Source organism: Lepus europaeus, chromosome 20 (genome assembly GCF_033115175.1).
Source record: "Lepus europaeus isolate LE1 chromosome 20, mLepTim1.pri, whole genome shotgun sequence".
Lineage (NCBI taxonomy): Eukaryota > Metazoa > Chordata > Mammalia > Lagomorpha > Leporidae > Lepus > Lepus europaeus.
Genome location: NC_084846.1, coordinates 51,419,128 through 51,661,162, shown reverse-complemented (window position 1 = coordinate 51,661,162; position 242,035 = coordinate 51,419,128). Strand labels below are relative to the sequence as shown.

General features: G+C 49.0%; 1 protein-coding gene across 2 annotated transcripts; it reads right to left on the bottom strand.

Annotated features, from left to right (window-relative positions):
• Positions 1-2,321: 2,321 nt before the first annotated feature.
• SLC25A13 (solute carrier family 25 member 13) lies at positions 2,322-189,273 on the bottom strand. Of its 2 annotated transcripts, XM_062179221.1 has the most exons (18): positions 189,163-189,273; positions 158,311-158,364; positions 147,025-147,167; positions 113,413-113,528; positions 85,865-86,004; positions 74,189-74,335; positions 71,686-71,824; positions 70,851-70,944; positions 70,553-70,637; positions 67,154-67,238; positions 66,588-66,746; positions 53,493-53,545; positions 51,957-52,037; positions 33,551-33,691; positions 14,644-14,782; positions 3,923-4,081; positions 3,736-3,826; positions 2,322-3,471 (listed from the first exon to the last, which is right to left on the bottom strand). In XM_062179221.1, the coding sequence occupies exons 1-18, from the start codon at positions 189,175-189,177 to the stop codon at positions 3,285-3,287; spliced, it is 2,028 nt and encodes a 675-aa protein (XP_062035205.1). In that variant the 5' UTR covers positions 189,178-189,273; the 3' UTR covers positions 2,322-3,284. The 2 variants fall into 2 exon arrangements, with proteins under 2 accessions (XP_062035205.1, XP_062035206.1); XM_062179222.1 differs by lacking the exons at positions 113,413-113,528; positions 158,311-158,364; positions 189,163-189,273 and having other exon boundaries at positions 147,025-147,110.
• Between the last annotated feature and the right edge of the window lie 52,762 nt (positions 189,274-242,035).

The window sequence follows — 242,035 nt, the reverse complement described above, 5'->3', positions numbered from 1 at the left end:
GGAGGAAACCGATGGAGGCGCTGGTAGCAGCCACACCACCCAGGGCAAATGTTACCTGGTTGTCACCACGCACTGATCACAGTCTCTGTCACGCCACCCAGCCAGCAGAACTTGATGGAAATCAGGCCTCCTTCCAAGTCCCTCCCCCATCACTGGAACAAATGAGTGCACCCAGGGCGCAGAGAAAGCTCGCACACGGTCCCACCTGCACTGGCTTCCGGGGGCCGCTGGCTGCTGACTTATTGACAGGACGCGTGCTGAGCTCTGGGTAAGTCCACGCGGAGTCCAGAGGCCTCCATCCCATACAGCAGCTCTGAATATCAGCAGGCAGGGCAGGGTTTTTGCCATGCAACTTTGACCTATGAAATTCCAGGCAAGTGAAGAGAAGGAACACAGAGTCTCTGGGGCTTTGCTGATGGCACCATGCACCTTGCTGAGGCCAGGAGTTCTGTGACTGGTCTGAGAGAGGACAATACAGGTTCTTGTCACGTTCCGTGCTGGTCGGGAGAGGGTGACCCCATTGGTTGTGTCAAACAGACATGAAGCAGCCATATAGCAGACGGGTTAAAAAAATTCCTGGAGAAGTGGAATTACACAGTACATTCATTTTTCGGTGATAAAAGTTTTAAATCCATGCACTGTTTTATCCTAACACGTTTTCTACAAACTTTTTGAAGATGTCATATGTGTAGTTGTCCTGTGTCTGGTGACGTTAACAAAGCTCTTCATTGGGGAAAAAAAAAATGAGATCTGTGGACAATGTTGAGTCTTTCCAGTTCCAAACTTTAACTCAAGCCCAACCTGTTGCTGGCCTACTCTGGAGACTAAGCCATGGCTGTCCCCTGTGGAGGGGAACATGGGAGGCTCCCAAGGTTCACACGAAATGCCAAGGGGTTAACCATAGTTTCTTTGGGAGCATACCTGTAATCCAAGATGACTGGGTCTAAACTCTGCTCAGAACACACTTCTTTCCCCAGGGCATTAGTCAAGTGTTAACAAATGCTAGACACAATGGTATATGGTTTTGGTGTGAATAAGAGTCAGATTACATTAGAAAATGCAATTGCCATTGCATACCAGTTTTTTTTTTTTTTTTTTAAGATATCTCTTATTTGAAAGACAGAGTTACAAAGAGAGGTAGAGCCAGAGAGAGAAAGACCTTCCATCCATTGGTTCACTCTCCAAATGACCGCCAATGGCCAGAGCTAAGCTGATCCATAGCTAGGAGCCAGGAGCTTCTTCTGGGTCTCTCACATGGGTGCAGGGGCCCCAGGGCTTGAGCCATCTTCTACTGTTTTCCCAGGCCATAGCAGAGAACTGGATTGGAAGTGGAGCAGTTGGGATGAGAACTGGTGCCCATATGGGATGCCGGCACTGCAGGCCAGGGCTTTAACCCACTGTGCCACAGAGCCAGCCCCATTATACCAGTTTTTACATCCAACTTCCACTGAAACCTTCTATTGTTCTCAAGTGCTGGGGGTGACGTAACAAGCGTCAGTTTGCTAGCTTCTTGGCATACGTGGGACCACATATAGTTTCTTTTACCCTGACCCATGAAAATGAGAGCATCCGTTAACTTGAAAGATCATGGAGGCAGTTCAAGTTCCATCTGCTCCACTTCTGATGCAGCTGTCTGCTGTGGCCTGGGAAAGCAGTACAAGATGGCCCAAGTCCTTAGGCCCCTGCACTCGCGTGGGAGACCTGGAAGAGGCTCCTGGCTTCCGATTGGCTTACCTCTGATCATTGCAGACATCTGGAGAGTGAACCAGCGGATGGAAGAGCTACTCCCTCCCCTCCATGCCTCTGCCTCTCTGTAGCTCTGCTTTCAAATAAATAAATCAATTTTTTAAAAAAGGAAGATGATGGGGAAATACCTATGTCAAGATGAATACCACTCATCCACCCCCCACCCCCCACCCCCCCAAAAAAAAAAACCCTCACAACAGAGAGGATGGTGCTGTGGCTACCACTTGGAATTCCCACATGCTACACCAGAGCGCTGCTTTGTGTCCTGCTTACTCCACTTCCAATCCAGCCTCCTCCAATGCATCTGGGAGGCAGCAGACGGCTGGCCCAGCCAGAGCTCCTGCCACTCACGTGAGACACCCTGATGGAATCTGGCTCCTGGCTTCAGCCTGGCGGTTGATGGCATTTGAGGACTGAACCACCAGATGGAAGATCTCTTTATCACTCTCTTCCTCTCTGTAACTCTGCCCTTTAAATAAATACATCTTAAACACACACACACACACACAGTAATATGGAGTCCAATAATGACAATTATTGTAATCGCTCACCACAAGACAGAAAAGGGCAAACAATTCAATAGCTTTAAAAATAGTTTATTTCCATCTCCATAGACACATGAACCTCTGACCATTATGCACCACAAATTAAATAGAAGCTTACATTAGGATATATTTGTCTCACATGATTCAAGATCAAGAGGATTTTAAAAGTAAATGGGTGCCAATTATTGGGGGGGAAGGGAGGGTGATCTGGGCTGGGACCCTAGGGCCACAGGGCGCATACACCTTTCTACAGTGTTCACTGAAATCGGCAGTGATCAGCACACGAGCATCATGGGAGAAGTTACCCGGAATCGGCACATCCAGGAGAGGGGCTGCCTCTGCGTGGCCGACACCAGGAGCAGTTCCCTAATGCGCGAGGGCTTTCCCTAGCAGCCTCTGTGCCGGTAACAGACTGCGATTACTAAACATCTCCAATGTGGTTTTCATTACAAAGAAACATGTTTCACATAAAAGCTTCGTAATGTAATCCAGAGGCAGAATCTGTGCGTGTTTGGACATGTGAAGCCTGGCTGGCTATTGCTGATGTATATATTTTTCATTTCTTCCAGTGTTTCTTTAGTTTTATAAATACGCACCCAGTTTCCTTCCAGTTTAAGCCCCCGTGGAACGCGTTGCCGTGAGAACCATGATTGCCTTTCAGGAGCCTCTTTGGGCCTGTGATCCAGATGCGAGGAGAGGGGCCCTGATATCTGCTCGAACTCGCTGCTCCCCCAGATCACACAAGTGCTTGACCGAATCCCAGCAAACGTCAGACACACACGCCAAGCTTTGTGGGCGGGGGCCCAGAGAATAATCAGGAATAATTCCATAGTGATCTGGTTAAGGAAACACACAGAAAACGAACGATCTCACTCTATGAAAAGCGCTGACTTGAGTTTCAACCCCAGGTGGACGGGAAGGGCCCGAGGGTCTGCTTCGGTCTGCTATGGCTGTGGCAGGGCCAGATGCGTGGCCACGCCCCGGCCTGGTCCCCTAGGGGCCGCCACTGGTGACCCCTGAGGTAGATGCTGACGGCTTGAAGAGAGGTAGGTAAAGTCCGAACTTGCTCTCAATCCCCGCGAAGGTGGCCACGGCCAGCTTATAGCCGCCCACGTGGTCAGGATTCGGAGCCGGCAGAGTGATCCTGGACTTAGGCACGGGTTCAGCTCCCACGGGCTTCCTAAAATCGAACACACAGTAAGAATTGGCATTTGGGGCTTAATTAATTTATTATTTTTTTCCCTCAACTTGAAAATAACATTTAAAAACTGTCCACGTTTGCTACCTAAAGCAGTCGCTGAATTCCAAATGCTTCTACGTTCCCCTTGGAAGTGACTTTGCCAACAGTTTTTCCTGATTTCCCTCGGTCTTCGCCATCTCACCCAGGGGCCTGACCCACGGCCCGGCCTCCATGACGGCCGAGCCCGGCGAGCAGGGTACTTACACGCCTCCGAAGTCGATGTAGAACCAGCGCTGCAGCAACTCGTACGTCAGCAGAGTGACACCGAACTGGGGTGAGGATCGAAACACTCGTGCTTAGGGAAAACAGCCAGATAACCAGGTGTCATTCGACGTCAGAAAAAAACGTACCTGGGACCAAAGAGTGAGCTAAGAACACGCTATTTCCTTACCGCCCGCTCCTTTCCACAGAGCTTTGGGGCCTTCCTCCCGCAGGATCTTCCGAAAGCAGTCGATCACTCCGCTGTAAGTGGTCTGGCCGGCCCGGGCAGCCACCTGCAATCTTGTCTTGATGACATCAGCAGGGGTCACTAGAGATGCGGCAGGCATACCTGCAGGAGAGACACAGCCGGTCACAGCCTCGCTGCATACAAATAACTGCACGAGGCACCGCGATGCAAACAGAGGCAGGAAACCCCCTGCCGCCCTGCGCACCTCCCCTTTCCCCAGTCTCCCAGCCTCCACCTGGGTGGCTTCTGGTCTCAGTACTTGCGGGACTGGAGGCATTACAGAGCAGTAATGCTCCTTCCATCGTGGGAGAACCAACAGAGGAAGGGCCCCCGCCCCCGCCCCGGGCTTTCCTGTTGCAATCAGTGACACGCAGTTACCAGGCCCCACATTTCCACAGTGCGGCCTGGTTTGGGCTTCCTCTTTGTGGCATTCTGCGGGTGCTGGCAGTCGTGGCAGACGACTTCTCTCCTACACTCACACACTCACACGGTGGGAAGAAAGACCCCCCTGAAGGCTGCACAAACACTGCATGTGTGCACAAGTGTGCAAGGGTCAGGGGAATGGGAGATGCCCACGGATAAGCTCAACTCCAGGGAGATGCGTGAGGGGAGGCTCAGGATCCAGCCTGGCAATCAACGAAAGGGGAACACCTCCACTAACAGCCCTCCCTCAATTACCGATGGGAAATTTTTCTGTAGTCACTTTATCCAAAACGGGACAGCCCATGTTTAGATTTTTTAAAAGTGAGACTGTTTTCAGAAGGCTCTGTCTCTTATGGTTTTATTACTTTTCCATTATGAACCTATTCCAAACCAAATTGGTCAGATACAGATGCATAAATCTCCTTTGCTTTTTTTAAGGCTTAATAATTCTGTAAGAATTTCGGTCCAAACCAACATGGTCTGGCTCACGACGACATCTCATCCCTCTAGAAGACAGCTTTGGACTCAGAATGTGTGTGTGTGCATGTGCACACGTGTGGCTCTGTGTGCTGTGTGCTTGCACTTACATTACCAGACCAGCTGCGCTCCCTCTTCTGTCTTTAACCAGCTCCTCAAAAACACTCCCCTTCACAGCTTCTACAAAACGCATGTGAAAAGCGTTTTGTTTCACTGGGTAAGTCGTACTGAATTTCCTATTAGTGTACAGGAATTGTTTTAACCCTGAGCCATGAATTTACCTTCCCAACATAATAGAAGGAAACATGAAAAATGCTTAGAAACCCACTGAGTCCACGCCACAGATCTTGCTGTACTTCCTGGTTGGGGAAGAGTTTAGCAAGCCAGTCTGCTCCAGACACGCACTAAAACCCTCCTCCCAGCACTGGGCAGGTGTGTCAGGGTGCGGCTGTGAAAGACTGACAGGCACTAAAATGGGGACACGTTCCTTTCGGTCAGGGTGGCTTTTCATGAGCAGGTAGGTGCCTGCTTTGCAAAGGGAGCGAGGCACTACCAGGGGGACAGGAACAGGGGGAGTGATGCTCTCAGTGGAATAAAAATGCTCCCTGAGCCCCATCAGTCACCTAGCAGGCTGTGCTGCAGCACTGCCTGGTGGCTCCAAACACGGCAACCAGGACACGATGCTCGTGGTCCCGATTCCCAGCTCCCCTCCCTCTGGGCGGACAGCTGCAAGGGCCTGGAAGGAACCGTGCATCTCGCGGACCGGGGATTGCTGGTGTGATGACCTGCTGAGTTAGGCTGCTCCAACAGCAGGCGTGGAGAATGTGAGGCCACCAGAGATCTGCTGATTTTGAAGGCCAGGGTTGGCAAAGTCTGTCTGTGAATTTGCCAGGTCTCTCCCGGTTCCCACAAGGCCACAGCAGGGCTGATCAAGTGATGTGAACTTCCTGTATGTCTAAAGAGGGGGAGGGGTGGGAAGGGACCAGGACAAAGAAAAGGCTTCTTCTCCAAGTGCCCAGCAGGAAGGTGCCCGGCAGGCTGGCTGATTTCTCAAATTAGGGACCTGATGCCACCCAGCACCTGTGCGAAAGGAACAAGGAGGGATGTTCCTCGGCCAGGACAATGAGATCACAAGTCCTCAAGGGGATCTGGCCACTGCAGAACTGAGGATTCAAAACAAACAGAAAACACGGCCAGCAACATACAGCTCTGGGGCATGAGTCATTCTTCATTTTCACCAATATTCCAGCAGTATCTGTGAAGAGTGTGCTTCTTGGCTTAGTGGATACAGAAGTTCATATCTATTTATTGTGAGCCAAAGCTAACAGTTTTCCTGGGGCCAGTGCTGTGGCATAGCAGGTAAAGCAGCTGCCTGCGATGCCTACATCCCATGTGGATACTGGTTCGAGACCCGGCTGCTCCACTTCTAATCCAGCTCTCTGCTAATGGCCTGGGAAAAGCAGCAGAGGATGGCCCAAGTGTTTGGGTCCCTGCCACCCTTGTGCAAGACCCAGATTAAACTCCTGGCTCCTGGCTTTGGTCTGGTCCAGTGCTGGCTGTTGTGGCCATCTGGGGAGTGAACCAGTGGATGGAAAATCTCTCTCTCTCCAAAACGCTTTCAAAACAAATCAATAAATCTTTAAAAATTCCAATCCGTTCCCTTCCCATCATTCTGCGTCACTGTTTTCCCAGGCTTCACATGAGTACATTTGCCTTCAAAATGCATCCCCAAGTGTCTGTTTTCACTAGGGACCCCGACGGCATTCATAGCAGGGGCGGGGGTAGCTGACTTACTGCTCCTGTCCTTTGAAAACACTTTGATTTTCTCTGCTTCTAGGTACTTCCCTTTTGGATCCCATTTATTCTTATTTAAAGCCTTTAAAGAAAAGATAGATTTGAAAGGCAGAGTGACAGGAAGAGAGGGAGAGCGAGACAGTGAGAGTGACAGAAAGAGAGAGAGAGAGAGAGAGAGAATCTTCCATCAGCAGCTTACTTCCCAAATGCCTCCCAAGAGCTGGGGCTGGGCCAGAAACTCCATCTGGATCTCCCTTGTGGGTGGCAGAGGCCCATGAACTTGGATCATCATCCACTGCCTCCCCAGGTGCACATGTGCAGGATGTAAGACCCGAAGTGGAGGTGGGAGGTGACCCCAGGCATCCTGAGCGGGAGCTCAGCCTGCTGCGCCCCAACACCTCTCCCTACTTGTTTGCACAGGTGCACACCTGCAGTGTGCACACTTGGGGAGCCCCTCCAGCCCCGTCCTGCACACATTCTCAATTACTCTCCTTTCCTTCACTTGCCGCCCACAGCCCTTCTTGCAGAGAGAACACGGAGACTGACTCACTTCAAATATCCCACAGTTTCCGCCTTTTCATTTTGTTTCTGCCAGGTTCTGTGAGGGGTACATTTTGAGGTTTTTTTTTTCTTTTCTTAGCATTCATTTATTTATTTGAAAGGTGGAGTTACAGAGAAGACAGAAGTAGAGGGAGGGACAGAGGGAGGAGGAGAAGAGGGAGAGGGAGAGAGGGAGAGAGGGGGAGAGGGAGAGAGGGGGAGAGGGAGAGAGGGGGAGAGGGGGAGAGGGAGAGGGAGAGAGGGAGAGAGAGGGAGAGAGGGAGAGAGAGCGCGAGAGAGCGCGAGAGAGCGCGAGAGAGCGAGAGTGCGAGCTATCTTTACCCACTGATTCACTTCCCAAATGGCTGCCACAGCCAGGACTAGACCAGGCTGTTGCTATGAGCCAGGGGCTTCTTCCAGGTCTCCCACGTGGTTGCAAGGCCCCAAGCACTGAGCCATCTTCCACTGCTTTTCTAGGCACATTAGCAGGGAGCTGGGTTGGAAGTGGAGCAGCGAGGACACGAACCAGCGCCCCTACGGAACCACCATTGTAGGCGGTGGTTTAATTAGCTCTGTGCCACAAGATGAGCCCCAACCTTTGAGTGAGAAACTCCTTTTATTTTGCTCTCTCCACTGAATGCTCACGTGCCTGGGAACATCATTATGGCTCAAGACATCCCCTCCTTGGCACCTGAAGGTATCCCAAAAATCGCAGATGGGAAGTCAACATGCGATTACTGTGTTTTTTTTTTCCCTGTCTGCTCTCCTTCTTACTCCTCCCTGGGGAACTCTAACAGACTTAGACCTCCTGCATCTACACCAAGTGTCTCCTCCATTGCCTCTTCTTTTCCGTCTCTGTATCTTTGCTCCACATTCTAGAGTTTTCCATGACTTCATTTTCTGGATGCAGAATGGTGTTTGATCATCACCACTCCACCATTCAGAATCAGCTCTGCAGTTTGAATTTTGGCAGTCCTGCCTTTCCCTAATTTTCAAGGAAGCTCCCTTAACTGATTACTTCTATCAGGTTTCTCCAAGGACTAGTAACAGTTCTTCAAACTTCTCCTCGGTGTCCCGCACGGCCGATTTTCTCTGTGAGTCGTGTGCCCGCTCACCCGGCTAATCCTGCACGTCAGAGGACCTGTGGCCGTCTACTGAAACTCAAGGTCAAAGGGCAGACAGATGCTGTGGTTGACTGCAGCCATACGCAGGGTCCGCCTCCTGAAAACGCGAGGGTGGGTCCCTGGGTGAGGCTGGGCCACTGGTGGAGGCGGAGAGCTTCCGTGCTCCTCTCGGGAGGAACTGCCGTTTGCTTATTTTCTCTGCACCTTTCCGGCCCTCACACTTGCCCTCGCTAGGGGCACCTTAGAAAGGTGCACTGAGCGTTTAACCTGGAGCAGGCTGCCCAAAGCCATGGATGGAGAGCGGGGGCCACGCCGCTCTCCAGCTGGGGTGAATGAGGCGTTCTGCACCCCCGACCTCTGCCGCAGGTGTCCAGCTGCTCGGCTTTCTAGGCCGGCTCCTGAAACAGCTTTTGCTGCCAGTGATCTGGGCTGTGGCGCTGCTCAGCCCGGCGTCAGCGCCCCTGCGGCTCTAGCCCCTCCGCTGAGGGCCAGGGCTAACAGCCTCCAGTGTCGGCAAGAAATTTTCTGAGTGTGCGCTCTGACATTCTGAGGTATTTGGGAGGCGAGACAGAGAGATGGATGAGTGGGCAGAGCCCACTACCTTGGTCCGATTTCTCTACCATCCTTTTTTTTTTTTTTTTTTTTTTTTAAGATCCAGTAGTTGCATTTAATTCTCTCAAGGCTTATGCCCATATGATCCACAAGCCTGCATCAATAGCACTTTTCTCTACCATGGTAGGGCACCGTGATCAGTCACACCCATCTAACACTTCTGCATCTATATATGAAACAGCTTCTAAAGATATCCTTGGATTACAATTTCTTCTCAGCTCACCAGCTCAAAGGTAAGACAGTCACTACTGTTTGATTTGTTCCCATAGCCTATGGCTTTGATGACAAAAATTACCTAGTGTGATGGATCACTCTATAGAATTTGGAATAAGGTATCTTTTATTTGATAGCATCTGTAGACTGTATTACCCTGCCCTTCCCTAATTAAAAAGCACCATGCTAGTTACAGGGAATCAGATTTGTTTCTTTTTTGCTTTTTTGTTTAAATTTATGCATTTATTTGAAAGGCAGCGTGACACAGAGAAGTGGGGCGTGGATGGGAGGGAGGAACACACACACACAAATACACACACATACCCTTCCACCTGCTGCTTCACTCCCCAAACGGCCAGGGCTGGGCTAGTGCCCAGGTGGAATGCCAGTGTTGAAGGTGGACGCTTAACCTGCTGCGCCATCAGCCCAGCCCCAGAATTTGGTTTCTTAATCTCAGAAGCCTGCTTTGGCCCTCACCCCTGACACACTGAGGCACACTGGCCAATGAGGAAAAATTCACAAGTTGCTTAGCCCTGCTCTACCCTGTGAAGCTAAGGAGTGGATGTTCCCAGTATTTAAAGGCATCCCCGGTTAATTCCAGTACATAGAAAGCATGACTGTATTCACTTACAGATTCACCTGATTTATAATAGGGGTGGGTCAACTAAAAACTGCATATCTGAGTAGTACTGTGTTAGAGGTCAATTTAAGTATGGTCCATATAAAAACAGTCATGCGACATTTAAAGTAAGTTAGTGGCCAGTAGGTCCCTGAAGTTCCCCGCCTGAAGTTCCATGCGAATAGGAAGATGTTTCTACTCAGAGACAGGCTTTGCTCCCGAATGACCTGGTAGCCCACTGCTGCCGGGGAGGTGTGTGCAGGCACTCCCTGTACACGGTACACAGCGTGTGCCCTCACTGGGAGGCGCCTTTGCTCTGACTGCACGGGGGCAGGGCGTGGGGGAGCCCTGACCCAGCCTCCACCCAGCAGCCCCTGCTGCTCTGGGGCACTTCCCAATGCTTCTGCAGCAGGCACGCTCTGGAGGCAAAGTCCTCCCGCCCTGCCCCACGCAGCCCTCAGCTCTCCACTGTGCAGCTGGGCGCCTGCTCACTCCTCCCACTGCGTCAGCTCACCGCTCGCTGCTGGGTTCGGTCCTTTATGTTTATCCGGTAACAAAACACATGACTAATCCTTCTTTGCTCTAATTTTAGGCTATTTTACTTCGGATTTTCAGGCAAACAATCATTTGTAAATAATGATGGCTTCGTTTTTCTTTTTCTATTATTTATGTAACACTTATGACCCTTAATTCTTTTTTCTATTTTACTACATCGACTGGAGCTTCCAGGATAAGGCTGAATAACCAGGATGGGAGAGACATCTCTAAGTTTAGTAAGAATGGTGCTTAGGACGTTTGCTCTAGCTTCCGCCATCCGTTAGTAAATTCAGACAACTGCTTAATTCTCATTACATAGTTCTCACAGATTTGTAGAATACACAAGGCCATCAAGCCTTGTAGCTGACTTACTCTTTCAAGAAGGAGACCAATCTGACAAGTTGTTTCCTGCGTTTTCCCGTTGTACAGAGAAATGGCAAACGACGCCATTTTCCAAAATGGCAAAGGACGCCGTCTCTTCTTGGGGCTGGCTCACAAAGACATGGCAGCTTCCGCCTCTCTGTTCTCCCTCCCATCTTGCTCTGGGGGACCAGCTGCCTCACCGTGGGCATTGCTAAGGTAGGCCCTGAGGCCTCCTGTCAATAACCAAGGGACTGGGGCACCATGACAGGGGAGCCTCCAACTCCCAAGCCTTCCAGAGCCCTGACTGCCACTCGGACTGCACCCGCATGCCTTCCTGGAGCCAGAGACACCTGGATAAGCTGTCTCCAACCCTACTGGGTTCCCAAGGCTGGGAGAGACTGAACACTTGCTTTGTAAAAGTCTTTACTTCTAGGGTTGGCGCTGTGGTATAGCGGGTAAAGCCACCACCTGAAGTGCCAGCATCCCATATGGGTGCCGGTTTGAGTCTTGGCTGCTTCACTTCTGATCCAGCTCTCTGCTATGGCCTGGGAAAGCAGTGGAAGATGGCCCAAGTGCTTGGGCCCCTGCAGCCATGTAGGAGACCCGGAAGAAGCTCCTGGCTCCGGAACAGCACAGCTCCAGCCACTGTGGCCAACTGGGGAGTGAACCAGCAGACGGAAGACTTCTCTCTCTTTCTGCCTCTGCCTCTCTGTAACTCTGTCTTTGAAATAAATAAATAAATCAATCAATCCTTTTTAAGATAGCTTTATTTCTTTATCCTTTATTTGCAAAGCAGAGAGAGAGAGAGAGAGAGAGATTTTCTTCTATCTGCTGGCTCACTTCTCAAATTGTCAATACCTAATCTAGACACTCTCTGGAAGGCTACAGGGCGAAAGTAAGCCAAACAGGGATGTTAACCACCACAAACTTTTGAGAGAAATGTGGTAATGCCTTACAATCACACTTTCTACCAATATGCTCACTTTATAGCATTTTGTTTCTCAAAAAAAATGATTTAAAATAGAGGAAAAGCCTTTGGGCATAGACTGGAGTTTTTTTCTCTACAAGAATATGACTTATCTAAAATTTTTGGCAAAAAATATAAGTATTAAAGGTTGGAAAATATTTAAGTATGCAGCAAAAAAACTATGCTTAGAAAGTTTTAAATGATAAATCATAAAATTACTATTATTGAACATGTCTGAATCCATATTTTACGCCAGGCACCATCTTCAATCTTTGCATCTATTAATTCAGTTGATCCCTATAATAGTCTTGTGAGGCTAAGACTACACTTACTCCATTTAGAGATGGAGAAATAGGCAGAGGGGGATTAAATCCTGCGTGCAGTCACAGAGTTCTATGTGAGGAGACCTCGACAAGACCCTGCATGGTCTGACCCACAGCACTCACCATTAACCCTTCCGCTAGGATGCTAACTACCGTGGGGTAGCACAGTACACCACGCAGACACACAGTGTGGCCAAGCATTAGCAAAAATGTTAAACTGCAGTTGTCTTAATAATGGATTATTTTCTTATTTATTCATTGTGGTACTTTCAAAATATTCTTTTACAACAAGCAATATTACCTTCACATCATAAAGAACAGAAGGAAGAAAACAACTCTTAAAAGAGCAGAAAGGGGGCCAGCGCCGCGGCTCACTAGGCTAATCCTCCGCCTTGTGGCGCTGGCACACCGGGTTCTAGTCCCGGTCGGGGCACCGATGCTGTCCCGGTTGCTCCTCTTCTAGGCCAGCTCTCTGCTGTGGCCAGGGAGTGCAGTGGAGAATGGCCCAAGTGCTTGGGCCCTGCACCCCATGGGAGACCAGGAGAAGCACCTGGCTCCTGCCATCGGATCAGCGCGGTGCGCCGGCAGCGGCGCGCCGGCCGCGGCGGCCATTGGAGGGTGAACCAACGGTAAAAGGAAGACCTTTCTCTCAGTCTCTCTCTCTCACTGTCCACTCTGCCTGTCAAAAAAAAAAAAAAAAAAAAAAGAGCAGAAAGGGTGAGTGTTTCACAGGGCAGTTAGATGCTGCTCGAGGCAGCCGCGTTCCCCACGGGAGTGCCCGGATTTGAGTGCTGGCCCTGCTCCTGAGTCCAGCTTCCCGCTACTGGGGAGTTGGGCAGAAATCTAGTGATGGCCCAAGCAGCTGAGTTCCTGTGGGGCTCAGTCTTCCACGTGGGGACCTGGATTGAGCTCCTGGTTCTCGGGCACTGAGGAAGTGAGCCAGAGGATGGGAAGTATCTGTCTTATCCTTTCACACACACACACACACACACACAACACAAACTAGTCATTTCTACAGCTCTGATAGCATGGGTTTCCCAGCAAACTTCTACCCAGAGATGAAATTGCTCTTGGAGACCTAATTGTTCTAAATGAGGAGTTAAAGTCAATATGAGAGGAATTCAAGAAAAGTTTGTGGCAAATGAAATTGAAGGTGATTTTGAAATCTACGCCCAACTTTTTCATAGTATACACATCTCAGGGACTTTTTGAAGACCTCTACTATGCACGGGTTTCAAAATTCTTCGCACTGAAATATACATCTTTTACTTCAATTTTCCATGAACCTTTTGAGGTACCAGGGTATTTTTGTGTAGACGTGAGGTCAACAGGACTTCGGAGAGAATCCTAGACCTAGATCCTACCTGGCTCCTAATTTCACCACTGGTTTCTGGCAAGACTGTCGGTTCTCCTGGATTCAGCGTGGCACTGGCTAACACTGATGGTGCGCTCACTACCTGTGGGGCTCCTGGCAAAGTCCTTCCCATGGGCGTGCTCATCTGGGCCTCACAACGGCACTCTGCTGACAGGTGCAGAAGCTGCCCAAGGTCGCACACTAGCACTCAGGTCTAGTGACCCAAGTGCACTCACTGCTCCCACTAAGTCCTACCTTAACGCTGTAATTGCACAAAAATCATACTTCCTACCACTTCAGTCCAAAACCTTTGCTCATTTCTGCATGTGAGTGTCATTTAGACAGGGCACAGTGAGTGAGTGGCCAAGCTGGAATGCAAACTGGGAATCCTATACTCTCTTCTTGAAATCATGATCTCAATGCTGCTCATATACCTAAAGTCCCTGTGCAGCCAGGACGGAACCACACAGCCTCACTGCTTCTGAGGGAGAGGAGTGAACCAGGCATTCAGGAGGAGCCACGCGGGTCCCTGCCTCCAGGGGCTCTCAGGCCACAGGCTGGGGACAGGGGACACAAAGCAGCCAACAGCTCCACTGGAAGTTGATCTCAGAGACTCAGGCCACCCTGGTGATGAGGACAGCACCTGTATCAAAAATGCCTGGAGCCCGACATTCCGTCAGCCTTAGGGTGTCCATCACCACCTGGAGACCTGAGCCAGGCTGCTGCAGATGTTAGAGTCTCAGACAAGGAGGAGGAGAAAAAAAAGACAGATTGGTCTCCAGCTTTTTCAGATTTTTCACCGAAGCAGTGAAGAAAGAACACAGTGACTCCTGTGATTCAAATAACACACGATCTCACTTCTACAACCTTACCCAGCTGGGAGCACCAAGAGTCTCCGATGGTCCAGGTCACCTCTGTTCCAGTTCTTTCATCTAAATATCAGTAACTACTGCGTATGTTCTAAACAAGCGTGTAGGCCCTGCTCTGTCTTTAAAAACTTCTGGCTGAACAGCTGGTGGCCTTAGGCTATGAAGTAAAATTATGAAATGATACAGAACTTTGACTAGGAACCCAACAACGGCTCCCAAAGAATCAATATTTAATGGGCCTTTCTAGAGTGAAGAAATTAAACACGTCCAATGATCCAGTCTGCCAGAATTAAGTTTAATTATTTGCTCTTGCTTTTCCAGAACTATCCAAAGCAATCCTCAGTCAACTCATGTGTATCCGATCACGAACCATCAGCGAAACGTTTCCAGGGCGGCAGACTGGGACGGGGCAGCGGCAGCGCGCGCCCACCCCCCAGAGGGACACTCACCAGCTATGGCACCAGCCAGCAGCAGGCTTCCTGGGCTGATCTGCCCGTCTTCGGTTGCAAAAGAAGCCTTCACATGCGCGTAGCAGGGGAAGTAGATGGCCGAGAAAGGAATGTCCCGCAGAAAGCAGGCCTTGGCACCCTGGACGCGTGTGGAGCAAGAAAAACCACATGAAACACATATCCCATTGAGAAGATCGAGCCGCTTTGGAACTCACCTCAGAACAAAATATTCCCGGAGCAGACCAAATTTGTTCTCACCAGCTGGAAGGCGGACAGTAAAAAATAACCCACATTCTGCGAGGGACAAATAGCGAATTTTGTTTTTAGAAATAAAGCTAGTTTTGTTGCATGGTGCGAGGACGTATGTGTGTGTCGGGGGGTGGTTCTCATTTATTCCGACGCCACAGCTTCGATTAAAACATCCGTGGGCCTCTGCCTGCAAGGACCCTTTGAGTCCCTGCTGGTGGCAGGCCGCTGCTCTCCGAGTGAGACGTGTTCTCGGCTCCGCACAGCAGGCAGGGGAGGGGAAGCGTCTGTTTTCTGGATCTCTGTGGATCTGATGAGAGCGCTGGACTCTCGCCCAGAAAAAAAAAACAACGCACATACGTTGGGGGTCTCCTGGATCCCCCTGGTTTATTCATGTCCCCAGCCGCCATCCAGGGTTTACAGCACAGTGACAAACACGAACGCCTTGAAATGACTACAATAATTCCAACACGTTTAAGAGCCGTGCGTGGAACAGTCATCTAGAGCAAAGTCTTTACCAAGGGATTTCTGGTGCCAAAAGAATGCCATTGGGAGCTTCTGAGAATTGATGAGTGCCCAGAAACCCGATAAAATGTTATAATCAAACCCACAGCTCATATATTGTGCTCCGGGTAAGCTGAGTGGAAAGGAAATTACCCCTTTTCAACACTTAATGATTTAATACCGTTTCCTGCACATATTTGTAAAACCTAAAACTTTCCATCAAGGGCAGAGATGCCCAAAAGAAAGATTCCACAGCCCCAGCGACGCCCGGCGACACCGACTGAGGCCCGGCCCTGCGGCCTGGGCCCCCGCGTGTCTGCTGCGAGGCGCCCACGGGTCCCGGTGTCTCAACACCACACGTCTGTCGCCAGGGCCTTTGTTTCTCTGCCATCCACATTTCCCCCGACGCAGAGCGAGATGGTAGGTAACACAAGCCGGCATCTTCCTCGTGGCTCTGCCGCTACTGAGCTCTCTCACACCCGGAACCTGGGCGGCACTTGATGTTCCGTCCTCATTCCCACCCCAGCCTGGCTCACCCCTCCGACCACAAGACATGCCTGGGATCTGGACCCTGTCATGCCAATTCCTTGGCCAACACCCACGCATGCGCTAAGCCTGTCCCGGGTTCGCTCTGTGTACTGGGGTTCAGGGCAGCACAGACTCGCCCCACGTCCTGCCCCTCGGCCCAGGCTGCTCCATCCTGTCCACCCCAGAACTGCTGAAGCTGACAGGCCCAACACCACCACACCCAAGCTCCCCCTCGGCCCACATACAAACTCATACCCAGGACAGTTACCGAGGGCCATGCCCATGGCTTGTTCCTGGGGCATTTTGATGTAACTTGAGAGGCAGAACTCACACTCGGGGTTCTAACAGTCTTTTCTAACTCCCCCCGTTTTTTCAACAGGCAAAGTTACTGGATAACTGTGGCATCTACACAGGCAGCCAACACTTTCCCTGGGATTAGCTTTCTGAGCAGCATCTACTGTGACTGGGGGTACCATCAGCCTCAGCTCCTTGCTTTCCCCTCCTTTCCCCTTCCTGCCTGCTAGCACTCCCCTTGGGTTCTGCTAGCTATTGTTCCTCACTGAGCCTCTGTCCGGAAGTTCCTCCAATTAGACACCAAAAACCAACTTGGATGGAGAGCAGCTAAACAGCCACATCTGGCTCTCTCGGTATCTAGAAAAACATCGCCATCTTTCTATTTATTTATTTATTTATTTATTTTTAAATTTATTTGACAGGTAGAGTTATAGACAGTGAGAAAGAGAGACAAGAGAGAAAGGTCTTCCTTCCGCTGGTTCACTCCCCAAATGGCCACCACGGCTGGCGCTATGCCGATCCGAAGCCAGGAGCCAGGTGCTTCTTCCCAGTCTCCCATGCGGGTGCAGGGGCCCAAGCACTTGGGCCACCCTCCACGGCGCCCCCCAGGCCACAGCAGAGAGCTGGACTAGAACCTGGCACCTATATGGGTTGCCGGCACTGCAGGCGGAGGACTAACCAAGTTTCTAAAGAAGCCACTCTGGAATAATTTTGTAGGCTGCCGTAGTGGTATCCTCTCACAAATTCTGTTTCCTATACAGTTAAACGGACTGTGTTCCTTTACCCTCATTTCCCAAGTTTGCAGCTGATAGCTGTGTTCCTCGTTTGTGGACAGCTGCATTTTCCTGATTATAAAATATGAAGTGCTGGGCCGGCGCCGTGGCTTAACAGGCTAACCCTCCGCCTTGCGGCGCCGGCACACCGGGTTCTAGTCCTGGTTGGGGCGCCGGATTCTATCCCGGTTGCCCCTCTTCCAGGCCAGCTCTCTGCTATGGCCCGGGAAGGCAGTGGAGGATGGACCAAGTCTTTGGGCTCTGCACCCGCATGGGAGACCAGGAGAAGCACCTGGCTCCTGGCTTCGGATCAGCACGACGCGCTGGCCGCAGCAGCCATTGGAGGGTGAACCAACGGCAAAAAGGAAGACCTTTCTCTCTCTCTCTCGCACTATCCACTCTGCCTGTCAAAAAAAAAAAAAAAAAAAAAAATGAAGTGCTTACCATAGAGAATACAGAAAGGTATTAAAAACTAAATCGTTCAGGATTTCCCAAGGCCAGCGATGACCAGGGGGAGCACCACGTCTTGAAGCCTTTCTGGCAACAGGAGTGGTGATACTAAGCACACTGTGGCTGAGACCACGCCGGAGGGGCCGTGGTTATGCCTTTTCTTTTCCTTAAGCTTGTGGCGCAGGTGCTGTTTCTGTTTTTGACCGGATGTAACACAGTAACCCCTTCGGTCCTCAGTGGTTTCATTCAACCTCGGTTTTCGAGAACTCTGCTGCAGCTCTGGTCTTGGCTGTCCCACGGGTCAGGCCCAGGGTTCTCAGCCGGGTCGGAGCTTTGTAAGGACGTCGTCTGCTCGGTCTCTTCTCCTGGAAGAGCGATGCCTCCAGGTACAGCCCCATTCCTCGGATCAGTCAAGATCCACTGTTGCCCTGCGTCTTCTTACATCTGCCTGTGTCGGTGCTGCCCATGTCAGACTGTGGATATTTAATGTATAAACTGCTTAGCAAAATCGCTGGCTGCCAGTTAGGGCCTGAAGTATGTTCCCAATGGCACAGTGTGTTTTGCCTTAGAGGGGGAAAACCACAATTAAACAGAAATGAGATGCTCTGAGGTACGCTGTCAAGTTTCGGCAAGATACTAGCTCATTTCTTGGAAAAATAAATCAGAAACCCAAACCCAGCCTTCAGGTTTTCAAAGATATTATTTTTGAAGATATATCAAAATCTAGGAATAGTAAATGATTTTCCACTAGACAGAGACTATGTTTGTGTATGTGAGACGGAGAGAGACAGAGACACAGAGAGAAGCATCTTTAAAAAAAGATTTACTTATTTATTTGAAAGTCAGTTACAGATTGAGGGAGGGAGGAGGGAGAGAGCGAGAGCAAGTGATCCTCCATCCGTTAGTTCACTCCCCAGATGGCCGCAACAGCCAGGGCTGGGCCAGACTGAAGCCAGGAGCTTCATCTGGGTCTCTCACATGGGTGGCAGGGCCCCGACCATTGGGGTCACCTTTTGCTGCTTTTCCAGGCTAAGGATTCCAAGAAGTGCCCCCAAGGGATCCTGGCAGTACAGGCAATGGCTTAACCTGCTGCACCATAACGCTGTCCCCAGAAAAGTCGATCTTAAGCTATGTGACTTCAACATGATCAGTGGCCCTGGGAAGACATGACCTGAAATTAGAAGCAGCCCAGCCGGCGCCGTGGCTCAACAGGCTAATCCTCCACCTTGCGGCGCCGGAACACCGGGTTCTAGTCCCGGTCAGGGCACCGGATTCTGTCCCAGTTGCCCCTCTTCCAGGCCAGCTCTCTGCTGTGGCCCGGGAATGCAGTGGAGGATGGCCCAAGTCCTTGGGCTCTGCACCCCATGGGAGACCAGGAGAAGCACCTGGCTCCTGGCTTCGAATCAGCGCGGTGCGCCGGCCGTGGCAGCCATTGGAAGGTGAACCAACGGCAAAAGGAAGACCTTTCTCTCTGTCTCTCTCTCTCACTGTCCACTCTGCCTGTCAATAATAATAATAATAATAATAATAATAATAAAGCAGCCCCAGACAGAGAAGATAAAAGGCACGGGATGAAGCAGCTGGGTTTTCTCAAGAAGAAATCCCTGAGCGTCCCACCATCCCAGCCTCTCCTTCCCTGCGAGGATGACAGGAAACCACGCCCCCTCTATGAGAAAGGGAAGAAAGGAAACAAGTGGGGCAGCCAGCATCCCTGCTCCAAGAGGCAGGATGGCCCTGGACGAAACCAACTCTGTCTCCAGAAGTGTGAAGCCCACTGGGTGCGGCTGTCCCCTCGTCACCATCACTGTCCCTGAGCAGGGGAAGTGCAGGTTTGAACCTTCTCACCTGTGACCTGTGCACAAAGGCACACTCTTCGGGAGAGGCGGGACTGGAGCTTCAGGGACAAAAGAAGTGACGCCTGTGCGCCTGTGCGCGCCTTGTGCAGATCCACCGCAGTACAAAGTAAGGGCCAAACCTGACCAGGGGCGGCCCTGTCCCTCCGCCTCTCCTGGCAGCCGCATTGTTCCCCGTGTCGCACCTGCTCAGGTGTCTCCCTGCAGCACATGACTCTGAATGGAATCGGGAGGTGGCCCTCTCCTCTCTGCACCCCAGGCATCAAAGCCCAATCCCCAAGCAGAGCTAGCTTTGCTAAACGTTGCACAGACTTATTAAATTGCCCTGGCCTCCTTCTCCCCACCACTTCCTTTAGGTCTTAGGCACAAAGGCAGGTGCCAATTTGTATGGCTGCCTTAGGCAATCCCTGACCTGTTGCTCCCACACAATGAAAGGGAAGCAGGATGTGAAAAAGGCTTTTAAGGTCCCAGATTCCTTGATAACTCCTTCGCTGCAGTCCACTTCAAAAACGTTAACCTGTTTGAGTCAGTTCTACTTGGCAACTTCGGGATAAAGGGAAACATTCCACGTGGCCCTAGAGCCTACGTCAGCGACACAAAAATGACTGCCGTGGCCATTAAAAAATTAATAAATTACACGGTGTGTACCACTTAAAATAACTCTTGAATTCGTGTTCCTGCCCTGGAAGGGAATCCCCACATTCGTCTGCCTGGCCCTCGATTTCTGTTGCACACACAGTAAAATCACCTGGGAAAAGTAGTAAGTGCAAAATGTAAGCCTCCCATCACTTCCTCCTCTTTAAAATCCTTTCTCTCTCCCTGGGCGGGTTGGGAGGGGGACTACTGTTTCCGCCCCGCCCCCCTTCTCTTTATACAAGGTCCAGTAATGCACCAACAGGAACAATAAAAAGCATATCAGGGCAGACCTACATGTAAATAGACGGGAATCAAAACTCAGATCTGCGTTAATGACCTGGCTCCACTCCATTCGGCATCGCTCGAACGTCTCTCCATCATCATTCCAGCTGGGGGTGAGCAAAGCTTCTTGAAGGGCAGGGCTCAGTAACAGTCCACAGTTGACACGGGCCAGTCAGCCAGACCTACAGACGCTGGCCACAGGATCAGCACCGCAGAAGGAGGACTTATGTTGCTTCTCGTGCTGCTTTGATGTGGACACTGCGCTGAGAGCCCAAGGGAGCTTTTATCAACTCTTAAGTTGCTGGGATCATCCAGGCAGGTTCCCTCTGGCAGCTGTGCCTGGCAGAACATTGTAAGATAGGGCACAACAGGATCACACACACACACACACACACACAGAGCCATCCTGTCTTCTCTCCTTTGAAAGCTCTTCATCCTGGATAGTATCAATCCAGAGAGAAGAAAAAAAAAAAAAAAAAAGCCAGTCTTGAAGGATGGTGCTGATAAGGAAGTCAGGGCCAGGGCAGGTCTTTTCGCATGCTAATTCCTGCTTATTCTAGCTGTACCTGCAAACATGGCTCTAAACAGGCTATTCCTAATACAGGAAAGGTAATTAGGCTCACAAAGGCACCTCTGTGTCGGGGCTGGGCACCAGGAGCCAGCAGGTCTGGGAGACGGAGGCTTAGCACGGACTCCAGCAGTGAATATGCATTGTCTGGCTCGGGGTGGGGGAATGCCAGACTGGGGGACCCCCGCTGCATTCATGACAACACTGGTGCACCTTGTCTCGGGAGGTTATTTAATGCTTCTGGCACCTGTCTTCACAGCCACCCCTCTTTCCTACCTTACAGGTTTAGAATTTATTTGGCATGTATAATTGTATATTTTGATCCTGGAACCAAACAATGGGCCGCATGTCAGGTCTTGATCCCTTCACATTCCTTTTGGTTTCCCCCAAGAGAGTTAACCCTTGAGTTACACAGCCTGGCCGCACCTCCCCTGCCCATTCCAGGGCGTGCTGGACCCCACGTGTTTGGGATTTGAGTTTCAGCACCTCCAGGATGACCATCACCATTGCCAGGACCTGCGATGTGACTGTTAAACCAAATAAACGGGCCGGCGCTGCGGCTCAATAGGCTAATCCTTTGCCTTGCGGTGCCAGCACACCGGGTTCTAGTCCCAGTCGGGGCATCGGATTCTGTCCCAGTTGCTCTTCTTCCAGGCCAGCTCTCTGCTGTGGCCCAGGAGTGCAGTGGAGGATGGCCCAAGTGCTTGGGCCCTGTACCCGCATGGGAGACCAGGATAAGCACCTGGCTCCTGCCTTCAGATCAGCGCGGTGCACCGGCCGCGGCGGCCATTGGAAGGTGAACCAACGGCAAAAGGAAGACCTTTCTCTCTGTCTCTCTCACTGTCCACTCTGCCTGTCAAAAAAACAAAAAACAAATAAACGGCTCAGTGATGGGAGACTTGCTTCCAGCACATGCGTCGGGATTCCTTCAATGCCTGTTGTTTGGCTTCTGTAGTATAGCCTTTTAGAACATCAGTGTCTGCCTAATTGCATGCAATTCTAACAGGATCATCTTGGCCACGCCAGGTATTTTGCAGGAAACGCCTCTTGTGCCAGTTCCAGTTCTCGGTAAGTCTGCTGCTGCTTACTGCTTTGCCATCAGCGATGCTGGGCACTCTGCTGTCCTGGACACCCTGTAAGCGGCACGGGGTTTTATCACGCGGACTCAGTGCCCACGCTGCCGGCCAGGTCACCTTCACGGAGTCATCCTTTTCAGTCTTTCTTTTCTTGTCCGCGGCCTGTACCTCCCACTCCGTACAATCACCTGTTAGGACGCTAAAGAGCCCCTCTCCAGGCCGAGTTTACTGTGGAGATGTGCGTCTGTACCTTCTCCTCTACAGTGTGTGTACATTAAAAGCAAATCTTGTTTTATGATTATGCATTTTCATTCTAGCTTAAGAAACATTAAGTACTTAAAATTGCTATTTTAAATGCATCGGCATTTACAGTGAGGTAACACTATTTAGACTAAACACTTCCCACTTCCTTTGAGCTCCATCTATATATGTCTCCAGCTGGGATCACTTTTCTTCTACCTAAAGTATATTCTGGAATCTCCTTTACTAAGGCTTTACTGGGGATAGGCTCCTTGAGTTTTGCTCCTCCAAAAATTCTTTGTTTTACCCTTCTTCCTGAGAGACATTTTCACAGGGGACAGAATTCTAGGTTGAAAAGTTTCCTCCACACTGCCGACAACGTTCCACTAACTCTGGCTTCCATAACTCCTCAGTTACCTGCCAGCTGAACTCTTGCCCCTTGATGGCAAACTGACTTCCTTGTCTGGCCACAGAAGAGCCTCTTCTTATTTTTCATTGTAAGGCTTATCTATTTTGCATTTTTTATTTGTTTTCATTTACTTGAAAGGCAGATACAGACAGCAAGAGCGATCTTCCACCTGCTGGTTCATTCCCCAAACGCTCACAACAGCCAGGGATGGGCCAGGTCAAACACGGGAGCCTGGAACTCCATCCAGGTCTCCCACATGGGTGGCAGGGGCTCAAGTTCTTAAGCCATCACCCGCCATCTGCTGCCTCAGTGTGTGTCAGCGGGAAGCCGGATCAGACGTGGAGCAGCTGGGACTGGAACTGGTGCTCTGATAGGTAAATGGCCTCCTAGGCAGCAGCTTCCCCTGTACTTGAAGCTGTGGATGAACGGCAGTCGTCAGCTCTGGAGAGCGCTCAGCCATCCTCTCCTTTTCTTCAGGTCTTCTCGTGTGCTTGCACCTATCAATCATCTCATGCTTCCTTCTATGTTACCATTTCTTAGTGTCTTTTCAGAAATGCGATTGGAATAATTTTTTTATTTTTCAGTTCACTAATTCTCTCATCTTCCACTGCACTAATTTTCTTTCAGCTGTATTTAATCTGTTGTTAACGCCATCTGTTGAATTTAAAGTTTCAATCGTCATAAACATTTTTGTGCTTTCTAATTTTTAAAAAAGAATATTCACTTTACATTTCTGGTCATTTAAACATTTTAAATCTTTGGGGTTTAAAATGCTTTTTTTTTTTTCTTTTGCTGTTTCTTTTTAAAGTAAGTGCCTTATTGTCTTAAGAGTTTTGATTGAGAACTGCTCATTTTCCTTGGGATATTATCTGTGAAAATTCTTTGAAGACTGGGATGAAGGTGAATTCCTCTAAACAGGGCTTGTATTTGCTTTTGGCAAGCACCTGGGGGCACTATGAATTCAAGACCATTTAAAAATAAATTCCCAGCTTGAAGTTCTTTTTTATGTCACCCAAGAGGGAGGGTTTTCTCCCACTCCGCCTCCTCATTTTCCTCCGCTAAAGCAGCCAGGCAATTTTCCTGCAGTTTAGGGCAGCAGGGGAGCATGGCTACTTTACTTCTATTGAGGTCAGAACTTCGTGAGGGAGCGGAGAAAGGAGCTGTGCCCAGAGCAGAAGCTTCCTGGAGGCACTCACTCTCAGGGCTGTGCACAGGCAGTGTGACAGCAAAGCCGCCCTCACATCTTGTGACGAGGTGCCTTGCTTGCCACACCCTGGTCTCCGTCCTGCTCTTGCAGTATTAGCACTTTGGACAGCACCTGCTTATCCTCTAAGGCTTCAAAGTTAAATCTCAACATGTAAGTGTTTGGAGAAGGCCTTCAAGGCAAAAAAAAGCCAGCTCACCCCGACCCCCGTGCAGCTCCACTCTTTCTCGCTTCTGAACAACTCATGGATTTGAAAAGGTTCTTACATCTCGGTTGCTGTCATGTGGATGACCAGTGCATGTATCTGAGCTGCAGCAGGCAGGCGCACCTGTCTTCCGAGGAGACGCTCAGGCTGGTGACCCTTGACCCTACCTCTTGAAGCGCTTCCTTTAAGTCACGCCACCATCGTGCAGCATTCTTTTTGGTTTTTCTCCTTAATGTGGACCACTACATCCAGCGGAAGGAAAGAGGCCTCTTTTCCCACCCCTCACTGCCTTCAGTAAGGGCCACTTCCCTGCATGGGGCACTAGGGCTCCTGGGCCGGCTGAGCTGGGGGTGCTCCCTGTGTCTCTACGCCAGGTGCAACTGCTCTGAACGCAGCCTCCTGCACAGAGCAGTGCACTGACTCTATGGAATATACATGCAACATGCACCCATTCGACTGGATTTATATCTGAATCCCACCACCCCACTCCCAGATGACAGGTGGGATCAAGTTCCTGGCTCCGTGCTCCGGCCTGGCCCAAAGCCACCTGCTGTAAGCGCCTGAGGAGTCAACACTCTCTCTCTCTCTGTCTCTTTGCCTTTCAAATAAGACAAAAATCAATAAATAGAAATTCTAAGAAAATAAAACTGCACATAAAAACTAATTCTATAAATACTTGGTAAAGAACAAAAAACAAAAACAAAAATAAAAACAAACACATTAAACAACAAAAACTTGGTAAAACTGTTTGCCACTACAAAGATGCATTATTTGGGACTTATAGCTGAGAAATTAACATTTTATTGTTACATGCTCTGCTGTAACTAAATTTTCTTCTTCTAAAAAATACTATTAAAATTGATCCTTAAAAGAATTTGATAGCACTAGAACTGTGTGTTTACATGTTTTCACTCCATTGACGTGGATCGGCAATGGCACCGTACACATCTTTGACCTCCAGTACCTGACACAGTGCTGGCACTAAAAAATTTGGTGGCTACAGAAAGGTTAAAAGGAAAAATCAGTTGCTAATATGTTTAAGAGTTCTTGGGGCTGGTGTTGAGGCATAGCTGGTTCAGCCACCATTTGCAATGCTGGCATCCTATATGACCTCCAGTTCGAGTCCCAGGTACTCCACTTCTAATCCAGCTCCCTTGCTAATATACCTGGGAAAGCAGCAGAAGATGGCCAAGAGCGTGGGCCTCTGTACCCATGAGGGAGACACAGATGGAGCTCCAGGTTCCTGGCTTTGGCCTGGCTCAGTCCTTACCATTGTGGTCACTTGGGTAGTGAACCAGGAGATAGAAGCTTGCTCGCTCTCTCTCTCTCTCTCTCTAACTCTGCCTTTCAAACAAAATAAATGTTAAAAGAAGAAAGTTTCTTTTTCCTAGCTCATTTAGCACACTGAATTCTGTTGGGCACTCTTTTATTTTTAAAAATAATATTTTCCAAGGCATTTCCTTTGTATTTCTATTTCACAGTCCAAAGCAAAAATGTCTGGCCTAGAGGAGGTTGTTGACCACACATGAAAAATGGTCCGTGATGGCCAGAGCAGAAGGGAATGGCCCATGATGGACAGAGCAGAAGGGGTGAGGAACCTGTGGCGTGACTCCCTTAGTTGATATCCTACAATCACAGTCTAGTAGCTAAGAACATATCATGTACACGCGTGTTAAACTCCATTCTGTGCGCTCTACATGCATTATCCTAGTGAATCCTGCCAACAATTCTATCAATACAAAAGGTCTTCAGAAGGTTCACTGAGAGTATAAAAGTAACTATGCACAGATTTCAAAGTTATTTGCACCAAGAGAAGTTTATCTTTGTCTCCTTCTTCCATGACCTTGTTAAGCTGCACTTGTGCAGGAACTGTTATTATTTCTTTCTGCAGATGAGTCATCTGAAGTCCAGGTACAGAAAGCTGTCTCAAATCATCATATTTTCCCTTTTGTTTTCTTTTAATGCAACTTTTAAGCAGAATATGGACAACGCTACATGACTTCCAATATTACAAAAATGCTCACACCATATCAAATAAAAAAAAAATAAACAAACAAACACGAAAACCTGGTCCTCTGAGGAACTTAATGAATTTCTAAAAATCTTTTATATGAACATCCCATAGTTTCATCTCTGAGATTCTTCTGGGATATGCACCCAGCAATGGGATTTCTGGATCACAGGCTGGTTTTGTTTTCAGTTTTTGGAGGAAATCCATGCTGTTTTCCACAGTGACCACATCATTTTCCATTTCTACCAACCATGCACAAGGATTTCAATCTCTCCACATCTTTAACAACACTTGCCTTTTTTTTTTTTTTTAACAGCCAACCTAACAGGTGTGAAGTGGTATTCCACTGTAGTTTTCATTTGCATCAGCATCTTTTCACATACTAGTTGGCCATTTGTATGGCTTCAGGGGAAAAATGACTACTAAGCACTTTGCTCATTGTTGTCATCAGGTTTTTTTGTTCTTTTGCTGTTGAGTGGTCAAAATTCCTTATATATTTTAGATACTGGCCCCTTAACATATATGTATGTATGTGTGTACACACACACACACACGGTTTGAAAGCATTTTCACCAATTCCATAAATTGTGGTCCAAAGTTATTTTAAAATTAACACTTGCAGATGTCATCTGGAATAGAAACATGGATGCCCTGTTGGACGTGGGCCTCTCCGTGCACGTATGTTGTTTATTACCATTCATTTTCAAGTAAGGCTTAAGAACGTAGAAGAAGTCCTTTGCCCTATACGGATGAAATGATTTTAGTTTCTACAAGGAAATAATACAAGATCTCGTTTCTATTCTAACAAAACAAGGCAAACGGAGTCAGTTAGACTAAAATCCAACAGTTTATAACAGTGCTGGCTACTAAGGACAATCAGGAAAAACACTCCTATAAGCCCACCGGCCTCAGCCATCACCACACACTCCTGCTGTTTGGAGTCCTCTCAAGTCATTCACCTCCCTTTCCCTTGCACAGTCACTGAGTGCAAGGCCACCACCTGTCTGTCACCTGCTCAATACCTACCATGGCAATGTTAACCTTGTTCTTAAATTCCCCCGAAAACCCAAGTTATCAGCATGTGCTTTCCCTATGAGATAGGCCAGGGTCAGGTTCCAAAGCACAACTGGACCAAGTCTGACACCCAGCCTCACCACTTACCTAGCAGGTGTGTCACTCTGGATACATTACCGAAACTTGTCAAATCTGCCTAGCTATAACCTCGAACTTAAGAACACACCTGGCTCGTGGGCCAGCACGAGGGTGTGATGCTCTGAGTGTTCATGGCTAAAACACGAGCCCGGCCAAGCAGGCACTCAGAAAGCACGAGCCCCAAGGAGCTGAGGAAGGCACAGCCAGCCCCAGGCTGGGGCGCTGCTCCACTCCCCCCGCAAGGTCCTGCTGTCATCTTCAGAGGCTTCAGGCTCTTTCACCATCAGCTCTCAACCTCTCTTCCCACTTGTCTTCCAAGGGGGGCCAGCGCTTGGCACAGTGAAGACGCTGCTTGGCACAAATGCATCCCACATCAGAGTGCCTGGGTTCGACTTCTGGCTCTGCTTGTGGTTTGCGCTTCCTCCTACTATGCATCCTGGGAAGCAGCAGGTGGTGGGTCCAGGGGCTCCCGACCCGAATGGGTTCCTGAAGATAACCACTGATTACCCTCTTTAAGTTTAAAGAGCTTTCCTTAGGCTTCACACCCTTGGTCTCGGCAGCACCTGATCCCACTTGCTTGCTCCTCCCTCAGCTCTGCCTCATCCCACAACAGCTCTCCACTGACAGCTGTTTTTTCTACCCATACTTCTTTCTGCCACCTGCAGGTGGGCGGGTGGGCTCTCAGTGCCATCGATGGTCTCCCCAGCAGCCTGGAGGTCCCGCTCACTCCCACAGGGGACGCGGAGGACCCTCGAAGAGCACCTAAGGACCATCCTCTGCAAGGCTCTGGGGTCAGGAAACTTCGCCTCATTCTTCATCCCACCCTGGGACTCCGATTTCCATATCGGAGTTTGGGTTCATACCTGTGCCCAGCTGCTCCACTTCCAATCCAGCACCCTGCTAATGTGCCTGGGAAGGCAGCAGACGATGGCCCGAAAGCCTGGGCCTCTGCCACCCAGATGGAGCTCCTGGCTTTGGCCTGGCCTGGCCCTCACTACTGTGGCCATCTTGGGAGTGAACCAGAGGATGGAAGTTTGAGCTCTCTCTTCCTCTCTCCCTCTCCGCCATCGCTCTCCCTTTCAAATAAGTAATAAATAAATAAATACATCCTTAAAACACACTGAGGTAAGTGGAAAGATTTCTTTTCCTCAAAATCTCTTTTTTAAAAGTAACTTGAGCAGGGGCTACTCATTAAAAGAGAGCGGAGTGGTAAAGGAGAAAGACTTTCACTTTTGGAAATATTTGTGATTTTTGCAACATAAACTTGTACTTTACTTTAAATTAAAAAAAAAAAAATCAGACACCATTCCTTTGCGATACCTAGCAGACTCCACAAGCACGCACTGGTACATCATTACCTGCTTTCCGAATTTACAGGTGACAGCCCTCCTGACTCACCGGCCCACATCAGCACAGGTGGGTGGGAACACACCGGTTTTAGGCACAGGAAGCAAAGATCTATTTGACAGGGTCAGGCACAGCGGGACAAAGCAAGGGTCTCTGCCTGGAACACAGACGACGGAGCCCACATTCCTGGCCGACACGGAGGTTGTGCCTGCAGAAGCCACAGTCTGTTTTCCACTAGCTTGCTTGATCTCACCTGTTGGTGCCTCCCGGTTTTGTTCTCAGTCACACACTGTTCCACAGCTTCCTGGGGAAGCATCCTGTGGCTGACGCTAGCTGTGCTGCCATTTCAGCTACGTGACAAGCCTCACTCCATTCCTAAAGTCACGGCCCCTCGCTCAAGCTCTACAGGCTCCCACCAAAAAGTGACTTTCTCCAACAGAAGCATATATTCTCTGTAACAAAATTTGACTTCTTTTCTGCTCCAGGAGCTTAGCCCATAAAACAAGGGTTATCCAGGGGATAGGAGCTCATCAAAAATTCCCAGGAAACATGAGGTTGTGGGTCTGCTTTCTTAACTACATTAAAAACTCAACAGCTCTTACTCAACCTACCCCAAAGTTACCATTTTTTTTAATGGGGGGGCCTGTGTTTACATAGTTCGGGGTCTGCTCCAAGCTCTCCCTAACTGTAGGAATGTGCTATGTTTACCACATCCACTTTTTTTCAGTTGCAAATGTACTTCTAAAGCAAGTATTCTAATTGCCATTCACTGAGAAGTCAGGGAAGACTTAGGTATTTTGCAAATCAATTCAGCAGGAAAACAGAAAACTTAGTTAAGCAGATTTAGTTGAGGTTAAGCTCAGCAGGCCTAAACATACAGACAGAGCCAACCACTCACCCCTCCCAGTGTGGTATTGTCATGTTAACAACAGCAAACAAAGGGCCCAGTGGAGATTCGGGAAGGTGACCCGTCCCAATGAAAACTGTGATAGTGGTAGCCTTTTTAAAGACCTACCTGGAGGGGGGGACTCAGAGGTTTATAGGAATTAGGTCACTCTTGGTCATTTGCATTTTCCTACCCAAATCAGACTAGAAACATAGAAAAAGCTTTATTACTAAAAAGCATGAGACAGAATCACATCAACTCTACTACTTCCTAAAAACATGGACGTTAACCTGCTAAAATGGTTTCTGACCATGGAAGGGAGAGACAAGCCTAGGGCTGCATCACCAGGAGGGGAACAGGCAGGTCTGGAAGGAGACCCACGGAAGGCAGGCGCAGCTCTGCAGGACGAAGTCCCCAAGCCAGGCCTCTCTTTACAGGACGCTGACGGCCAGCAAGGAGGGTGGACACTGCCGGGTCACTCTCGCCCAAGGAAATCAAGCTTGCAGAAGCTCAAAGTGTGGGGCACTTCACGTGGTAATTACCGACACAATGAAAACAGCACCAGGCCCTGTGGAATGCCTCTGAAGCACGGGGGACCACTAGACTAGTAATTAGGCCAACTTCATACGGCAGAGCTCTCCTGCTCAAACTTGAGCAGTCCTGCTCATTGCAGCAAGGCAACTGGAGCGCAGCATGGAAACAAGAAACTTCCGAGCCTCAGCTTCAGTTCGGATGCCACGCCTGGCAGCCCGTCCTCACCACACTGCAAGCCAGGATGCCGGCGACTTCCAAGGAGTGTTAAAGGGGATTACGATTATGAAATAACGCCAAGATGAAAAGCACTAAGTGCCAGTCTGTGTCGTCTGCAGGGAGCTTAACAGATTCTGCTTCTGCAGAAAACAGGTCCCTGCCATTTTATGCACCCCGTGGTTTTGACAACAGTCACTGCTGTGGTGCCTGGGTGCCTTTTACTGGACAACCGGTCGGAAGCCTGCCCGGCGCGCTGTCAAAGTGACAGGCTGCCGCATGAGGTTGCAGGGGCCCCGACAATGAGAAAAGATGATGATTTCTCTTCCAGTCAAGGCCTGTGTCTAATAGCGGGGTAACACGCTGGTAAACAAAGCTGCTACCGGCACCATCACAGACTGAGCACCTTAAGTAGAAGTTTTTAAGAATCTGACTAGTTGGGGCTGGCACCGTGGCTCACTTGGTTAATCCTCCGCCTGCGGTGCTGGCATCCCATATGGGCACCGGGTTCTAGTCCCGGTGCTCCTCTTCCAGTCCAGCTCTCTGCTGTGGCCCGGGAAGGCAGTGGAGGATGGCCCAAGTGCTTGGGCCCCGGCACCTGCATGGGAGACTGGGAGGAAGCACCCGGCTCCTGGCTTCGGATCAGCGCAGTGCCGGCTGTAGCGGCCATTTGTGGGGGTGAACCAATGGAAGGAAGACCTTTCTCTCTGTCTCTCTCACTGTCTAACTCTGCTGGTCAAATTAAAAAAAAAAAAAAAAGAATCTGACCAGTTATTCCTAAACACCACACATACCTAAGAGACTAAGGTCAGGTCTCAGCCCTCCACCCCGCCCCCAGGCTAATATGGGATCCTTAGATCTTAGCTCACATGACCTTGGAAGTGCTAAGCGCCAATGGGGATGGCAGGTTCCCCAGAAACAATTGCAGTCCTTACTACTTTGCCAAGGTCACCTGCAGAGTAGGAAAGTATTCCTGGGGTTGGATCTAACAAATGCAGTAGTGAATGTCAAAGAGTTTTTTTTTTTTTTGACAGGCAGAGTGGACAGTAAGAGAGAGAGACAGAGAGAAAGGTCCTTCCTTTGCCGTTGGTTCACCCTCCAATGGCCGCCGTGGCTGGCGTGCTGCGGCCGGCACACGGCGCTGATCCGATGGCAGGAGCCAGGTGCTTCTCCTGGTCTCCCATGGGTGCAGGGCCCAAGGACTTGGGCCATCCTCCACTGCACTCCCTGGCCACAGCGGAGAGCTGGCCTGGAAGAGGGGCAACCGGGACAGAATCCTGCGCCCCGACCGGGACTAGAACCTGGTGCGCCGGCGCCGCAAGGCAGAGAATTAACCTAGTGAGCCGTGGTGCTGCCAAACAGAGTCTTTAAAGGTTCATTCTAAAAAGCAAAACAGAAGGTTGTTACATTAAGGGGACCAATTATATTCATTCACGGTGAATTAGGTCTAAGAAAAAAAAAAGATCAACTGTCTTGATGTTATGGTCTGGGATAAAATTTCCAGGGACGGAACTGTACAAGGAGATCCAAAGTGCTTCACCCTAGGGCAGGCACTGTGGCCCCGAGGGCGAAGCCATCGCATCCCGCATCCGAGTGGCTGAGACTGAGTCCTGCCTCCACTTCTCATCCAGCTTCCTGCTCACGTGCCGGGGAAGGTGATGGATAAGGGCCCAAGTACTTGGGCAGGAGACCTGGATGGAATTCCTGGCTCCTGTCTTTGACCTAGCCAAGTGCTGGCTGTTGCAATCATTTGGGGAAGTGAACCAGTGGATACAAGATTCTCTCTCTGTCTCTCTGTCTTGCAAATAAATGAATGAACAAAACAAAGTGCTTCATCTTTCACAGCTTGGGATAAAAGTGAACACAAGGTGCTCTGCAAAACTATGTTAACAGATGACCCAAAAAATGGATTAAGGATGATCAGGATGCTAATTTAAAATTTATATCAACAGTTTGTGTAAGGGGGGCAGTGCTGTGACACAGCCGGTAAAGCTCCTGCCTGCGGCACCAGCGTCCCGTATGGGCACTGTTTCAAGTCCCGGCTGCTTAACTTCCTATCCAGCTCCCTGCTAATGTGTCTGGGAAAGCAGCAGAAGATGGCCCAAGTCCTTGGGCCCTTGCACCCACGTGGGCGACTGGGAAGAAGCTCCTGGCTCCTGACTTCGGATCGGCCCAGCTCCAGCCACTGTGGCTATTTGGGGAGTGAACCAGCAGGTGGAAGATTGCACCCACCTCATGCCGCCTCTGCTTCTCTGTAACTCTTTCAAACAAATAAATTTAAAAAATAAAAATTAAAAAAATAGTTTGAGTAAAATATTTCTTGATATATATGACTAGAAATAAAACTACTAATTTTACATAATGTGATTTTTATGTATTTCTTTTTCTTTTTTTCTTTTTTTTTTTGGACAGGCAGAGTGGATAGTGAGAGAGAGAGAGAGACAGAGAGAAAGGTCTTCCTTTTTGCCGTTGGTTCACCCTCCAATGGCCGCTGCAGTCGGCGCACCGCACTGATCCGAAGCCAGGAGCCAGGTGCTTCTCCTGGTCTCCCATGTGGGTGCAGGGCCCAAGCACTTGGGCCATCCTCCACTGCCTTCCGGGGCCATAGCAGAGAGTTGGCCTGGAAGAGGGGCAACCGGGATAGAATCTGGCGCCCTGACCGGCACTAGAACCCCGTATGCCAGCGCTGCAAGGTGGAGGATTAGCCTGTTAAGCCACGGCGCCGGCCTTATGTATTTCTGTGTAAGTAAATGAAACTTTTTAAAAAGTATGCATTTGACTTTTCCCCTTATTTCCTTGTAGGAAATTGTCATAGAATATCACTTTTGGAATTACCTCATTAAAAATGAACAGCACCTTATGTTTGATATGGCCTCATGGCTAGATGTAGATGCAAACAATTCTAATATTTCCATTTCAACCTTTTGCACTTGATCTTAACCAAAAGGCTGAGAAGCGATTCCATTTCAACTTTTTAGTAGGAGTGTGAATAATGACTTTCAAGAATCCACAATTAGTACAATTTTGCAATCATTCTGAAAAGCCATTTTCTAAGTGAAAACTGGTTAAGATTTCTAACAGTGAGGACAAGGTGTATACACAGAAAGCGTGGACGGGGCCAGAACATGAAATCTGCCGCTAGTCTGGGCGTCTCCGCACACCAGTGCCTGTGCTGCCTGCGGGACAGCACTGAGTTGGGAAGTCCATCAGCGGCACATCCAAGCAGGCTCCCCGGCTCCCAACAATGCTGCAAAGGGCCCAGTGTGTGGCTTGGCAGGCACTGCCCACATCCCTGCCACCCTGGATCTGCGCATCAGCAGGCTGGCTTTGGGCAGATGGCAAAGGGGCATCTCCTTCTAATGCGCATGAGGGCACTGGTGGGGATTCTTCACCTCCACGTGGCCAAAGTTAACCTGACGCTGATGAACAGTCACTAGTTTAAAGAGATAAGAAAGTCACCACATAAATGACCTACGGGGGATAAAAGAGAAGTTACCTTGTAGATCCCGAAGAAGCCCAGGTCTCGCAGGACGGAGAGCGCGCTGACTCGGGGCCCGGTGGTGATCTCCCCGGCCACCTGCAAGCGGATCTTGACGATTTCTAGGGGGTTTGTGAAAATCACCTGGGAGCCTCCTGCCTGGAGAAGGAGAGGGGATTCAGAATGAAAGCAAAGCAACGGTGAGGTCAGAGGACGCGAGCGGCCAGCCCCACGAAGCTCAGTTGCCCGACCAGTGGGGACTGCGGCCGGGAAAACAGCTGGGGTTCTGCCTGGGAGTTGTGGGTAAGGAATCCCCTATACCTCCTCAATGCGGAGGCTGAAAGGGACTACTGCCGGCTGCACCAGAGTCAGCACGATACAGTCACAACGCTTCCTCGGAGCACGGCTCAGACAACGGCCACCACGGGGCACAAAGCCAAGGGCAGGAAGGCGGACACGAAATGAGAAGCAGTGAGTGTGCAGACAGAGGGCCACGGAGCAGGCTCTCGAAGGTTCCTGAATGCTGCATCTCATGATTCCTGCAGTGATCCAGAAACTGCCAGGGGACGCGGGAACTTAGGGAAGACTACTTTTTTTTCTCTAAAGAAGTCAGGGCAATGATCCAATACCATTTCATGGAGTTACAGATCCTTATATTTTACGTATGTATTACCTGTGTGTAGAATCGCTCTTCTCACCTAAGGTAAACAGTATGTCAAAGGAGGAAAAAGAATGCATTAAATCAATTACCACCCGCACGCTGACCGGTGTGTTTTACTCCATTGCAGCAGTGGCTGGCTGCCATCAGCGAGATCCCGCACGTGCACGAGAAGCGAGCTCGTAAGCCAGCTGTTTTGAAGCTAAGCCTGCATTCATTGTAAGCAAGCACCTCCACTCTCCTGTACGTCAATGTGTGGCTCCTCGTCACAGACGGACTTTCTCTATCACTCATTCAAGCTGTGACTGACATGCAGCTCATTAACATGCAGTTCAGAATATGTGTCACACGGTGATGTCGTCATAGCCAGAGCACACAGGCGGTGCTGACACGGTGTGCAGTTCACGGGACGCCATCGTGGCAAAAGGCACCGTCTGAGCCTCCGTCGCACAAAACCACTCATGGCAGATCCTCTGCTCCCGGTTACCACCACATGCACCGGGCACAGATGACAAGCAGCCTCGAGGAAGTCTCCGATCCCTGAACTACAGCACATAGCAGCCGGAAGCAAGAATCAGGAGCAACCTAAATACCCATGGGAAGGTGGCCCTAAACGAATTTGAGTATGTCCTTGTGTGGACGTCCTGTGGAGCCAACAGAAACGCTGAGGGAGAGTGCTCAGTACAGCCTGGTACGTCACAAGCCTCACGTTCAAAATGTGAGCACAGCCTCCTCCCTCCCGTACTCCACCACCACAGAGAACAAAGGCTCCCAAAGGAGGCTTCTGAGGTGATGGGATTAGAGACAGCTACTTTTTATTTTGCTATATTTCATACTTTTTCTCAGTAAGGTATGTGCTACTTCTAGTAAGAAAAATAAACTTGTATATAACTTATGTAATCTACGTATCAATGCTGACCAGAAAAAAATACAAAAGTTATCAACTCTAAGTCAGACAGGTTTCCCGTTTTTACCAACTGGATACCTTCGATCTAGAAATACTTATTCTTCAAAGACAGCCGAGCCCTTTCTGCACACGCTACAACAGGTGCGAGGGCAATGCTGTCCCAGACCGGTGTCCTTCTTTGCTTCTGCCTGGTTTCCCGTCTCCCTCATCTGGACCCCACGCTCTGGTCCACACCACTGCGATCTGCAGGAACCTCTGAGCCCCAGCCCCAGCCTCTTCCAGCGCTGGGGGGCTTGGTGGGCTTGCAAGTGCGGAGCACAGGGAGGGCGCGCTGGGCGCTCTGGGACCACAGCTCTCCAAACAACAAGAATCACAAACAGGAATGAAAGGCAAAAATGCAAAGACTGTTTCAGGCGGGGAGTCACTGGGTTGCAGCCGGCCTGAGGACTGGTACCCCAAAGCTCACAGGAGGGTGCGGCTGCCTCCACCAAGGGTGAGCGCACAGTCGCCAGAGAACACTGAGCCTTGAGCTGAACAGGAGGAGGCAACCAGGCCTCACCCGGCACTGCTGGCAGCAGGAGGGGGCGAAGGGGCCCCTGCGTCATGCCGAGCCTCTATTCCTCAAACCGTCTCATCTACTACGAAGATGAAATACGTGATGACTGCCCGGCGGCCAGCATGGATTCCACACAGAGCAGCTGCGGCACACGGGCCAGCCTCACTCCTGCTCTCATGAGCGGTGGTTCTCCTTCCTGGCCTTCTGTAGCCACACCTGAGTTGGAACCACTGCACCGGTCCTTCCTGAGCACCTTCCCGTGTGTCACGGCGAGCAGCACGCCGGTTCCCGGATGCCTGTCGGCAGCGGGCCTCGGCCAGCCGGGCTTCCGCGCAGCCGTGACTGCCCACCCCAGCCTTCGGCAGCATTTCAGAGCCGCTTTCTGTGTTTCGTAGCTGATTTCCTAACAAACTGTTCTTTAAAAAAACAAAGTCAACATTTTAAAAATTATATTTCATTCTTATTTATTTGAAGAACACAGCAACAGAGAGACAGCAAGCGAGAGAGATCTTCCATCAGCTGGTTCACTCCCCATGTGCCTACGACGGACAGGGCTGGATCAGGCTGAAGCCAGGAGCCAACAACCCATCAGGATCTCCCGCGTGTTGTGGCTAGGACCAGGCTTGGGCCTTGTTATCTGCTGCCTCCCAGTGGGAATGTTAGCAGGAAGCTAGATCAGAGGCAGAGGCAGGATCTGACATGGGATGTGGGTGTCCCAAGTTGTGCTTAACTGGTTATGCTATAAGACCCTTCTCTTGCAACAAACTTTCTACGAATCCAAGTGGTGCCACTAGTGCCACTATAAAAAGGTAGAATCCTTAGGTACAGAACTGCCTTACTCTATCTTTATTAACTCGTATAAATGTTGTCAAGACTGTGCCCAGTAAAGAGCTATACTCAACTCCCTGTGTCCACACCAACTACCAGCGACAGTTCTTTCAGAGGGGCAAAGTGAGTGCTCACTCACCACTGAGGATGAGGAAGACGCCGACACATTCCAGCAGCCGCGGGCAGGCGACGCCAGGACGAGCTCACAATGCACCCACAGCCTCTCACGGGCTCGGGGTGGTGGCTGCACAGGTGCTGCTGATGAAACGGGTCCTCCGCAGTCCCGCTGGGGGGAGATGAGACTCCAAGGCACCAGGGCTAGATGCTTATCACGACTCGGTCTGGCCGCGGCCACCACGTGGCCCCCGAGCAGTGCGGTGCCTGCTGCCCCTCTGACTCCGGGTCTGTTATCCACTCACCGCCCCTCTGCAGACATCAAAGAACGCGGCATCGGCAGACAACACACAGGGACACCTATTGTGCACCACAGCTGTGTCCCTCATCACCCGGGAGCTCTGGCTGTGTGAAAATGCTGGCGTTTTTCTTGGTGAGCCTTTGTCCCAAGTCGCTTCCCTCTGGCTTTCTGGAGTATGCAGCAAGGAGGACAAAGGGGGACTCTGCACACTCAGAGCAGTGCATTTTGGTGGGGACGTTGATGTCTCCATGAGTCTCCTGGCATAGGCTTTGTAAGGGAATCTCAGTTACTATCCAAGACCTGGACGGATGCAAATAGAAACACATACGCCCATGACAGGCTCACGCCTGCCACCCGACCTCTCAGGCGGCTGTTCTTTCTCCAAACACCCGTGAGCAGCCACGTTCAGAGTCCGTCTTGGGAACTGCAATGGCACAAAGACAGTGAGAAAGCACTCCCGACCTCAGGGAACCTGACGCAAGGGTGGAGGCCATGACTAGTCATCCAGCATCCACGTGGGCTGCCAGGGCACGCTCTGCGGACTATCTGTCTTCAGGGGCTTCCCCAGTGTTCACAAAAGAGGAAGCTGAGGCATGGAAGGATTACAGCAACACAGACAGGATGAGCTGGGCTCCAGCCAAGGTCATGGGTGACTAGGAGTAGCCCCGCCGAGGCAGCTCACCTCTCACCAATCATGCCTTAGAGCACGCACAGGGATAGGGGGAGCGGGCGCTGCCCAAGAGGGAAGCAGGGCGGCCTTCACCCAGTCTAACTGATGTCCTCATGGGAAGAGGAAACGGGCTGGTTGGTGTTGGAGCCCAGTGGGTTAAGCTGCTGCCTGCAACACAAGTTCAAGTCCTGGCTGCTTGGCTTCCCATCCAGCTCCCTGCTAATGCACCTGGGAAAGCAGCAGAGGACGGCCCCAGCACTTGGGTCCCCGCCACCCATGTGGGAGACCCAGATGAAGTTCCAGGCTCCTGGCTTTGTGGCCATCTGGGACATGAAACAGCAGATGGAAGATTTTTCTCTCTGTTATTCTGCTTTTCGAATAAATAAATCTTTAAAAAGAGAAGAGGAGGAAACTGAAACACAGACACGTCAGGTCACACAAGAAGACCACGTGGGCCCCAGGGATGAGGGGCCACCTGCAGCCACGGAAAGGAGCCCCAGCAGGAAGCAGCTCTGCCAACGCCTTCCTCCCGGACTTCCAGCCTCCACAAACGTGAGGGACACATTCCACTGCTTAAACCACTCCGTCTGTGCTACCCCTTTTCGGCGTCCCAGCCGACCAGCAGTTGACCCAGGGCTCATCAGCCAGCACACAGAGGAAAAAAAGGCTTGTGAGAACAGGTACTCAGAACACACGACAAGAGCTAAGGTCCAGGAAAACCGGAGTGGCAGCTCCAGGGATGTGCTGGGAGGTGGGAAGTCACACAGGCTGATGACTCACTGGTGACAAGGATTTAGGGAGTGCAGACAGACACACGGAACGCCACACTCATGGGGGCGATACAGAACCACATCTGTCAAACAAAATTTCAACAAGGATGACAACTACAGTAAGACCAAGCACTTGCCCAGGGCCGCCAGTGTGCCAGGCATGGTGTTAAGAGTTTATATAAGATTTTTGTTTTTTGTTTTCATACTATCATGGGTAGGAATATTATTACCCTGGTTTTATAAGGAAACACTCAGGCTGAACTTGCCTGACACAGGTTTAAGTTGATTTGACATAGCAAGGGAAGGGGCATTTGGGTTCAAGGCCAGAGCCTCGGCAGCAGAGGGCAGAGGGCTCAGCAGGGAGGGAAGCCCTGAGGAAGGGATATCAGGGTTCTAGCAGACCAGGGGAGCCAGTCTACACTTCTAGAAGGGAAAGTGAGAAATTGCTAACTGTTTATCAGAGCAAATAAGTAGTGATGAGTGGCTAATGCTGTGGTGTGGCAGCTTAAGCCACCATCTGCAATGGCAGCATCCCTTACGGGCGCCAGTTCAAGTCCCGGCTGCTCTACTTCCAATCCAGCTCCCTGCTAATGCACCCAGGAGATCAGTGGAAGATGGCCCAAGTGCTCGGGCCACTGCAGCCATGTGTGAGACCCAGAAGAAGCTCCTGGCTCCTGGCGTTGCTCTGGCCTAACCCTGGCTGTTGCAGTCACTTGGGGAAGATCTCTTCCTGTCTCTTCCTCTCTCTCTGTAACTCTTTCAAATAAATAAATAAAAACAACAACAACAAGAGGCAATGAAACCCTATTAAGGATCACAGATGAGAAAAAAATGGGGTAAGGGGAGGTGTCTGACACAGCCATTCTGAACAGTCACATCCCGTATCAGAGTGCCTGGTTTTGAGTTTCAGCTCCACTTCCGATCCCAGCTTCTTACAAAGGCAGACCCTAAGAATCAGGTGATAGCTCAAGTGCTTGGGTACCTGCCACCAATGTGGGAGACCCAGACTGAGCTCTTGGACTCCAGGCTTCAGCCTGGCCCAGCTACTTGGTAGTAGCTGTCACAGGCACTTGGGGAAGCTACCATAGAGGTAGGGATAATATGCCATGAGTAAACAAAACAGCACAAGTTCCAGGTGAACAGAGAGGAGAAGACAGAGTGTGAAGCCTTTGGATTTGTTTTAATGACAGCCAAAGAGCTGGGAGATAATTTTGTTGTACAGCAGAAATTAACAATTGGTGCCCTCACTACTTAACGCCTCCAGGACAAGGACAAACAATCAAATGGAACAGGATTTGGCATGAGGAGACACGCCTGAAGTTCTGATGCCTAAACCAAAACAAGAAGGAGAGACCCCCTTGGCTTCCCCTGTAAAATAATCCTCTGGCTGTCCACAGGCCAAAGTGATGCTAGCCTGCTGGGCTACACGGACGAGATGAAGTAGCTGACGACATGGGACGGTGCACCTGCCCACCCATGCTGCTCCCCAACACACAGTGCGTGGAAGACACAGCAGGCCGCCCGTGGCATTTCTGCCCCCAGGCAGTGACTGCAGTGGGTTCTCTGTTGAGAGCTCGCTGTGTGCACACATAAACTACAAATGAGAGATGACTGAATGACATGTGGCTCCTTACCTGGCTACTACTAGGTAATGAACAAGCACTTGGGCCATCCTCCACTGCCTTCCCAGGCCACAGCAAGAGAGCTGGACTGGAAGAGGAGCAACCGGGACAGAATCCGGCGCTCCGACAGGACTAGAACCCGGGGTGCCGGCGCCGCAGGCGGAGGATTAGCCTAGTGAGCCACGGTGCTGGCCCGCAGCATCTTTATTTTTAAATAGTGCTTCAGGACTTACGCAGAGTCTCCCAGAGAGGGAACAATATCCCCACAGTGGACCCCAGTCGCTCCTCCTCCTCCCCACGTTCCTCCACTTTCCCCAAGCACTGGCTCCTCCTACCATTCTGACCTTGATGGAGCCCACAGCCTGTGGCTTCTAGGTTCTCCCCACGGTGGCCTCTGTACTGGGTGTTTCCAGGCGGCTCTCTGACTGGTTATGCCACACAGAAGTCTGTCTCTCGGTCACGCCTCTCTTGTGGACAGGTGTTTTCACAGCTCCCGGGAGGAGCTAGGCATGTTGAGACGGTCTCTTCAGCAGACTGGCTCCAGTGTGACCAGGACGCTCTGACTGAGTGCCGCCCTGCAAACGCCTTCTCTGCTCCTCTCTCTCCTCTCGGGGGGAAGCCAGACTCAAACCTGCGCTGTGCTGCACTGCACAGCCTCTGCCTTACCTCCTTCTCTCTCCCATCAGTTTGGCACAGGTCTGCCACTTCCGGCCTTCGTGAGGATATGGAATGGAAGTGCAGAACTCCGTTTAAGGCGGAGACAGACTGGGAACTCAGGCTGGTGTGGTTTCTGACCCAAGCTCGGAGCCACGGGGTTGGTTTTCCTATTATCAAAAAGCCTTGTGTTCAGCGTTTCCTTGCCTGACCAGAGCATGTTCATCTGCTCACAAGGACTAGAATTCCCAGGACTTCGAGAGCCTTCGTTGAGGGAGATACAGGATTCAGAAACACTCAAGTATAGCAACAGGAGATGCTTTTCCAGGAACAGCGTAATTACTTGATTTTCATTAGACACATCAAATTTTTCCTTCTCAGTAAATGGTGAGGAAAACAGGCTGGTAGGTGGTAACATGCCCACATCGTGCCAGATCCGCGTCCTTGTGGGATACTTTAGACTCAAATGCGGAGCCAGTGACAATTTCAATTTTATTCAAATGGGCTTGCGTGACCATTATACTGGGGTAGGTTTTCCCTAAGTAGAGTGCAGTCATTCAAGACAGGCACGGTGGCTGCCTCCCCTCTCTCCCTACACAAACAGAAGTCCCATCTCCGCAAGGCAAATGTGGTCGCTGTGATCCCTGGCTGAAGCCCGTGATCTTTATAAATTCACCTTCGTATCCAGGAGGGCTAAGAGCAACTAGAAAGGAAATGGGACTGGAAGCTACAACTATGTCAGCATGAGGCCCAAGCGCCAAGCTTCTCAAATGAACGGGGCTCCAGCCGCACAGAGCATCATTATTTCCAAGTGCTCTAATTTTTCACATGATATGGTCTTCATGGCTCAAAACTAAATTACAGGTTTTTTCTTCTAATTCACCGGAAAACGTGGTTTCCATCACAGCGTCTTCCGTCCAGTGCCAAGATGCTCCTGGAAGCTTGATTTCTTCTCTGCCTCACAGTCTGGTCCCCTAGTTCCTCCTTCCATGTTTATAAGAATTTGCTTCACAGGGGACATTTCTGATTCTGCACAGCGACCTTCATGGCGGGAATGGAGACAGCCATGTTTTTTTTTCTTTTTTCTTTTTGACAGGTAGAGATACAGATAGTGAGAGAGAGAGAAACAGGGAAAAAGGTTTTCCTTCCATTGGGTCACCCCCAAAATGGCCGCTACGGCCGGTGCTGCGCCAATCTGAAGCTGGGAGCCAGGTGCTTCCCCTTGGTCTCCCATGTGGGTGCAGGGCCCAAGCACTTGGGCCATCCTCCACTGCCCTCCCGGGCCACAGCAGAGAGCTGGCCTGGAAGAGGAGCAACCAGGACTAGAACCCAGTGCCCATATAGGACGCCAGTGCCGCAGGCGGAGGATTAACCAAGTGAGCCACGGCGCCGGCCCCCAGCCATGTCTTTTTCAAAAACAACCCCAGAGTCTCAAGAAACGAAACGTTAGAAAGGCAACGTGATCCAGAATCCTTATGTGTGGCCCCCATTTTCTGTGTGAACTCCAGGAACAATGCCGGCTACGGCTCCAGTATTTATCCCCTTGACTCAGGAGGTTCATCAAATCTGAAGAACTCGTAAGATAAGCAAGCATGCTTGCTTATGAATTTCCCCCCAAATCATTCTAACCAACAAATAATCTTGGGGCTCCTCAGAGAATATTAAGTCTTGCATTAAAAAAAAATCAAACCCATCATCAACTTGTTGTCCATAGAAAACATGGCAGTGTATTTTTTTTAACATAATGTAATTTCTGCTGTATTTTAAAGTAAAAGCATTAAATATAACTGTAATTTAATCACCTTCCTTTAATTTGAATTCACATGGTAGATACTTATAGCTACTTAAAAAATTAAGTGGCAAAATGTATATGAAGAATATGTATCTTGATATTTTAATTATGCTCAATTGAATGTACTTAGATTTAAAGTGCTTTTCACAAATGACATGTGCTAAGAATATCTAATTGCACACTGACATTCTAAGATGTGTACTTACATGTGTCAAAAAAAATTAATATGAAGTTGTAGAATATGACTTTTTTTTTTTTTTACTAAAACCCAAATACATTATTTTGAATATTTGGATACAAACAAAATGGTAACCACAAATAAGGTCTACACTAGGAAGTGCCTAATGATTTATGTTACAGTAAAATGAATATACAAGTGATGACGGTATTTAATATCTGAATGAATCGGAAAATGAACGGTTTCTTAAGAAACCTAGGCGTCAACATAGTTTCCATCTGCTCTTAGGGACTCCAGGCTGAATGAAGATCTGAGGACAACATGTATGTAGCACGAGGGTTATGACTGTGTGTAAAGACCACGAGTGGAGGACAGACGGATGCTCAGCAAGCAGCAGCAGATGGACTCAGGACGTGGGGCCAACAGCAGCCAACCGTGCAGAGGGGCAGCACTGGGCAGGAGGTGTGGAGGCTGCTGCCGCTGCCCTGCCCTGCAGGGACGTGTGCTGGGCCCGGTGCCCTCTGGGAAGTGTGCTGGGCCCGGTGCCCTCTGGGAAGTGTGCTGGGCCCGGTGCCCTCTGGGAAGTGTGCTGGGCCTGGTGCCCTCTGGGTAGTGTGCTGGGCCCGGTGCCCTCTGGGAAGTGTGCTGGGCCCGGTGCCCTCTGGGAAGTGTGCTGGGCCTGGTGCCCTCTGGGTAGTGTGCTGGGCCCGGTGCCCTCTGGGTAGTGTGCTGGGCCAGTGCCCTCTGGGTAGTGTGCTGGGCCCAGTGCCTTCTGGGAAGTCCAGCCTCCTCCCGCAGTCAGCGTGAGTCCTCACTGAAGACGAGGAAAGGATGTTTTCTCAGTCCCGGAGCTTGGGCTGAACTGCGCTCTCCAAAGCTCTCCGTGTTGAAGGATGTGCGTGGACAGGGGCCCTGCCTTTAACCAGGGAGGCATGTCCCAAGGGTAGGCCCGGATCCAGTACGGACGGGGAGACTGGGACAGACAGCAGCCCATGAGGGGTGAGGATGAGTGCCAGCAAAGGGGAGCGGCCTCAGAAGAAGCCACACCTTCCAAACCCCCATCTGGGCCTCTTGGTCTCTGGCACTGACCGAAAGTAACTTTCTGTGTTGAAGACGCCCAATCTGCAGAATTCCGTTAGGGTGACCCTGGGTACCAACACGAGGGGGTAGACTGTCCAGCCAGATGCGCATCCGTAAATGTAAAGCAATGTAGGGTTTTTCTTTGATTTGGTACGCAAATCAGGCTCTTTAGTTAAAAAAGCAATCTATAAGTAGACTGGAGAGAGGAGAAAACAGCCTCACTACTTAATTGTTTCTACAACAGATGCCAAACTGAACCGCCCTTGACTTGGTTTCTCAACCACGTGGTAATGCAGAAACGGGCTCCTCTGTTTATACGTTTTACAAACAGTAAGTTTCGCATTCTCAGCTTCACAGGGTTTTGATAGGCCTGCCGAAGCTGGCCAAGAAACCAAGTAGAATCTATTTGACTGACATTAAAAAGCAATTAAGTTACAGACCTGTCAAATATGTTAACATTTGGGGTCTGACTTTTATGCATGTCTATTTTGACTACTACTACCAGAATCATTTAATGATTTACAGACTTTCAATGTCTAAAGTACCTTAACCGTATGAAAGCTGTGACCCAACCTTTCTTCAAAGTTTCATATCGTAATAAACACCTCCGCTATTTACCCAAAATCCAGAGGATGGCCCACTGTTTGAAGCATGCTGACTCAATTACTCTGAGACTTTTCCAAAGAACAGGGAGGAAAAGAGAAGAGAGGCTGGTTCACTGTCTGCCTCCCGAGTCGGACTTGCCCCTAAGGAGATGGCTTTTCTGGGACCTCGGGGGCAACCTGAGCCAGGGAGGCCGCCCCAATGGCCTCGGTCTGCTCGGGCTGCCCTAATAAAGTCCCGCAGACCAGCGCTGACAACAGAGATGTTCCTTCTTGAGTGTTCTGGTGGCTGGATGTCAGATCCGGGTGCCCGCACGATGCGGATCTGGAGAGGGCTGGCTGCCTGGCTCGCAGACACTACCTTCTTGCTGTGTGCTTGGATGGCACAAGGCACCAGGGAGCTAGCTGGGGTCTCTCTGATAAAGGCACCAGGGAGCTAGCTGTGTGCCTGCATGCAGAAGGCACCAGGGAGCTAGCTGGGGTCTCTCTGATAAAGGCTCTAGTCCCATTCATGACCAGATCACCTCCCAATGCCATCTAAGCTAACAGCACCATGGCATATCAAGTAAAGTGACTGCTTTTCCTACCCAGTTCCACACCTGTCCTCATCACCAACGCCTCCTTGTCAAGCCTTTAGTCATTTAACGATGTTTCTGTAAAATAGCTTAAACATCAGATGCAACGCTAGGCACAGGACTCTAACAGTGAGCCACGGCCCTGGCCTCAGCATTCATAGTCCTTGCCCGGGGTCTGTGGGAACCATGAGGCTGTCAGCAGAGCTTTGAAAGGAGCTCTCAAGGGCAGAGCAGTGACCGGATCTGACAAACAGAGAAGGTCACTGGCACAGGCAAGAAGCCTTTGAGTAACAGGCATTGGAAGAGGGAGCAAGACCTGAGTACAAATTAGGAAAACCTGCGCCAGTCCTAGGTTTTAGAGGACGTGCAGAAAGCTCTCAGAGTAAATATTCCACACAATGACAATAACAATACAAGTTGAAGACCATGGAACTAACTTATAGATGTTCCTTAAGCCACAACAGATTAGAAAGACACAAGCAATAGGAACACGATGGCTTAGGACCAGGTACAACACACCTCGCTGCCTGACGCGTCGCCGAGGAGCGACTTACAGAGACTTGAGTTAACCACCTCACTGCAGATCTGTAAGTGAGGTATTGAAGAGACCTGTGCAGGGTGAAAGAAAAATTCTGTCTTACGAGAGCTACGCTGTGTGGCCCAGGAAAGCCCAGGAAGAGGAAGACGAGTCCAGGCCCCGCCTTACAGCCCTGATGGCCGGGGCACATGTGGTCATTACATGAGGACATGTACCTACTGATCTGATGCGAGGGGCTCGGAAATCTCACAGGACTTCAGGCTCAGTCGCCAGGACTAGGGCTTTGGGTGTGTTTCGTGATGAAAGTACCTACACTACTATACAAGGCATCCTTACAACACTCAGGGCTAAAAACAACGCAGCAAGAGAAAGAAGTACCAAAGACATCTATAGATGGCTGAAACAAACACATTGTTAAGCCAGGCCGTTAATATCTGGGTGGGGCTGTGGCTCAAGGCTGCCCTAGGGCCTGAAACACAAAGACGAGGTTTGCCAACCAAATTTCTGCTCTCCATTAGGTGAGACAGAAAAGTAAACGGAGCAACATGAGCTAATTAGCTGAGGCAGGAGCAGGGGGTGAAAGGCTGGAAGGCTGTACTGCAGAGAGAGGCGGGGTGGGCGGCCAGCAAGAACATGAAGGGCATTCTTGAGCGAGGCAACCCCACGAGAAAGAGAAGAAATGGACACGTGGAGTAAAAAGAGGTGCAAGGTGCACGAGACCACGAAGCCACGTGCAGAAAACGGAGAGGAGCCCGTTCCGGAGCTGCCCCAGTTCTCAGGAGCCTCCAAGTTCATGGATATCTGTGAGATAGCCCTTCCTCTGGCTGCTGGGGTTAGTAGCCGCCACCCCCCCTCCCCCCACCAGAGTCACCAGCATTCGCTGAGAAAGGACATGAGACTGGTGGGGAAAACTGTCCAAGGTGCTGGCTACGGATGCTCCCATCCCACAGCCCCACTTACTGGCTCCTCTAGCGAAGTTCCGTGATTCTTTGCTATTATCCCTGCTAACCAGTAGAGTCAAGTCTCTCTCCCCTTGTCAGTCTGGGCCGGCCTAGCTGGCTCATTAGACCCATAGAACGCAGTGGGAATGATAGTCAAGGTCAGGTCATAAGAAGCTGTGTAGCTTCCACCCAGGAGCTTCCTCTTAGAACCAAGCCAAGCTACAAAAAGTCCCAGGAGCTGCTTTGGACAGCAGTCCCACCTGTGCGCAGCTGTCCAGGAGCATCACAGCCAGCCACAGGTCAGAGTCCCCCTTGATGTGCCCAGCCCCGGGCACCATCTGTCTGTAAGTATATGGAGACCCCATAGGAGACCTCCCAGCCAAGCCCAGTCAATCCACAGAACCATGAGTGATGATAATAATCTATTACTGGGGGCTGGCACTGTGGCCTAGTGGGTAAAGCCACCACCTGCAGTGCCGGCATCTCATATGGGTGCCGATTCGCATCCCATATGCTCCACTTCTGATCTAGCTCTCTGCTATGGCCTGGGAAAGGAGGAGAAGATGGCCCAAGTCCTTGGGTCTCTGCATCCACATGGGAAACCTGAAAGAAGCTCCTGGATCTTGGCTTTGGATGGGCGCAGCTCCAGCCACTGTGGCCATTTAGGGAGTGAACCAGCGGACGGAAGACCTCTGTCTCTCCTCTCCTCTCTCCCGCCCCCAATTCTGCCTTTCAAATAATAAAAGAATAAATCTTTTGAGAATAATCTATTATTGCTGGAAGCCGCTGTTCAGGATGATTTGCCATGCAGCAGGTCACTGGACACCTCTCCTAATGACGGAGACTGCTAACATCATTCCCACGGGGACGTGCCGTACGACTGGGATTGATGAAATGCAAGTCGTGTTGAGAAAAAGAATTCCCTCCTGCCCAGCAGAGGAACCTTACTGGCAGGGAAATGACAAATAAGCAGACTCCCCAAGAGCCCTGGAAGTAGCATAGGTCCACACGAACCACATCTACACTCCAATCCACCCCCTTTCCCTTGAAGTCTCTAAGGGAGAAGACATTCCTCTCCATCTGAAAAGCCCAACGAAACATGAAGTCCAAAACACAGGTAGCACAAATTAGACAGAAGATGCTGGAGGAAGAGGAGGAGGAGGAAAGCAGGACATAAGTTGCGCTGTAATTTTTTCCTATATCTTATCTCACAGAAATCATCGCCATAACCACCCATGCAAGTCAAGTGGAGTGGATTAAAGATGGCACCAACAGCGCCAGGAGGGACAATGAAGTGGCATCTCGCTGGCCTGCACTCTGATTTAACACAATGGGGCTAAACAAATGCCCCATGACTTCAAAGGCGGGAGAGAGCTGGTTGGTACTTTGCTCCAAGAACCTGCCCTCTTTGGGTGACACACTAAGGTGTGAGGGAGCCCATGCCACCACATCACCTGGAGAAACTGGGCTCCTAGCTGCTGGCACTTGTATGAGGACATTTGGGACCTTGCAGCCACCCCAGCACTCCAGCTGAAGCCATGAGCAGCAGGCGGAGGGACTGCAGATGTAATCAGAAGGAATTAACTATGCGTTTAGGCCATGCAGTTTTATTATACAGCAATGGAGAACTGAAAGAGAATGTTATCTCCATCTTATTTAAATTTTGAATTTATTTACTTAATTTGAAACAGAGAGAGAGAGGGAGAGAGGGAGGGAGAGAGGGAGAATTATCGATCTGCCATCCATTGGTTCACTCCCAAATGACCCCAGCAGACAGAGCTGGACCAGGGCAAAGACAGGAGCCCAGGACTCAGAATCTCCCACACGGGCGGCAGAGACCAGCGCCTTCAGTGACGACCTGCTGTCTCTCAGGGTGTGGAGAGCAGGACTCTGGACCAGAAGTGCAGACGGGACTCGTTCTCAGGCTCTGTGCTCCGGGATGCCGGCACTCCAAGCGGTGGCATAACCTGCTGTGCCACAAAGTCCACCCCACGCTCAGCACCTCGAGCTACATCCCAGGCACTCTTGTGTTTGCATTTTTGTGTTTTCCCAAAGTTCTCAAAATAAAAATTCACGTGTGGAACGGAAGGTAAAATGATGAGTAACAGATCTTCTTTCACAAAGGCGCTGATGCATGGCCTGTGGAGGGGCATGTGGACATCACGCACACGCAAGTCACCGAGACAGCACAGAGGCAGGCAGCAGCACCAGGCTCCTACACACCCGGCAGCGGCAGCAAAGGAGTCTACTCTTCATGCAAATTAAGTTTTCTGAGGGCGGCTTCTCACAGTTCCTTTCAGAATCCGTGGTGCAGGTGTTTTTCCCACTTCAACATAAACCCTCCTAGACACCAGCCAGGTCTACACATGCACATGCGTATGCACTCACATCACCGTGGGAAAATACCATGGAACCAGTATCAACGGCCTGAAGTTCAAGGTACACAGATTATTACAGAATACCACTATTTTCTATTGGTATTTAAATGGATTTTTTTTTTTTTTACTAAATATGAGCTTTATAACACAGAGGTTCACACTTTCTGGTGTATGTTTTCTAGTGAATATCAGACTTACTTTCACGCTAAATGCATGGGTATTTCTTCCTTGAAACCAGCTGGCACCACTTGCGTTTGCCTACCTGGTGCCTTCCTTAAATCCAAGGTTCAAAAGCTGAAGATCCCAGACCCCCCAGGACCCACTGCCCGCACCACCTGATGCGCAGCGGACAGGCACTCGCTGTTCTGTGCCACGAATGAGAAGCCCAGAGATTAGGCTTCTGTCAGTTACTTTTCTCCCCTGAAAGTAGCAGCGAGGAAGCAATAGCAACAACACACTCAGAAACTGTCAGGTGACCGGAATCTAACTGGAAGTGGGTGTTGGTCACAGCCCCTCTCTCCTCGGCCACATCACGGGGAGCCTGCACAGTCCTCACCACATCCCCTCACAACGGCTGAGCAGCTGCCCCGAGAAGGGGAGGCTGGAAGAAACGCACGGTGGACAGAACTGCCGCACAGGAGGCCCGGGGCTCCGGGGCTCTACCGGAGCTCCGAAAGAGTCTCATGTAGAACGCAGGAAACCACCCGGCGGAGGGCACACAAACCCCACGAATCCGTCCAGGCCCAGAGTTGACAAATCCCAGTCTCCAGATCTAGTTCAGTTTTCAACTGTGCTGGGTACATCCCTGCGGGGAACTCCGAATCTATAAAACATGCTCAGAAAACAAAGTCAGATTTTTAACAGGGCCCTACACTAAAACTAATCTAAAGGTGAAAAAATGAATTTAAAAATAAACTTGACTCCACCCTTCTACGGAAGTCAATGAAACTGAAGAGCACACCTTAATCCCTCCAGCTGCAGACCTTATAGACAGTAAATGATGGAATGGGCACGTTGCATTCATTTTCAGTACCATGATTTTTTCCCCCCAACTTTACTATTACTTTCATTTTTTAGAAACATATTTATGGGACAAAGATCTGCCTGCATGTTTTCCCTGTCTTCGTAGCAAACAGATTACAAAATAGAAAAAGCAGCTTCGGTTGCAGGTCCAGGAGTTAGCCATGCGCACCGGTTCGCAGGAATAATGAAGCCAGGGTGCTCCCCGGGGACTTTAAAGTCAACGCCTGGCGATGCTTGGGTGAACCCGAACAGGAACTGCTCATGCGACACAGCCTCACAGGACCCTTTGTATCCCTAACTGGACAGACGAGGCCGTGGGGCTCACGACCACTTTCAAAGGTGTGCGGCCTCTCTGCTGCTTGAGTCACACACGTGCTGAAGACGGAGTCGCCCACCCTCCCCACCCAGAGATGCGAAGGAGCCTGGGGTGCTTGCTGCTACCTACAGGATGGCTCACCTGAAAATAAACCCCTGCTTGTTGAAGCGGGGGCGGGGGAAGGTGAGGAAGACCCTGTCTGTCGGCCGCCTTTGAGATGAAGGGTGGCAAACTCATCTCGCAGATATTTTAAGTCGCTGCAGAGCCCAGGCGGCTCCAACCTTAAGCCTGTGTTTAGAGCAGGCTTGAAAGGGGGCTCCACGTCTGATGCCAACCCGTGCTGGCGTTTGAAATGGGCGACCGCACTCGCGCAAACAAGACCACCTACCGATGGCACTGCCACCGTGCCTGCCCCGGCCCATCTCCCCGGCACCCGGAGGCGTGTGCAGGCAGCATGCTTAATCAGCCTCCAGGCACCATGCCACGAGGGATGCCAGACTCGCCAGGAGCGCCACAGAAGCCGTTTCACACTTCTAAATCCGTCCCGAGTTCCCTAATTACGTCTTGTTAGCATGTTTGAAACCCAAGTTGAAACAGAAACTCCACCTGACCCAGCGCAGTGCCCGCTGACTTGAGCCCCTTGTCGCAGCTGGAAGCACTGGGCGAGACTCGGCCTACGGGCGCACCTGCTTAAAAGTGAGCAAACCTGGTTTCACAAAGGGAAACCTCAGAGTCGTGAATGCATCGCGCTCCCGGGGACAGCACCTCGCATAGCTCCTAGCGCTCTCTCTGGTCACTAGGGACCGCCTTTTGCACTTAGGACATAAAAGGCGCCCCCGTCGCCATGCTGAAGGCTGCTAGAGTTACAGAACAAGGGGATCCTACCTGGCCATCTCGGTCAGGTCAGTGATCAAACAGGGATCAGGCAGCAGCCAAATTCCAGCCATCCCGAAAGAATGACCAGGAGTGGGGACTTCCCTGCTCCTGCCATGGTCCCCGCACCAGCGGTCCGAGTCAGGGAGGACAAACAGCCCCTCCCTTCCGCACAAGCATTTACCCTCTCAGCGATTTGTGCGACTTTCGAACTCAATGATTCTTGAGAAAAGACTGATTTTATGACTCACATCTCCTGCCCAGAACAAGCTGATCTTTTTTAAAAGTAACTACATCTTTCTTATAAAAACAGCCATGCACATTTCAATGGAGAAATATAGCAGTATTAGATTGCCTGAATGATCAAAGCCTGTTTATTTACCCACCCTTATCTTTAAATAGCACCAGGCTTCCTATAAGGGTTTAACTTATTTCAGTCTTCACGTTCTCATAAGCAAACTGGTACGCGAGAGAAAATAAGACACAAGGGCCTCGCTGAGCTTCGGGACAAGGAGCGGTGGCTCATCCACGACAAGGAGCTGGCACTCCAGGCACTTCTGACAACGCGCAGCGCCCTCGGCCAGCTGCTCCCAGAAGCATGGGGAGCTTGCGGGGCACCGCCACTTGTCACATACAAAGCCAAGCAGAGCACTACAGCCGCGGGCTTCCAACTGCAGACTGCAGGGCCTGCCCCCGCACAGGGCGGCTCGAGGAAAGAACGCACTAGAAATGAACTTCAGGAAAGACCAGCACAGATTTTTTCCAAGGCCAGACATTCCTGCCACACATGACCTCCGCGGCCAAGCCCACCACAAGCGCGAATGCAGTCAACAGGCATGACGGAACAGGCAGGAAGATCAGAAACAGTTACCCTTCCGTCTCGGGAACGCTTGGCCTGCCTAGGAGAAGCCGAGGGGCCCTAGGACACGGGGCTCTGGTGCGGGATCTGTGGTTAAACAGAAGCCTTAGTCCTCAGTTGTGCACCAGGGGAGAGTGAGGTGCAGTGCAACAAGTCTTTCCAAGGTGGAGATGGACAAAAGGTACTTACACAGCCTCCGGCCAGGATTTCTGCTGCAAGTGGGACCGAGCCATCTTTGTGCATAAATTTATCCCTCACAAAATCATTCACCTGGAAGAGAAATAGTTATAGAAGGTGATGAGAAATGTAAAGAAAGTCATTAAACACGCATAAATACGCAACTGTCAATATCTGTTATCTCTGCCTGTGGAAGGAATCATGGACTACATAACTTAAGACCTTCAAATAGTTCGAGAAGATTCACAGTAACAAACATACCGTTCCCAAAATAGGAAAAGCATCTGGGCATCTCTGGTGTTTCAGGGAGAAAAACTAGGAGACAAATGGCCCGTAAGTCAAACATTTAAATATGTTCTCTAGTTACAAAAGCACACGGAGTGAGCCATACTGACAAGAGGGAGAAAATGCATTTTATGACTTAGGAACTGCTTTATAACGTTTGATTAACAATCCATTTCGAGGCTTCTAACGATTTCATCTACAACAGTACTCATCGAGACAAATCTGAGCACATTTAACAGCTTGGTAGAAATTCAGTATCTAAAAATCCCTCAAGGATTCTCAAAGAACATCAGCTGCATTAATTAATTAAATATAATATTCTCAGAATGGTTTGTACTGCAAGCCACTTTAAGGAGCAAACATGCTGCTTCTGGCCGATTCTGACCAGAGACGAACATGAGCTGTCTCAAGGTCACATGACACAACAGCACAAGGAGGGTTCCAGGGACCAATGTAGAACAGAAGTGGAACTTTCTGGTGGTGTTTTGGCCATTGTGGTCTACATACAGTATCTACCCATTCCACAGAGAGTTAAACCGAGGACCAACCACCTGTCGAATGTGAGCCAGGAGCTGGGCAGACACCTGAGGAAGCCTCAAGGAGAACCCAGCTCCCTCGTCACCTGACTTTGGTGAGTACTTAGAGAACACCCCCAAACAGACATTCTACAAACAGCAGGTGCAACATGCTTCGCAGTGGGGAAAACCTGCCTTCAGTTCTCCCACTCAGGATCTCTGTGAACACGGGGAGGCTACTTAACCTCCAGGGGCCGACTCCCCTCGCCTGTAATCTGGGGGTCTCAAGTGTGTATGCGATTAAAGCGCGGAGTGACAAGACATCAAGCACCTCACGTGGCCGGCACCGCAGGAGATCCTGCTGTGGCTGCTGCCGCGGGCGGTGCTGGTGAGGACGACAGCACAGCCACCACCCATCTCCTTCAAGTTTACCAATGCACTTTGGGTGTGCGGTGGGGAAGAATCCAGAAGCTGTTGTGTGGTGAGCGCCCCTACCTTCCAATTAGTGAGCACCGCCGAAAAACCACAAATCCACCATTTCCCCTGGGAACACTGCGAGGTGCCCGGCTCCGTGCTGACCCCCGATGAGAAGGTGCCTGGCTCTGTGCTGACCCGCAATGAGAAGGTGCCCGGCTCTGTGCTGACCCCACTGATAAGAAGGTGCCCAGCTTTCTGCTGACCCGCAATGAGAAGGGGCCCCGCTCTGTGCTGACCCCCCCACTGAGAAGCGCCAACTCAGGAGACTTACTGTAAGTTTTATGGCCTTCTCTGGGGCGACTCCCAATAACTGTGGCAACAGACCTAAAAATCAACAGAGAGAAGAAATACATTAAATAAATTAGCATTAACTATACAAATCAACAGCTCTACCGAGGGGATCACCACTTAAAAACTGGGGCAATCTTTGCTGCAATTTTCTGCTATTACCTTTAATGAGAAGACCTGAGACGGAATGTTTGAGCACCAACTTCTAACGGACACGTCAGGCCCAGTAAACTCCCCTCTCGCGTTCTGCATCATTTGCATGGGAAATCTCACGGCTGCACTCGTGGGCTCATTTCCCTCCCGCCTCCTGAAAGTGGACTCCCTCTACACACACACTCCCGACACTCTTCTCGTCCCTCCACTCAGCCATCGCGACTCGGCGATAAGCACAGGACAAGTGAGTGTCCTGCTCACGCTGGTCTCACCTGGAGGAAGGGCAGGCTGCCAGGGAAGCGACAACCAGGGGAGACTGCACTCCTAGGGTGGGAGCAGACCGGGCAGGGAAGCAGAAGAGGGGCAAGGCCGCTGTGCTCCCAAAGGAGGCGTCCATGAGCCCGTGCCACAGGAAGTGCACACGGGGAGAGTGGCATGCGCCAGACAGCAGCCACGCAGCAGGCCAGGGTCCTCAGCCTGGCTTATCTGAAGTCAGCTGGAGGGAGGCGGAGGGAAGTTTTGCAGCAGAGTGCTGTGCTAGTTCATATACATGAAGTCTGTTCATGTTCAGTACAGGTGCCAACTTTTTCCTGAATGCTTTTTAAGAAATTTGATTTATTTTTATTTTATCCGAAAGGCAGACAGTATGAGAGAAAGACAAATGGATCTTCCATCTGCTGGTTTACTCCCTCAAAGGGCCACAACAGCCAGCATGGGCCAGGCTGAAGCTAGAAGCCCAGAGCTCCATTTGGGCCTCCCATGGGGGTGGCAGGGGTCCAGGCACCTGAGCCATCATTCACTGCTCCTTGGATGCCCACCAGATGAAGCTGGACCAGAAGTGGAGAAGCCAGGACCTGAACCAGGCACTCCAATGTGGGCTGCAGGCGTCCCAGCTGGCAACTTCAGCTGCTGTGCCGAACGCTCCCCTCTAATTCATGCTTTTCACAAGACCACTCTGACTGCTGTGTGCGTGCGCACAGGGGACTGGGAGAGAAGCAACGCGGGGTCTGACTGCTACTGCTCAGCTCTTCGCAGGAACCGGTGGCTTGTGCAGGGCACCAGGCCTGGGGAGGCGAGGGAAGGGCTCTGTGTGGGACCACGCGAGCTGCAGGACACAGGGAGCAGCAGGGCTCCTGCCGGCCGAGGGCCATTTCAGGAGAGCAGTTACAGGACAAGTGGGCCCACCTATCTGAGCTCAGAAACACTTTCATTCTCTTTTGTTCCAAGAATGGAAATAGAAGAAAAATCAAAGGCAAATGCCTTGTGTCGGACACACAGGAGGCTAACCCTGAGCGTGAGAACTGTGTATGGGTCATGCTGCCGTCCGTGATGGACACTGTATTATCTCATTTAATCCTCACACACACCCCACCGAGAGGAAACCAAGGAGTACAGAGATTATATCATCTAAATTACTCAGCTCTAAGTGGTGAGCGTAGGGTTCAAATCTAAGTCTCTCCCGGCCTCAGAGAGCAGGCAGCTCTCTGCCAATGTGTGCCTGCATCTCCCACGCAGACACACGTGACCACTGCCTGGGTCCTGCCAACTTCTGAGCAAGCTGAGCCGTACAGCCCAGGACCGACGTGGGGCTGCCCAGTCAGAATCCCTCTCCAGAGCACGACTGGCAGCAGACGGAGCCCGCGGGCATTGAGGCGCAAGACGTAGAGGTGCTGTGGGTGGAGAAGGGGAAGTGGCTGTTTGGAAGCCACGCCTGTGCCCATGTCATTAGGAAGCAAGCACCATACACAAGCCTGGGTGGGCAGAAGGAGAGACCATGGAGAGAGAACACCCACGGGGCGTGGCAGGCAGAGCCAGCCCTGACCACCTTCCGGTCCCAGTGGCAACCCCTGCCCTAGGATCCCTATGGGATTCCTGCCTTGGTTTTCTCATGGGGGCACTCTTTCCAGAAGCGCCCCCACGCCGATGCTCTCCCCAGCCTGAGTAGGGGTGAGCTCTTCATGGCCTCAGTGAGCCGGAGCAGCAAAGGCAGAGGAGATGGGAACAGGGAGCCATCCGGGCAAAGCCAGTGCTGTTGCTCAAAGCACGCATGCTCACCTCCTAACAATCTTTTCAGAAGCCTATAAATGAGAAGGTTACTACCCCATGAGAGTGCGTGAATTTCTATCGGTAAAATAGGGGCATAAGGACTGGGCTCTCAGCCTAGCAGGTATGACGCTCGTGTTCCACACCACAGTGCCTGGGTTCGAGTCTCAGCTCTGCCCCTGGAGACCCTGGGAGGCAGCAGCGATGGCTCTGGTGGCTGAGCCCCTGGCAGCCACGAGGGAGACCTGGACTGCACTCCTATCTTGTGCTTTAGCCTGGCCCAGCCCTGGCTGTTGCGGGCATTTAAGGAGTGAACCAGTAGACAGGAGATCGTTTTCTGTCTGTCGCTGCCTCTCAAATAAATTTATTTAAAAAAAAAAAAAAAGATACGGGCATAAGCTGTTTAAACTGCATCTTAACATCTGAATCTCCATTTCACTCACTGTATTCAGGTCAAGTACCAAAATGCTTAGTTAAATATTTACTTGCTAGGTGCATTTTTCTCATCATTAAATTGTAGACCAAAACTGTGGATACGTTGAAAGCACTGTGATTTAAACGATGCTCTCTTGTCTCCATAACCACCCCATGACAGTCTTTTTAAATGGCTAATAAAACACAGCCCACAGAGCCAAATGACTGCAGCGCTGGATACAATCACTTCAGCCAGCCTTTCGAGAAATTGAGATTTGTCTTTCTCGCCACAAATTTAGAGATGCATCGCGAACAGCAGAAAGCGAAAGAGCAAACTGTGCATTTAAGATAAAGAGAGGGCAGCGTACATGTATCTGTTCAGCAGGCACAGACCATGCCTTGTGTGTGCCTGGACCGGCAGGGAGTGGGACGAACACAGCAAGGCCAGTGCCTCTGGCTCAGGAAACCCGCAGTCCAGGAAACAGGATCCAGCACCTGACAACCAGTGTGTTCTGAGTTCCAGAGCCGGGGGTGTCAAGGCCTGGAGGGAGGCGGGAAGCATGGAGGGGGAGGGGAGATGTGTCGGGCTTTCAGGTAAGCAGGGGCTCACTGGAGAAGGGACCGGCTCGAACGGAGGGAGCGTGATGCAGGCAGAGGGGACGGGGTGTGCAAAGGCCCTACGGCTTCCAGACTAGGGGTTGGGCAAGGCTACTGGAGCCTGTGGATGGGTCTCGGGAGACCCAATAAGTACCAAGAGCGCTGATAATGAAGACTGCCAATACTTGGAGCGCTTAACACACGTCAGGCCCTGCTCTGTGTTCTGTGTGAATTAACACAGTTCATCCACACAACCACCTTACTCAGGCAATGCTATTTTCATCTCCATCACTCAGTGAGGAAACTAAAGCTGACTTCAAAGAAGCTGCCTGAGCCCAGTTCAGCACGGGTGGTCTGGCCCCAGCATCTGTGTTCTTGCCTGGGGCACTGCACCACGTCTCTCCCCAGACACACTCGGGAGCAGGGACCAAGTTCTGGATATTAATGAAGCAGTTTTAAAGTACAGCACAAAGGAGCTGGTGTCGTGGCCCAGTGGGTTAAGCTACTGTCTGCGAAGCCAGCATCCCATATGGGTGCTGGTTCAAGTCCTGGCTGCTCCACGTCTGATCCAGCTCCCTGCTAATGTGCTTGGGAGACCTGGATAGAGTTTCAGGCTTCTGGCTTCCTCTTGGCCCAGCTCTGGCTGTTGTGGCCATTTGGGGAATGAACCAGCAGGTGGAAGATCTCTCTCTGTCTCTCCCTCTAACTCTGCTTTTCAAATAAATAAGTAAATCTTAAATAAATAAATAAATAAATAAGGTAAAATGTAAGTTGGCCAGTATTGTGGTACAATGGGTTAAACCGCTGCTTGGGACACCAGTATTCCCTAGCTGAATGTCCTGGATACTCTGCTTCCAATTCAGCTTCCTGCTATTGTGCCTGGGAAAGCAACAGGTGAGGGACCAAGTACTTTGCCCCTGCCATCCACGTGGGAGACCCAGATGGAATTCTTGGTTCCTGGCTTTAGCCTGGCCCAGATGTTACAGTCATTTGGGGAATGAACCACGGGTAAAAGATCTCTCTGTCACTCTGTCTTTCAAATATATATATATATATATATATATATATATATATATATATATGTAAGAAGCTCTACAGGCAGATGAGAGACAGTTGGCCAAGATAGAGATCCAAGACAGGAAGACTATTAGACGTTAAAGCTGTATCACCAGAGGCCTGAAATTTATTGTAATAAGTGAGTAGCTTCAATTCAGTGTGAACAAAACTAAATACAAAGCTATTCCAAACAATCAGGCCAGATGTTGGCATCTCGGGTTAATGGATGGCTAGGGTGGAGAACACAGGCGCCTGTGGGCTATAATCTGACCAGCACCCTACAGCCTCAACACCACCAGTTTGGGGCAGATGCTGTTTGGGAGGGGTCCCCAGCTGGGGGACAATGAAACATCACAGAGGTGGGAGTTCCAGGAGCCGTCTTTCACCCTGACCTCACGGGGAGGTGGGGAACAGGGCTCTGCACGGCCTCGGTAACTGAGAGCCGCCAGTGCGGGGAAGGCCTTCCCTGCACGCACATGGGAGAGTCAGGTGCGTGTCTGCTTGGCGTCTGCGTATCTCAGCACAGCGCTCGGGCTTGCCCTGCAGGAGGAGATGTTTCTTCTGGGTCCTGGGGAATCATTTCGACCATTCGTAACACAGAAGGGATGCGCGTGTTGCTTCTAACCTGACAGGACAGCATTCAGTTTCCCGGCGGCCTCAGACGAGATTTATGAGTGTGGTTAGTTTTCTCTTCTTCCCGCTTTCACTCGGCTCCATCAGCACATATGGCAATGCTTCCCTGGCAGACCCGACTCTACCAGAGGGCTGCTAATGCGAGAAAAGATTTACAGGCCGTGCTATTACTTCTGTATTTTGTCTTCAAATTCCACGGGCCGGAGGTATAAATCACACCATCCCTTCTGATCCCAGTGCCTTCTGCAACCCAAGGAGACGCGGGCAGGAGCCGCAGATGGGAGCTTCGCGCAGCACCCCCGGGGGAGGCCCCCTGAGCAACGCACCAGGTGAGTGGCTGACAGTGCTGCCCTACAGCTGAGAACCCCGCAGAACTAGGATTCCAGAACTACAGGGTCGGGAGGGACTATGAAAGGAATGCAATACAAAGGCCGACTTAATCAGAGCTACTTCCATCCTGTCGCGTTCATCAGGAAAAAGGAGCAGCTTGAGGGGGGGGCTTCGGCGGGAGCAGACCTGGGACGGCATCTCAGTGACACTGGGTAAGTCACTCTGCACTTTCGGGCTCACTGGTAAAACAAGATGCTAACTGGAGGCCTCTGAGGGCACCTCGGAAACTTTGTGGAAAATGAATGCCATCCCAGAAACTGAGCATGGATTCCGCCCCCCCACCCCGCTTTTTTGAGGTACCAAAATAAATTCATTTTTAATTCCATCGTCCACAAACTTTGTGAATTTCCCTCGTATTTGGATAATTCGATGAGAAAATGAATACAGGTTATCAGATCTTCACCAACTACGTCCTACACACAGAAAGTGCAGTGCCTCGAGGCGATTCACTCTGAACGGCGTTCACGGCCAGGATCAGGGAAGGAGCTCCATGCTGTCCCCGCGCCACAGGGCCTGTCCTTGACACCAGGCCTGTCCTTGACACCGGGCCCGTCCTTGACACCGGCCCCTCTGGGAGGGCTCTTCAGCTCTGATGGTGCCTGGGGGCCTTGCTCACTTCAGACAAAGATGAGGAAATAGCGCGGGTAGGAAATAGCGCAGATGAAACAATGTGTTTTTCAAGCATTTTTTAGGCTAAAACAAGCTTTCTTTGGTTGAAGTGAAACACTGTCCAACCGCTGCTGATCAGCGACTTCTCCCAGTGTGATGTCTCTGGGGTGGTGGGGGAGAGCCGAGTGATCCGAGGACAGGCCCTGCGGCCAGGCTGCTGGGGTTGGCTTCTCACTCGGCTGCTGGCGGGAGGGCTATAACCTCTCCCTACCTCAGTCTCCACGGCTGCAGAGCGGGCCTAACTGTGGCCCCGATTTCATGGGGTAATGGAGCAGATGCGTCCAAATACACAAAGCCCTCAGACCGGTGCCAAGCACACGGCAGGTGCTACAGGGAAGGGTTTTGTAGCTGTTTACTGCATATGACATTTGATCATCATATTCTTCCTCCTCTCCCTTCATGGAAACCAGAGTGAGAAAGGGGGAGCAGCGTGGCGGTCACCCCTGGTGACACAGCGTGAGGCAGCAGCACTCAGCAGCACACAGGTCTGCCTCCGCTCCCAGACCAACACTCCGTGCCCCCGGGCTCAGCCTGCCCCACCCGCCACTGGATTTAGTGCTCTCGCTTACTCTTCAGCCCCAGACGGTTCTGGAAATTTCCTCTGGGCCCCTGTTCATGCTGGCCCCGCACCTGGCACAGACCGGCCCTTTCACACAGCAAAAGCAACGTGGCCATGCAGCAGATGTCCATGTTGCACCTGCCAGTCCCCAGGTAGTGCACTGAATGCCAGGGCCGCGTGCATGCAGGTGACGGCCTGGTGAGCCGGTGAGTGATGGGAGGCACTGGCAAGCAGGCTCAGGGACAGCGGTGGCTAGTAACAGGATGATCTTCCAGGGGTAGCTGTGAAGATGAACTGACTCACACATGTTGTCCGGAGCAGACACATCCGCCGTTCAGAAAGGCCAAGCGGGGCAACACGGGCACGGCTTGAGGTCAAGTGACCTCCTACAGGGAAGAACTGGACAATGAAGGCAACCCTGCAGCCGCTGGTGAACACCAAGCTCAGGCCTGGCCGGGCCAACGCTGACCAAGTAGCACAGAGCACACAATGGAGGTTCAGGCTTCCGGGGCATGGCCAAACAGTGGAGTTTGGCCAAGGACATTTATTCCTAGCATGTCCCCATCCCGGAACCAATGCCAGAGCAGCACGCAGGTGCCACGGGGTGGTCACCCCTGCAATGGCAAATGCTCGCCCTGCTGACCTCACTGCCAAGGCTGCTGCCCTCCCCCAGCCCACCCTGGACAGCTGCCTTGCTGCCTTCTCCCAGGAGCTATCCGCACGGCGTGTGCCCTGCCTCACGGCCGTTATCCTTGCTCCAGTCTCCACGGCCTGCTCTCTGCACTGGCTCAAGCTCTCTTTACCATCCCCATATCCCTCGGCTCCTGGCTCAGACCGCCCCAGGCAGGTGGCGTTTCCACCTGCCCAGCCACACGACCCCCCTCTCAGAGCCCAGGCACAGCCATGTAGTCCTCCCAGTGGGGCTGCGCCGTGAGCTGGGGAAGGTGCAGAGGGCAGTTCACCTGGGCCAAGCGCATCCCTATTTCAAGCACCACCTGCTAGCACGGATGCAGCTCGGGACGCCCTTGGGAGGCTGTGTGTCACAGCAACCAACGAGTCGTCCAGATTACGTCTGGAAAAAGCCCAGTTCCCCGACTCCTTGATGCCGGGCTCTGCAGAAGCAGAGGTCACCAGGGAGAAGGATCCCATCCTCTCTCGGGTCTTCGGTTGAGTGCGTGACAACTTGCAGGGTCATGGCCATCTGTCCTTGTGTCTACACTATCTCCCCACTGCTGAGGCTGGACCAGTGTCCTTGTTCCTGTCTCAGCAATGGCAGTAGCTGGTATAAATGATCACTCTCGAGGCCGGAACTAATGCATTCAGCGACTTCTTGTCTTTCCCAATTTTCTCAGTTCACACTGTTCTTGCCTGGAGCTCTCAGGCCTTCAGCAACACTGGCTGGCCTGGTTTGCAGGCTGTCACTTCAGTCTCAGGTTATACTGTAGGTTTCTGGAGGTTTAGAAACCCAGCGCAGGTTCTGTCCAATATTTCTTTTTTTAAAATTATTAATTTTCATTTTTTAAAATTTATAGTGCAGAGACAGAGAAATAGGCAGAGGTCTCCCACGCGCTGGTTCACTCCTCAAATGTCCCCAGCAGCTGGGGCTGGGAGCCCAGAACTCCATCAGTGTCTCCCACATGGGTGGCAAAGAAGCAAGTACTTGAGACAGCACCTGCTGCCCCCGGGGCGTGCATCAGCAGGAAGTGGGGTTACCAGGACTAGACTCAGGCACTCTGAGACGTGGGTGCCCTAAGCAATGTCTTAGCCACTGTGCCAAACTCCAGCACCTTTCAAGGCCTTGGCTCATTTTTGCTTGATTTCCTATAACCAATTATCTTGCCCCTTGATCTTTTTTCACAGTTTAACACTCCGTGTGCAGAAATTGGCCAAGAAAATCCGACTTAAACTACTCTCATTCAGAGGCCACAATGGAACTCGGGGCAGTTCACGGATTCACTGTGGTTGTTTATTTGTGCCAGGATGCGTGTGCCCATAAAGTAGAACAAAGTCACAAAATGCCATCATGTTACTTTCACGCTAGGATCCTCAAATCTGTTTCTAACCACAGACCTGGGCACAAGAGAGACTCTGTGTGTGAATTTCAGAACCTGGACTCTCCTTCGCTTCTGTAGCACGGGGACCGTCGCGGCGTCCCCGGGCTGCATGGCGAAGCTTCCTTCCCGGATCTGCAGGTTATCAGCGGCCTCCTGAGCCGTCGCCACAGCATCCTCTAGATGTCACCTTGAGAACAGTCCAGGATGAAAGAGGACGGCTCTGCATCACACACACAGCCCGGAACAGGCACAGGGGAAGCCTCCGGAGCCTGGAGCCACGCGCTCATGAAGAGTTTTTTCCTTGCCAATTATCTCAAAGATTAAACACTGCTCCAAATTAAGTTTAACTCATAAAATAATCTCATTTCTCTTTTAGAGTTTTTTTTTTTTTTTTTTTCTTTTAAGGGATTCTCCCACCAGCGGAAACAAAAGCCTTCCTCTTCAGACGTATGTCTGGTGAACCTTGGCTTCTCTTGAACCCATCTTTTACCCTAAGGTCCTCCCAGAACACTCTAATTTCTCAGGATGCTCATCTCATTACCTGAAGCATCAGAGGGAGGGCAGGGTAGCAGAGTTCAAAGGCAGAAATCAGCAATTCCTGGACAGCTAAGAACATTTAATTATGGAGGATTAGCCAATCAGTGGTTTCCCTTTCATATGCTGGGTCTAGAGCTGGCCAGTGGCTGGCTCATTTGGTCATTCCATGCCTTTCTTTCAGACCCAGTGAGCTGTCAGGTAATTCATTAGGGATTTCAGGCACCTGAGCTTGTTACTAGGCTCTGCCGAGAGGCGGCTGGGGGAAGGGGACACAGAGGCCAACTTCCCCAGGTGACTTCAGAGACCTGGACTCTCAGATGCCACCGCCCTAAACACACATACAACACACACACACACACACACGCACACTTTGCCTGGGGGTCTGAATTTCAAAACTTGCAAAGAAAAACAAATCTAGGAACAGGAGTCACTTTCTTATAAAGAACATAGTTTGCATGATGGAGAAGGTCCTGTGAGTCAGTCCTGGGACTTGGAAAGGCCTCTTCTCCAGCAAGCAGAAGCAGGAGACCCCTGGAGACAAACAGGGAGCTGCGAGCACCCCGAGTCCTAGAGCCCCCGCAGCCACAGGTCTGCGGAAGGCCCTCCGCAACAGCCGTGTGTGTCAGTGCTGTGGCGGCAGCAGCTCACCCGCGCTCTCCCAGCGCTGGGGCCCTGTGCATCGCTGGCAGCAGCCCAGGCACGGAAAAGCCACACAACCTGCCTCCACAGGAACCTGCCTTACCATTCCCCAGCCTTTCCATACAGATGCCTGCATTTTTGTTATAAGACACTCACACGCACACACACACCAGGGACTGGGACAGAGAAAGAGACTTACTATGTAAGCACAGACGCTGCAAAAGCGCCTTCCAGCCTATAATAAGGACAGGTGCTACAACAGCACCCCCTCTCAGGGCCAACTGCCCACTTTGTTAAGAAGTCTGCACAAAGGTAATCTGAAAACAGGGGACAGAGACCGTACTTGTGCAACATGCCCGAATGATCCTATTCAGGAATCGCAGCAGTTACATCCATTTTCATGGAGAAAAACTGCATGTTAAGGACAATTCTGTAATAAGGAAAAACACGCTCAGTATATCGAAACACGTCTACAAATTAGAGATGTACCCTGACACCTCCTCAGATGATGCTGTGTGAAAGCTTTAGCCATAGCAGTTCTAGACACTCAAGGCTCAAGAGTTACAGTCTTCTCCTAGAATAACCAAGTTTTTAAAAATAAGATTACATTCAATGATAAATGTAGTCAAAGAATTACACGCAGGTACTTTACATCCTGTACACAAATGTGATAATGCTGAGTTTTGGGAAATTACAAGTAGGTATTTTATATCTTGACTTTGTACACAGAAGTTAGACCACTGAGTCTCAGAAAGATTTTCCTATTTCTACTGTTTTTTTTTTTTTTTTAATAACAATGGTTAGGTCCCGCCTGCTCCACTTCCAATCCCACTCCCTGTTAATGGCCTGGGAAAAGCAGTGGAAGATGTCCCAAGTGCTTGTGCCCGACACCCAGGTGGGAGACCTGGAAGAAGCTCTTGGCTCCTGGCTTTAGCCTGGCCCAGACCTGGCCATTTCAGCCATGTGCAGAGTGAACCAGCAGATGGAAGGGTGGAAGTGTGCTCTGTCTTCCTTCTCTGTAACTCTATCAAATAAATAAATCTTTAAACAAATAAAAAACCTGTCCACTAGAAAAGAGAAGAAGCCTGGGTGAAATGCACACAGGTGGGCCCCAGAGCTAATCTCAGGGCTGCAGCTTACTGGTCCCCTTGGAAGGGCAGCGCCAACCTTTACCCTTAGGCAACTGGAGCTCATCAGAAAGGGAGGGGGGAAGGGCTGCCGACTCCGTGTCTGGAGCGAGCCTCTGTCTGTCTGATATGCCGGCTTCCTCCCTGACCCTCTTCCCGGGGAAGTGAAAAGCAGCTGCTCCCATTCTGCAGATGTAAGAACTGAAACCCCGAGATGAGAAACCTCCTTCCAGGACCGAGATGCACTCGGCGCCCAGGCCTCAGGCCTGCTTTAAGCTGCTCCATCCACGAGACCAAAGGCTGAGGCACAGAGGGGAAACCTGGATACCACCTGCCTACTGGGCTCAGCTGCCCGGTGTGTGCCCCCCAGAGGAAAGAGAAGGGACTCAAAACTGAACACACAAAACCCCCAAGTCTACACTGGCGAATTAAACCCATTTAGCAGTGCTGAGAGGATGCTCGCAATTCTAAGGGCACCGCTGACATCCAGTCTAATGCCAACATGAGCCCATGAGGTTAGCTCGCGAAGCAACTCCAAGGCTCAGACGGCTGTCCACACCGGAGGCTCAGGGCTCGCCCTTCAGAAAACCACCCGTATCAGCAGGTAAAGGGGTGGCTTGCTTCTGCCTGACTCACTGCAAAGCAGAAACTGTGACATTAACCTTGTACTACTTGGGAGCCATTTCATTTGCAAGGTGGCTGTCAGCAGGGGGAGATGTATTTCAAATGGAAGGCAGTGACCCTACAAGGGTCATCATCAATCACCTGGGGTCAGAGACCTTCCAAATTCTAAGAGGAGGCAGGGGGTAAGGGAAAGAGGGCAGAGAAGAGATCAAAAGGCCTTTGATGGGGTCATCTCCCTTTATAACAGAACCTGCAAAGTGCAACTTCTCTGGAGTTTCAAATGGCCCAGCTTCTAAGGCCAAAGCCTTCAAGAGGGTTTTTGTTTTTTGTTTGAGGTGGGAGTTAATTTGAAGGCTGGAGTCAGCAGATGGCAGAAGAGGCCTAGAGGCACAGGTGTACGCGGCTCACAGCTCCCCGGCCTGCCTCCGCAGAGCACCAAAGGCTAGAGCAGGCCCAGGAAGGGGAGGAGGGAAGACCCCGGCGGCCTTGTGGTTCCCAAGCGGCAGCCGGCCCGGCCTCACTGCATGGTGGTGCCGGGGCACTTCAGGGCATGCGCATGCATCCTCCCTCCTTGCAGAAGGGAACGGGGAGAAGGGAGTTGGGAACTGAGTCTCCTCTCCTTGGGCCAAGGCCGAGGCAGAAGCGGTCAGGGGGTGGGACCCTTTCCACGGCTGTGTGTCAGTCTCTGCTACTGGTCCCCTCCTTAATCCTTGCCTGAGAAAAGGGCAGGTGGAGGACCTGGCCCAAGTGAGGTAGGAATCAACTCCCCAGCCCAGATGAAGGGAAGGGAGACTTCAGAGAGAGGCAGTCACGGGGGCTCACCCTGGGCCGCCTGCTCGACAGGCAGGTATGTACCAAGACCCCTAGAGGAAGCAGAAACCACGAACAGGACCAAACCCTGTGTGCCCGTGTTTTGTCCTACACGTACATACCCATACTAAAAGTTAACTTATAAATTAACTAGTAAAATAGAGCAATTGTAACAATATATTGTAATAAGTTACAGAAGGTGGTCTCTCTCTGGACATGTCTGATTGTGCCATACATATGCTTTTCCCTGTGAGGATGTGGGATGACACAATGCCCACGTGATGAGATTGAAGTGAGGTGAGAGATGCAGGAGCTGTGCCATGGTGCTGGCTACTAGTGACCTCCTGACCATACATCGAGAGCAGCAGCATGGTGTGGGATTTCAGCATGACACGCACAATCGTGGGCAATTTAAAGATCAGGCTGTTTAGCTCTAGAATTTTCCATGTAATATTTTTGGGTAACAGTTTAACGTGGGTAGCTGAAATCACAGGAAGTAAAATAGGGCAGAGGGGGAGAGGACTATTATGTAATCCAGGAAAGTCACACCCCAAATGGGCTTTGTCCTGACCTCAGGACACTGTACCCTATTAGCTGGGACTGGGGCACTCCGAGAACACAAACAATATGAGCCTTTTAAAAACCCACTGAAGGTGCTTATAAAATAATATTTCAGAAATGGGCTGTTCTGGTTCGCCAGGCTACCAGCACCGAGGGGGGGAACTGAGCCTCCGACAATTTCACCTCCCATGAATTCAGCGCATGGCACTAACCTCTATAGAGTCCAAAGAAGCCTTCGTAGCGTAGCACTTTCTTAAAACAGTCAAAGCTGTTTTTATACATCAGTTCTCCCACAAAAGAGCCAGTGGATCGCTGATTCTGCATTCGGGTTTTTACGAGATCGATAGGATACACAGCAGTGGCTCCGACAGCTAGAATGAAATGACACCAGTATTTCAGGAGTTGAGGTCAACCGGAAGCAAGAGAAGGTGGCGACGGTGAGAGAGAAGAGAGAGGACAGACGCAAATCTCGCATGCGTGTCTTTTCGAAGTGTACCACCTTCCCACGCTCTTGACAAACAACTGCAGAGTCTCGTTCACGCATCCTTGCAGCCTCCAGCTCACAGAGCTGCCTTTAGAAAGCCTGTCTCATGATAAGAGAAAAGTGCCACCTGGTCACGTGTAGGCCTGCATAAAAAATATCCTTGGCTTCTGTCCCACACCACAGGTATAGACTGGTAACTGGCTTGGGGCACGGGAGAGAGGGCTTTGTCCTTGAATATTTTGAGAGGGAAACTAAGAGGGGAGAGAAGAGGAGGAACAAAGGTGCAGGACTGACCTCCAGCAACGGAGCCCAGGGCGAAGCGGTAGGCCGACTCTGCGACCTGCAGGAGGACGGGCCGCGCCGAGTCACCTGACGCCTTCTGCTTCCCGTGCGGGAGACCGGACCGGAACAGAACAAAAACAGGCATGTGTTATTAAGAAGTGACTCACTGGTTCTAAATCCATGGCAGAACTGAAACGCCCAAGAGGAAAGTAGGTTAGATGCCATTAAGTTCTCCTTAATGAATTTTATTCCTGTTTGTATTTAAACTCGGAGCCATTCTTTATCAAAAATCATGCTATGAACCTATCTTCACATGTGTAACTCTCAGTGATCAAAGACAAATTGAAAAAGACCAGTGAGACATCATTCTTCATCTGTCAGATTGGCAGGCTTGGGCTTGTATGGTTTGTTCTGCTGAAAAAAACAAAAAACAAAAAACCCAAAAAACAGGGCCTCCTCAACTTGTCACTAAATCAAGCATAAGCCGAGGGAAATTGGATAATACACCCCCAAATCCTCACAATATGCATAACCTCTGACCCTGCAATTCTACTTGTAAAAGTTCTGCTTACAGCAGGTGTTTGGCCTACTTGTTAACAACCGGGCTACATGTGAGATGCCCACATCCCACAGTGGGATACCATCCTGGCTGCACTCCCTATGCCAACTTACTGCTAAACCTGCACCCTCGGAGGCTCCAGAACGTGGGTCCTCCCCACCCATGTGAGACCTGCACTGAGTTCCACGCTCCCAGCTGCAGCCTGGCTCAGGGCTGGCTACTGTGGACATCTGCGGAATGAACCAATGGACAGGAGTTGCTCCAGTTCTCTCTCTCTTCCTCTGGATCTCTCTAGCAACAATTCTTTTTAAAAAGCTAGGCTAGAAAATAATCATGCAGGTAAACAAGGACCAATCTACAAGAATTTCTCAAAGCAGTATTCTTTCAAGGGACAACATTCTGGAGATAACCAACAATGTCCAATAACAGAATACCAATTAAAAAATAAGGGGATAGCCTTAAAACAAAAATGCATCATGAAATACTATATTTTAACAGCATAAGTGAGATGAAGAAAAATGTTCATAAAGTCTTACAAAGGAAGAGGCAGCCCAAAGGAGCAGGCTGGGTAGACAGGTGCTTGCTACATGATCCACTTTTCCTTTTTAAATGTTTCAAAGATTCTGTGATAATTTTTAAAGACTATGGACAACATGGTTTTGTATCTTACAAAGTTCTCTGTGCTTATATAGTCACGTAACATTAATACTAACATCCTGGCGTCTACACTACTCAGAGATAACCCACATGTGGCCACACTGGCTGTGTGTGGTTGTTTATATGTGGTTTTTATTTTTCCTCTGTCTTCTCTAAATTCATACTTTTGGTCAGTTGATTTTTTTTGTTTGTTTGCTGTTTTTTTTTCTTTCTGACCTATTGTCCTCAGTGTTTTGGATGCTGGAATGTTTCAGAGTGTTACACTCCTCTCCTGCACAAATAAAACAGTAATTTTGTGGCACACAGAGTTGTCAAGTGAGGGTGACAAACAGTCACTTCTTAATAAATACCTGTTGAATGGTTAAACACACTCCATAAAATTTGTTTTTCAAAAGCCACGATAATTAAAATCAGTGAACAATGAAAATAATCACCAGCCCCAGCTATCAACCTACTGAGTTTTAGCTGCTGTCAATGTGACACAATGAGATCGTCTGGAATCTCCTCCAAAGCCACTGAACTGAAAATAGGCTTATATAGAACTATGCATCTTGAGGACCATAAGGCATTCTCTGTGCAAATCCCAGAAGCTGGTTCCGACTCTACCCCTGCACGGGTGGGAAACAACAGCTCGTTCATTTTGACAGACGCACCCAAATAGCAGCACTGTTTTATTTACCTGGACATAAACATGCAACACTCAGAAGTGTTCTGGCATCAAACTAATGCATGAGAAACACTCTGAAGATAATGGGGAGGAGGAACCATTACTCCTAATTCTTCATCTAACAGACACGTGAAAACCAGGATTTCTACTGAACTTTTCCGAAGCTCCGGAAATGAGATGACAGAGACCCCCGCTCGCCCGCAGGGGCTGCCCACGGGCGGGTGAGCTCCTTTGCTGACTCAGCAGGCCCGCAGGGGTCCCCCCAGGGGTGCTCGCAGGAACATGCACACCGTGAATCGCACTGAACCTGGTCCCCTGCTGTCACTCCCATTAAACCAGTCTAACCCTCTCTGGGCCGGGATACAAGGCACCCATCCTCAAGTCCAAGGCCGCAAGGGGCGTGAAGAACTTCTGGCAGGGCACTGCTGGCTGCAGGCAGTGGAGATCTGAAAAGCACCTCTTGGGCTCTCTGAATCCCCGGGTTCCTGCACTGGCTGGTGGCACAGGGCGCAGAGCTGCTCCTCAGCGAGGTCCCCACCCCACCCGGCCCTGCAGAGGATGGCACACTGGGCTCCCAGGGGTGCCCCGCGGGGGCTGACCCAGCACACGCCCACCACACCACGCAGAATGCCCCGTTGCCTTCAGGCGGGAAGGAGCTGAAAGGAGGGGGTCCTGGCTCCAGGCCTGCCAGTCCCAAAAATGCAGCCCGCCTCAGCCCATTGTGGTCAAACTGGCGTCTCCGTGCAGCCCCAGAGCCTCGAGCCAGAAACTGTTAAGTCTCGCAGGAGTCAGAGAGGGCTTTGCCTTAAAGGAGGTCTTTTTCTGGAAACGACGCTGACTCTGCGAGGGGACTGCACCCAGCGGCGCCGCGTGGGCACGGCGCGCGCTCCGAGGGCCCACGGGCAGAACCCGAACGCGAGGTGACAGCGCGGACTCCCGCCGCCTCTACAGCTTGGTTTCTGTTAACCGTGAAATAAAAGGCAGCATTCCTAGAATTGTTTCCACATAGCTTATGAACGCTCTCGCAGAGAGAAAAAGCCATCTAAAAGCCTTCAGAGGAGGCCTGCAGACTAAACAAAGTGATCTCGTGTGGATACTGGGCAGCGTGGGGCCCAGCGCCCGTGCGGGGACGGCGGGGACGCCTGGGGCCCAGTGTCCGTGCGGGGACGGCGGGGACGCCCGGGGCCCAGTGTCCGTGCGGGGACGGTGGGGACGCCCGGGGCCCAGTGTCCGTGCGGGGACGGTGGGGACGCCCGGGGCCCAGTGTCCCTGTGGGGACGGTGGGGACACCCGGGGCCCAGTGTCCGTGCGGGGACGGCGGGGACGCCCAGGGACACCGCGAGGAAGAAGCCTGGGTCCCGGGGTGTGCATCAGCCTGTCTCTGAGGAATTTCTCTCTCCAGTCTTTAGGAAGTGTCTGGATTTTGGAGGGGCGGGAACGGAAGAAATGGCAAATCGGCTACCAGTGCCGAAAGGGCGGCCCGGTTGTGAGGGCGTTTGGGGCAGCGACGCCGGGGCGGGGGGCTCACCTGTCTCTGGGCCTCGGCCAAGTTGAAGGGGAGCGTGCCCTCCTCCAGGGGGGCGATCCGGTCAATGTCTGCCAAGGTCATGCGTCTGTGGGACAAACAACAGGAGCGGTGCAGACAGCGGTTACTAGGATTTACCTCACACGATCCACACCGGCCGCTCTCATTTCCCGTATTTCGGCCTTGACTTTAATTTGGCTTCTTTCTCTCTCCCAATTGCTGCCCCTCCTCCTTCCCCAACCTCCTAACCTCCTTTTATTAAGCTAATTTAGAAAAAAAGAAAGCAAGCAAGCCAACTTACCCCCTTGGCTCGTATAAATCTGCTAACTGAAACAAGATGTCAACTTCCATGGGTGTAACCTGACCAAATTTCTGCGCGGCCAGAACAAACTCCTCTGTATGGAAAAAGAGGCACAAGGAAAGATTCAAGGAGGAATAGCCACTAGACACCCTGGGATGGGCGCACAACACAGAACGTGGTTATTGTCAGTGGTGGAATTCAAGTCCGTCCACATCGGGTGAGAACTCGTGCTGTCCTTTCCTTCACTGGGAGGCACAGGCACGACAGTCCTCTGGTGTTGTCTGGGTGCCACCTGAAGGCTTTGCGAAAGGCACACGCGATGTTATCCAACTGGCACTTGGGGAAAATAAGGAGATGAGCGTCTACGAAGCTCCACGTGCACGGGTCCCGGGATTTTTATTAATGAAGCTATGGAATTCCAGAAGGAATTCTCTATTTATATATATATGTAAAAGACATTCAAATGCTAATGGTATCTTGTTCCAAGCTTAGCTCTCAACTTACCTTTGTCACCAATGCACGATTATGGAACTTCTCGTGTACTTCCGAACTGCCAATCTAGTTCAAATTCTTGCAAGATTTGAAAACACTTAAGAAGCTTTACATGTTTTCCTCATTTAAAGGCTGTCTTCAGTTTATTTAAAACTTGGCGAAGACTGTTGTGTTAGCTTTTGTTTGTCTGATCAAAGGACTGAGAACACACATGGACCATATGGCTAATGCGTGTCAACGAGATAGAAAAATCTGTAACATAAACTCCTCCTTGCCTTCCCCTCCTGTAAGAATAATACCCCAAGGTACCTGCAGGCAAGAATTCAGATCTACTCTCACTCACCCTTAGTCACCTCCACGTCTTTCCTGTTGCCAGCCAGAGTGCTGTAGATCTTTCTAATGAGTTCCATGTTGTTCAGAAGAGAATTAAATCCATTAAAATAGGAGAAACTAACTTGATGCGACGTGGTACCTCCAGCGGCCTCAAGTAAGTTGAAAATAAGAGAGAAGATGAAAAATAAGAAGATTTATAGATGAGGAAGATGCAGAAGTGTACGTCCAAGTATTTAATGCAAGCCTGGACATAATCCAGAATGCATGCATCAGAAGCAATGACCATAAGTATTTTTCTTTCACATTAAACAAAACAAAAAAAAAGCTATAAATGATTTTTGGAAGTAACTGCAACTAATCATGACCAGGACTTGTACTTTCCACACACAACTCCTAGAGAACTAAATAAATACACGTGTAGGATTATAGCAGGGCCAGTAGTAATTTACAGAGTTCAGATTTCAATTGGAAATGTTTTATAAGTTGGTTTATTTCATCTAATGAGCAAATCTCAAAGGCTTATATATGCGAAACTATATTATGTGTATGCGTACACGTGTGTGTTTATACATGCAAAACTATATTATCTCAACACAAACATACTATGAAAAGTGCTCAACCTAGCATTAATATCAAGACATGTCATGTTACTTTCAACCAGCAATAAATAATCATTTAGGTACAGACTTTTCACTGGTGGGACTTGTGGCAAACAAGCGTATTGTGGTAAAATTATGAGATGTCATATGCTTGGGTGGGGTGGAGACTGGTTAGCATTCTGATAATCAGAATTCTTAAGGAGCTGTATTTCTTCACAGGGGGCAAGGGAAACAGACAGCATGTCTATTATGAACAGAACTTCAGTGCTGCGGTTTCCAATTCTACCCCTCTCTAACAAGGCAAAATGTTTTTAATAGGAAGGCACTTCTTTATAAGCTAACAACCACATAAATCTTCACTTGGTAATCATTTAAAATAGCTGACATGAGAGTTTTGTATGAAGTAGAAAGGGGGTGGGGTGAGGGTGGGGGTGCAGGCAGGGAAAGGAGTTGGATTAGCCCTGTGCAGAGTAGGGAAGGCCTTGTCTGGAGGCCACGCACCAGGAAGATACAACCCAAAGGTTCCCCCACTTCCTGCCTCGGGTGAGCACTGTGGGAAATCCAGGTGACGGGAACTCACCCACAGTCCTCTCCCTGAGACTAACAAAGGAGAGTAACAACTCGGTAGCAGCTCCCAGATCTGAGTGAGCCACAGAATCCTCTAGAAGCTTCACAAATTAGATTTCAAGACCTCCCCCCATGGATGGTGAAGCACAGGCCTGGAGGAGCCCCTGGAATCTGTGATTTTAGTAGTGATTCCTGGTGGGTCCACTCTTCCAGGACAAAAGCTTGGGACCCACCGCCATAGACTGCCTTGGGACAACCCAGGGCTCAGGACATAAGAGGGGGAGGGGTGTATGCGCGCACACACGTGCGCGCGCACACACATACACACACACACACGGTGAATGGGGGATGAATAAGTACATCCAAGCTTTAGACTTTCTGCTCTGTCAACCTGCTCTAACAAGCAATACATGGGCGTTACTTTTTTTTTTTTTTTTTTTTTTTGCCTTAAAGGATAAACAAGATTTAAAAAAAAAAAATCACCACTGGACATTCCTCAAAATACAGAACAAGCAGAGTTAAGACCACAAATGTGTTTTTCCTTCTTTCTTTGGCCCAGTAGTACAGTCAGTCTGCCACATGTGGAGATGCTGCACCCATGGCTTCAGCCAAGCTGACGGAAAATACAAAGACAACAACAACACGTCTGCACTGAACGCGGGTGGACGTTTTTCCTTCTCCTCATTCCCTGAGCCATTTGGTGTTAACAACTGTTTATAGAATGTTTTCGCTGCACTGGATGGTTCAGGAAATCTAGAGAGGATTTAAAGTGTGCAGGAGGATGTGTGAAGTTACATGCAAACACTGGGTGCTTTTATAAGGGATTGGACCACGTGTACATTTTGATGTCCAAGGAGGTCCTGGAACCCATCCCCTAAGGATACAAGGGACTCGGACGCTTCTTTAAGACAGCACTGGGGAACCTTTTAACTGCCAAGGGCCACTGGGTATTAACATTATTCGTGGACCATACAAAATTATCAACCTAAAAATTAGCCTGCTATAGATTTACTGCATTTTGATTTGCTGCACATTTGCCTGTGGTTGCCTTAGCAGGACCAGACCAAATGATTTTGTGGGCCTTATGCAGCCCCTGGGCAGACAGTTCCCACCCCTGCTTGAAGATATTCCATCTCACCCAGACGACAAATTAACCCACCCAGTGAACGAGCCAACACACACTCTTAGCCTGTAAGCTTGGTAACGCAATCACATTAAGAAAATAGTAGTGTCTGAGACAGGAAAAGAAACCATACATACTTTACAAGAATTTTTCATACAGTCCCTTATTAGTTGAGCTTAAACTGGATAGAATAAACTATGTCAGCAGGGTGAGTGACAACTTACAGCTACAAGACATTCTTCTACAAAAGGGGTCAGGACATGGGGGCGGATGGTGACCATGATGTCTCGGAAGTCGATGGCTGTGACTCTTCCGGTCTTGGCACTGTCCCGCTGCACAAAGGCCTGCTTCGCATGCTCCAACTGTATTTCCTACAAACAAAGCGAAAAACGTTGTTTCTCATTCAGTTACTGCAAATGACTGTTCATTTCCAAACTGGGCTGAAGCAACATGGAGTCTACCTGGCCCTAACAAGCGCCATCGGCTTGTTGGAGAGCTGTCATCCCCTTCCGAGAACTTTGCTTAGATAAGGAACTGTGCACTCCACCTTCCGTCTCCCACCTGAGGAAGCCAGATCACTTCCGGGCCCCTCTGGCAGCCAAGAGCACACGGACAATGGAAACCGGAATGAATGGTAGGTTCAGCTTAGGCCAGCTTAGGTGATACAGATGAACAAAGAAACACACCGAAGAGAGCTGTTCTGAATGGCGCCCTGGTACAAACACATGTGACGTGACAAGGGACAGAAAAGAGCGGCGCTCTGGCAGGGCTGCTCGGCTCTGGCACTCTTAGCATCTGGGATAGGTTCTCTTGTCCATGGGAGGCCGTCCTGGGCACCTCCACCCCACCCACCTGATACCAGTCGGCCTTCCATCCAAGGTCAGTTAAAAGTATCTCCAGACAGGTCCACATATGTAGACCGCCACTCTTGAACAAGGAGTTGTATGGTGGGGGGGGGGGGGGGTCAGAAGAGGCAAATGCGTGGCAGTCTCTTTGGCCATGCAGTTTTGATCCACATGATCGAAAAGAACAACCCTAGATGTCTGTCCCCACTCCCAGAGGGCACGCGTGCGCACAAAACGCAGCACAGCCTCCAGGGTGAAGACGCAGCTTGGGATGCCCACGTCCCACGTCAGAGTGCTTGGTTCCTGTCCCGGCCATTCCATTTCTGATCCAGCATCCTGCTAAAGGGCGCTCTAAGAGGCAGCAAGTGATGCTGCCAGCAGCCGGGTCCCAGCTACCCACATAGGAGACCTGGACTGAGCTCCACGCTCCTGGCTCCAGCTTGGCCCAGCCCGGGCTGCTGCAGGCGTCTGAGAAGGAAACCAGCAGGTGGCAGATGGAGCTCTCTTCTGCCTTTCAAATGAGAAGACTTTATAAAAAAAGTCTCACATCAGAACTCATCACGTACCCTTCTCCAAAAGCCTTTTATTTTCTTCCTCACAATACTCAGCCTGTAGAGCGACAGCTCATCTCTATGCAATTAAAAAGGATTACTGATGTGGCTCTCAAGGTCTTCTATTTACATCACAGGAAGTTGTAGTAAATATTAAGAAATTAATGTTCCAGCTTTATTTGGTGAGATGACTTATAGTTGTGGAAAAATGAATTGCCCTAGTGAATTAGTGCAAACTCCAGTATGAGAGGAAAGGTGTGAGTCTTCCTCCCTCCCATCTGGGGACCTTGTGAAGGCCACAAAGCCACACACCCATTAACCCACTACTCGCCGTCCCTCACCCCGTGTACAAACCCTCTTCTGTGTCCCAGGCTCTCCTTCCTGGCATGTCGTTTTTCTCATCGCCTCACCTGGAAAGCTGTCACCTTCAATTCTTCAAGCTCCCTCCCCCAGAGAGTAAACCAGTCAGCAGAGCAGCTCCCCTGGGGCTTTCGAAGGTCCCTCCTGTGCATCTCTCCCGTCACTGGCCCGCTGGCTCAGGGCCTCCTCGGACCCCCGTGGTCCACCTTGCGCTTGCCAGAAGTCACCTTTCAGAATCACAGATCTGACCTCTGCCTCGTCACACGAGACCCATGCGCCATGCAGGCCCTCACGACCCTGCAGGAGCTGCTCTCGGGCCTGCCCGACACACCTTCCACAAACAGAACCAGGCCTCCCAACCGCAACTCAGTTATGAGACTTGGCTTAACCCACCTGGCAGCATAAGCGATTGTCAGCACACCTGCTGCCTTCTCCCTACCTTCGCCAGGGAAAGACGCTCTGTCCCGATTACGCCTACCCCACGCATGCTGCTGGGGGGGATGCTTTAGATCCAGTGGCACTCTTGCTACAGACATTGTCATCAGCGATGGGTATTCCATAAAACCAGCTGAATGAACAAATCATGATCTATCGAACAAAAAGGGGTTCTCTGTGCGAGTGTCTCCAATTCAGGAGGAAGGGAGAAACCAACTGTTAAACACCCTGGAGTGAAAAACGACCACAGTGTGTATTCAATTGAAAGTGAATGAACACAGTTGCCTTTGAATTGCTAGACCCATTGCTAAAGCTATCGGTAGCCAAGATTACTCTCAACAATAGTGGAAGGTATCTTCAGTTATTTACCATTTTCCCTAGTTTATAACTCTGGGTTTTAAAGATCTTCAGACCATTATACCAAAAACAGCATCATGTTTCCTGGCCACCCATATTATCAGAAAGCAGGAGGCCAGAAAGGCAAAACCAGCCTGCCTGGGGGGCCAACCTGGAAAGCAGGGGCTCCCTGGGGGCTGGGGGTTGGAGCCGCAGCTGCGGGACAGCGCGTGTGGCTATGAGGACAGTGTCACTCCACACTCCGGCCGGCACTTCTGCCCATCCACGCCTACTAACAGGGATCCCTCCATCGTGCAGGAAGAAAGTTTGTTTTTTTTTTAACCTTGTCGATGAATAGTTTGAGAATACACATCTAGTATCTCATAATGACTGGGCATGTTAAAATTCCAGCAGAACGAGAAGCTAGATCCTCGCAGTTCTTGAAGGAGAAGGCCAGAGTGAAAACAGTGAGTGAGGCGGCTCCCCCACTCACTGAGGCAGCAAGGTGTCTGTGTCCTGGTCGCTTCTTTCTCTCGGTGACCAAATGAAGCTTCTGCCTCGACCGATCCAGCAGCCACAATGGCGTATTACATCTCAGACACAGCTGGGAAACGGTTCCCAGGGATGACTTTACAAATGTCACAGCCACCCTTTACGGTACCGCCGCTAACCTCATGGGACAGGAGGCAGAAGAGCTGGAATGCCAACCTCCCGCCCGCCCGTGATGCACCTCACGCTTTATCCTGGATAATGGTGTCAGAAATTTAACTGAAATATACATTTGACACTTACTTAGGAATCTGAAGAGCTACAGGAAAGACAAGAACTGTTCTGTTTTGCTGTTATCTGTTTTTATGGGAAAAGAATAAAATTCCCAAGGTTTTCCAGTAAAGGCAGCCAGGGCAGCAGACCTGCCTTCCTAAGTCACAGCCACATGAAGGGGAGACCCAATCTAAAGGCCTTCTCCCGGCCTTCGCTCTTTCTCAGAGCCCCCAAGAGCTGCAGGCAGAGGAAGAGGTAATGACGCTCCTGAGAGCCGACCCTCAGACAACTTCATGAAGACGTGAGTGAGGAGCGCGTCACCTGTGAACAGAATGGCCACAGCATGTGATGTAACACGAAGATCTCAAGGAAAACCTAACGCGCACGCAGGGCCACCAAGAGTCTGATGCTTTCTAGGTCTGAACCCAGGAGGCAGCAAACGGACTGGGAGCTTTCCCAAATGCGGGGACCAGACGGGGAAGTAAATGACCTGTGTAGGGGCTGGACAGCAATGGGGACGCAGCCGTGACACTCAAGTGTCACAGGTTAAAAGACCACGAGTTTCAAAAAATCCAGACTAGTCTTGATATTTCTTTTAAAAACACAACCCGTGGAGAGACGCTCCGGGGGTCAGGTTTTCGGCACAACGCACAGAAGTATTTAACCAACAGAACCATCCAGCAATGAAATGGGCCACTTGCAAAGTAGCAGGTTCTCTGTCACCAGAAATACCTTTTCAAGCAAGGAACACGTGCAGCGGGCTTGTGTGAAGAGAGGGTGACGTGACGACGCCGACACTGGGGCGTCGGCACCGGGGAGGGGTAGCTGTGCCAGCATCGTGGCACGACCGCCTCCTGGGGGAGCTCAGCTGATGACGTCTGCATCCGGGGCCCAGGTGTCCTCTACACAGGCCACCACACCGGCTGTACAGGGCTGTACAACACAGAGGCCACACCAGACAGCCACTTAACAAATGGCAGCTTGACGTCTGCGGGGGTGGGAAGGTTTCAAATCCTCCGGGTCTCATCCAGGCAAGAGCAGCTGTTCTGCTGAGTCACTCTGGACAGCTGTTCTGCTGAGTCACTCTGGACTAGCCACAGGAGTGCTCACCCAGCACCGGGCAGGATGGAGAGGTAGCAGCTGAGGGCCTGCACCCTGGCTGCAGGCCAGCAGGCATGTAAGTCTAAGGGACACTCACCAGCTGCACTTTAGGAGGCACCGGAAGCTCGGGCAGGGTTAGCAGCACGCAGCTCAGAAGTGGCAGAGCTGGGATCTGTGCAAGGCCCGAATGCCTTGGGAGAAAGCTTAAGAAAGGGAATGCTAGGGAGACGTGGACAAAGCTTTGAGGACGGCTTGAATGTGAAAACAGAGTGAGATATATTTCAAAGAATTCTCCTCTTAGATGTCGGGGGAGACAGGAGATTCCACCCCAAAGGAAGACACCTCAGGCGAGAGAGATGAAGTGGCCAAACACAGTGAGCAACCCACAGCGAGGTGAGTCGAGGTTACAAATAGAAGGTAAGCCCTGTGTGGAAGAGAGCTAGAGGCACAGGTAGAAAGGAGATCTGAAAAATTCAGGCCTCCTGCCCGTACAGGGAGGTCTACCATGAACCAGGAGAGAAAGCACACACGCTGTAGGACCAGGTGAGATCACCCCATCGTGCCTCCAGAGCGCAGGGCACAGCCCAGATCAAGCTGATAGTGAAGGAAGTACAGTGCATAAAACAGGGCCTGAGGCTGTGTGGCAAACGTAGAGGGCTGCAAAGGCACAGGCCTCTGTACCAAGCGCGCTCCCAGCGCCAGGCAATGGGTGCCAGGGAACTGCCATGGATGGCGACCCTGGGCAGCAGGTGGGGAGGGCGCCCTGGACCTGAGGCCGCAAGTTCCCAGGGCGAGGTGCTCCACGGCCGTCTCTAGGGCAGTTGCGCTCGGGCCCAGCTCCTCTTCCCTGTTTGCAGTGAGCTGCTCTGTTTGCTCTGTTCTGGCGTGTGATGATTAACGGAATAGACTTTTATTGCAGCAGTCTGCAACTGCTTCAACACACCCCATTCAGATTGCTACAGGGAAAACATCGAATGCCTAAAAATTGCGAGCTGTACAGAAATCAACATGTAGAGGGGTTATGCCGCGTTAGGTCTAGCATTTATGCTTCTAATAGTTTCAGGCCTGTCATTTCCTTAATAATCCCCAGTTTTCCAGTGGGTATATTTTGAATGTAAAAACCCCTCTCTATCTGTATTCAGACGTGCAAGCGTGTTCCTTGAGAACAATCTATCAGTAACCACAACAACAAAACAGACCCTAAAAACCAGCAGCACATCCTATTACAAAGGCAAGAACATTAACACCAAAAAAAACCTCTAGATAATCTGCACCTTTCACCATCCTGACATCCAGAATTTTAGTAAGGAAATATGGAAATGACTCAAATGAATTACTCCTCGGAGGTGACGGTCAGAAGAACTGGGGGCCAGATGCAGGTAATTGTTTACAAGGAAAGGAACACAGATGTATAGAGAGGCTCTGCTCTAAGAATATGGCATCACTGGGGTTGGCGTTGCGGCCCAGCAGGTTCAGTCATGACCTACAACGCCAGCATCCCATGTGAGGGCCAATTCGGGTCCCAGCTGCTCCACTTCCAATCCACCTTCCTGTTAATGCACCTGGGAAAGCAGCAGAGGATGGCCCAGTGCTGGGCCTCTGCCACCCTCGTAGGAGACCCGGATGGAGTTCCTGCTTTCACCTGGCCCAACCCCAGGGGAGTAAACCAGATGGAAGATCGACACAGCCTTTCAAATAAATAAACACACTCTTGGAAAAAAGGCATCAGATTTAGCACAATTTTAAACAATTTTTTTTTACATAACAAACCTGCATACTGTTTAATACCAGGCACCCACTTTGTTTGCAATAATCTTATACTAATTTAGAGGGAAAACATTCGAACTAAAACAAAGATTCACACAGTTTTAAATCGAGTAAAAGTGGGGCTCAGCTGTGCCCCCCCACACTGGTCAAGCTGAGTCCAGGGAGGGGCGTCCCCCCAGTGCCCAGAGGGGCCTTGGACAATGTCCATTGCTGCCTCCCTGTCCCCCAGATTTCATGTGGCACTCGCCAGGGGGTCACAGCCGGGGAGGTGCTGTACGGAGCGCTCACCGTGAGGCGGGCGCCGTGGTAAAAGCCTGCACGTCGGGCTTTTCGACAGAACGGCAAGCTGAACAGGCCGTGCACACAGCAGCACAGTGTATCCTCTCCTCTGCCTGGGAGCAGAAAGTGTGTGATGCAAACGGACCACGTCCTGCGTCCGACTGTCCTGTGCCGGGATCACCTCGCCTCTGGTCACCATCGCCTGACCAGCAACGGCTGCCGTCTGGACACAAAAACAGAGCCTGCCCTGCTGGAAGGGCTGAAGGTAAACACTGTCCGCTACCTCATTTTAGAACAAACATCAAGTGATGCTGTCTTTGAGGTCTATTTTATTTTTATTTGAAAGGTAGAATGAGAAAGAGAGAGACAGAGCAAGAGAGAGAGAGAGAGAGAGAGAGAGAGAGGTCTTCCATCATCTGGTTCTCTCCCCAAATGGCTGTAACAACCACCGCTGGGCCAGGCCGAGGCCAGGAACCAGGAGTTGTGCAGCCATTTGGGGACTGAACCAGTGGATGGAAGAACTCTTGCTCCTTCCCCCTCCCTCTCGGCCACTTTGCCTTTAAAATAAGTAAATATTTTTTAAAAAAACAACAACAACAGATTTTTCCTTATACCAGTATGCCATGACAAATACAGTGACACACCCTATGGAAAGGTGACGGCCGAGCCAGGACCACAGCTGACCAGCAGTTGTGACACTCAGGCGGCCACAGTGACAGGTAGCAAACACCAGTACCTGTGAGCAGCACGTTCCCAGTGCCCTACCGTCCAGGGCTCGGAACCTGATTAACCAAAATGTCTTCCTCTTTATACGGAAAAGACTTGGGCTGATATTTACAGCACATCTAATCTGGGTTGACCCCCTACACCAAGATATTGGTCCATCTCAGTTAACAAAAGAACCAAAATCGTTCAGTTGCATTAGTGGTGGGAGTATGCTCTGTCATTCGACAAAGTTGTACAAGGCTCACACTAACTCAGGACAGAGGTTCTCACAATACGAAGGGCTGGTCGAGGGAACCAGACACAGCTCCCACCCCCAGGTCCAATCCCCAGCTCTGTCAACCATGATTCCCCCTCTCTGGGGCCCATCATCCTCTTTGGACAAAATGAGGACCCAACTGAACTTTCAATAACACACTCGTATGCCCTTAAGATCTGGGCTCTCTGTTGGGTCAGGCGATGCCATTCCTAACTATTTGTAGAGAAGATGCGAGAGAACATTTCTCACGGCACCCCTCTCAAGGCAGGTCTCCTGGCTAACAAATGGAATCCCAAACTCAGAATCAGGCCTCTCCACCACTCAGAGCATAGCTGCTTTCCTGATCAGCAGTGGGAGGAATGCCAGTGGAAACGGAAGAAACTCCCTGACTCCCGAAAATGGGGAGAAGAATTCCTTCAAGGAGCCCCCGTCTGTAGGGCCCACCAGAGCCTATCACAGTAGCATCTCAACCCGGAGAGCTGAGGACAGGAGGCAGAGCTGATTGGACAACACATGGCAACAGCTGCTCTTGTACAGCACTGCGCTGCAGCCCCCCTCCTCCTGTGTGCCCCACCCAGCAAAGCCACCATCTCCCCACTCTGCTCAGACCGCCAACCCAGAGGGCCATGGGGAGTTCTGCAAGTCTCCACGTACGAGCTCCCTCAGCCTTGGCAGGCCCACTCCTTTATCACCCCCTGGATCTACCACCTTAGCCCACCGCCCTCCCTGTCCCCCAATCCCGGGCCACGGCCATCTCACTCCGGGATTGGAAGCGACTGGCCGGTCTCCCTCACCGGGGACGTTCTCCGTACACTTCCCAGAGCTATGCTACTGAAACCCACATCTGGTCATGTCTGTCTCTCTGGGCACCCGTCAGCCTCAGGATGAAGACCTGAGAGCAGTTCTATGCTTCTTGATGTCCCGGGCTGAGGAGTGGGGACCCACGTCTCCCAGTGTGGGCCACCTGGAATATCACAGTTCAGGAAGCGACTGGAAAGCGGTTTCTCGGGCCCCATCCAGAACAACTGAGTCAGAGGCTTTGGGAGAGAGGGGCCCAGGACTCTGCATTTTAAAAGAAACTCCTCAGCCAATGTTTCTTACACTAAAATCTGAAAATCACCATTAGGGATTTAGGGAAAGTAAATTCAGCCCCAGCTTTGTGGCCTTTGAAAGTAACTCTTAAGACTGGCGCTACAGAAGAATTCGGCAGAACCAGAGCTTTACTCTGGAGCTAAGAGTAGAGGGGTTTAGAGGTTATTATTATTACTTTTTTTTTTTTTTTTGACAGGCAGAGTTAGACAGTGAGAGACAGAGACAGAGAGAAAGGTTTTCCTTCTGTTGGTTCACCCCCCATATAGACGCTACAGCCGGTGCACTGCACTGATCCGAAGCCAGGAGCCAGGTACTTCTCCTGGTCTCCCATGCGGGTGCAGGGCCCAAACACTTGGGCCATCCTCCACTGCCTTCCTGGGCCACAGCAGAGAGCTGGACTGGAAGAGGAGCAACCGGGACAGAATCTGGCGCCCCAACTGGGACTAGAACCCGGTGTGCCGGCGCCGCAGGTGGAGGATTAGCCTAGTGAGCTGCGGCGCCGGCCAGGTTTAGAGATCATTTTAAAACACACATACATACCCCTATATAAAACCACACTCACATGCACATATGCACATCCATGACCTGAGAAGCAGAGATGATAGGACACAGCATACAAAGACAGCAGCAGTAGACACAACAGAACAAATGAAGGGGTAACAGAAAGGGGCCCCACTCTCTTGAAATCCTTCCTTACTAACAAGGAACAAGATGACAGGAAGAAGGAGGCTTTGTGTCCCTGCTCCTTGGGTCATTATAAATTATTTCCATGCAAAGTACAAGAAGGCAAGTCTGGTTCAAAGAAGATCGCCTTGCCACTTTATGAATTTTGTAGCCAAAGGTGGAAAATTCCACCACAGCTCACCATGTAAGTGATGGCCACAAGTGCCGCACCTGCACAGATGAGCACATGGACGGAGGACGACTCGGAGAAACACAGGGGGGCTGAGAACGGCTCACACATGCACAGACAACTGCACCTTGCCAACCACATGGCTGAATACACGCAAGCCCGGTAACACACAAGCTGGCTGGGACCAACAAGAGCTCTCTGTAGGGACCCTCAGGGGCGCAGGGCAGCGTGGTCTCTACCGTCTGCTCGGGCCCCCAGAAGCCGCCAGCATGGCTCTGCTGTCCTGATGGCTGCCCCCCTCCTCAGCAGGCAGCAGGTTGCCACACACCTGGGGCAGGCAGAGTTTCCACTTCTCATGCAGCCAGGCGTCTGTGGGCACAACCTTGGCGCTGGGCAGGGAGCTGGAGCCTGGGCTTCTGAGGCCTGCCGAGAGCAGAAGGAAGCGTGGGTGCCTGACAACACGAGGGCCTCCAACACCGGAGGCTGAACCCACGCGGATCTTTAGGAAGCCACATGCATCCAGAAGACAGCCCCAGAGAAGCAAAGAACCTGAAGCAGAGATTTCAAGCTCTACTTGCATTTGGAAAAGGTTCAAAGGAAGTAAATGAAAGACTGGCAGTGGTGGGAAGTGACCCGACAGTCACAGCCAAACTGTCACTCACCAGCATTCACAGAAAGCCTGCCGCCAACCACGCACCCACTCCTTCATGTCTGGTCCATGGTGGGACAGAGAAGCAAGGCCTTGACCACGATCCCTAACTGCCGAGACTACTGTAATCTAAGTTCCATTCCGGCCACAAAATCCAGACGGCCCCTGGCAGGCCGCTGTGGGATGTTTCCGTTCTCCATGGCAGAAGGGGGTTGGGTTTACGTGAACCCCCTCCAAGTGATGGCAGGAAACGTAACAGTAGTCCCTGAGCCATCGCGTCCTGCATCTCGAGGAGGCTGTATCCCAGAGGCTCCAGCGAGTGGCACACAACCGACTCCATTCAGCATAATTGATACTTGTTCAGAGGGGCAATGCGATCATCCTTACTATTGCTAACATCCCATTAAGTCTAAAAGTTAATTAGGCTGTGTTCCATAAAGTCAATTTGAGGCATCCGTCTCAATAGCATTATTGTAATTATTCCTCATCAAAATGAACACCACCTCCCACGGCGTGCCCGTGTCCTGTGTACACAGCAGCAAAAATCCAACGCATTCCACTCTCCACCTGAGTCAGCCGAGTAGGCTTATGTTTATACAGAACTAAAAACGGGTGCAGACAGCAACATGCTTTGTTTTGTTTTGTTTAAAAGGAAGAAGAAGAAAATACAAAGGCAGGTTTGAGGCATCTTGTGCCGAGTTTCCAAAGGCCAGGAAAACAGTAGCAGAGTAACATCACACGACAACAAAGTCACCTATCACGACGACACCATCAAAAGTCAAAACGAGCAGCAGCTCTTGAAGCGGCTCGACGGCATACACGCTGGGGCTGCAGGTGAAGACCACACGATGTTTCCTAAGTGCAAGCCCATGGGGCAGGGCACGCGGACGTGCCCACACACCCTCCACCTGCACCCCTGCAGTGCTGTGCGTCAAGCCCTCCGCAGAAGACCCTGGCCAGGTCTGGGGCACACGGGAGAACCAGGGGTACCACGGCACCCACTCAGCACATTTCCAGTACGGAACGCCTGAAGGTGACTTCCCCAGCGCTTTTCTCCTCAAGACCCAGAACCTAAATAAACCAAATGAACACTCCCTTAAATGAGTCTTCCTGATGTTAGATTGAAAAAAGAAAAATCTAATAGCTAGAGAAACAAAACAAATGCACAAAACTCCAAGTGCAAGTGGTTTGTCACAGAGACTGACGGATCACGGGTGTTGACACCGCTGCTTGCTACATGTCGGTTTCAGAATGAAACCTTCTCAAAAGGACATGTCCCAGGAAAAGGGAAATGCAGTCACCTTCTTTGAAATACTCTCCAGCAGGTATCACCGGTGGCCGGATGATAAGCTCACCGTGGGGGAGGGAGCGGGCAGCGGAGAGAGGTCCAGAGAGCCATGGCCAGGAAAGGGGCACTCAGCAATGCAAACAACCCCCAGAGTTCAACCTTGGGGAGCAGCTGCCTTTGGGATAGTGGTTCTTATACGGGGTACACACTAGACCCCTGAGAAGCTTCAACCACCCAACCCCGGCTGTGCCCCCACCCCTTGTCACTTCCACTCTCTGAACACAGGCCCCAGGCAACAACAGCCTTGAAGAGCTTTTCCCACGTTTCCAAACCGCACCTGTGCCTGAAGCCCCTCGCTTCTAGGAGGAAGAGTGCTGTTAACACACTGGGAGAAGATAAAGTGCCCGTAACCAGCAGTGGAGCAAAATCCCAAAGTTCAAGTTCACATTGGGCCCTGCCCGATCTACCTGGTAACCCTGAGGCCTCCACACATATTCCCTTCTAACGTTCAAGTCAAGGTTGTGGTCTTTTTACACCCAACATGATCCCAGGTTGCCTTAACTTGGTTACTCTTTTCGGCTTGTTAAGAAGTAGACCCACCAGTAAAAACTGAGTGAACTCCGCGTAAGTCAGGTGTCTTTTTCTTTCTTTTCCAAAATGTAGTTGCACAAATTCTGAATCCCAGTTAAATGGAATATGCTGATGGATGGTGGTCTGTCCAAACACTTGCTTCACATCCTCTAAAGAGAGAAAAGAAAGGTTGATGAAACACAGCAAGTCAGGTTCTTCTTTATAAAGTCCATTAAATGGACATTGCTATTTCTTATTAAGAAAAAGTCACTCTATTTTAAACACACACAGAGACTATAAAAACCATGGCAGAAATAAAAGTTGGAATTCTCATGACATCAGCCAGGAAATCAAAGAATCCCACCAAGCCAATAAAAATAAAGGAAGGAAAGAATCAAGAACTCACACGCACTGAAGGCAACAGGGAACCAGCATAAAGGAGCTACAACTATTATCATCTCATTTGTTTCATTTTTTAGGTGCAGGGCACTGAATTTACCCTTTTTTAATTTTTATTTGAAAGTCAGAGTTACACAGAGAGAAAAAGAGAGGCAGAGAGAGAGGTCCTCCATCTGCTGGTTCACTCCCCAATAAGCCATAAAGGCTGCCTCCACTGCTTTCCAGGCCATAGCAGAGAGCTGGATCGGAAGTAGAGCAGCCAGGACTTGAACCAGCACCCATATGGGATGCTAGCACTGCAGATGGTAGCCTTACCCACTACTTCACAGTGCCGACTCCCTGAATTTACTCTTTAATAGCAGGAAACACATACATGCACACACATCGCACGAGTCATAAATATGGTCTTTTTTTTTTTTTTAACTAAAAACCTTTTGGAAGATTAGAAATCAATGAAAGACTTGAGGCACACATTGAACACCCCAAGACTACTTGAGCTTTAAGAAGTCCAACAATTTACCATCCGCACCTGAGGGCAGGGCAACCAGAAGAAATGCCAGCAACCCAGTTCCTGCTCTTTGTTTTGGCCTGCAGGTTCTGAGACTGTCCAAACAGTCCCTCCTCCACCCGTACTGGAACTGACTCCTCACCTCCTCTCATCCTCTACTGCAAGGCAACAGGAAACGGACAAGGAAAAATACTGGGGAACACTCACTGCGCCAGAGCTTTGCATTCTTATTTATTTGTCTCTCCTGCTCCCCACCAAGGCGTGTGTTTGGAGGGTGGCAGGAACACAAATTATCATTAATGAATTTTGTCCAGGCTTTCATACCATCATACATAGCCACCAAACCTGCTCATTTTTATGAGCAACTGTGCTTGATATCTTTTCTTGAAAAAAAAAAAAAAAAGATTTATTGTATTTATTTGAGGGAGGGAGGGAGGGAGGGAGAGGGAGAGGGAGAGGGGAGAGAGAGGGAGAGAGAGAGAGAGAGAGAGAGAGAGAGAGAGAGAGAGAGAGAGAGAGAGAGAGAGAATCTTCCATCTGCAGGTTCACTCCCCAAATGGCCACAACTGGAGCTGGGCCAGGACGAAGCCAGGAGCCTGGAGCTCCACCCCAGTCTCCACATGAGTGCAGGGGGCCAAGCACTTGGGCCATCTTTTGCTGTTTTCCCAGGTGCAGTGAGCTGGATCCAAAGTGAAGCAGCTGGCATTCAAACAGGCACATATACGGGATGCCAGCGTCGCATGCAGGGGGCTTAAGCAGCTATGCCGCGACACCGGCCCTTTGCTTCTATTAAATTTTTTTAAAACAGAAAGAAAGAAAAAGAGAGCGAGAGAGAGAGGGAGTTCTTCAGCCCTGGAAAGGGTGCCAGAACCTCTGGCACAGGTTTCTGCTGTTTCCCTCAAATTCCCTACTTCCAGCCCCATTACACCCTCAAAGCTTTTATTCCAGGCTTTTAAAGTTTCCAGAGACTTTGAAAGTCTCGCCAGGAAGAAGCAGGAGTGCCACCAGCAGCATCAGCAAAAGGCTGGGTGTGTGTTTGCACGGAGAAGGCAATAAAAACCAGAATTACGCTGGGCATAAATTTTATGACAGGTGGCAGAACACCTCAGGCTGGCCCTGAGGAGGACAATAAAACACAGGTTTTACAGTGCAACCTTCAGTGGCTCTGAGCTGATTCTGTCTCCTCTGTTTTAGGAAAAAGGAGACAGGAGAGGGCGTGGGGGAATGAAGTAAAGCAAGAATGGGGATTAAAGGGCCAGGGCTGCGTGGGGTTGGGGAGGAGACTCCCAGGGGGTCTGACCAAGGGGTCAAGAAAAAGGAATTAAGAAGATGGAGACTCGTTGCAGTCTCTGAGGAACCAATGAAGCGAAATCCCAATGACCTGGACGGCACCCTCCTCACCGGGGCAACTCGACCTTCCGGGGCGCTGACTACGGCCCGGTGCTGCTCCGAGGGCTCCATGTGCAGACCCCTCCAGGGAGGGTCAGGCGAGTCAGTGAGGCCTGTGCCTCCTTCCCAGTCCCAGGCAAAGACTTCTGCATGAAGCAGGCCCGCCAGGGAGTCCACAAGGGGTCCCATAATCTTCTCATCTCCACCAGCAAATTATCGAACAAGAGGAGATGTCTAAATGATAGCAAAGATGTGTCTACAATTATAAAAATCAGTTTTTATGCCGTAAATAAAATCTTACAACTGTGACAAAATGTTGCAGGCACGCTGTGTAAGCACAGGGGGCGCTGTGGTTCAGCCTCAGTTCACGGGAGGATTCCTTCCGCCAAGCGCTCTGGTGGAAACAAGCTTGGTCAAAAACGAGGGCCTGCTCCTCCCTGACGTCTGGGTCAATGTTCCAGAGGAAGCAGCAGGCGGCATTAGCCAGAGCTGGTGTATGAAACTCATCATAAATTTAATACTTACATGGCCTACAACTGTAAATATATATAAAGACGAGTTTAAGTTGTTTAAAAATCAGTGAAATAACTTAAAAAGGGACTTGACTTAGTCAACAGTCTTATAACTGCCGGGGCCGGCGCCGTGGCTCACTTGGTTAATCCTCCGCCTGCAGCGCCCGCATCCCATATGGGTGCCGGGTTCTAGTCTCAGCTGCCCCTCTTCCAGTCCAGCTCTCTGCTGTGGCCCAGGAAGGCAGTGGAGGATGGCCCAAGTGCTTGGGCCCTGCACCCACATGGGAGACCAGGAGGAAGTACCTGGCTCCTGGCTTCGGATCGGCACAGCGCTGGCTGTAGCAGCCATTTATGGGGTGAACCAACGGAAGGAAGACCTCTCTCTCTGTCTCTCTCTCTCACTGTCTAACTCTGCCTGTCAAATAAAAGAAATAAAGAAAGTAACTGCCATTTGCTGCTTACCAGCGGTCACAATAGAATCCAAAACTCTGAACCTGAGCTCCACAGAGACGGAGCCTTTCCCATCCTATCCCACAGAGCTTGTCTCCGAGATGCAAATGCCTGCTGTCTGGAGCTGTATGTTACCCTTAAGACATCTCTCAGCTCGGAAATCTGACAATCCTATAAACATGTGCTATTGAAAATGATTTGTTTGAAGAAAGACTTCTCTATGGAGAATGTAAATACATGCGTGTACATAAGTGTGTTTGTACGCTGTGTGTCTTCCTTTCTAAATAGGGCATTAGCCCCTCGACAGCACAGGCCTAGGCTTCCCGAGTCTCCTACTGTGGCGGGCACGGTGAGAGGAGCAGAGCAACTGTCTGCCAGGTAGTGGTGGAGTCCCAGTGAGTGCCAACCGGACAGTGCAGACAGGGCCACAGATTAAGGGGGGTGGTAGCACGCCTGTGTGGCACTAGTGTCCCGTACCGAGAAGCTGTTTCAACAACCATTCCCTAACGGAATTAGCAGTCCTGCCTAGCAAACCCCCGGCCCCACTCTTGGGCGGATTTAAATCTGTGGAGGAGCTGACAACTCACATTTCAACAGCACCCCAGGTTCTTCCAATGCAATAGCCCAGACCTCTCTTAAAGAAAACAAAACCAACAAAAAACGGTCTTAACAAGTTCTAGAAGGGTTACAATCACTCCTTTCCTGATGTTTAACCCTCCTGAAATAAACAAAATATGCAAAGAAGAGGGAAGGGCAGAGACTCCGAGTCAGCCAGGGTAAGGCAGTGATGTGTGCACACAGCAGACCCAGGAGGCGCCCTGGCCGCTCTATTGTACAAACCCAGGGGCTGACACTCACTCCACGGTCCACGAGGCTGGCGGCCCTGGAGTCGGGCAGTGTATGAACCTGACTCTTAGAGCGCGGCTCCCATGGCCAGCTTCTTGGCTGACCGCACACACCTGTCATTGTAGGAACTCCTTGGCCTGCCAGCTACCTACTCCTAAACAGCACAGCTGATGCGCACCGTAGCAGGTCCTGCAGGAAGGAGGATGGCAGGAGGTCTGTCGGGAGACATACTCCAGCAGCAGGTCCAAACAGCTCTGCTGTCCAAGCACAAAGTTGCAGGGTGTCCTCGTGGCCAGGACACAGAAGCTTAAGGAGAGGCAATGGTAATTCGGGAGAGAAAGACTTCTGGGAGACAGTCCGACGTGATCTGGGCCCCAAAGGCTGCTGGAGAGATGATGAGACGGAACCCTGGAAGGAGTTTTTCGACAGAGAGCGACAGCACAAAGAAAGCAAGCCAAGGGTTCGGTCACAGGGCTCTGGCCAGTCACCTGGGACACGACAGATCCTGCTCCAGGTAGTCGCAGACATCGGCAGTACCTGTCACAGAGATGACTGCTTGTGAACCTCCAGGACTTAAGGCTGTATTTGTGGTGGAGAGAAGTTCGCTATGGGAAGAAGCGTTGGTCATGGGGCTCTGCAGGGAAAAGGAAAAGGGAAAGGAAACAGAAAAGGAAAAAGAAAAAGGGGGAAAAAAAAAAGGCCTGGTGTTGGTGTTGCTAACCAGCTGGCACAATTTCCACTAACAGGACCGTGTACGCCGATCTCCTAGGAATGCCAAGCCGTCCTCACCGGACAAACCAGAAGATACGCAAGAGATGGAAAGAGTGTGTTGGTAAAGGATACCTACCAGGATTTCTATTCATTTTCACACCTAATAAATTCTTTAAAAGAAACTAAGATGCTAAACCTTGCCACTCTGGAAAACTAACACATTTTCCCCAAAACTGTTTCATAAGCTCACAAGTCTCTGACTATTTCACTCTGCTCTAAAAGGCATTCTAGGGCATCTGATTTTCTGAAATGGTCGGTCTCTACATTTTCCTGCAGGTCCATTCACAGAAACAACGTCTACAAACCCAACCATCACAGTGCCTTCCTAGCATTTCTCTTACTCTGGAAGGCATTAAATTAGGGTATCAACTCAGGCTAACGTTCTTTTCTCCTTTTACTAGGTACAAATAGCTTCCTTTTTTTTTTTTTTTTTTTTTCACCTAGTGCTTATTTATTTAAAAGACAGAGGTACAGACAGAAAGGCAGAGCTGGGGCTGGCGCAGTGGCGCAGTAGGTTAATCCTCCACCTGCGGTGCCGGCGTCCCATATGGGTGCCGGTTCTAGTCCTGGCTGCTCCTCTTCCAATCTGGCTCTCTGCTGTGGCCTGGGAAAGCACTGGAAGATGGTCCAAGTCCTTGGGCCCCTGCACCTATATGGGACACCGGGAAGAGGCACCTGGCTCCTGGCTTCGGAAGGCGCAGCGCCGCCGGCCGCAGTGGCCATTTGGGGAGTGAACCAATGGAAGCAAGACCTTTCTGTCTCTCTCTCTCTCTCTCTCTCTCTCTCTCAGTGTCATAACTCTACCTCTCAAATAAATAAATAAAATCTTTAGAAAAAGAAAAGAAAGGCAGAGACAGAAACAGAGAGATCTTCCATCTGCTGGTTCAGACTCCAAATGCCATAACAGCTTGGCCAGGCTGAAGCCAGGAACCTGGAACTCCAGGTCTCCCACAGGGGCAGCAGGGACAAAAGTACTCAGACCATCCCCCACTGCCTTCCCAGAAACACCAGCAAGAAGCTGGACTAGAATCGGGGCAGTCAGAACTTGAACTGGGACTCTAATACGGGACGCTGGCATCACAGATGGTAGCACAACACCGGCCCACAAAAGCTTCCTCACTTAACATCTGACTGCCGCTTCCCCGTGACTTAGAAGGCAATGAAAGGGAAAAGTACTCTCACCCTACAGCTGCAAAAATCAGAAACCAAAACCAAAGTGATGCTCAAGTCCAGCTGCTCCAGACCCTGGCTCTCCTGGGCAATTCCCAAAGCTTTACGATGACGCGAGGCCCTTTCCATACCTTGACCTTTCCAAACCAAAAAGCTAAAAGGCTTTCAAAGAAGCACCACGTGACCAGCCCATCACTGCTTTACCAAGAACTGCAAGGAAGTCTCTCTCCTGGTCTAAAACCCAAGGTCTTACAATCCTCCTGCCAGACAGGGGGCATGGAGACAAAAGAGCGACACTGAACTCGCCAAGAACTCGCCAGGCACGTCTTCTGGATCTATAAAGTCGAATTCTTCTCAGCACGGCCACTTCTCTTGAAAATGAAAACAAATTAAGATGCTCATCTCTTAAAGTATAATCATTGTTGTTTCAGTCTAGGACAAACAAGCTAAGATGCTCATCTCTTAAAGTATAAACATTGTTGTTTCAGTCTAGGACAAACAAGCTATGTTTGGAAGACACATTGCTCCCATAAGATCACGAGGTAACGGTGATACCATTTAAAGCAAGATTTCACCAACGAAGTTTAAAAGAAACCCTCTGGCTTCATCTAGGGTACTCTGCTTTCTCCACAAATACACCAGCTTAAGTTGGCTGTACTTTTTTATATAGAAGACAATTACAAAGTGGCAATTTTTTTTGTCTAATGATAACTTCAAAAAGTAAACTGATTTCTCCCCAATTTAACAAATTCCCCAAGCTCCAGAGAATGCCTGTATTGGAAACAACTGAGACTTCTGAAGGCTGTCACAGATGACAGGTCCTATACATAGAAAGTCCTAAGGGACCCACAGAAAAACTATTATAAGTAGCCAATGAGAGTATTGTAGGCATAGAAAGCCAAGATACCATGGAAAAAAAAAAAAAAGAAGAAGACCTAAATGAAAGATCTCTGTGAGTGAGATCCCAGTGGAAAGAACGGTTTCTGTGTGGGTACAAACTGATGAGATCTTTACTAATTATATACTGAATCGATCTTCTGTATATAAAGATATACAGATAATTGGAAATGAAAAAAAAAAAACACCTGGTGTTAAATTGGAAAAGGCATAGAAAATTAATTAATTTTTTAAAAAATATTATGTAGGATCTCTGTCTTTAATGTGCTGTACACTGTTATTTAATGCTATAACTAGTACTCCAACAGTATTTTTTTCACTTTGTGTTGCTATATGGGGGCAAACTGTTGAAATCTTTACCTAATATATACTGAACTGATCTTCTGTATATAAAGAGAATTGAAAATGAATCTTGATGTGAATGGAAGGGAAGAGGGATCAGGAAAGGGGAGGGTTGCGGGTGGGAGGGAAGTTATAGGAGGAGGGAAGCCATTGTAACACATAAACTGGAAATTTATATTCATTAAATAAAAGTTTAAAAAAAGAAAAACAAAGTAGCCAATGAGACCAGCAAGGCTGGAAGACATAAGGTCAGTACAGAAAAATCAACTTTACTTCCATATATTTGAAATAGGCTACCCTAAAACAAAATAAAGAACACTATTCTGTTCATAATGGCCTCAAAAAATTAAAATGCTTAGAGGTAAATTCAACAAAAGATGCACAAACTCTATACACTAAAAACTATAAAGGATTGCTGAAAAGAAATTAAAGGGGCCAGCGTGTGGCCTAGCACGTTAAGCAGACACCCGTGACGCCACATCCCCTGAGTGAGGGTTTGAGTTCCAGCTGCTCCACTTAATCTCCAGCTTCTTGTTTATGCACCTGGGAAAGCAGCAGAGGAAGCCCAGGTGCCTGGGCTCCTGCTACCCAAATGGGAGACCCGGATGGGGTCCCAGGCTTCTGGCTTTAGCTTGGCCCAGAGGTTGCAGCCATTTGCATGGTAAACCAGGGGATATGGGCTCTCTCTGTATGTCTCCTCTCTCTGTAACTCTGCCTTTCAAATAAGTAAGTCTTAAAAAGAAGACTTAATTAAGTGGAAAAACATCCGATATTCATAGATTAGAAGAGTTAATATTATCAAAACAGCAACAACTTGCCAAAATTCAACTTAAAATGGCAATATTCCCCCAAAGTAATCTACTGATCACCATAATCCCCATCAAACACTCAGCTGGACTTTGCAGAAACTGACAAGCTGACAGTACAGTTCATATAAAAACTCAAGAGATCTAAACAAGCCAACACAATCTTGAAAAAAGAACAACAAAGTTGGATTTCAAGCTTTACACAACTCTGGTAATTGCGACTGTGTGGTACAGCACATCTGATCAACAACCAAATTAGAATGAGAATCAGTTACAAGTAGAATGAAATTCAGAGGCCAGAAATAAACTCATACATGTGTGGTCAACAGATTGCTAACAAAGATGACAAGATAATTCAATAGGAAAAGACTATTTTATCCAACAGATGGTGCTGGGACAACTGGATATCCATAAATGAATATCCATAAATGAAGGAAGTTGGTCTCTTATCTCACAGCATTTGCAAAAATTAACTAACCATGAATCTATACCTATAGGTAAGGCTAAAAGCTCAAATACTTTTAGGAGAAAATATAGGTATAATTTTCAGAAAACTAAAGACAACAATACAGGCATAATCTTTCAAACCTTAGATTAGGAAGTAATTTACTAGACATGACATCAAAGACAAATGCAGTAAAGGAGAAAAAATAAGCAAATTTGACTTCATCAAAATTAAAGACTTTTGTATTCATTAAAACTGAAAAGACAGCCCACAGAGTGGGGGGAAATTTTTGCAAATCACATATCCAATAAGGAACTCCAAAATACACAGTATTCTCATAGCTCAACAACAAAAAGACTAATAATGAAATTAATAAACAGCAAACAACCTGAGCAAACTGTTGCAAAGATGACACAAAAAATAGTCAAATGGTGCTGGTGCTGTGGCATAGTGAGTAAGGCCGCCGCCTGCAGTGCCAGCATCCCATACGGGCACCGGTTCAAGTCCTGGCTACTCTACTTCCAATCCAGCTCCCTGCTATGGCCTGGGAAAGCAGTAGAAGATGGCTCAACTCCTAGGGCCCCTGCCTCCGCCTGGGAGACCTAAAGGAAGCTTCTGGCTCTTGGCTGTGGATCATTGCAGCTCTGGCCATTGAGGCCAACTGGGGAGTGAACCAGCGGATGGAAGACTTCTCTCTCTCTGCCTCTCCTCTCTCTGTGCAACTCTATCAAATAAATAAATAAATCTTTTAAAAAAAAATAGTCAAATGGACTCATGAGAAGATACTCAACCTTATTAGCCATCAGGGTGCTGAAAATCCAAACCACAATGAATTAACACTTGTCCCAGAGTGGAATACCCACAATCAACAAGAGACAACAGTAAGTGTTGGTGAGGATGTGAAGAAACTCTGAAATGGTACAGAATCTTTGAAAATCAGTCTAGCAGATCCTCAAAAAGTTAAAGAGTGATCCCATGACCCAGCAATGCCCCTCTCAAGTACACATAATTTTGAGACATGAAAACATATACCAAAAAGTGGACACACTCATATACTCACTGGCTGATAGATGAATAAATAACCTGTGATACATCCCTACAATGGAGTATTATTCATCAAAATAAAAGTGCACGCTCCATACAACCTGGATGAACCCTGAGAACATTATGCTAAGAAATCTTAGTCATAATGTCCAATTCCATTTACATGAAATGTCCAGAACATACAGTGTCCATACAGACAAAAAGTAGATCAATGGCTTCCTAGGGCTAGCAGGACTGAAGAAAACAGGTAACAGGGTTAGGGTAGAGCTGCTAAGGTATGGGATTTCCTAGGGGGTGACGAAATGCTCTAACATTAAAAGCAGGGATGACTGAGCAAATCTGTGACTATGCTAAGATCACTGCACTGTACATTTCAGATGGGCACATGGGAGACTGACCTCTCAATGAGGCTGCTCTTTAGAAAAAAACCTGGCATTGTCAGAGATTAACCTCTCGCTTATGTGTAACACCAGGCAAATATCTTACTCAGTTCTGTGGATCTTTAAAAATGCGAATAAGGTCTACCTTCGAGAGGATTCTAGAGCCAAGCATACCCAGCACAATGGGATAAACATAGTAGGTCATCCTGACTCCAAAACCTCAAGTCTTAATTACAATGAAAATTACTGATGGGGCACAAAATATTTACAAGTGATAACAAAAATTCAGGCACAGTGTAATGTGGAAATACCACAGTTGATATATTTCTCCAAAAGCAATAATTTTCCTCAAATACTTACAATCCATCCTTCACTGAGTGCATATACTAAAATTTTGAATGAAAAGTGATCAAAAACTAAGTAATTTTCTATTATGTTTCTTAAAGTATGAAATTAAGAAAGATTAAGAACCTCCTCTCTTTACTTTGAAGATCTTTCAGATACTAGAAATATTTAATTGGCAAATTACTTGCACATGCCATTAAGTGGTTAGACTGAGTTTGTTTTTACAAATTCTATGGGCTCTTACTCCTTAACCTCCGCACACTGTAATCTGAAATCATCAAGGTCTTCACTTATGCAAATTTTAACTTTCTACATTTTTGTTTCCATACAGAATAACTGAATTAATGCAGTTTAATTTCTAAAAGATTCACTTTGTGAAGCTGCAAATCAATGAAAACGAGGTTCCCATTAAAATAAAAAAGAGTCATCAGCCTGTATTATTTCAAACACTAAACCAGAATCTCTCTCACGGATCCTACAAGTTCCACTGGCACAATAAACCCAAAAAGGACACTTCTGCCCGAGAGAAGCGCAAGCCCCCTGGGAGGTGAAGAGAGCTGCGGCTCTGAACAGCTCCGTGCTCTGAGCAGCGCCTGCTGAATCCTCAAAGTTGCGGCTTTGCTCGAAGGGAAATAATATTCCTCCCTGCTGGTACGGTTAACAGCGGCTTACATGGCCATCGTCTTTTAAGCAGGGAGCAAAAGACAAATTGTTGAATTCACCGAGTTAAATAACATAATGGAGTAAGTGGAGGCAACCCCGTCTCCACTGCCATGCGCTCCGATACCAAGGTTGCCGTTGCGAACCCTTTTGACAAGTGCCTTTTTATATTAATCACAGTGAAGGGTCTGGAGAGGACCGAAGTATTCTGGCTACAACTGAGGCTTGCTCGAGGAAGTGCTGGGGAGAAACGGGCCACGAAGTGCAGCAAAGTGCTTCACACTACAATTGAGTTCTCCAGTCCTCTCCAGAAACTTTTCTGATTATTCTTCACACGTTGTGCAGGGGCCGTAAGGCTCTTTCTAGAACGGAGCACGCACACAGCCACACTGAGCCGAGTCTTATTCTCAAGTCATGTAGGTCGGGGTATGCTGAAAGGCAGGATGGTTTTCAAACTCTTCCAGATCTGACTCGGGACGCTCTGGTTGTCCACAGTTCAAGGTCAGTCGGCATCCTGGGAGGCACACAGCCCTGTGCATGCCTGAAGGCAGAGCTGTGCTTCCTATGAAACCAGTTCCTTTCTCCTGGTACGGCCTGCGCCCTCCTCCGTGAGAGGCAACCGTGAACTACACCAGCCATGTTCACCTGGAGGAGGAACAACGTTCCCAGGGAGGGGAGAGCACATGTAAAACACAGTCCCAGCACCGTGCCCAGATTTCCAGTCAGAAGGTACGAGATGAAGCCAGGAAGTCCACTGTAACAAACACCCCAGAGCTATGAAGGTATTCACAAAGTTTGGAGAAAATAAAATCAAAAGATCAGTTTAATTTAGTGTAAAAAAAAAAAAAAAAAAAACCAACTGAATGCCACGCAGTCTTCTCATAATACATTTTCCATGAACTTTTTGAAGACCCGGCGTATTCTAATGAGGACCCACGCTGTGCTTCATGGCTAAGAATCCCTCCTCTTCTAAAACTTGATCGACCCAGGAATCCTCAATATTAGCACAGAAGGTAAGTTGGCATTGTGTACGCTGGCTCCCAACACCAACAAAAGGTAAAGGCGGGCAGTTAATCACCTATCACGTGCACTAACTACAGCAGCAGGGAGGCTGATCTGTCTGCTGGAAAAAGTACTTTGAACTGGGGACACTGAGTCCTCCACAGGGTTTCCTGGTCTCGGGAGTGGGCCAGGTGGAGTGGGGTTTGGAAGCACACGGCAGACTGCGGTCCCTCCCAGACACACAAGCTTGCTTTCATCCTCTGTTGCGTTCCTTACTGTTAACTTGCATCACCACTACAGAGGGACACAACCAAACAGTCCAAAGCTTTGGAATTCGCCGAGCAGTACAAAGAGTCCCACTCCATCCTCTAAATGCAAGTGCAATATCTATATTGTTTAGAAAACCAATTTCCTAAGCTAGTTTCCTTAGACGGATGTTATCAAAAATAATTTTCTTGCCAAAGCATTAACATACATTTAACCCTACTTAAATGCTTCAGAGCAGATGTACTACAAGTGTACACCCACAGTGATCCCATATTAGTAGAAAACTGCTTTATTTCAATTAAAATGTCTAACTATCCACCCCCAACATATACCTAAACTGTAATTTTCTCCGAGAACTTCCAGTATGCTCTTGATTTTGTTTCCTTTATCAACCTATCAGAGCGAAAACTGCCTTGAAACTGTTGGAAGAAATCAGTCATTAGCAGCAAGATTACAGCAAATTTTCCAATTTGGAAAAACTGTATTTTTATCTCTCTCTTACACTGAAAGAATAATGGTGTAATTTTACTATTTTTAAATGAGCAGTGCAGTTTAAAACAGTCAAATCTTCCCAGGGCTCTGAGCTTCAGGATGGACCGCAGGCGCTCTGTTCTCTAGGCCTTCTTTCCTGTTTACAAGTTCAAGTTCTTCTTCATCTGGTGGTGCACGCACTCACGTACACAGAGAAACAGGAGCCCCGGCCCAGCGTCTCCCTGCCACGACAGTTTTCTAAAGGACACTTAACCTCCAGGCAGCGGTTAACTAAGGAGTGGCTTCACATGGTTATTGTGATTTACTCTCCAATTGACATTCTTCCACCTTCTCAACAGGCCTGCCTCTTTTTCCCCCTCTCTATTTTTAAAACAGAGTGATGAAGTAGCAAAAGGTACAATATTTTAGCCATTTGAGCATGGACGATTCTCAAATTATCCTACCAACTGGAAGTGCTCGCTGATACTACCATCTTTCAAAATTGAAGCCATTATGGTCAATCGTGCAAATCCGTATTTAGCTTTTCGTAAATCGTGGATTTGTGACCCAATGAACTGGAACAGCTTCTGAACGGTCTTTAGGATCTCTGACAAGACGCTCAGGACCAGCGCCCGCCACAGTCTTACCAATGTTATTTGCTTTCGAAACTCATTGTTCTGATTGGGAATTCTTATCATCAACTGGATAGTGCGTGTGCTGAGAAACGCGTGTGCACGTGGGCCTTGCCTCCTCCTGCCACCAATAAAACCTACTGAGAAGCATAAAGTTTCTTTCGCCAAAATAACCCATTAGACAGGGTCAATATGAACCAAGAACGTCCCTCAAGAAGTGCCCCTCCGCCATCTTTGTGTTCCACCTCCCCACGCCTTGACAAAGATGGCAGATGACCTTCCTGTCTTCTGGCGGCCTCTCCGTCCAGCGCTGCCGTCGCTCTCCTTCTCATCTCTGCTGAGTCCGAGGCCTCACCGCCTCAACTGCTCGCTTCCGTGTTTCTAACGCCCAACACCGTCCTGAGGGACAGAGCCTGGCCGTGTCCGGCGTCCCTCTTGTCCTCCAGCCAGCCGGAAGGTGCACCCACTCCGGGATCCCAGGCCGCAGCCTGACTTGGGGACCAAACACCAATGGCCAGCTCAGAGAAGGAACTGGCCGAGAAGGAACCGCTGGGAATGAGGAAGGAACTTGCTCAGCAACCACGGCAGTTCTGTGGGCTCTGTTGGGCGTGGCACCCACAAGAGGAGATCCCGTTCGGAGAGCTGCTACATGTTGGTTTAAACACAGCTAACAGGTTCATTCTTTTAACCACAGGACTTCTCAGGGCCTCGGAACACTAAACGTTCTAGGCTTTAGGATTCTCTCACAGGACAGTCATTTGCACATAATGTTTTTATAGTTTTATTTCAAAGACAGAGAGATGGGGCTGGAGGGGAGAGATATCTCCCATTCACTAAATCACTTCCCAAATGCTGGCAAGGGCCAGGACCGGGTCACCCTGAAGCCAGGAGCCAGGGACTCAATCCATCTGTCCACATGGGCAGAGAGCAAGCACCGGAGACATCACCGCCTGCCGCCCTGGGTGCACAGCAGCAGGAAGCTGGAGTGGGACTGTGGTAGGCAGGCATGCAGCTTAAAATTGGTTAGGCTTGGGGCAGGTGCTGTGGCGCAGTAGGTTAACACCCTGGCCTGAAGCACCAGCATCCCATATGGGCATCGGTTCTAGTCCCGGTCGCTCCTCTTCTAATCCATCTCTCTGCTATGGCCTGGGAAAGCAGTAGAAGATGGCCCAAGTCCTTGGGCCCCTGCACCCGTGTGGGAGACCCGTAGGAAGCTCCTGGCTCCTGGCTTTGGATCAGTGCAGCTCTGGCAGTTGCGGCCATCTGGGGAGTGAACCATCGGACGGAAGACCTTTCTCTCTCTCTGCCTTTCCTCTGTGTAACTCTGACTTTCAAATAAATAAATAAACCTTAAAAAAAAAAATTGGTTAGGTCTGTGAGCTGGAAGACCACGCTTTTACCACGCCCCTGTGTGACCTCATGCCCCTACCAGGCCACACCTGTGCACCGACCGGCCAATCAGGTTAATTAACCACTCCCTTTGGTAGTTGATTCAAAGCTTGAGACACCCTGTGCCCGCCCCTTTTTCCCTTCTTTGGCCTTTTGCCAGTGTAGGGCTTGCAGCGGCCCTGGGCCTCCAGGGCGCGTAGTCTTCGGGCCACCCGCCTCATGCTTTCTCCCCGTGGCTGGCTCCTGGTGCTCAGTATGAACCCAGATTTCCCTCTCTCCTTTAGACAGGGCTCTCCCTCTCCCATGCATCTTTCTCATGGGATAAAAAGCTTAAAACGTACCATGCTGCCCGTTCATTGATGCCGGTATTCAGAATTCTTCTCTGAGTATTAGGCAAGAACCCACACAGGCTTATTAACATTGGGAGTTTATTAATAAGCACATGGTGATATCGTATGGCACCCCAAATGGGACTTTTGGGGGACCTCATGGGGCCGTATTCCAATAGCACTTTAGGGGGCCTATTCCAATTTCAGGACTTGAGTGGGGACTCAAATCCAGGCACCCAAACAGGATGTGTGCATCCCAGTGACTTTACCTGCTGCCCCAAACGCCCCCTCCCATGCAATGCTTGGTGACTAAACTTACAGTATCTGTCGGTAGTGAAGATTGCAGTACACAAGGCCACTACAGTTCATAATGAAAGGGCGGGGCTGGCACCCAGGCCACGTGACAGCTGCAGCAGCGGCCAGCCAGGGCCTCCCGGTGTGACACAGGACACAGTCAAGTTCCCTCCATTCTGGGCTTCAGGAAAGTCCGCACCAGCTTCCTTCCAGAGCTCTCACTAGACAGCCAATCAGAGGGCCCCAACCGTACTTTCCATAATCGCAATGAGTTCCTCTATATTATTGTTACAGACAAATGTCTTCTAACCTGTTTCTTGCTATATGCGATGGGTTGTCCCAAACGTTTTTCTTCTTCAAATGTCCAAAACCAAGAGGCATCCAGAAACTCACTCACATTACATTCTCAAGTCACACACAAAGTGTTCTACAATCAATGTTTTCGATAACAATGCTGGAAGCGTCTTAAATAAAGATATATTCCCACCGGTTCGATTGTCTCTATAACAAGCTGTTCTTACCTCTGGCAGATCACCAACTCCTTTGAGAGTCATGAAAAGCTATACAGTTTCTCCCCAGAATAAAAAGGATCATTTGAACAAAATACAAGAGTACTTAAAAAAATTCATGGAAAATGGACTTGAAAGATGACTCTCTTTTGGAGCAAACATTTTGAAACCCACACATACATTTCCATCAACTTTTTTTTTTTCTTAAGGATTTATTCATTTGAAAGGAAGAGAAACAGAGACAAAGGGAAAGATCTTCCATCTGCTGGTGTACTCTCCAAATATTCAGCCAGGTATGGGCAAGGCCAAAGCTAGGAGCCAGGAACTCCATCTTGTTTCTTACATAGGTGGCAGGGGCCCAAGCACTTCCGCCATCTTCCACTGCCTGCCCGGGTACATCAGCAGGAAGGTGGACCAGAAACAGAGCAGCTGGGACTCCAGCTGGCACTCTGATATGGTGATGCTGCAACACAAGTGGTGGCTTAACCCACTACACCACAACGCCGGCCCCACAAGAACTTTTGGAAAGACTCATGTATTACCAACAAGTATGGCCATTCATGGACTCTGACACTTATCCAGGGCCCCAAAGTTGAGAATTCCTCTCTTTGAAGTTGACTTAAAATTGCAGACCAGGCCCTGCAACCTATACCATCGCTACCACTGACACCTGCATGATTAAACTGAGTTCTGTTTACAGACTAATAATTTTTAAACTGCACACAAGAGTATTTCATGAAATTCTGTTCATTGCAATAAAAAAAGGAAGTCAAAGGTAAGGTAAGACACGTAACGGTGTTATGCAAATACAAGTTTTAGATTTAGGGGCTGGCACTATGATGCTGCAGGTCGAGTCACAGCTTGCAATGGGGGCATATGAGCTCCAGCTCAAGTCCTGGCTGCTCCACTTCCAATCTAGCTCCCTGCTAATACACCTAGAAAGGCAAAAGAAGATGGCCCAAATGCTTGGGCCCTGCCACCTACATGGCAGACCTGGATAGAGTTTCAGGCTCCTGGCTTCAGCCAGTCCTCTGGCAGATGGAATATCTCTCCCTGTCTCTCTCTGTAACTCTGCCTTTCAAATAAATAAATAGTTTTTAAAAACTTTTAGATTTTAACCTAAGGGAGTACTTGCTATAGAGAGGGCACATTTTGAATTTTTAAAGGGCCCAGTTTTAACTTTCTCTAGACACAGTTAGACTGTTATTGTACCCTGCAAATATAACAACCGAAGAAATATCAATCAACAGGAATAATTGTCTTAGGTTAGCATCATGGTAAGAGTGATCATGGGTGCAGGGGCCAAATTATTTCAGTTCAACAGTTTCATTAAATACCCCCCCTACACACACACACACATGCATACACTCTGTCTCTCCTTAAAACTCCACTGGAGATGGCTTGCTTCCCAGAACCATTAAAGAGGAAACATGGCAAGATGAAAGCATGCAGGAAGCTTCGCCTCCCTGTTCACCGGCCCTGACTTCCTCAGATGCCCGATCTCCAGCTGCTCCAGGCGCAGACCATCACCTGCTGGCTGCAGAGAGCTACTGTGTGTCTGGGAACCACCACAGGCACCCGCACTGCTGGCTTTGCCCCTCTCTGATCAACACAACACCACCCTCTCTTCCCGGCGTCATCTGGATCCCCTCCCTGTCCCTTCCAAGAATCCACAGGGACTCCTGATTGCCTTTCCTATCAAGTAACAGCTCTTGCTAAGGCCCTGAGGTTGGTGCTCCATCCAAAGGCACCCTCTTTCCCAGTGTCCACCTTGCTCCTTTTTTTTTTTTTTTTTTAAGAAGTAAGCTTTAGGGGAAAGGTTTTTGTTTATTTTTGATAGACAGAGAGACCATCCCACTGATTAACTCCCTAGACAACTAACAGCCAAGGCTGGGCCAGGCTGAAGGCAGGAGCCAGGAACTCAATTGAGATCTCACCCATGGGTGGCAGGGACCCAAGTACTTGAGCCACTGTGCACATCGGCTGGAAGCAGAATAGGGAGCAGAGCCGAAATGGAAACCCCAGCACTCCAGTATGGGATGTGGGTGTCCCAACAGCTGTATCCAACACTCGCTGCCCCCTCTTTTTTTTTTTTTTTTTTTTTGGACAGGCAAAGTTAGACAGTGAGAGAGACAGAGAGAAAAGTCTTCCTTCCGTTGGTTCACCCCCAAAATGGCTGCTATGGCCGGCATGCTGCGCCAATCCGAAGCCAGGAACAGGTGCTTCTCCTGGTCTCCCATGTGGGTGCAGGGCCCAAAGACTTGGGCCATCCTCCACTGCCTTCCCGGGCCACAGCAGAGAGCTGGACTGGAAGAGGAGCAACCGGGACAGAACTAGTGACCCAACCAGGACTAGAACCTAGGGTGCCGGCACCGCAGGCGGAGGATTAGCCTAGTGAGCCACGGTGCCGGCCCACCCTGTGTCTCTTAAGCTGGTCCTCAGTGATGGAGAACCTGGATTCTCAATCTGTTCCTGGGCCACCTTCCCACCGCCCTCTACTGCCCCATACTCTCCCTTCCACTCAGAATTCTGTTCACATCCAAAGATCCTTTCCTGGGTAAAGCTCGCGTCACACGCATTTTAACAGGTAGCTTAGACATTTGTGTAACCGAGGCAACGCTCAACACACACTGAGAGCTCTGATCCAGGTACCTCTCTTCCTTATAATAACTTTCCACCGAGGTACAATAAAATCTAACAAATGAGTGCATTTGCTTACTGCTCTGCACTTCATGAGAAATATTAAATCCTCCTAGCACCTGATACAGACTGAGACCACTGGGGGCTGGCTGACACCTGCCCAGATTAAAGGTTCCCATGCCAAGCACATGCCAGAAGACCACCAGGGGGAGGTGGTAAGGCAGCCAACGGAAGAAGGGCTACAGGCCTGTCTCCACCACGGCTAGACCTCCATGACAGTGCCCAAAGCTCCTAACCTCCTCACGCCAACATCTATGAGAAAAATGAGCACCATAATAGCATGACCCTCATAGGTCACAAGGTGTAAATAATGAGTTACATAAAAGGTGCTGGTATGTGGTGCCAATAAACTCAAAACCACGGCTTTGGCCTTCTCCCGAGAAACTAGGCACAGCCCCGTGTCAGGCTCTTAGCCGGAGCAGCAGCGACTTCCTGGTCCTGCTTCCTTTCCTTGCAGCCAGTGAAGGGCCCAGTCACGTGGATGCACCCTCTGGAACAGCCCTCGTGGAGTCCACAGACACTGCTCCCCACCGGGCCAAGGCAGCTGCAGCACCTCCTGAGTGACCACCACTTCCAGGGCCCCATACAGAGGGCATCTACTGGGATGCGCAGCCCAGGTCCCTCCAGTTCAGTCTGTCACTGCTCCAGGCCTGCTCAAACCCCCTCCATCCCCCACCCACACAGCCTGCTTTCAACACACAGGTCACGGCTTCCATCTGTTTTCTGTCTCTCCCCCTATAATGCGAATCTATGAGAAGGAAAACTTTTCAGTTCTGTTCCTTCCTGTATCTCCAGGTCTATCGTAGTATAAACAGTCAGGAGTTATCTTGGTCATTTATCTCATCCAGTTCAATGGCTTCAAACACCATCTAATCGCTGACAGCTCCCAAATTTCTCCCTCTCACACTCCAAGGGGTTCCTTGACAAAGTCACTTAGAAATCCAACTAAGCATCAGGTTAACACACCCAAGAGCAGGTGCTGCTCTTCTTCCTCACCCACCCTCAAGAAGCCTGTAGGGCTCCCTCTCACCGATAACTCCCAGCTTCTAGTTGATCTCGCCAAAGACTGCAAAGTCATTCGTGGCTCTCCCCAGCCCTCTCTCCATGTGTGTAGCCCATCAGAGCATCCTACTGACTGTCTCCAAAGGGTGCCCAGAAATGAAGCACTTCTCCCCATTGCCACTGCTAACCCTAACCCCACTTGGGTCCTGCCACCATGATCTCTCACCGGGCTTAAAGCAACTGTGTTCTTTCTACTCTACCCCCTTCTTTATGGTCTGTTCTCAACACAGCAGCCAAAGGACTCCTGTTAAAGCAGAAACCATAAGCTGGCACTGTGGTGTTGCAGGTCAAGCCACCAAAGCCGCCACCTGAAGTGCCAGCATCCCAAAAGGGTACCGGGCACCAGTTCGAGTCCCTGCTGCTCTACTTCTGATCCAACTCTGCTAATGTGCCTGGGAAAATAGCAGAACACAGCCCAAGCCCTTGGGCCCCTGTACCCATGTGGGAGACCCAGAGAAGCTCCTGGCTCCTGGCTTCGGATCACCCAGCTCTGGCCATTGTGGCCATTTGGGGAGTGAACGAGCAGATGGAAGACCTCTCTCTTTCTGTCTCCGCCTCTCTGTAACTCTGCCATTCAAATAAATGAATAAATCTTTAAAAAAGAAAAAAACCAGAAACCGGATCATGTCACTCCCCCATCAAAACACCCAGCGATGGCACCTTAGCTCACTACCCATTGGAGTCCAAGTCCTTCCCGTGGCCCATGGCTTCCTATCTGATCGCTGGTGGTTTCTCTGAGTTCTCCTGAGGCCGACCTCCCCTCGCTGTTCTTCAGTTCCCCAAGCAGATTCCATCCTTAGAACCAGGGAAAGGCCTTTCCTTCAGCCTCGGACAGTCGCCTCCCTCCCCCAGGCCCATATCTACATGAACAACTCCCTTACCTCTCTTTCGCGAGGTTGCCTATGTTAGCTGCCCCGTCCAAGGGGACTCATGCGGTACTGCCCCTCTGTGACTGGCTCACTTCTCTTAGCACAGTGCTGCCCAGGCTCGGGCACACTGCTGCACGCGGCAGCATTTTGTTTTCACGGCGGAGTAACATCCTGCTGCACGGAGATACAGTTCATCTGCTGAAGGACATCTAGGTCATTCCGCATCTCAGCTGTCACACATGGCGCTGCCACGAATGTGTGAGGTTTTTTTGTTGTTGTTGTTGTTTTTTGACAGGCAGAGTGGATAGTGAGAGAGAGAGAGAGACAGAGAGGAAGGTCTTCCTTTTTGCTGTTGGTTCACCCTTCAATGGCCGCTGCGGCCGGCGCATCTCGCTGATCCGAAGCCAGGAGCCAGGTGCTTCTCCTGGTCTCCCATGCGGGTGCAGGGCCCAAGCACTTGGGCCATCCTCCACTGCCTTCCCAGGCCATAGCAGAGAGCTGGCCTGGAAGAGGGGCAACCAGGATAGAATCCGGTGTGCCGGCGCCGCAAGGCGGAGGATTAACCTGTTAAGCCACGGCGCCGGCCAGACCGTGTGAGTTCTAACAGGTCTTCAAGGTCTCGATTTAAGTCATTTTAGAAAAATACCCAGAAATGCAAGTTCTGGATTATCTGGCTATTTACAGAAAAAAGCTTGTCTCCCCTAATCTAGCATAGAAAGACTTTAAAATACAAAACAAGACAAAAGAACAGGAGAAAGAAAATCTTGCTGAATCCAAAAAAAAAAAAAAGTTTTAAAGAGATAAGGTCTTAAATTTTACAAACTGAAGTTGTTGGAAATATCTCCTCAAATAGAGTGGAGAATTGTAATGAACAGAATGGTACTTGATGAATTCTTTCTTTGCTTTGCTTAAGGCCTGGACGGTCAACAACCTACCGTTTGCTCTTTTCATTTCTAACCCTACTTGCCTTCCAGTACGACTCCCTCCTGCTGCCCACCTTCCCTCCCACTACGGTGACCAAGGCTGACAGCAGCAATGACACCACAACTCGCAGAACTCTGGAGTTCCTAGCCGATGCATTCAACATCACACCAATCTACTAACGTATTCACAAACTTCAAGACAAAGCCAGGCTTTCTTTCCACCTCAGATGTCCTAGCACCTACTTCAGGTTCCTACCACCTCCTTCTGTGGCGCTTAGCACGGGCTGCCAGGTCCTCCCTGCAAAACGGGAGCTGTGCACCTGCATCTTCCAAACTGTGGCCAGCAGGCAGACTAGCAGGGACTACTAAGTAAACTTACCCGTGAGGAAGAAACTCAGTCACACAGATACACACGAAGATACTGTACCCAGCCAATGCAAAAGCATTCAAAATCCCAGCAGGATTTTATGGAAATTAGCAACTTGCTCTACAACTGTATGGGTGTGAAAAGGGCCAAGAACTGCAGAGATGAACTTAAAGGACAAGAGTGAAGTTCGAGGGCTTGCCAGCTAGCAGGACGTATCTGCACGGTCACTCCAGGAAACAGGCTGGCAGCACCTGTGACCTTGCAATGTGATGCTTCTAGAAGTGCCAGTCCACGCACAAATGAAGACTGAGCATCTGGCTCCACAGATCTGACTCCGCATGGGACACACATCCCGGACTGGAATGCCTGCCCTGACTGCCGGCTCCGCTTCCAGTCCAGCTTCCGGCAGTGCCTCCTGACAGGGTCAAGTCCTTGCCACCCACACGGGAGACCCAGATTGAGATCCCAGCTCCTGGTTTCAGCCTGGCCCAGTCTCAGCTACTGTGGGCATCTGGGGAAGGCACCAGTGGATGGAAGACGATCATGATGGTCTCCCTCTGGGTGCCTCTGTCTCGCTCCCTTCCCTCCCTGTTTTAAGTAAAGCAAAATAAGTTTTAAAGATTGCACATGTAAATGAAAACATTCACAACAGTGGTTTTTTGTTTTTTTTTTTTTTCTCCCTCTACACGTAGAGGATCACGAGTTAATAAGCAGAATTTACCACTTCCAGCAACATCCTGCCATCCACCTGCTGACACCGGAAAACGTGACTTAGAAACAACGGGTATCAAAATAAGAACACATGGTGAAAACAAGGACACTGGAGGTAAGTTTCCCCTCAAAGGAAACAGGAGAATGTAATGAACTAGATATCAAAGGAACAAAATTGGTCTAATCAAGATCTTTTCCTTGCAGCAAACACAGGGAGTGATCCAGACACGAATATGGCCAAACTAAACAAAGCCGCAGAGAAAACAGGGCAAGGTTTCACTGAAATGCGACACTAGCCAATGTGGCCCCCGCTGCTGCGTCTGATTTTTGCTTGCTGTCAGAATTAGTGCTGGCGGGAGCGTGTGCCTGTTGACAAACACGGGCTCTTGACGTACCAAGCCACGGAGCCTTGCTTCAGACACACTCTCTCTGGAAACTCAATACGCACACAAGCAGATAACAAGGAAAACTGCTCCAAGCCACAGGCAGGCAGGGCTGGGACACAGGGGAGACCCGGGTCACTCTCCAGCCTTCCCTGCAGCCAGGGCTCTGGGGGCCGTGTGTGCGGTGTGAAACCAATGCTCACCTCCAACCACCGCAACTGACTGACGGGGAGCATCTGGGAAGTAAGAGGGAGCCGGCTGTCCCCACCCGCACTCCTCCCAGAGGTGCACGTGGAGGCTGAGGGCCACTGTCGTGTGCAGGGTTGACAGGGAACTCAGCAAGCAGCCAGAGGGGCAAGATGGCCAGTGCGTGCACCTCAAACGGCCTCTCAAGGGCACACAGCCAGGGACATTCTCTGAATTCTGCGGGATTAGGAGACCAGCGCCTGCTAGGGCAGTCCCCCCGCCCCTCCCCAGTTCAGCTTCAGTTCTGTTTTGTTTTGTTGTTGTCTTCAATTCCCTGGCGGGTTTTGGAAGCCTACTCACTGCTGGTTTCCTCTGAAGGGAACTGTTGTCTGAAACATCTCTGGGGCTGCCACATCCCTACCTGACGTTGCTGACTTGGACCAAACGCTGTTACCCACACCACCTACATCCAAATGGCTCTGCCCTACGTTTTTCCAAGGGTGAGGGGCAGGCATCTACCTCGTGGTTAAGAGGCTGCTTAGGACACCCACATGCCACAGTGGAGTTCCCAGGTTCAAGTGCTGGCTCTGTTCCAGCAACCTGCCGCTGTGTGCCCTGTGGGGAAGCAGGTGATGACGGGAGGACTTGGGTGCCTGCCACCCACGTGGGGGACACAGACGGAGGAGCATGTGGCCCCCGGGGTCAGGCCTGGCACAGCACAGGCCATTGCAGGCATGTGGAAGGGATCCAGCAGAAGGGAGATTTCTCACCTCCCCCACTGCCACAGCTAAATAGATAAAGGTTTGTTTAAAATGCGAGACGTCAGCCCTCGATTTGCAATTTGCTGGTTATTGGTGCATCTTAGTACTACACATTTGTCTTTCAGTTTAATGCTAACTCGAAGTGAACAGCTCACAAAACTCAGGCTACATTTTGTGACACCCATGGGTGTTGATTCTATTGGGTCACCTTGAGTGTATGCAGGGCACATGCAGTCTATTGTTGCTTTGTTTACAGGCAAACCCCAGGGTAAACTACCCCGCGGAAGACGGGGTACTGGTGGAAGGCTGTGCCATCTTCCACAACAGTCACACAACTGAGCACAGGACCGGAATCCGAGAGCCTGGATGCTGGGACTTCTGATCTCTTACACCCTGAGAAAGGCGACAGTGTTCAGAAGGCAGCAAACAACTACTTACACTAAGGACAGAGGCTAAACTGCAAATTGAAGCAAAGGATTTCCCAAAGAACAAGAGAAAGGAAAAACCTTTATTCTGCCAGGCCATTTCTTCTTGTGTTGTTATTTCTGTAATTTTCCAGATAGTGTCTTAATATGTGGTCCATCTTTGAATGCTCCCATTACTGTACAGCAGCAACTAATCTGGCCTTGAACCTGAGACCAGAGGCTCAGAGAGCTGCCGTGGGGCAGGGGTTTGGCACGGTGGTAAAGAGGCCTGCATCCCACATGGGTATCCCTGGGCTCAAGTCCTGGGTCGCTTCCAACCCCAGCTTCCTGCTAACGTGAACCTGAGGAGGCAGCAGGTGAGGGCTGAAGTGGTCAGGCCAATGGCAGATCTCTCTATGCTAGTGTATGTGCCTCTGCATTACTAACAAAATGGAAATAGTTTTTTTTAAGTTGAATTGACTTGTCCGGGGCTGGTGCTGTGGTGCAGGGGTTAATGCTGTGGCCTGAAGCGCCAGCATCCCATATGGGTGCCGGTTCGAGACCTGGCTGCTCCACTTCCGATCCAGCTCTCTGCTATGGCCTGGGAAAGCAGTAGAAGATGGCCCAAGTCCTTGGGCCCCTGTACCCGTGTGGGAGATGGCTAGAAGGCGGCAAAGGCTGAATTCTCGTGCCACTGAGCTTCCTGCATCCCCGTGACTCGGACTCCCACATCCTGTGCTCGCCTCTTCTTTAACCACACGAACACTCTCGGCCCCAGCACTGTCTCCGGCTTCTTGCCTCCACCAGGGCTGGAGGTGCCGGCGGCATCCCCTGCTGCTGCACATCACCAGGAGAAGATTCAGGGGATCAAACCAGAGGGGAAGCTCACCACCCAGTCCTGCCCCTGCCCAGCCCCCCCAGCCAGACTTGCTGGGAAAGCAGGAGGAGCACACAGAACATGCCTGAACTCAGGAACACGGGGGCAGCCGCTCATCAGACTCCTTCCTCTGGGCCTCCAGGAGCAGGCTACTCTCTCATTGTCCGACCATTTCAACGGGCACCTTGTTGTTGGTTCGCGCTAGGGCCTGGATGCGGTTTGTCACCAAGGGCCTTGGTCCTGGGTGTCAATGTCTGGAGCTGAGGCCTTTAAGAGATGGGAACTAGGAGTCGGTGCTGTGGCGCAGTGGGTTAAAGCCCCAGCCTCCAGCGCCGGCAGCCAATGTGGGTGCCGGTTCGATTCTCGGCTGCTCCACTTCCCATCCAGCTCCCTGCTAATGTGCAGGGGATGGCCCAAGTCCTTGGGCCCCTGCACCCATGTGGGAGACTTGGAAGAAGCTCCTGGCTCCTGACTTCAGGTCGGCTAAGCTCTAGCTGTTGCAGTCACTTGGGGAGTGAACTAGTGGACGGAAGACAATTCTCTCTCTTTCTCTCTCTCTCTACCTGCCTCTGTAACTCTTTCAAATAAATAAAAATAAATCTTTAAAAAAGAGAGAGAGATGAGAACTAGATCGAGGTCCTTGGGACACGGTGGACACTGCCCTCGGAAAGGAATTCTGCTCTCTGCTCTCCTGGACGAGTTTCCAGGGAGCCAGGAGCTGTTACAAAAGCCCGGACCGGCCCCACCCGGCCGCTCTCTCCCTTTCTACCTCGAGATGTAATTGTTTCTCCTGCCTACACCCCCTCCATCTGCCACAGGGCCTTGGCGAGAGCCGCGAGGGCTCTGGGTCATACTGGTCACGGGCTTCCAACACCCAAAACCGTGAGCTGAGAAGGCCCTCTTCTTCCTGACGGCCTGCTGTGGGCATTTCATCCGGGTGACGAAAAGCCGACTCATCGGGAGATCTGCTGCAACGCTGTGGCTGCGATGCTGCTAAGGAGAACGAGGTGGAGAGGGAAATAGACCACAGCGGATCCAGGGACATTAAATACCAAGCAATTCTCATGATGGGTTCGTGCAAAGCATCTGAACTTCTGGATTATCTGAAACCAAACCAGGCAAGGACACAGTCATCTGCCTTTGCGCTTGTGGCTCTGACTTTAAACAACGGTCACGTCAAACAGCTCAGAGAAGCGCGGGGCGGGGAGCGGGCAGCAACCCCTCCCCGCCTGCACCACCCTGCCTTCCACAACATGCGGTTATCATCCTCCTTCTCTGATAAGGGCAGATCCAGGCGCCTGAGCCTCCCCGATTACGTCTGGGCTCTCCATGCTCTCATCGTGTTTCTCTCCAGTCACGTAGATGAGCCTGAGAGACGGGCCGTGGTGCATGGGCCCACTGGCCACCGCCCTGCAGGCCCAGCGCACGCAGCGCCGGGTTCCTCGGTTCTTCCCAGGCGATGCCAGGTGTGCTGGGTCCACAGCTTGCCCAGCACAAGCTGGGCACCACGCAGGCGGTGGGAAACGAGCCCGGCTGCCGAGTCCATCTCCAGAACAAGAGTGCTTCTAAAAAGAACTCAGCACAGCCCAGGCTTCCTTTCTGCTTTCCCTTCCTCTAAGTTCTCAAAAGACTTCAGGATTTTCTGCAGTTTTATAGCTAATCCCCATGAAGAGGTTTCCTTCTGAATAAAGCCGGCATCAGTTGCGGGGTGTCCTGCTGAGAGGGACAAGGCCCCGTGAGCACCATCTGAGCCCCTGTCTCCACTGTCTCTGGCTCTGAGTCCCACCAGGAGGACACAGCAGGGACCAGACGGAGTGGGAGGGGGCGGTGATGCAGTGTAGCAGGCAGTGCCGGCATCCCATATGAGCACCGGTCCCAGTCCCAGTTGCTCCACTTCCGATCCAGCTCCCTGCTAATGGGCCTGGGAAGGCAGCAGAAGATGACCCAAATGCTTGGGCCACAGCCACCCATGGGGGAGACCCGGACAGAGATCCTGGCTCCTGGGTTCAGCCTGGCCAAGCTAAGGCTGTTGTAGTCATTTAGGGAGTGAACCAGTTGGTGGAAGATCCCACCCCTTGCTGTTAACTCTGCCTATCAAATTAATTAATAATTAAAAAAAAAAAAAAACACAAAAAAAACCCACAGGTGGGTGCTGGCTGTGGGAGTCACTTCCGGTTGCAGATAATCAACATCTTCCTGCTTTATGGGAGGGAACGCAAGTCCTGTCTGACCCCCACATCCATGTCCTCCGGCATCCTACAGCTAAGCCAGAGCAACAAGCCTGCTAAGCCAGAAAGTGGGTTCTTTTAAGGAGGAAGCCATCGGACGGGAGTCCCCAGCCACCCAGGTACCCTTGTTAAGGTTACGCCAACTTCTTAAGGAGCTTTGCACAGACTTCACTCCACTGCTCACAGCAACCATCGCGAGGCGCACCCACAGGTCCTCGGGGTGGGACGTGTGCGCGGCTCTGCCCCTTACCAAAAGTCACTTCTCCTTTGCCCGCCTTGTCAAACAGCTGAAAGGCCACCATGAACAAAGCATCCGGGGCACACAGGACAGACTCAAAGGCCACAAATTCTTGAAAGGATATTAATCTGCAACACAAAACAAACACAAAGCATGAAGTCAGGAGCCGGTGCAAAACAAAAGCATGAACAAACATACACTAGAAGCAAAAGATAAAATGCCATTGTCAAAAAGTAAAATTCAAACCTAAAAGCATCTATCAACAGCATTGCCTTTTACATCTGGTGGACTGAAATGCCAATGTAGAGCATCTACAACACGTGACAGGTTTGAGCACACACTGACACACTAAACGCACTATAGATTCAAATATCCAACATCACTTACGTTTCAGACCTCAACCTCCCTTCAGGCATGTTTGTTGGATTCTATAATTAAACCTAGATGCTTGAGATCAAGAACTGACTTCTCAACATCAAAACAGGACAGCTTTGTTGCTCATTAATACCCTAACACACCATGTGAAAATAGTTCACCGGTATTGTTCACAGTGAAAGCTACTGACCACACATCAGTTGAGTCAGGGCTATCACAGGAGGAAATGCAGATGAGCTGGATATGAGATGTGAACCCCAGGAACTTGCAGCCAGCCCAGGCAGCTAGCACTGGTCTGGAAACAGTAACAACGGGAAAGGCAAGTGGTACGAGGGGCACTGTGACGGGAGCACGCCGGCAGAGCACGAAGGCTTCGTGACGGGATGGACATTGAGCTGCGGCTTCAAAGATGCCTGCAGTCCAGGTATTTAGCAATGCGTGCAGATGCGAAGGCAGTTCCCCCAGAAAAGTGGGTGCAAGAATGCTACGGGGGATACAAGGAAAACGGCAAGCAACTGCCTGTTGCCTCGGCCATGGTGTGTGGGAACAAGGGAAAGGAGACTAGAAATCCAGGACCCAGAGACCAGCTGGAAAGCAAGAAGGGGGAGCAGCCACGGCTGAGAGTTTCTGGGGACAATCACAACACCACCCAAGCTGCCTTCAGCAGGGCCGGGACAGGCCACCACGCTTTGACTTCCACAGAGCCAACAGGGCAGCAGTAATGGTGCTTCCCACTGTGGGGGACATATTGTAACTGTGAATATTTCAGCAAGGCACTGATAACTTCTGCAAGGAAGTTTTCCCACATGGCACAAAACAAATAGCTACTTCTGACTTCTTACAGGGAGAACAGGTTGCTATGCAAAGTGTTTCCCAGTTAACCGAGCTGTGCCAAGAATGGCACAGAGAAAACAGAGACTGGCGGTGTGCTCCATACAGGATTTCCACATCATTCCACCACTTGCCATGCAACACACACCCTCCCACATGCACAGAAACACAGCAGGTGTTGCCCAGGACCCTTGGTCTCTCCCGCTGAGACACTGGGCAACTAGACCGGGAGAGCAAGGATGGCGAGGGAAGCGAACAAGAGACCAATTCTGGGTGGAACTCAAGGTGCTTAGCCCTGTGGGGAGAGGGAGGGATGCTCACGGGAAGAGTGCCTCCAGGGCTCCAGACTGGAATGTGCAAAGGAAAACAGGAAGCAGGCAGTAAGTGTGCCAAGGGAGGAGTGAGGGCTCTTCTGCCTGGAAGTTAGGAAAGGCTTCACAGACGCGTTTAAAGCGCAAACTTTCATGCTAGACAGGGCTTGGGATCATCTTCTTCAACCTGCCGATTTCAGAGCTGCGGAAAGTAAGTTAGCTACTCCGAAACGTTCTGTTTGCCTAGGAAGTTTTGCTGCAACTGTAAGTCAGCCAATAGTAATTTCCTATTCTGTGCCAAGAATGGATCACCACACGTTTTCTTACAAATCCCTCTTTTTTTAAAATGTTTACACTTTTTGGACCCTTTTCACTTTTGTTGTTGTTGTTCTCAAATCACTACCCTTCCATTTTCCCAAGTACCCATCTCGCCAACCCGTGAGGTGGTCAGCACCAGCATTCTAAAATCATACCTAGTTAGATTCTGTGTTCCCAGGCCATTTGACTGCAGCATCGAGCTGACCGGCCTCCCCATGGGACATCCGAGCATGTCAGATACTCATATCCAGGCATCTCTTTCCAGCTTCCTCCTCCAGCAGCCGATCCCGCCCACCCCAGCCAACTGCCATGGCCTCCATCAGGGTAGGGGACGCTCAGAGGGAGGGATGGAATTTCTTTTAGAGTTACTTTTAAGGGTCCTTTAGACAAGGCACACACTTCCCATCGGTCCCCTTCTCTTTGTCCCAAGGTTTTTCACCAGTCCTTTAACCCGAGAACAGTGGTGTGACAGCTTATCACTTGTGACGTATCTGCTTCCCAGCCAGCTCCCTGACACCCATGCTAGAGGCCAGGATGGAGTTCCTGGCTTGGGGCTTTGGCCTGGTCCAGGACTAGTTGTTGCAGCCATTTGGGGAGTGAACCAGTAGAGGAAGATCTCTCTGTTGTCTCCTCTCCCATCCTCTCCCCTTCTTTCCTCCTCTCTTCTCCTCTCCTCTTCTCTCTTTCTCTGTAACTTTGCACTTCAAATAAATAAATCCCTTAAGAAATTTTAAAAGAAAAACATTCTTCTCCTCTTAAAGAAAAGAAGGCTTCCTTAAAACTATGAACAGAACGGCCCAGAGCAATTCACTGAAGGGCATTTCATTTTCCTCTTAGGAAACACTCTATGTGCCCTAGCAGTTAAGTGGCAGGTTGGGATACCCACGCCCTACACCGAAGTGCCTGGGTTAGGTCCCGCCTCTGTTCCTGACTCCAGCTTCCTGCTACTGTGCACCCCGGGAGGCAACAGTGACGGCTCAAGGTCTTGGGTCCCTGCCATCCAGCTCCTCGCTTCGGCCCCAAACCAGCCCAGGCTATTGCCAGTGTTGGGAGTGAAACAGCCAATGGGAGACTGCTTCTCTCTCTGTGTGTGTGTGTGTGTGTGTGCGCGCGCGCACGTGCGCTCCTCTCTAACAACTAAAATAAACTGAAAGAAATGCCACAATAAAGGTGGGTCTAGAGGACTCACCCCAGACCACTGAGCCAGTAGACAGGTCAGAGGGTTTATGCGAGCGTCTGCTTCTTGTTCTCTCTGCCCGCCTCCCCTACACACCCCCAGCCTGCTGTGCAGGTCCCAGAACAGTGCCTGTGATACCTGCTGCCACGCTGCACCGCTCACCACCGTGACCTGCTCATAGAAAACTCCTCCCTGCACTAAAGGCACGTTAAAAGAGGGCCACATTCTAAGGTTGTCTTGTGGTCTGAATGAAGGCCTGGCACAAGGCAGGAGAGGACCTTCCCCGACTCGGCATGGCCAGGGAAGCGTGGAGAGGCACCTCTATGTGGATCGTGCGTCTCCTGCCAACGACAGTGTGGTTTCGTGAGAGTAAGCAGCTGGGGAGTGCTCTGGCATTTCAGGCATGTTACTGATGGCAAAGAGGTGTGTAATTTGGTAATCCTGTTAGATACAAGCATTACACATCTACGTAGGAGGTATACGGATGAACCGTGAAATCATAACATATCACTGTTCATCACGATCATTTGGGATTTTCAAGGTAATCTGACGAGAAGGCTATCGGAATAATTACATAGTGCTCTATTCTTTTAGTGCATGGTATCTACAAACGTCTATATTTTCATATAAACAGGACTCAGCCTTGCCTTATAGATTTAATGGGTATTAGCATAAGTTACAACAAAGAACACGTGCTTAATCAAGTTCAGGCCTGGCTGCCGAGCTCGCTGCGTTCCTTTGGCACCGCTAACTCCCAGCACTTGACAATGTCAGCTGCCGCTGCAGACAAACCACCAGGCTGGGGGTGTGGGGGCAGCAGGGGAAGCCACTGCCAGGGACGCCTGCAAGCTGTATCAGAGGTGCCTGGAATCGAGGCCCGCCGCTGCTTCTGACCCAGCTTCCTGGTAACGCACCCGGGAGGCAGTAGGCGATGACTCCCAAAGGAGACCCGGTTGGAGTTCCTGACTTCCGCTTTCAGCCTGGCTCTGTGCCATCTGTTGTGGGCATCTGGGAAACAAATCCACAGATCCAAGACTGACTGATGTCTGTCTGTTTCTCTCTCTCCCTGCCATCCAAATAAAGTTTTCTTTAAAAATATTTTTTAAAAATGAATCTCACAACTCTAATTAACCCTATGCCTAATATCTAAGGAACAATTCTGGCTAGCAAGGCTCACCGGCAGTCACTGGAATAGGAAACAGGTCATAATAGGACACAGGTCATCCAGCATGGAAGCCAGCAGGAGCTGCATGCTCCCAGGCCTACCCGGCTCAGCGGTGAGCAGAGGCAGGTTTCCAACAACTCCGCGTCTTGGCTCTGCAGCCACCAAAGATTCTTCGAAGCAAGTCTCACTTCTTCTCCAAAGTGCCACAGCAACAGTTCTTCTGGAGGTCACGGCCCACAGCAGCACCTTCTCAACTCCCTAGAAGCCCAGGTAAACCAGCCAGACGCTGCAGGAAACCCCGAGTGCAGAGGAAAGGAGCTAAGAGCAGGTCCATCTGCGTGCCACGCTTCTGACAATGGACAGCTGATGTATCCACCACGGACACCGAAGGATGGCAGAATACACACCAAGACGAGGACGGTGCTCCTCTGTACCACAAATCTAGGTCTCCTCTATTCCCATCTCAACTGTGCAAGGACTCCCTCTTAGCCTGCAGATGCTCAAAGCACAACAGGGAATACCGACTGCAAACTGTGCTATTATGGAGAAAGCAGGAAGGAATGTAAGAGACTTGGAGATAAATTACTTAATTAAATCCAGAGGCAAGAAAGATAAGCGTCAGATTGAAAGGGAGGAGGAAGTGGGGACAGTCTGATTGGCGACTTAGGGAAGCGTGGCCAAGTGAGCGTGAGATGAGTGCCGGTGCAGAGGGAAGGTGCAACCGTGACCGAGGGCACATCAAACACGTGGCTCGCAGCAGAGGGAAGTGCGATGACTCCAAGCAGGAGGTGGGACAGGCAGCCCGCCAACTGCAGTGTGGCGTCAGTGCCTGCTCTCTGCTGGGCACACACAGAGGCCAGGTGGAGTCTGCCCCCTGGATGTGCTAGTCTGAAGAGGCAGGGGGTAAGCCAGGAACCAGGAAGAGGACCAGAGAAGGAGGGGCCGCAGGAGGTGTGGGCCTGCTGGAGGACAGGTGCGTCAGCAAGCACAGAGCTCACGTCCTCATCATGAGGACCCTCGGCGGTGGGCAAAGATCCGGAGTTCCTGGCTGTGTGGCCAGCCAGTGCTTCAGAGCCTCTAACCCGGCACTGCGCTAGTCAAGGGAGCGGCAGGGGGGAGCCAGGGAGGTGGGCAGAGGACCTGCAGAATCCAGCAGGGCCAGGAAGGCTGAGAGAGGAGGCGGCGGAGGGGCTGGGAGGGCGAGCTCCGGAGGACACCCGGACAGCACAGCGGGAGTCTGGGGAGGGAATCTGCGCTCTGACACCACAACCCCACATCAAGTGCTGTGCCCTGCAAACTCATTACTGAATGTGCAGAAATTCTTATCTGCAGCGACGACCACTCAGTAGCGTCGCCAACAGTGAAAATAGTAAAAGCCCAGTACACAACAGAAGGCGAGTGACTAAGGGAACATTCAAACATTCACCTGCATGATAAAATCCAAACACCAAAAACTCCCGCGAGCAGATCTACAGCATCAAGGGAAAAAAAAAAAAAAAAAAAACAAAAACCCTTGGGGCCAGTACTGCAGGGTAGTAAGCTAAATCTCTGCCTGTAGCATCGGCATCCCATATGGGCGCCAGTTCTAGTCCCAGCTGCTCCACTTCCAATCCAGCTCTCTGCTTATAGCCTGGGAAAGCAGTAGAGGATGGCCAAGTGCTTGGGCCCCTGCACCCACGTGGGAGACCTGGAAGAAGCTCCTGGCTTTGACCTGGGCCAGCCCTGGCCTTTGCGGCTGTTTGGGGAGTGAGCCAGCAGATGGAAGACCTTTTTTCTCTTTCCCCCTTTCCCTGTCTGTAACTCTACCTCTTAGATAAATAAAAATTAAAAAAAAAAAAAGTTACACAAAAGTATACTTAAGAAGCTCTCCTATTTTGCTAAGAATGGACAAAAACCATAGTCTACACACTTAGTCTAAAGGCTGCACGCCAAAGGATTAGCACTGAATATCTCTAGGTGGTTCAATTATTAGAAATGGAAGCCTCTTTTTTTCTCCCTTTTGCTTACCTGTTATTTCGTGAACTCCTCAATAATCCACACACTTTAAAAGGACGAACCCGGATGGCAGCAAGAGGACAGAGAGATGAGGGGGGAGGGGCACACATGGGTCTGAGAGAGACACAGCAACTGCTGGGACCACAGGACCCAGTGCGGCCTGTCCCAAAGACCCGGGAGCAGCTCTGGCAGCTGAGGAGCCAATCCAGCCCGAGGACGGTGCCCCATGGCCTGAGGTCACTGACGATATGAAGATTACCAGGGAGGCCAAGGGGGTGGAGAGGACCGGGGGGGGGGGGGGGGGGTTTGGGGGGGGGGTCACCTACGACTCTTCTGGAACGCATCAGCTGATAGTCAGCAGGCATACAAACAAGGCCCCAGCCCCAGTTAGGCAAATCCATCACCAGTGTTTCCTCTGTGCTCTAACACCAGACGCGAAGTTATGACCTAACCGTGAACTGCAAACCCCATCAGCACGAGGACACGGCCAAGTCCAAGTCCTTTACCCAGCGGACGGTGCGGCCTTGCTGGGCCTCACGAGCCGACCTCCCTCCCTGTGCTACACAGGGTGCTCTCTGCAGGGCTTCCTTCCACTGCGGTTATGGGGAGGCCCCTCGTGCCCACCCTGGCCCCGGCGCCCAGAGCGCACCTTCTGGAGGCTGGCTCTGCTCACCAGCCCTACTGCGAGCTCCCGTTCAGGGCCCATTTAAATTCATTGGCTCCAATGAAACCCGGCACACTGAACACTGTTCAAACAAGCAGGCTGCTGCCTGGTTTTAAAAACCCATTAAAGACTTTTATTAGCAACTTTACGGTATTGTTATCATGAATTTGGTCTGTAAATGCCACCTCTGCATGTCTCCGCCTCCACGTGGGCACAGACACAGGCGCTCATGGCTGTGAGCATCGCTGCCCAGGCTGGAGCTCCCTGTCTGCCTTCCACCTTGCAGCCCCCTCACAGCAGCTCCTGGGCTGCCCGAGGCTGGGCGTGGCAGCCAGGGGCACTCGAGGGGGCGCTGTTACGTTCCCATTCTCTTCCTGTCCAAGCATGCAGCACACTGAACAGCGCCGACTCTGGACAGCTTACTCCGTGGACACTGGAAATGTGTTCCACCTGCAGCCCGCTCCTCCTGCCCCGTGACTGCGGGAGACTCTGTCCCCGGCCACGCCACCTCCTCCAACCTCCCACCTTTCAGTCGTGGCATCATCAGAGGTTCTGAAGGAAGCAGACACCCACAACAAGGCCAGCACAAGCTTTTTGAAACTAGAGACAAACCATATTCCCTCCCTCCACAAATCTCTAAGTGCCCTTTATTTCTCAAATACTAGTAGACATCATTTTTTTAAATCCTGAAAGCCATCTTATCACATCACGTCGCTCCTGTTTTTTGGATCACTACCGATCTCATGAGCAGAATTTAATACTGTGCGCCACAAAATATTCTGTGTTTTAATTACATCATGGGGTATTTTGAGATGCATCCAAAGACATTTTTTTTTTTTAATAAAAAGGACAGGTGTGCTGTTTGAAAAATGAAGCAAAACAAAAAGATCAGGAACAACTCATTTTCATTGAGTGTGGCCTTTAAGGAGTTGGGGGCAAGGGGATAAAACAAAGACCATTGGCAGGAAAGGGAGACACCATTGTAAATCCTGTAAATCGTGCTGGAGGATCGATTTAGGCAGAGAGCACATTAGGAAATATCTAGATTTCCTGTATCTTTCCTTGTCCTCACTGAGCTTGGATGAGAGGACTCCAACTTTATTAAAACGACAAATGAAGAAGAAAAATCACAGATAAGGAACTAGCAACTGAGAAGCCGGCGGGCAGCAGGCTGTCGTGGCTGAGTGGCCAGGGAACACGGCCTAGCGCTCCGCAGGCTGACTTACCCTGGCCACCGCGGCAGAACCGGCCCTGGACATGCACCCCAGACAGCACGGAAGACGCACACTGCCCGGCTCTCTGCGTGCCCCGCGAGTCTCCCGGCTGCAAGCGCAGGAGCACCCTCCATGCAAGACGTGAGAGCGAAGACACAGCCTGAGGGACAGGGCTGCCTCTAGTGCACTCAGCCGAAGGCGCTCACATTACCTGTGCTCCTTCGCTCAAATAGCATTTTACAGCCCCAGAAGCTGAGTCACGGGTTTTTATTTTCATTACCAGAACATAATACCTTTCTCAATGGGATGTTCAGAATCTCTGATACAAGGTTACGATCACTGAAATGATATTTAAAATAAATAAAAAGTGCAGAAGCACAGAGACACAAAAAGCAACAAAAGCAAAGGGGCCACTCTCTTGCACCTAGCAATGAGGCATTTCCAGCAAGTTACACAGCTAAAAAATAAAATAAAATAAAATAAGTGGCAGACAAAAATTTCTTTTAAAAATACATGAAATGAAATTACACTGATTCCTCTCTCTTTTGAGAAACATAATCAATTACTCAAAAACATCTTAGCATTTTCTTTCAATCAATTATGACTCTTATATTTTTGGGCAGAGTACACAAAAACCTCTCTTGACGTGATTGTAATATAAGCCCTTTGCAAAGCCAAAACTAAACGACTGGACCAGCCCTCATCATTAAAAAAATAAAATTATTCATGGTGTGGGCAAAAAGAAATGAAAGTGCACAGGCTTGAGCCAGGATATCACACACACACACAAAAGCCAACATTAATATCTGCTGTGCCAGCTGAATTCAAATTAACCCAATTTTTACATGTTAATTAAACCAGCTATTTTCTTCTTATTGTATTTTTGCTTCTTAAATAGTAGAGTCTACAAGTGATTCCCAACAGACTTGTTCCAACAACAATGACGTGTTCATTTACTTCTATTATGGCCACACAATACAGTAACTGAGCAGTAATTTTTCACAGTCAATTACATGTGTGGTTCTTTATGCTTAAAGATGCTGAAATAATGTGTACTATAGAGCCATATGCCTGAATCGCAAGTGTGCCAGAGGCAGTTGCCTGGGTAACACGTTTTCTCTCCAGCTTAGCATAACCCTTCATTGAATATCATTAGATGTCATTAAATAGCAAACATTAACATGAACTTCAATACACTACTTGGATAGAGTCATTTTACCCACATAAACAAGGGCTCCATCATTTATAATAAGCTTACAATAGATTATGATTTTTTGTATTTAAGACCATGAAAGAAAAAAAAAATGCCCATGTGTTGAATCCAAAATTGAACCTGCAGAAATTTCTGATAATATAAGAGAACTCAGACCAAGTTTTAGGAAAAACACTTCTCATCCACATGGTCATAGCAGTCAACATAAACAAAGGGTAGGTTTTTAAAATTTACTCATGGTTGTAACACAATTCCATTTACTGCATCTCAGACCAGAGACAGTTTTACTTTCTCTTCTAACTGGGAAGAAATTCAGTAATCAAATGAATTTGAAGATATTTAAAAAGATCAAAGTTCATAACAATGAATAAAAAATATGGGATACAAAGTGCATTGTCTAAAATTTTTTCCAGCACAAACAGCAGCAGCAGCTGTCCCAAATAATCTCCACCAGTCCGCCACCCCATGCGGCCCCAAACAAACATCCAGGGCTAAGAATAAACACTGCTTTCTCTACAGACGTGGTCTCAACAGTTAGAACTCCCCAAGCACCCATCTGCTCTACCTTCCATTCGCATCACCACTCCCACGGGTTTCTGACACACCCCCTAACTCCCTAGAAACCCGAACTCTCCACCTGGACACAGTCCCACCTTCTCTTCCATCACCTCCGTTACAATGTTGACTTTTCAATGCTAACTTTGCTTTAAAAAAAAAAAAACACATTTATTTATTCATTTGAAAGGCAGAGCAAGAAGCCAGGAGTCTGGAACTCTATCCAGGTCGCCCATGCAGGTGGCAGGGACTTAACCATGTGGGCCAGCATCAGCTGCCTGGGCTGGATCAGAAACAGAATAGCTGGGACTTGAACCAGCGCCCCCATAGAGCATGTGGGGTGCTTTAACCTGCTGTGTCACAATGCCAGGCCTCAGTGTTAATTTTAAAGGACACCTACATAAAGAAAATAAATCATCAAATGTCACTGCTACCCCAATATATTTTCTTACCTCGCCCAGTACAGGAGAAAAGAACACTCCCAAACCCTGGGATTGGGAGTGGAAGAACCAACAGAGGCAGCACCAATGCTGTCTGTCAACCTGAGAGGAACTACAGAGGAAGCCCTGCAAGCAGGAATGGGCTCCTGGCTATGCGGGATGAGACACTGCATCTTTTCCCTAAGTCGGAACAAGGAAGAAAAAGTCCAGAGTGAATGGGGGGACAGCTTCCGCGCCGTGCTCCCACCTCCACTGCCCCAAGATTATTCATCTCATGGCAAAAAAGGTGACTAACACCTCACCATATGCTCACTCCACAGATGAAGTGTGGATGGTGAAAAAATTATGTATAACAGTAAATGTGTGTTGCATCTTAATTCTAGCAATCTGCTTTGAATAGACCTTTCTATGAGGTAAATGGAAGACACAAACTGATAGCAAGGATAAATAAATGTATAAGCAAAATACTGTCAAGATATATAGAGGTCAATAGATGCAATCACATCTCTGTTGCCTCCACGATAATTCCTGTCCCTCTTCAAGTAAAATCTTAAAAATTAACACTAAACTCTGTGAACTGTCAGCGGGCAGGTGTTTGCTATAGTGGTTCCGATGTTACCTGGGAAGCTGGCACCCGATATTGGAGTGCCTGGGTTCAAGGACCAGTTCCACTCCTTATTCCAGCTTCCTGTTAGTGCACCTTGGGACCCAGCAGATGATGGCTCAAGTGCTTGGGTCCCTGCCACCCACAAGGGAGACCTGGATGGAGTCCCTGGCTCCCAGCATCAGCCTGGCCCCAGCCACAGCTGTTGTAGTCATTTGGAGAGTGAATCAGAGATGGGAGTTACATTGCTCTTTCTCTTTCTTTCTGTGCCTTTCAAACAAAACAAATTTTTTAAATTACAAATAAATAATAAAATGGCCTGGAAAGTAGCCTAATAACTGAAGAGAACTGAAATAAAGTATGATTTCTGCTTACAATCTTCTGATTAACTAGTGTTTCTAAACTTTACCCCAAATCCACAATAAACCTAATGCTATTCCCATTCCTAGCCCCAGTACAGGTTAAAATTTTCTACAGAAACATGATTTGCATGGTTGAGAATTAGCACATGACCTGGTAAGGCAAAAATACAAAAATTCGTTATATTTAATTATGTTTTGTTACAGAACGGACTGTAACAAAATACAATAAATCCATCTATTAACACCGACCACCCATGAATGTAGGTTTTTGTTAAAATAACCAGAAGAACTATTGTGACTCTTTGAGCCTATTTTACTTAGATTCATATTTTATTTTACTCTGTGGGAAAACCTATATAAACGCTTAAAAACAGGTAAGGGAAGGAAACATTTCTCTCCCAAATGACCGCCCATGTTTCCCCAGCCTCTTCCATGCTATCTGCATTCGTTAGCAAGCCCTGTTTCTAAAGGTCTCCTAACAATTCCAGACTTTTTAAAGAGCAGGCAATTACAACGCAGAACTGCAACTGCAGAGGATGATCAAAATTAGAAACTGTTCGGAGCACTTGATATTTTTGCAAAAGCAAATTAAGACTTTCGAGACTATTGCTTTTTCTAGGTACAATTATTATAGAAAAGTAACATCAGTGTTTTAATGCTTTTTCCTTCAGGAAGTTGATTATTTTTAATTCCTAAGCTAAAAAAGAAACAGTTAAAAAAAAAAAAAACTTGAAAAAGCACTAAATCAGGAAATCACAAAGCAATAGCGAGAAAATGTCAAAAATAAATTTTGTGTTAAGCCAATGCTCTAATACTTTCAAAAGGGGTTTATCCCAAGTGATATGCAACAGCCTTAGTGAATCTAAATAAAAAAAAAAAGAGCTAAATTAATAACTTAAAGAATGCTGTGAATCACTAAAATGTATTAACAGGCGACGTGGTTGCATTAACTTGACTGTGGAAGGCACTAACTCATCAGCCCGTAAGCCACAGATGAGAAGAGCCGAGGGAAGCGCCGGGTATGCTAAGTCCATGAACACTCTGGCATGTGCTTGGAAGTCCAGTCCTTTGCAGGACTACAGAAGGGTAGGGCAGGATTCTCAAAAAGTATGAAAACCCTCCAGGTGGCTTTCTTAACACAAAGAATCCCTCTGTGTCATTGTACAAAAACTAGAAGACTCCAGGTGATGGTTGAACCAGCCTATTGGAGAGGAGGAAAGTAAAGCCAAGAGAAGAAACAAAATTTTGCTAAAAGTTTTAGCACCTGTTAGAGACGGAATGCATGAAATGTTGCAGTGATCCTGGGAGCAAAGTGAAAGTCATGGATGTTAACGTGGAGAAAACTCAACCTGGAACCCTGAGACTCTAACCCACTCATCATGTTGACAGTAACACCTCACAGGTACATGGTGCTTCGAGTGTGCAGCCCATTCAAGTTCAACAAATATTCATGGAGTGCCACCATGGGCCAGCCAGGCTCTGGCACCTGCAGTGAGCAAAACAGCCAGGAGCCCCTGCCTCTGTGGGGCTTACAGTCAAGTGTGTTTGAGTGGGTGGAAGGGGTGTAAAAGGTGCATCACCAAGACCAACGGTGCTCAAACAAAGTAATTAAAGGGAATGGGGCAGAGGTCAAGGTGAGAGCAGCATGGGCACTTGTTGGCCAGAGTAAGCACTTTGGCTTTTCTCTGAGGGAACGGGGAGCATAAAGGTTGTGAGCCTGAAAGTACCACCATGCTACTCGGGGTTTAACAGGATCCTGTGGCTGGTGTGCTGCATGGACTGCAAGAAAGAAAGAACAGAAAGAGGGAGACGGCGGGAGGTTACGACAGTAACTCGGGTGTGAGATGGTCACGCCTGGGACAGAGCAAGAGCCACAGAGGTGGTAGGAGGTGGACAGAATCTGGATGTAGGGGCCCGCGTTGTGGTGCAGCAGGTTAGGCCATCGCCTTTAATGCTGGAGTCCAACATGAGCGAGGGTTCACGCACCCACTGCTCCACTTCCAATCCAGCTCCCTGCTAATGTGCCTGGAAAAGCAGCAGAAGATGGCCCAAGTACTTGGCCTCTGCTATCCATGCGGGAGGCCTGGATGGAGTTCCGATCTGCTTCTTCCTGACCTAGCGCTGGCTGTTGTGGCCACTGGAGAGTGAACCAGTGGATAGAAGATCTCTTTCTCTGTCTCTCCCCTCTCTTTCTGTAACTCTGCCTTTTAAGTAAATAAATATCTCTTTAAAAAAAAATCTGGTTGCAGAGTATCATTCTCCCAGAATGCTATGGACAGAATCAAAAAACTTAAAAGTAAAATGCAAGGCACACTACTAGGAGTTCAATCACTTGTCTGAATAAATCTAAAGAAGTGGCCCACTGGGGGTCCCACACCAATCACCAGCCACACCGCGTCTTCTGAATTTCCATTCGGACAGAGTGAACTAATCAGAGCTTGACTGACTTCCTTCCTGCTTGCTTGTTTAATAAAGGTTTCTTCCTGATGCACGCGCAAAGAGAATGAGAAAGGAGCAGACCGCCCAGCCTCACCCAGCCTCCTCACCACCTGCGCTCTAGGCTGGAAACCAACAGGGGCCTCTGTAACTCAGCGCCTCCTACAGCGCAGCCCCGCACTGTCCCCTTCAGAGGTGACCATGGCAGTTAGGAGCCCAGGCCTGAGCACCTCTCCATGTGTGTGTGTGTGTGTGGATTTAAATACAGAACTTTATGAAACAAGCCCACTAACAGAACTGGCCTGGGATTGACGTTTTGCCTTTGGACCATTTCTTCTTCTTGGGCTCTTTTACTGGGCCTCCGTCTTTCTTAGTCAACTTCTCAGCATCTTCCTTTTTCCTAGCATCCTTGCTGGTACCAGGAAGTGAGGCTGTCCCACAGGGGAGGTGGGGCGAATGCTGGAACCGTGTGTGAGCAAACGGGGAGGGAATGCTCACCGCGGCCTTTCACAGGGACAGCACCCAGGCACGCAGAGCAATGAATACCCCCAATCAGATGAGAAACAGGCGCAGAGAGGGAAGGGCACCTGTCGGAAGCCCCTCAGGTTCTTAAAGATGGGTTGATTCTGAAAGGCAGAGAGAGGGAGAGACCGATCTTCCATCCACTGGCTCTGTCCCCAAACAGCCACAAGAGCCACGTCTGGGCCAGGCCAAATCCAGAAGCCAGGAACTGCATCTGGGTCTCCCACGTGGGTACAGGGGCCCAAGTACCTGGAACTTCTTCCACTGCCTTCCCAAGCACCTTGCAGAGAGCTGGGTGGGAAGCAGAGCAGCTGGCCCTTGGATACGGGACGCCATTGTCTGACGCAGTGGCTTAACCAGAGGTTCCACCAGACCTACTAAGGTACAAAAGTGCGCGTTCCACCACTAACAGTGCTCCTTTCATGGGCACACTCTTCCCACACAAAAGATCTGCTGTGAGTGAGGGTGGCCATCAGAAGGCAGCATAACAGAGGGCTGGGTGACACTGGAGCAGACAGCCCTGGGAGCCCTTGGTGCGGCAAAAGGGAAGTGACATTAGGGGAAGGGTCAAGGTTCACCTGCTCAGGGTTTGGCCAGTTCTCTTTGATAACAGCCTTCATGGGAGGTCTGGGGAAAGATCTTTATGAGCCAAGTAACACAAACTTTAACAAGCATTGGAATGAACCGGGGAGATGATTAAACGCGTACGTGGTATTTTACTATGCAGCCACAAAAAGGAATGAGAACGATTTCTTTACATATTTGGAAAGTGACCTTCAGAATATGTGGTTCAGACAGACAAGCAAATGTGTGCTTGCATGTACTGACATGCACACACACACACACGGACGGGGGACTCTTGAGCTCTGAGTGTGTGTGTGTGTGTGTGTGAGGGTGTTTCCCGATGAGAGGAGCATCTGAATGGGTGAACTGGGTACCCTGCCCTCCTGCCGTGTGGAAGACAACATCAGAACAAGAGGCTGGAGGAGGGGAGAACGTAGCCCCCTGCTAGGGGCTGCAGCTGGGATATCGCCCTTGTGTGCTCAGACTACGGGAACTGCGTGGCTGCCTGAGCTGTGCCGCTGGCTTTCCAGAGTCTGCGACAGGCCTCCGGCAGCCAGTGGATCTTCTCAGTGTCCGTGGTCACATGAGTCAGTTCCTTTTAATAACATATCTTGGGTCGGCGGATCAAAGCCATTCTTGCAATGCCGGCATCCCATGTAAATGTCGCTTCAAGTCCCAGCTACTCTACTTTGAAACCAGCTCCTTGCAAATGCACCTGATAAAGCAGTGGGAAATTGCCCAAGTGCCTGAGCCCCTGCCACCCATGTAGGAGACCCAGATGGAGCTCCTGGCCCCTAGCTTCAGCCTGGCACAGCCCCGACCATTGCTGCCATTAGGGAAGGAACCAGCGGATAAAAGATCCCTCCCTATCACTGTCACTCTGCCTTTCAAATAAATAAATGAGCAGTGTGGGGGTCGGGGAGGTCTGCACCTGCCATCCTCCTGGGTCTGCTTCCCTGGAGAAGCCTCCCTAACACACAAGCATGTGCACACCCCGCGAGACAGTGCACTTGGAGGACACGGTGTTGAGAGTGTACAGAACCGCCCTTGAGAGGCAGACGGCGAGTGGAATCTGAAAATGAACACACACACCAACTTACTAAGACCCAAAGGAGAAATCCTGTCGGTGAAGAGGAGGGAGGCGGGGTGAAGGCAGGGCCGCCCTGTCAATGAAGAGGAGGGAGGCGGGGTGAAGGCAGGGCCGCCCTGTCGGTAAAGAGCAGGGAGGCGGGGTGAAGGCAGGGCCGCGCCAGCCAGACTTCCCTGCCCTTAGCTGCCTTCTGCCGCACTGGGGGTCTGACTCTGGAGACACATGTTTTACAAACTCAGAAACTCAATTAAGTGCGAAAGAAAAAAAAGCAACCCCTAAAAACTGAAAACAAACTGAAACGAATGAACCTAACCATGTATCAAGTTGGTGGCAAAACCACACCCAGAAGAGAACCATTTCCAATACATCGGAACAAGGTCTTTAACCAGACAGATTTTGTGAAATGCACCCTAAGCACAAATAGAGCTGAAAGGAAGTCTTTCTTTAAAAAAACTTATTTACTTATTTGAAAGAGTCACAGAGAGAGGGGGAGAGAGAGAGAGAGAGAGAAAGACAGAGAGAGGGAGAGAGAGATCTTCTGCTCGCTGGTTCACTCCCCAGAGGGTTGCAACCTCTATGGCTGAGCCAGGCAGGAGGCAGGAGCTTTACCCGGGTCTCCCACGTGGGTGGCAGGAGTCCAAACACTTGGGTCATCTCCCACTGCTTCCCAGCCCATTAACAGGGAGCTGGATGCAAAGTGCAGCAGACGGGAAAACCAGCGCCCACATAGGATACCAGCATCAGAGGTAGAGGCCTTACCAGCTACAGTACAATGCTGTCCCCTGAAAGGAACTCAGAAAGTTTATGCAGGATCAACTGTTCGAGGCAATACAAGTATTATTATTTTGAATAAATCCTATGAATTACAAATATGCAATTACGTGAATGTTGCTATTAGCCAAGATTTTCAAAGAATGGAGATAAATAGAAAAACCACGGAAATTCAGACTTGGTGTTGTAGAGTAGTAGGTAAAGCCATCTCCTGTGGTGCCAGCATCCCATACAGGCACCAGTTTGAGTCCCGGGCACTCCACTTCCAATCCAGCTCCCTGCTCATGGTCTGGGAAAAGCAAGAGAAGGTGACCCAAATGTTTGGGCCCTGCCACCCATGTAGGAGACCTGGATGAAGCTCCTGGCTGCTGGGTTCAGCCTGGCTCAGCTCTGGCCACTGCAGCCATCTCGGAGTGAACCAGTGGATAAATCTCTCTCTCTCTGCCTCTCCCTCTCTCTCTGCAATCTGACTTTCAAATAAATAAGTAAATCTTTAAAAAAAAAAAAAAGGAAATAAAGATAATGAGTTCAATTTTGTCAATTTATCTGTGAACTATAAACTCGAGTAATTAAATTAAACTGCAAGCCCTGATTGAAAAGCCCAAGTCCATGGAAAAAGCCTCACAGTTATGACAACACAACAAGCAAGAAGCACCCCAACACCCAGAGTATGGTCTGTAAAGTGAATAAGGGCTCCGAGGCAGAGTGGCTGATTCCAGCTGTGAAGCAGGAAATACAGACAATATCGTATTTTATAAGAAAGCTATAAATATCAATGAATCTTATTAAAAAGGACAAAGAAGGGGTCTGTACTATGGCACAGTGGGTTAAAGTCCTGGCCTGAAGCACCGGCATCCTATTTGGGCGCCGGTTCTAGTCCCAGCTGCTCCTCTTCTGATCCAGCTCTCTGCTATGGCCTGGGATAGCAGTGGAATATGGCCCAAATCCTTGGGCCTCGGCACCCACATGGGAGACCCAGAAGAAGCTCCTGGCTCCTGGCTTCGGATTGGCCCAGCTCTGGCCATTGTGGCCATCTGGGGAGTGAACCAGCGGATGGAAGACCTCTCTCTGTGTCTCTACCTCTCTCTATAACTCTGTCTTTCAAAAATACATAAAATAATAATAATAAAGAAAGATCAAAGGAAAAAACATAAAAAGACTCCTCCCACTGGCCAAAGATGCGAAAAATGCAAATAACCAATATATTACAAGTATCTAACACATAAAAGCCTAAGAGATCACAAAACTTAACTTTGAGAAGATCTCTCATTCCCACTAAAACCACCCCCAACTCGTATGCCTTCAGAAGTGACTACAGCACCAACTCCTTCTGCGGAGAACTGGCTCAGACCAAGCAAGCGCAGTCACGTGGCATCCAGCGCCCCCACGAATACCAAGCTCCACAGATGCTCAGGTCCTTATGCAAATGCGTAGTACTGGCACCACCTATGCAGATCCTCTGGATTATGCATCTCTGGAATACTTACAATAGGCGGCCTTGGGGCCGGCACCGTGGCTCACTTGGTTAATCCTCCGCCTGCAGTGCCAGCATCCCATATGGGCACTGGGTTCTGTCCTGGTTGCTCCTCTTCCAGTTCAGCTCTCTGCTGTGGCCCAGGAAGGCAGTGGAGGATGGCCCAAGTCCTTGGGCCCTGCACCCACATGGGAGACCGGGAAGAAGCACCTGGTTCCTGGCTTCGGATCAGCACAGCGCACCAGCCATAGTGGCCATTTGGGGGGTGAACCAACGGAAGGAAGACCTTTCTCTCTGTCTCTCTCTCTCTCACTGTCTAATTCTATCTGTCAAATAAAAAAAATGGCAATAGTATAAATGCTCTCTAAATAGTTGCTGATATCATATCATCATGTTAGGGAATAATGACAAGGAAAGAAGTCTGTATGTGTTCAGGACAGGTGCAGGTTTTCCTTCTCAGAGTACTTCTGCTCCACAGTTGGCTGAATCTGTAGCACAGAATCACAGGTTGGGAGACTCAACTGTAGTCTCCAACTACACAACTGTAGTCTCCAACAACCAACGCATCTCTCACCAGACTTCTCCCTGAAATCCAGACCCCCACGTTCCATTCCAATTGCATATCTGATAGACATCCATGTCAACATGTCCCAGAGAACTCCTAATTCTGCCTCCAAGCCGATGCCTCCAACAACATCCCTCACCTCAGCCATTTAGATTGCCACCCCTGCTGTATTTCCAACCCACCAAGCACATCCCAAGGCCAACCACGTCTTAACCCCTGGCCCTGCATCGCCTTTCACACAGATTTCCTCAGCAACCCCAAACCAATTTCCATCATGCACCTGTCTCTCCAATCCTCCATACGTCATCTGGGGAGATCCTTTCAACCTTCAACGCAGATCATGTCATCCCCATGCTAAAAAACTCTGCAATAACTTTCACTACTCTTGGAATGATATTCTGCACAAACTACACAATCTGGCTCTTTTTGACTTTTTCTATCATTCGCCACTCTCCAGCCAAACTGGTCCCCCACTGCTTCTCACACGTGCCAAGCACCTCCCGTCCCACGACAGGCTCCTGGCACCTGTCATTCCCTTTACCTGGAAGGCACCCAGAGTCTCATGGTGCTCACTCTCACAGCCAAGTCTCTGCCCAAAGACCACTTTGCAGAGAGCTCTTCTCGGATCACCCTATCAACTGAGCACGTTAACAGACAGCCACCTGCCTCTGTATCATACAACACAGCATCAAAAACGTCATGGAACGCGGAATTAAAGGCAAGTTTTGCTTGCCCAAATAATCTTGAAATGCACACACAGTTTCCATGAACTTACATTTTAAATAATCACTTGTTTTGATTTATTAAAAAGGCAGAGATAGACAAAGATCTGCCATCCACTGGTTTAGCCCCCTAGTTGCCCACAACAGCAGAGACCAGGCCAGGCTGATGCCAGGAGCCAGGAATTCCATTCACTTCTCCCACACGGATAACAGGACTCCTCACCAGGATGCTGGATCAAAAGCAGCACCGAGCAGTCGGGACTCAGGTCAGGCACTCAGACATGGGATGCAGGCTCCCATGCGGTGGCTTAACCTCCCCCACACTTCCAAAGACCTCTCAGGCAGGCAAATGTGCAAATGTGCCGACGCTTTGTTTACAGTAGCTTTCTGCCAGATAAAGACACAATGTCTGTTATGTTTAAAATAGTGCCTGGCACCCGGCTGATGTCAATAAACATCTGCTGAATGCATTAATAAATGGGAAACTCAGCTATGCTCACATTTCTCCAGTACGGGCCTCTCTCGGGTTTGTCACAGAAGCCACTTTCCCGTACCACGTTCCCCCTCCTCACAGAGACCAGTAATCACCACGGCTGAGAGCTGGGGTCACTCACTAACGAGCTTCTTCCACACCTTGCAGACCGAAGCTCGCACCTGTCCAGCAGCCTGTGGAGCGAGGCCTGCTTTGGAATCCTGCCCAAGAACCTGAGGCTGTCGCTGCACTGGCCAGAGGAGGCTCCCTGACCGCCACGCCACAGCCGATGTGCAGTCAGCAGGCATGAAATCAAACGGTTTGGGCTCCATCTGCTTTGTGCTTTTACAGCACAATGCCCAAGACTGATAAAAAGACTGATAAAAAGAGGCGTATTTCCTCACCGCTCCAGAGGCTGGGAAGTTTAAGGTCAAGGCAATGGCACCTATGAGGGCTGTTTCTGTACAATGCAGCACGTGGACAGCAACAGGGGAGGGGAGTCGGAGGATGGGGGCAGGGGGGAGAACCAAACCATCCCGTATTTAAAAAAGGTGTCCTAGAAGGTACAAGTGTGATGGTTCCCGGAAGACCGGAAGCTGGGGTGGGAAGGGAGGAGAGGATGGAGAGACGCTGACCAACAGGTGTAAGTTACACCTGCAGAGGAGTAAGACGTTCTGGGATCCTACTGCACAGCAGGGTCACTAAGATCATACTCTGTATAGTTCTCAATTTTGGAAAAAAAAACAAATTATAAGATTTTGGATGTTTTCACTAGAAAGCAATGTTAAATGTTTCAGAGATAGATAATATGTACCCTGATTAGACATTACACGACATATAAATGAAGTGAAACAACACACAGCACCCCATAAATATGTGCAATTCATGCCCAAGTCAAGTACACAAATCCATTCCCTGAAGACAGAGCCTCGGGCCCCGGTGACCTCCTGAGGGCCCGCCTCTCAGCACCGCAGCTGGGGGCCAGGGCTCCAGCACACGCACTCCGGGGAACCCACGCACACCGCAGCAGCGCGGCTTCAGGAGCCCTCCCAGCTCAGCACGATGCTGCCTTCCCCTTCACTTACACAGCGGCTGCAGCCTGGGCCTGTTAGCACGGGTAGAGCTCAAGCCCCTGGCTTTGAGTCTTGAACACCTGCGGTCCGGACAAAGCAAGGACTGACAGCTGGTACAGCCTGTCCTCCCATCCCAACAACAGAATAAGGGAAAGCGGAAGGGACAGCACTGTTGGTTCAAACACTTACTGAGCACCTAGACATGCTGAGAAAAGGATGGGAGGCGGGTTGGTAGTTTAAGTTGGTCCAGTAAGTTACCAGGGGGCCAGCTATGTGGCACAGCAGGTTAACCTGCTGCCTGCAATCCCAGCATCCCATATAGGCACCAGTTCGAGTCCCAGCTGCTTCACTTCTGAACAAGCTTCCTGCTAAAGGCCTGGGAAAGCAGCAGAAGATAGCCCAAGGGCTTGGGTCCCAGCCACGCAGGCGGGAGACCAGGAAGAAGCTCCTGGCTTTGGCCTGGCCCTGCCCTGCCCTTTGCAGCCATCTGGGGAGTGACACAGCAAAATGAAGATCTATTTCTCTCTCTCTCTTTCTCTCTCTCTCTCCCTCACTCTGCCTTTCAAATAAAATGAATAGATGTTTAAAAAAAAAAATAAGTAACCTGGAAATATTATTTGCAACAGGAGCTCAAGACTCAGATTAAGAACAGTCCAGGGAAGGAAAAAGTGACCCCAAAACCTTCCTGGGGTTCAAACCCAGGTACAGTGGAAGTGTGTGAGGAACAGAGGGCCTCTCCTCGCCAAGTCTGTGGCGCAGGTGATGGCAGCTCTCACGGAGGTTTTGGGCCCACGTTATGTTGGCCAAATATGAGTGCACTTCAGAAAGTTCATGGAAGCTCAAACTTTGGAGCCTCCAAAAAAACATCTGAAACCCTGGTTTTTTATGATACGTGTTTTCCATGACCTCTCTGAGGATGCCTCCTGGGAGAGCTGCTGTGGCATGTGAATAAATGTCACGTGCTGGAGGTGCGGTACGCGGGGTGGTGGAGGATGAGGGGGCTCGTGGAAGGCCATCACACTGATCAGGGCTGTGTCCTTGGACAGAGCTGTGCGACCTCAGCCTCTCCCTGGCTTTCGCTCACGTGCTCTCACCATCGCCATCTGTCGCCCTGGTCCCCTCTGAAGTGACACGGCCAAGGCCAGAGCCAAGACCACAGGCTGCACCACGCTCCATGGACTTTGGATCTCCACCACTGTGAGCCAAGTGCACCTCCTTCTGCTGTCAAGTCAGCCTGCTTCACCAGTTTCCTCCTAAGAGTGAGAAAGTGGCTGACGGGAGGGCTAAGTGCAGAGTCTCCAGGGCCAATAATCTTGCAAATGGCACCAGAACTAGTAAGCAAAGGCATACGCAAAGTTCTCACACAACGCGCAATTGTGAATACTCTTAACTACGTACGAGAAGCTTCACGTTAGAGCAGACTAGGCACAAGCCAGAAAAAAAAATGGGATCCGAATTCCAGTTCTGTCACTCACGAACTATATGAAATTGAACCTATACCTCCCTCTGAGAATACCTATTGTAGGGACTGGTATGAGGATTACAGAAGAACACAGAAATTGTTAGCACGAGATCTGGACCCCTATCCATGCTCAGTATCTATTCATTTCCTTCAGCATTTGGTCTAAGGAAACATCAGCCGAGCTCCTGCCCACAAATATTTTTGTTTCATGTTCTTTCAGCTGCAGCGAGCTGTTACCTCGTGGTTTAGACTCCTGCATACACCACAGTGCCTGAGTTCAATTCCCGGCTGTGGCTCCTGACTCCAGCTAGTCACCATGCAGACCCGGAGGCAGCGCTAACGGCTCAAGGAATTGGGCTCCTGCCACTCTCATGGGGGACTTGGACTGAGTTCCCACCTCCTGGCTCCAGCTCCGGCCCTGACCCAGCCTCAGCCACATAAGTGAACTAGCGGATGAGAGCACGCACTCTCTCTCACTCTCTTTGTCCCAAATAAATAATCTTTAAAACATCTTTCAGTAATAAAATCGCCCCTCCCCAGGCCCCCTCGATCCCTATGCCCCAGCAGCCCCGGGCTGGAGCTCCCCAGGACCAACCACACTCTTCCTCTGTGCTGTTCCCAGGTTCCCTTCTGCACCCAGGGGCAACCCCGCAGGTCCTGTACTCTCCCCGTTCGGTCATTGCCCCTGGAAGCCCCTCTGCAATTCCTGTGAGCAGCACCTCCTCCTCAGCCCCTCCCTGCAGAGAGCCCTGTCCCGGAGATCCCCCTCAACCTTCCTGCTCCCCCTGGAGAGCAAGGCCTCCTGGACAGCCCTCTGCTGAGCGGGGTGGGCTTCCTCCTTGCATTCCTGGGTTCTCTGGTGGCAGGAGAGGGGGCGCTTGCTCCTCACTGCCTCTACGAGGTCACCCCCAGTGTGGACACCACCTCATCGGACCGTACCACTCAGCATCTTGCTTTATCACTGGATAACACGGCTTCCCCTCCAACCCCACATCTGAGCTCCTGGTTGGCCGACACTCTCCAATGTCACCCCTACCTCGCTTCTCGGTATTTGCCCTGCACGTTACCTCTCAAACTGAGATACTCTTAGTACACTCATGCTGCAAACACCAAGCCCTCCCAGCCACAGCACCTCCACCCCTGCAATGATCTCGTCCCCCCCCTTCTCACCACTCCCACGGTCAGACTCCAGGCTTCTGTCACTACCAATAATGGCAAAGAATGGCTTTGCCATTACCCATAACTCCTTAATCTCAATTTCATGCATTTTGCTTTTGGGATACTATTTTCTGCTCAGAATCTCTCTTACTCTTCATCCACGCTGAACCCCTCCTCACCATTGCTTGTCCCCTCCACCTCAATGTCCTCTGTCCTCACCCAGACCACACCCATACTGAATCGTTCTAACTGCTCCCTTGCCTGCCCCATAGCTCCCTGCATCCTCTCCTCTCACTGTCCAACAGCTAAGACCTCAGCCCTACTGCAATCCCCCACTTCCTGCTCCATGCCTGGACCTGAGCAGGTGACCTTAGCTGGCCACCTCGGAGTCCAACCCTGACCACAGCCCTCAGGAGGGCCCTCAGGTGATTCCTAGATGAGGCTGTTCCCTACGGCTCAGCCCAGCCACCTGGATGGCCCTCTAGCGCATTATTCTCTCTCCGAAAACTGGCAGGACCTCACCCTGCACCTCCCTCTCAGGTTCCCTGAGGAAAAACCCAGGACAGCGGAAGAAAGTGTCCTCGCAAACTCCCACCACCACACCTGCTCTCCACCTCTGCCCCAGCCGCCACCTTCCCTCCATTCTCCCAGCTCCGCAGTTCTCCACCTCCTGAGTTCCCATGGCCTTTACCTGCTTATGAATTATTCAGGGCATTTATGTAAATGGTCAGCACTATCCTATTTACTGAGTTAGAAATTAAAATGGAGAAATTTCTAAAGTATTTATTAATTCATTAAAAACATGAATAAATCTACTACATGGTAACATAACATATTTATATGAGAAATAATATTTTCTAAAACAAAAAATTTAATGAGAAAAGCAGTTTTATATCTTTGCAAATCTCTTAAACGTCTGACTTAATGGAAGACAGCTGTGTCCAATCTGCTGTAATGTGTTGTTTTGGTTGAAGGGTATGAAGGATTTCAGCCTCCCGCAGATCCATAGTTAGAAAAGGAAGGAATATTTTAATAGTCTTTTAGATAACTGGAGATAGTTTTCTTTGACACAGCAGCGAATCCCAACAAGTAACGGTTTCTCCAAGATGAAGCTGCAATGTGGAATCTGAAACCGCATCAGCCAACTTCCTCCCACTCTGCTACCATCAAACTCACAGTCCCGTCAAGCCCTTGACCCACGGACGGATCTGTAACAACACGGACTCCACGGCCAACTGCACAACACTGTTTCCTTAAACCATGCGGATCTTCCAAATGCTGGGACGGCTTCCTACGCTCTGTTGTCAAACCACATTCATTAACATCGCCACCCCTGGCCTCAGAAAAACATCTTCTAAGTATCAGGCGGCTGTCACGTGAAAATCTGAGTTCTTTCAAATCAAAACAATGTTCTGTGAAGGAAAAGGGGTGCTCTGCAGGAGACTCAAAGCCACCTCTGCAGGGCTGTGCCCGGGCCGCAGCCAGACGTTCACCTGCACTTCCGGCGTGGGCACTCGCAATCCCAACAAGATGTGCGCTCCAGGGCGGCATTTAACAAAAAGCAATCAGTCCTCGTGCTTCTTCTGGAACATTCTGGAGCCAGCACGATGGCACTGCCATCGTAACCGAGAATGGTGGTGAAGAATACAACCACTCACTCTACTGCCTTGGGCACTCTCTTTGCCAGCTCGGCCACCTGTGCCGAAACACCCCAGGCTGGGTCGGTAAGCAGCACAGAGAGGTTCCGGAAGCTGGGAAGTCCAAGGGCAAGGAAGGCGGCCTCCGCAGAGACGGGCCCCTTCCCGTGTCCACACATCGACCTGCCACAAGGGCGTGAACCCTATGGGGGGCGGGCAGAGCCCTGGCGACCTCCTCACCCGGTGGGGGTTGGGTTTCCCCATGAGCCTGGAGAGACACCAGCGTTCAGACCACAGCCTATCTGGGGCTCAGGCACCAGCAGCTTCACCCACCACGGCTCTCAGAAGCACGAACCCAAATACCAGCAAAGGACAGAAGGCGGAGCTCGCCTTCTGGGCCTCCTGGGAAGGTCTCGGGGTGTCTGCTGGCCACACTCTGGGGACCGCAGCTCTCGGAGAATGCCCAGGGGGCTTCCCCTTCCCTGCTCCAACACCAGGCTTCTCCGCACTGGGCTGAGTCTCTCACAGCACCTGCAGTGCCATCCACTCACCTGCAACGGCCCCTCCCTTGGCCTTTCTGGACCCTGGGGATGGCCTCATTTGTCACCCTTCCAAAAAGCACTTGGATCCGGGGTGCGGGGCGGGGCTGGTGCAGGGGAGGAGGAGGAGGAGGAGGAGGGCTATCCGTAGCAACTCATTAATCAGCCTCCCTGGAATCAGAACAACAGCAGCCCGGCAGCTGGCCTTCCCGAAGCCTCCTAACACCTCAGTGACAGATACAGACCTCGTCATGCTTCTCTCTAATTCGCTCCTCGCAGACAGCGTCTAGCCACCACACTGCCAGCACCCCTGCAATTCCAGACATCAAGGAGGAACGGGAAACAGCGATGTGAACAGAAAGGGGGATAATCAGACATCTTCAGAGGGAGAGAAAAAAAAAACCCAGCACTGATTCAATGAGAGCTGTTAATGAGGCTTTTTGTTTTGGTAGATTAATTTGGGAGTCTGATGACTAAGAAGAAAATTTTAGTTTCTCAGGTGACTGCTGTTGATTATTAGCAAGGTTTTTCTGTTGTGTGTTGTTTCAATTACAGAGCTGTCTTGGCTGAGTCTGGGTTCCATGAAGTTCAGGCGCTGTCCACCCCAGCAGTGGAGGAGACCGGCCTGGGCCACAGAAGGCCCTGCTCTCACCGATGCCCAGATTACACTTGACAGAGGAGGAGCGGTTCCGGCTGTGACCTGCTGGTGTTTAAATACATTACCCTAATACTCTTTAAGCATCGCCAATTGCAAACCTCGTTACCTCCCAGCGTGTGGCCACGGCCTGCCTTTCATCGGGACAGCCACACAAAGTGAAAACAGGTATATAAAAAGGATTTCAGCAGCAGCATTAATTTATCCTCCCTCACCTTGTGAAGTATTTAAAAGGCTGTGTGGGTTCTTTTTTTTTTTTTTTTTCCTAAGAAAAGTAAGGAGCAAATGTGAGGAAGGCAGAGAAGACACTCTGGGTGTCTTCTTCATGCATCAGAAAGGGACCTGCTGCCCCGGGGCTGGAGAGAAGCAAACCTCTGTGGGCACCATTACCTTGCTCGCAGTCTGACTCAACAAACCGGGCAGCTGACAAGGCCGAGTCGGAACCTGTGAGCCCAGTGCTGAACCATTAGGGCATCTGACAGCCCCTTTTTCAGAACGAGAGCCAGCTTCTGTCCTCTGCCGGAATGCAAAGAAGTCTCACATCAGAAACGAACCTGCAGGGATGGCCCCTGCATCCACAGGTTCCGTATCTGTGGGATCCACACCTGCGTATCCAACCAACCTCACACAAAAATATGCAAAAAAAAAAAAAAAAATGCCAGTATTGAACACCTACGGCTATTTTTCCCCCTTATATTACTCCCTTAACAACAGAACACAACAGCTACTCACGTAGCATCTACACCGTGTAATGTACTACAAATAATCAGGGCCAGCGCTGTGGCGTAGCGGGTAAAGCCACCACCTGAGATACCAGCATCCCATATGGGAGCCAATTCATGTCCCGGCTGCACCACTTCCAATCCAGCTCTCTGCTATGGCCTGGGAAAGCAGCAGAAGATGACCCAAGTCCTTGGGCCCCTGCACCCACGTGGGAGACCCAGAGGAAGCTCCTGGCTCCTGGCTTCGGATTGGTGCAGCTCTGGCCATTGTGGCCAATTGGGGAGTGAACCAGTAGATGGAAGACCTCTCTCTGCCTCTCCTCTCTCTGTGTAGCTCTGACTTTCAAATGAATGAATAAATCTTTAAAAAACAATAATAATAATCTAGGGGGCAGGCATTTGGCAAAGCCATGAAGATACTTGCACCCCATACTGAAGTGCCTGGTTTGAGTCCCCACTCCATTGTTGATGCCAGCTTCCCACTAACGTGCACCCTGGGAGGCAACAGTGATGGCTGAAGCAGCGGGGTTCCTGCCTTCCGCATGGAAGATCCAGACTGAGTTCTGGGCTCTTGGCCACAGCCTGGCTCTGCCCCAGCTGCTGTAGGCATTTGGGAAGTGAAGCAGTTGATGCAAAATGCTCCCTCTCACTGTGTCTTACCTTTCAGAGAAAGTGAAATGTATACACACTTAGACATGTAATGTAGAGAGCATGCAGAGCGTACAGGAGGCTGTGCGTGGGTTACACGCAAGGGTCACGCCAGTGTGGGGGTTACACGCAAGGTTCACGCCACTGTGCGTCAGGGGTGCGAGCATCCACAGGGGCCGGTGCTTGCAGGGGTCTCGGGAGCAATCCTCCACGGACTTCAGGGGCGAATGTGTCTGCTGAATTCAGGTGCTCCTCACCTGCTGAGAGATACCCCAGCCCCCACGGCGCCCCCACACCACACACGGATGGGAATGCACGTGTGACCGGCAGCCAGCCAGGCCCTCAGAAGCCCCAGCTTTCTCCAGACTCCGCAGGCACCCCCACCTGCCACGGGAAGGTCAGGCGCTACTGACCTCAGCTTCCCCTCCAGAGACAACAGCGTAACCAAAACCAACAGAACCGCGTTGGCAAAGCTCCCAGAAACCCACACAAAATGTGCGTCCACCTTGCTCTTGGTGGACAAGCTGTGAGAGCAACGCACACAGACCACACTTGCGTGATATGCCGCAACCACAACCGAATCTAAACGACACATCCGAGGTCGCACAGCAGGCAGAGAACTTGGCTAAGCGATGTGGGACAGCACCGTAAAAGGGTCTGGGTCCTGGGGAGCCCTCGGCGACCCGCCCCTGCCCTCCTCGCTCATCAGGCCATCACGTAAGAAGCTTCTGGCCTGGGCATCCCGTTTCTTATGTCCCCAAAGGAATGTCACAAGTGGACTGCATCCATGGACAATGGTGGAATGCAGGGAAATCGAACAAAGACTACTGAGGATGAGCACGCGGTCCACGCCAAGCCCTTGCTTCAAACCCTTCCCACAAGCTGCCGTCCCAACCTGGCCAGGCGTGCCCCACTCCGGCCCCCCGGGGCCCTGCACGCACGTGAATGCACGGGGCAGCACTGTAGGCCGCCAGCTTGTGATGCTCTGTCCTCTGCACCCCCCACCCCCCAGCCTGGCCGGCCAAGTGCCCTGGGAAGTCTGCCCTGACCTCGCAGCGGACCGCAGCCCCCGGGCACTGCAGTCTCTGTCTGGCAGCTGTTACTACAGGTTGTGTAACACCTGCTGCTTCGCGGGATCAGAAGTTCCAGGAAGGCAAGCGCTGAGTTTGCGCCACTCACTCTGTTACCCAGCAGCGCGCACGGCACACGACAGCGCCGGGCATGGAGACAAGGTTCTCGAACGGCAGCTGAGCTGCAGACCGCAGGGCGCTCAGCCGCAGGAAGCTGCCCACGTGCATGGCTGTTTGAGTCGAGGACTGCTCTGGGCCTACAAGCTGCAAGCATTGAGACTGTGAGTCCAGGCTCAGGGTTCAGCTCAAACCACACACAGAGCACATTTACGGCCAGGGTCTCTGCCTGCACAATGCTTGCATCAGGCCAGAAGCTGCCACTGGAAAAAAGGTTTTGCCTGGGATCAGCCTGGTCTGTGGACAAAGCAAACTCTTCCCAACTCCAGGCTTCTAATTCTCCAGAGAAAAATGTTCCCTGTGTGTGGGTTTTCTGGGGCTGCTGTAATGAATCACGAGGAAATGCAATCGTGTGCACAAGGGTACGCCTGCATGCCCGTGCTCACCACAGCATCACGCCTAAGAGCCGGCACAGGGAACCAGCCTCAGTGGGCACCTGCAGTAAATGCACAGGGAAGCCGTGAACCTTGTGCACAGTGATGCCGTGAACCCTGTGCACAGTGATGGCACACTGGCTGGCCCCGAGACAGGAGGACATTCTGTTCCACGTGACGCCACAGAGGATCTGGGAAGACATGAAATAAGCCAGGCCCAGATCACGGCTACTGCACATCCCACCTATGTGTGGGATCTAAAAATGCCAAATACAGAGAAGCAGAGAGGATGGGGGTTTCCTGGGACTTGCGTAGGGGAGCGGGTTAAATACTGGAGCAATAATGGTGAAAACATAAGAAAATTTTAGTTAGACAAGAGGAGTAAACGCAAAGCATCTACTGTACAACACAGTGACTACAGCTAATACCAATACAGACTTGAAGGTGCAGACATAGCTCAAGTATCCCACCACAAAAAAAAAAGTATATGAGATCACAGATGTTTAACTAGCTTCATTTGGCCATTCCAAGATATATCTCCATCTTTCAAAATTTGTTTGCATCACAAAAAACAGTGTTTATTTGTCAATAATTAATAAACTAAATAAATTACCACAAACTGAGTGGCTTAACACAACAGAAATTTATTCCATCACAATTCTGGGACCAGAAGTCCAAGGCCACAGACCCTCTGTGATGGTTCTGGAAGAGAACATCCTTGCCTTTTCCTGCTCTGGTGGCACCGGGCAGCCCTTGGCTTGTGGTTGCATCACTCTCACATTGGCCCCTGTGGTCGCACTGCCTCCTCCTCTTTCCTGTGCCTGTGTCAAGTCTCCCTCTGCCTCTACCTTAGGGAGACAGCTGCAGTGCACCTGCAATAGAAGTTAGGGACTGTCTAGACAACCCAGAGCAACCTCTTCACCTCCAAACTCTTCACTTACATCTACTGCGACTCTTTTTCCAAATAAGGCAGCATATCCAGGATCTAGGGATAAGGCCACGCTCAGCCTACTGCACTGAGTAGAATGAGCACCACGGCCTGCATCCCTGGGTCTTCCTGAGACAAGGTAGATTTGCCTGAACATAGTCAAGAGATTGCTGGCCAAGAGGCCAGGCATTAGACTGGACTGGACTGAACCAAACTCAACCATACAGGAGCTGGATTCTGCCCTGAAAGAACCACGGGTGGTCTACACCAACATTTACCTAAACGTAAGTATTTTGAGTCACCGGGACACCCGAGTCAGCACAGCTGACGTGAGTTTTAAACTTTCAAGTTTCAATCCACAAACAGTTCTTCAAACTGTGGTACGGTTATCCGCTAAACCCTTCAGTTGGGAGAGCTAAGGCATCCCAACCCCCACAGAGCCGGGCCAGGGGCAAGGAGCCAAGTGTTTTACTTCCAGGAGCCAACATGGGCATCTGCCTCATAATTTTTTCAAGGAATGGTAGTTGATTTGCGTAGATGAATTGTGATTTGTGAGCTTGACAGATGCCATGGATTCAGAGAGAGAGAGGAGAAATGAAGGTCTTCACAGTTTCCCTTAAGAACAATGATACACGCATGCCCATCCACGAAGCAAATACCACGAGCTGTGACCAGGACTAGGATTAGAGAAAATGACAGATGAACACCTTCCTAGGCCTCTGGCTTGGGGCAAGGGTAGGCTCAAATCCTGGGCATGAGCTAACCTATAGGCTCAGTAAACTTCAATAATTCAGATGAGTTCTTCCACCTGCTTGATCATTTTTTTTGAAAGATTTATTTATTTTTCTTATTTATTTGAAAGACCGAGTTACAGACAGAGGTAAAGTTAGAGAGAGAGAGGTCTTCCATCTGTTGGTTCACTCCCCAGATGGCCTCAACGGCTGGAGCTGGGTCAGTCCAAAGCCAGGAGCCAGGAGCTTCTTCCAGGTCTCCCATGTGGGTGCAGGGACCCAAGGACTTGGGCCATCTTCTACTGCTTTCCCAGACCATAGCAGAGAGCTGGATCGGAAGAGGAGCAGCCAGGACTAGAACCAGCACCCATATGGGATGCCAGTGCTTCAGGCCAGGGCTTTAACCCGCTGAACCACAGCACCAGCCCCATGCTTGATCATTTTAAGAATTCTCCTGGGCTGGTGCTGTGGCGTAGTGGATAAAGCCACTGCCTGCAGTGCCGGCATCCCATATGGACACCAGTCTGAGTCTGGGCTGCCCACACAGGAGACACAGATGGAGTTCCTGGCTCCTGGCTTTGGCCTGGCTGGGCCCGTGCCATTGTGGTCATTTGCGAAATGAAGCAGCAGATGGAAGATCGATTCTCTCTCTCTCTCTCTCTTCTCCCTCTCTAACTCTGCCTTTCAAAAATTAAATAAATAAAAAGCTTGTGTGCAGTGAAAGTGTGCACAAAAAAGAACATAAAGACAGTAAAAACATCACAAGTCAGGCTCAGCGAAGACTACAGATCTGGGGTCAGTGTGTTCTCTTGACTTCTCCAGCCTAATATTGCTTTTGTCTACAGAATTTTTCCAGTTAGGAAAAACATTTATCTCAAACACTGAGTCCAGGGCCAGCGCCGTGGCTCAATAGGCTAATCCTCTGCCTTGTGGCGCCGGCACACTGGGTTCTAGTCCCGGTCGGGGCGCCGGATGCTGTCCCGCTTGCCCCTCTTCCAGGCCAGCTCTCTGCGGTGGCCCGGGAGTGCAGTGGAGGATGGCACAAGAGCTTGGGCCTTGCACCCCATGGGAGACCAGGAGAAGCACCTGGCTCCTGCCATCGGATCAGCGCGGTGCGCCGGCTGCAGCACACCGGCCGCGGCGGCCATTGGAGGGTGAACCAACGGCAAAGGAAGACCTTTCTCTCTGTCTCTCTCTCTCACTATCCACTCTGCCTGTCAAAAAAAACAAAACAAAACAAAACAAAACAAACAAACAAAAACACCGAGTCCGATCATTCAAAGCCCTGGACTGTTATAAACACAAAGAAACAACCGAAACTTCCATAGGAAATGTTCTGCTAGAAGAAAGCCACGTTCTGCACAGCTTCAGCTTCTCTGGATTACTGTGCCTCTCCAAGCGCCGCCCCAGACAGCCCCTGGGAAGGACTGAAGGCCGGCTCACCTGTCACACTTTCCACCCGAGCCCGCCTTGGGATGGGCCAGAAAACAGAGGTAGCAGATTTATAAAGAAAAACCTGGCCCTGGAAGAAAGAGAGAAGACAGAGCCTGGCAGTCCTCCAGGGTGCACAGCAAGGAAAGCTGCAGATCCCCTCTTGCTCCCACCCCGTCTCCAAGGCCTTCACTTCACAGGAGGCGTGGCAGGTGCATAAATAAGCAAAGGGAAATGCTGGTTACAAAAACAAACAAACAAACAAACAAAACAACCCGACAGTATTCAAGGTACATCAAGAAGCCTGACACTGGTTTCATCTCAAATGACTGCACGGAGAAAAATCAGACACACGAAGACCCAACAAATGGTAGAGATTCTGACCCAGCAGAGTCCGTAGTCGGCAAACTCAACAGAAGTAGTGGGCAGCAGCAAGGGAGCAAGACCAGGTTGGCTGGTTTACATGGAAGACTAGTTCTCACCGATCATCCTTTGGTAATAACCAAAATAGCAATTTAAATAGGAATTTAAGGTTGCTTCAGAGCGTAAAACACTGTGCTTAATGGCAAAAGCCCATTGCAATTTTACACAGCTTAAGAAAGACCCACGTTTAACATGTAAGCAGAGAAGACTAGTACAGGGGGAAAAAATTCCAAGGTGTTTTGTTAAGCGTCCGTTCATCTTTGCACGGTGAGCCTCTCTCCTCCAGCTTTGGCGGAATGCCTTTCATGATGATCTGGAATCACCGTGTAATTCTGTCCACTGGATCCACACCATTTCATCATGTGTGACATTTTAAAGACGACGTGAGCGGAGAGAAGGTTAGAGAAGAGGTACACCTGTTAAACCTATGTTTTACATTTACTCACAACCTTTGCAGTTACCTTGAAAAATAGCGACATATGTGCAAACACTTGGGTATTTTCATTGCTCTCAACAGCTTTGTGATACTATCAAGAGATCTTTAAACTGGTGAAAAGACACGTGTATGTCATCACCAACTGTGAAATGACCACTGACGGAAACACGCAGGGTAGTGCCGGTAAAGTAACGTTCAAATAGTAACTGGTAGAGGAAATACCCTCAAGAGACGTGAAGGTCCGTATCTAATAACTTCCCGAGCAGAAAAGAAAGGTTTTGAGCAAGAACATGGAATGAGATAATCAGAGACCCACATACCCATCCTTGGTCTGATCCACGACACCACTTAAAAGCTCCACAGTCTTCGGATTAGGCTGGCTTGCTCCAAAAATGTTCAAGTACCGAGTGACAAAGTCACTGGGAGACATGAAAAATTCGCCATTTTTTTCGATGCTTGCATACTGTTAAAAAGAGAGAGAGAGAAAAAAAAAATGATATTCTGTATTTTTGACTTTCAAAGGGACACAGTCATGGGACCAACATGTGAAAAGGCTGAAAATAGTCAAAGAAAGAAATTCCAGGTATGGCCCGTACTTTTCATGGTGACTGCTCTCTTCACCACTTCAAAGAAAAGGTGAAAACACACCAAGTGAGGCAAGTGTTATGCTTTTATTGGTGGGGAGGCAGCAGGTGATGGCTCCAGGAGTCGAGGTCCTGCCACCCATGTGGGAGACCTGGATTGAGTTCCTGGCTCCCGGCTTCACTGTGGCACCGTTCTGGCTGTTGCAGGCATTGCGAGAAGGAATCAGCAGAGAGGAGATCTGTTTCTCCTCTCTCTAGCACTCGCTCTCTCTCTCTGCCTTTCAAATAAAAGGAAAATAAATAAATAAATAAATAAATAAAATTTTTTTAAAGAAAGGAAAAAAGGAACCACCAAACTAACCTCTAAACTAGGGACTTTCCACTTTAACCAACCAAATTTATTTTCTGTCTTGCTTCGGTGAACACCTTATAAAAGTGCTCCTTATAAAAGCGTCCCATTGATGCAGCGCTGGACCACTTGCGTCTGGTGCTGCCCAGTCCATAAATCACCGAATGTTTAAACAAGCTCATTAAAATGTTAATGTGCCTGAGCTCACCTTTGAACAGAAGTCACAGAGGAACACAACCACACTCTTTTGTCCCCTTCCTGCTTTAAGGTCCTCCACCACACGTGAAAGATGACAAGCTGAGCTGGAAAGCAAACTATCCACCGAGAGGTTTCTTGGGGGATTTTATGGACGTGGTTCCTACACACCGTCCTAGTTAGCGTGCTGTTCATTCTAGAACGTTCCCCCAAGGAAAGGGTCAATAAAAATGACTACTGGCGATGCTTCTGCACAGCCATCTCCCGGTCTGGGGACAGGCGATCCCTGGTCTAGGAGGCCCCGAGGGCTGCGGGAACAGCATGGGGGCATGGTGTATCCCCACGGAGCAGGGCAGGGCTCCCGATTCTCGGATCACACGGTGAGGGGCACAGAGGAGGGCACAGCCATGGGCAGCGCTTGCAGGGTGACGGGAGGAGACAGGACAGAGACTGCCTCCTCCCCTGGCCCAAAGTCCAGCTTCATTCAAATATCTGACAAAGTCATTGTAGCCTTTATGCTCTGTTTTCCAGCTCAGGCTTAGTCCTTGCCTCCTCGGAAGTGGCCGAGGTAATGGTCTGTTGCGCTGTGCTGGGCCTCTCACCACCAGGATGGTCTTGGGGAAGTAAGGAAAGCCTTCCAGGCCTCTGGTTCCTGCTCTGTAAAATGGGTCTAAGCACCTCACCAGCTTCATTGAGGCTCACACAGATGCGACAATCACTTAATACACGAGGGTACTTCAAAAAGCTCATGGAAATAAAATGAAAACTTAAGTCAATTCTGGGGCCAAAAAAAAAAAAAGATTCACAATCCACATAGTTTGTCCATAGTACGTAATCTCCATGAACTGTCTCACAATGTCCCACACACAACAAGCACTTGACAAAACTTGTGTATTATTTTTAATTCTGTTTAGCACAGTATGGGCAAAAGGCTCTAAGATAGCCCAGTAATCCTATTACTCTGGTTTGCATTTAATTCAGCTTTTTGGACACGCAGAGGAATCATATTTTGATTTTCTTGGGACAAAACAAGCCTGAAACAGAAAGTCTGTGTCACTGCTGCTCACAGAGATCCTGTGATTTATACGATTTATATTTGTGCCGGCTTGTTAGGGTGGATAATTTCTTTCGAAACACAATTTGGGGGTAGAAGCTTGGCACAGGGTAGAGACATCACTTAGGACGCCCACTTCCTGTATCAGAGTGCCTGGGTTTGAATCCCAGTACTTGGCAGTGCTTGGGTCTCTGCCACCACTGTAGGAGACACGGGTTGAGTTCTGAGCTCCTGGCTTTGGCCTGGCCCAGCTCAGGCTGTGGCAGGAATTTGGGGAGTGAACCAGCAGACCAGTCATCCGTCTCTCTGCCTGGTATCAGTCTTTCAAATAAAAACTTAAAAAAATTAAAATCAGCTTTTCTCCTCCCAGTCGACATTTAGATTATTTTCAAATACAGTTAAGGTAGCCATCTTTGTATATAACATTTGTCCAAATTCCCAACAATTTTCAAAGGCTAGGTTCCCAGAAGAGAAATTGTTGAGTCAAAGGAGAGGAACTCACAGGCTCTTGGTGCTTATTATCACACTGCTCTCCAGAAAAGATTGCACCAATTTCCACTCCCACCAGCAGTGTGCCAACGTGCCCTTGCCCTTCTTTGTCTATCACATTTGTTGCAAATATTTTTCCAGTTTGCTGCTTTTATATAATTGAGTCCGTAGGGTTTTTTTCCTTTGCAATTTCTTCCATTACTTTCCCAACCATAAAAACTAGTCCTTCCTGATCTCAAGGCTGAATATTCACAGTTTCTCTTGGCGTTACTGAAGTGGGTGTGCCTTTCACCGTCGGGCACCTCTGGTCTAGGGACGGATTCTCCCGTTGTGACTACACCGTGGGCCACAGGTAGAATTGGGCTCCTGTCCCCAGTGGTCCGCAGGCCGTGCTGGCTCTTGGGCTCTTCAGGGAGAGGGCTGGCAGAAGGCTCCGGTGACAGCACCACGTCCGATGATCTGGCAGTGGCCTCCTCCAGCTCCGTGGGAGGCAGCCAGGATGCACGGACAGCTGGCGTCCTCCCCTCCAAGGGCAAGTCTTCCAGGCCACCCTTCCTACTCTCACCAGCTTACCAGCCTGCAAACCGCTACAAGTCCACTTTTCCCTCTCTCTCACGGCAGCATCCTCAGATGCCCTGACTGGTACCCAGCAGAGAGTGAAACATGCGTGGTGAATATTTTTCAAATGAATGCAGAGTTTTTAAAAATGTTGTTTTACAAGTTTTCTTTCTTTTTTTAATTAAAGTTCTTTTCCATAGTGTTGATGTCTTGGAGAATCCACTCAAAGAGTATCACTCAGTCCAAGCTAACGAAGTCAACATCACTGGCGTTCTAATGGAGACATGGGTGCCAATGTGCAGGCTGTTTTTCCATCAGACGGAGCTGGTCTGAGCAGACATGCCGAGAACAAGAACCCGGGCCAGGTTTTCATGGAGTCTCTGGTGAACACCTTGCTTTGAGGAGTTCAACGGAGCAAAAGGGTGCAAGTTCTCTTATCCATGATGCCTCTTTGACTTCTCCCCAAACAACCTTGAGAAATCACTGTCAACTTGTTGCCTTTTTCATGAAAACACAAAAGAAAACTACAATGCCATACCTCTATTTCATGATAATGCGAAAGAATGTGTGTTGGCAAAAATGTGCAGCAAATGCAACTCTCATATGGTATCAGAATAAACTGGGAATTAAGCCATTTAAGCAAAAAGCTGTTCAATATTGGTTATGATGAAACATAAAGCCACAGACTCAGAAATTTCTCATCCATGTCCACTGCAACATTATTTGTAAAAAAACAGCTTAAAATACTTCAGATGTGAACCAAGAGCAAGATGCATAAGGGGACTGTAACAGTGTACTGCATGGGTGGTGCTGTGGTCACATGGTGGAATACAACACAGCAATGAGAAAAGCCTTCCTCCAATTACCCAGCACAACACAGAGGAACCTTACAAAGTGAGCAAAATAAACCAGATAGAACAACACATACTGCAGATGCCATTTACATAAAGTTAGAATAAGCAAAACTCACACTTAGAGAAGTCAGACAACTGTCTACCCTGGGGAGGGGTGGATCGGGCTGGAGGGGCAGAGGGGACTCCTGGGATCCTGCTTACATGGGCATGGGGCATGGATGTCCTCATTTTGTGGACATTCAGGGAGCTCCGCATCTGTGACTGATGTTCTTGACTGATACCTCAATAGTCTACAATTTTAAAAAATGGAGACATTTTATCAGCCTCACTTTTTAAAGTGGTAGTTTTAAAAAGAAAGCATCCCTTAGATATGAGAACAAGTTGAGCTGGGCTAAGAAGAAACTATTTTTATTTTCACTTTGCAAAAACAGCTCACCGCCAAGGCTGGGCCGATCTGCATCTTGAAGGGAGCGAGTCAGAGGCTCATCCAGAGGGGAGCCTCATGGGAATAGGGACAGAGGCGGCCGCCGTGCTGCAGGCTGCAGGAGAACCGACCGCGTCTCACAGCCCCGTCACCACAGCACCCTTCTGCAGGCTCTCTGCGGGAGTAGCTGTCACAGCGCCCTGAGGCCTCCCTCCCTTGCAATTTGGGGAGTTGTTTCTTAATCTTTATTTACTTATTTTATTTATTTAAGAGCAAGAGAGAGAGAGAGAGAGAGATCATCCATCTGCTGGTTCATTCCCCAAACACCCTCAACAGCTAGAGATGGGCCAGGCCAAAGCCAGGAAGCCCAGAACTCAAAGCAGGTCTCCCACGTGCGTGGGTGGCAGCGACCCAACTTCTTGAGTTATCATCTGAGCCCTCCCAGGATGTATTAACAAGAAGCTGGACTGGAAGAGCAGTCAGTGGAATACACACCTAGGCGCTCCGATACGGGATGCAGGGGGCCCAAGCTGAACACACGGCACCACAACACTCGTCTTCAGGGACTTTTAGTCGGACTAACTATATTCTTACCAAATGAGAAGACTTTTGGGAAGCCTTCACATCCTGTGTAATACTAATTGTCACCACCAAAAAACATGACCACACCAGGCAGAGAGGGAAACGGCCAGCACAGCGCGTGCTCTGTGAGGTGGCGTCTTATTTGGCCTGCTAAACGCTGACAGCCCGGGGACTTGGGATGAGCTGGGACAGAGGCACCATCACCCAGCTGCCCGCCCATCTTCGCCACCCATCACTCAGACTCCCCTTGCCCAGGTCACTGGCTCCGGCCATGCTTTCTCTAATTCCCTGGGATAGGGAAGGAATGCAAGACAATTCTGAATTTGAATGTGGGGACGGGGATTTAGCTTAGGTGCCTGTATCCCACGTGAGAGTGCCTGGGTTCGGCACCCAGTTCATGATCCTGACTCCATCTGCCAGCGAAGGCAGGCCCTGGGGGACAGCAGTGATGGCTCAAGTACGTGGGTCCCTGCCACCCATGTGGGAGACCCAGACTGAGTCCTGGGCTGTGGACTTTGGCCTGGCCTGGTGGTCGTGGGCATCTGGAGAGTGAACCAGTGAACAGGAAGCTCGTTCTCTCTGTACCTCTCTTCTTCTTCCTTTTTTTTTTTTTTTTTTTTTTTTTTTTTTTTAAGATTTATTTTACTATCTGAAAGACAGAGAGAGAGAGAGAGAGGTCTTCCATCCACTGTTTCACTCCCCAAACGGCCACAATGGCTGGAGCTGAGTCAATCCGAAGCCAGGAGCCAGGAGCTTCTTCCTGGTCTCCCCCATGGGTGCAGGGGCCCAAGGACTTGGGCCATCCTCTGCTGCTTTCCCAGGTCCATTAGCAGGCCAGGGCTTTCACCTGCTGCACCACAATGCCGGCCCCTCTTTCCCCCTTCATGTCAAGAAAACAAATGAAAAATATGCATCTCTTCTAAATTTTCAACAAATATAAATTGTTATAAAAGTTTTTTCAAAAAGGAATTAACTATTTTTCCAAGTTTCCCTACACACATTTTAGAAGTGTCTGTCACTTTTGTTAACAGAATAATTCGGAAAACCAAGCACAAGCCGCTGTTCCTGGCCATGTGTCTTACTGCCTGGCCCTTGTCTCCAGTTTTCCCATTCCCCACATCAGAAATGTAGTAACCTGGAGCCCTACACTTCTGAACCATCCACTCCACCTCCTGTCTTCCCCTGAGCTCCTGGGTCCCTCCCCCATTCCCTTCATCTTCATCGTGGTCCCTCTGCACCAAGGATACACCATTGACCTCAGAGACTCCTCGGCCCAGGGGCCAGCGCTGTGGCACGGCAAGCTCAGCAGCTGCTTGTGAGCCTGGCATCCCATACTGAACACGGGCTGCAGTCTGGCTGCTCCACTTCTCATGTGCTAATGTGCCTGGGAAAGCAGTGGAAGATACACCAAGTACCTGGGCCCCTGCACCCATGTGGGAGTCCTGGATGGAGTTCCTAGCTCCTGGCTTCAGCCTGGGCCAGAGCGGGCTGTTGTAGCCTTTTGGGGAATGACCCAGCAGACGGAAGATCTCTTTGGCGCTCGCTCTTGCTTTTTGTCACTCTGCCTTTCAAATAAATAAAATTAATCTTAAGAAACAATTTCACCCCAAAATCAATGTGTCTGTTAATTCCATTTTCCATGGACTTTGGGAAGCACCCCCATATGCACACTGCCTGCTCTGTTACCTCCCTTTCCAGTGTCCTAGTGGCCCATTCTCCACTCCTTCCGCAGCCACAACCCTCACCAAGTCCGCAGGGCCTCGCACTGTGATTATCCCCAAGGCTGTGGCCCTGTTGCACCAGTCCAACCTCAAACTACCCTTCTTGTTCCCGGACCACTCAGAGCACCCACCATGGCTGCCCATTGTTCAGTGGAATGCCTGACTCTCCATTGCCTCTCCAAGGTTACTCCCCAGCAGAGCTGTACCTAAACATTCACAGAGTGAACTAGAATCCTGCAACCTGAACCGACTGGCTTCTGCCACACCCATCCCCAGGCCTCCCCTGGGATGTGGCCCTCTCCTCTCCCACCTGCCCCCGGAGCCCCTCGTCCTCTCCGCCCACATGGACACCGCCCCTCCAGCTGCTGTAGTGTCTGCCTCCTCACTTCTCTCTTGAACCTGCTGCCTGCCCGTGCACCTGGAGTCCTCTACACACTCCGGACTCCTTGGAGACAAGGCTGTTGTTTCCGCTTCGTTTGCTCACAACATTCCTGGCAGAGTTTTACGGTGTTTTACTTAGAATAAAAGGCCCTCAACATACATCTGTTTAAGTTAATATATGAAGCAACACCAAAAGTATTAGGCACACAAAACATGGCTGGCAACACTTAGGTTAGATTTCAACTTCTGCATCCAGACGAGACCTCCCCTACCGCTGCTCACAAGAACAGCCCGGGCGACAGAACCCCAGGGCTGCAGCCGGGCAGGTCTCAGGCCGAGTTTCACCCTCCCTGCCAGTCCAGGGCCATCGCCCGAGCCCCGCACTAGCTGGTCCTGCCACACCACTGGCCCCTTCCCAGGCCTGCCCTGCACCTTCTGCCTCCCTGGTCTGCAAAGGCCCTTGGCTGCGCCTAAACCTCCCTGCCCTTCTCCATGCGATCAATCCCTGCTTGTGATCGTCCTCCTCACGAGTGCGTGCCACCTGGGACACTGGGTCAACCACTCCATGGCCTTCTATCTCGCCATACACAGACACAATGAGGCTCACCATGGCAGCAGCCCTGACTTACGCCCGTCTCCCAGCACTGTACGTAACATACAGCAGGCAACTGAAAAAATAAAAGTGGAATTTAGTAGAACTCTCCTCAAACACACAGGCTGAAAAGTCAGAACGAAGCCCACTTGGGTTTCCTTATCCAGCTTGGGTGCACCAGCGCCCAATCCCCAGGGCTGCCAAGGCCCTGACTACCAGCAGGCCCCACCCCCCAACCCCCAAGCGACACAAGAATCCTCTCCTCATCTTAACAGGCAGGTGACCAGGTTGTCTCACACTCGACTTTTATTAGGAAGAAAATCAAATCAGGGAAAAGTCGCAGAAAACCAGCACAGAGAAAAAGCCCAGCCTGGCAGCCCCCAGGGCGCAGCAGCCCCCTTCACCCCTGGTCTGCAAGGCCGCAGGGGTGGATATAAAAGTGAGATCCTCAGCGCTGAGTCAAGTGATTCGTGTTGGTCTCACACAGCCCAGGCCTGCTGAGGGCACCAGACCCTCGGCCAGAGCCACACCCCCTTCCCCAAATGCCTGATCACTGCCTCCTTCAGGGGTGGCCCCGCACCCCAGCCCCCACATCACCCCCTGGACCTCCAAGTCAGGGGGACCCTCGCCCAAGGACCCCAGGAAAGAGACCGCTTTCCTACCTGGAGCCAAGGACTGCACCCCTAGCCTTGCATCCACAGCACAGGAACCTAATGGGCAGCCATGCAGACCCGCCCCGGACGGACTCACCTGCTACTGAGCGGACACAGCAGCTGGCCATGACACCTCCTTCCAAGCCGAGATCTCCTGGCCTCACCAGCAGCCATGCGGCCTCAAAAGGCGGCCACGGCCTCTGCCTGGAGCTTTTCCAGAAGACCTCGCCGACAGCCACGGAAGAGCCGAGGCTGCCCTGTCTCAGACACCCCCGAGCTCGTCCACTTCCTGGCAGAGTTGCTCAAAGCTCTTGTGGAGCAAACCGAAGCAACATGTCCAGCTGACTTCACTGGCTCAAGGTCACGAGCCTCTGTCCCTTCCTCTGGGCTCCTTGGCGGCCTGCCCAGGTGCCAGGGTGCCCTGCTCAGCAGACACCCCGAAGCTGCATGGTATGGAGGGATCCTGACCGCACACTCCAGGGACTTCCAGGAGCGCCTCGCACACCTCGCCCAACGTGCAAGCATCAGCTTAGGTGGGAAGCAAACCCTCTTCTGTTTTCTGACCTTCCATCATCCAGACCCCTTCCCTCCCGGAACCTCTCTGCCGTTCTCTCTTCTGGGCGAAAAGCAAGTTTATCACGAACTCTGCTTTTCCAAAGTATAACCCAAGCCTGGTAATACATGGATCATATTTTCCTCCCCAGAAGCTGCTCCTACTCTTACCCGTTCCCTTATTGAATTGTCATCCCCCTGTGTTTGAATTACTTAATTTCCAGCACACACTGCATCAGTAGCAAATGCATGCCAGGGACCGGACCCTTGCACACGAGTTCTCACTCAATCTTCCTGTGACTTTGTTATGAAAACATTCAGAGGTACACAAAGTAGAAAGTACAGATAATAAACCCAACATTCCACTTTCCAATTTCAAAAGCTATCATCCTAGTGCCCACTCATTTTCCCCGCCCCACCAAATGGGATTTTTAAAATACTTCATAGATATAATATATATCTTTGTGTGTGTGTGTGTATATATATATATATATATTATGTGTATGAACACAAGTGGCAGCACTGGTCTAAGCCCATGAGTACCGCAGGCAGCACACAGCACCAAGGCTTCCACACAGCCTCTGGCTTTCTCTGCTGGTGAAGGCGGCTGCCTCCCCTCGGGCACACGCTGCCGTGGAATAGATTCAGAAGCCACCCCTGAGGCCGCGGGTATGAAGCGATCTTGCCCGGTTTTAGCGGCTGCCTCCCCTCGGGCACATGTTGCCGTGGAATAGATTCGGAAGACACCCCTGAGGCCGCGGGTATGAAGCGATCTTGCCCGGTTTTGAAGAGACCTTTCCAAACTGCGTTATTCAACAGCAGATCCCAAGGCATCGCATTCTGACCTGTAAATGCTTCACGGTCGTATCTCTACAAGACAGAGCGGTTCACAGAACCAGACTAGCATTGCCCAGCCTAAAAACTAAACTAAAAATTTCTTAATATCAGATATTCCAGCAGTACTCAAATTCCCCAATGGCTCAGCTCTTCTAATAACAGATTTATTTTGTTTATTTGAAAGGCACAGTGATAGAGGGAGAGGCAGAGTGATAGAGAGATCTTTCATCCACTGGTTCACTCCTCAAATGCCTGCAACAGCGAGGGCTGGGCCAGGCTGAAGCCAAGAGTCTGGAACTCCATCTGGGTCTCCCATGTGGACGGCAGGGGCCAAACCACTTAATCCATCTTCCACATTAGTAAGGAGCTGAATCAGAAGTCGAGCATCCGGGACTCGAGCCAGTACTATGGGATGCCAGCAGCAGCTTAACCCGCTACATGGCAACACCAGCCATGCTGTTTTTGTTTTTGTTTTAATGTTTATTTTACTTATTTAGAAGACATAGTTACAGAGAGAGTTAGAGATATAAAAAGAGAGAGAGGTCTTCCATCCGCTGGTTCACTCCCCAAATGTCTGGCTAGAGCTGAGCTGATCCAAAGCCAGGAGCCAGGAGCTTCTTCCAGGTCTCCTATCTGGGTAACAGGGGCCCAGGGACTTGGGTCATCTTCCACTGCTTTCCCAGGCCATAGCAGAGAACTGGGTCAGAAGTGAAGTGGCCAGGATCGAACCGGTGCCCGTATGGGATGCCGATGCTGCAGGCCAGGGCTTCCACCCGCTGAACCACAGCATCGGCCGCTTGCTGTTGTTTTTAAACAGTCACAGCCGCACACACTGCTGCAGAACGTGAGGCTCCGAGAATTAATCTCCTTCCACCCCAGACCTGCCCCTGGCCAGCCTGCCAGTAACGCTTCGGTCCTCTTTCCACACAGCACAGCCTCCTTTCCACGAGGTTTTTAAAAAAGCCCACGTTTGGCTTCTATGATCTTTACCAAAACGGCCATTTCTTTTTTGAGAACTTTAATTTTAGAACAGCATCAAAGTGCGTCAGCGTCTGGGGCCTGAGGACGGACTGGCACCGTAGTAATTGCTCGCTGCTCAGTCCCACAAAGCTGATAGAGAGTAAGAAAGCACGGGAACAAGTGTGTGTGGCCCTGGCCTGCCCGGGTGCCCACCACACATCACACCGAGGCCCGCTCACAGGGCACCGTGGGGTTAATACATGCACAATGGTGATGATGATGGCGATGGCAATGGTGAGGACGATGGCGAGGACAATGGTGATGGCGATGGCAATGGCGATGGCAAGGACGATGGTGATGGTGATGGTGTTGGTGTTGGTGACGGTGATGATGATGGTGCTGGTGATGACAATGGTGAGCTTCTTCAGCCCAGGAGAGACAGGGCAGCCTGGTCTGGAGGGAAGGTGACTGAGACGCTGACAAAGAGCTTCCAGCTTCCCAGGAGGAAAAGCATGGTCACGAAGCCATCCAGGCTAATCCTGGAGACGCCGACGGGCGGCAGGACCACAGCCCACGGCAACTCCTTAGCGATGGCTGACAGCACGTGAGACAGGGGATTCAAACTTAAACCACGCCGCCACCACAAGCTCCCATCTACAAGGTCCCTACTTGTTCAAAAAAGCAGCAGCACTGGGAACGATTTCTTCCGAAAGAAGTTTTAAAAAAAGTTAACAGTGAAATGAAGAGCTGTTTGGAAACAATCTTTAAGAGTCACAGAACACAAATCGAACAAGAAACAAAACAGAGTCCTGGATACTGACCTTCAAAAATATTGTTCTGAGCTCGGCTGGATCTGCTCTCTTGGTTAAAGCCACCTATAAATAAACATAAAAATGTTTATACTACTGAAACAAAACTGAGAAATCAAGCTAGCAGACTGAAGGAGAACAGGCTCCGGCTTAGAAATCAGTGAATTTCATTTCTACACTAAAGCACCAAGCTGCTCCCAGATTTTAAACGAGGCTCCTTGTGTGGCTTCTAGAAGGATCACATTCTGTACGAGGAACCAGTAAAGCTCTTGGTAGGTCGTGTGTCATGTATGTCATATTTTAAGAAAGAAAAGTTGAAACATGTTTGTATAATACACAGCACTTTTAAAGGACACTCCAGGGTGAGCCATGCCGTTCACAGGGAAATAGTAAACAACAAAGAACAACTTGCTGTGAACGGCGCGAGACGAGAGGAAGTGTTTCCTAAGGAAGTGGGCGACGAGGCACTGACTGTGCAGAGCGCGCGGCTTCCCACCACGAACAAGCGCCCGCCCAGCACCTGGCCCAGCTTTTTAATTTAATGAACCAGAAGTCTCCAGAAGTATGACTATTACCCTCCATGTTCTAGAAACCTTCCAAGAGCAAAGTCTGACAGATTAGCTCAGAATAGGTGGTGTGCTTAATTCTCCAGGCCACAAAATCCAAAAACATCACTGGGGAGCAAAGCAAGACCAACTTCAACATGGCTGCCCCAGGCGGACACAAAAGGGCCCTTATGTGGAACCAAACAGTGGGCTTATTCAGCGTCCCATCACCCAGTCCTGCTGGCAGAAGCCGTCCTGAGACGGCAGGCTCACCAGGCACCGCGTCACCCCGCGATCCAGCCAGGGAGGGCTTCCTGGAACCACCCCAACACCAGAGCCACATCGCCATGGGGGGGATTTATGCAAATTGTTCTAAATCCTTTCTGTGTGCTTGCTAGGGCGCTCCTGAGACCTCTGGACAATGGGTTCTCTGTCCTCCTTCTCTAGACACAGAGCTCCTAGGCCCGCCACTGTCAGGAATCATTTTATCAGCGCATCACTGGAGCGGGAGAGAGACGCGCTGGGACGGGCCGGGTGGTCACTGTGTTTCCCAAAGCAAGGTGACAGCTCTTTTCGCTTCGGCGGAGGACTCCTAACCACCAGCGCCGTTTTTAATCCTCAGAACTTGTCATCTTTTCTTAAACCCTGAATTAGTTAGTGCTCTTGGCTGTCCCATAAAGGAGGCAGAAAGAGGCTGCTAACTATCCCAAGACGAACGGCGCTGCCTGCCTGCACGTCTCAGGTGAGGTTCCCTCCTCCGGACACGGGCCAAGGAAGCTGGGGAAGGCCACACAGGCTGGAAACGCCTCCCGCCCCCACTTCCACCTTCAGAGTGGAGAAATCCCCTCCTCCACGGCAAGAGCTCCGAGTCTCACAACAATCCCTGCATAATTCTTATTTTTTTTTTTAAAGATTTTGTTTATTTACTTGAGAGGTATAGTCAGAGAGAGAGAGAGATGGAGAGCCAGGGAGAGCTCTTCCATCCCCTGGTTCACTCCCTGATTGGCCACAACTCCTGTAGATGGACTGAGCTGAAGCCAGGAGCCAGGAGCTTCCTCTGGGTCTCCCATGAGGGTGCAGGGGCCCAAGCAGTTGGCCACCTTCCACTGCTATCCCAGGCCATAAGCAGAGAGCTGGATCAGAAGAGGAGCAGCTGGGACACAAACCATTTGGGATGCTGGCACTGCAAACAGAGGCTTAGCCTACTGCGCCACAGCACCCGCCCCAACGTAATTCTTTTTCAAAAAGTAGGGGAGGGGAGGCTGGCGCTGTGGCACAACGGGTTAATGCCCTGACCTGAAGCACCAGCATCCCATATGGGTGCCAGTTCGAGACCTGGCTGCTCCACTTCCACTCCAGCTCTCTGCTATGGCCTGGGAAAGCAGTAGAAGGTGGCCTAAGTCCTTGGGCACCTGCACCCACATGGGAGACCTGGAAGAAGCTCCTGGCTCCTGGCTTTGGATCGGCACAGCTCCGGCCATTGAGACCAATTGGGGAGTGACCCAACGGATGGAAGACTTCTCTCTCTCTCCCTGCCTCTCCTCTCTCTGTGTAACTCTTTCAAATAAATAAATAAATAAATTTTTTTAAAAAAAAAAAAGTGTGCGCGCGCCACAGGGTGTACACTGTGGTGCAGTGGGTTCAGCTGCATCCCTGATCAGAGTGCCTTGGTTTGAGTCTTAGCTCTGCTCCACACCTTGGGCAGCAGCAGATGATGGTTCATGTACTTGGCTCTCTGCCTACCCAGGTGTGAGACCCAGATTGAGTTCTAGGCCCCTGGCTTCAGCCTGGCACAGCCCTAGTTGTTGTGGGTAGGCACCTGGGGAGTAAACCAGCAGATGGAAGATCTCAATCTCTCTCCCCCTCTCTTTCTCTCTATTGCTCTTTCAAATAAATAAAATAAATATATAAAATATAGGCAACTGCTAGGGAAGAAAGCACTTCTTGCAGAGTGATTGCTGCCTGGTTTATTGTCCAGTTAAATTGAGTGATCTTTTAAAAGTTGGCATTGTAAATAAAACAACTTCCAAAAAGTTTTCTGAAATAGAATTAAAAAAATATTATCTTTATTCATGAGTTGGAAACTGGAAAGAGGCTACTTGACACAAACGTTCTGAGTGGGCCCATTAGGATGTCTTTCAGCTGCATGATCAGTCAGTACCACTGGCATTGATCAGCTTGTGTGTAGCAGGGCTCCCTTAATTGGATCTGAGGACTTGTTCTTATTTTTAATCTTCTCAGCTTTGAGTATATTGCCTAGAAGACTCAGTTACTACCTGGTTTGTGGTTTTGGGGGTGGGGAGAAATGTAATTAGACAGTTTGTTAGCTTTTCAATTAAAAAAGACACTTAAAAAAAAAAAAAAAACTTAGGGTACCACATGCTGTGGTACCCTAAGTTCTTACCTAGTTGGTTTTTCTTTGTTAAATTATTTTTATTTTATTTGAAAGGCAGAGAGAGAGAGAGAGAGGAAGGGAGGGAGGGAGGAAGGGAGGGAGAGATTCCATTTGCTATCGCTTCTCGGCCTTTTGGCTAAGATCAAGCATGGGGACTGCACTTGCTGGTTCATTCCCCAAATGCCCACACATCCAGGGCTACTCTTGCTCCACCTGAATGCCACATCACTAACATCTAATGAATTCCCTGTGCGATGCACCTTCTAAGGCCTTCCCTGGGCATCTTCCCCTGCCCTGCGCTCCCGCAGGAGCTCCTGACCCCCCATGCACTTGCCTGCTGGCAGTCTGACACTCTGCAACTCCCCCACGGTCCAGGGCACAGGGACACACACATGTGACCGACACGGTCACACCCCCTAACACGGCTCCCATCATTTTCAAAGCACGATCGCTACCTCTGGATCTGCACAGCCGGTCTGAGGGTCTGCGCGCCATGGACATCACTGTTCACATTTCACAGAAGGTAAGACCGAGGCCTGGAGGGCTCAATCGTTCCCCACACACCAGGCTAGATACCCATCGGTGCTTATTTCTAAGTGTTTCCTGGAGTTTTCACTCATCTCAAATCTTCCATTTCCTACTGCAACGGTCTGTCCACTGAGCCCTGTTACGGGAGCTCCCGGGGACCAGAACGGACGTTAACCAGGAACGTAACACGGTGCACGCCGAGAAGTGGACTCTGCCAGCCTCACCTGACAACGCCAGTCTGCAGCACCATGCACAGCTGGAAGAACATGGCTCCAGCATCAGACCGTCCTGGAGCCCAGGCAAGGCTGGGCCTCACACTGCGACGCCCTGCCCTTTCAGCCTCACGCTCCCCATCTATAAGAGGGGACATCCTGGGTAGGTGCCAGCGTGGCAGGAGAAACTGACAGAGTGTTGAGCACCAAAACGGCCGTGCAGTCGACAGCATCTACAATATTTGTAGTTTTCATCCAAAGTGCTTATATCCCACCACGCTCTAGCCTAAGAAACTTAAATGCTGATTTGCCCTGGCTCATAACTTAAAGGAATTAGGAGAAGACAGGGGGAGAGGCCTTAGGGGTCTTCACCCTCATTCATCATGTCCTCTCCTTCCTAACCCCATCAATCCTGCGTCCTGGAATGACTCAAAGCTGCAGGTATGGCTGAAGGGAAACGATCACCACTGGGTAATGTCCCCGAGGCCTATACACACACCGGGTCCTGGGCAAACATGCAACGGTTCAATAGAGGTGGATGCAGAAGAATCACCGCCAGCCCCCGGGCCTCATCCCCACGCTGATCCCTTCTACCCCGCACCCGACAAACGCTGTGTGGCTCCCGGAGTTTCCACCTCTACCTCTACCACCCACTCTCATCTTGTTGGAAGTGTCACCTGCAGCGCAGGAAAAGCATTTACACAGCTCACAGAAGACAACGTCAGGTTCCAGGGAGCAGCACCAGTGTCCCTGCAGTGGATGGAGAGGGACTCGACCTGGTGTAAACCAACAGCCAGGAAGGTCGCCAAACTGGAGAGAGGCAGCCACGGAAACACGGCGGCCCTCCGCACATCACATCACAGCAGCTGCTCACACTGGGCTGGTGCTGTGGCGTAGCAGGTAAAGCCACTGCCTGTGACACCGGCATCCACGTGGGCACCAGTTCGAGTCCTGCCTGCTCCACGTCTGATCCACCTCCCTGCTAATGCAACCAGGAAAACAGCAGAAGATGGATCAAGTCCTTGGGCCCCTACACCCACATGGGAGATCCGGAAGAAGCTCATTGCTGCTATTTGGGAAGTGAACCAGTAGATGGAAGTTCCCTCTCTCCCTCTCTGTAACTTTTTTTTTTTTTTCAAGATTCTTATTTATTTACTTGAAAGGCAGAAATACAGAGAGAGAAGGGGAGAGGGAGAGGGAGAGGGAGAGGGAGAGGGAGAGGGAGAGGGAGAGGGAGAGGGAGAGAGAAAAAGAGATCTTCCATTGCTGGTTTGCTCCCCAAGTGGCTGCAACATCCAGGGTCAGGCCAGGCTGAAGCCAGGAGGCCCGAGCTTCCTCGGGTCTCCCACGTGGGTGCAGGGGCCCAAGCACTTGGGCCACCTTCTGCTGCTTTCCCTGGAGCATCAGCAGGGAGCTGGATGGGAAGCAGAACAGCCGGGACTCAAACCAGCGCCCATATGGGATGCTGGCACTGCAGGCAGCGGCTTAACCTTCTTTTCCACAGTGCTGAACCCATAACTCTGACTTCCAAATGCATAAATAAATCTTAAAAAAAAATTTTTTTTAACTTTTAAAAAGGCCTCATTCACTCCTGGGCTTGAGAAGATTCACCAGACTTTAGACTGCACTCAGCAGGCTGATGTTCACTGTTGCTTGTACTTGCCTGATATTCTTAATCACGGTTCTTTGGAATCTGAACTTGTAAGAACAGATCCCAATATATTTTTTCTAAAATTTTGTTTATTTATTTGAAAGGCAGAATTACAGAGAGAGAGGAGGAGGGAGGGAGAGGGAAGGAGAGAGAGATCTTCCATCTGCTGGTTCACTCCCCAAATGGCCACTGCCAGGGCTGGGCCAGGTGGAAGCCAGGGGCCAGGAGCTCCTTCCAGGTCTCCCATGTGGGTGCAGGGGCCAGGGACTTGATCCATCGTCCACTGCCTTCCCAGGTGCATCAGCAAGGAGCTGAATAGATTCCAGTATTAAGACAAAAGGTTGACTCCACGAGTTTTAAATCAAGTAGCTGGTTTTCAAGATCAATGAGAAAATCATTAAAAGGAAAAGGGTCCTGGGCAAGTACCTACGAAGTCTCAGGCCGATGAAATCAACACAGAAAAGATTTTCATTCTCAATCAGACGACACTTTACACCAATTCCGGACTTCAGGGAAAAGGAGAGGAAGGAGGGCGTTAGAAAGAAGAACTCTGTTCACGCAGGTTTCTTCCATAAATGTTAAGTCTGCATCACTTAACTTTAGTATGGGAAGTGCAGGTCCAGTCAATGAATCTAGGTTGCACAGGGACAAAACCTGAAGACCATTGAATACGTAAACTTTCTGAGATCACTGTAGCTGAACCATGTGGGTCATCCATTGAGTTTGCAAAACGCATACTAGCTAGGTATTTCGTGGAAATAAGAACAACCACCAGGGAGAAACACAGCTTCAACCTCTGGCTCTTTAAAAAGGGGATGGGAGTGCAGAGAAAGGTGGCAGGAAGATGCAGCCAGATTATCTTTCAGCATAAACGAATTCATCCTCGTTCTGCTATAAGTCAAAGTGGGGGTCTCTGGGGCAGGCACCCCCACCTGCAGGAATATGCACAAAACCAGCTTTCTCACTCTGCAATCAAGCCATGTTTGCAGGCTCAATACGTTCACCAACGGCAGTGGTACAAAAGCGTGCACTCAAAACCGCTGTCAAACCCAGCACAGCAGGGACGGCCGCAAGGCCACCTACACAAATAAAGGATGCCCGTTTGAAGAACAAAACGCAGAGAAAAGCAAAGCTCTCCGCTCGCACTGGGAGCTCTCGAGATGCGGGACCACGACCTCAGACAGCACCTGAGTTCTCAGCTCAAAGAAACACCAAGCAGACGCTCCACAAGTGTTGTGAAGACACGAGGCTCCGGGTGAAAATCAGCTACCACCAGGGAAGACAGCGCGCTCCTCTCAGATCAGTGGTTCTCAGAGCGTGGTGCCTGGACCCTCTGTGTGAGCATCACTCGGGAACTTGTAAAACCGCAAAGTATCGCGCCCCAAGGCAGACCTGCAGAACCAAAAACTCTGGGGTGGGCGGTGGGCACTGTAACGCAGTGGGTTAAGCAAGTAGCTGCTTGGAACACCCGCATCCTTTATCTGAGTGTAGGTTCAAGTCCAGGCTACTCCACACTTCCAATCCAACTTTCTACTAACGCACCTTGGAGACAGGTGACAAGCCAAGGTCTTGGGGCCCTGCCACCCTGATGGGAGGCTGGCTCCTGGCTTTGGCCTGGCCCAGTCCTGCATGTTGTAGGCATTTGGGCAATGAATCAGGGAGATCACTTTTTTTCCTCCCTCTCTCTCTGTCCCTCTGCCTTTCAAATAAATGGAGGAGGAGGAGGAGCAGGAGGAACAGCAGTAGCAGTAAACTCTGGGGAGGAGACCCAGCAATCCACGGCTTAGAAAGTCCACCAGGATGGGGATGATGCTGTGGTGTAGTGGATAAAGCTGCCACCTGCAGTGCCAGCATCCCACATGGGCGCCGGTTCGAGTCCTGGCTGCTCCATTTCCGATTCAGCTCTCTGCTGTGGCCTGGGATAGCAGTAGAAGATGGCCCAAGTCCTTGGGCCTCTGTACCTGAATAGGAGACCCAGAGGAAGCTCCTGGCTCCTGGCTTTGGATCGGCACAGCTCCAGACACTGCAGCCAACTGGAGAGTGAACCATCCAATGGAAGATTCTCTCTCTCTCTCTCTCTCTCTCTCTCTCTCTCTCTATGTGTAACTCTTTCAAATAAATAAATCTTAAGAAAGGAAGGAAGGAAGGAAGGAAGGAAGGAAGTCCACCAGGAGATCCTGATGCAGTTACAGCATTTAAAAACCACAGCTTCAGGGTGAGCAATTGGCACAGCAGCCAAGAAACCTCTTGGGACACCTGTGGCCCACTTCAGAACGCCTGGGCTCCTCTGCTTGAATGCAGCTTCCTGCCAGTGTGCACCCTGGGAGGCAGCAGGTGGTGCCCTGAGGGCCTGGGTTACTGTCACCCACGTGGGAGATCCGGGTTGATTACCAGTGTCCTGGTTTTACCTGGACCAGCCCTGACTCTGTGCACACTTGGGAAGTGAACCAGGGAATGGAAGCTCTCTGTTGGCCTCTCTCTTTTTCTCTTTGCCTTTCAAATGCAATGAAAATAAATAAATAGATAAATAAATAAAATGTTTTTAAAACTGAGCCACAGCTTTGGACCACGTTCAATTCTGCCACACTGACTGACTCAGGGCCTCAGGCCCAGCTGCATATTTAAGTCACCTGGGGGGTCTTCCCAAGTGGTACCCAAGGTGTCTGGAACAGATGTGCTTATGGCTTTAAGAACATAAGGGACCAGCACTGTGGCTCAGCAGGTAAAGTCGCCGCCTGTGATGCCGACAACCCATATGAAGGCCGGTTAGAGTCTCAGCTGCTCCATTTCTGATCCCACTCCCTGCCAGTGGCCTGGGAAAAGCAGCAGAGGATGGCCCAGGTGTTAGGCCTCTGCCACCCACATGGGAAACCCAAGCTTTTGGCATGGCCCAGCAATGGGCATTGTGGCCATCTGGGAAGTGAACCAGCAGATGGAAGATCTCTCTCTCTCTCTCTCTCTCTCTCTCTCTCTCTCTCTCTTTCTCTCTCTAACTCTTTCAAATAAATAAACCAATTAAAGACAAAAAGATCATAGTGAGTGGGGGGCTGCGAACCACTAGGAGAGAGGCCCAGTCCGGCCTCAGCTGCTACACCACCAACGACACCAGTCACCCTCCCAAACCTCGGAAGTCTGAAAGCCAAGACCAGCACAGGCGTACACCGGATCTCTACCTCAGTGACTCTACCTCAGATATGAGCGAAAGACCACTTTGTGTGTGTGTGCATGTGTGTGCACGTGCAAACACGCAGGGGCAAGCAGAACGGGGAGGAGGAGACACAAGGAAGTGAGCGTAGCAGACGGATCGAGTCCCTCTGAAAGGTGCCCCTGACCATGATCCCGCAGCTTAAAGCTGAGGCCCACTCGCCTTCTCCATCTTCCTGCACTGCAGAGACCGGTGCTAAAACTAAAACTACATTTCCCAGGCTCCCTTGCAGCTATCTGGCCTGGGTGCCATGAATCAAGGGAAGGAAGCTGGGTGACATGTGGAAGGCAAAGATGTGGACGTTGGGGACCGCACTTAGCTACTGTTTTTGCCGGCAAGCACGTTGCAAGCGTCTGGTTTCCCTGAAGCAACTTCCTGCCCTCCCCCGTCAGAGGCCCAGTGGTCCTGAAACACTCCCGGGAGGGCAGGCAGTGTTGTAACTGCTCCGCTGGGAGGCTCTGCAAGTCACTGCTGAGAACGCAACCTCAAGACGGCTTCTCCACCTTCCCGACAAATTCTGAAAGCCATTTAATGCCCTGTAATAAATCTGCCTCTGCTTAAGCCAGCTAGAGCGATTCTGTTCTCCACAAGTGAACCTTGACTCCCACAATCAGCAATTGCGAAAGAAAGCTTGGAATTCCCCGAGACCACACAGTTAACATCAACGTGAGGGGAATAAAGAAAGAGGTGTCTCGTCAAACTTCAGAAAATAATGTTTATTGAAATCACGGCGTTGCTTGCCTCTTGGACTACAGTTCCCCTAATACCTAGTAAGTGCGGAGCAGTAATGATGAAGAAAAGTTACTGAAATGCCAATGGGCATACAGATAAAATGCCAGGTTAGGCATTCGGCAAACCACGACGTGTCTGCGCAATCAGCCCTTAGAGTTCCTATCACTCAACAGCTAACTTATAAAGCATCGACACCACAGATGGCAACCCCCCGGGTCATTTCACAAGCAGGGGTCATTTCAGGGGTGCCAGAGATGTTTACCCGAACCACTCAGGAGGTTGTGACGTCCGTTGGCTTTAACTCGGCGCTGTGGTAGACAAACATTAAACAACTTCAAAACCATCAGAATTAAAACTCTGATATTAACAAGCAGAGTGGAACAGCCAGGAGAGGCCTGGTGGTATTTTTACTGTGGGTTCTGTTATGCCAAGAAAGCTTCAAGTACACTGGTTTTCGATTTTACTGTTATCGTCATTAAGCTAAAGCTAACATTACAGCAAATGCTCCCAAGGGTTAAAAACAAAAACTGACAAGACAGTCTGAGGGTTTCTGAAACACACGTTTTCTGTCTCCGCTTTCCACTCCTCAGAGAGGCAGAAGATGCCCGTTGTCAGGGACGGGGCAGAGGACAGCTCTGAACAGGGGCTAACGTGGGAACCTCGCGCAACCAGCTAACACGTCTGGGTTGTAGTTTCTATAAAATGGGGAAAATTACGAAGTCTACCCTATGCTACCAGGTTCTCCAACAACCAATGAGAATGAATTAAAAGTACCTTGTAAACCCTAGTGATAACATCAGCTGGGCTTCATGTCAGCTGCTCTTAGAGAAAATAGAGTGCACTGAGAACAAGATCTCGTGACATTTCTAATTCCTCATATGAATGGGTGGAGAGGAGCTCCAGCACAGGTTGAACAAAGAACTAAGCAACAACAGATGACAGGCTAAGAGGAAAAACACGGGCCAGTGTCGCAGGGCAGCAGATTAAGTTGCTACGTGCCGGCATCCTGTATCAGAGCTCCAGTTCGAGTCCCTGCTAACGCACCTGGGAAAGCAGTAGAAGATGGTCCAAGTCCCTAAACCCCTACCACCCACATAAGAAACTAGGATGGAGCTCCAGGCTCCTGGCTTCAGCTTGGCCCAGCCCTAGTTGTTGCAGCCATTTGGAGAGGGAACTAGAGGGCGACAGACCTCTTACTCTCTGCTCTTCTCTCTGTCACTCTGCCTTTCAAATAAATAAATAGATCTGAAAAAAAAAAAAAAAAAACACGTTAAAACACTGTATTCAAATGCTACTGGGGACAGACCTTCAGCAGTTAACATGCCTATTGGGATACTCACATCCCACACTGGAGTCTGGTTGGCATCTGTTTCCCTCCAAGTACGATTCCAGTCTCCCAAAAATGTACATCCTGGCAGACAGCAGATAAGGCTCTCGTACTTGGGTCCCGGTCCAACCCCTCCACGTGGGAGACCAGAATGGAGTCCCAGGCACCTGTGACTTCAGCTCGGCCCAGCCCTCTCTATTGTGGGCCTTTGAGGAGCAAAACAGCAGATGGAAGGTAGTTTTCTCCTCCCCCCCACCCCCCCCCCCAATAAATAAATAATTAAAAGATGGGCAGGCAGCAGCAGCAAAATAAATCCGTTCAGGTAGAGTAAGTTCGCGCAAACCTGCACAACCTTTCTTTTCAAACAACTCAGGGAGCAGGTGGAATGCTTTCCCTGTACAGTTGAGGACGCTGCAGGTCATACACAGGTTGATCTGCCCCATGGTCCATGACATCTGCACGGGGCCAGAGCCCAGGTGGTCCAGTTGCCTCAGACAAGTGTTTCCCAACCTTGACCCTATTGTAAGTTGTGTCATTCTTGGCTCTAAGTCCAGTGAGCCTTTCTCACTTCAAGGTCCAGGGCAATGCAGGACACTGACCAGCACCCTCAGCTCCTGCCCACTAGGAGCCAGTAGCAACCTGCTCCCCACCAAGCTCTGACCGCCAAAACAGCTGTTTTCTGACATTGCCAAAGACCCCTCCTGGGGAAAAGCTGCCCCGTGCCAGTCGGCATCTACTGTTTTCAATGAGGAAGCTGGACTTGCCCATTCATGCAACACTATCACCTACAGGGAGGCTACAGCGTAGCAGGTCCTGAGGCCCCGAGCAGACAACGCCAAATGGACCAGAAACCCTGCCCAGAGGGGGAATGACAAGTGACCGATGAGCACTTGGTACAGTACAGGGCCTCAGCCCACGGGACGGGCAGTGGCACTAAGATCATAATGCGGGTTGCAGAGGGGAGGTCTCTGGAACCGTATTACTGATTATTAATTATAGTGCTAACAACTACCAGCTCATTCCACTGGGCTGTATCTCTATGGGCCAGAAGCCTTCTCGTCTGATTTCATTCAAACCTCACTAAAAGGTGAAAGAGAGTCACTAACGCCCTTGTCTTTGAGAGCAGCAAGCAGAAGCACCTCAGAGAGTCTGCAATGAGCCGGACAGGAGCCCAGGGCTCTGGTCATCTTGGCCAGTAACACCTGGAAGAGGCGCAGGGACCTGGGCCAGGGTTAGCCTCGTGCGTCGTGGCACCGGGCGACACCGTAACTGAAAACAGCCTTTGTGACTTGGCACTACGATTCGCAAATGCCGACGGTTCAGGAGAAGCCTGACACAGACTATTATTCCCCAGCACGAGATGCTGAACGTGGTCTCAATTTTTTCTACAGCATCAAGGTTACAGTATAATTAGGACCCAGCTGCAGTTGTAATTACCACTCCCAATATAATTTGTTACATATTAGCAAGTGTCAAATTACTACTGCTCCTTAAATGAATAAAAACTGATTGTGCTGTTCTCAAGACTGGGATGTCTGTTCCTGATGGAGAACAAAGGAATACAGAAAGTCTGTGACATATTGATAAAGGGCTGAAAGGCTCTACTTAGGAGATCACAAGTTGCTGGAGCCCAGATAACGCCTGAGAAGTTAAGAGTGGCTTCTGAGACAGAACAGCTGACTTAAGAAACACAGAGGAAGACAAAGCCCAACCTGAAAGGACAGTCAAGAAGCCACGTCCACTAAATAATACCTTACTTGTTCACAAGTCTGTTGCGTGCCAGCCTTACCTGACCAATCACAGGCCAGAATCTAAAGGATGTGGAGCCCACTGCACTGCCAGGGGCCTCCCCCTACCACAAGGCCACTAGGGTATTTTTTTTTTTTTTAATTTGAGAGACAGAGAAAGTGAGACAGACAGGAGAGAGTACCCCCATCCTGTCCAAAACATCCTGGGCTCCAGCCACAGCCAGCAACAGGGAACTCAATCCAGGCATATCTCCTACCACATGGGTGGTGGGAACCCAGCCACCCGGACCACCCCACTGCCTCCCAGGGTCTGTGTTAGTGGGAAGCCGGAGTCGGGAGCCACAGCTGGGAGTCAAGCCCAGGCGCTCCGATGTAGGACCTGGAAGTCCTAGGCGGTGTCATACGCCTGTGCCACAGGCTTCCACGGGACTGTAGGAACTCTCGGAGTCCAGGGCCACAGCCAACACTTTGACAACGCCCATCCCCAGCCCAGGCTCTGTTCTAAGACTTGCAAACATCAGCATAGCAGACAGAATTTTGCCCCTTTGATGGAAGGGGAAACTGAGGGTCAGAGAGGCTGGGGAACTGTCCTGAGTCACACAGCTGGCAAGTGGCAAAGCCGAACAGGAAGCTAAGCCCATATCCCAACCATGACACTGCCCTTCAGAGGAGGAAAGGGGACATGAGACTGGCAGCAGGCAGAGAACCCACAGAGCAAAAGGAACTTAGGCCGCACCTGCCAGCTGGCAATGCATGGGCCTGTTTACATGACAATGCAAAAGCTATTTTACAAAATTACAAGACAGCAGGCGAAATGACAAAATGCGTACAGAATAGTAGTTGAACATATTGAGGAATTTCTGTCATTTTTTTCTGTGATTGTGCTTTTAAGAAATCTTGTTTGGAGATACATTCTAAACTATATACAGATACAATGATATGGTGTCTGGGGCCTGCTTTGAAAAGTCTGGAGGGTAGGATGGGAGAGGGTATGGTAAAATGAAAACAATACTGGTCATAAATTGATAATTACTATTGACTGGACAAGGAGAGGGCGCTCACTGGAATATTCCATTTCGGAACCTGATGGGTAATTTCGATCACAAGCCATTGGTAAATGCTACTGTTCTCTCAAGGACCAAGTCAAACGCCCTCTTCCTCGAAGAAGAAGTTCGAGATTCCCCAGCTGCATTTTCCCTGCTCCAATGCTTCTGTACCTACTTTGCTGGCTTTGCAAAGCAAGGCTACTGTCTTGTCAGCCTGGGGCAACAAGAACTCTTGGGTTCTCCTTTACTCTTCTGTTGGGGGCGGGGCGGAGGAAGTAGAGAGAGAGAGGGAGACAGAGAGAGAGAGAGAGAGAGAGAGAGAGAGAGACCTAACAGGAAGGTATGAACGCTGAATGAAAGTGACTCGATCCGGGACAGAATCCAGCACAGACTGCTTCCCAGTATCCTCCTCCTGGTCAGCGCAGCCTGGCTCAGGGAGTCAGAGCGGACACGGGAACCCCGGCGGAAGGAGCCCTGCGTTTTCTGAGCTTCTCAGGTTTCACTCAGCTTTACGCTGAGTGGCAGTGGCCACGCTGGCCAGGTAAGACCCATGAACTCCCAGTGTTAGGCAGCAAGTCAGCAATTGAGCCCGTGTGTGTGTGAGACAGGCCTGACGCCCAGCACCTGCTGCGGAAGCTCCAGCAGCCCAGCATCCTGCACTTCAAAGTCCTGTCCTGACCCTGATGGCTCCCAGGTGGTCCCAGCCCTTCCCCCAAGGAAAGCGCCCAGGAGAACTCTCTCTCCTCAGGACCAGATGGGTTACCTGACCTGATAACATGGGGCAATAAAACCTTCTCAGAAGCCCTAAGGGAAGCCCCCCTACTCTGCCCCATGCCAGCACATCTGGGGAGGAATTTGCTAATTTTCACCCAACAAACCCTTCTGCCAGGACTCTCCATCCTTTGTCCTGGAGGAGAGGAGTAGGTGGGTTAAACAGACTCCCTTAGAAACCTAGGGAGTCCAAACAGACTGCTCGCTCAGCTCTGCCGAGCCGCCCGCCTGGCCTGCACAGGTGTATTCTCTCCATTCAACCACGTAACCTCGCTCTCCCCCAGTCCAAGCGACTGATCTGACAGATGCCCTATCCCAAATAAAGTCTTACCACTTCGCTCTCTGCCTCACGCCTGAATTCTTCCTTGCATGAAGACAGAACCCCACAGCTTCCACGGCCTTTCCTCTGGTGACACCAGGGCCGACCAACGACAAAATGTAAATGGTTCCCTCCCTTTCGTCAAACAGCAGTGGATCAGGGTTCATCTTGGAAGGGGGCAGGGGGCACGGAGATTCTAAAATGTGCTAGAAAGACACACAGGTGATTTCTTACTCAATATTAAATGAGGAAGCTAGTCTTAACAATGACATACAACTGAGGCATCTAAAAGGAAAAGTTGTATTTAACAGAAAAATAAAGTGAATATGAACCAGTTAAACATCCAACAACCAAGAGGGGGGAAATGTGCCACGGACAAGACTAGGGGGCAATGCTCTGCCTTGTATTGGGATGGGGAGTTGGTCCAGCTTTTATGCAGGCTTTTATATTTATTTTTTATTTATTTGAAAGTCAAAGTTACAGAGAAAAGATGAGATACAGAGAGAGAGAGAGAAATAGAGAGAGAGAGAGAGAAAGATCTTACATCCACTGGTTCACTCCCCAAATGCCCCCAATGGCCAGGGCTGGGCCAAGCCAAAGCCAGGAGCCCAGAGCTCCTTCCAGGACTCCCTCGTGAGTGCAGGGGCCCAAGCACTCTGTCATATTCCACTGCTTTTGCAATAGCAGGGAGTTGGATCAAAAGTGGAGCAGCCAGGACTCAAACCACTGCCCATATGGGATGCCGGTCTTGCAGGCAGAGGCTTAACCTGCACAATGCTCTTCCTTTCAAAGCACCCTCAGAATGAATCACTGTGAAAAGGCAAGTAACAGCCCACGAGAAACACAGGCAAGGCTCAAGGCGCCAGGCTTTGCTCAGCTACTGGAGGACGGCGAGAATGGGCTAACAGCCCCCTCCCTGAACCACACAGAGAGCCTGGGGCTGAGCCTGGTTCTTCTGGAAGGAAATGAGCAGGAATCGATGTCAACACCCACTGTGGACGCTGCGGAGTGCACGAAGCCCCTTGCCAGCAGGCACTGCCAAGTCACGAAGACGTGACGTCACCGCTCCTCTCTCAAGCCACCTGCTGGTGCCTGCCCTCTCTCGGGACGAGCTGGCACGAGGTGGCAGCGTGGGGCTTTCTTAATCCACAGGCAGGGTGTTCCCTCAGATGCCTCTCTCTGAAGTCAGAGGGAGGAGGCCACCTTGGGGCAGCCCACACCCTGCCCAGGGCGGCCCCTCACGAACTCTCTGGGGGATAACCCACGGGCAACGCCTCTACTATTTCCCAAGTGTTACTTCTTAGGGAGATGAAGCACATGGTTTACTAGAAGGAGGAAAAAGTTCCCAACAAACCGCACTGGAGCCCAGACACTCTCCTCGCCCTTTCACACGTCCACAGGTTGGCGCCAAAGAAACGAACAGGACAACGTGCAGTGCTAGGACGCCACGGAACAGGCCCGTAAGTAGGGTGCATCCTCAGGGGCTCAAAATCCACTTGGAAACAGGAAGGACCGTTCTCACCCACAGCCTCAACATCACGAGCTCACCCAAGACAATCTAAACTGATTTGATGGGGGCGGGGGATGGGGCGCGCTGGCCGCTGGTACATTGGGTTAAGCTGCTGCCTCCACTGCCACGTCCCATACCGGAGCACAAGTTCAAGTCCAGGCTGCTCCACTTCTGATGCAGTGTGCTTGAGAAGGCAGTGGAAGACGGCCCAAGCCCTTGAGCCCCTGCACTCATGTGGGAGATCCAGCTTCAGCCTGGCCCACCTCCAGCCATTTGGGGAGAGAACCCAGGGATGGAAGACCTCTTCCCCCCACCGCAAGGATGGAAGACACCTCTCCCTCTCTCTCTCTCTCTCTCTCTCTCTCTCTCTCCCCCCCCTCTCCCCCCAAGGATGGAAGACCCCTCCCCCTCCCCAGGGATGGAAGACCTCTCTTTCTTTCTCTCTCTGTAACTCTGCCTTTCAAACAAAACAAATCTTTTTAAAAAAAAAGATTGGGTATCTGCTACAGGCTGAAATCGTCCCACCAAAATTCACACTGCGAAGTCCTAATCCCGGGACCTCAGAACATGACTGATAGTACATGAAGCCAGGGTCCCGAAAGGTTGCATTAAAATAAGATGAACGATTTATCATCAAGGTGGATCCTAATCCATCAGGAACGGTGTCCTCAGAGGAAGAAGGAATCGGGAGACGGATGCACAGGGAACCACATGAAGACCTGGAGAGAAGACAGCAGCCAACCGGGCAAGGAGAGGGGCCTCAGCAGGAACCAATCTCGCAGAGATTCTGACCTCAGATTTCCAGCCTCTGGAACTGTGAAAAAAATAAATGCCTGCTGTTTACGTGCCGGTCTGTGGTGCCTGACTAGGGCAGCCCCAGCCAACAATAACATCACGGAACACACAGGGCACATTCCAGTCGCTCCAGCTGGGCCCATCGCTCATTCATCTAAGGTCCAGGTTCAAGGGCTATGTTTGTCATGTGTCTCTCTGGGAGCCTCCTTCATCCAGCTTCTCCACGCGTGACACTGATATTCTCGGCCAGGCCGGGAGGTCTTAGGGAAAGTCCTGCTTTCTGCATTTCTCTGACTGCTTCCTGGGGGTTGGAACAGACTGGACAGGTTTTGGCCAGAAGTCTCCCCAGTCAGGTGGCATGCAGCCTCGCGTGGCATCACCAGCTACAGCCACCTGGTTTGTCCCCTGCACGGACGATCCCTGGGCTCTGCAGATCCCCTCAGGGTAAAGGTATCTTTTTTCCATTGTAGGAAATCATAATTTACAGGGAGAATCTTTGAGACAATGGGATCCCAAAAATATTTTACCAGAAGTGTTTTAGTAATTACAGATGATCTGTGCCTGAGTTGGTTATCACCTGCAGGTTGCAAAATGCTGTTTTCCCTTTTCTGTAATCCTGCCCCCCCTTCTACCTCACTCAGTGGGTATTCTTCTCTCAAGAAAACCTGTGTTCTTCTCTCCCCTTCACCTCACTTTGGCTCCACTCAAGGAGCAAGAAGCACTCAGTATACACTGATTTTTTTTTTTAATTTAATGTATTACAATCCATTTCCAATTAATTTGTCTTTATTTTGGTAAAATGCATACCATATCTTCTATGTATAAAGTTAATTGAAAATGATCTTAGTGGAGAATGGGACTGGAAATGGAAAAGAAGTTCAAATTTCAATTCTCATAGTAAAAATATATATATATATATATCATAAAGTTTACCACTTTAACCACCTTTAAACATGCAATTCAGTGGCTTGAGGTACAGATCTAATGCTGTATAATCCTCACCACTAATCATTTCATCATCCCAAACAAAACTCTGTACGCATCAATTAATAACCAACTGATTTGAAATACCCATTGTTTCTGAAGCAACTATGATCCAGGCCCACAATATATATGTATCCATACAAATATATATTATACTCAGATATGCAAACACGTAAATATGTGTATTTAAATAATGGAAATGGCTTCTAACTCAAGCGGCCACAAAGACCAATGGTTAGTATTCAAACTTAGCCAACTATAATAGAACATTATGCAAAAAGTTGGTAGACCCAAATGACAAGATTTGAACCCAAAAAGAACCTCACGAGGGAAAAAACAGAAATTAGGTGTCTCCTGTTGTAAGCACCCAGGACCAGGCACCCAGTAACCTGATGGGAGGCACCCAGCACCAGCCATGAAATACTCCAGCCAAGAACAACCACAACAACAAAGAGCCAGGCCTTGATTAGATCAAGCTTCTCCATCTACCGCTTAACAAGAAATCCTGAGGTCAGAGAATATGATAGGGATGCAATCAGCAAAGTCTAAATTGTGGAAACTACAGAAAAGATGACCCAATAACAAAGACACCCCCCCGCCCCGGCCCGGCGCTGTGGCATAGCGGGTAAAGCGGCTGCCTGCAGTGCCGCATCCCAGCTGCTCCACTTCCGATCCAGCTCTCTGCTGTGGCCTGGGAAAGCAGTAGAAGATGGCCCACGTCCTTGGGCCCCTGTACCCATGTGGGAGACGCAAAAGAAGCTCCTGGTTCCTGGCTTCGGTCTGGCCCAGCCCAGCCGTTGGAGGCATTTGGGGGGTGGATGGAAGATCGATCTCTCTTTCTCTTTCTCTCTCCTTTTCTCTGTGCTATCTATGTGTAACTCTGACTTTCAAATAAATAAATCAATCTTAAAAAAAAAAAAAAAAGATCCCTTCCAAAAACTGAACTCAGAGAAAAAAAAACTCTGCCCACCACCACAGAGAAATGACAAGAAACGATGCTATAGCTTCCTGAACTCTAAGTTAAGCACACAAACCTACAAGCCAATAAGCTCCCTTGCTTCCGGCTACATTGTTGCCACAGCTTCATGGCAAGGAATCTGAACCTGTTGGCTGTGACAGGTTCACAAACCACTGGAAGACTATGAGAAGGGAACCAGCAAGACACAACATTGAAATGACCAAATTTAAAGTATTAAAAATATAGCCAAGATGAAGGAGGCTAGAGCTGGCTAAAAAGTTTAAGTTTTATTCCATAGGCCATAGAAGCCACTCTCTATTGGAAGGTAAATTAAAGAGGTCAGTGTAGGGGCAGGGGTGTTGAGCCGCCACTTGGGACACTGGGATCCCATATGGGCGCCAGTTCAAGCCCCAGGTGCTCCAAATTCAATCCAGCTCAATGCTAATGTGCCTGGGAAAGCAGCAGAGCCGAGTCCAGGTGTTTGGGCCCCTGCACCCAGGTTGGACACCCCAGTGGAGTTCCTGGCTCCCAGCTTCAGCCTAGCCCAGGCCTGGCTATCGTCTGCCTCTCTCTCTCTCCCTCACTCTCCCTCTCCTTCCCTTGCTCTCTCCCTCCATCTCTGTTGTTCTGCCTTTCAAATAAATAAATAAGGGGCCAGCTTGTGGTGCAGCGGATTAAAGTGTTGGACGCAATGCAAGGACCCTATATCCAAGCACCAGTTCAAGTTTGATCCAGCTCTCTGCTAACGCACCTGGGAAGGCAACAGAGGATGGCCCAAGTGCTCAGGCCCCTGCCACCCACGTGGAAGATCAGGCTCCTGACTTCAGCCTGGTCCAGCTCTGGGCCATTGCAGCCATTTGAGGAGTGAACCTGAGGATGGAAACTCTCTGTCTGTCACTCTGCCCTTTAAATAAATAAACTTTTTAAACAGATAAATCTTAAAAAAATAAAAAGGAGGGCAATGTCACAGAGTGTTATTTTATGTGCATGGGTCCCAGAGCCAGGTTCTAATCAGAGCTCTGCGGTTTATAGGCTATGTGACCCTAGACAAGTTAATCCATCTCTCTGTGCCTCACTATCCCGTACAGGTAAGTCTCCCCAACTGTATGATGGAGATAATAACAGTGCTTAAACGTCACAGGGGTGCTGTGAAGATTAAACACTGGATATAAAGAGTGATTACAACAGCATCCGGCTTTTGCAAGTGTTGGATGAACATAAGCTAGTGTTGATATTATTATTTGCATAACTTTTCTGAGGCTTAAGCTTCTTATCTGACAAATCAGGCCATCAGTGGCTTCCCTGCTACACTGGGGTGACTGCAAGGGTGAAGTAACGGGGACCAGCTCCCCACGTGACCTGCTCGTCTAAACCACTGTTGGAAACGAGGCCCAGAACTCAGTATGGGGGCTGACAAACAGTTGGCGTCACTAACACACGGGAATGAAGTTAACATGCAACTTTTGGATTGCCGTCACCATGGCAACCACAGCCGATTTTAGAAGATTCCCTTGGCGGTTCCAGGGAGAATGGAAACAGCAGTGCAGGGACGAGCCCACGGCCCTGCGTGGGAGCTACGGCCAGGCAGCAGCCAGACGAGGACCCAAAGAGAAATGGAGAAGGCAGGACACGCCTGGTCCAGGGAGGCGGGGTGTTTCAGTGGCCTCGCTCTGTCCCTCTATCAGTTCCTGTTGCTGGTGTCTCTCCTCCATACCCATAAGTACAGAAACCTCAACTAGGAAGAAAGTTAAATTGCAGGCTCAAAGTAAGGAAGAATCAAGAAGATGGATTGAGTTCTAGACAAGCAAGGTCTAAAACAGCTTTGGGGCAAGCATCTGGCAAGGTAGATAAGACAGGGCTTGGGAAGCCCGCATCATCCTATATCAAGTGCCTGGGTATAACCTGGAGACATCAGGTGATGGCTCCAGCGGCTGGGCTCCTGCCATCCTCGTGGGAGATGTGGATTGAGCTCCAGGCACCTGGACTGAGGCTGGCCCAGCCTTGGCTGTTGCAGCCATCTGGGTACGAACCAACAAATAGGAGCACTCTCTCTCTCCTGCTCAAATAAAATAAAGAATAACAATCTTAAATATAAAATCTCTGTGACGGCCGAGTTGAGGTGATGTCCCAGAGATGATGGCCCAAGTACTTGGGTTCCTGTCACCCACGTGAGACCTGGATGGAGTTCCTGGCTCCTGGGTTTGGCCTGGTACAACCCCAGCTGTTGCATTGTAGCGAATCAATGGATAACACACACACTCTCTCTTTCTTTCCCCCACTTTATCACTCCACCTTTCAAATAAATAAATAAATCTTTGTAAAAAGAGACTTTATTTAGGGGCTAGTGTTGCAGCGTAGCGGGTAAAGCAGCCACCTGCGACACTGACATCCCAAATGGATGCCGGTTCAAGTCTTGGCTGCTCCACTTCTGCTCCAGCTCCCTGCTAATGTGCCTGGGAATGCAGCAGAGGATGGCCAAGTACCTAGGCCCCTGCACCCATGTGAGAGACACAGAAGCTCCTGGCTCCTGGCTTCAGCCTGACCCAGCCCTGGCCATTGTGGCCATCTGGGGAGGGAACCAGTGGATGGAGGATCTCTTTCTCTCCTTCTCTCTGTATGTAACTCTGTCTTTCAAATACAATAAAATAAATTAAAAAAAAAAAAAAGAAACAAAGAGAGACTATTTTAAAGATTACTCGAACTAACAACAGTCCAAAAGCTACTGCACTCTTGCCTTAGAAAGACAAGAAGATTTAATTGCCTGGTGAAGAATGTTCCAGACCAGTACGTCCCAAACTTTAATGTGCACACCACGTCCCAGGGGTCTACTTAAGACACAAATCCAGACCCACCTGGCCTGTAACAGGCTCCCAAAGACAACACTGCTGGTCCTTGGACCAGAAACTTCAATGGCAAGGCTCCAGGTGGACCACTCAGTGAACACGGCTCCTGCGGCCACAGTGGCTGGCCACGATGGTGACTACTGGTGGACCAGGAGCTCCAGGAAAGCCTGCCACGCTGTTCAACATCCCACAGACTCCAACGCACACCTCTTGCCATTCCCATAGCACTTGGTGATTCCCAAAATGTTCTCGAAGTTTGTACATCATCTGAGCATCACAGACAGTCCCCTGTTTTCCATGGGGTGATACTGAGTACCCAGAGAAGTTAACGACTGCCTCAAATTCTCAACACTCTCCGGTCTCTGCTGACTTATGGTCCAGGGCTCTTTCATTCCAACAGAACCAGGATCGAGGAGGGGAAGGCAAGCGCTGGTGTGTGGGAAAGTCCTGCAGAGCTCATAGCTGCAGTCTGGATGGAGAAGAGCGCAGGGGAGGTCAGCTGGCCTAACCCCGACAGAGAGCAGGGACAGGGAAGGGTCCCCATGAGCCTCATCAACTGCAGTGTTCTACCACCCACCGAGAGGTCCGAAAGGCAGGGGCACTGGGCAACAGACAGGGCTCCTCTGGTAGTCTGCTCAAACAGACCTGCACCCTGAGCTCCTGACACCACACACTGCCCGTCAGCCCTCCACCTGCAAAGCCGCGTGTCACCTAAGCGAGGGGACACTGGCGGCAGGGAACAAGGTTAGCCAGGGAAGGGGCTGGCAGACCGACAGCACAGTTTTGCTGTGTTTCCCCTTCCAGCACCTACTGCGACCACAGCAATCCTCTGGGACTTCTGGTGATGAGACCTGCGGTGTAGGACAATGACCCAGCTCCATCAGGCTGGGGCCCAAGCACCAAGGGACAGGCACAGGGCTGAAGACAGGGAGGACCTGCAGGGACCTCCACACACCCTTCCTCCGACAGATCTGCAGAGGGGCCCTGGAGGCACTGGGTTAAGAGGGCATCTGAAGCAGAGCTTGTTCAGGCTGCAGGATTCCAAGTCCAGCAGACTCCCTGGGGTGGGACCAGGCGTCAGCTGGCTGTGGCGGACATTTGGGGAGTGAACCTACCAATGGAAGATCTCTTTCTTTTTCTTTCTCCTCCACCCCTTCAAATTAAATAAAGTTTATACTTGTAAAAAATAATCCTTTCTAGACTTGTCCAGATGATTCCAGCAACAAACATCACTTGCCTCCAACAGTGTGAAGGCGAAGGGGTTCAGAGGAATGTGGGTCAATCACAGAGTTGTCTGGGATCCCCTTCCTCCCTCGGCAAAAGGGGTCCTGACGGCCTGAGCGCTACACAATTCAAAGGCCCCTCCTGCCCTGACGATCCCAGAAACCCTACAATGCAAACAGCAAGAAAGCCATGGAAATGAGCTGTTTTAATAATTCTCATCTAGCAGTATACAAACAACTCAAACTTTCACTCCCGGCATGAAAACTAGAGAACTTTATGACATCACCAAATATCCAGCAATTTTTACATAATGGAGTGAAAATCTGCCATTTGAAGAAAACCCTTAATAAGTGTAACCGCATTTTCTCCTCGATAACAAAAGCTGGAGGCCGGCGCCGTGGCTCACTAGGCTAATCCTCCGCCTGTGGCGCTGGCACCCTGGGTTCTAGTCCTGGTTGGGGCGCCGGATTCTGTCCCGGATGTCCCTCTTCCAGTTCAGCTCTCTGCTGTGGCCCGGGAAGGCAGTGGAGGATGGCCCAAGTCCTTGGGCCCTGCACCCCATGGGAGACCAGGAGAAGCACCTGGCTCCTGGCTTTGGATTGCTGCAGCAGGCTGGCCGTAGCAGCCACGGCAGCCATTTGGGGGTGAACCAAGGGAAAAGGAAGACCTTTCTCTCTGTCTCTCTCTCTCTCACTGTCTAACTCTGCCTGTCAAAAAAAAAAGCTGGAGAGAGGGTTTTACTACAGAGGAGAAACGTGGAAGGCAGGGAGATTGACCACACAGCCCAGGCTCTAACGGAGACTGGATTAAAATGCTTACAAAGGAACATGACAGTGCTGGGAGCTGCCCAGGTCTGTGAACACACTAAAAACCAGTGACATGTTCTCTCAAAGTGGATGAACTGTATAGTCTATGGATTACATATCAATAAAGCAGCTTTTAAAAAGGGTACAGGACAAGTCCTGTCACGAGGGGCTTTACCATCTGGCTGAAATCACATTTAACAATGAGGCCCACGAGTCAGGTCAGGGAAGACCCCTGTGTGACGGACGACATGTAAACTCTCACACGTGGACCTCTGCAAATGGCCTGAAGAGGATGGGAGGGCAGGGCAGGCGTGAGGAGGAGAAACTCTGGGGGCCAGAGTTGTGGTGCAGCAGCTTAGGCAGGCAGGTTAAGCTGCGGCATGCAATGCCAGGCTTCCCATAAGGGCACCAGTTCAAGTCCCACCTGCTCCACTTCAGATCCAGCTCCTGCTAATGCACTTGGGAAAGCAGCAGAGAATTAGAATTGTCCAGGTGCTTGGGCTCCTGCCACCCATGTGAGAGACCTGGATGGAGTCCAGCGTGCTGGCTTACACCTGGCCCAGGCTCCCCACTGTGGCCATCTGGGGAGTAAACCAGCGGATGGAAGGTCTCTCCCTATCTCTCTAAAGGAGGGAGATAAATAAATAAAGAAATCTTAAAATAAAAATACGGAACCCCTCTGAATGCAGACTGTGTAATAATTCGCCTGATGTACAACACTGAGATTACTTAATCCCCCTGGGTCTCAATTTCCCTACCTGGTCAAACGAGGACAAAACCAGAAAGCACCTACTTCTGGGTACAAGCGGGCTTCAAATTTGTGAAATTCATGTGTGTACGTACAAGCGGGCTTCAAATTTGTGAAATTCACGCGTGTACGTACAGTTTCCATGGCATTTTTGAAGACCTTTTGTTTTCATGGATTCAAACTCTTTTGAACCAAAAAAAAAAAAAAAGACAAGAAAAACATATGTTTTAATTCCATTCTTCACAAACCTTGTGGAGGACCCTAGCATTCTGAAAATGAAGTGATTATTTGTAGAGGCCCTGGGAATGTGTCTGACACACAGTGAGTACAATGGAAGTGCTTCTAAGACAGGAAGCGCCTCACTTGCCCTCCCCAGCCTTCCCCCACATCGTGGGTGGACAGGGTCACAGTGCCAAGGAGAGCCTGGTTATCAGCAAAGGCTGCTGGAGGCATTCAATGAATTAAGGAGGAAAAGCACTCAGAACAGAATAGGCATCTAGCAAGCACGCAGTAAGTGTTATCTGTTTTTGACTGGTTTTTTACTGCCTACTACTCTTTAAAAAAAAAAAAATCTTTATTTATTTGAAAGGCAGAGTTACAGAGGAGAGACAGAGAAATATTCCATCTGCTGGTTGATTCCCCAAATGGCCATAACAGCCAGGGCTATACCAGGCTGAAGCCAGGAGCCAGGAGTCTCCCATGTGGGTGCAGGGGCCCAAGCACTTGGGTCATCGTCCGCTGCTTTCCCATGCACATTAGCAGGGGGCTAGATTGGAGGTGGAGCAGCTGGGACATATGGCACCCATATGGAATGCCAGTGCTGCAGGCGGTAGCTTCACCAGCTAAGACACAGTGCCGGCCTCTGCCTGCTACTCCGTAAACACAGCACCTGCCATCACCTCCCTGCTTTCACCTACTTGTTGCCAATCACTGTTGGATCTTTGCTATTCCCCCATTCACTCGTGAAATTCCACCACCCAAGGCCTCCCTTGCACCCCCAGACACGCACCCTGAGCCCTTACAAGACAGCATTTCTTTTTTTATTTTTTTGACAGGCAGAGTGGACAGTGAGAGAGAGAGACAGAGAGAAAGGTCTTGAAAGGTCTTCCTTTACCGTTGGTTCATCCCCCAATGGCCACTGCAACCGGTGCACTGCACTGATCCAAAGCCAGGAGCCAGGTGCTTCTCCTGGTCTCCTATGCAGGTGCAGGGCCCAAGCACTTGGGCCATCCTCCACTGCACTCCTGGGCCACAGCAGAGAGCTGGACTGGAAGAGGGGCAACCGGGACAGAATCTGGCGCCCCAACCGGGACTAGAACCTGGTGTGCCGGTGCCGCAGGCAGAGGATTAGCCCATTGAGCCACGGTGCCGGCCAAGACAGCATTTCCACCAGAGAACTCAGCCCCTCAGGCGGCCTGGGTTTTCTTTAAGGCCCAAAGTCCAGTTCATTCCAGAGTGCTCAGTTTCTTCCCATGTGATGCGAGAAAGAACACAATGATCACAGCAACAACTCTTCCCAAAGTGCAAAAACACAAAACAAAACACAAAAGCTAAGCATACGAACCCTCCTGACCAAGTTTTCATTATTTTTAATGCTTTAATTTGTCCCCAATTTTATTTTAGTTATAAGCTAACTTCACCCAAATTACTGGTCCATGTCTATTTTGACACCTGAACATCTTTCACACCTCAAACTCAAGTGAGCTTTCCCTAACTTTTAAGTTATTTATAGGTTAATGTCTTTTTTTAATATTTATTTATTTATTTTAAAGAGTTACAGAGAGAGAGAGAGAAAGCACTTCCGAGATGGCTGAAAAGCCATGACTGAGACATATAGGAGCTTCTTCCCAGTCTCCCATGTGGGTGCAGGAGCCCAAGCACTTGGGACATCTTCTACTGCTTTTCCCAGGTGCATTAGCAGGGAGCTGGACAGGAAGTGGAGCAGCCAGGGCATGAACCGGCCCCCATAGCAGATGCTGGCGTAGCAGGCCCGCTATGCCACAACTCTGGCCCCTAATGCCTTCATTTTTAATGTGTAACCTTAACCAGTGACAAAGATGGAATGTCCATCACAACCAGAAAGGAGCAAAGAGGAAGTCAGTGCCTTTCCAAAATTCATCTGTTGTTAGCTACGTAAAATTTCATCCTTTTACAGCTCAATTTCATTGTAATCCTTGCACAGCAATTTGGGGAACTCAACACAAACAGGACAACCTATCTAACAAGGGAACAAGTAAGCATTGTTCCAAGACAAGAATGGAAGCTTTTTTGAGTGACTAAGAGTTTTGGGGCTGGTGCTGTGGCTTAGTAGGCTAAGCCACTGCTTGTAGCGCTAGCGTCCCACACAGGCTCCAGTTGGGGTCCCGGCTGATCCTCTTCCCATCCAGCTCTCTGCTGGTGGCCTGGGAAGGCAGTGGAGGATGGCCCAAGTGCTTGAGCCCCTGTACCCATGTGGGAGTCCAAGAAGAAGCTCCTGGATCCTGACTTCAGATCAGCCATTTTGGAAGTGAACCCACAGACGGAAGACCTTTCTGTCTGTCTCTCCCTCCATCTATAACTCTACCTTTCAAATAAGTAAATAAAAATCTTTGAGAAGCAATAATTAAAAATGAAAATATTAAGAGTTTTAGGTCAATGTTACTTCATGCACTAGGAAGCAGTAATCCTCACAGCAGAAATCAAAATAAAAAGCAGAGCCGCCTGGATTCCCAGGACTTCCATAAAGGGGAGACATGAATAGTCAGACCTGAATACGTATAGAAAGACCAAGAACAACTACACAAGATTAAGGAAATGACTAGTTCTGACTACATCCATCCAGAAAACATCAAGTGTGCATGAATGTTCAAACAAGTCATCAAGCTGATGACACCGCATGTTAGAAAATTCTGAGGCCAGCGTTGTGGCAGCCCAGGAGACGCCACTACCTGCAGCACCAGCATCCCCGATGAGTGCTGCTTCGTGTCCCAGCTGCCCCACTTCCGATCCAGCTCCTTGCTAATGGCCTGAGAAAAGCAGTCCAAATGTTTGGACCCTTGTCACCCACATGGGAGACCCAAGTGAAGCTCCTGGCTCCTGTCTTCAGCCTGGCCAAGGCCTGGCCATTGCGGCCTCTTAGGGAGTGAACCAGAGGATGGAAGAACTCTCACTCTGTCTCTCCTTCTCTATGGAACTCTTTCAAATAAATAAATATTAAGAAAAAAGAATATTCTCCTACAACTGAGACCCCAATTCTCAGTTCCATTCCTTTATATTTTTTGACACATAATTGTTCACACTGACAGGGTAGAGTATGACAACTCAATACATGCATACTATATAAGGATCAAATCAGAGAAATTAGCATTTCTATCTCTTTAACATCTATCAAGCATTTATTAGTGCTGGGAGCTTGCAAACTACTCTTCTAGTTCTCCTGCCCAATCTCTTATTATAGGAAAATTTCTCTCCTACAGGCTGCAGTGGGTGTCAGTCCTGTCCCAGATGAGATGTTTTTCATCTGTGGCTCCTGATGCATTTTCCAAGAAGTGTCTGCAGGTCCCTGCTGGGCCTCTGGCCCCCAGGTAGTTCAGAATGCAGCTCACTCACTGTGCAAAAGGCAGGCACAAGGAGAAAGTGCCTGGGACAGCTGCAGCCAGGAAGCTCTCTCCCCAGTAACTCAGCTCAGAGAAGCTTCCTCTCTGCTCTGGTGGCTACAGAACGCCGAATCCCACCAGCAAGCACATTCTGCAGCCCCACGAACGTTGGTCCAGGCTCCAGGTAACTCTATCCTGGTTTTCTCACCAACTCAGGCTTGATTCTGATTTGTCTGGTTGACTGTAAATACAAGTATACGTGACTACATATTAAAATTATATGAGCCCTCAGAAATCCTGGAGAGAGATGAGTTTACATGAATCCACAAAAACAGAAAGTTGTCAAGTAGTAAAAAGGAAATGAATGTGTCATTCTCCCTGTCACTATTTGGTTAAACATCAACTGCCCTTGAAGTGACATTGACAGTCTAATAAACACGCAACCAAAAAGCTGACCCTGCTTGCATGCCGCTCACTTCACTTCATATTGGTTAAGTCCTTCACTTCATGTCTACGCACACTGATCAATTTAGGTTACTCAGTGACTATCTCCAAATAAAGCAACATCAATTTACCCATTTGCGGATACCAAAAGGGAACTAAAGAACGTACCCCATCTAGGAAACGAATCCATACCAAGTCTTGCACTCCAATTCCATGCAAATTTAATACAAGGAAAAGATGAAGAGTTACCGGGTTTTTAAAGAGCTGATGTCACTTGCAAAAATGAATCGCAGGGACCTTCCCAGAATCTGCGGAAAGCAATTTTCTACACAAACATATATACCTAGATGTGCACATGAACAGGATTCTTCAAAAACACTGTGGCAAAGTGGAATTAAAAGTACGATTCCAACATGGTGCACAAGGTCCTTTCACAACACATGGAAACAGAAGCCGCCATTAAGGCGCAGCAGGTGAAGCCACAGCTCATGATGAGCATCCCATATGGATGTCAGTTTGAGTCCTGGCTGCTCCACTTCCAATCCAGCTCCCTGCAAACGCACCTGGGAAAGCAGCAGAAGATGCCCAAGTGCTCGGCCTCCTGCCACCCGCGCGGAGACTGGGATGGAGCTCCAGGCTCCCGGCTGAGGCCTTGCCCAGCCCTGGCCATTGAGGCCATCTGAGGCATGAATCAATGGATGGAAGCTATCTGTTTCTCTCTATGCGACTCTGCCTTACAGACAAATAAATCTTGTTTGAAAATATGTAAAAATGCACATTATGAAAAAGTTGCATGAATTTCAATTTTTTTGCACAAAACAGTCATACTTTTAATTCCACTTTCTCAGGAAGTTTCTGAAGTATACGTCAGTGTACGTACGTCCATACACAGATGTGTGTGCACGCGTCCCTACACACACATCCGTGTGCACACCCACGCAGGGCAGACTCCTGAGGACGGGGTTCAGAACAGTTAAGAAAGAGGGAAGCCACGTCCGTCCCATCACGTAGGCACATGAAGAGCCTGCAGTTTGGGCAGGAACATTTAAATATATTTGTCTGCTTACAATTTCCATTGCAAATGTGATTAGTTTGTCTGAATAAATAGGAATATGATGTGTTGGCCATGTTTTCCTCCTGAGGGTTATCACGGAGTTTTGATTAAGGACAAATGTTTGAAACGCTGCGTATATTTAAGTTCACTGCGCTTAAAATGAGCTAAGAAGTTGTATAGCCTTGATTAAAGGGCTGCCTTCGTGAACTTAAAATTAAAAACAATAAATCCCAATGATTCAAGTGATTGGGACTAAATACGGTCTTCTGCCAGGCAGGCGGAGACGCAGCCCAGAGCGGCTGACAGGGTGACAGGGGAAAGGTCAGCCGGAGCCGCCTGTCCGCGGGCTTAGGGAATGCTTCCCATTACACGGATGCCTTTTAAGTGGGCTTCACAGGAGTGACAGGCGCCCGGGACAATCTGTTCTGTCATTTCCAAAAAGATGCCTCTCAAAGGCTCCCGGCCGGTACCTAAGTGTTGTCAGATGGGGCCAGGGGAAGGAAGGGCAGGGGGAGGGGGAGGGGAGAGGGAGGGGAGAGGGAGGGGGGAGGAGGAGGAAGAGGGGGAGTAGGAGAAGGGGAGGGGAGGAGGGAGGGGAGGGGAGGGGAGGAGAGGAGAGGAGAGGAGAGGAGAGGAGAGGAGAGGAGAGGAGAGGAGAGGAGAGGAGAGGAGAGGAGAGGAGAGGAGAGGAGAGGAGAGGAGAGGAGGATGAAGAAGAGGGGAGGGAGGAGCAAGGAGGAGGAGTGGGAGAGGAGGAGGAGGAAGGGCAGGGGAGGGGGAGGGGGAAGAGAGGAGGGGGAGGAGGAGGATGAAGAGGAGGAGGAAGACGGGGAGGAGAGGAGAGGAGCATGAAAGAGGAGGAGGGAGGAAGGGGGGGCGGAGGAGGAGAGGAAGAAGAGGAGAAGGAGGAGGAGGAAGGGCAGGGGAGGGGGAGGGAGAAGGGGGGAGGAGGAGTGGGAGAGGAGGAGGAGGAGGAAGGGCAGGGGGAGGGGAGGAGGATGAAGAGGGGGGGAGGAGTGGGAGAGGAGGGGGAGGAGGAAGGGCAGGGGGAGGGTCCCGGGTCCTCCCCGCGCCCGGCGCCGGCCCGGTCTCCCACGCGGTTTCCCAAACGGAAGTCAAGGTGACTTCCCCACCCGCGGGAGGCGGAGCCCTGGAAACCTAATAGGATCAGGGCTTCTGCCCGGCGGTGGCCCCGGGAAGGAGAAGCCGGGGTCAGCTACAACCGGGGTCAAGTGCACGGCGCCCCGGCGGCCCGGCCCCTGCGGGCACCGGCTCCCTGCCCGCCAAGTGGGAGTGTCCGGCCGGCGGAGTTCCCGCGTCCCGGCCGGGCCTCGGCCGCAGGGCCGCGTGTGCCGCCCGCTGCAGCGGGCCCCGCCGTCCGGCCGCAGCCGCGAGGGGACGGAGCCGCCCGGCGCCCCGCCTGCAGCCGCCGGCCCGCGCTTACCTTGGCGGCCGCCATGCTTCGCCCCGGGGCAGCGGCTGCGGGCCGGCTCCCGGATCCTGGCGCTCGGGGCCGGCGGCTCACTTCCCGTCCGGGCGGCGGCGGGGGCGGCGACACAGCCCGGCGGCGTGCGCGCCCGGCCTGCCTCCCCACGCCCTCCCGCCGGCGCGGGTCAGCCCATTGGCTGGGCCGGGCCGGGGCCGCCGGGGAGCGCGTGACCCGCGGCCTCTGCCCTGCGGCCGGGGAGGGCCCGGGGCCGGGGGCTGCGGCGGGAGCCGGGCTGCTCTGCCTAGGGGGGCGGCTCGCAGGACCCTCACCTGGGAGCAGGTGGCCCTGGCAGGGCCGCGTATCCAGCCGGGTTCTCCTTGGCCCTGACCCTCCCGCTGTCACACAACAGGTCCAGAAAGCTTTGGAGCCAAAAGCAGTGGTCTCAGATGACATAGCCAGTGTTGCTGCCATGCCCACTTTGAGGTCAGATCTGGTCAGCTAAGTACCCAAAAGGTGCCTGTAGTGCACCTTATGTAGTTGTGGGACTTGCAGCATTTCTGTCCTACATAGGGGACTGGCTTAGTCAAAGGCTCAGGGTTGAGACTCCCCCAGTAGGCCCTGCTCAAAGACTGATTGCAACTCAAACAGTGGATGTGTGACCTCCAGGGTCTCCCCTGAAGCAGGATTTCGGTCGTCTGTCCCTGCTATCAAACTGTAAGGCAACAGTGGCATGGGAAGGGGGTTTTTGAATCTGCTGCCGATATCTGTCAGCAAAAGTATTTATTACTAAGAGACAGGAGGAATAGCATGTTCTCTCTCCAACAGCTCATGGCTCCTTCTGCCTGGAACCTGCCTCTGCCTCCCTGCTCTCAGCACAGGGCTACTGCATTTGGGGCCTGGGCAGAAGATCCAGGGTAATCTGTCTGCCTCTGAACACCTTATGACACCTGCAGAGTCTCTACCATGGAAGCTAAGTCGCAGACCCCAGGGATTAGGAGGGGGAAGTGGACAGCACTTGGGGGTGGGAGTGGGGGGGGGGGCTGTCATTCCACACGCCAACCCTACCGCACTGTGAATGTCCATTAGAAAAGTGTAGCTCAATTTACACTTGGAGGCTGACTCAGTTGACTAAGCTTTCCTCTTCATTCTTGAATTCCCCAAGATATCTGAAATTTCCAAAAAGTTGAACTGTCATGAGGCTCACAAGGAGCAGGTCAAAGCTCCTCCTTGGCCTCCATTTCACCTGTGAGTGATCAGAATGTGAAAGAGCATCAGGGCTGGCTGATCATCTGGGCCGGCTAGGCCTACTCCCCTCGTGATGGTACATGACGTGTCTCCTACTTGGCCCTCCTCTCTGAGCCCATACCACCTTTGTCCTTGCCATTTAAAAGTAGCTGAGGCCAGTGCCACGGCTCAATAGGCTAATCCTCTGCCTAGCGGCGCCTGCACACCAGGTTCTAGTCCCAGTTGGGGCGCCGGATTCTGTCCCGGTTGCCCCTCTTCCAGGCCAGCTCTCTGCTATGGCCCGGGAGTGCAGTGGAGGATGGCCCAAGTCCTTGGGCCCTGCACCCCATGGGAAACCAGGAGAAGCACCTGGCTCCCGGCTTCGGATCAGTGCAGTGTGCTGGTCGCAGCGCGCCGGCCGCAGCGGCCATTGGAGAGTGAACCATTGGTAAAGGAAGACCTTTCTCTCTGTCTCTCTCTCTCACTGTCCACTCTGCCTGTCAAAAAAAAAAAAAAAAGTAGCTGGCACCCAATTTTATCTGAAGAGGGCCCATTACCAGTTGAATTGTGTCCCCCCTGAAGTTTTAACTCCCCGTGCCCCAGGTTGTGACTTTCTTTGGATGTAAATAGTTATGATGAGGTCACATTGGAAGAGGGGTGAGCCCTTAATCCTGTGTGACTATGATGTTCTCATACGAAGACACAGAGACCCACAGGGAGAGCAGCACAGACAGCAGAGGCAGAGATAAGAGGGAGATGGCTACAAGCCACGGCCTGCCAAGGATCCACACCCCCATCGGAAGCCAACTAGAGGCAAGAAAGGCTTCCACGAAGTGTCACAGGGAGCTGGCACCTTGGGTTGGGACTTAGGTCCTCCAGACAGGGGAAAGAATAAATCTCTGTTGTTTGAAGCCACCCAGTTGGTAGCACTTTGTTTTGACAGACCCTGGAAATTAAATCGGGCCCCAAAGCCACCAGTGTTTTATAGCACCATATGCCAACCTGGATGGCTGGGAAAGCAGCCAAACCAAACCACGGGGAAGGTTCATGGGCTGACAGGGCACACAGCCTGAGCTTGAGGCCAAGCCCTTAGCGTTCAGAAGAGTGAGCGACGTGGCCTGCTCTGAGCTTTCACCGTTCCGGAGCACCCAAGCTTTGTCCACGCCCTTTGACCATGCTCTTATCCTATCTGACTTTCCTCAGCTCCATTAAAACCAAACAGAAGGCACCACTACACGGCCAGCAGGCTCCCTAGACTAGATCACTTCCCCAGATTAGACTGCCGGAAAGGGTATCCAGCTAAGAGAGCTTGGAAAGCACGTCATGTACAGAAAACGTGTGGCATGCAACTATGAATTACAGTGGTGACCCTTCCTGCGGACTGCGCTTTGCAAAGGTTGTGCCGGGGCTGATAAAGGACATGGTGTGACCGAGCAAAGGGCAAGTTTCCAAGTTCTGGCCTTGCAACAGAGGCTCGACCACTCCAGGACACAGCCCATCTCTTGCAGTTCTTTGTTTCTGGAAACCTACCAAGTGTCAGATCACCCACAACAAGCCTGCCCTATGAGAGGGCTAGAGGTGGACCAGAAATAGATAGGACCCAGCTTCTTAGTGGAGCCAAAGGAGAAAACTCTGTCAACATTTTTAGGGTTAGGAGGAAAGGGAAAAGAGGGAGGAAGTGAGTCAGGACAAGGAAACCCAAGACAGCTTGGGCAATTGGGGTTGAACAAACATCCCCAAGGGTTTGAGATCTGCTCTGAGGGCAAGGCCTTCCCTGGAGAGTTTTTGAGCACAGAGCAGGGCTGTGCTGCTGTCTGCAGGCTCTGGGAGAGAATCCACTTCCTTGCCCTGTTCAGCCTCTGGAAGTCACCCATGTTCCTTAGCTCATCTTTTCAGCCAGCATCAGAGGGTTCAGTTCTCTGGATCACATCACTGTCATCTCATCTTCTAGCTCCTTCTTCCATATTTTTTGAGAGACAGAAACAGAGAGAGATCCCCCCATCTGTTGGTTCACTCCCCCAATGCCTCCTAGGTGAGTGACAGGAACCCAATTGCTTGAACCATCAATCAACCAACCAACCCAACTGCTGGCACCTCCCAGGGTGCACATTAGCGGGAAGCTGGAGCCAGGAGTGGCGCCGGGCGTCAAACCCTTGTACTCTGCTGTGGGATGCAGGCATCCTAACCTGAGATCTTGACCATCAAGCTGAATGTCACCCTGTTTTAACAAATCAGTCGCTACTTAAAAGTAATCTTAGCAAAACTGGCTTAATAAGACCTGTTTTTCTAAAAATATGCTATTAAATATTATTATTCTTTGCAACTAATCATGATGTAGAAAAAAGAGTAGTTGGAACACAGAATTTACCACCAGCTCTTAAGAGTTCTCCATCAGTCCATCCCTGTCTGTCCTTCTAAATAACTTCAGGTAGCATGGTGAAGTAGAAATCAGATCTGTAGGAGCTGGCATCATGGTGCAGCACATTAAGCTACCTCCTGGAACACCAGCATCCCCTTTCAGAACACCGGTTCAAGTCCCTGCTGCTCCACTTTGGATCCAGCTCCTGCTAATAATGTGTCTGGGAAAGCAGCAAAAGATGGCCCAAGTACTTGGTCCCTGCCACCCAAGTGGAAGACCCAGATGAAGCTCCTGGCTTCAGCATGGCCCAGCCCTAGCCACTGTAGCCATGTGGGGAGTGATCCATAGGATGAAGGATCTCTCTCTCTCTCTTTCTCTCTCCCCCTTTCAAATAAATACAATAAATTATTTTTAAAAAATCAGACCTATATTTGAATTCCCATCTCTGCCACTTAAGGCTGTGCATGCTTGGGTCAGTTACTCCTGTCTCTGGGCCTCAATCTTCTCATTTTAAAAAAGAAAGATTAAAAATACCCATTGTGGCCTGCGCTGCGGCTCACTAGGCTAATCCTCTGCCTGCCCTGGGTTCTAGTCCCAGTTGGGGCGCCAGATTCTGTCCCTGTTGCTCCTCTTTCAGTCCAGCTCTCTGCTGTGGCCCGGGAAGGCAGTGGAGGATGGCCCAAGTGCTTGGGCCCTGAACCCACTGGGAGACCAGGAGGAAGCACCTGGCTCCTGGCTTCGGATTGTCGCGGCACGCCAGCCGCAGCGCACTGGCTGTAGTGGCCATTTGGGGGGTGAACCAACGGAAGGAAGACCTTTCTCTCTGTCTCTCTCTCTCACTGTCTAACTCTGCCTGTCAAAAAAAAAAAAAAAATATCCATTGTGCAGAACTGCCGCAGGTATTGAAATGAATATATATATATATATATATATATCACTGAATATATATTTATATCACTTGCCACCCAGGAACATAGTAGACTTCTAGAGTGACCTGTTTCTGAGAACCCTGCTAGCTGTACAGAGGCACAGACGCATCGCAATGCTATCTCAGGAGCTTCCAAAGGCAGCAAAATACAGGAGTCAGGGGAGGGTGGGAGAAGAAATGGAAAATCTACTTTTGAAGCCACAAATTTAAACTCAAGAAGAGAACATGAAAGCCTGGAGTATTTAAGAGCAGCCTATTAGTGCTGGCTCGAGCTTTTCAATTAAGAAGACACCGGACCAGACAGCTCATGTCTGAACCCGACCAGCCTCGGGGCCGCCAGCCTGCGCGGCAGCCGGCTGTAACTGACTTCCCACTGCCGCTGCCCAACTCCATTAACAAGCAATCAGCTGCTAGAAAGGGAGGCGGCACATCGCATGGCCGGGGACGCGTGTGTGAGGCTGCAGTGCAACAAACAAGACCTTGAAGAAGCAGAATGGAAGGTTAAAATGCAGCTCACTCTATGTGTGTATCAAGACAGCCTGGCAGAAGCAAATTCCAGCTCTCCTCTGTGAGACTCCAGCCAGAGTGACCCCGACACCTCCGGGGTCCTCCCCTGCCCTTCCTCCCTGACTGCCCTGGGCTCTACAGCCTTCCTGGGCCCTGGGGCTTCTGCACTCGCTGTGCCTGCCTGGATGTCCTGCCCACCCCACAACCCCTCTCCTAGATGCTCACGGCCTCTGCTAAAGCAGGAACCTCCTGTTGTCCTCTCTCTGCGTCCCGTCTGTGTCCCTGCCAGCATGTCTCACAGTGAGCACAGTTTGAACCGGGTTTCTTCCCTCTGACATGCGGGTTGAAATCGCCATTGTGGCAGCCCTGGGAGGTGGGAACTTAAAGGGGAGACCAGGTTGCTGAGAGGGATTAATGCTTTTCCTGAGGGACTGCATTCATTCTGTAGGGACTGGAGCCGTGATGGCGAGAGCGCGCTGTTCAGAGCGAGGCCGTCTCTCGTGATTTTTCACTTCCACACGCATCCATTTGCCCTTCCACTTTTCCACCACGTTGTGGTGGAATCCAGTCCCTTCCCCTGATGCCTTCTGTGCAGGCTCGGCCAGGCCCCTGTATCTTCCCTCAGCTTGCAGGCCCGCCATCCTGCCTTTGATTATCCCAAGTCAACTCCTTGCTGAAGATCAAACCATTAAAACAAAGGTGTGAGTCCCCCGTCTCAAAGACTGGCACTGCAACAGTTAGCGTTCAGGGCTAAGCTGCGTTCTGAGGGCTTGATACCCAGTCTGCCCAGAGACCCAGACGCCGCAGAGCCCACTTGGGCCACTACAGGAGAAATACATGGACCCCAGTGACGGAGCAATCCAACAAAGACCAAGAGCTGAAGCTCACGTGCAGGAGATTCGCTGCTCCTAATAACTACCCAGGGGCATCCCACTGGGCCATCGCTGCCTGACTCTGCTCTGTGCATTGCAGACAGACTTTTTTCCACCATCCCAGTGTCACTGATTGGCTTGCTACTAACTGGGTGAGAAGACCCAGTGTTGGGGGTCCTAGGACAAGTCCTCCAATTGTGGGAACGTCCTACAAGAACAGTGTGGCACAAAGCCCTCATCATAAACAGCTGCCCAATCTTGAGCTTCTAGCCTGCAGAATGGTGAGCAAAAGAAATTTCTTTGCTTTATTAATGACCCAGCCTCAGGTCATGTTACAGCAACACTAACAACAAAATAAATAAATTGAGGTGGAGCGGGAAGGGGGAGGAGGATGGCGTGTCCGAGGCGCTGTAAAAAGTCACAGAGGGGCAGGTGCAGCAGGCTAAGCCAGTGCTCCTGACACTGCCTTCCCGCATCGGAGAGCTGCTTTGAGCCCCAGATACGCTGCTTCCTATGCAGCTTCCTGCTAAGATACTGGGAAGGCTGCTGCTGGTGGCTCAGGCACTCGGGTCCCTCTTGCTCACACGGGAAATCCTGATGGAGTTCTTGGTGCACAGCTGTTGCAGCCATCTGGGGAGTGAACAGGCAGATGGAAGATTCTCTCTCTCTCCCTCCCTCCCTTCCTCCCTCCCTCCCTCCCTCCCTCTGCTTTTCAAATAAATAAACAAGAGTTCATATTTTGGGGGCTGGTGCTGTGGTGCAGCGGGTTAAAGCCCCAGCCTGCAGTGCCAGCATCCCATATGGGTGCTGGTTTGAGTCCCGGCTGCTCCACTTCTGATTCAGTTCTCTGCTGTGGCCTGGGAAAGTAGTGGAAAACGGCCTAAGTGCTTGGGCCCCTGTACCTGCATGGGAGACCCGGAAGAAGCTCCTGGCTCCTGGCTTCAGATTGGCCCAGCTCTGGCCATTGTGGTCATTTGGAGAGTGAAATAGCGGATGGAAGAACTTATATTCTCTCTCTCTCTCTCTCTCTCTCTCTCCCTCTCTCTTTCTATCTCATTCTCTCTCCTTCTCTCTCCCTCTCTCCCTCGCTCAGTAATTCTGCCTTTCAAATAAATAAACCTTTTTAAAAAATAGGAGTTCATATTCTGCTGAGAAAGCCGACAGCCATGACCAGAAAAGGCTCTAGGTCAAGGTCAGGAAGTCCTGCCAGGACTGAGGAGACGCGTGTCTCTGGGCTGGTCGGACACTGAGGGTGTCTGTCCCATCAACATCACGGCTGCCCTATGGCCTACTACTCTTTTATGATTATTTTTCTTTTACAATCACAATTTTTCTGCAGTTATGAGTTTTACACTTGTTCAGCCTTTTACAGGGCTAAAAGCCCGAGTCCATTACTGTATAAGATCCCCACAGTAACCTGTGGGGCAAATACTGGGTCCATTTTCCAACTAAGGAACCATAGCTCAGAAAGGACAACCTACCCAAAGCCTCCCACCCCGGAAGTTGAACAGGAGGCGGAACTCTGGGTTTCGGCCCCCCACCCGATGTGACGATCACACTCTAACTAATCCACCCGAATTTCCCAAATTCCAAATATTTAGTTTTCTTGGAATTCTGAGGTCATTTTAGAAGGGAGCTCCTTCCATGAAAGTTTGAGTAACCTAAATATCCAAATTATAGCATGCTTTCTTAGAAAAGGAAAACAGTCACACCCAGAAATTCCGTGGCGTGCTTGCGGCTGCTAGTGAACGGTGAGCTAGGCATTCTGCTGGAAGCACGAAACCACAGTCAGCTTCGAGTTCCTCCGTTTGTTTGTTCCACTCCTTGTCATGGGGATAAGGAAACTTGAAAATAAAATATCACTGAAATTAAATGTGTCTGGAAAGAAGTATACTAAAATGTTACCAGTCTGTGGGTGGCTTAGTTACAAGTTCATTTTATTTTCTTTTGCTGCATTTTCCACATTTCCTACAATGATTGCATTACTTTTATAATCAGAAATTATGTAATTCACCTCTGTCTGTACTTAATTCCTAATCTATTCAGAGGAAAGAAACATAAACTTTCTTAAGCTGGATGCTTGAACAGACAGCTAGTTGGAAATGGCTCTGATAAATGAATCTGTTTTAGAATTCTTAATACTTTTATTTATTTATTTTTATTTCATTTGCAAGACTGAGAGACAGAGGGAGATTGATGTTCCATCCACTGGTTCACTTCCCAAATGCCTACAGCAGCCGGGGCTGGACCAAGCCACAGCTAGGAATCGGGACTCAATTCAGGTTTTCCGTGTGGGCAGCAAGGATCCCAGGTCTTGAGTCCTTACCTTGTGCCTCTCAGGGTGCACATTAGCAGGACACTGAACTGGAAGCGGAGAAGTGGAGATACAAACCAGGGACTCTGATACTGGGCGTCGGCGCCCCAAGCAGTGACTTCTTGTTGTGCCCCATGCCCACCTCCAAATGAACAGTCTTTAAAAAGATAATCAATCTGTGTGACTAAGCTATAGAATACACTTGGCTGCTTGTGCATTCTATCTCTTTTTTAAAAACTTGTTTCCCTTTCATTTGAAAGGTAGAGAGATAGAGACAAAGACAGACAGAGAAAGATCTTTTATCTGCTGGTTCATTCCCCAAATGCCTGCAACAGCCATGGCAGAGTCAGACCGAAGCCAGGACCCTGGAAGTCAAACCAGTGGAGCTGGGACTGAAACCCAGACACTCTCTGAGATGAGATGTAGGCATCACAAACAATATCTTAACCACTGTACCAACTGTCTGTCCATTTTTTATTCTTTAAACAAATATTTATTGAGTACCTAATATGTAATCAAGCAGTTGCAGGCACTGGAAATACAGCACTAAACAGACTATAAATTCTTGCCTTTGTGGGCTTCCTGTTGTAGTCAAAAATAAATAAAATTTTTTAAAAAACACAGTAGATGTTAATAAATGGCAAATGATTAGAAGGAAAATGAAATGAAAAATAGGAATTGAGTATTTATGATGGGTTTTGGGACAGGGTATTCAGGGAGGGTATGATTTGTTTTTGGGGTAGGGTGTTCAGGGAGGGGATAACTTGAAAGAGGTGGGGTAACAAACCCTGTGGGGTTTTAGAGGAAGACCAAGGCAAGCAACAAGTGCAGAGGCCTGAGGCTAGACTGTGCCTAGCAGGTTCTAGATGCAGCCACATAGCCAGGGTATCTTAAAGACTCAGAGCCACAGGGGAGAGAGCAGGAGACGCCATGGAGAGGAACATGACCCAGCATCTGTTTGAGGATCACTTTGGTGTCTGGGGTAAGGGTAGACTGAAGGTAAGCAGAGGTAGAAGCAGGAAAAACAGGTTGGGGGACTACTTAATACCTAGGCAAGTAGAGCAGGTGGCTTGGACCGGACAGCTGGAATGGAGGTGGTAAGAAGTAGACAACTTCTGCACAGGGTATGAAGCTGGTGCCAACAGGATTTGCTGATGGACTGAGCGGCAGTTGCGAGCGAGAGAATCAGTGGGGACTCAGAAGTTCACGGGCATTTGGTCTATTGGTTAACACACCTGCATCCCAAATCAAAGTACCGAGGTTTGATTCCCAGCACACGCCGGCTCCTCACTCCATCTTCCTGCTGATGCTCACCCTGGGAGGCGGCCGATGATGGCTCAAATCACTGCATCTCTGCCACCCATGTGGGAGTTCCCAGCTCCTGGCTTCTGCCCTGGCCCAAGGCCATTGCGGACATTTGGGGAGTGACTCAGCAGATTGGCACCCTCTTGCTCTCTCTCAAAATAATTTACCCTAAAAATGTTTATACCAAGCAACTGAAAAATTGGGATTGTCATTTTCTGAGACACACAAGACTATGGGAAGAGTAAGTCTGAGATGGACAGAATCAGCAGCTCATTTTCAGATGTGTTGAGTATAGGAAGCTGATTCTCCATCAAGGTAGAAATGTTGATTTGACACTAGGCTTGCTCACTGGGAGTGCAGGAGAGTGGTTTGAGCTTGAGATATAAAGCTGGGATTTGTGAGCATGTAGATGATGTGTGAATTCACAAGACCCTATGGGGACAACAAAGAACAAGTAAGAAAAAATCAGAGCAGAGCCCCAAGAATGGAGCCTGGGAGACTGACCGTCCTGGGAGCCCCGAGAAGCACACGATTCAAGGCTGAGAATGACTGTCCTTGTGACCAATTATTTCTCAGACGATTTTGAGTAGTGTTTGTTTCAAGTATTAACAACTTATAACATCCAGGCCAGGGGAAAAGTATTTCAGAGGCCACAATATAATGGAAAATGAGAGTTGGAAACATGGATTTAAAGGCCAGCTCCACCACGTATTGGCTCTGTGATCTAGAGAAAGTTCTTTAACCCCTTCAATCCTTGGTTCCCATACCTGTAATGCAGAAGCAGAACCAGCTGCCTCACTGTGTTGAGGATAATAAAAATAAAGCCCTTATCACTGTTCCTAGCATACAATAGACCCTCCATAAATATTAGCTTCCTCTTTGTTATTGCATGAAATAGTCCTTGGGGTCAGTCTCATGGATATAAAGGCAGTCTCTATGTGTTAAACTCTAAATTGGCCCTTGGTAACCCAAGAGTTCATTTTTCCCCTTCTTCTAATTACTCAGGTGCCAAATATGTATCCTTTGCTAATTTCTAACTCAGATTCTCAAACTAAAATTCCCCAAACTGAACTACTTATAAAATTACTCACTCAAATTCTTATTTTTTTAAAAGATTTATTTATTTATTTGAAAGGAAGAATTAGAGAGAGGCAGAAGTAGAGACAGAGAGAGAGGTCTTTCAACCACTGGTTCACTCCCCAGATGATACAACGGCTGGAGCTGGGCCAATTTGAAGCCAGGGCCAGGAGCTTCTTCCAGGTCTCTCACATGGGTGCAGGGGCCCAAGGACTTGGGCCATCTTGTACTGATTTCCCAGGCTATAGCAGAGAGCTGGATCAAAAGTGGAGCAGCTGAGATTCAAATAGGCACCTATATGGGATCCCAGCTCTGCAGGTGGCAGCTTTATCTGCTACACCACAGTGCTGGTCCCTCAAATTCTTGATGTTAAACAAGGCCTAGGAATGGTTCTAGACCAAAGTGGAGTAAAATAACATGACAACTAAATATGGTATGGGATTCCTCTACAGAACTCTGTACTTTGCAGTAGAAATGCGTAGGATATGAGGGACAACTGACAAATCTGAAATATTTCAAATGCTCTTAGAGTATATATTGTTAATATGTTAATAATACGTCCTGACTTGATAACTATGTATGAATGTCTAAGAAAATATTCTTGATCTGGGAAAGAAAGGCTCAGGCATTATGGAGTAACAGCATATTAATAATAATTATATAGGAGCCAGCATTGTGTTACAGTGGGTTGAACTGCTCTTTGTGACACCAGCATCCTGTAAGGGAGCAACAGTTCAAGTTCCAGTACTCTGCTTCCAATCCAGCTCCCTGCTAATGCACCTAGGAAGGCCGCACAAGGTGGCCCAAGCACTTGGACCCCTGCCACACTTGTAGGATCCCTCAAAGGATTTCTGGGCTCCTGTTGTCAGCTTGTACCAGCCTTGGCTTCTGCTGCCATTTGGGGAGTGAACCAGATGATGGAAGATCTCTTTCTGTCTCTGCCTCTGCCTCTCTAACTCTTTCAAATAAATATTTTTTTTAAAAATGCTTTCAAAATTAAAAAGTTGAAAAATATCCCCTGGAGAGTATGTTGTTAATGATTTCATGCAATGCATTTCTTTCCCATATCACATGTAGGACAATTTTTCTTTCATATGTATTTATATATTATTTTATGTGTGTGATAAATTTTACGACAAAGGGTTAACAATAATAAGAAATGTCTTTAAACCTCTATTCATAAGGAAATGTGTTGCAGACCTTTGAATCCCTTTGGTTAAAGAAACATATCACACCGACACCCATACCCACACACTCACACGCACGCACACACTCACACACATATACTCATGCAGAGGTTACATTTGGTTAATGTCTGAAAATACACAAAAGAAATTTAAACAGTGGTTAACTCTGGGGCATCCGATGGTAATTTGCTCCTATACCTTTCCTTCCTGTTTGAATTCATGTGAAGGTTGCTTTTGTAATTTAAGATGGGTAAGAAATGACAGTGCTAGAATCTGAGAGCCAGATGATGCTATTAAAATTGGTGACCCAATAATGAGGGAGCGGGTTGGAAAGAGAGGAGCAGAAAGTTTCTCTTGCTGAAAACATCAATCTAAAGAAAACCAGAGTTCTACAGTCTTTTGTCATCCAGGACCTCACCGTGCAGGAGGCCGAATTATGACTAAGCATGGATGATGCAATCGCAATTTAGGACCTGGGGTATTTAGGTAAATTACTCTGCACCTCCAATTTCCTGGCCTCTCCAATCCAGAGCCAAGATTTCTGCTAAGGTCTGGCTTTCAGGATCTGCTTTCCCATCATCAGGAACTGACTCATTTCAAGCCAGAGTCACTCGGCTGCTTTCCACAAGGAATCCCAGCACTCATTATCTATCTATCTATCTATCTATCTATCTATCTATCTTTAAAATATTTTTGTTATTTGAAAGACAGAGAGAAAGAGAGATAGACAAAAAGAGATCTACCATCTGCTGGTTCACTCCCCAAATGCCTACAACAGCCAGAGCTGGAGCAGACTGAAGCCAGGAACCTGGAATTCCATCCTGGTCTCCTGCATGGGTTGCAGGGATGCACATACTTGAGCCCCCACATGCTGGCTCTCAGAGTGTACATCAGAGAGAAGTTGGATGAGAAGCGGAGCTGGCACTCAAATCCATGCACTCCAAGATAGGGTGGACCATCTTAACCGCTGAGCCAAGTGCCCACCCCATACTCATGATCTAGAATCGAGGAATTTAAGACTTGAAGAGTAACTAGACTACCTCCCCAGGCATCGCCACACTTCCGCTGCCTCCCTGTGATCCTGCCGTTGTACGGATACTCTCAGAAGTATGGTCGAATTCCCTGTGCAATTTATCCCCCCATTACACCAGGGGAAGCAGGCCAACCTTTGTGCTCCACTTCCCACTGGAGTTCTGGTGAATAAAGTGTTCATCAATAAAGGGTCAACTGCAAACCAAAAGCATCGATTGTACTTGGAACACTCTACCAGGCACACTCATGGCAGGAAGTGGAGCAGATCTGCAGAAGCCAGGAGGACTATGAGTTATAACAGTTCTGTACCTGAGACGCCTGGATAGCCCCTTGTACTCCTACGCTCACACTCTTCATTCTTCAAGAATTGAGTCTAGAGTCACTTTCTCAGGGAAATTCTCTGTAACTCTCCCTCTCCTCCAGGCTAGCCATCCTCAGACACACATGTTAGTTGAAGCCACTCCATAAGTGAGGTGGTTCGAAGGACCGGTGTGATACACAGGAGCAGTAACAACAACAACAAACAGCCATGGCTAGAGATGCAGGTTATACAGCCAGGCGGCCAGAATCCAATCCTGGCTCCCTTGCTTAACAATTCTGCCACCCAGAGACTCGCTAGACAAAGAAGGAAAAAGAGAGTCCTCCCTATTCCTGTGAGTGTCGTGCGAATCCACTTGATTCGTTTTTACAGTGTGCGTATGGAGGTGGCAGAAGTTTGGGAGCACAGGCGTTGCCAGGTTAGAAAGTCTTCCATGAAGGGATGCCCTTGCTTCACGTTCTCGAGGGTTCCCTGCCTTGCCCTCACTCTCTCCCTGCGTAGAGCCATCAACCCCTCACAGGTCTCACCAGACCAGACACAAAGGTCAGGAGAGGTTATAGAAAGGTCTCTAAAGACTTAGCTCTGTAGAAGTTGTGGTTCATGAAAACCCAAAATCAAAGAGCAATGTCTGTGTCCACGTTGACTGTCCCCTCCACCCGTGCTGCGGAGCTGCTGTCTCCCTAAGATGTCTTCATCCAAATCCCCAATGCTGAAAACATCACGTTACAGGGCAGAGGGGACTTGCGGGTGTGATTACGTTACAGATCTGGAGAAGATCCGTTGGCTGGGGCACCCTGGTGGGCCCAGTGCAGTCACGAGAATCCTCTTGAGTGGACTCAGAGAGTTGGAGTCAGGGAGCTGTGAAAACGCTGTGCTGCTGGTTTTAAAGATGGAGCCAAGGAGCAGGCAGCTTCTAGAAGCTGCAAAGGCGGGGAAGGCCACATGCTCCCCCAGAACAAAACTTCACCACCTATTGCCTGAGCCCAGGCTCAGGAAGGCTGCAAGTGCTCACGTGACACCGCACCTGCAGGCCTGGTTTACGGACCCTGGGTGGGACTCGGCCCGCTAAGCTCAAGCAGTGCAGAAGGCTCTGCTCTGGGAGGACGCAGAACACAACCCAGGCGGTTCTGGGGGTTTCCTCCACATCTCAGTGTGCTCCCCTCTCCGTGCAGTCTGCTCGACCTATAACCAAGAAGAGAAGAGCGCCTTCAGCCAAAGCCATCAGGGGCCCTGCCCTCCTCACCCTGGAGCCTGCAGGGGGAACGCAGCCCTGCCCAGCCCTGCCCAGCCCTGCCCAGCCCTGCGCTTTAACTCAGGGAGCTCCACCAGGGGCTCTGCGAGCCCCCAGACCGCAAAGGCACTAAGCGTGTGTTGCTTTCAGCTACTAAGCTTGTGAAATGTATCGCAACAGCGGAAGGAAACTAACACACCAAGTCACCTGTGTCATTTTCTTCTCTCACTTCCCACTAGCTGAAACTGTGTCATTCAATTTCTCTGTTGTCTTCTCACCACCCCACAGAATGGGCCACATCTGCAGACTGAGCCTATTGCCTGGCATATTACATATACCCAATAAATACATTTTTTTACATTACATGAGTGCATAAATTACTAATACCATTGTTCAAATTTTTTTTTCTTAAAGATTTATTTATTTACTTGAGACATAGAGTTATAGACAGATAGATGGAGAGACAGAGAGAAAGGTCTTCCATCCACTGGTTCACTCTCCAAATAAATGACCATGATGGCTGGAGCTGAGCTGATCTGAAACAAGAAGCCAGGAGCTTCTTCAGGTCTCCCACTTGGGTGCAGGGGCCCAAGGACCTGGGCCATCTTCTACTGTTTTTCCAGGCCACAGCAGGGAGCGGGATCGGAAGTAGAGCAGCCGGGACTCGAACCGGCGCCCATATGCAATGCCAGCACTGCAGACGGTGGCTTTACCCGCTACACCAGAATGCCCGCTCCTAGCTGATCTTCTGATCTAGATCCCCGCTAATGTACCTGGGAAAGCAGCAGCAGATGGCCCCTGGACCCCTGCCATCCACATGAGTGACCCAGATGGAGTTCCTGGCTCCTGGCTTCAGCCTGGCCCAGCTCTGGCTTTTGTGGGCATTTCCAGCTGATGGAAGATCTCTCTCTGTCTTTGTTTCTTTCTCCGTCAAATAAAAAAATAAACGTTAAAACAAACTAAAACAGAGCGCAGCTCTGGCCGAACTAGCTCTTCCCTCTGGCTTTAGTTCTCAAGCAGACTGTGCAGAGAATGCAACGTCCGGAGACGAGGGAATGCATGGAGGACTTGAGTGGCAGCCCTGGTGCGTCCACCACTGTGCCTCCGGATGGCTGGGAGAGCACACTTAGCTCCCCGGGACCGTATGCCTTCGTCAGCAAAATGGACGCCACAAAGTTGTGAGAATTCAATGAGAAAACGTACGCAAGAGACTTGAGGGTCGTGCCTGGCACAAAATAATAGCTCAATAAATGAACAGCCTCTGATTCATCCCTCAGCACACTGAGGCGATGTTTACGAAGCCAGATGGTTTCCCACCTTGCCCTCACCAGAAACCGCTGGAGCTGAGTTGTGTGATTTTGAAGAACCTCGCTTGCCACATCTCCCCACCCCTCCCCGCCCCCAGGCCCCAAATCCGTAATTTCTTCTCAGCGCTGAAATGATTTGCCAAACCAGTTTCTGTCAGCTAGGGTTTCCCTCTGTCTACTTTCCATCAAAGGATGGACCCCAGCCAGACAGAGGGTTTTGGGGGTTCACTGGGACTGCTCCAAATAAACACACAAACGTGGTTTCGGGGGCATCGTAAAAAGGGAGAAATACAAGGACAAAATGACTCTTTCTTTGTGGTCAGGATGGATCCGCGACATTTGGTAAGGCCATTTTGTTTGCCTGTGTCCTCTTTTTTTTTTTTTTTTTTTTTTGACTCCTCATCATTTTCAACTAGATCTTTCCCAAAATGACTTCCACTATTTTCTTTCCAACCTCTCAGGTTAAGTTGTGATTTTGTCTACACATGCGAGGTGTTCTCTTGTCTTATTTCCCCACCATGCAACTGGGCATATGCAAGCACAACACTGAATCTCATGTTCTGAATTCTCACTGGCTGGAGGAGGGGGTGGTGAGGAACCATCAAGCCCCTTGACTCTCCGGGGGCTTTTAATAGCACACTGTTACTTCATGGAAGTAGCTGTGTCTTTCTTCTTTCTCCTGTTCCCTGAATATAAAGAAATCAGAAGTCTCCGTGGGAAGCTGGAGCTATGGAATGGGGACTATCATCTGGAACCTACTCCTAGGTGGAGCCTCTCAGAGAACGAACCTTTCCACTGTACCAAGGGTCCTTGCCACCTAAGCAAAGGATCCTGGCGTGTGGAACATCTGTCCTCTTGGTTATTACACAGCTACTGGGGACCAAAACATGGGTTGTGGGGACTGGTGTTGTGGTGCAGTGGGTTAAACCATTGCCTACAAAATAGCGTCTCATTTTGGAGTGCTTGATCAAGTCTGGTTGCTTCGCTTCCAATCCAGCTCCCTGCTGATGTGCCTGGGAAAGAAGTAGACAATGGCTCAAGAACTTGGGCCCTTGCCACCACGGTGAGAGGGCCTGGAAGGAGTTCCTAGATCCTGGCTTCGGCCTGGCCCATCCCTGGATGTTGCAGGCTTTTGGAGAATGAACCAGCAGATGGAAGATCTCTCTCTCTCTCTCTCCACCTACCCTCCCTTTCAAACAAACAAATAAATAAATCTTTAATAGGAAATGATTCATAGGTTTCAAAAGTTGTTTGCAATTGTCTTGAATTCCATTATCCACGACCTATGTCAGTCCCATGTAATTATAATTATGGAAGTACATGTTTTGGCCCTATGCTGTCAGCAGTACTTAGCTAAAATCCTGGAGCAACTATAGCACAGAGGAAGTGCAGTGTAGTGAGGCTTGTAGGTCTTGGGAAAGTTATTCAGCCCACAGGAGCCTCGCAGGAACCCTCGTCTCTGTACAGTGGGAAGCATCACAGCCATCTAACATTCCACAGTATCTGTTTTCACACATAGAAATGAATTTCTGGTTTTTAGCTGGGTATATAGCTGCCCATAGTGAAACCTCCATGTCCCAGATAGCCTTGGCCATGAAACAGCTGTGAGCAGAAGTGTTGTGTGCAAAGGAAGGCAATGCAGTTGGGCGGAGCGCCATCTTGGATCTACGGCTGACCCTCCAACTGCCCCAGGAATGGCCGAGCAACAAGACGGAAAGAGCCTGGGTCCCTGGGACAGAGCTATTATACTAGTCTTGTGCCACCTACCTCTGGACATATATGAGAAACAGAAATTCTTGTGTCATTCAAGTCACAGGTTTTTTTTTTTTATTTGTAAGAAATGTTCATAAGATAGATTATAAAAAAGTTCATGGAAATGCATATTCTGTAAAAACTATGCGTGGATTTCAAAGTTTTATTTTGTTCCAAAATAAACTTCTCTTTTAATTTCATTTCCTCTAAACTTTTTTTTAAAAAGATTTATTTTATTTGAAAGTCGGAGTTACACAGAGAGAGAAGGAGAGGCAGAGGCAGAGAGAAAGAGAGGTTTTCCATCCGACAGCTCACTCCCCAATTGCTCCCCAATTGGCCACAATGGCTGGAGCTGTGCCAATCTGAAGCCAGGAGCCAGGAGCTTCCTCCTGGTCTCCCATGCAGGTACAGGGGCCCAAGAGCTTGGGCCATCCTCCACTGCTTTCTCAGGCCACAGCAGAGAGCTGGACTGGAAGTGCAGCAGCCGGGACTCGAACCTACACCCATATGCGATGCCGGCATTGCAGGCAGCGGCTTTACCCACTATGCCACAGCACTGGCCCCTCCTCTAAACTTTCTGATGTACCCTTGTATTTCTACATGAAGAGGTGATATTTATTCACATGCCGCGACTGGAAGGGTCCTACTGTTGAGCAGCCTGAATTCTTTCGCAAGGGTCTGAAGTTGGTTTCTGTGGTCTGCTGGAAGCCCAGGTATTTTATCTGGCCTACTGAGCCTGTTGAGGTCCCAAGTGGGTCTCAGCAGGCAACCAGCAAGATTGACTTGTGGTCACTGACTGTCTCTCTTGGGGAGGCAGTGCCATTTCTTATAAATCACATGAGCTCTCCCAGGGGTCTATACTTCCTAACATGACTCCACACATTGCTGTCCTAGAATTTCCCATCTTTCCACAAGCATGGTAAAGGATGTGAGTAATTCACAGAGAAATATAAGCAAACATAAAACTATTTTAAATGGTGAAAGCAACCTAGTATAAAAAATTAATGACATTAAGCATTTATTAAGTACCAACAACCTTGTAGAGAAATGTTGGGAGACTACACTGGTGAAGTAACATTGAAAGGCGGGGCCGGCACCATCCTCCGCCTGAGACGCCGTCATCCCACATGGGCTCCAGTTCTAGTCCCGGTTGCTCCTCTTCCAATCCAGCTCTCTGCTATGGCCTGGGAAAGCAGTAGAAGATGGCCCAAGTCCTTGGGCCCCTGCACCCACGTGGGAAGAAGAAGCTCCTGGCTCCTGGCTTTGGTTCAGGGCAGTTCTGGCTGCTGCAGCCATTTGGGGAGTGAACCAGCAGATGGAAGACCTTTCTCTCTGTCTCTCCTTCTCACTGTCTGTAATTCTCTCTCTCAAATAAAATCTTAAAATAAAATAAATAAAATCTTAAAAAAAACACATTGAAAGGCAATTGAGGCTTCTATGGGTAAGTCAGGAAAACAAAGTTATAAGGATGTTGACTGCAGTTGAGCTTGCTTGCCTCCTTTTTTACAATTACAGAAGTTGTTTTTAGTTTTGTTTTCACTCAAGTTATTTTTAAATAGCTTTATTGAGGTTTAATATATATGCCATAAAATTAGCTCTTTTGAGTGTACAAGTCAATGATTGTTAGTAAGTTTGCAGTTACACAACCTTGACCCAAATCCAAATGTCGAACATCTCCACCCTCCCAAAAGGTCCTTTATGCCTGTTTGCAGTCACTCCCCATTCTCTCGCTTAGCCCTAGCCATCCACTAATTTTCTTTTGTCTTTGTAGATTTGCCTCTCCTGAATTCGCGTAGCAGAGCATTTTAGATTTAACGGGGTCTGTCCGATACCCAGCATCCTAAACCTTCTTTCACAAATGCTCTAGTACCAACCGTGCACGTGTGATTTAAAATCATGCTCAAATTTAGCTTAAAAGCATGCAGAACACAGCCTCAATAAGGGGGAGATTGAAGGCTACTAAGTGGCATGTAAGAGGAATTGGTATTAACACATTTACATGTATACTGTCTTCTTGCCGGATTTGATAAGAAAGATCAATTGAACTTTGTCACAGAGCAGAGCTACTGTTACACAGTCCCCCATGCAGAGGGGGATGCAAAATTGATCTGTGCATTTTCAAAGCGGGAGGCATTGGGACTTTGACAGAGTCCTATTACGGTGACAGTATTCCTATTATGTCAAACGTCTAATGTACACCTAATGATTGTATAATACACAGAAAGCTGTTATGCACTGATTACCAACTGCTGTTTATAATCTTTTGAATGCATTTTTCTGATGCTGGAAAAATGATGGAAAAAATCGCAAGAGGGAGAAAATGGAAAAGAAAGTGATCCATAAACAATGGGGCTTCCTAGGGCTCCCTGTGGCCACAGTGAGCCCCGTGGTGTGTGAGAGTCACTGACAAGCTTTAGGAGCATGATAAATGTCTATTCTTAACAGCAATAAAGCACATGGTAGCCTCTGAGGAAGCATGTCCATGGGCTCAGGGGTGTGGGGACAGGTGATGGCACGACCCTGTGCGGCTGCTACGCCCTTTCCATAAGTCATCAGCTGTCCCAATCAACCAGAGATCAGTTTTTCTCAGGGGACACTGCTGACTTAAATGTTTAGAGATGGGATGGATATTTAGCCTAGTGGCTAAGATGCTACTTGGATTTCCTGTTTCTCATATTGGAGTGTCTGGGTTCAAGGTTCCAGCCCCACTCCTGATTCCATTTTTCTGCTAGTGGACACCCCAGGAAGCAGCAGGTGATGGCCTAAGTAGTTGGGTTCCTGCCACCAATGTGGGAGAACTGCACTGGGTTCCTGGCTCTTGGCTTTGGCCTGGTCAAGCCCCAGCTGTTTCAGACATTTGGGGAGTGGACCAGTGGATGGGATCTCTTTTATTGTGCCTCCTTTTTCCTCCCAATCTCTGCTTCTCTTTCAAATAAATACAATAAATTTTAATTCTGGATTATAATTTCTCCCTTTGTTGTGCCCACGAACAGTTTTTGAAGGCTTGCCGAGTGCCAGGCACTGCTGCAGGTGCTGGTAAAGAGGAAAGTCTCCCTTAGAGCCCAGTGGAAGAAATGCAACAGATAAGGAATGCTTTAAATAAAGACAGAATATTCTAGGGGTGATATTTCTCCCAACAAAAGTAGAAGAAGAGGTGGACAAGGAGAGGGAGCAATGCAAGGTCTCTGAGAGGGGAATCAGAAGTGTCGAGATGAGAACCGTAGGAAAGCAACAGCAGCTCCCAGGCCTGGAGGAGAATGTTCCCACTCAAGAATGCATTCTAATGGGCCTGGTGGGGAGAACAAATAGGCATGTTTAAGGCCACAGAGAGAAGGCTCCAGCAACAGATCCTAGTGAGAAAGTGGGGAGAGCCAGGAGATGAAAGCAGAGAATGAAGATGTGAGGAGTGTGCCCAAGGAACCCAGAGAGGGTTTTCAAGCACTTAGAGCGACACGATCTGGTTCATGTTTCAAAAGGGAACCCTAGGGGCCGGTGCTGTGGCACAGCGGGTTAACGCCCTGGCCTGAAGTGCCAGCATCCCATATTGGTGCTGGTTTGAGACCTGGCTGGTCCACTTCCAATCCAGCTCTCTGGTATGGCCTGGGAAAGCAGTAGAAGATGGCCCAAGTCCTTAGGCCCCTGCACCCACGTGGGAGACCTGGAAGAAGCTCCTGGCTCTTGGCTTCAGATCTGCGCATCTCTGGCCATTGTAGCTAATTGGGAGTGAACCATTGGATGGAAGACTTCTCTCTCTCTCTCTGCCTCTCCTTCTCTCTCTGTGTAACTCTGACTTTCAAATAAATAAATAAATCTTTAAGAAATAAAGGAAGGGAGGGATGGAGGGAATGAGGGAGAGAATGAGGGAGGGTACCCTGGCAGGTGCATGAAGAACAGATTAACACTAAATTAGCTGGAGATCAGAGGTGAGTCTAACGCACTGGTCCAGGTCAGACACAATGGTGGTTTGGAATGGGAAGTAGTGATGCTAACAGAAGGAAGTTGAAGAATGAGTGGCAACTGAGAATAAAAAATTGGGATATTTCAAAGCACCTTGAAAGGTCATTTTCTTTCATTTATAATCAAAACTGTATCTGATACCCCAGGGCTTGTCTTCATAGTAAATCAGCTAGTTAATTTTCTTTGAAAATAAGCATACACTTTCATGGAAAGAAAATAAATAATTGGGTATGGTAAATATCCAAGGTTATGTGATCTGCTTGCTATATAATTTAACAGTTCAACCCCAACCAGTGACAATTATATAAATGGCATATAAGTCCTTAAAGAAATATTTGATGAACAAGAGAATGTGCTTAGATGATTAAACTGCTTCAAAGTCTTCAATTTCATATTAATCATTCAAGTGTGATGGATGGCAATTCACTCAAGTGCTGAAAATTCAAAATTAAATAAGCGATAGACTTTTCTTATAAGATCTAATGTCTTTTTTTCTTTTCTTTTAAAAAATTTATTTATTTGAAAGACTGAGTGACAGAGAGAGATGGAGAGACACACAGAGAGAAATCCTGTATCTGCTTGTTCACTCACCAAATGCACACAGCAGCCATGGGCAGGCCAAGCCATAGCCCAGAACCCAGATCGCTGGCTGCATCTCCCACAGGCACATTAGCAGGGAGCTGGATTGGAAGCACTGAGTGGCTAGGGCTGGAACAGGCACTCGGATATGGGGCATGGGTGTTCCAACACTGAAGCACGACACCCAGCCCTAGGTGTGTAGTCACTTCAGATCATGTTTCACACTATGGTTTTTGTTATTGATGATGATGATGATTCAAGGAAGCTTTTTGTGGGGCTGATTCCTCATTCACTTCTTCATTCTTCACTCATTTCACTTCTACTCCTCATATATTTCCAGGTAATACCTAATGCTTAGTTCACTTTATTCCTAGAACTGTTGGAAGGCAATTCATTCAGTCTGGAGTCAAACAATATTAAAAAGATTCAGTTTGACTTCTAAAGCCTCAGTCTGTAATATATCCATGTATGAAAGGGATATGGTATGCACTGTTATTCAAAATGCTTGGACCAGAAATATTTCTGATTTTCAGGTTTTTCCTATGTCGGAATACGCACGTGGACCACAAATTGAGCACCCCTCACCCAAAATCTAAAATGTGAAATGCTCCAAGTCCAAAACTTTTTGAGCGCCAACACTATGTTCAAACATTTTGAGATGTTTTTAGATTTCCAGCAGAGAGATGTCCAGCCCTTCTACTTATAGTAGAAATTTTTTTCTCAAGGGACACCTTGGAACATGCATGTAAACAATGTTCCAAAGGAATCAGTTTGGGAAACGTGACTTTACCTAGTCTCCTTCCTTATTCACTGCCCCTCTACCCCAGGCCTCTGGGACATAATGAAGGCCTCGCCACTTCTTATATTTAATATTTTAGTTTTCACTTATTTACATTTTACTCAAAGGGCAGAGATGTGTGTGTGTATGTGTGTGTGTGTGAAGAGAGAGAGAAAGAGAGAGAATCTAGGTCACTCCCCAAAGGCCTGCAACAACTGGTGCTGGACCATGCCAAAGCCAGGAGCTAGAAACTCAATCCATGTCTCCTGTGTGGGTGCCAAGGACGCAAGTGTTGGAGCCATTACCACTGCCTCCTGGTTGTGTACATTATGAGGAACCTGGATCAAAAGTGGAGAGAGTGGGGCTGGTGCTGTGGCATAGCATGTAAATCTTCCACCTGAAATGCTGGCATCCCATATGGGTGCCAGTTCAAGTCCTGACTGCTCCACTTCTGATCCAGCTCTCTGCTATGGCCTGGGAAAGCAGTAGAAGATGGCCCAAGTCCTTGGGCCCCTGCACCCACGTGGGAGACCTGGAGGAGGCTCCTGGCTCCTGACTTCAGATGGCCGCAGCTCTGGCCATTGTGGCCATCTGGGGAGTGGGCCAGTGGATGGAAGACCTCTCTCTCTGTCTCTATCTCTCTCTGTAATTTTTTCAAATAAATAAAATAAATCTTTAAAAAAAATTGGAAGGAGGACTCCACCACAGGCACTCTTGTATTGGATGCGGGTACCTCCAGTGGCACCTTAACCTGCGGTGCCAAATGCCCACCCCTCCTTTACTTTTTAACTATCCAGTGCTGTGACCTCCCTGTTCTTAAGCATACAGGAAATTATACCTTCTCTCTCTTGTGTGACTCACTTTTCTGGAAAAGCTTTGCTTCCTAGAAACTAGTGTCTGACCTTCACAATATGACCTGCTGGATGGATTGGCCAATTCCCAGTCAATTATTGGACTTCAATAGACTGCCTTCTGGGAGAGTATGCTGGAACTCTCTCTGTAGGATTCATCTGAACAAGGAAATTGCCCATATTTTCCTCCACACTGACTCATGAGGACCATAACCTTTCAGATCAAGAAAAGTGGTCCAAGGCACCATTCCCCAAACTTGTCTGTGCTAAAAATCCACCGAAGAATTTCACAATAATACAAGTTCTCTGGCTGTACCCCCAGCCTAACCGAATCAGAAAAGATATTCCAACATGGTTCTAACACAACTTGATCTTAGACACTTTCATTTACTTTTGTTGCCTTAAATTTAAGAGTAGAGCAAAGTTTTCCAACAACAACAAAAAAAAAACCTAACATTTACTTATTGTTTTATATACTTAAAAGTGTATTTTTAAATAGCTTTGAAACTGAGCTTTGGGCAGAGCAGGTCTTATCATTTTCCATTGATAAACAAAGTCCACAAAACATCTGGGAGCTGCTGATCCATAGCAGCCAAGGCTAACGTCCCTGATTTCAGTCTCTACAACCTACCGCAGAAGAGACACACACAGCAGCAACAGCAAAGGATCCTGGGAGGAGAGAGGTCTGATGAGAGCACAAAGCACACGTGGCCGTACGGGATGTGGGGACGCTCAGAAAGGCTTCACATACCAAGGATGAGTTGAATTTAGCAGCTAGAGTGGAATGCGTTCCTCAGGTTGGGACAAGGATGACTTGAGCAGGGCCAAGTGAGAGAAGAATTTAAGAAACAGGAACTGGGGGCCAGTGTTGAGGTGCAGCAGGTTAAGCCACCACTTGGGATGCCTGCACCCCGTACTGGTTTGAGTCCCAGCTACTCTTCTTCCCATCCAGTTCCCTGCTAATGACCCTGAGAAACAGCAGATGACAATTCAAGCACGTGAGTCCCTGCCACCCATTAGGGAGACACAGATGGAATTCCTGGCTCCTGGCTTTGGCGTAGCCCAGCCCTGGCTGTTGCAGTCATTTGGAGAGTGAGTTAGCAGAAGGAAAATTTCTCTCTCTCTCCCTCTCCCTCTCTCCCTCTCTTATTCTCACTCTTCCCTGCCCTGTCCTTTTGTTCTTTTTCCAATAAAATAAGTGATTTTTTTTAAAGGCTAAGCTGTGTAAGAAAGAAAAAGAGAAGTGAACATTAGGTCAGATTGACTGAAGTGAGGTTGCATGGAAGAAGTGGCAGAAGATGACTGGAGTTGTAAACAGGAGCCAGCATTAAGGTCCTGGGATTTATGTAAGGACAGAGGGAAGCTATGGAAAAATCCTGAGCAGGGGAGTAGCCTCCTGAGGCTTGGGTTTCCCAAGGTTCACTCTGGGTCCAGGGTGGAGAACTGTGTGAAGTGGAGTTCTGCTGGAGGCACGGAGACCAGTGGAGAGACTCAGTGTCCCAGCTCCTCAGGAGAGATGGTGGTGCCTGCACTACCACCACGGTGGAGGTGGAGAAAAGAGGTGCAAGGTGGGGTACAATATGCAGGCAACTAGATGGCTGGTTGGCGACATTTGGTGAGATGCAGATCAATATGGGAGGAGCTTGTAGTGACAGCATCCAATTTGCACATATTTATTAACGTTCAGAAGGTGAATACACACAGATTGTGAGTCTGAAGCTCAGGAGGAGAGCCTATGAAATAGGTAAAAATTTGAGAGTCAGATGTCAACACTGTAGGGACAGATGAAATGAGAACACTGAGAAACTGGGACTAAGAGGGCGAACATATCACAGGACAGTAGGATTGGAGCTGGGATCAAAACCCAGGTCTTAATCACTTTAAGGCACATTCTGATCTCAGAATCAGCCCTTAAGGCATTGGGATGTGGCTGAAAAGCCCATGAGAACATTTCAGGCATGGAAAGCCAAGACACTGTGGCAAAAAATATCCTACATGAAGAACCTCTATGGGTGAGATCCCAGTGGAAAGAAGTGGCCATCAAAGAAGGATGTACTTTTCTCTGAAGGGAGGAGAGAACTTCCACTTTACTTATGGCCTTGTCCAAATACTGACAGAGTTTGTGGTCACAAAAGGCTTCCATAGCCTAGGCAGCTCACGGCAAAAGCCTTGGGTGATCACTGACATCATAAATAAGAGTGCTAATTGCTAAATTAACAACAGAAGTTACTGTGTACTTGGTCCCCATGTAGGACCTCGGTCCTTAATGAGTTGTACTATGAAAATTAACTGCAAAACTTGTTCTCAAGCAGTACTTTATACATTGTGTATATGGGGAGGGTGCAAACTGTTGAAATCTTTACTTAGTATAGTGTTGGTTTTCTGTATATAAAGTTAAATTAAAAATGAATTTTAATGAAGAATGGGATGGGAGAGCGAGTAGGAGGTGAGATGGGAGTAGGGATGGGAGGGTGGGGATGGGGGTAGAACCACTATATTCCTAAACTCTCTATGCTTTACTTTCTAAAGCTTTGGTAAGTAGATAATGATAACATCAGCCTCAGAGGTAGAGTGGAGATTAAATGATAAAGCAGAAAGCAGGCAGGTTAGTGTCCAACATGAAGTAGGGAAGCAGTAAATAGTAGTTCTCACTATCCTGCCCAATAAATAGAAGGAACAAGTTCCTTTGAAAGTTATTACCCATAGATTAAGTTGAAGGAGATTGATTTTAACATGTTAAATGTAGTCACCTTGTCACATTTAATTTAAATGTTTAATATTAAGCCACGCAGATTCTCTCTTGTCTTTTAGCAAGTAGTTGTACCATTCAGTACAGGGGTTGGTCAAAGGTCAGTCTTGGAGCGGCTGGAGATGACAATTTGCATTCTGCTTTGGAGTAGCTATGCTTAAAGCTGAGAAAAACATGAAACCCTCCCACAAAGCCATACTTGTTTACATGAGGGGCTATTGGTATTAATATTTATAAAAACAGTACACTTCTCTATAAAGACATAAGAAGTACTATATCTGGAAGGAGAATTTCCTATAGCACAGAAAATACTGTTTAATCTACTTTGGGGAAGAAAGATTCCATACAGAAAGAGCATGATAAATATGCTAAGTTTATACAATATGTGCTCAGTGATAAATATTCTAAGCATGTACTTCAATAATTCTCTCATCAGAGCAGACTTGTTACCCCCACCATCAGCAGATACTGATAATTAATCAACTGAAATGAATCTTTACAGAATAAACAAATCTGTTTTACATGAATGATGATTATGTCTCTTTCAGTTGTGAAAGCTTTTCATAACTTATTCATGCCAGTGTTAGGCAGACTGTTCCCTGAGGGAACAGAATCTCCTTTTTGGTGAGAACTCCTTTGTAGATGTTTTTTTACAATCAGTTGCATTTCAGCCACATCCAGTGGATGCAGACTATTGTAGGAAACATAGGGGGTCCTGGGGTGTTCTACTAGTTCATTCTCAAGAGGGAGAGAGTGGGCCCCCTACTCTGTCTCATGCATACGCTTGCAATGTTGCTGGGAGAACAGGAGTAGTTAGCCTTGACTAGACACCTGAAAGTGGACATGACAGCTATTGTGTCTGCATGTATGCAGGCCGCTCTACTGATACATATGCACAGGACACGCTGCCTTGCAGCTTATGCAGGTAGACATTAAACTCTATGGCTAGGGAATATGGAAAGTCAATAGAATATGCTCCCCATAAAACTGGCTTCAGCCCAATGCAGAAAATAGATATATTCTAGTTCCTAATGAAGTATTTATTCCTGCATTAGAGACAATTCTCCAGTGATCTCTTGCATTTTAAATTTTTTTAATCTTCTTGTGAACAGAGGTTCTGATGACCCTTGCTCCAAATTTTCTCATCAGGACATTGGAAACAGGAAGCTCCTGACCTTAGGACAGCATGCTTACTGTCCATTATAAAAGATTCTGGTTCCCTAAGCCCAGGGTTCCTCTCCTGTATTACAACGTACTGAAGGTCACCTTTTCCTCTTTGTGTTACCCTGTGGGAGTTGGGACTTGGGGAACCCAAGATGTATTCCAGCTGTTGATGTTTTTGTAAAAGCTGCCCTTTGTCCCTGAGCCAGGAGCTCAAGTCTTCTGTCATCATCCGTGAAGCTTGTTAGCTTGATTCCCAACACTAGATTTTGATAGTCTAATATTTAGTATGAGTCTTTTTTAGGTTTCAATGCTAAATGTTAATGTTTTTATAAATTATTTAACTTTTAAGTTATTTAGCTTAAAAATTTGCCTTTGTCAATCCATTCTTTCTAAAATAAAATTAAGGACATTGCCAATACAATGAAGATTTACTTCAGAAAGTGATGTTGAAAGCCAAATGGTCAAAGCATGTTCTAAATCATATACAATATAGAAAATTAGAAAATTCTTATCATATTTTAATGACAAAAATAAAGAAAAAAGTTTTCCTATAGAGTCAGATATAAAATAGGAAATAAAAAATGTTAAAATGAGTTGATTAAACTACTTCTGCTAAAGAAAAAGCCATCTGAGCACTAATTCTTATTGACTTTCTTCACTTTCTCTACAATGGTTTTTATAAACTTTATCCACTTTCCTTAGAAACTCAGAACAAGTGTGCAATAGAAAGGTATTCATTACGTTTTACTTATGATTGAGAAAAATAATGAGTGACCTGAACACTCATCATTAGAGAATGCTTGAAGTGCTGTTAAATTTGTATGATGTAATATTATACAACCATTTATAATTATGCATTTTAAGAATATTTAATAACATGATAAAATATTTATGGCATATTACTAAGTGAAACGGTGAGATCCAAGAATTGATTATCCCAGGAATAGAGCAATCATTATAAAACATATTCAAGAATATAAAAAAATGGGAAAAGCATTACATTACAATATTAAAGTTCACTCAACCCTTAGTACCCATGGGCTCCGTATCTATGGATTCAAATAACCACAGCTTGAAAATGTATTTTTAAAAATTACATCTGACCTGAACATGTACAGATTATTTTTTCTTATTATTATTCCCTAAACAATATAGCATAGCAACTATTTACATAACATTTATATTCTCCTAGGCATCACAAGTAATCAAGAAATGATTTAAAGTATACTAGAGGATATGTGCAGATTACATATAAATACTACACTATTTTATATAAGGGGAAAGAGTGAAATCAAATCCCATTCCTAAATAAATAGCTCACACTGAAGTGGGAAGCTTCCATCTCTGTTTAATTCACCATAGGGCCCATGTGAACCTTTCTCCTTTCCATTTATTAAACGTTAATGCATGGTGGTAGCTGTTTGGACTGTCTCTACCAGGTGAGCTTACCGACGTTTTTAGCAAGGGGCTTTGGGGAATATTGCCCATCACAGGTTGTGATGCACATATTGAGGGAAATAAGTAACTTTTGTTAGCCCACCACTTAGAGTAGGCAGTCACTTAACTGGCCTATGACTCCAGGTAGGGTAAGTGACAGGCTCAAGTAGAGGTCTGTCCCCTTGTTAAAGGACAGGTAGCAACGGCAGGACAGGTAACGGTCCTTAGTATATACCGCCCCGTGCAGAGTGAGCAGCTTCCTATTCCACCCCAAGCCTGAGGCTGGCTAGCTGCTATCTAAGGGAAGCGAGAGAAGAAAACAGAACATTAGTATTTAGCTGAGCCTCCTGAAAAAAATCAACTGCTCTCATTTTGTCGGTGAAACTGAGGCCTGCAGAGAAGTGATTGCCCACAGTTACAAATCCATGAAAGTCAGTGCCAGAACTATGTTGGAACTAGAACCCAGGCCAGTCCGTTACACTACATCTGAAGTCACTGGCCTTTGACAGTGTGGCTAGAGCTGAGGAACCAGCTCATTTACTAGCAAAAAGTGCTAGGGTCTAATCTAGAAGTATGACGGGGTCTTCAAAAAGCTCATGGAAAATGCATATTGTGAAAAAACTGCATGGATTCAAATTTCTTTTGTATCCAAACAAGCATACCTTTTTGAAAATGTATTTGAGAGGTAGAGTGACTGAGAAAGAGGGAGGGAGACATTTATCTATCTATCTCTCTATCTACCTACCTACCTACCTACCTACATACTGAACTTCCATCTGTGATTCACTCCTCAAAAGCTAACAGCAGGCCCGCAAAGCTCACTAGGCTAATCCTCCTCCTGCGGCACCGGCACCCCTGGTTCTAGTCCTGGTCAGGGCACCGGATTCTGTCCGGGTTGCTCCTCTTCCAGTCCAGCTCTCTGCTGTGGCCCGCAAAGGCAGTGGGGGGTGGCCCAAGTGCTTGGGCCCTGTACCCACATGGGAGACCAGGAGGAGGTATCTGGCTCCTGGCTTTGGTTCGGCACAGCGCACTGGCCGTCACAGCCATTTGCGGGGGTGAACTAATGGAAGGAAGACCTTTCTCTCTGTCTCTCTCTCACTGTCTAATTCTGCCTGTTTAAAAAAAAAAAAATGCCAACAGCAGCTGAGGCTGGACCAGGCCAAAACTAGAGGCCAGGAGCTCTATTTGGCTCTTCCATGTGTTTGGCAAGGATTTAAGTACCTGAGCTGTCATTTGCTGCCTCCCAGGCACATTAACAAGAAGCTGGATTGGAAGTGGAGTAGCCAGGACTCAAGCCGTGATATGAGGTGTGTGTGTCCCAAGCAGTGGCTTAACCACTTACCCCAGTAAATGTTATCTTTTTCATTACATTTTCCACAGCTTTTTGAAGTACCTTTATGTACTAATACAATGTAGTAAAAAGTGATCAGCTGGAGAGCCAGAAAAACTGTCCTAGTTCCACTTGTTGGACACCAACTGTGATGTTGGCCGAGTCAGTTTCCTCATTTGCTGGAGATAGCAAGATACCTAAGGGCTCTCCCAGCCTCAAAATTCCATGAACTTTTACCTTTGCAATGACAGATGCAATATTTGGTGACTATTTTTTGAGTGGTATTCAGTAAATCATTTGCTTAACATACACTTCCCTTAAAAAAATAAGGTTCAGTTCTCTGTACTGTGGGACAGTATTTGGAATTTGTTAAATCATTAACAGTGAGTTGTTTACGGTTTAGAATTGTAACAATACTCTTTGATGTTCCCTAATTATCATGCATATTTAAAAATGAGTTCTGAGCCACTTCTCTGCCTAATTAAACCTCATTGAAAATTTGTTGAATTTTAAAGAAACATTTGATTTGCAAAAACAAGTCATACATTCCGTAACCTTCAGTATTTCACAAAGAACCCATAAAACATCTTAAAGCAAAATAAAGTAATACGAATGAGATCTATCTTGCACAAAGAAAATTTGGAAAACATCATTTCTCAAAGTAATCTCTTTTTACTCATAAATTCTTGCTGACGATATTTATTTTTTGTTTGTTTCAGAGGTCATTTACTCTCATTTTAAGCCTATGAAATCTCTGGAAATGCTATTAATTACATCACTTAGGAAATCATTCTGTAGTAATGTTAACTGGTTGAATTCACCAGAAAAAGGGTAAAATATTACTAGAGCTGAATTTTCATTCATAGACAAGGCTCATACCATATTTATCTCTCCCTCTGAATCAATTAGACATTTTATAGCCATTACTGCGGGCATACACCATGGGTAATGTCTGAAAAATGTAAGCTTGATTTCCAGACATGGCTGCTATGTTCATTGGTCAAAACACACAATTTGCTTCTAGGAATTTGTCCTACAATAGCAGTTACATAAGTGTGCAAACATAGATGCTCATTTCAATATTGTTTAGACTAACAAGAAACTGGAAATTGCATTTATATGTATATATATACAAAGTAGGGTAGTGGATGGATTAATTTGCATTCATACAAAAGATACAATGAACAGGTTAAAAAGATTTATGTACTATTGAAAAATAATCTCTAATATTTTATAAAGAGAAAAAGGCATAATGCATACTCATCACATTATACAATGTGCAAGCAAATGTCATATACCTGTGTGTACATTATCTCTATAAAGATTATGTAAGAGATCAGCAGTAATAGTTGCCTCATTGAAAAGCTATTTTGGGGGCTAGTGCCGTAGCACAGTAGGTTAATCCTCTGCCTTTGGCACCAGCATCCCATATGGGCACCGGTTCTAGTCCCAGCTGCCCCTCTTCCAATCCAGCTCTCTGTTATGGCCTGGGAGGGCAGTGGAGGATGGCCCAAGTGTTTGGGCCCCTGCACTTGTGTGGGAGACCAGGAAGAAGCACCTGGCTCCTGGCTTAGGATCGGCGCAGCTCTGGCCATTGCAGCCGTCTGGGGAGTGAACCAATGGAAGGAAGACCCTTCTCTCTGCCTCTCCCTCTCACTGTCTGTAACTCTCCCTGTCAAATAAATAAAATCTTAAAAAAAAGAGAAAAGCTATTATTTTTCTTTAATAGACTTTATTTTTAGGAGGGGGTGTCTTAGGTTCATAGCAAAATTGAGAGCAATGTACCCAGATTTCCCATGAACCCTCTGCCCCAACACACATACAACCTTCCCCAGCAGACTGGTACATTTGCTGCAGTTGGGAACCTATATTGATTGACACATCATCACCCAAAGTCCATAGGTTACACCAGGGTCCATCTTGGTGTTGCACACTCTATGGCTTTGGACAAATAAAATGACACGTACCCACCACTGTAATAGTAAGCAGAGTAGTTTCGCTGCCCAAAAAACCCTCTGTGTTCCACGTATTCATCCCTCTAATCCCCCAACTCCTGGCAATCACCGACCTTTTTACTGTCTCCATGGTTTTTCCACATCCACAGTGTCATCTAGTTGAAACACACAGTATGTAGGCTTTCAGATGGACTTCGACTTAGTAATATACAATTAAGTTCCCTTCATGTCTTTCTCTGGCTTCATGGCTATGTTCTTTTCAGCACTGAATATTATTCCCTTGTCTGAATGTATTTATCCATTCATGTACTGAAAGGATATTTTGATTACTTCCCAGTCCTTTTCCTTTTTTTTTTTTTTTTTGAGATTTATTATTTATTGAGAGACAGAGTTACAAACAGAGAGAAGGAGGGACAGGGAAAGGTCTTCCATCCTCTGGTTTACTTTCCAAATGGCTGCAACAGCAGTAGCTGAGCTGATCCGCAGCCAGGAGCCAGGAGCTTCTTCTGGGTCTCCCATGTGGGTGCAGGGGCCCACGATCTTGGGCCATCTTCCACTGCTTTCCCAAGCCATCAGCAGGCAGTGGGATTGGAAGTGGAGCAGTTGGGACTTGAACCAGCACCCATGTGGGATGGCGGTGCCTGAGGTGGTGGCTTAACCTACTATGCCTCAGCACCTACCCCATGCTTCTTCATCTTCACAATGGTAGATAAAGCTGCTATAAACATCTGTGTGCAGATTTTTCTGTGGCAATAAGTTTTAAGCTTTAGGTAACCACCAAGGAGCACAACTGCTGGATTGTATTGCTGATCAGCATATGTTTAGTTTTCTAAGAAACTACCAAACTGTCTTCCAAATTGGCTATAGTATTTTTCGTTCCCACCAGCAATGAATACAAATGCTATTGCTCCAGGTCCTCACCAGCATTTGGTGGTCAGTGTAATGGAGTCTTGGTCAGTCTCCCAGGTGTGCAGTGGTTCGCTGTTGTCGTCTGTGTTTCCACGTTGACATATGAGTGAAGCATTTTTTTATAGGATTATTTCCCATCTGTATATCCTCCTTAGTGAGGTATGTGTTAGACCTTTGGCCAACGTTTTTATTGGGTTGTCTATGTTCTTACTATTGAGTTCACTGTATGTTTTGGGTAATAATCCTTTATTTGATAGGTCTTTTGTAAATATATTCTCACAGTTTGTGCTTTTCGTTAATGGTGCTTTTGTAAAACAGAAATTATTAATTTTAATGAAGTTCAGCTTATCAATTATTTCCTTCATGGATCATGCTTTGGTGACTCTAAAAAGTCAATGACAAACCCAAGAAATTTGGAAGCACTGTTTCTGCTTCAGGCTTCCGAAAGAGGTGGTAGAGGATTGGAATAATTTCTTCCTTAAATGTTTGGCAGAATTCACCAGGGAAGCCATCTGGGTGTGGGACTTTCTGTTTTGGAAGGTTTCTTAATTATTCATTGAATTTTTTTTATCAATTGCTTTAATTAGATATATATTTATTTTTGTGTGTTTTATCAGACTGTGTCTTTCAAGGAATTTGTCCATTCACCTAAGTTCTGTGAGGCTAGTGTTATTCACGGTATACCTTTCTTAGCCATTTATTGTTTGTGAGCTCTGTAATGTCCGCTGTTTCATTCGTTATAGTTTGTGTCTTCTGTCTTTTTACATAGCCTAGAGATGCTTATTAACCAGATACTAACAATTTGTGTCCTTTGGGTTTCTGTTTTTCGGTTGTGTGTTTGGTTAGTTAACCTGGGAAGGGGCTTTCTGATTTTATTGTCCTTTCAAAGACCAGTTTTTGGCTTTGTTAATTTTCTCTATTAATTTCTTGTTCTCAGTTTCAATGATTTAGTCTCTAATCTCAATTACTTTCTTTCCTTTAAGTTAATTACTTTGGAATTAATTTGCTTTTCTTTTTTCTAGTTTGGTAGTGTGGGAGCACAGATGTTTGGATTTAGATTTTCTTCTTTCTAATATATGCATTTAATGTAAACCTTTCCTTTCTAGCACTGGTTTTACCTACAAAATTAATAAGTTGTGCTATTGTTGTCCATTTAACTCAAATTATTTTCAAATTTCTCTTATAATTTCTTCTTTGACTCCTGTGTTGTTTAGAAGTATGCTGTTTTATCTCCAAGAAATTCAGAATTTCCAAGCTATCTTTCGGTTATCGATTTATAGTTGAAATCCATTGTGGTTTAAGAGCAAATATTGTCTGATTTCTATTCCTTTAAATTTGTTAAGGTGTGTTTTGTGACCCAGAATGTCATCTTTCTTGCTGACTGTTCCATGTAGCTTGAGAAGAATGTGCATTCTGCTATTATTGGAAGAAGTAATCTAAAGATGTCCCCATTATATCCAATTGATTGATGGTGCTGTTGAGTTGAACTATGATTTGATTTTCTGCCTACTGGATTTGTGCATTTCTGATGGAAGGGAGTTGAAGTCTCCAAATATAACAGTGGATTCATCTATTTCTCTTTGCAGTTCTATCAATTTTTGTCTCAAGCCCTTGTATTTTGATACTATGTTGCTAGGGAATCTATTTTTAGGATTGTTATGTCTTCTGGGAAAATTAACTCTTTTCCCATTATACAATACCCCTCTGAAGTCTGCTATGTCTGGCATCAGTTGATCCACTCAGGGCCGGTGATGTGGTGTGAAGGGTTAAGCCGTCGCCTGCAATGCCAGCATTCCATAGGGATGCCAGTTTAGGTCTCAGCTGCTTGACTTCCAACCCAGCTCCCTGCTAATACACCTGGGAAGCAGTGGAAGATGGTCCAAGTGCTTGGGCCCCTGCATCCACGTGGGAGACCTGCATGAATCTCCTGGCTCCTGACTTTGGCCTGGCCACGCTCTGGCCATTGAGGCCATTTGGGGAGTCAATCAGTGGATGAAAGAACTGTCTCTCTCTGTAACTCTGCCTCTCAAGTAAGTTAATAAAAATTTAAAAAATAGATTCAGTTACTCTTGCTTCTATTGATTAGTGTTGGCATGGTATATCTCTCTCCATCTGTCTGCACTTTATATGTATCCTTGTATTTGACATGAATTTCTTCTAGACAACATAGAATTGGGTCTTGTTTCTTGATCCATTCTGATAGTCGGTGTCTTTTAATTGGTACATTCAAGCTACTGACATTCAAGGTGATTACTGACACAGTTGGATTAATATCTACCCTTTCTTTCTTTTCTTTTTCTATTCCTTTATACTTATTTTTGTTTTTAACTCTTTCTCTGCCATTTGTGGTTTTAAGTGAATATTTTATGATTCTAGTTTCTCTTCACTATTTATACACTAGCTGTACTTTAAAAAAAAAACTTTTAAAGTAGTTGATCTAGAATTTGCAATATACGTTTACAAATCAACATATATTTATGTGCCCAAGGTCACTTTCAAAATAACACTCCAGCGGCTGGCGCTGTGGCATAGCTGGTAAAGCCACCACCTGCAGTGCTGACATCCCATATGGGCAACAATTCGAGACCTGGCAGCTCCATTTCCAATCCAGCTCCCTGCTGTGGCCTGGGAAAGCAGTAGAATATGGCCCAAGTCCTTGGGCCCCTGCACCTGCATGGGAGACCCAGAAGAAGCTCCTGCTCCTGGCGTAGGATCGGCGCAGCTCCAGCCATTGCAGCCAATTGGGGAGTGAACCAGCGGATGGAAGACCTCTCTCTCTCTCTCTCTCTCTGTCTCTCTGTCTCTCTGTCTCTCCTTCTCTCTCTGTGTAACTCTGACTTTCAAATAAGTACATGAATCTTTCTTTTAAAAAGTATCCATATATTCCTGTTTAGTTGCGCATTTTTGTCAAAAATCATTGTTAATTTTTGACAGGTGCCTATTCAGCTTTTATAGAGAGGATGATGTCATTTCTCTAGCAAGATCCTCAGTTTTTCAGTGGTGGGGAATTTTGTCTAGTAGTTAAGACACTGGTTCAGATGCCCACATACCATGTCAGAGTTCTTGGGTTAGGTTTCTGGCTCCAACCCCTGATTCCAGCTTCCTACGGATGCAGAACCTGGGAGTCAGCAGGTAATGGATCAGTAGATGTGTTACTGCCACCTCATGAAAGACCTGGATTGAGCTCCTGGCTCCCAGCTTCAGCCTTTCCCACTCCTGGCCATCACAGGCATTTAGAGAGTAAACCAGCAGAAGGGAACACTCCCTCTCCCTCTCCCTCTCCCTCCCCCTCTCCCTCTCCCTCTCCCTCTCCCTCTCCCTCTCCCTCTCCCCCTTTCAAATAAATTTTTAAAAAGAAAACAATGTATCTTCTTTATAGAACAGCCACTGACTTCCCTTTCAAATACTTCTTTAACCTTAAAATTTGTTACTAGAGTTTGATTTCTGTATTTACAAATCACACTGGTCTTTTTTCACCCCTTTCCCCTCCCTCCACCTTTTTTTTTTTTTTAATAAAATCTGTCTGATTCTGGAATCAATGTCATATTCACATCATAAAAATAATTTGGAATTGTGCTTTTTAAAAATTCTATGGGCTTAGGGGCTGGCACTGTGGCTCAATAGGTTAATCCTTCGCCTGCGGTGCCGGCATCCCATGTGGGCGCCGGTTCTAGTCCCAGCTGCTCCTCTTCCTATCCAGCTCTCCGCTATGGCCTGGGAAAGCAGTGTAGGATGGCCCAAGTCCTTGGGCTCCTGCACCCACGGGGGAGACCAGGAAGAGGTGCCTGACTCTTGACTTCAGATTGGTGCAGCTCCAGCCCTTGCAGCCATTTGGGGAGTGAACCAATGGAAGGAAGACCTCTCTCTGTCTCTCCCTCTGTCTGTAACTCTATCTCTCAAATAAAAAAAAATTAAAAATTAAAAAAAATTCCATGTGCTGTCTAAATAGTAGTAATATTGTCTTCCATTTAAAGGTTTGATATAACTTTCTTTTTGTATATTTTTTAAACCTTGATGGATCAAGGTTTAAGATTGATCTAATTACAGTGTCAGGGTGTGACCCTAGTGGAGGGTACTTAAGTTGCTGGGAGCCTGGCCTTGAAAAGCCAAGAGAGGGTTGGTTCTGAGAGCCAGGTGAGCTCCCTGTCTCCAGGCTTTCCCTGTGAGCCTCCCTCTCTATGCATTTCACCATCCACTGCCTCATCAGATGCCAGCCTAATGGAACCACTTGATCTTGGACTGTGAACCTCCATACCCATGAGCTGAAATAGAAGCTTATTCCCTCCTAAGCAGCTCTGCTCAGGTATTTTAGGTGTAGTCATGAAAAGTCACTAATCCCACATTATATAAACAGCACTATCCAAATCTTCCTGGGGGATACAATGTAAGTTGTACAATGAATTCCAACACCTGTGTTTATTTTCTCTGTGTTCAGGATCTTGTGACACCTAGAACGACTGTTCTAGCCACTCATTCCTGGTCCTGTCCCTTCTTCAGTGCATCTAACATGAGCTGAGTTCATGAGCCTCATCAAGGTGAACAGCTTCCCTGTAGGAAAGACAAAATTCTCTTTTTATGGGGGAGGGGAGGAGCCACTTCCTATCAGAGACACAATCTATTAAAGCATAGACACCATGATATTTCCTTTTAAATAATAAGATGAAGTCCTAATGCTATTATTCAGTCACTTTGTGTCCTTCATAGAGTTAGGTGCATGTACACACATGTTAGTTAAGGTAAGGCCAAACTGCTACATCAAAATTTGGTGATTAAAGAAACAAATAAATTGACTCTTTGGTCATGTGTCGTCCTGAAGGTGGAGCTGCTTGGTGGCATGTCTGATGCATGGTGGCCATCCAGGAACCCAGGCGAAAGATGCCTTAGCTGCTTTCCATATCTAAACTCCATTTATGACCTCACAAATAGACCACCGTCTGGTAATAGATCACTTTGTAACCTGAAACTTGGAACATAAATCATTGTAGTTCTTCACACTACAGATTTGCTGCCTCTTTTTTAAAAATCATGATTGGTGAGTTTTTTCATGCTTTCATGTATAGTGGAAAACTTGGTAAACCATACGAAAGTTTTAATTTTTAAAAGTCTTATTGAAGCTGGCGCCGTGGCTCACTTGGCTAATCCTCCGCCTGCAGCGTCGGCACCCTGGGGTTCTAGTCCCAGTTGGGGCACTGGGTACTGGTCCTGGTTGTTCCTCTTCCAGTCCAGCTCTCTGCTGTGGCCCGGGAGGGCAGTGGAAGATGGCCCAAGTGCTTGGGTCCCTGCATCCTCATGGGAGACCGGGAGGAAGTACCCAGCTCCTGGCTTTGGATCGGCGCAATGTGCCAGCTGCAGCGGCCATTGGAGGGTGAACCAATGGCAAAGGAAGACCTTTCTCTCTGTCTCTTTTTCACTGTCTATAACTCTCTCTCTCACTATCTAACTCTGCCTGGCAAAAAAAAAAGTCTTATTGAGGTAGTAAAGGAGCCTGAATCATATATAATATATATAATATATGAAATAATATATAATATATAATATATACCATATATTATATATTTATATGATAGCATATATCATATATATGATATATTGTATATATGATATCATATATATTATATATCATATAAATCATATAATATATTATATATGATTCATATATATATGTATAATTCTTTTTAATAAAAAAGTCAAAGATTGATAGAAAGGACCTTTGTTTTTCAACATGCTCTTTGTAATGGTGTTGATATGCCAGTGTTAGCCTGCCCTTTCTACAAAGGGCATGAAACTTCAAAATAAAACAAAGAAATGTGTTCTTCTGTCCATTTTTGTTGACATTAGACTTTTTTCTGAGCAAAGAAATGAAGCCTTTTTTTCTTGTAAGTAGTGACTTTGACCGAAAAGGAAACATTAACAAGACAGCAATGAGTTGGCATAAGACAGGAGAAAGTGGTGACTGTTATTTTTATGGTGCGTTGTGACATTTTTTACAAGTTTGAGAGACTGCTAAGAATAAAGTACTTTTAAAGGTCTATGGCTCTTTTTAAAAGCATTCCTTGAAGGGTGATCAGTGTTCGGCTCTGGGGAACAAATAGAAAGTCAGGAAAGTGTTTATAAATGAGCATGTAGACCGACTCAGAAAATAAAAGTTACCCAGCTCACAAGTGTGTTTACTTCCGTGAAGAACCGAGCCCTTGGACTGGCTGAAACCGTCACGTGGTTTCTCCGCAGGGCTGGAGGTCCTGGGCAGGGAGACCCGCAGCAGCTGTGCAAACACTTGGGGTTCTGTGCAGCTCAAGACCACCGAAAGGGCTGCTGGGGGGAGGGAGGCGAGCCAGCCTGTGGGATCTGAGGCCATGGCTTCTGGGAATTGGATGGTCCCTGGGCGTCAAAAGCCTGATTCTGCACGCTCGCTCTCAGTCTGTGGATGGCCTCAAGGCTAGGTTGCTGAGTCTCCCAGAGCAGCAAAGCCCATGTTCACGGCCCCCAATCCAGTTCAGCCTGGGGTCCCCGCCGTGCGGTTGTCAGAGAGCCAAATCAGCGATGCTGGTGCTGAGTCCCACAGAGCTGCTACTCTGGCCTCCCCTGACTGTCCCACACAGTAGTTTTGGCCCAACTCATTTCCTGCTACATTTCCTCTTTCCATTGCTATGTTGAAAAGTGTGATGAGGCATGAACGATAGTCTTGGGAGCCAAATCATACACTCAGTTTCAAAAGGCTGTTGTGGTTCTCTTCAACAAAAACGTAATTTTTCTTGTAATTTCAAATGCTGGACTACAGACTTGCAAAAACAGAAAAACAACGAAAGAAAGGAGTGACGTGGACTTCAGCGTAGTGGAGAGCAAATGAAGGGAAGGTCAGAGGGGCCTGGGGAGGTGCTGTCTGGAGTTAGCAGGTGTGGCTCTGATGTTCTACCTTGAAGGCACTCGGCTACCTTTGCACTAGACTTTCTGTGCCATAAAGCAGGCAGTGGGATTAGTTATCCATAGAAGCTCTGCTCACATTAAGCCTGTTCAAATTCATTATACTAATCAATTAATAATTATTTTGTGTTACTAAGGACAGTGAGGAACCAGTCTCATGGAATGCTTGTATAACAGAAATAGGTGCAACCTAACATTATCCAGTGTGTGAAATTAGTGTTAACTCAAAATGTTCTTGGGAAGTAACTCAGTTGGAAAGCAGTCTTTCTCTTCTTCTCTACAACCCCCCACGAACACACACAGAGCATCCAGGAAGGCCTGAAAAGAGAAAGGTAAGGAAAAGCCACTGGAGAAAGAGCGGGGCAGGACTGGGAAGCAAAACAAGCTTCCGTCTGAGACGACGTGATGAGAAAAGCAGCCCACGGATGGGCCTCAGACGTCAAAGCCACGCAGGAGCAGGGAGGTTTTCCAAAGCTCCAGGTAAAATCAGAGCATCATTTCACTGAACCAACTACAACAATATACACACAACCAGTCTTCCTCTCCAGCCATAACAAAAATTGCCTGAAACATACACAGAGTGCAGGAAAGAATTTTAGTTTTGAATATTGAGAAGTCAAGGAGAGAGATGTGTTTCCTCTGAAGGCTGAAAATCTACTCTGCGAGGTGTGTTCTGTGACCGTGTGTGTGTGTTCTGTGACAGTGTGTGTGTTCTATGACCGTGTGTGTGTTCTGTGACCGTGTGTGTGTGTTCTGTGACAGTGTGTGTGTTCTATGACCGTGTGTGTGTTCTGTGACCGTGCGTGTTCTGTGACCGTGTGTGTGTGTTCTGTGACCGTGCGTGTGTTCTGTGACCGTGTGTGTGTTCTGTGACCGTGTGTGTGTGTGTTCTGTGACCGTGCGTGTGTTCTGTGGCCGTGTGTGTGTTCTGTGACCATGTGTGTGTTCTGTGACCGTGTGTGTGTGTGTTCTGTGACCGTGTGTGTGTTCTGTGACCGTGTGTGTTCTATGACTGTGTGTGTGTTCTGTGACCGTGCGTGTGTTCTGTGACCGTGTGTGTGTGTTCTGTGACCGTATGTGTGTGTGTTCTGTGACCGTGTGTGTGTGTTCTGTGACCGTGTGTGTGTTCTGTGACCGTATGTGTGTTCTATGACTGTGTGTGTGTTCTGTGACAGTGTGTGTATGTTCTGTGACCGTGTGTGTTCTGTGACCGTGTGTGTGTTCTGTGACCGTGTGTGTGTTCTATGACTGTGTGTGTGTTCTATGACCATGTGTGTATGTTCTGTGACCGTATGTATGTGTGTTCTGTGACCGTGTGTGTGTTGTGACTGTGTGTGTGTTCTGTGACCGTGTGTTCTGTGACCGTGTGTGTGTGTTCTGTGACCGTGTGTGTTCTGTGACCGTGTGTGTGTGTTCTGTGACAGTGTGTGTGTTCTATGACCGTGTGTGTGTTCTGTGACCGAGTGTGTGTGTTCTATGACCGTGTGTGTGTTCTGTGACCGTGTGTGTGTTCTGTGACTGTGTGTGTGTTCTATGACCGTGTGTGTGTTCTGTGACTGTGTGTGTTCTGTGACCGTGTGTGTGTTCTGTGACCGTGTGTGTGTGTGTTCTGTGACCGTGCGTGTGTTCTGTGACCAAGTGTGTGTTCTGTGACAGTGTGTGTGTTCTGTGACCGTGCGTGTGTTCTATGACCGTGTGTGTTTTCTATGAGTGTGTGTGTTCTGTGACCGTGTGTGTGTGTTCTGTGACAGTGTGTGTGTTCTGTGACCGTGTGTGTGTGTTCTATGACAGTGTGTGTTTTCTATGAGTGTGTGTGTGTTCTGTGACCGTGTGTGTGTGTTCTGTGACCGTATGTGTGTGTTCTGTGACCGTGTATGTGTTCTGTGACCGTGTGTGTGTTCTGTGACCGTGTGTGTATTCTGTGACCGTGTGTGTGTTCTGTGACCGTGTGTGTGTTCTGTGACAGTGTGTGTGTTCTGTGACCGTGTGTTCTGTGACCGTGTATGTGTTCTGTGACCGTGTGTGTGTTCTGTGACCGTGTGTGTATTCTGTGACCGTGTGTGTGTTCTGTGACCGTGTGTGTGTTCTGTGACCGTGTGTTCTGTGACCGTGTGTGTGTGTTCTGTGACCGTGTGTGTGTTCTGTGACCGTATGTGTGTGTTCTGTGACTGTATGTGTGTGTTCTGTGACAGTGTGTGTGTTCTGTGACCGTGTGTGTATTCTGTGACTGTTTGTGTTCTGTGACCGAGTGTGTGTTCTGTGATCGTGTGTGTGTGTTCTGTGACTGTGTGTGTGTGTTCTGTGACCGTATGTGTGTGTGTTCTGTGACCGTGTGTGTGTTCTATGACCGTGTGTGTGTTCTATGATGGTATGTGTGTGTGTTCTGTGACCGTGTGTGTGTTCTATAACCGTGTGTGTGTGTGTTCTATGACCGTGTGTGTGTGTTCTATAACCATATGTGTGTGTGTTCTATGACTGTGTGTGTGTTCTATGACCATGTGTGTGTGTTCTATGACCATGTGTGTGTTCTATAACCGTGTGTGTGTGTTCTATGACCGTGTGTGTGTGTTCTATAACCGTGTGTGTGTGTTCTATGACCGTATGTGTGTATTCTATGACCGTGTGTGTGTTCTATGATGGTATGTGTGTGTGTTCTATGACCGTATGTGTGTTCTATGACTGTATGTGTGTGTTCTGTGACCGTGTGTGTGTTCTGTGACCGTGTGTGTGTTCTATGACCGTATGTGTGTGTTCTATGACCGTGTGTGTGTTCTATGATGGTATGTGTGTGTGTTCTGTGACCGTATGTATGTGTGTTCTGTGACCGTGTGTGTGTTCTGTGACCGTGTGTGTGTGTTCTGTGACCGTGTGTGTGTTCTGTGACCATGTGTGTGTGTTCTGTGACCGTGTGTGTGTTCTGTGACCGTGTGTGTGTGTGTTCTATGACCGTGTGTGTGTGTGTTTTGTGACCGTGTATGTGTTCTATGACCGTGTGTGTGTGTGTTCTATGACCGTATAGGTAAAAATTTTCTTTTTGATCTCGAGAGCCCAGGATAATTTCATCTTCCTTAAACTTCCCCTTTAGAAAAAAAGGCTGTAAATGCTCACATTACTAGCCTGTATGTATTGGAGACCAAAGAACAGGAAGTTCAGCTGAGACATTTTTGCCAGAAAAAGATCTGAGTGGACTCCATGATGGCTTGGGAAAGACAGTGGAGTGGGGTACATTCTCTGTGGATTAATGCTGTTGAGAAGTTACAGACCAGCCTTTTTTTTTTTTAAATATAGGCTACATTTTAAATCCATTTTATGTCATGATGAGTCACTTCAAGTTTTTCTCTATATGTTGTTAATAAAACTAAATAATATCAGGTTCATAAAATGAACTTTCTTTCTCTCACAGTAGGAAACAGTTATGACTGTTACCACTCTAACCAGATGATCAGATGTAGCACCTTCAAAAATGGCACAAATTGTCATATAGTGTGATTTTTTTAAAAGATTTATTTATTTACTTGAAAGTCAGAGTTATACAGAGAGAGAAGGAGAGGCAAAGAAAGAGAAAAAGAGGTCTTCCATCTGCTGGTTCACTCCCCTAAATGGCCACAATGGCCAGAGCTGAGCCTGTACACCAGAAAGCAGTAACACAAAAAGTCTCAAGTGTCCCTGGGGCGAGATTTCTGTGCAAATAAACAGACCATTGACCACATGGTCCAATATGAAGTGATCTTGGAGGAGCCCACACTCCCCAGCCATTCTGCCAGGATGGCTTTAGTGGCTACTTTTAATGAAATATACACGCATCTTCCAAAACAGATACCATGTTAAACAGTGCCTCTTGATAACATGCCTACTCATGTGAAGTGTTTCAGGTTAGTTTTGTCGTGATGACAAACAAGATAAGGTTTGATGCTGGAGAGGCAGTGCTAGGAAATGTCTAGAGAAAGGGTGGGAGAACCTTCAAGACTAATTAGATAGAGTATGCAAGACTTTGTGAGTGCCCTGGGCCCCTGGAAGTTGGGATCCTGCAGAATAGGGTAGCAGTGATACAAGGAGTGTGGAAGTCAGCAAAGACAGAACACGTCCACTGGCCCATTTTGCTGAGAAACAGGGCTTTATATAACAAAAGGCTATTAGAGTTGGTATAAATGTGTTTTTCTGCATCTCTCATTGGACATTACAGGAAGGGAGAGTGTGAGGTTAACCACGCTTTATGATGTACATGTGAATCCAGTTTGCTCACTTGCACAGACTTAGAAGTTTTTGAGTAATTTGATATATGGTCTCTCAAAAAATCTTTTCAATAACCTTTGAAGTAAGCTTATAATTATAATTATTCTTGAGGCATTCATTCATTAAGTCCACTAATATTTTTTTAACACCTATCACGAGTCAGGTTAGAGATACTACAATGAACGAAAGAAACAAATCTGTGCCCTTGGGAATCTGAGAGAGGACTAGGGACTCCCTGTTGGTAACTTGGGGGATGCATGGAACTCAAAAAACATCAGGGCGTTTGACAACAGTGGTCGGTATAGGCATTGTGTGCATCGAACATAGAAGTCCATCTCTGGAGAGCTTCGTAGTTAGAGGAAGTGGATGTGGGAAATACCAGTGAGGCTGAGGTCTTGAATTCAATTCTGTCCAAACTAAGATTAATACCCTGGAACAGATTTGTTGCAACATGGCTTAATTCAGAATTCCCTGCAAATAATCTCCCATAGCTCCCTATTTCTGCTTTGTTATTATCACCAAACTTGAGTTACCATTCAGGAGCTAGTGTTACACCATGGGATCATTAGTAGAGCCAAACCGAAGGTTTTCAGACATATGACACTTAGGAATGTGAAAAGCTCACCCCAGTCTCCTGGAGCTGCACAAACCCACAACTGAGCTCAGCTTTGCAAGACCCAGAAAGTAGAGCAGGCAGCCTGGCTGGGGAGTAGGCCAAGTACATTTGCCAGAGCTGTGAAGTAACCAGCCATCATTCACCAGCCGCGAGAGGCGTTGGGTGAACAGGGCAACAAGCAGGCCCTCAGTAGCTCTCCTGACCAGCAGGGCCTGGAGCCAAAGAACGGCATCTCTAACTGCACAGCCTACGTTCCAGTAGGATCTTTTTGCTGAAAAAAAAAAAAAAAAGGCACACTTCCCATTCTGGCCCACTTTAATAACACAAGAGTACTTTTAGAAGTTCACAAAAATGAAAAAAAAAAAAAAAAGAATCTTTTGGTGCAAAATTTCTTTAAAAGTTTTTTTGTTTTTTTTTTTTTTTTACTTACTCGAGAGGCAGAGTTACAGAGAGAAGGAGAGAAAGAGAGAGAGGTCTTCTATCCACTGGTTCACTCCCCAAATGGCTGCAATAGCAGGAGATGGGCCAATTTGAAGCCAAGAGCCAGGAACTTCTTCTGGGTCTCCCCCATGGGTGCAGGGGCCCAAGCACTTGGGCCATCTTCCATTGTTTTCCCAGGCCACAGCAGAGAAGCTGGATCAGAAGTAGAGCACCCGGGACTCAAACTGGTACCCGTAAGGGATGTCAGCGCTGTAGTCAGAGGTTTAGCCTCCTACACCACAGCTCCAGCTCCTGATGCAAAAATTTGAAAACCATGCATATGAGGGGTCTTCCAAGCATCCATGGAAAATGCATATCATGAAAAAAAAATCTACACATGGATTTCCAGGCTGAGCTAGTGGTCTCCTCTGAGCTTTCCTATGGGCACCGTGCCTTAGCATTCATGCATTCAGTCATTTGACAAACGCTGCTTGGGTGCTGTAGTGGGCAGAAAGAACACGGCCTCCCTAATGTGGTCCCATGCTAACGCCTGGAAACTGGCATTGTGTTAGGGTGCATGGTTGTTAGGGACTGAGTCATGATCTCCCCCAAATTCCAATGTTGAGACCCTTACCGCAGTGTGGCTGTATGTGGGGATGGTGTCTTTAGGGAGGTAACTAAGTTTAAATGAAGTCAGAAGGGTGGGTGCTGAGCCAACAGGACCACTGTGCATCTGACAAGGGAAGGAGGCATCCGGTGCGCATGCCTACAGGGGGAAGGTGCTGTCTGTTAGGTTTTCTTCAGAGAGCCCCTTGGCATTATGGCCTCCTGATTAATGAGCCCTGTAGAATGCAGTTCCCAGCATGGAGCACAGTTTCCAGAATCTTTCTACACTGTGCACAGGTAGACAGGCTATCGTCTCCTCGAACAGTGCATGATAATCTATAGCCTGTATTAATTTTATTAATTAATAGATGGAAGCAACCTATTTATTCACATTAAGCTTGTAGTCATAAGATTTTTTTTAAAAAAAAAAACATGTTAAATTGGGCTTTCCCAATCCCACACTTGCACCATTGATTACTTGAGTCCAAGACTACAAAATTCTTTTATCCCTTTTCAATATTATTGTATTCATATTTGTATTTTCTTTCAGCTAAATGAACTCATTTACAATTGCAATTCTGTCATGTAAAGTAGCAAGAGTTTCCTCTCAATTAAATTCAACAGACATTTATTGAACAATTGATAAACTGGGGCATCTACAATATGAATGGCATCTTTTTGTCTAAGTGGTTATAAATTTGAAGACCAGGACAGTATTAAAATCAGAGCTCTTTCTACAAAGTCTGGGTAATTCAGAACCAACACCTTCTGAGTATTGTCAGATTTGAATTAGTCTAATCATACAGTCTTATCCAGTCCCCATTTCTTCACCTTGTTCCTTGTTCTGAAACTTTGCCAAGTAGCTTTTTGAAATCCAGGAGCACTATATTGCTATATGTAATATATGGTGTCATATGTTTTAAAAAGGAAATGAGTCTGGATTTGGTACTTGTTTGGCTCACAGCACCTAGTCTCTGTGACATGTATTAGACCAAACACATCGTGTCTCACTCCCTCTCTATTCCGGCCTTTGATAGATCTTAAAATAAATAGAATAGTAGCAAATGAGGCCTGCAAATATCAGAAAATAAAATCTAATTTGGTGCAGCTGATGCTGTGGCATAGTAGGTTAAGCCTCTGTCTGTGGTGCCGGCAACCCATATGGACACCAGTTTGAGTCCTGGTTGCTCCACTTCTGATCCAGCTCCCTGCTAATGTGTCTGGGAAAGCAACAGAAGATGGCCCAAGTGCTTGGGCTCCTGCATCCACTTGGGAGACCTGGAAGAAGCTCCTGGCTCCTGGCTCCTGGCTCCTGGCTTCGGACTGGTTCAGCTCTGGCTGTTGAGGCCATTTGGGGAGTGAACCAGCAGATAGAAGACCTCTCTCTGTCTCTGCTTCTCAAATAAATAAATAAATCTTTTTAAAAAAATCTAATGTTTTCTTTCAGAGAAGACAAGACTGGTAACAGTAGAAAAAAAGTTGATAGGAATTTCTAAGTGAGATTTCTAGAAAGCTAAGTGAAGAGGCTGCCATGTAGTTTGATTTCAAGGAAGCCCAGGGGCTTAGCTGGGAGCACAGCGGAGGGCCGCCTGGCGTGGAGGGCCTTGGCTGGAGTTGTCCAGGCAACAGAGCCCTTCTCCTGACTCATCCAGGCAGGGAAGTGAGAGCAGCGTGGAGGAATGTGCTGAACGTTGCAAGAGGTTGGTTTCCAGCTCTCGGGAAAGTTCAATTACAGTTTCCTCAATGTATGTGATATTCCGAATCCTAAGCCTTATGGTTTAAAAAATTGGCTCAAGCAGGGTTCTGACAAACAAGGGGTCGCTGAGGGACCTTGATGACATTACCAGGCTGTACAACCCAAGTTCTCTCTGCAGCTCTCTGTAGCCAGCCTTGATTGCAACTCTATGGGGCAGGCCCCACCAGGCTTGGGCTGACCCACTGCGGAGGAAGGTTGCCTGGCTTAAGGTTAACTGGTCCCCTGTCCACCTGCCACTCAGCTCTTCTTCTTCTAGCTATCAGAGAGATTGTTTCTAAAGTGAAATCTGCTCTTTGTTTGAAATACTTTGATGACTCCCATTGTCTTTAGGATAAGAGCTAAACCGAATGATGTCAAAGATGCAGCTCCTGCTGGGGATGGTCACCCCCCTCCTCCGACCCTCCTCCACCTCAGTCCTTTAGAGCAAGGGGCGTTTCTTGCTCCCCCAAGCTCCCTCTTGCCTCCTCTACCTGCTGCTCTCTGCTGGGGACATCATGTCTCCAGCTCTGCTTGTCCTTTAAATCTCAGAGCCATCATCCACTGCTCTCCATTTTCTTCCCCATCTTTCTCTTTGTGTTCTACGTGGTGGGGTAGTAGTCACATAAGATATTCTCTTAGTGAATAGATAATAATACATTTCAAAGGAAAAGGCAAGCCCCTATGCAATGCCTGGGGTGTTTTATTGGAGTCATCAATTTTCTATTCATCATAGCCATGTATGCTTATTAAATTAAAATTATAAGAGGGCACAGTTTTGGGCTAAGCTCTTGTACTGGGCTCCAATAGATCAACCTAAAAATCAAAATGGATTCACTCATGCTAAAGTTCCATGTCACCAATCTGAAACTAAATTGTTATCAGATCCTCCCAGATATCAGGAGACAGAGAGAAGAACCAAATGTCCCAAGGTGGCCAGTTTCAACCCACATAATAGTGAAGTTCCTTCTGCTTTAATCCTTACCAAAAATGGGTAGCCTGATGTTTGTGAATCAGTTTTTCGTTTTTCTTTTTATTTATTTATTTTTTTGACAGGCAGAGTGGATAGTGAGAGAGAGAGACAGAGAGAAAGGTCTTCCTTTTTGCCACTGGTTCACCCTCCAATGGCTGCTGCGGCCGGCGCATTGCGCTGATCAGAAGCCAGGAGCCAGGTGCTTCTCCTGGTCTCCCATGCGGGTGCAGGGCCCAAGCACTTGGGCCATCCTCCACTGCCTTCCCGGGCCATAGCAGAGAGTTGGCCTGGAAGAGGGGCAACCGGGATAGAATCCGGCGCCCCAACCGAAACTAGAACCCAGTGTGCCGGCGCCGACGAATCAGTTTTTCAATCTCTTTGTCCTTGCCTTATAAGGAAAGTGACTTGGAAATGACTAATTAGCTTTTGTTCCTCGTTTCTGCTTCTTTGGCCCTTTTCTGTCTATGAAACCAAGCTCCTCTGCTCAGCCCATTGGAACAGCTATTCTGTTTGATGGAATGAACTTTTGCTTGAATCTAGAATCACAAAGATCAATAGAGACCTTTAAATTTGTTGTACTGTTATCATTTGGGATGCTAAAGACAAGGTCATATAACACCCAGGGTTGGGGGTTGGTATTGTGACATAGCAGATAAAGCTGTTGCCTTCAATGCAACAACCCATATGAGCATTGGTTTGACTCCTGGCTGCTCCACTTGTGATCCAGCTCCTTGCTAGAGGCCTGAGAAAGCAGCAGCAGATGGCCCAAGTGTTTAGGCCCCTGCACGCATGTGGGAGACCCAAATGAAGCGCCGGACTTTGCTCTCACTCGGCCATTGCTGTCATCTGGGGAATGAACCAGTGGATGGAAGATCTTTCTCCCTGTCTCTCCTCTCTCTCTCTGTAACTTTGACTTTCAAGTAAATAAACAAATCTTAGAAACAAAACGCCCAGGGTAACTGGCTATGTTGATTGACTGCTTCCATGGAGAGCAGCACCATCATGTCCTCCTCGTGTTCTGCGCTCATCTCTACGGATGTTACAGATAAGTGAGGAGCATGATCTTCCCACTCTGCCTTCTCCTGCCCTGGCCCTCACCATTCAAAGCCCTGCCCAAATGTGCATTTCCCACAAAGCTCTCAGCCAGAACCAGCTCTGTAATCATCAATGTTGATCTTAGCATGTCCAAATTTTTGTTTTGGAACATTGAAGGCAAATGTTTGTTTTCTCTAATGATTCAGTAAAAAGAAGATTCCCTGGGAAAGGGTTCCTTTTCGCACTTTTGTTTAAAGCATCTGATTCAAATTAAACCAGCTTAACAAAAAATATCACTTATTTTTATTAGGAGACTTTATTTTATCAAATGGCTTATTTTTCAAGTTCTAGCTTCCACTGGCTACTTGTTAGAGTTGTGATCTATCAGTAGTGACATAGACCAAATTCTTCTTTAAAAAAATCTGCTTCTGCTTGTTTGTCTCTAGTCTCATTCAGCCCCATCCAACTACCTTACCTGCTCTAGAGCCACTCTATTCTTCTTGCAGTTTTCTTTCTTGGAATGTTCTTCTTTCCTTCATCTCATGCCTAATTGTTACAGAGCTTTTTATTTTCATCTACTTGAAAGGCAAAGAATAGAGAAGTGGGGGGAGAGACAGAGAAAGAGAGAGAGAGAGAGAGAGAGGTATCTTCCATCTACTGGTTCACTCTCTAAATGCCAACAACTGGGCCAGGCTGAAGTCAGGATCCTGGAATTCCATCCAGCTCTCCCAAGTGGGTAGCTGGGACACAAGTACTTGGTCCATCTTCCGCTGCTCCCAGATGCATTAGCCAGGAAGCTGGATCAGAACTGGAGTAGCCAGGACTTGATAATGTGCTTCAATATGGGATGCAGGCATCCCAACACCTGCCCCTCTACCTAGTTTTCAATACCATCTTCCATAATACATAATTGATTTCCTGATAGGAGTGTGATTTCTATTATAACATCTCATCCCCAATATCATTTGTTTGTATTGCTCTAGGGCTCATATCTTTTTCTGTTATTTGTTTTAATTATTCCTGTATATCTTTCCTTTGCATCTAAATGCAAGTTTCCTTCAAAGCAGGGTGTCATTGTATTGTGTCTGCAGTAGTTCATAAAACAGACTCTGGTACAGAGTAGGTGATCAATAAGTATTTGTTGAATGAATAAGGACAACAAAAGAGATAGGTACTCAATCAACATCTGTTAAAATCAACCTATCACATCATTTTCCTAGGTGTTTTTTGAGACTTTTTGGGACCCATATGAGAGCTACAAGTACCAATTTTTTGAGATCTTTCTCTTCATGAGACTATATGTTCAGATAGTCAATCCTTAATAAAAAGAATGAATGACAATGACTTTGAGGGCAGTAGGTAGAGCATCAGACTTGGGAGACAAGACCTTCTGATTACTCTCTCCTAGCTTACTCATGGGAAGTCACGGAGAGCTACTCATGTTTACTTGACCCTCTCATGCTACTTATTGAGGATGGATCTTAAGCCAGGGGAGAGCTCATTGGTTTCTATGGAAGTGTGTGGTTCAGAAAAACAGTCCCCTGATTTGGTTTGAACACAAATCAGTGTGATATTGTAGAGGCAAGAAGGGTGAGGAAAGTGGCCCTAGGAGCAAGAGGGGACACTTAGGAACTTCCTCAGCAAAATTAAAACAACAGCAGCAAATAAACAAACGAATAGAAATGATGGGTTAGGGGGGCGTTGTTTGGGACTGAGCTCCTGCGCTAAGACCCAACAGACAAGACTGAAAATCAAGATGCAGGCACTCACGCTGACGTTGCACAGCAGCAGGCTGCAGCTGTGCTGGCTTCTGACCTTCCCAGTGATGAGGGCTAGAGGTTCAGCAGTCAAATATCCTGAGCAGGCTACCGCCAACTGGAATGATGCCCCCCCCCCCAAGTATTTTATAAAACAGAGTACTAAGAAATGAAGAGATGATAAACAAGTAGGAGAGGTAAAAAGACCTGGATGAAATACCTGAGAGTTTCAAAATCTTTTCAATGGTATTCAATTCTTACGTAATGTTATCTGTGAGACCCTCTGGGTGTGTCTCCAGGGATGAAATAAAGTTAATAAAGGAAAGCTTCAAATAAATGGCAAAAGAAACAATACCCAAAGAAATGCGCTCTCGGACGACAAGGTAACACCATGGGCCACACTGGATGAAATAACCTCACGAACTCACACAGTTATGACCTTTTGGGTTCACTCTGGATGAAGAAAAAAGTCACAAAAGCTACTCTAGAGGACTACACAGACAGCTGCAGATTCCTCTCCTGTGGGACTGGGAGACGATGACCAACAAAATCTTTAGTGTTGCAGGAAGCATCCTTCCGCGTGTAGAGCTGAGATTTAGCTCAGTAGTTGGTGAGGGTCTCCAGGCTTCATGGCATACGGTGCATGCCACCACCCACTCCAGGAGCCCACTCTCGTGCTGGGAGAACCGTGCGCAGGTGAGGGATGGGACAAGCAAACTGTGCCACACATCCCAGGACCTTGTCTTCTGCTCTCTTGGGGAGCCTCGCAATGAGCTGGCTGACCAGGGACTGCTGTGGGCTCTCTAGTGGGCATCAACCCCAGGAGAGAACCTCCCCTCACCCCCAGCTGGGTGGCTTTTGTCCAAGTTCCATGATTCTCACCTGCAAGGCTGTTCCCCTGAACGAAAAGTCCCATTGCTGCAGGGCTGGCAAAGTGTTTCTGTGCTGCTCCAAGCCTGCCTCGGCTACACTCTGGGTCCCAGGACAATGCCCAAGCCGCGTCTTGTGCAGTGCTCAGCCGAGACTCACTGTATTCCGGAGACCCCCCCCCTTCCCACCGTGTTCTCCAACAAACCAGGCACTAGCCTCGTCCCAAGCTGATAGTGGAGTTTGTCCCCACCTTCTGGCCTGACAAAGGGCACATCTTAATTAATGTATGCAAGCTGTAAGTATCCCATTCCCCTTGGCAGTGATCAGTATTGAAAGGGTTAGGTGACTTAGTCCTGGCCAGTAAGGTGGACCCAGTCTGCCTCAATCTCTCTTATTTGAAAAGCTCAAGAGAAGCAGCCACAGAGTCCATTTCCTTAACCACTGTCCTGTCTGCCTGGAACTCCTGGAGGAGGCTAGCCTCAGAGCAGAATGGATAGATGACACTAGTACGATAGAGGATGCAGCATTCAAGGTAGCCCTCGAAGTGTGCTGGGGTCTGGGGACAGGGAAGGAGCGGAAAGCACAGGGAGGCTTGCATGGAA

Bases quoted from the DNA above. Each gene is read 5' to 3' on its own strand.
- SLC25A13 (XM_062179221.1), bottom strand. The intron at 67,239-70,552 runs GTGAGCCCCCCG...CACGGGAAGCAG, and splicing joins TGGCCGAGGCCCAGAGACAG to AAGGCGTCAGGTGACTCGGC. The intron at 33,692-51,956 runs GTAAGTACCTTT...CTCCTTCTCCAG, and splicing joins AAATCCTGGCCGGAGGCTGT to GCAGGAGGCTCCCAGGTGAT.